At 36.6% G+C, this 288,358-nt stretch overlaps 2 protein-coding genes and 1 non-coding gene across 3 annotated transcripts; 2 read left to right on the top strand and 1 right to left on the bottom strand.

Moving 5' to 3' along the window:
* Positions 1–2,496: 2,496 nt before the first annotated feature.
* Positions 2,497–43,518, top strand: LOC120892248 (broad substrate specificity ATP-binding cassette transporter ABCG2-like). Its single transcript, XM_078020729.1, has 12 exons — positions 2,497–2,684; positions 7,006–7,065; positions 7,763–7,877; positions 8,431–8,588; positions 11,128–11,153; positions 21,125–21,248; positions 25,895–26,046; positions 27,848–28,095; positions 35,131–35,213; positions 40,963–41,052; positions 42,882–43,006; positions 43,490–43,518. The coding sequence occupies exons 1-12, from the start codon at positions 2,497–2,499 to the stop codon at positions 43,516–43,518; spliced, it is 1,398 nt and encodes a 465-aa protein (XP_077876855.1).
* A 22,482-nt stretch (positions 43,519–66,000) lies between these two features.
* On the bottom strand, positions 66,001–66,107 carry LOC120892450 (U6 spliceosomal RNA). The gene has a single exon (XR_005737174.2). It is a non-coding gene; the product is annotated as a U6 spliceosomal RNA (small nuclear RNA).
* Positions 66,108–80,464: 14,357 nt separating this feature from the next.
* Positions 80,465–206,534, top strand: LOC101968716 (broad substrate specificity ATP-binding cassette transporter ABCG2). Its single transcript, XM_078020728.1, has 13 exons — positions 80,465–80,524; positions 81,361–81,475; positions 82,166–82,323; positions 87,156–87,171; positions 90,382–90,518; positions 94,470–94,621; positions 98,747–98,836; positions 99,162–99,409; positions 146,383–146,441; positions 147,020–147,134; positions 147,842–147,994; positions 150,455–150,591; positions 206,267–206,534. The coding sequence occupies exons 1-13, from the start codon at positions 80,472–80,474 to the stop codon at positions 206,532–206,534; spliced, it is 1,701 nt and encodes a 566-aa protein (XP_077876854.1). The 5' UTR covers positions 80,465–80,471.
* Positions 206,535–288,358: the final 81,824 nt, after the last annotated feature.

Below are 288,358 nucleotides of genomic sequence, written 5' to 3'. Positions count from 1 at the left end.
TTTTATTTCCTATGTTTTTGGTGCATTTTAGTTGTATATAACAACAGAAATTGTTGATACATTTTCATGCTTCCATGTTCATTCTTCTGTATTTTCATTCTATGTTCATTCTTCTCTAAATGAATTACCTGTTTGCCAAGCACCATTTTTCAACAGGCTGTCTTTTCTCCCATGTGCATTTTTGGTGCCTTTGTCAAAGATGATCAGATGAGTATTTCTAAACGATTTTGTCTATGAGTCTCCTATTCTGTACCATTGGTCCATGTGTCTATTTTCATGGCTGTTATTTTTGAGGAATATGTATTGTGTGTGTGTCACATGAGGATGCAGAAGAGACTGAGGAATGGCAATGGAGAGCACCCTCAGTGCTGCCCATATGCATGCAGTAGCGCATGGTCTAAGTGTACTTCCTAAGGAAGATTGTTTTAGCTGTAACAAGACACACTTGGACACTGAGACCCTGTAGTCTCATATGCTACTGTTGATGGCTGGAGCTTAATTGGGGATAAACCTACATTTTATAGAGGCATAGGTCACCCTCATGTTCTTTAAATAACATGTAAATATATTGTCCTTTGTTTTAAAAATATATGTATATGTTTTTCAATGGACCCACACTAATTTAACATAGGTAAGTGTTTGGTGCAACATTTCCTTATACATCTACAATGTGCAATGATCAGATGAGGGTAATTGTTTATCTGTCACCTCAGACATCGTGCTGACACTTTTTGATATGAGTTTGGTAGCAGTTGAAGACATTACCAGGGAGGAAGGTTTACACAGTGTTAAGAATGAACCATGTACTGTGGGGTAGGTAGTTAGGATTGAAATGTTTTAATGAAAATTAAAGAGCCCAAATGGTCTCCTTACCTGTATCTATAGGTTCTATAGACCTATGAGAACCTCATATGTTCTTTAAAATAATCAATGCTGAGTTCACATCAGAATGTGAACCAAAAGTTGATAGTCTAGTTGACTTGGTCCTCATAACTTTTTTCCTTTTCAATAATGTCTTGTATAATTTTATTCTCATACCACATATCTCTGCTACTTAAAGTACACTTCTGTGGTTATCAATATATATTGGCACTAATATTAATATATATATTCAAAGCTATTCATGCATCATGATCCCAAAAAATCTATACTGATGAGTACTCATTCTCCCTATTCACTAGGAAGCTGAGAAGAGTGAATACCTCATTTAAGTCATACATTTAGTTGATTTATATAGAGAAAATATTCAGTGTCATCTTACTTAAAGTCAGTAGTGTAGCAATTGTTTAAGAGAGGAATGGTTGATAAATACAGAGAAAAATTGCTATCCAACCTTCTGTTCCCATCCTGGTGTCTATAAATAAGTTTGTTTTCACAAGAAAATCAACTCTGTATTTGGCCAGAGACCCTGCTGAACCAATATTTCTATATTTATTGATCGCTACCTTAATATCTTTTGTTTGTGACTGGAAAGGCCTTGCTGCTATTTAGAGCACAGTCTTGCTGGAATTTAGTTCTTAGGTCCAGTTAGCATTAGGTAATCCACTTCAATTTATCCAGAGGGTGAAATTTAAGTTTCTTTTTTTAAAAAAAAATTTTTAATTGATTTAATTACTTTTTTTTAAATCCACGACAACAGTGGAATGCATACAATCCTTATTACACATATAGAACACAATTTTTCGTATCTCTGTATATAAAATATGTTCACATCAATTTATGTCATTATATATTTATTTTTCTAGAAGGTAACAAGTCTGTGATCTTTGACTGAAGCCACTGGAGGTGAGTTTTATAAAGTTGTACAAAGCACCACTGAGAGGTGCCAAGTTTATCTACCCTCTTACAGAAGGTCTAAATGGGTGCCAAGTTTATCTACCCTCTCACAGAAGGTCTAAACGGGTGGGGTCAGCTTGATGCAAAGAGGAGACAAAGGGTAAGGACTTCTCATCTGCCAGTGTTGCCCCCCTGACTCCCACAGACACCCCTCCCCCAAGACTTGTTACCTACTTCTCTTATTTAAATTCACAGGAGTTTCTCAGTACAATCTCTCTTAAATTTACATGAGTTCTTCCCTAGTTTCAAAGGGCTATATTGTCAACTATTATTATATATTGTACTCTTTTTATTCACCTGATTGGTCATTGGTTGGAAGAGGCAGGACTCTGGGATGGTTTGGAAGAAGTTCATAAAGAACATTTAGAAATCCTCTGTTTGGTTGTCCCTTTTTAAAACCCCTTAATTTGGAAATATGACACCTAATTGGAGTACAGGTTTTTTAATTTGTATCCGCCTCTCATTATATGTTCTCAAGTTGTTCTTATCACAGTGATGTGGGCTGTTCTTTGGAAAGGAAACTACTCACTGCAGCACAGTTTAAAAAAAAGATTGGTTTAAATGTGTTCATGTTATGTTATCTCGTGTTTAAAAATTTTATTTACCTGGATTGTCAACTTACTATTGCTTTTCCCTCTACAGAAAAACAGAACTCTCCAAATGTCTTCCAACAATGACCCGATTTTAAACATGTTCCAAAGAAACTCTGATGTCCTCCCTGGGACAAGCTCCAGGGACCAGAAAGGGCCTGTGCTAAGTTTTCACAACATCTGCTATCATGTAAAAGAGAAGAGAGGCTTTCTATTTAATCAAAAAACAACTGAGAAAAAGAAACTATCAGATATCAAGTATGTGCATAAACCTTTGAAAGTATCACTTTATTAACCTACAATGAACTTCAGGTTTTGGCTATTACCAATAAACTGCTATGAATATTTGCATTCAAATATCTAATTAGACATATTGAGCTTTTTTCTTTTTGGCTAAATTAGGACTGAAATGATTGGATCACTTGTTGAGTGTATGTTTAGCTTTGAAAGGAACTGAACTAAAATCCATTCATTAAAGTGATTGTACCATGTACATCAGTCTTTGAGAAAATGAACAATTAATGTGCAATTTAGTTTCCCTTATGTAAGCCACATGGTGGAAAAGGCCTGGTGGTGTCTTTCTTTCTTTCTTTTTTTTCATACCAGCATTGAACGTATGGCACTTAACCACTATGCCACATCTCCTACTCAGCCTTTTATTATGATTTATTTAGAGACAGTTCTCCCTGTCTTGCTTAGGGCCTTACTTTGCTGAGGCTAACCTTAAACTCATGATCCTCCTGTTACATCCTCCTGGACTGATGGGATTACAGGCATGTGCCACCACACTGGCTACTTTATTGCTTTTTGGTTGTGGGTATATAATTGATCTTTCCAAACTCTAAAACAGAATGTTTTTCAATTTCACTACTGAAACATGTTTTCTGAAACAGACAAGTTTTAGTTTGGGGTACCTTTGCAGTATATGTCCTTTTTATGTTCTAGAAGTAAAGAGGTTGAAATGATAGTACCTTGTGAAAGTACTTTTCTTTTCAAATAGACCTGTTTTAAATGAATGGTCTATTTATACTTGTTCACAGTTTATAACAATTTACTCATCACTCAATCTAATAAAAACAGGTAGAACATATTTAAATATAAGATCCCTACAATTTAATTGAAGGTACCTAATTTTAAAAATACCTAATAATTGTGATTTTATTTTTATTCTTTTCATCCAGCCAGAAAATCAGAATTCAAAGTGCGGTGTTGAAGTGGGATCTAGAGTGGAAGGGAGATGAGTGTTTCTTTAGAACCTATCACTAAGAGGTACCTCCACGAGTTCACAGATACTGGGCATTAGGAGTGTCAGTGTTTTTCTGATATTTTGTGAGCCTCTTTTTCCTTTTGATGTTGTCACAATGTAATTTGGCTTTGCTCAGATACTATGACCTATGAATTCTGTTTGTGTAATAAGGGAAATAATCATTCCTAGAAAAAGCAAGCACCTTCTCCTTGTTCTCCAAGGCTGGAGAGTGGTTATAAAAGAATCTTTTGACTCAGTGTGGCTGAAGATCTATACAGAATTTGGTGTTTGTTGTATTTCCTTGATATTTTTCAAGCAACTCTCTACTTTTCTGTTAATGCTAGCCAACTCCCATTAGAAATAAAAAAGTGACAAGATAGCATAGAAATGTTGAGGCCCAGGTGGAAGAGGAATAGCAAGGAACTGAGGGCTCCTGGGCTGAGGCCAGAGCTTCTGTGTGGATTGGAATTCTGTCCATGCAACAAAACCTGCTGCCTTGCCTACTTCTTTTCTCTCTTCTGTTGGTTAAGAAATCCTGACTAGGAGACTAAGGAAAGGAATGGTGGATGGAAGGCTTTGATTTTTTGCTACATGATTAGATAGATTTGACTTATGAAAAGCTGACAAGTCTTTTGTGAAATACACAATAATTAAGAAATTGTTGTCCTTACATATTTTGTGATTAAAGAGGTAGAAAGTACCATGCTTTGAATATGTGCAGGTTGAATATATATATAATGCATACATTGCATAGAGGTTCATTTACCTTACTTATCCTTTCCAGCTAATCAACTAGGGATTCAATACAATAAAGTGGAGATTCACTTATTCAAAAAATATGGGTTTCTAGTAGGCATTTGGTGTTGTACAAAATGCTGGTGACAGAGATAAATCCTCTTTTAGTCTGAAGGATGAATCAGAAAACGGGAGCATTTTCCCTCATTCTTGTGGTGATTGACAGAAGTACTCAAAGACAGAACAAAAGCTCCTCACCCTGCATTGAGGGCCAGGTGCAAGGAGATTGAATTTTTGATAAGTGTGTGTATTGGGGGGGGAGGTTGACCATGCCCCAAGAATGACATTTAGATCCTTTGCGCATAAAGAGAACAAGACCAAAGGTTGTACCATTATCTACTAAAGTGCAATAGAACCAACAGAAATCCTTCAGGTGACTTTCATCTTTTGTACTCAGTACTCCAGATTCAGTGTGCGGTGGGTTATAGGGAAAGGAAGGAGAGAGAAGTGGTTACAGTAAGACACAGGCTGGTTGTGAAGATTTTATAGTATGAAAAAAGAGGGCCTCTGCAGACACATGCTATAAAGTGGAAAATTAAGGGGAAATGGCTTCTGAGGGTTCAGAGAATGGTGGATGGAGGGTGGGGAAACCAGGAAATAGTGGACCATAGTTGATGGACATAACTGTCTTGGTGGAATGAAAGTAGCTCCAGACTCTACCTAAACCAATGAGCAAGACTCTGTCAAATCACAGTGTTTGTGAAAATAGAAAATAAGTCACCAGCTATAGGGGGCTGATCCCTGGGCTAGAATGTGAACTCCAGGGGGCTAGAAATTTGTTTTTCCATTTGTTTATCTACTTGATTTGTTCTCATCTGTGTCCCATCTCCTAGAAGAGTATGTTGTACACACATAGTAGACACGTCATAATTGTATTGCCTGATGAATTGTGGAACAGTCACTGCTCCACATAGGAATGGTTGGAATTGCAATTCTACAGTACTGTTGTTTTCTGTAACACTGGGGTTTAGTGTCAGAGAAAGTCAAATAGCAGGATCTGTGAAATTCTTTGCCTTAACACTCACATTTTGTTCCTGATTGAATCATTCAGAATAGCTTGATCATTCCTTGAGAAAGTATGTTAAACTTGGGAAGTTTTTCAAGTAATTAAGACTTAGGGAATAATGTTTCCTGGTAATTTTAGAAGTACTTGCTGGGTAGATATTATTAAGGGAGATGTATTAAGAACTGTAGAGAAATGAGCTTTGAGAATTTAACCAGACATTTTGCATTTGGGGGATGGCTAATGATTGAACCCAAGATTTCATGAATGCTAAACACCCATAATAGCACTGACCTATACCCCCAGACCTACCCAGTCATTTGTGAGTCTTTACACTGAGGGAGGAAGGATATCAAATGAATTAAGAGTTTTCTGAGTCACAGCTGGCTCTTGCTTTACCACACTCTCATTATAATAGTCCAGTGATTTAGAGTTTCTTCAGTCAATGAACAAAGTGAAAGGTACATTTCACCCCAGCCACTAGCAACCCTAGTTTCATTGTGATAGATCAGGTGTTACAGGCCAAGAAAGGTGAGGTCATTCTGGATGTGAGTGCTGTGAGGCAGTAGTGTGGGGACTTTCATATTTTATAACAGCTGTACACTCATAGGGTATCAGTATATGAGGACATATAGCTGTTGGCTTGGATCCTACACTTGGAATAGATACTGATTCCACAGTAGAACACATCTTGATGTGCCTAGCAATTCTAAAGAGAGACTGGCATAGACACCAGAGTTCTGAATGTATAAAGCCAGACTGCTGTGTGCACTCCTTTGCCCCTCCAGTAGCCCTGCCCTTAGTTCTCTTCCTCTATTTCTTTCTTCTTAGTAGTTTCACCTCTTATATTTAGGACAGCATTGAGCCTATTTGACTTCTTGGGCCTTAGCAAAGTCAATAGTGCCATAATTACCCCTTCTGCACTATCTGATTTTTCACTGCCCTCAGGCATACACTTGATTTGATTGAATCATAGTTGCATCCATTTTCTGAGAGAAAATGGTTTCTTATATTCTGGAGTGCTTTATTCCACTCTTGAATTTCTACTGAAGACACATTAATTTTTGTTCTGATGAGATTCTAAAAGTGAGAACACTGGTGCTTATAAGTCTCCAAATCAGTGGTTCATTCATTGTGTCTGACTTGACTGAGAAGCAGGTGAGGGGATTTGAAGAGGCTGATCATCAAACATTATTCAGAAGTTGTTTTAAGAGGCATAAGAGTAATACAGATAATTGATGAGAACTTACTATTCATTTTGTGATCTGTGAACATAAATGAAAATATGTTATTTCCCAAACAGCATTAATGGTTTCAAGATATTTTGGGAATGTGAGGGATTTTTCTTAATTCCTGACTATTGGATGATATCCTATGTATGCTAGACTTCTATTAAGAATGACTTATATTCTTTAAGTTTCAGTGCTTGTTATCTATCTGGAATTTCATCAACTAAACGTATTCAATGCAGCCTCTAAAACTATAGAACACTTTAAAAACAGAAATGCTAAATCAGTATATTTTTGTGTTTACAGTGGGATCATGAAACCTGGCCTTAATGCTATCATGGGACCCTCAGGTGGAGGCAAAACTTTGTGAGTACAATAGAAAGTATAATTCAAAGTCCTTTTGGTGCTGCTGTTTCAATGTTCTTTGAAAAATCATAGGCATTTAATGGACATTCCTGGTCTGATCCTAAGTAGTGTATATCACTTGCTTTTACACTAGCTTGTGGTTTTAATCATAGGACCAGTCTTTTTAAAATTCAGTATGAGTAACACAACATGATAAGGTGATAAGTCATAGCAGCTGTCCTTGTTATCAGCAAATGAGGAAGGAAAATAAGGGAATACTATTAAAATGGAGAGAAGGAGCTGAAGTTCTCAATGAGCACATGCATCTGAGATAAAAAGATCCTGCTACTTGGGTTGGGATCATCAAGGTAAGGGTCATTGGGACTCTATACTGGATAAGCCAATGATCTCTTGCTTTAATGTGTTTGGGATTTTGTATAGTACATGAGGAAAAGGAAGGTAAGAATTTCTGTATGTGTGTGTGTGTGTATGTGTGTGTTTGTGTGTGTGTGTGTGTGTGAGAGAGAGAGAGAGAGAGAGAGAGAGAGAGAGAGGTAGAGAGAGAGTGTGTGTGTATGTGTGTGTACAGACCATATGTTAAACCATACGATTTTTTGATTAGTTCATTTTTAACATGAACAAAATTTGGATTCTGAGTATGTGAGAGTTGTAGCCTTTGTAGGAAGGAAAAATCTTACAACATATTGTCCTTTTATAGGTTGTTAGATATCTTAGCTGCAAGGAAAGATCCAAGTGGTTTATCTGGAGATGTCTGGGTACATGGAGTACCTGAAGATTCCAATTTCCCACATAATACAGGTTATGTGGTACAGGTAAGTATTAGTGATTTTGCCTGTTAGGTTTCCCCTGTTCCTGTAAGGCAAGAGCCTTGGCTTATAGTTTAGTGTGCTTCCAATTGAACATGCTCAGAACCAACTTTGTTTACACCACATTTATAAAAATTGAGGGAGGAGTCAAAAGGAGAGATAGAAAAAACCTGGAATATTAACTTTTAGGCAGTGGTGTCAATTCTAGCTCTCCTATCATTTACAAAAGGATCTATTGTTGTCCTTTTTGCCCTTCATTCACCTCTCTTTTTCTCCTAAAGGATGACTTTAGCAATTCCTCATTGAAAGATTTGTAAGTGAAGTGTCTAGAAGGCATAATTTTGTGTGTTCCACCTGGGTATGCAAATAGGGAGTGAAAATGCTTCCCTTGGGCTCTGAGGCTGTGTGTGTAGAGTTACTGAAATTCTTAGAGTTGAATGTTCACAGTAGCTAGAACTTTCCTTTGGGTTTGTTATTTTCATATATTAAATTACATACACTGAATTGATAGTCTTACAAAAGACACACTGTTTCTCAAGAAAATTGCATTTGCCTTCAGGATGATGTTGTGACAGACACCCTGTCAGTGAGAGAAAATATATGGTTCTCAGCGGCTCTTCGGCTTCCAACAACTATGTCAAAACAGGAAAAAAATGAGAGGATCAACAAGGTCATTAAAGAATTAGATCTGGAGGAAGTGGCAGATTCCAAGGTAATGTAAGAAACCTGATAGAATCATAACCAGGAAGGAGGGGCTCCCACATGGGCAATGCGACCTTAATCAGAAGTTTCCCAAAGTTTGTGTTGTCGAAATTGGTGGTTTTCTGTGGTGATGAGAAAAGTGATTATTTACATACTAAGAAGAGGGAAATTATGTGAAGAAACAATCTTAACTCTGTCTTGTCCTGTTGAAGGGTACTTAGTTTGCTTATCTAGCTTGGCTGTTGTGAATTTTGCTACTATATACACTGCTGTGCATCACTGTAGTATGCTGATTTAAATTTTCCTGGATATATACCAAAGAGTGGGATAGCTGGTTTATATGGTGGTTTCATTTTAGGCTTTTGAGGAATCTTCATACTCCATAATGTTTGCACAAATTTGCAGTCTCATCCCACCAACAATGTATGAGCATACCTTTCCCTCCACATTCTCACCAACAATTATTATTATTTGTATTCTTGAATGTCACCTTTCTGACTAGAGTGAGATAAAATCTCCATGTAGTTTTAATATATATTTCCCTAAGTGCTACTGATATTGAACATTTTTTCATGTACTTGTTTTCTGTTTGTCTTTCTTCATTTGAGAAGTGTCTGTTTAATTCTTTTGCCCATTTTCTGGTTGGTTCATTTTTTTCAATTGGTGTTATAGTTTTTGAGTTACTTTTATTTTCTGGAAATTCATGCCCTTTGTGAGGAGCAGGTAGGAAATATTTTCTCCCATTCTGAAGCTTTTTCTTCACACTTAGTTCTTTTCTTTACTGTGCCAAAATTTTTGTGTTTGATTCCATCTCATTCATTGATGTTTTTAATTATATTTCTTGTGTTTTAGGAATCTTGTTAAGAAAGTGGTTTTCTGTGCCATCATGTTGAAGTGTTGGGCCAATATTGTCTTCTAGCAGATGCAGCATTTCTAATTTCTAGGTCCTTGATCCACTAAGTTGAGCTTTGTGCAGTCTGAGAGATAGAACCTAAATGTCATTCTACTCCATATGGATTTCCAGTCATCCCAGCACTATTTGTTGGAGAAGTTGTATTTTTTTCAACATGATTTTGGCATCTTTTTCTAGTTTTAGGTAACTGAATTTATGGGACTTTGTCTCTGTGTCTTCTACTCCATTCCATTAGATTTCATATCTGCATTGATGCCAGTACCATGCTGTTTTTCTTTCTATAGCTCTTTAGTATAATTTGAGGTTCAATATTGTGATGCCTCCTGCTTTTCTCACTAGCAGTGAATCTGTACAGTGCTTTAGGTAGAGTGGCCATTTTGACAATATTAATTCTGTCTGTCCAAGAACAAGAGATGTCTTTTCATCTTCTGAAGTCTACTTCAAATTTGTTTTAGTGTTCTATTATTTTCATTGTAGGTGATGCTTCACTTCCTTTGTTAGATTTATTATAAAGGTTTTTTTTTGAGGCTATTGTGAATAAGATAGTCTTTCTAACTTATTGTAGTGATATTTCATTTTTCATCTTAAATTTTGTTTAAGTTTTTATCTCTTTCTTTTAGTTAGTTTGACTAAGAGTTTATCTATTTTGTTTACCTTTCAAAAAAACCCACTTTTTTTCATTGATCTTTGGATCTACTTTTCATTCTCAATTTCATTGTTTTCTGTTCTGATGTTGATTATTTCCTATCTTTTATTGATTTGGGTGTTGTTTGTTCTTGTATCTTAGGGCCTTGAGATGTAATTTTAGATTACTTACTTGTTGCACTAGCTCAATGTTATAAACTTTCCTCTTGGAGCTGTCTTCATACTGTCCCAGAGATTTTGATATGTTCTATCACTATTTTCATTTATTTTTAATTTTTTTTTATTTCTCCCCTTATTTCTTCTGTTATCCATTCACCCTCAGAAGAGTATTATTTAATCTGCTGGTGTTAGAGTGATTTCTGTTTTTTTATCTTTTTATAATTTAAATTTTCATTCACTTTTTAATTTTTTATTATTATTTTTTAAATTTATATATTATAGTAGAATACCTTACAATTCATATTATACAAAAAGAGCACAATTTTTTGTATCTCTGGTTGTATACAAAGCATATTCACACCAATTCATGTCTTTATACATGTACTTTGGATAATAATGTCCATCACATTCCACCATCATTTCTACCTCCAAGCCCTCTCCCTTTCCCTCACACCCCTCCCTTTCTTTCCTACCCCTCTGCCCTATCTAGAGTTCATCTATTCCTCCCATGGTCCCCTCCCTACCCCACAGTGAATAAGCCTCATTATATAAGAAAAAAAATTCAGCTCTTAGTTTTTTGAGATTGGCTAACTTCACTTAGCAAAATTATCTCCTCCAACTCCATTCATTTACCTGAAAATGCCATGATGTTATTCTCTTTTATTGATGAGTAATATTCCATTGTATATAAATGCCACATTTTTTTATCCACTCATCTACAGAAGGGCATCTAGGTTGGTTCCACAGTTTAGCTATTGTGAATTATGCTGCTCTAAACATTGATGTGGCTTTGTCCCTGTAATATGCTGTTTTTAAGTCCTTTGGGTATAGACCGAGGATAGAGATAGCTGGGTCAAATGGTGGTTCCATTCCCAATTATCCAAGGAATCTCTATATTGCTTTTCATATTGGCTGCACCAATTTGCAGTCCCACCAGCAGTGTATGAGTGTACCTTTTTTCTCTACATCCTCACCAACACTTATTATTTGTTTGTCTTCATAATAGCTGCCATTCTAACTGGAGTGAAATAATATGAAATATTAGAGTAGTTTTAATTTACATTTCTCAAATTGCTAACGATGATGAACATTTTTTTCATATATTTGTTGACTGGATTGATTGTATATCCTCTTCTGAGTAGTGTCTGTTCAGGTTCTTGACCCATTAGTTGATGGGGTTATTTGGGTTTTTTTTTTTTTTTTTGGTGCTTAGTTTTTTGAGTTCTTTTTATACCCTAGAGATTAGTGCACTATCTGATGTGTGAGGTATAAATATTTGCTGCCAGGATGTAGGCTCTTTATTCACCTCACAGATTGTTTCTTTTTCTGAGAAGAAACTTTTTAGTTTGATTCCATTTCATTTATTGATTCTTGGTTTTAATTCTTGCACTATAGGAGTCTTATTAAGGAAGTTGGGGCCTAATCCCACATGATGGAGATTAGGGCCTAATTTTTCTTCTATTAGGAGCAGAGTCTCTGGTTTAACTCCTAGGTCCTTGATCCACTTTGAGTTAAGTTTTTTGCATGGTGAGAGATAGGGGTTTAATTTCATTTTGTTATGGATTTCCAGTTTTCCCAGCACCATTTGTTGAAGAGGCTATCTTTTCTCCAATGCATGTTTTGACTGCCTTTGTCTAATATAAGATAATTGTAATTTTGTGGGTTAGTCTCTGTGTCCTCTATTCTGTACCATTGGTCTACCAGTCTGTTTTGGTGCCAATACCATGCTGTTTTTGTTACTATTGCTCTGTAGTATAGTTAAGGTCTGGTATAGTGATGCCACTGGTTTCACTGTTCCTCCCAGGATTGCTTTAGCTATTCTGGGTCTCTTATTTTTCCAGATGAATTTCATTACTGCCTTTTCTATTTATATGAGGAATGCCATTGAGATTTTAATTGAAATTGCATTAAATCTGTACAGTGCTTTTTAAAATCTTATTGTTAATTTCCAATTTCATTCCTGTATGTTATGATAAAATTCAAGATATTATCTCTGTTTTCTGATATTTGCAGTTATTTGTTTTGTGACTGAAAATATGGTTTGTTTCAGAAAATGTTCCATGTGCTATCAAGAGGAAAGTGAATTTAGGCACTGATGAATGAATTATTCTATAAATGTCTCTTAGGTCTCTGAATTAATTTAACTTTTTGTTCTGTAGAATCTTTACTTGGTTTTGGTTTGGTTGATCTATCCAGTGTTGAGGGAGAAAATTTAAAGTCACCCAGTATCAATATATTTTGGTCCATTTTATTCTTAATGTTGATAAGGGTTTGTTTCATGTACATAGATACTCTGTTGGTTGAGGCATTAATCTTTGCCATTATTATCTTATTGCTATATAATTTCCTTTAACAATATGAAGTGCCTTTCTTTCTCTCTTCTGATTAATTTTGGCTTGAAATGTACTTTATCTAATATGACAGTAGTTACACTTGATTGTTCATTAGTCCTACTTTAATGGTATATCTTTTCCTCTCCTTTCACCTTGAGTCTAAGGATGTCTTTGCCTGTGAGGTGAGTCCTTTGCAGAAAACATACAGTTGGATGTTGTTCTTTATTCTGGCCCTTCATCCTATGTCTTTTGATTGATGATTTTAGACTATTTACATTCAATGTTGTTATTTAGAGATGGTTTATATTTCTAAACATTTGAATTATTTCTAAAGTTTAAAGAAGACTTGATTCCTCTTTAATTGACTATTCTTCTTGAGCACTTCATTCCTATGGTGCTTTTCATTTTCATTCATCATTTCTTCTTCATGAAAACTTTCATTGTGTATGTCTTGTAGTGCATGCTTATTAGTTATGAATTATTTTGGTTTTCATTTTTTATGAAATTTTTTAAAAATTTTTCAATTTTGAAGCCTAATTATGCTCGTGTAGAAATTCTTTGTTGACATCCATTTTCTTTTAGAAGTTTATACATTATACCAAGTACTTCTAGCTTTTAGGGTCTAGCTTGAGAAATCAATTGAAATATGTTTTGGTTTAGTTTTTTTTTTCACATCTTCATACATGTATTTTGTATAATTATGACTGTCTCCTTCCACCACCCTTGTTATTCCCCTTCTCTCTCCATTTCCCTCCTACCCCTATTCCCTGTGTAGAAGTAATCTTCCTCCTATGCTCTCCCTCCCTAACCCACTTTGAGTCATCCTCCTTATCTCAGAAAAAACATTTGACATTTATTTTTTGGGGATTGGCTAACTTCACTCAGTATAATCTTCTCTAATGCCATCCATTTCTCTGCAAATGCCACAATCTTATCTTTTTTAGTTCTGAGTAATAATCCATTATGTATAAATGCCACATTTTTTAATCCATTTATCCACTGAAGGACACCTAGATTGGCTCCACAGTTTAGCCATTGTGAATTGTGCTGCTATAAACATTGATGTGGCTGTGTCCCTGTAGTATGCTGTTTTTAGATCCTTTGGGTATAGTCCAAAAAGGGGAATAACTGGGTCAATTGGTGGTTCCATTTCCAGCTTTCTAAGGAATCTCCATACTGCTTTTCAAAATGGCTGCACTAATTTGCAATCCCACCAGTAGTGTATGAGTGTACCTTTTCCCCTGCATCCTCGCCAACACTTGTTGTTTGTCTTCATATGACTGCCATTCTTACTGGAGTGAGATGGTATCTTACAGTAGTTTTGATTTGCATTTCTCTGATTGCTAGAGATGATGAGCATTTCTTCGTATATTTGTTGATTGATTGTTTATCATCTTCTGAGAAGTGTCTGTTCAGGTACCTGGCACATTTATTGATTGGATTATTTGTTTTTTTTTTTGTTGTTTTTTTTTTTGGTGTGTATCTTTTTGAGCTTTTTATATACTCTAGAGATTAGAGCTCTGTTTGATGTGTGAGGGGTAAAAATTGGTTCCCAGGATGTAGGCTCCCTGTTTACCTCACAGATTATTTCTTTTGCTGAGAAGAAAACCTTTTAATTTGAATCCATCCCATTTGTTGATTCTTGGTTTTAATTCTTGTGCTATAGGCATCTTATTAAGGAAGTTGGGGCCTAGCCCCACGTGATAATGATTACGGCCTACTTTTTTTTTTCTATTACACACAGAGTCTCTGGTTTAATTTCTAGGTTCTTGATCCTTTTTGAGTTAACTTTTGTGCATGGTGAGAGATAGGGATTCAACCTCATTTTGTTGCACATGGATTTCTAGTTTTCCCGGCACCATTTGTTGAAGATGCTATCTTTTCTCCACTGCGTACTTTTGGCACCTTGTCCAATATAAGATAGTTGTAATTTTGTGGGTTAGTTTCTGTGTCCTCTATTCTGTACCATTGGTCTACCAGCCTTTTGTGGTACCAGTACCATGCTGTTTTTGTTACTATTGTCTGCAGTATAGTTTAACATCTGGTATAGCAATACCACCTGTTTCACTCTTTCTGCTTAGAATTGCTTTATCTATTCTGGGTCTCTTATTTTCCAGATGAATTTCATGATTGTTTTTCTACTTATAGGAGGAATGCCATCAGTATTTTGATCGGAATTGCAATGAACCTTTATAGTGCCTTTGGTAGTATGTTCATTTTAATAATATTAATTCTGTCTATCCATGAGCAAGGTAGATCTTTCTATCTTCTAAGGTCTTCTATTTCTCTCTTTAGGGTTCTGGAGTTTTATTGTTTAGATCTTTCACCTTTTTTGTTAAGTTGATTCCCAAGTATTTTATTGAGGTATTTTATTGAGATATTTATTTTTGAGATATTAGGAATGGGGTAGTTTTCCTCATTTCCTTTTCAGAGAATTTTTCACTGATATACAGAAATGCCTTTGATTTATGGGTGTTGATTTTATATCCTGCCACTTTTCTGAGTTCATTTACTACTTCTAGAAGTTTCCTGATTGAATTTTTTGGGTCTTCTATGTATAGAGCAAATAGTGCTACTTTAAGTTCTTCTTTCCTAAAGTTATTTCTTTAACTTCTTTTGTCTGTCTAATTTCTCTGGCCAGTGTTTCAAGAACTATGTTGAATAGAAGTGGTGATAGAGAACACCCTTGTCTTATTCCAGATTTTAGAGGGAATAACTTTAGTTTTTCTCAGTTTAGAATGATGTTGGCCTGAGTCTTAGCATAGATAGCCTTTACTATGTTGAGATAAGTTCCTGTTATCCCTATGTTTTCTAGTGTTTTGAACATAAAGTGGTGCTGTATCTTGTCAAATGCTTTTTCTGCATCTATTGAGGTGATCATATGGTTCTTATCTTTAAGTCTATTGATGTGATGAATTACATTTATTGATTTCCATATGTTGAACCAACCTTGCAGCCTGGGGATGAGTCCCACTTGATCATGGTGTATAATATTTTTGATATGTTTTTGTATCTGATTTTCCAGAATTCTATTGAGGATTTTTGCATGTGTATTCATTAGAGATGTTAGTCTGAAGTTTCCTTTCTTTGAAGTGTCTTTGTCTGATTTTGGAATCAGGGTGATATTGACCTTGTAGAATGAATTTGTAAGTACTACCTCTTTTTCTATTTCCTGAAATAGATTGTAGAAAATTGGTATTAGTTCTTTTTAAAGATCTTGTAAAACTTGGCTGTATAACTGTTCAGTTCTGGGCTTTTCTTGTTTTGTAATATTTTGATGTCTTTTTCTATTTCCTCACTTGATATTGGTCTGTTTAAGTTGTGTATATCCTCCTGACTCAAACTGGGGAGGTCATATTACTTTAGGAATTTATCAATGCCTTCACTATATTCTATTTTATTAAAGTATAAAGTTTAAAAATAATTTCTAATTATCCTCTGTATTTCTGTAGTGTCTGTTGTGATATTGCCTTTTTCATCACATATGCTAGTAATTTGAGTTCTCTGTCTTCTTCTCTTCATTAGCATGGCTAAGGGTCTGTCAATCTTATTTATTTGTTCAAGGAACCAACTTTTAGTTTTGTCAATTTTTTCAATTGTTTCTTTTGTTTTGATTTCAGTTCTATCTTGTGGTGAGAGACGTGTGTTAAAATCACCTATGATTATTGTGTTGTGGACTATTTGACTCTTGAACTTGGGAAGTGTTTGTTTGATGAACATAGGTGCACCATTGTTTGGGGCATATATATTAATAATTGTTATGTCTTGTTGTTATATGGTTCCCTTGAGCAATATGTAGTGTCCTTATTTATCCCTTTTGACTAACTTTGGCTTGAAGTCTACTTTATTTGCTATGAGTATGCATTCCCCTGGTTGTTTACAAGGTCCATGTGAGTGGTATGATTTTTCCTAAACTTTCACCTTCAGTCTGTGTATGTCTTTTCCTATCAAATGAGTTTCCTATAGGCAGCATATTGTTGGATATTTTTTTAACCCAATCTAGTAGCCTATGTCTTTTGAATGGTGAGTTTAAGCCATTAACATTTAGGATTACTATGAGATATGGTTTGGATTTCCAGCCATATTTGTGGTTTTTTGTTGTTGTTGTTATTTAACTTGACTTGATTTTCCTCTTTGATTACTTTTTTCCTTTAGTGTTCTACCACCCACTGTTGGTTTTTATTGTTATTTTTTATTTCTTCTTCATGAAATGTTTTGCCAAGGATGTTTTGAAGCACTGGTTTTCTATTTGCAAATTCTTTTAACTTTCATTTATTGTGGAAGGTTTTTATTTCATCTTCATATCTGAAACCTAATTTTGCTGGATATAAGATTCTTGGTTGAAACCCATTATTTTCAGCCTTTGAAATATGTTTTTCCAGGATCTTCTAGCTTTCAGGATCTGTATGAAAAGATCAGTCATTAACCTAGTTGGTTTCCCCTTTATGTAATCTGCTTTCTTTCTCTTGTGGCTTTTAAAATTTTCTCCTTGTTCTGTATGTTGGGCATTTTAATTATAATGTGTCTTGTTTTGAATCTTTTATAATTTTGCACATTCGGTGTCCTGTAGACTTCTAGGATTTGGATTTCTTTTTCTTTCTTCATTTCTGGAAAGTTTTCTAATATTATTTCATTGAACAGATTGCTCATTCTTTTGGTTTGGACCTTAATACCTTCCTCTATCCCAATAACTGTTAAATTTGGTCTCTTTATTCTATCCCATATTTCTTGAATGTTCTGCTTATTGCTTCTTATCAGTCTCGCTGTGCTGTATACGTTCTTTTTGAGATGATATACTTTGTCTTCATTGTCTGATGTTCTTTCTTCTAAGTGTTCTACTCTACTGTTGATACTCTCATTTGAGTTTTTAATTTTAATTTGATTTATCATTTCTTTCATTTCTAGGATTTTTTATAACCTCTATCTTCCTGTAGATTTGATCTTTTGCCTCCTGGATATGATTATGTAATTCATTATTGAAGTGATCTTTCATTATCTGCATTTGTTGTCTAATGTCTTTCCTGAGACTCCAGAACATCTGAACCATGAATATCCTGAAATCTTTATCTGACTTTCTTTCTGCTGTAGATGTTACCTCTTCTAATGTTGTATTGTCTTGCATTGTTTGTGGTCCTTTCTTTCCTTGTCTTTTCATGATGCTCATGTTTCTTTCTAGCTCTGTGAATCTGTTGTGTTATTGTTTTTCCCTTATAGATTTATATTGCACTTGTATAGTTCCAAAATTTCTCCTTTGTGGGTAAAGACAATGTTAACAGTTCCCAATATCAACAATCCATCATCTATTAACAGGTTTTCATTATTAATACATTTATAGTTAGTCTCTACGTCTAGAGATGTTGGATTCAATCATTATTTAAAATATAGTCATTATTTTCATAAAAACCATACCATTTCTGGTGGTGTACAGAGAACTGATTCGTGCGCAGAGCCATCAGAAGTGGTATCTCCTCTACTGCGCCATCTTTGCTCCTTGGTTTAGTTTTAAATGTGACCAATCCTTTTTCCCTTGAAGTTTTTACAATTTTATCCTTATTCTATAGGTTGTGCATTTTTTAATAATGTTTCTAGGTAGGGATGCCTTGTAATTTTTGTATAATTTGAGTACTTTTGTATCTTTTATTTGAATTTCTATCTCATTCTTAAGGTTTGAAAATTTTTCCAATATTATTCATTGAAAAGATCATGAATCCCTTTATCCTTTATCTATCTCAATGAATCTTAAGTTTGGTGTTTTAATAATATCCCAGATTTCTTGAATATCATTTTTAGAATTTCTCTATCTTTACTGAAGTGATCTTTCACTTCCTGTATTTTACCTCCAATTTTGCTTTTTACATCTTTTTAGGTAATAGAACATTTTAACTATGAAATTCCTAAATTATTTTTCTACATATCCTCCATGGCAGTGTCCATGCAGTCGATTGTTGAAGCATCATTGGTTTGGGGTTGATTTGTTCGCTTGTTTTTCATACCATTTCTATGACTACTCATCTATTGGTATAGTTTTCATTTATTTATTAATGGAGGGACTACTTGTGAGTTTCTTTCTCTTAAGAGCCCTGGATTGATAGAATATCCAAATATTTATTTACTTTTTCAGTGTATCACCTCTGCTGATCCTAATATCAGCACCACTTTTTAAAATGCCAGTGAATCCTATTTACCATAATCTTTTCAGAGCCAAGTTTCATACTATTCAACCTTATACGAAATAAAAACTTTTTGCTATTTTTTCCCGCAGTTCCCCATATATACATGTAAACCTGTAATAAAGTTCTGAAACAGCTCAAAAAATAGTTAATAGTTATTAAATTTAGTACTGTAACCTTAAAAGAGGAATAAGGGCAGGGGAGAAAGATAGGCCAAAAACAATTTGAGAAAAGATAGACTGTAAAAATAAAGAGAGAGAAAAAAGATATAAAATATAATTCACACCCAGATACAAAGGCAAAATAGATGGATGATGAGTATTTAAGGTAGTATTGGATAATGCAAGAGAATGAATCAGGGATATGAATAACAAGTATAAACCAGAGAAATGAAAACAAAGATAGGAAGATTGACACCAAATAATACTTTAAACCATTATATAAAATACATTCAAATGGATTGAAGGTACAGTGTTGGCTGTTGGGATCACTACTCTCATTCATGTTAACGAATTCTGTAAATTATCAAAGTTGATGTTAGAGTTTTTTATAGTAAACCATTCCAAGGTAAAGAACAATGATGCTGAATCTTGGTTTGGATTTCAGAGGGGTTTGGACATGTAGCAGATGAACACCTTTCTTTGGCTGTGGATCTCTCCTGAGTTACACTGGTGTAGGAGCCACCTTTCACCATTTTTGTTTGCTGAGCTATTGAGTCAGGTTTACTTTGGAGCTGCTATTTTTTTTAACTGATTTTGTCTTTCTAGGAAAGCACTTTTTTTACTCTCTTATTTAGCTGCAAGCTGGCACTTCCATTGGTTGTTTGCTTAGTTTTCCAGGCAAAATGTACAAAGTTGTTGGCTTCTTACAATCATAAAGTCTCATTGATTGAAATAATTCATTTTTTAGTTCTTTATGATCTGAACATAACAAAAATGTAAAAAATAGTTTGATTAATGATATGAACAATTACCTAATAATTAAAGTATTAATGCCACTGTATTACTAATAATATCATTCACTTCAGTTGCTCATTTTCCCCCTTTTCTCCCATACTAACATAAGAAAATAAGCACATTTCCTTACCTTACCAATATCAGTATCAGTGAAAAAATGGACAAAGTCTCTGTATTAACAACTGTTTTATGACTATATTTATATCCATTCACATTTCAATAATTGTTCCCAAAGGCCTTATTTATTGGTTTATAATAATTATAAAGATAATAGATTTCATTGTGGTATATTTAGACATTTAAATAATACTTTGAACTAGTTACCCAAATGTCTTTTATAGTACTATTGTTAATGGAAACCAATCAAGGGCCATAAGAAGCATTCAATAATGATATGTTTAGAGACTCCAAATTCTAGATGTGTTTGCTACTTCCTACCTCCCCCAGAGCTTCTTTATTCCCTTTCCACACATATACTGGTGAGAAGATTGGGCCAGTTGCCCTGTGAAATATCCCCTCTTCTGGGATTTTCTGAAAAGATGTATGAGCAATTCTGAGGTACATTAAACTGTAGAAAGAATTATTGTGAAAAATTATGAAATGGAAAAGATGTGGATATGGTATGATGGGTAGTATATATTTCTTGCTCCAAGGTGATTCTCTTTTTTTCAATCCAATTTGGATCCTTTGTGGAGATGGTGTGTCTGTAGGAAGTGGTCACAACACTGTAAAAGATTATTATAGGTAGTGTCCTTTATATTTCCTCCTATTTTATTTGTTTGTTTGTTTGTTTATTTTTGGTACCAGGTATTGAACCCAAGGGTTCTTAAACATTGAGCTATATCTCCAGCCCTTTTTTATATTCTATTTAGAGACAGGATCTCACTAAGTTGCTTAGGGCCTCACTAAGTTGCTTAGATCCTCACTAAGTTGCCCAGGCTGGCTTTGTATTTATGAATTCTTGCCTCAGCCTCCCAAAGTACTGTGATTGCAGGCATGCTCCACTGAGAACAGCTCTTCTCCTAACTTAGTAGTCATTTCCCCATTTTATAGGCTTTTCTTTTCTTTCTTTTTTTAATGTTTAACTTACTCTCTTAAAACTAACTATTTTGTGAGGAATTCACAGGACTATTAAAATAATGAGCTTCATATCAGGTGCAATCACTTGAGAACTTTGCACTGGGGCTCAGCTTCCACATGTGGTAGAGTGAAACCTCCCCCTTCTCCTATGTGTCATTTACTTGCTGTTCAGAATAATGAGGAAAATTAGGTAAAGTGTCTCTAGCAGAACTGCTGGTGGTTAATTCACCAAAAGATAGTGATGATGAAAATTTGTGAAAATGATAATATTTTGTGTTTTAGGTAAAATCTAAAGGAGAAAGAAAAAGGACTAGTATAGGAATGGAGCTGATCCTTGATCCTCTCATCTTGTTCCTGGATAAGCCCACAACTGGGTTAGATGGGAGAACAGCTAATGATGTCATCAGACTCCTAAAAAGGTAAATGCTATGGCAACATTACATTTCATCTGTTTACTATCTGATCACTTCCAGTTACCGGTATTCCTGGTGCACAAGATTCAGAAGCTAAAAAAAAATAGTGTTCCTTTTTTTTTAGCAAATTACAGTCAATAAACAAGAAGTATATCAAGAATGATGAAAAAAACACATAGGGAAGTAAGGTCATGGTGAGGGCAGGGAGCCATTTTAAACAAGAAGGTCAGAGAAGACCACAAGCATGTTACGCCTGAGTTGGGAGAGAGTGAGATGTGCTATAAATCAGAAGAGTGTTCTGGTTGGAAGAAGCAGCCAGTTGCCCTGAGATGGAGCATGTCTTATGTTTGTGGAATATCATCAAGGCCAGAAGGACAGACCCAGAGACTAAGGGGAGTGGAGGTTGCCTGATGAACTGTCACAACAATGCTACAGATTGGGGACTCAACAACAAAAAATTTTCTTATATCTCTGGAGACAGAAAGTTGAAACTAGTGTGTCTTCTGGTCATTTCTTCATTAGTTTGTAAATGACACCTTCTCCCTTGTGTGTCTGTGTCCTAATATCCTCCTAACTGGACGTAATCATATGAGGACATCATGATGATCTCATTTAAACTTAAAGACTTCCTTGATGGTGCTATGTCCAATGTGGTTACATTCTGAGGCACTGGGAAATAGGACTTCAACATCTGAGTTTGGGGAAGACAAAGTTCAGCCAATGAAATGTATTTAGGATGTGAGGTGAAGTTGGGCTGATGGCAGATTTCATGGATCTCATAGACTATCAAAGAAGTATGGCTTCTCCTGTCACTAGGGGACATAGTGATATTTTGAGAGTTTTAGAGCACAGCAATGGATGTGGGGAAGACTGCAGTTAGGCAAGGATGAGAGAAGACCCAGTGAAGGAGCTGCTGAGCTTCAACCAGAATGGTCATGGTGAGCAGAAGGTGGTTTCTGTTTTCAAGGGAACCAATAGGATCAAGTCAGGATTTACACCCGGGATGGGAGGATTAAGACAATGACTGCTGAGATCTGGGGCTTGAAGAAGTGGAAGAATGAAATTAAATAAGTGGGATTTCCTTTATCAAGAAAGAAAAATGGCCAGGTGGGGTCCCTCCAGTGGCTCTGGAGGCTAAGGCAGGAGAATCACACATTAAAATCCAGCATCAGCAAAAGCAAGACTCCAAGCATTCAGTGAGATCTTGTCTCTAAATAAAATATAAAATAGGGCTGGGGATGTGGCTCAGTGGTTGAGTGTACCTGTACTCAATCCCTGCTCCCCCCCAAAAAAAAAAAAGAAAGAAAGAAAGGAAAGAAGGAAGGAAGGAAGGAAGGTGGGAAGGGATGTTTATAGGAAATTTTTCAATAGTTGAGATTTATACATCATCTTTTTTTTTCTTTTTTTTTTTATGCCATCTTGGTGGGGCATAATTTTTGCTTGTATTCTTGTGATTATCCCACTTTCCTACGTTGACAACTAGCACCAGGTGGCTCAATAGCCTAAGAAAGTCTTGACTCAGACATACTCAGCCATGAGTGCAAATGCACTGACCAGTTCTTCCTCTACTGTGTTGAAGTCAGGTTTATACTAGAGCATAAAACATGGGGGAATAAGAGGACCTTGGATTCAAGTCAGTGCCTTGTGTTCCTCTCCACTGTGCATCTTATTAACATCAATATCTTAGGTTTGTCAGTCAATTTCTCAGAGTTCCAGTTTCCCTTTTAATAAAATGCAAGTGCTACTTTATAAAGTTACTGTGGGAATTAAATGAGGTCACATATTTATATGCATATGTGTATAAATACATATACATATTTGTCATGTATGCATATTAAATAGTCAACTATGTGATATCCAAAAGTGAGGTTATACATCATCTTTAAAAATATAAACATATTTCAAACTGACAGAAAGTATCTAAGAACAATACAGATGAAATCCTACTCTTCTCACGTGGATTCCCCTCTGTTACTTTTCATTCCATATGCAGCCCCTCCTGTCTTCTCTGCTGTTTCCCACATAGACTTTTCTGATATCATGTGCTACTTCAACCTCCAATCAGGGAGGACATGCCATCATCTGCACTCCACAGTTCACTCCACAGATATTGCTTTGCCAGTATCCAATCGGGGCTATTCAAATTTCCACAGTTCTCCCTACTGTCTCTTTTTCCTGCCTTTTGGGGATCCTGTACAGAAATATATTTTTCCTGTATTTTTTCAATCTGAAAAGTTAATGGTGTGGCACACTGCAGGGTTTATCCCAGTGCATGTTGTATGAGCTGACTCAGGCATGAAAGGATGCTGAGTTCTCAGTGAAATACACCTGGGCATGCAACCTACACAGCCTTTATTGTGTAAGTGTGGTGCACATATATGTATATATAGATGCTTCCTAAAAATACATGCATGAGTAGAGATATATCTATATTTATTGCTATTTCTGTTATTGAATATATTGAAAAGCCCAGAAACTCATAACAACATTTCTGATGCCAATCTGACACCTCTGTCTTACTTTTAGTCTTTGCTATTTTTACATTTGTAAGTGACTTCAGACATGGAGATATTCAACTCCCATTATCTCAAAATATGTACTTACTTTCTTATGCAGTAATTTATTTGTTTAAGGAAGCCAGTCTCCTGGTAGCTATGGTCTCTCCCTTTGTCCAGCACCTCTAGAAACTCCTCTGCCCCATTGTTTTAAGCTGCCAATCACACTACTTTCATGGTCTCCCTTCTGTCACAACATTGCTTCCTCTGATGCCCATGACTCTTTGAGCAAGTGTCTATGTTACAAGAGAGGAAACAACAAGAACTGAAGATATGTATGGGTTTAAACTTCTTAAGTTTAAGATGTCATTTACACATATAAGATGACAAGACACAGGTCTGGAGTTCAGGCCCCATTACAGAACATATGTCAAATATTTTTATTCACTCACGTTTTCTTTGTGGGTTGCTCTGCTTAGCACACAGTCCTCTTTCCTCATGCCCAGAGCTTTGGTCAGTCCTTCAGGAGCACTGCTGAACATACTCATTACCTGGGTACTTGTTGAAATGCAGATCCTATTTCTCTAGGTTCCTGGAAGGAATCAAAGTTCTCTACAATAGTTTTAAAGAATTACTGACAATGATTCAGTTAGTCCTCAGACTCCACTTTGAGTATTAGAGCTCTCAGGTATCCCATGTCCATCTTCCAGTCCTTTCTCAGCTTCTTATTGTCAGTTGACTTAATTTCCAATTTCCTTTGGAAGGGTTCAACATGGTCCTCTTTGGTCCTCTCTATTAGTTATCTTCTTCACCCAAAACAACTGCAACACAAGCACACAGACAGACACTGCTTGTTGTGTTACACAGAAAGGCTTCTTATAGTTTTGAATTTTAGACCTGTTCACTTCACACTTTGTTCACCTTGTATCTCTTTTCTTAGCTCACTATCATTGGGAATTTGGATATTCTACTTTTATCACCTCCAAAATGGGTTATCACTTTCCCTTTTTTGTTTATAAGGAGCCATTAACTTCTTCAAATCCAATCATATTGAAATTATAGACCTTATCTCTTTTTTCTCTTTGAGGAAGATCATCTTTGGATATATTAGATATACTAGGTGCTTATCAAATTCTTAAATTGAAGTGATTCTCCTCATAAAATATTTACAAAACAGTTTGGGAAAGTTTTTTTTCCTTTGTTTCTTATACCCATAAGTAATAATTCCTATAACAGGTAGGTGAGAAATGTTTCTACCATAAAATCAAACCAGACTCAGATTCCAGCCTTGCCACTTAGTAACTGTGAGCCATTGGTTAGTTACTTGACCTTTAAACTTTATATGTCAAAAGAAGAAAATACTAATATTATAATAGCCTTGTGAAAACATTGTGGAAATTCAATTTATCTCTAAAACATATAGCTAAGTGCTAAATAACATTCAAAGTGCTTAACAGTATTTATGTATTACTAAGGTAGGATGAAAACCAATTACTAAAGAGCCAGAATACTTAAATGATCAATGAAAATTTGTATATGACCATTCTTCTAATACTTCATTGATAACTAGTTTCAAAAGTGAGTATGATAATCTAAGATACTTGTTAATAATATGGACTCTCTATTCCAACCACCAGAGATTGTATACCAATTTCCCTGAATTCACTGTCTTGGAAAACTCTCTAGAAAACTGCATTTTCACCAATTTCTAGTCAACTCTAGACTGCTAAATAAATAAACTTTAAGATTCTTTAGTCTTTTAATAAAAGCATTGAATTTAAATATTCTCAACTACCATGTATGTAATGTGTTGAGATGAGAAATTTGTAAGAAAAAATCAAGTTGAACTGAGAGGAAAAGCTCTACTGGCAGAAATAACTATTTTACAAAATATTGCAAGGTTCAGATATTTTGGATGGGGGATACTGGGGATTGAACCCAGGGACACTTGACCACTAAGCCATTACCCCAGCCCTATTTTGTATTTTATTTAGAGACAGGGTCTCACTGAGTGCATAGTGCCTGCTTTTTCTGTGGCTGGCTTTGAACTTTGATCCTCCTGCCTCAGCCGCCTGAGCTACTGGGATTATAGTCGCGCACCACCATACCAGCAAGGTTCAGATAATTAATGATTTATTATTTTCCTTTTTCACTTAGGATTTCTGAGCAGGGACGCACGATCATCTTCTCCATCCATCTGCCTCGCTATTCCATCTTCCAGCTGTTTGACAGCCTCACCATACTGGCCTCAGGAGAACTAATGTATCACGGTCCTGCCCAACGGACTTTAGAGTACTTTGAGTCTGCAGGTGCGGTTAAACATTTTATGCCCTAGATCCTTCATTCATAGACTCCTGGCAAAGCCGAGGAGTCCCCAGGAGTGCTATGGGAATGCTCTTTGATCTTGCATACACTTAACTGGGATGCCTCCACTCTAAAACATCTTTGGTCAGTTCAATGCCAGAATTCTTTTTCATTTTGCAGCATTTTTCAGGTCTCTCCCCTTTTTCTGTCTTATTTGAATATGCATGGGGTGTGTGTGTGTGTGTGTGTGTGTGTGTGTGTGTGTGTGTGTGTGTGTTTCATGGGACTTTTTTCTCCTTTTCAGTTATGTTGACCTTTCCCTGAAAGTTCAGTAATTAACATGTTGGACTCACACTTAGTATTCTGTCAGTTGAACTTTTTTGAAAAGTTCCAAACAATTGCCTTTTTAAACATGTAACAGATTGTGATATTGAAGTGTTTCCCCTGACACATAATTTTGCTCTGCCTTCTTCAGGGCTTGTGGAGATGTTTCTTAGAAACATTAAATTGAATATTTAAGTCTTGAATGTTTGGCCCTGAAACTGATATAATGGGCCAAAATTTCTGGTCTGTCTGGTTCTTTCTATTTCAGACTGAGTACTCAGATTTCTTTAATGGTTTACCTATCTGCTTCACTTCAGGGATATGTGGATACGATTATAGATGTTTATCCATGACCCCAAATGAAGTTGTAAATAAGAAATCCTTCTTAATTTGTTTTTATTAAATATCGGTCACTTAAAAAAACATCAAACACATGTGATTTGGGAATCCAGGGAATATGAACTAAAGAGTCAGAGCTCAGGCCAAATTTAGATGTTGAGGTGAGAGGTCAGGTTTGCTGTGCTGGTCATGTTCTCTCGATAATGCTTCTCTGGGAATTTGATGTCTATTTGGAATTATGGCAGCTTGAGAGATGATCATTTGGAACTCTAAATTTAGTAGGTTGCAAAGCAACATCTGCTAACATAACTACTGCTATTCTAGTATTCTCTAGGTGAACTCAGAGAGCACAGTTCACCAGAAACTTAATATCCGTTCTAGGATCTACATTTAGATTGATGAAGAAGTACTAATAAACAGTAGAGTATATTGATAGCTGCTTGGATTTTGAATTTTTATGAGAGGTAAGCCCTAATGTAAGATGTTCTGAAGAGTCCAAGAATAGTTTGGAATACATTTTTTTGTTTTTGTTTTTTTTTTTTTTTGCCCGAGAGAGTTGTTGAAATGTTATGTGATTGAATAAAGAAGAGGAAAGGATAAATTAGAGAGGGCAGAAGAGAGCAAGAAGATGAGGAAAAATTTGTTCAGTCTGCCTTCTCTACCCCTCACCTCCAGCATCCTCTGCATATAAGTCTTCTTTACCTTCCAAGACTATCAGCTTGAGTTCTTGGGGTGTCTTATTTTGTAGGTTTTCCCTGTGAATTCTACACTAATCCTGCAGAAATATTCCTGGACTTCTTTCATGGTGTAATAAAGAGAGAGTCAGAAGAACATGAAGGTATATGAACATTTCACATTTTCACATTTTTTGCCTGAGGTTTAGCAAAGAGGTGATTCATGAAAACATGACCTTGTGAATTTACATATTAATGTGATGAGCAAATAGACATTGTCAGTGAGTGCTGTGGGCATTTTTATTTGTGAATGTACATGCTAATTCCTTTTTGTACTCAAGCTTCAAAACATAGGAATTGTACAAATAAAAGGTCAAGAGAAAACTTGTGAAATCAGGAGTAATTTGTTTATAATGAGTTAGTACTCTATGCAGTAATCTGTGACCTGTTATCCTCTTCCATTCCAAAGCTAACAAGACTGAAATGCCTTCAAAAACAGATGATTCACAGATAAAAGAATTAGCTAATAATTTTGCCAAGTCCACTTTCTACAAAGACATAAAAACTGAACTGCATGAATTCAAAAGGGATGAGAATAAGAGGTGCTGGGTCAGGAAGGAGATTCCTTATGTCACCTCCTTTGGTCATCAGCTTATTAGTCTCACCAAGCGTTCATTCCAAAGCTTTGCGGGTAATCCCCAGCACTGTATAAATGAGGTAAGTGACAAATTCTTCCAATTATGCTGTGAAATACCCATGTGAGAGCTATTTGTTTCTAATATGGATTTATGCAGGATTCTTTTTTCTTCCACCCATCCTTCCATTTATTTGTCATGCCCCCTCTGTTTGGATTTTAGAAACAGCCAATCAATCTAGTGTATTATCTTTGATATCAATAGTCCCCCAAAACTCATGGTTGAAGGTTGGTCTCCAAAGGAACAATATTCAGAGGTAGGGCTCTCTGGAAGTGGCTGTATCATTTGACATAATCAACGGACTAATCCTTTGATGGATTCATAATTTGATGACATTATAGGAGGTGATGTAAGCTGTACCAATCAGGATCTAGTGAGAGGAAGTAGGTCAAGGTTACCTGCCTTGGAAGTGTTATGTTGTCGCTGACACCTTCCTTGCTCTGTTTCCGGACTGCCATGAGATGAGCAGCTATCAGCCTTCACACCCACATGCCTTGAAGTTCTGCCCCACCTTACTCTTAAACCAGCAGAATCTGAACTGACATGTCTAAAACTGTGAGTCAAAATAAAATTTCTCTCTTACTTGGTTTTCATGTTGCTGTGACCAGGATCCTGACAAAAACAACTTAGAGAAAAAAAAAAAAAACATTTATTTGGGGATCATGGTTTCAGAAGTTTCAATTCATAGAGAAGTGACTGCATTGTTCTGGGCCCATGATGAGGCAAGGGCTCAGCATAAAATGCTGTCCAGCTCATGATGGGGTCAAGAAGTAGAGAGAGGGAGCAGGGCTGCAGGAAGAACAATGCTTTCAGGGCACCCTCTGCTTTACTGCCAGTGACTCATCTCTTTTAGCCACAGCCCACCTGCATGCAGTTAGTGCCCAGTCAGTCCATTCAAACTAGGACAGATAAATTAGATTACCCAATTCAATCATTCACCAGTGAATTTTCCTGTATTATCATAGGAGCTTTTGGGGGACATCTAATGTCTAACCGTAACATGTTCTTTCTTGGTATTTTAAATTTTTATTTTTGTCACAGTGAAAAGTTGAGAAACACAACAGGTAAAAAGCAATTGAGTTTTTACTCATGTAAAGCTCTTTAAATGGCTTTTGTACTATATAACTCAAAAATGTTGATGATATATATATACATATACACAATGTAATGGATAATGTTAGTCAAAATTTTATTTGTTAAAAATGTTCAGACAGATATTATCAACCACATATGGAATTTTCTGAGAGCTGTCCATTGTCATTTTTTGACTCATTCCAAAGATACATTGAAATATCATGTGTTCCATTTGGAGACTCTACTACACTAGTGAATGAAATAAGTAAAAATAAAAATCTCTGCTTGTGTAGATCTTTTTTCCATATGAAGAAAGGGAAATGATAGATGAATAAAGAAAATACAGACTATGTCAGATGGTAGGATGAACTATGCAGAAGGAAAGAGAGAAATCATAGAAATGAAGAAGAGAGAAGGCTCAAAACAGGGAGAAGAGGATTGATTTGCCAATAAAATCAGGTGTTGAAGGAACCCAGTGTCATTTATATTCCTGAAGGTAGTTTGTTCTGTCCACTGTCTGAGGGAGGAGACTGTAGGCAGAATGCTATTCCTTAGGATTGACGCTGGTCATTGAGAGATTTTAATATTGGCAAAGCAATAGATAACTCAAAGTATGTGTGGTTTATGCACAGGAAGTAACCAGATACAACAAGAATATTAATGGTGAGGTTAATTGCCTTAAATAAGATATGATGGTGTTCTTTTCTCCTTTTGATCTTCTGTGTGGTAGGTGTTTTCAGTCCTCCAGGTTTTTATTTTATTTTGTTTTGTTTGTTTGTTTTTTTGTTGCAATACTGAGGATTGAACTCAGAACTTCACACATGCTAAGCCAGTGCTCTGCTATTGGGCTATATCTCTTGTCTATTTATTAGTTAATCTTAATCCCTATGTCACACAAAACACTGTTCCTTCAGTTAATTTGTCCAACATTTGTAGGGAAATCAATTTAGCTGGTTATTATTGTCCAACATTTGTAGGGAAATAAATTAGGGAAATCAATTTAGCTGGTTATTATTTTATTGATATTTTCATTGTCAATCATTGCATTTCTGTGTATTAAGATATGGCATGTTGTTGGCTTAATAAGCTGACTTCTCAGCATAAGCACCACATTTTCATATTTAAGTATTATTGCTCTCCAGGTGTACCTGAGGGCCTGTATCCCCATTTCAGTGATGATGTTCATTGTTTCAGACTTCCTTTGTCTATGTGACTTGGCATTTCTATCAAGCAGTTTTGTGTCCCATTGTTCAAGGACAATATTTTATTCTTAGATCATCGATTTGACATCATTTGGAAAAATGTCAGGCCAATTAGATGCATTAACTTTGGTAGCCCATTGTTCAACAGGAAGATGCAGTATAATAAGCTGATTCTTCAGAGTGTTATTCATTAGGCTTTTCTAACATGTCTCTAAAACTGATTTTTAAGTGTTTTATCCAAGAAACATATGGTGTTCTGGGCAAGATGTTATTAGAACACAGGTGTTTTTACACCAGGTGTGCATGTGTGGGCCTTAGGCTTCCTTAAGAGTCTAACAGCAGGCTCAGAGCCTCCAGGTAGCACATTCAGCCTACTTGTCTCATCATTGAACTCGGTTCTCCAAAAGCAATTCCAGCAATGTTCAGGGAAGCAATAGTCTCTACCATAAGGGAAGAACCTTGTTCAAAATTTTAAATGTTGAAATGTTAGCTCAGGAGCAGGCAAACCTTTACCCTTTTAGGTAAAGGCTCAGAAGTTAATCGTTTTAGACTTTCATGGCCACATATGTCATTTGTTTCACAAAGTCTACTCTGCCATTTCATGATTAAAGCAGCCATAGCTAACATATGAGCAAATGAACATTGCAGCATTCCAATAAACTTTATTTAAGGACACTGATTTTGAAATTCTTATTAAAATAAATATTATTCTTGACCTTTTACCTCCCAAATAAAAAAAATGGAAAAACCAAACTATTGGGTTTTGGCCCATAGTTTACTGATCCTTGATATAAGTGGGGTTTGGTTTTGTTTTGTTTGGTACTGAGGATTTAATACTGGGAGGCTATACCACTGAGACATATTCCCACATCTTTTCACATTTTTTTAAGACAGGGTGATGCTATGTGTTTTAGGGCCTTGGTAAATTTCTGAGGCTGACTTTAAATTTGCCATCCTCCTGTCTTAGCCTCTCAGTACACCAGGAGTACAGGCATGTGCCACCATGCCTGGCTCTGACATCGAGTCCTTAATCTTGTATGATTTTTATTTTTGTAAGTTTTGTGAAATGGAGTTATTTAAATGTAGAAGATATACAATCAATCAACAAATATATGAAAAAAATATTCATTATTTCTAGCAATTAGAAAAATTCAAATCAAAACTAATGCTTTCCTGGTGACATTCCTTAATTTATTGCCTGATTTTTTGTATTTTGTTGTAAACTAGTTATTTGTTGACATGATTCAGACTTGACATTTAACCAGATATGTTGAGAATGTATAGGAATGAATGGATTATTTGAAAAAAAAGGTTTATTGTTCATGTAAGTCTACTTTGACAACATTCTCCTTAATCTCTCTGAGATTCATTGCCTATATTTGCATACTAAATATTTGACTATGCATTCAATTTTTTAATTAAATTATTTATTCCAATTTGTTATATATGATACCAGAATGCAATTCATTTTATATTACACATATAGAACACAATTTTTAAAGTCTCTGGTTGTACCCAAATATTTTCACACCATCCATGTCTTCATACATGTACTTATGGTAATGATGTCTAACTCATTTCACCATCTTTCCTACCTCCAAACCCCCTTCCTTCCTCCCCTGCCCCTTTCCCCTATCTAAAGTTCCTCCATTCCTCCCATGCTCTGAGCACCATTGCCATTATGAGACAGCATCCTCATAACAAAGGATATATTCAGCTTTGGGGTTTTGAGGATTGGCTTACGTCACTTAGCATTCTATTCTCTGAATCCATCCATTTACCTGCAAATGCCATGATTTTATTCTCTTTTAGTGCTGAATAATGTTCCTCTGTGTATATATACCAAAGTTTCCCTATCCATTCATCTACTGAAGGGCGTCTGGGTTGGCTCCACAATTTAGCTATTATGAATTGTGGTGCTATAAACATTGATGTGGCTATGTCCCTGTAGTATGCTGTTTCTAGGTCCTTTGGGTATAAACGGAAGAGTGGAACAGCTGGGTCAAATGGTGGTTCCATTCCAAGTTTTCCAAGTAGTCTCTATACTGCTTTCCATATTAGCTGCATAAATTTGTGATCCTAATGTATAAGTGTGCCTTTTTCCCCACATCCTCACCAAGACTTACTGTTGTTTATATTCTTAATAGCTGCCATTCTGACTGGAGTGAGTGGAAATCTTTAGTTTGCATAAGTAATCTTATGCAAATAGTTTTGATTCACATTTTTCTAATTGCTAGTGATGATGAATATTTTTTATATATTTATTGATTGATTGTATATCCTCTTTTGTGAAGTGTCTGTTCAGGTACTTGGCTCATTTATTGATTGGATTATTATTTTTTTTTTGGTGTTAAGGTTTTTGAGTGCTTTATATATCCTAGAGTTAGTGTTCTATCTGATGGGCTTGTAGTAAAGATTTGCTCCAATTCTGTAGGTTCTCTATTCACCTCACTGATTGTTTCTTTTGCTGAGAAGAAGATTTTTAGCTTGAATCCATCCCAATTATGAATTAGTGGTTTTAATTCTTGTGCTATAGGAGTCTTATTAAGAAAGTTGGGGCCTAATACAACATAATGAAGATGTGGCCTGGTTTTTCTTCCAATAGACACAAGATCTCTGGTTTAATTCCTAGGTCCTTGATCCACTTTGAGTTTTATGCATGGTGAGAGATAGGGGTTTAATTTCATTGTGTTACATGTGGAGCTCCAGTTTTCCCAGCACCATTTGTTGAAGAGGCTATCTTTTCTCCAATATATGTTTTTGGCACCTTTGTCTAATATGAGATAGCTATAATTATGTGGGTTTGTCTCTGTGTCCTCTATTCTGTACCATTGGTCTGCCAGTCTGTTTTGGTGCCAATACCATGCTGTTTTTGTTACTATTGTTCTGTAGTATAGTTTAAGGTCTGGAATAGTAATACCACCGGCTTCACTCTTCTTGCTAAATATTATGCATTCAATTTTTAATTTTTTTAGTGCAAGCTACAAATATCTATCAATCCATATCTTGAGATGTGTTGTTTAAATACTTCTGGAAAAAGGGAGAATGAATAGTTGAAGAATTCCTCATCTTCATCTGTTTTGAACAGAGACCATTTGTACATATACAAAAAGCTCATAGTTAGGTTCATCTACTCTGTTGTGAAATGTTCAGTTTACTCAATGGCTTTGTTTTTCTTCATGCAAGAAGATACAATACATGTGAACTTCTTAAAAGCATGGAATGATTATGGATTCATCATTTTGTCAATATATTTGAAAACTGGCTAAAAATCACTAAGGAATATCCAAATGATAATATTCAGTCAGTGAAAGAAATGAAGTGTGAATGCAAGAGAAATGAAGGATGCAGAGTGTCTAATTTGAAGTCTGAATATCTTGACAGTTATACAATGGGAAAGCATAGACTCTTGCATAGATGCACATGCTGCATGTTGGTAGAGCCATTAGCATAGATTTTGGAAACTTGATTAGTTGTAATAATGAACTGATTCTGAGGGTCTTAGGGGATACAGCAGGGGAATGGATTCCTACGCCCACCCCAAATTTCTGTATTATTAGCAAAGGACATTTCATTGGTGAAACATTTCACTAATCTTCTTTCCAGAGTCCGGTCTTCACAAATTATTCTTTACAATTCATTGTTCTTTCCTTGCATGTTGCCTGCATTTTTGCCAAGTATCCATTACCAATTAGTTCATGGCTTGATACTGTTGTAATATTGAGATATTTTTTAAAACTTTGATTATTGCAAGATAACTGGTAGGTATTTAGTTTTCTTTACATTCCTATCTCCTGTATTATTATATTTAACTCACATAATTGTAAGAATTCCTTACATAAAATATGTTCTAATGTAACCCTGATCTTTTTCTAACTGAAGCACCTTTAAGAGAGTTTTTATTCTAAGAGGAAATGTAATATTATTCCATTTTCTCTGGGAGGTATATAGACTGAGTAGGTGAAGATGGGTGGGAAAGGCAAAGAATTGGCAGCTCAGGTGTGTCAAGTTATCTGTAAGTCTCATGGGCTGGGAATGAAAGACAAGAAATATGAGCAGAGATGGTAATGGGCGGATTTGGGTAACCCCATCTGGCCAAGTACTTTGGTGACAGTGACAATGCACTTTTCCTGTGCTGGTGGGGATTCCCCACATGTTAGCTAGGTGCATTCCACTTCTTCCTTATCATTCAAAATTCCATTCTTAGAATTTGAATGTGGCATTAAAATTTTATGTATTTCTGTACTTTGCAGTGATGAGGATCAAACCTCAGGTCTGGCACATGGTAGGCAAGCAGTCTATTGCTAAGCTACATCCACAGCCCTGAAATTTCCTTTATTTCTCACAATTAGAGTGAAGTCATCTTGTTTTAATTTGAATCTCTTAAAATTTAAAGCTGTGCACATTCACTGGCATGAAAGTTGAAAATTCAGTTTAAGTCAGCATTCTTATTTTGTTCCCAAAACATCTCCCTCATATGCCTTCCTCACACAGCTACCCTGTATGGTATTTGTGGACAGAGATTGGTAGACACTGGGAAGATTCTTATCTCGTCTAGTCATCTGCTGTCTTGTCCTCTCAGTACCCAAAACACAGAATCCTGACATTCTCAATTTAATTTAGAAAATGTTTTAATAATAACCACTGTCTGATAATTCCCCAGTTACTCTGGCCAATCCATGTAAAAAGTGTGTATTTCAGTGGAGAGATTTGACTAGGTAATAAGTTTTACGTGTAATTGAAATTTTTTCTTTCTAATTTTCATTTTTCTCTTTGAAAAGATAATTGTCACATTGGTTTTGGGACTGGTTACAGGCACCATTATCCTTTTGCTGAGAGATGATTGTACTGAAATCCGAAATAGGTAAGCAAATTTGAATCTCAATTTTGTTTTTTTTTTTTTTTTTGAATTTTATAATTTCTATTTTATTTATTTATTTATTTATTTATTTATTTATTTACTTATATTGGTTGTTCAAAACATTACAAAGCTCTTGACATATCATATTTTATACATTAGATTCAAGTGGGTTATGAACTCCCATTGAATCTCAATTTTGTGAAAATGCTCTTACTTTGATGAAACTAATGAAAATCCATTCAGAATTTGAATTTATGACAATACATGGTAAACATTGCTGTTTTATTATGGGGTAGGATCAGATAGTGTATTGAAATGTGAATGGAAGAGTTAATTTTCGGTTTCACATATGTATGTACGTGTATAAATTACACATCACGGACATATCCTAACCATTTTGAAGTGCACAGTTTAGTGCCAAAATGTCCATTTATGTTGTCACCTGTCAACACCATCCAACTGCCGACCATTTCTTTATCTTCTCAGGTGAAATCTTCAACCCACCTTAGAGTAACTACCCATAATCATCATTGCCACCTCTGCAACCATCTGCAACTTTCTGTCTCTGCATGTGGCCATTCTAGGAAACTTATCAATGTGAAGTCATACAAAACTTGTCTTTTCATGACTGCCTTATTTTCCTCAGCATAAAGTCCTTAAGTTTCTTCCAGTTGAAGCATGGGTTATATTCTTTTTTTAAAGCCAAATAATATATGTGTAGAAACAACATTTTATTTATCCATTAATCCATTGCTGAAAATCAGGGTTGCTTATACCTTTGAGCTCCTATAGTCATGTTGCTATGGGTGGGCACACACTTGTCTGAATCTTTCTTTCAACAGTCATTTGGGGCAGATACCCAGCAGTGGAATTGCTGGGTCATGTGGTAATTTTTTGAATACCTGCCAAAGCCTCTCCTACTGCATTTTACATTCTTAACAGCAATAAAGTTACAATATCTTCTCATTCTCACAAAAACTTACTTTGTTTTCAAATAACAGAGATCCACATGATCTTTGGAGAGATGTTTGTTTTTAGTCCTTTGCCAATTTTTAAGTTGCATTCTTTGGTTTTGGGGTGTTTTGTTGTTGATGATGATTGGAATTCTTTATAGTTATGGATTATTCATTCATTTTCAGATATACGATTTATAAATATTTTATTCTATTTTGTGGGGTTTTTTTGCACTCAGATCATAATGCTTTTTATGCTGAGATGTTTTTGATTTTCAAATATACTTTTGCTCTGATTTTTTGGTGGTTTGTGAGTTTCCTCAATTTTGGTGTTTGTATGACTTGGGAGTGTAAGATGTATGGATGGGAATCAGTTATTCCTAACTCTGTATGGAAAGCACTTATGTTAGTGTCATGCTCCTTTCTAGTTTCAGTCATAATGTGCCCTTAAAACTCTATTCCTGGGTGTCATTTTAAACAGCTGCTCATGTTCTAAACATAGATTATCAACATTCCAGAATTCATGGTTCTCATCACAATTCATGTATACAGAAGCACTTCTCACTAGGCACTGAGCTTCATGCTTGACATCTGTGGCTAATGTTAACTCACAAGGGCCAGAGAAGTGGGTGGTCTCACCCCCATTTTACTGTTGAGAACTGTGGAGCTTGGTCTTTGTCCCAGATGCTGATGCTGATCCAAATAATGAGATGGTGTTTTGTTTGATGTTTTGTTTTGTTTTTGTTTTTGTACTGGAAATTGAACCCAAGAATTGAAGGACATGACAACCATCCTGGGGGAGAAACAGTGTTAATCTTGATCCCCACAGGTAGGGAAGGAGGAAAGGAAAAGACTAAGGAAAAAAAAAAAGGAAGATATGTCAGTTTTTAAAAAAGCCTCCTGTGTTTCAGCAGCAAGATGCATACCAAAAGCCTGAAGTGAACTCTGGATACAGGCAAATTGTTTTTGAATGAAAAATAACCATAAAAATTCTTTATTTCAATTTATTTATTAAAGTGAATTTTCCTTTTTGTTGAAGTAGATGGTGTTTTCTTACAAAAAGATGACTATTACAGCTGTTTTCCAGAGTTAAGTCACTTTTTTACCTTCTTCAGGAAGAGATCTCTGGATTTGTTTTTTGGTTTTGTTTTTTTTTTTTTTTTACAACTGTTAGTGTCTGTACCCTGTGTATATGCTATTTCTTAACAAAGCTCAGCAAAATCACAGGGTTTTGAGGCCATGAAACATGTATACTGTGCAGCAAGAAGACTGTGTTGAGGAATCTGTCATCAACTGCAGTTTGAAAGAAGTGAAAACCTGACCATCACAGCTTTAGGTCAAAAACTTCAGAGAAATTCATGAGTGTAGTTGTTTCTTCAGATGTTTTCTGGAGAAATTGGACACTAACATTATTTTAATTTGCATTTTTTACTATCATTACCTATGTTTTTAGAATATTTGGACTATGTGAGAGTAGCCTCTGTGTGTATGGTTCATTTACCTCTGCTTTGGATGATCAGGTGATTAGTGATGACTGTTTGGGTAAGAAAATGAAGTCTTAGCTTCTTTGGAACCAGGGGGTTAGAACTTTCTTTGGGCAGGAATATCCATCCTTCATTTGACATTGCTGTGAAGGCCAGTGGTTTACGACTGTTCTTGGAATCAAGTGGTATCTTAGCAATTCCTCTTACCTATGTAACTGAGGAACTGGGTTTGAATCCTGTGTAGAGCGTGAGCCACTTTGACTTTCTAGCCTTAATGTGTTGTTTCGACAGGTAAACAAATTAGGAAAATGATGTTTTTTAAAAAAAAAAAAATGGATCTATTAATCCCACTTCAGGGTGTTCACACAAAATATTTGAAGTCAATTAGTTGAAGAGGGATCTGTGCTCCCGTGTTCATTGTAGCCCTGTGCACAACAGTCAATTTGGACATCAATCTAAGTGTCTGACAGCTAACAAACAGATAAGGAAAATGGGTGAATGCCCCAGGGAATGCTGTTCAGCCACAGGAAAAGGAATTTTACCATTTGTGACACCATAGACAAAATTGAGAACGTTATCCTAAGTAAAACGATCCAGACTGAGAAAGACAAAAGCCACATGTTCTTGCTTATATGTAAATTCTGACACTTTTAGTCTTTTAAAGACAGAGTAGAATGGTGTATGCCAGAATGGTGTATGTGAAGGTCAAAGGTACAAATCTCAGGAAGGCAGGAAGAATAGGATCTGCTTTTTATTGAGATACATTGAACAGGGTGGTGAATGCAGTACATAATAGTGTAGAATTCAAAATTGCTGAGCATAAACTCCAAATGTTCTCACCATAAAAATGATGAAAATTAAAGTATATGAACTTTAAAAGTAATGGATCTCCATAATAGACTCATTTAATTATTCTTTGACACTTTACTATCTAGGGATGTTTTTTTCTCAGTCCTTTTCATTTTTTGAGACAGAGTCTCATTAAGTTGATTTGGGCCTCCCTAAATAGCTGAGGTTGGCCTTAAACTTGTGATCTTCCTGATGCAGCCTCCTGAGTGCCTGAGAATACAGGTATAAGCCACCATACCCAACTAGCATTGAATTCTTGAAGGATAACTTCACTTTGTGCCCCACAAATGTATGAGTATAGTTTGTCAATTTACAAATAAAAATAAATCTGATCTTTATTTATACATGGCACATGAATTGCCACCTTAAAAATCATTGAGTGCATTAAACATTTTTTATATTAAAACCTGTTTATTATGAAGTAAATCATCTTCTGTCTTAGAAAGGATTTTACTGTTTTCTTTTTCAGAATTATGAATATTACTGTATCGTTAAATGTGAGAAAAAATTTAATTGAATTTTTCTTCTATTCCATTGTTTCCCCATGGACCTTCAGCTTGATATTAGGTTTACTATGTACTAAAACTTATTTGGCCATTTGTCTCTTGCACCTGACTATTTTCCATTCTTTTTAATTATTGATGAATTTTCATATTTAAAACAGCCTGCACTCTTAGTTCTTCATTTCTTAGGTGTGATAAATATCTCTCTAGAGAAGCCAGGCTGCACCATAATTTTCTGTTGATGAGAGGCTGTTGTAGAAAAGGATGGACTTAAGTGGGTGGTTTGAGGTGATGTAGAGTGTTTATTTAAATTAAAAGTACACATTCACACCCATATCTGAATGAAGTAAAGTGTACTTACTGCTTGTAGGGAGGATAGCTGTTTTATAACATGGATATAGTCTGGGAAAGCGTGATGATGTATAGGTTTCAAATAAACATTCTCATGTGCATGAATAAAAAATTTTCTATAAACTCTTTAAGGCAGTTGGAATTGTTCACTTGTGTTTACATTTGGAAAACTTTCTCTTGTTTTTAAGTAATTTAAATGATGTACATATATCCTCTCTTTACATGTTTATAGTAATATCAGTTTAGGTGTCTGATTAGGCAGGGAAGCCCATGTTTTAAGGATGTTGACAAACTCCCATGAAATCCTTATTTCACTTGAAATATAAACTAGCCGAACACTTTTCTTGCTAATCCTCAATTATTTTACTGATATACATATTAACAGTCTTCACACCGGTGGTCAAATTGATTTTTATTATGAATAAACATCAGTTTGATATTTTTATCACTTTGGAACCCCATAGGAAGGTGGTTGTTCCAAATCAAGGATGGTGTCCAGGCTTTCTTGTGGTCTTGTGTAGTTCTGGCATTTTCTTTCCACATGCCTTTACTCTTTTGTTACTTCACTTCAAAACCAAATTTAATTGAATACCTTAACCCTTTGGAGCTCTATTTAACTTAAAGTTTCTCTTCATACATTAGGAATGATACTCGGGATTTTGTGAGTTAAATTCAAGGTGAAAGTATTTTATAACCTAAGTATTAGCACAGGCTGTCATAGCAATGCACCAGACTCGGGGACTTACAGGACAAAACTTTGTTTTGTTTCAGTTGTAGATCCTGGGAGTTTGGGTTCAGAGCTCCCTTCCAGCAGTAGGTTCCTGAGAGGGTCCAGATCTGCCTATAGATGGCGCCATCACCCTGCATCTCTCATGGCATAGAGTTTCTGGGGTTTCTTGCTCTTACCAGGGCACTGGTCCCATCATGGGAACTCCACTCTCATGACCTTGCCTAAACCTCATTACTTAAGTTACCAATCTCAAAAAAACAAGTGCCAAATGTTTTCTTTGACATAATGTAACTGACTTATAGTGGGGTAGGGATGAGAGAATGGGAGGAATAGATGAACTCTAGATAGGGCAGAGGGGTGGGAGGGGAAGGGAGGGGACATAGGATTAGAAATGATGGTGAATGTGATGAACATCATTATCCAAAGTACATGTGTGAAGATATGGATTGGTGTGAACATACTTTATATACAACCAGAGGTATGAAAAATTGTGGTCTATATGTGTAATACGAATTGTAATGCATTCCACTGTCATTTCTTTACAAAATAAATTTAAAAATAAAATTTAAAAATGTACCTCTCAGTACTATTGCATTGGAGGTTATTTCTTTATCATATGAATTGTAGTGAATACAAGTCAGTGCACAGCAGTCCACACAGAAATTTCAATATGTACTATAGTGTGGAGTAACCAGGGCACCACTGAGGACACTCAGGGAAAGCCCTGATGTAGTGATGCTTTCTTATCTGTTTAAATGAAAAAGTTCCACTTTTTTAATGTCTTTGATTTTACATTAATTCTAGAAGGAGTTCTGAGGGAAGAAACCAACCTAAGAGCTCTGATTTGACTGAGCTGCTTTTATTCCCATTTTCTCTTGACAGAGCACTGATGCTCTTCTTCCTGATGGTCTACCTGTGTCGCAGAAGAAGATTGGCAGTGGATCTCTTCACGATCCAGAAGAAGCGGTTTGTGTGAGTTGGACTCTGTTCAGGGAAGGGGCATTGCAGCCTGGTGGGCAAACTGGTCACATCCAGAATTGGGCCAAGGATTTCATAATGGGGATAACTGGAAAATTTATTTTCTTCTCATTTCTTTCCCATATCTTATGTTTAAAATTGTCATATTTAAATTGTGTCTATCTTGTACAACACAAGCTTTTACCAATATTATTTGAGAAAAAACAGTCTTCAATTGAGTGGAAAATCAAGAGCATATGAGGTCTGCTACTAAGGGAAAAAATATCAAGGTTTGGGTGTGGTCAGCAAGTCCCCATTTTGCAGAGAAAGTAAGGAATAAAAGGGTTGAGAATTGTCTTTGGTTTTGAGAAAGTAATAGATCATAAAGTCCCTCTCTAGGAAAATTCAGGAGTTTTGGTAGATATTTAAGTGTTAAGTATCAAATTGGAGATGGGATATGAAGTTTACAAAGTATGTGGCCAAGCGCAGCCCTGAGTGGATCAAAGAATGGAGAGAGCCAGAGGGCAGCCTTACAGGAAAGAGCAGGATGGTTTTGTTCATTGTAGTTTTCAAAGATGGAGGAGATTTGCCCGTGCCTACATGCCCAGGAGTGGGATCACCACAGAGGGAAGGAATGAAGGTAGTGATGAAAGAGCTTGGAATTTGGAAAGAGAGGCATTAGGAATAGCAAAGATTAAGGTTTGGTATCTGACAAGGGTATCTTGTTGAAAGGCATGATCATTTTCTTGCTTCAACATTAGAATAGATTTGAAAAGAGGTTTTAGGATCTTCATCTATGGTGGATAGAGATGATTCTTTTGTTCTTTTACTGTTTGCTTAATTTATACTGATATTGTCACAATTAATATTCACAAGTACACAGGAAGCTACACCAGCTGTACTCATCCCTTCTTTTCTTCATGGATCAAAGCTATGGATGGAGACTCTCTTTGTCATGAGTATAACAAGTTCACCTTCATATTCACTGGTGGGAGGAAGAAAAGCTTCTTTTTTGGAGGGGAGGGGTACTGGGGAGTGAATTCAAAGGCTTTTGACCACTGAGCCACCTCCCCATGCCCATTTTGTGTTTTATTTAGAGACAGAGTCTCACTGAGTTGCTTAGCACCTCTCTTTTGCTGAGGGTGGCTTTAAACTTGCAATCCTTCTGTATCAACTCGAGGGCCTCTGGGATTACAGGCATGCACCTAGTGCCAAGCCAAGCCAGAAAAGCCTCTTTTACCAAGCCTCTATTACCACTGATATTAGCCCTTTCCAGTGAGCTAGCCTCAGAGCAAAAGCAGAGGCTCCGAGGAGAATGAGGAAATGCAGACTCTGTGTTTCTGGAGGGGTGATGTGGGGCCAGAGGGGATAGAAGCAGGAAGAGTGCTGCCATGAGAGAGGTTCATAGTATGGGGCTGATGTCCCAGAGAGGATTCACCTGCAATGGGGAAGGTCATGGGGGGATGAGCACAGAGCTTGTGGGCAGGTGCAGGGTTAGACCTGGTGGCAGCAGGAGTCTGAACAGCATCTTATCTGGACTGTGCCTTTTTATTTTATTTTATTTTATTTTTTCTCTTTTTTTTATTGGTTGTTCACAACATTACAAAGCTCTTGAAATATCATATTTCATACATTAGATTCAAGTGGGTTATGAACTCCCAATTTTTACCCCAAATACAGATTGCAGAATCACACCGGTTACACATCCACAATTTTACATAATGCCCTATTACTAACTGTTGTATTCTGCTACCTTTTCTATCCTCTACTATCCCCCCTCCCCTCCCCTGGCTGTGCCTTTTTAAACTAACCTGGCATGTGTGGTGTATATTTTTATTCTATAGGCATGAGTCCATCAGTGGGTATTACAGAGTGTCATCTTATTTCTTTGGAAGTCTTTTGCTTGATTTACTACTCGAGATGATATTGACAAGTTTTATATTTATTTATACACTATACTTTATGGCTGGTAAGTAACACGACAAAGAGAATGTGTCTTTACTTTTGGATATGTGGAGAAGTTAACTTCTGTTTGCAAACGTGTATTTTGTTCCCCAAATGGCAAAGCAATCTATAAGGGAGAAAGCATGTGTCTATTGAGTACTTTATAAATAGCTCGTTAATGCGGACACTCTTTTCTAGACTTTTCCCAACTGAACTATTAAAAATACTTATAAAATGGTAATTTACCTATCACCATTTATAAAAGTATACAGATGCCGTGTGTTTTACACAAATATGGTCCAAATTTATAAAATTATTTGAAACTGTATTAGAGGAGCCAGGATATTTATTGCCTTTTTCTACGTTTTTTTTCTCTCTCTGTATATATTTCAATATAGAGATAAAATATCAATAGGAAGTGTTACGTCTAATATCTGTAGAGACATATAGAGAGAGATAAGAAATCATTATACACTTATATTCTCTTCATGTTTACTTTTCTAATTAGATAAAGATGATGACTTCGGGGTTCATTGATTTAATGAAATTACTTGTTTGATGAAGTGGACAATATCATTTGTGAATTATACTCTGGGTTTACCCTAGACTCATTGAGTTATCATTTCCATAATTTTCACTGATACACACATACAAACACATACATTCACACACAACAAAAGTTTCTTTAACAACCCACTATAGAGTTTGAATCATTGATGGAGCTTAAACTTTCCAGTTTAGAAATATATGTATGTGATAAGAATTATTCATGGAATCTGGAGCCCTGAACTCCTATCAGTGTTTTTGCAGTTGTTCCCAAATCTTCAGATCATATGACACAAAGCATTAGCTCATGATAATTATAAACTACTTTAAGAACTTAACAGCCCTATTCGCAATCACAGTCATGTGGCAATTTGTCTATGAGGACTTAGTGATACCCCCTCTTAGTTATATGGAGGCAAATAATGAAATTGGTGACCCAGGGTGTTAGGACAAAGGATGATTATTTTTGTTCTTTTACTGTTTGCTTAATATTATACTGATATTTGCGTAATAAATATTACCAAGTACACAGGGAGCTCTACCAGCTGGACTCATCCTTCTTTTCTTTAAGGATCAAAGCCACGGATGGAGACTTTCTTTGTCATGACCTTTACCCTCCTTATTTTTGGTTTTTCATCCATTTCCATGACCCTGGCTCTAGCAGCAGGTTATAGCAAAGTCTCTATACAAGGAAATGTTGTGGACACTTATTTTACATTTATGCTGGTGAGTGTGATCTGTGCTTCTCTGGGTCAGAATTTTTCTCCTTGTTTGTCCCTTCACCTTCTGTCATGTAAAACCAGCTTTGAGGATTGTGGGGTGGGCCTCTGATGCTTCAAGGAGATTATATATTGAAATACAGTTTACATTAGAGAATGTGCAACTTTTCTTCTTCCTCTTATCCAGTCTTTTTTGCCAGTTTCTAATGTAGTTACTTAACTTTGGCTCCATGTACTTACTAATGAGCTTTTGAAAGGGACTTCTTGGTGACATATAAAACCTTCATAGGTTGGGACTTCAAAACCCAGAAAAATAGGCTGATTCCCTCACAAAAAAACATAGCTCTCTGCCTGCCTTTCATGCTGGTGTTAGAGAACTGCCAGCTGTGTAAGCAGCAGATGTGGTTTGGTTGGATTCACTACTCCCCAAGGTGAAAGTCAAGCTCCCTGAGAAGTGTATTAGGGGGGTCTAGCCAGATGCCTCTTGCATTTTTAAAACATTTTAAAATTTATTGGAAAATTCTAAAGTCGATAGTATTAGGTCACCTGTTGTATGGGTTACTGAGAATCTCTTACATTAATATATTTCTGTTTTATGCTTTTAAAAAAGTTGCTTAATATATCATGCTCCTAAATCTTGCCCTCACTTAGATGAATCAACAGATAAACTGAACAAATTATCAAATTCCCTCCACTGCTGTCATAATATTGGGGTTCATTTGGGTTTAACCATTCCAGCATAGTTTAGCACACACTATTGCCAAAGTTGAGTTCTTCTGTTTCTGAATTTGGAGATGAATATGAATATGAATATCATTAAAAAAGTGATGTCTTGTTTTTATATCATCTACTGTAACAAAAATGTACTTCAATAAAATAAGATGTTTTGTTTTATTTGATACTCGATTGATTTTTTTATTTAAAGGTTTCCATGTAGAATTTTAAAAGCTAGTCATGAAATTGCATTTCATTCAGGATTGCCATATTATGTATCAGGCACTTGTTAGGTCAATTCTGATATGCGCAGGTACACAAACACTATCATTGCTATGCATATCCCAACATACCCTGTACAAGTTAGGACAAGTATTATGTGGATTCCTTAGCAGTCCCTCTAGTTCATCTCCAGCATTCCTTCCTGAGTCAGCATTACAATACTGCTTTTTCATAGTTTTAAATTAAGAGATTCACTATGTATTCTGCTGTACTACACTGCATTCTGCTGTTTATCAGTTCTAGGCTTTGGGTAACCTGAAACCTGTAATTCTGAAGCCCAAACTATTATTAACATCATGGATACAACATGAAAACTTTGTAAATAACAACACTTATTGAAGTATGGAAGTAGAGAGGGATATGTGTTGCTCAGGAATGTTCTGTATATGTTTCTAGATTTCTAAGATTTTTAGGGGTAACACATGGTAGAGATATAATTAGAATATTGAGTACAGTCAGCCCTTCAAATACATACTTTATGGATTATAAGATGCAATTGACTACAAACAAAACTTACAAAACAAGTACTGTGTCTGCATAATTTTTCTTTTTTATTCATTATTCTCTAAACTATTTAGTATGTATAAGCTATATGTCTATGGTATAAAATACATACATAGCATTTCTATGCTACTAGGTATTATAAGAAATATGGAGCTAATTTAAAATCAAAGGATATATATACATTTAAATATGAAGAATTTATTTGGAATTACACACAAATACTATGCTGTTGTGAAATAAAGGGCCTTGGGTATCTGCAGATTTGGGTATCTGTATGCATGTGTCCTGGAGTTGATCTCCCTTGCATACCAAGAGAAAAGTATACTTCTTAATCTTCCATTGTGTACTGGTACAGAGGAAGTTAAGTACAAAGTATTGACAATAAGGATCTTTCAAATAAATGGAATATATAATATAGATGTTAGTATATTTTTATTAACTTAAAACCATGAACATCCTTTGCCAGGCAGAGGTTTACACATGTAAAGGAAGGTTAATGTTTAGAATAAGTGCAAAGGATTTCAAGAGTTCTTCCCAGCAGTAATGTGGAGAAGTTTCTAGAGATCTCAAAAGGTATCTTCTGAATAATTTTTCCTGAAATCTCTGGACTCTTCTAATTCATAGTTTTGTTCTGTGCAGATTCTTTCAGGTGTGTCTTTGTATTTTGGAACCAGAAGATCTCAGTTTCCCTGGCTTCAGTACTTCAGCATTCCATATTATGGCTTTATGGTAAGCTGTCCTTACTACACCTGTGAGTGTTTCTCCAAGATGGGAACAGTGAAAATAAAACCCAGCTTTCCCTGCTATGACCTGTGGACACCTCCCACCCAGGAATGTCCTTTCAGGAGCAGTGAATGAGGATTTCCTAATAGACTTCATTAGCACAAGGTCAGGGCATCATCTGTGGTTTCCTTCTATCATCCTGTTGTTTGAGGGTGAGGAAGGGTGGGCAGAGTAAATCTCATAGTAAAGCAGAAATAATCATGTGAAATATTGTTTGCATTCAACAAGGAAATGAGAAGATGGGAGACTAGAATAGTAGATCATGTTGAAAGGGAAATTATAAGAGGAACAAAGGTTATATAACACTCAGCCCTATTGGCTCTAGCAAGCTAACCAACTCCAAAGAAAACAGTGTCTTAATACAGTGTAACCAAGATTCTACCACCTATCATTCATTGTAAGTGCTTTTATTGAAAAGGAGAAGTGTCATTAAAATAAGTCTTCAATATTCAATGACCAACAATGTATCATTTTACTTATAAAGCTGTAGAGGTCACAGGGAGAGAAGATGGAAGAGGCTATGGGGTCATCTAACAAGGGGTCTTTCTTCTTGGTTAATTGAAAACATCATCCCAACTCTGGACCTCTTGATTCATAACTTTAATCACTTTACCATGACAGACTGTGAATATGAAGCTTGGTTTGTCTTTTAAATATCATGTTTAGCTCAATAAGCCAATCCCCCCAAACCAAAAGCTGACTGTTCTGTCTGATATGTGGATGCTAACCCACAAGGGAGAGTGGGGAGGGGAAGAATAGTAGTCCATTGGATTAGACAAAGGGAAGCTAAGAGAAGAGAGGGAGAGGGGATAGGAAGGACAATAGAAATAATTGGACCTAACTTCCCTAGCCTTGTATTTGAGTACATGACCAGTGTAACTCTGCATCATGTACAACCACAAGAATAGGATGCTAATTAGAATAAGTTATACTCCATGTATTTATAATATATCAAAATACATTCTACTGTCATATATAAAGCTAAAAAGAAGAAATAAAAAAGACTAGTAAAGATTAAGCTTGAGGATTTCATTGTGATAATTCTTTGGAAAGTTTTTGAAATTTAAAATCATCATGTCTTAATCTTTGTGTCACATAGGCTTTGCAGCATAATGAGTTTTTGGGAGGAAACTTCTGTCCAGAACTCAATACAACAACCAGCAATAAGTGTCCTGACTATGTAATGTGAGTTTGTGTCCAGTGTCATCAGGGGTTTACATAATACTGTAATGAGATACAGCAAGTTCCCTGGGCTTATAGCTGGTATGAAAACTTTCAAGGTCAACAAACATTCTGAGCCTATATTTTCTCCCTCATAAATTGAGCCATTGTGCACTAATCAATATGAACATGCTATATTCTGCTACAGTGAAAATTGTACTTATTGTGGAGAAATGTTTGGGCCCTTTCAAAAGATCATGTTGACTTTTTAATTTACAGTTAAGTTTTGAGTAATTTTGAGTTCTTAGTTTTCAGACCATTTAAGTTGAAAATGGGTTGTTCTGACAGTTTAGCAAAGGTTTTAATCTCTCAGTGTATGGGTTCTGTGCTACATGTCAGCTGAGCTCATGTTAGTAAGAAGTTTCAGGGCAGCCATAGTATACATGGAGTGAACATTGTCCCCAAGATTTTGGCCCTTCCTTTTGCTCAGGCCATTGGAAGACACATAAAATCAAGGCCATGTAGTGCATGTGTGAGTGTGTGTGTGTGCGCGCGTGTGTGTGTGTGTATTTGTGTGTGTATATGTTCTGAAATGGAATATTCTCTCACAGTGGCTATGTTTTCCAATGAAAGAAACACATATTTCAGCCAATTGAGAAGTAAATATTATTTCTGCATCATGTCCTTAAAACAGAAATGCAGGGGTTTAAAAGATTAAAAGACCTTGTTTTATATTTTAATATTTTACTTTTCTATTATTGCTGCTAATAGGCCAGGTGCCTATTAATTAGAGAAGAGAGAATGCTGATGTCCTGAATCCCTTTTGAATGTTCAAATAACATAGAATAATTTGTAATAATCAGACAAGTTCCTATTTTGAATTACTGACAGGTAAAACCTTTATGAATAAAGTTTTCTCTACTGGGCCCCCTTCACCTTGGTTTGATCTGGGTGTGGTGTCTTTGTAACACAGAGTCACCATCAGGCTGCTGGGCAGGATGCAGTGGTTGGAAACAGGGGAACAGATAAGCAGGAGCCACCACAGCCTAACTGTTCACAAAGAGCTATCCTCACAAGAGGAAGGAGGAATCTCTCCTCTAGGCAGAAAGAGGGCATGGCTATTTTAGGAACTGCTAAATGCCAATATGCACAAAAATGGCAGCAGGCAACAACTGTGGCTGCATCATGTGTTTTAGTATCAGGTACTTTTCTATGTGGCAGTAATGCTCCATCCTGCCCTGCTTCAGCTGGTTCTTGAGGTCTAAGTCTTTTTTCTGTGCCTGCAGGTAACATCCTGTAGTTGAGTATCTGTGATGCTCATCACAGTGTTGGACTGACAACTGACAGACTTGACTCTGCCTACAAGCCCTTGCTCCATTTTGGTTTTAGAATTTTTAGCCAATTTTTTTTTTCAGGATAGCTATCTCATGGGTGAGCAAGTTGTCCGCATCAGCAGTCAGTGAAAGATCAGTTGAAAATTATTTGTGCTTTTTTTTTTTTTTTTTGGCACCATGGATTGAACCCAGAGGCAACTAACCACTAAGCCACAGGCCCAGCCCTTTTTATACTTTATTTAGAGACAGGGAATCACTTAGTTGCTTAGGGCCTTACTAAGTTGCTGAGGCTGGCTTTGCACTCCCCATCCTCCTTACTCAGCTTTGGATCTGCTGGGATTACAGATTTGTGCCATTGCACCTGGCCTATTTCTGGTTTTTGAAGAGGGTAGCATTATATACTTGGAAACAAATGAATCTGGTTTCTACTTACACTAGAAATTTGGTTTATAATATGATTGTAATATTGGCTAAGTTAATTAAGCCTTCTTCCCCTCCTCTTAAATGAATATGATATTTATACCCCTTTGGAACATTTTAGGGATAAGTAAGAAATTATATGCAAGTTACTTAGCATAGCATCAAGTAACAACAACTGATAGCTATTGTATGTAAAGGGATAATTTTAAATATATTGTTAATCCATAGGTTTCTTTAAGGAAAAGCAAATAAATTGACCAAAATTTCACAGATGCCAGGAATAAAGTTATATTTTCTGTTTCATTTCAGATGTTCTGGTGAAGAATTCTTGTTAATGCAGGACATGGATATCTCACCTTGGGGCTTGTGGATGAATCATGTAGCTCTGTCCATTCTGATGATTATCTTTCTCATAATTGCCTACCTAAGAATGTTATACCTTAAAAGAAATTCTTAAATTTTACTTCCATTTACTATGAATTAATTTCACATTTTAAAAAGTACCTGGATTGGCTGTCAGTAGTTAATGATTTTTTTTATTGTCTTCTATTCAGTTCCATCACACTGCTGATCAGCGACAATCATCTTCAATAGAAAAGATCACAAAACAACAACAAACTGAATTATATATCCAAAAACCAAAGCCAAAATCTGATGGTATTTCTTTGTATATATTACTTTATCTCCCTCAGACATTAAGTGTTGGGAAGAAATCCAGGCTAATTTATTGACCTGAAAAAGGAAAATTTATCTCTAGAAATGCATGACAAGTTTCTCTTATCTCTGGCATTAGGTTCCTCATGTACAAAATGAGTAGGCAGGCTAGTATCCCTCCAGTTTTGATATTCTATGAATATACCATTAAATATGATCCCATTAAATAAATAACTTGTGTAACTGTTGTATTAGAAGTATGAAACTAAATTACTTTGGAAACATAATGCTATTTCTAGGGTGAAACAGATCCATGATCATAAAAAAAATCATGTCTTAAATAAGATAATTTAGATTGGTGGAACTTACAGATATTCTCTAATGGAATTGTAAGAGTTCAGGAGTCTTAGCTGGGGTCTTGGGCTGCAGGTGGAGTTGAGGGCCAGGATCGGGAGTTATGGCTCTTGTGCCATTTCTGGGACATTCGGCCTCTGAAATTTCTCTTTGCCTCCTTGCATGTCTCAGTGGTATATAATCTGGCTACATCAGAATCTCTGAGGGCTTTGCTAAGACACAGATGTCAGGTCCTGCCTTTCCCACTGAAGGAGCACCTGGAGAGCCGCCTCCATGAAGAACTTGTCAGGGCTGAATTTGGCTATTTTTAATGCTCTCTCAGCTCTGAAAATGTTATGCTTGTGGTTTAATAACTTGGATATCTTTGCCTACACCAGATCCCATTCAATGCTTACAGATTTAATTTATTTCTGTATACTCATTTCATTCTTTACCTGAACTCTTTACCCGTACTATGACTGTGTTTAACAACTTCTCTTTTATTGAAGGGCAATGTAACAACAACAACAAAAAAAAATACAATTCAGTGAGTTACCATAAAATGATGACACATGTGCAGCCAACAGTCCAGGCCAAGAAGTAGAATGTGACCTGACAGGAGAGTCCTGCCTGCACCTTCCTAATCACTGATTTCTCCTCCTCTCTCTATGGGTTGCTTTTGAAATGATTTAAGTATATTCCTGTCCGTTGCTATTATCAGAACATCACTGCAACTCGGGTTTGTATTTTTTTGTGGAAAGCTACATGCTTAATTCCCTCTTCCATTTTTAAAAAGCTTTTAAATATTTAAATAGTTTATATTTACAGAAAAGCTGCAAAGAGAGTGTGGAAATCTCCCATGTGCTCTTGGTCAAGATTCATTTAATTTTAACTTTTTATATTTCAAGCTCCACCAGTCAAAGGTCACAAATTAACACTGGGACATTTTTGTGTTCAAATTGCATAATGGTTACAAATTAACCCCCACTTTTTTTTTAACTAATGTTCATTTATTGTTCTGGGATCAAATTTTGGGTATCACATTGTGTCTAGATCCCTCTTGCAATTCTATATCTCTACAATGGTAACCCTGGGCCTGAAGACAATATCTCTTAAAAGAAATCAAAGGAAAATATTTTTTAAAGGATGGCCAGAATTGTATCTGTTCAAAAGTCCAATATTCTCACACTCACTCAAAGTGAAGGAAATGTAGCTAGATGTTATAAGTGCTGGGTTTTAATAAGAATCATTTCCATATTGACTTTTACCAAACAGCAATGATTTAGGTCTCCCCATGCACCAAGTCCTGTCAACTTAATCATTAGGTTATTTCTCTCATATTCCCAATACTAAGCCTTTTGTAAATGGAACAGAAATCTGATACTGGCTCTTTTTGTAGTTTTGTTTTGTCACATATTTGGAAACTTTGGGGAGAAGACTGAAAATTTCTGTGCATTTCTAAATTTCTTCTAGAATATTATGAATACTTATTACTTTATTTATATCTTGAAGTTCAAAATGTAAGGCAACATATTCAACAAGAACAAAAATATACACAAATGGCCTTTTAGAGCCTTTCCTATGCAATGGGCACTACCTCGTGCTTGGCCTTGGAATCATGTTGGTTTTCTGTGATTGTTCCCCTACATCTCATTACTTGACGGCATCAACATTTCAGAATGGATCAACTTTTTATTACTGAGTAGATGTTGGGGAAAGGTGACTATTATCTTGAATATTCTTAACACTGTCATGGTGCACAGAGCAACAGTGAAGATTTCTTGGTCCTTGGGATGACTGCTTTATTTTATCTGATTATAATTTTCTTCTTAATTTTATGTATACTTTCATACATTCTTGGAAAGTACTGAGATCATCAACCAGGTCACCAAAGAAGAGGTATGCCAACTGGGCCTATGCTAAGAAAATGATAAAGAACATAATGGCAAAGCCAAAGAGGTCTTTAGCAAACCAAGAAACAGTGTGGGCAGTAGGCTCATGGTCCTGTTAGGATTGATAAACTCGAAGAGCTGTAAAAGAGGGAAGATATCCACAGATAAATGAATAAACACAATGTGGTGCATAAATACAATGGAATATGATTCTGCCACAAAAAGAAATGGGATTTGGGTACCTCGTACCATGCAGACCTTGAAAATATTATGCAATGGGAAATTGTGGATCATAAAAGGTCAAAACTGTACCACTGCACTCATATGAAGCACTCAGAGTGGTAAAATTCATAAATAGAAAGCAGAAAGTATGTTAACAGGGCCTGAGGTGAGGGGGAGATGGGAAGTCAGTGCTGATGGGCAGAGTTCCACCTTAGGATGATGACAAAGCTCTGGTAGTGAACACTGGTGATGGTGGTCCAACACTGTGCATATACTTTATGCCACTTCACTCCACACGTTAAAATGTGACAATGGCAATTTTGTGTTTTATAAGTTAACCACAGGAAGACTAGGAGAGAGGATAGAAAGGACTGATTTTGTTGTTGTGTTCTGAACCCAGAACTTCTATTCTCTTTTTCCTGAAGGGTTTGCTGAGTCCCTACCCCATGACAGGCACTGTTCTTGTTGCTGGGAGGAAGCAGGAGGCAGAACACAGCTGCAGGCTCAAGTGGCAACAATTTTCCAAAATGACTAAAATATCATGAAAATGGCCTTCCTTTTAGTTACATCCACTAGTGATAGTCTCAAAAGACAAAATAAAAGAAAAAAGCTATGCCAAAAACCACTACAAATTTTCAGGAAATGCTATTTGTGTATTAGTAACTGTCATTCATGTTTGCATCAATGGTGTGGATGTAACAATGGTTATGTCACTGTTTTGAATCTGAATTATGACTCAAAGGCTGGCCTTCTATCCCCAGATTTAGGCTGGGCTGAGAGCCAAGAGGGACTTGCCGTGCCTTATGGAAAGCTACCTGGAGCACTGCTCTAGACAAGGCTCAAGAACCTCTGCCCAGGTTGTACAGTTCACAGCCCTGGGGGCAGGACATCTGCACAGCTCTGGGGAGAGGCCTTATGGAAGAGCCCCTGGGGGATATCAGAAGTGCAGTCAGGATCCCTGCCTCAAAGAACTTGAGGGTCAAGTTTAGGGAATTGAAAGAATTAACCCAAATTAAGCGCAACCACCTAAGGCCTATGATGGAAAAAAAAAAAAACTCAAGTATTTTGCTTAAGGTCTCTTATAAAAGTTTTTTTTTTCCACAGTAAAAGAAAAATGTAAATGCTGATGTAATTCAACATCACTCTTGATGTCCCTTAGATGCTATTCACTCAATATCCTGGTTATTTTTTTTACTATTTCATGATAAAGGTTTGAAATGTAAGTTATGGTTTCTCCTGAACAGAAATATTGCTGAGTAAGCAGAATGAAAAACAAAAGGTGAGGTCTATGCCTTATGATAAACCTCAGGCTTTCTAGGTATAAACATCAATTCGGGAAAACACATAGTGCTTGGTAAGAACCTTCTGGAACAGCTGTTCAAGAGAAACTTCAGTGATCAAGGAGTTGTTCTAATATTTTAATTTCCCATTATAGTAGCCACTAGCAACTTTAGACATCGAGCACTTAAAATGTGCCTAATGGGACTGAGGAACTGAATATTTAATTGCATATAAACTTAATTCACTGAAAATTAAATGTAAATAGCCACCTGTAGCCAGTGGCCACTGTCTACACAGCAGAATAAGAATCTGAGCTGGTAACAGATTAGGAGCTTCCTCAGAAGTATTAAAATTTCCAGCATTTCCAGAAATGATGATCACTGTACATTAAACGCCCCAATCTATCACCCACCTGGAAATGCAAATTATATCTTGAGAACAGAGGGAAACATGTGAGTGAAGAACTCTTGAGAAGAAGTTTCTGTGCCAGCATAGGTTCTGACTAGTTTTTTTCTCTGGCCTCCTTCTGAAAGAAAAGATCCTCTAACATTTCCAAGTGCAGCATCTCTCCTTCACCTGCACAAGAACTTCTCTGACTCTGGCTTCCTCTTCTTCCCTGAGTACCCACTATCATGGAATACTCAAATCTGCCCCTGAGTTAGAGTGTGTGGTTTCCCAGCCTAGCTACATAATGAAAAGGCCTCTTTTGCATGTGGTAAGTGAAACCTATATTGTCAGATGGTAGAAGAGTTCTGGCACCAGAAATAGAATTACCCATGCCCAGAAGAATGGTCACATGAGACCCACTAGTTTGACCAGATGTAAATGAAAATCTCTCTAAGAAATGGAAAAAAAAAAGTTTTATATTTTACTCCTGTAGTATATAAATAAAAAAGAGTCTTAAAATGACTAGTTTATTTTACTAAACCAAGAAATTCTTCTAGGTTTTAAAGACTACTGCTTAAGACAAACATATGATTGACACAATCCTGTAGACTTCAGAGCACGCACTGGAGAAATAAAACAGAAAAATAGAGGACAGAATCTCAAAGTGATGTCAAGGTGCAATGTATAGAATGCAATTACTTTGCTTAGGTTTCAGGTGAACTTTAAAAAATTGAGCCAGATAAACTCAATGCCTTGTCCATATTCACAGGTTTGATGGAGTTTGATGAAGTGTGGGATGCATTTGGGTGAGCAAAATACAATTCTTATTCTACTTGATCTGAAAGCCTTCTAAAGGAGAAGTGGATTGGCAGTCACTCTTCCCTGTTCTTCACAAAAGCACTCTGATTTCTTACCTTTGCAGTGTAAAGAGTTAATAAAAAAGAAAACAAAATGCAACAACTTTAAAAAAAATTCATACTGCTGCGACTACTAAGCTAAAGAATCTGGTCATGACTCCTGCAAGATTAGCTATCTTCCCATGCGTGTGCATAATGGATTCAAAGCAACTCACTGGAGTAAGGGAAGAGAACATGAAAACATGTAGGGAGGTGGTGAAAAAGAGTTAGAATTCTATTTATAATTTTCTATGTTCTGCTCTTCTAAATGTGTATGTTTTTACAGATATGCCCACTATTCCAATACATATGAGAATTTATACACACATTGGGACATGCAATCAAACTTTTCACTAATACACATGCAAGTTTAAAATGTGGAATTGTACTGCCTAGCCTTTTGTCAATATTGAAATCATTTGATAAAAAGAAAATAATTATGCTATTCCCTTGGAAAATATAATACTTACACTTTTATCAGATCCTCAATAACTTAAATAAAACTAAATCCACATAGATCAAGAAGCAGGGTATATATCCTTAAGAGTCGCAAAACTAACTGTGCTCTGAGATAACTGATCATCTATGTGCACTGCACTCTGCCATTAAAATTATTTGGGGAAATTATTTCCAGAGCTGTTGCTAAGTTTCAGTTTTACACTGAGACCTCTGGAAGGAAGTAATTTGAGATGGAATATAATTAATTAAGTAGTACAGAGGAATAGAAAACCAACTGGACAAGTTTTAGAGCTACAATGCAGTCAATGGCAGGCACAGCATGAAAGAGGGCCTGATCTTGATTGCAGTCTCTGCCTTAGATTTCTTGTACTTTATACAGAGAACGTTGATGGAAATATCTGAAATTTTGTTTTTGTGGACTATTTGAAGGAAATTTTAAACTGCAGGAAATTTATCCTGATACTCCACATATTTTCAAAATATTTTTTTTCTTTTTAAATCTGACAAGTGTGCAGAGATACACAATTTTTTTTCAGAATGTGGAGAAAAAATGTCACTAGCAAAATCCCCAAATAATTTCTCTCATATCTCATATGGCAGGCCAAAGCCAACTATGAATCAGCAAGTTTTTTCTGTGATGATTGAGGTTAGTTGAGAGATCACTGTAAATGCCTGTTGATTATGAGAGGTTTCACCTCAGGAATTGGCAAATATGCGGTATCTCACAAACATAATTTAAAGAAAATGTCAGATTCTCTTCTGGGGATATTGTCATACAAAATGCTAAGGAAATAAAAGATTATAATTAACATTTTATAATAGAGTAGGAAATTTGGTGTTCTTCAAACTACCTCAAATATCACCATATCCAGACAATTTCAGAAACCCTGAAAAGTTATATTCTGGGAGTGTAGATGTTCAATATCTCTTCCAACTACAGTAAAAGAGAAAGAGGCAAAAAAATCACCGTTTTCCAGGAAGGAGCCAAAATTGGTGATGTATCAGATGAGCTTGACCAATATAATTTCCAAGAATGAACCACATCAGTCTTGCTGATAATTCAACCAATAACCTGAACTGCGATAGGAGGAACTAAAACAACAAAAATACATAGATATGTCCAAAAGAATCTCTATCTCTTTTTTTCCCCTGCCTTTATAAGGTAAAAATCTACACCTGCAGCTTATTCCAAGTTAGCTGCAAGTCATTTTATGAGAGCCAATACCTTCATACTTTTGGAATCTTGCACTAAGCAAAAAACCAGACTTCTCAAGGCCTTTTTCCTAAAGGATTTCATCCTTTTCAGACCTCCATTCAGCTTTCTGGTACTTATACTGCCCAAAATATTGTACAATTTTCTTAAATGAAGAATTCACAAAAAAAACTCTAAGGTTTCTTTTGGATCTAAAGACATTTTATGAGGTAGAAAGAAGATAAAGGAGACACAAACCATGCACTGAAAATAAATATCATCTAGTGGAGAAGAGGGATGGATATATTTATATATCCATAAACCAAGTGTCTCTTTCATTCAATCAATAGACAACTCCTGATCAAATCTGAATTTTGCCACTGGTGTGCTCCAGCATACAGCCTGATGGTTCATAGGTTCTCAGTAAATGTGTATTGGCTGAAACAGTAACATGTATATTTTACACTCATGCTGATGCCACTAATCTTTAGTGCTCTCCTGAAACTGAGGTGAGGATTTTTCTTGCCAAATTCCAATTTCATAGGTGTCAAGTTAGGTGAATTACTTAATGGTAGCATCTTCCTATCAATCTAGAAATAGAATGTCTAGCTCCATAATTTCAGATATTTACAAGCCCCTGTTCAGCTATTAGGCAACACTATCTCCTCTAGTACTGTAGGGGAGGCTACACCTGGAGTCTAAGTTGTAGCACCTGTGGGTGGCCATCGCATGCAGGAGCTAAGCTGCCACCACCCCCAGCCTTGAGTAAAGGGGGTATTGGGCGGGTATCATAAGGCCATGCATTGTGCAAAGCAAGTGGCCTTACCTTCACTCTGCAAGGAAATGCTTCAGCTCTGGAATGCCCAATGGGATTGAGCACCACCACCCCCCTTTTGAAACATTATTCCCTACCTTATATGGGTGGAATATTCTATCCAAGGTCTTTTCCCTGATAAATAGAGGGCTTCCAGGTGCTCTCATTCTCTTGCCTTCCGTGTGGAAGAGGACCCTTGAGGTCAGTAGAGCCCCCTGAGAACCCCAGACTTTGTGAAAAATAAGTATTTCTGTGTCCTTGCAGTCTTTTCATTGCCAGCCCAATCCATGCAGAATGATGCCGATTCCATCTCCTGCATGGGCCATGGGCCATAAGCACCCACACAAGCTCCAGAGATGACCAGGGAAGGAGAAACTGTGACAAGTGAGGATTCCTATTCTTGTCAAATCTCCTGTTCTTTCTATCATACTTGACATGATAGGGAGCCTGCTTCCTGCCAAGCTCTGACAGAGGCACTGACAGTATGAAACACTCTGTAGAGACTTTTCATGGATCCAGAGCCTATGGAGGGGAAAAAGCTGACATGAAAGAATAAGAACGAAGTGAAGGCTCAAAATACCAACTAAGTGATTAAGTTGATTACTTTCAACTAACATAAAATAAAACTGTAATCTGAATGGATTAATAGAGAGCAGTCTGGAGGTATTTTACCATTGACCTTGTTATTCTCAGAGAGAAATATTGGCCAGGCACCATGGCACACACCTATAATCCCAGAAGCTCAGGAGGCTGAGGCAGGAGGATCATGAGTACAAAGCCACTCTCAGCAAAAGCGAGGAGGAAACTACTCAGTGAGACCCTGCCTCTAATTATAATACAAAACAGAGCTAGGGATGTGGCTCAGTGGTTGAATGACCCTTGGGTCAATTCCTGATTACTAACACCAACCCCAAGTATTGATGATTTATTTTAAAATTTTGATTTCTAAATATTATATTGTTCATTTAACAATTAAATATAAGTATTACAGTCATCAATTAAATATATATTTTATTTATTTTTCCTATTGTGCTTAAGATCCAGTATGGAATTTTGATCCTGAAGGTCTGAGGATCTGTTTAGCTTTCATTACTTCAGTAAAGGAGTAGGAATGGATTGCTTTGATTATGACATGCCATCTACTGGACATACTGGGAAACAATGTCTTCTAGCCCTGAAGAATGATTATTTTAACACAGTTCATCAAACACGAACCTGATCCTTTTCCTGGGGCAGCCCAAATGTCCTTGAGTGACAGTTCTACATTTGGTCATGAATCAGCAACACAATGAGTCTATGTTGGTAGTAGTTAAATGACCCTTGGATTTGAAGTTAGATGATAGGAACAAGGTTTTCAACTTTTCTCCAGCCTGAATATCTGCCTCTAGGATTCATGATTGAGGATGTTGATATATTGGCTAGCTAATAACTCTCCTGTGCTTAAATTCTTTTTTTGTAGGAAATGAATACAGTAGAATCTAGTACTTGGAAAAACTCAAATAAAGAAATGTAAAGACATTTTCACACTCTTAATATGTAATTGAAACTTCATATTTCCATCACTTCTCTGGTCAGTCTTTGATGGTATATGCCACTTGGATGGCACCCACTCTCCCACATGAATGCAATTGTGAAGGCCTCAGCTCAGAAGAAACAGACAACCTGAAATGAGTGCTGGAAACACTTATATATCCATGTGAGCATAGTCATTCTGCTATTTGGCTCAAGTTCTAACCCTTTGTTTCCAATTTTCCATAAATGAAACCAGAGCAAAACATTAAAACACAAGTAACCAAATAGTAGGTAAACTACCAAAAGCTGCCTTTAAACATGGTTAATCATTTCAAAGTAGTTGATGGTTATTCTTCTGTTCTTAATATTCTTGAGAAAATGCAATACAAATATTAAATACAAATAAAGATATTTAGAATCATATCTATTACATAAATTAGTCACTAGAAAAATCAAACAAAATAATATCTAATCTAAAGAGAGAAAAAATATTGAAAATAACAGGATAGTGTGCAAAAGAGAGGAAAAACAAGAGAAATTTAACAAAAGCATAAAATGTAAATGAAAAAACTCTTATTGATAAACAAATTTCAATAAATAGTAGAAAATGACAATGACATCTGTACAACATTTTTAAAACCCTCAAAATATTGTTTAAAAAACAAATCTTTGCAAAGATGTATGAGGGACAAAAACATTTTTTAAATGTGTTAGGTGATACTATACTCATTTGATAAATGAGAGTATAAAATGAACATGGGTCCTGATGAACATTATTTAATGTTGATATATGTATGATAATCAATGATTTAAGTATCATGAATCTTATGGATTCAATAGTAGAGCTTCAACACAGAAAATAATGCCTACTAGTAATATGAGGAAAATTAGCAAAATAATATTGCCCTGGAAATTTAAACCTACCTCTCTCAATCTTTGATGGAGAAAGTAGACAAAAATTGCCTAGAAATAAGGGTTTGAATTGAATATGTGACTTGCTATATGTTCATCAAACTTCATGCAGGTTGAGCCTCCTTAACCTCTCCCCAGATCTGAAATCTGAAATTGTATGAAAATCTGAAAGTAATAGGTCAATTTGACACCACAAGTGGAAAATTCAACACCATGAAACATTGTTTCATGCCCCAAATTGCTAAAAATATTGTAGAAACTTATATTCAGGTGATTTGTACAATTTGCAGATATCTTGGATCCATCCCAAAGAAATGTATATATATATATACTTTGAGGTGTTGAGATTATATAATGTATAATATTATATAATATTATATATTATATGTTATATATTATAATAATTATATACTATATAATTATATAATATATATATATATATATATATATATATATATATATATATATAAGTTGCAGGATGATTTAAGGCATGAGAAATGTGACTGGAGGAGAAGTAACAAGTAGTTTACATGTGTTCAACTCAATGCCATGGCTCTTCTCAGGATGCTTGTTTAGAAATTATTGGTGTTATCAGATATGAGATATTATATTTTATATATTATATATCAGATATTATTATATATTATGTATAATATATGTTATAATATATTATATATTATAAATGTATTATAATATATATTATATTTATTGTATATAACTATGTATTATATATTGTGATATAATATATATGTTATATATATAATTTCAACACATAAAAAAATTCCAAAAACCAAACACTCCTGGTTCCTAATATTTTGCATAAGTGTATTTAACCCTCTCTACCCAATTTTTACCCAGCAGTAGTATTACCCCACGTGAGTCAGAATCTAGATTTTATTGCTCATAATGCTCCACAATTACTCAGAGTCAAATGGGCAGGGAAATAGGTTTCATTCAAAGCCAGCTTTGAAGAAAGATAAAAGAATGCTCTTTGTTTTGAATTTCCATCTTTAGAAAGCTTCAAGGCCAAGAAAGCTTTTATAAGAGAAGGAGTGATAAAGAGGACAAAAGGTAGGGAAAATATATATGAAGGTTTAGCTAATCTGTGTTAGAGATCATGTCAGTGGTGCCTGGCCAAGGTGGGGTTAGTTTCTCTTGTCAACATGAGGAAGTTCAGAAGTTCTAACAATTTAGGGCTTTGATCCCTCTTAATTTCAGATGCATTTCCTTAATTTTAGAGGGAGTCATTTCAAATTCTCCTGTTTAGTCAGCCTTCAGAGTTGAGGAAATTAGTGTTCCAATGTCATCTGACTAGCTGTCCAACATTGTATCAGTGTGCAGAATTAGAACATAAAGAGTCAGATGCTTATTCCTAAAGGGGTAAATTCTGAATTATCAAGTATTTCCACTTAGGGAAAGAGCTTCAGTGTTAGTTTGTGTAATTGCTCTTTCAATGCCTTCTCAGTTGTTTGATTTGGTGGGTTGGATGGGTTTCTCCATGCAATCTCAACCCTGTCTCTGAACTATGTCCTTTGAAGACACTGAATTATTTGCCAAGCTTACTTATCCCATGGTGTGGGAGCCTTGTCCCATTCTTTGATCTCAGTGGGCTCAATTCAGAGGAGATCTCTCTTCCTGCTACCAGTGAAAGTAGGAGGGTGAGTTTTTTCAGCTGTTTCCATTCCATTACTTCCTCATCGCTTCTTGACCATCATAGAGGACTTTGCTTAGTTCTTCAGAGGCCCCCAGTAATAGTGAGCAGAACCAAGGGAGTGAATGCTGTCACATAGTCTCTCCTCCACTTTGGGCATTTAGTCCCTGTTCCTGTGAAACAGAGTTGAAAGTCTAAATAAATATTCCAGCTTCACTTGCTTTTCTTTATTAGTTAATTGACTTAAAAATCAATAATTTTGGAAGTCATGGAGCTGAGCAATATTATCATTAGCCTCCTACTAGCTTTGCAGTAGTTAAAATCAAGGACATGTGAGGCATGGTGAAATCATTTGCCGGGGTTGTTTCCCAGGGATTCAAAGCCCATGTTTGTTGGAGCCAATGACTTCACTTGGGCCTGCACCAGTATTGCATGGGTAACATTTTGCCATTCCCAGGCCAGAAATTCCATGATATCTGCTAACACCAATAATTTCTGAACAAGCATCCTGAGAAGAGCCATGGCATTGAGTTGAACATGTGTAAACTACTGGTTACTTCACCTCTAGTCACCTTTCTCATGCCTTAAATCACCTGCACCTTTATCCCAGAAAACACCATAAACTTTAGTCTCAGGAGGGTCTCTTCTTTCTTTGTGCTGAGTCTATTTACAAATACACTCTTTTTTTACAAAACTTGTCATTGTAATGACTGGCATACAGTGAGGTGTGCAAAATGAAACTTGTTTGGAAACAATTTGATGAGATGGCCAAAAATAACATCCAGAAGAACATTTGCCATGGCTTTTCAGCCCCTTGCCACTCTAAAAATCTTTGGACAAGTCAAAACAAGTATCTAAGCACCTCGTTCCATGGACCATCCCCGGGACTTTTCCTGACTCAGCACTGTGGACCTTCAGTGCATAGTTTCAATTTTGCACTCTGGATTGAAGACTTCCTACCCCGTGAGTCACTTTCCAAATAGCAATCAGATTCCTATTTCTTTTCTCCTCTCATTTGGCTTTTCCAGTGAGGGAGCTGGATTTGGATAGACAAGATTTAACATCTGAATGGAAGTTCTGGTTTGAACTTCCATGGGGGCAATGTGATTCCAGACCAGAGAGGGATTCTCTATCTACAGAAGTTCTCTTTGGTTTCTCTCTGGGTTGGTCTGGTTGTGGTTGGAGATGGACCATATCAGATTGCAGAAACCTGGTCAGTCCTGGTTTGGCCTTCATTGCAAGTGTCCTGAGACCTGATTCTAACTACAATATAAGTAATAAAAGAATATAATTTTGACCTGTTTTGACACTATTCGGAAACAATGGGAAATACTGGTTACATTTCCACATTCAGCCCATTAGTTGACATTCTCCAACAACTGGGTCACTTGCAGCTATAAATCCATGAGAAGAAAAAATGATTTTTTTGTAATCCTGTCTGATCTTCATATTCCTTGAATTAAGGAAAGCATTAGCTTGCTGGAGACAGTACTGGGAAGAACTGTCTCCAGGTATACTGTCACCTTAATTCTGAAGAATAGCTTAAGCAGAGGTTCCTGGGCCACTCTGCTCTTTTGCAGGGGATTCCCATGAATTGTTTAAACACTATTAACTCCCAGTAACATCTTGTTACCTTTTCTGGTAAATTCCTTTTGGGTCTGCAAGCCTAATTTAATGTTTTATCAGCATGCCTAATTTACAAACTTCTTGGGAGTGCATTTTAATTAATCTTAAACTTCAATTATATGGTGAACATATAAAAGTTTTAAGCTTTTCATTTTTTCTTCTAATGACTTTCTTCTTATATTAAGGATAACTGTTATTATGTGGAATGCAAAATCTAAGAGTTAACTCATAAATTCATTTGAAAATGAGAAGAAGGAAAATGAAGGAGAAAGATGAAATAAATAATCAAGAGAAGAAGGGGGAAGAGGAGGAGGGGGAAGAGGAGGAGCAAAGGTCACAGTCTTTTTAAGAAATCAGGCTGCTATGAGATCTGCTTTACCTAAAAAAAAAAAAAAAAAAAATGGTCCACAATCTTCCTAAGAGTACAAAAGAATATCTTAAAGTGTGGTCATATAAAGTGGTTATCTTAGCTTCTACCATTTTGTCATAGATATAATTTGGATTGAAATGCCCTTTAACAAACTATTCAATTCGCATTGCTTTATCACACTTGTGTATCATGTGCATCAAGTACACGGGTTTTCTTTGACTAAGAAATAACTTGAAATGGTTGTCTGATGTCTCAGCAATGCAGTTATAACTGTCAAATATAGACTAAGTGAATAGAAATGAGATTAAATATTTATAAATGTACTCCTCATGTTGCTTAAAGTCTTAAATTCTGTTATGCTGAAATTTGATACAACATCTGAGTCATTTCTAAATAAGAAATTTAGGGGATAGAAGAAGACTATAGCCTATTTTTCAAAACAGCTGGATATAATCACTAAGTATGCCCATATGCCTGAGTATGGTAGCACCCACTGTGATTTGCTGCAAGAAGCAGAGAAGTTATACTCCAGCCAGGTTATCACTATATAAAGTCCACTTGCAGGAACAAAAGAAGGAAGTTGACTTACCTGGGGAGGTGAGGCAACATTCAAACTATATTACTGAGCAATTCTAATATCACTATAAATTCAGGATAGACTTAAACCCAGCCTCTGTGTTTCCCACTGATGCTAAAGTACCCATTCATAACTGTATCCATATTATTGAGCAAGTTTATTCCTACCATCTTGACCTAATGGAGCTGCCTTTGGAGAATCCAAAACTTGAGATGTCCACATAGATAAACAGTTTTTTGAACCAAGGTGTGTTAGCTTTCTATAACCATAACCAAAATACCTAATAAGTACACTTAGAGGAGTAAAAGTTTATATTGTTAAAATGTGTTGTTATTGTTGAAAGTTTCAGATGTTTAGTTCATAGAAGGACATCGTGGAGAAAGTTGGTCAGCTCTTGGAAGCCAGGAAGGAGAGAGAGAGAGAGAGAGAGAGAGAGAGAGAGAGAAAGAGAAAGAGAGAAAGGAAGGAGAGGAGAAGTGAGGCCAGGTACAATATACAAATCACAAGGACACATACACAATGAACTAAGTTTTCCAGTCATGTCTCTCCAACCTACCCTTATCACCTAGTAACTAATCTATTCAAATTATTATTTCTTCAAAAGAATTAGTCTACTAACTTATTGCTCTCATAACCTAATTATTACACCTTTGAAAATTCCTGCATTTACACATGAGCTTTTCCAGAGACACTAAAGAGCCAAACCTCAAAACAAGGACAGCACAGAGCTGATGATAGGGCATTAACCCAGAAAAAAACATTGAAAGCAGAAGTCCTCCCACCTAGTTTTTCCACATACAAGGAAGGGTTTGTGGCTCTCAAAAAGGCCCCTCCATTTAGAAGGAGTAACTAGCATATAAAAATCAAAAATGAACAAACAAACAAACAAAAAAAACACACCACCACCACCACAAAATCCCACAAAACTGTTTTAAAAATGGAGAAAGACAATGTTTACAGTTCCCAAAATCAATAGTACATCATCTAAGCACACGCAAACTCCTATCTGTATTTATAAGATTACCTTACTTATAAATAGTAAAATTTAGGGGTTTGCAAGTGGGATAGAGGGAATAAGAAGGAGAAAAAAAAAGGAAAGAAAGAGATAAGAGAAAGTGGGAAAAAGAAAATAAGAGAAAAACGAAAAGAAATAAAGGGGAGGAGGGAGGTGGGGCATATGCAATTCCTCTCTATTATATTATTCTGGTGATTCAGTTGTTAAAGATATTTTTCATGCACAATTCCTGGTTTCACATATGTTGAGGTTGTGAGGGCCAGAGGGGGAAGGGTAGAGGAGACTGGATGAATGGATGAAAAGAGAAAGAAGAGAAAGAAAGAAAAGAAAAAGAAAATGTCTCTCAGAATTCTGTTTTCTTTTCTTCCAGTAGGTGGTGTTGTCTATTCCTAGCTTGAGTCTCTGGGTTCAGGGTGGTGGAGGTAGCCAGTGTGAGAGGACTTGAGCTTCCTGTGGCCTCTCTACTCTTATTCTCTGAGATGTAAACCAGGCGCCTGATCCGCCACAGAACCAAGCTGGTAGCCACGCCCACCAGTTGGTGGATTTTAAGGGTTGGTGGGATTTTCCAAGATGAGTTCTATCAGTTTTTCTTGTAAGGTGTTTGATAAGGTGGGGGGTGTTGGGGAGACCTTATGTTTGTCCAGAGCTCGGTCCAGTGACCACAAGGGCGGGCGGCTGGGCCCTGCCTCCAGTTGGGGTGGTCTGCCTACCGCGCAGGCGGGCCGCTGGGCCCCTTCTCCGGTTGCGTGGTCTGCCTTCCATGAAAAATATGGAACGCTTCATGAATTTGTGTGTCATCCTTGCGCAGGGGCCATGCTAATCTTCTCTGTATCATTCCAATCTTAGTATATGTGCTGCTGAAGCAAGCACTATTTCATTATTTTCATTCAAGTATTTTCTACATAACAGTTTTGGTATATATTTTGAATTTATTTATTTACTACTTTATGTGTGTGCAGGAAGCAAATCTAGGCTGTGATCTATCACTGAACTTCATCCCCAGCACTCTGAATTCTTTTATTTATATAAATTCCAAAATACCTTATACAACCTAATATCCTGTTTCTGTTATTTATGTTTTGTCTCAAAATCACATTTTCTTTCTCCTTTTTTGTATGTTTATACTTTCTTTGAGTTGCTTTCAGAGAATGCCAATACCACAATATTCATTAAGATCCAACTACGAATATTATCCTAATTTTGGTTTAAAATGAAACCTGAATAAATGTATTTCTATATGAGTCTTCCCAGTGACAGAATGAATCCTAAAAAAAAAAAAAAAAAAAAAAAAAAAAAAAAAAAAAAAAAAAAAAAATTCATGAAAATGTTTGTGTTCATCATGGACATATACTTGAAGTTCTTTAAGTCTCCAATATAGTACCTCTGATATTCTAAAAATTATGTACTGTCAATTTTCTTACCTTCCCTTCATGCCTGATTTTCCTGAATAAGACACAATATTAACAATAACTTTTGAGGTCAACAGCATAACACCATAGTTTTTCTTTGTAAACTGCAAATAGAAAATTTTGACCACATGCAGGTGCTGCTTTCTGAGACCAGAGGCAGGGGTTGAATGCTGGGATGGCAGTACTTGCTCACAGAACCTGATAACCAGAGCTTCTCCTGAACCCATGCTATCACTTTCTAGGGTTTCCTGTCTCAAACTAATGCAGAGAAATAGTCATTTCAGCAGTGTGAAAACATTGAAACCATCCACAGGAATACTTTCATTCAAACCCTTCATCTCTTTAGATTCAGTTCCTGATGTATTGGGCCCTGGGACACAACCATCTAATTTGTCCAAAACTCATTGACCAGAAATCACCTCTTGCCCTTGGGATGGGTGAAGAGTGAGAGGAAAAGCCTAGGTGTCAGAACTCCTAGTGTTCAGGGACAGTGAGAACAAAAGTGCAAAACCCATCCGGTCACATGAGGTGTCCATCAGCCTCGGAAGTACCCACCAGAGTGAATTGCTTCTGTTCCTTTGAAGCACCAGAGGTGGAGATTTTGGTTTGTCCCTGTGAGGCCAGGGACAGTCTTCTCCATGAACTGGACTCCGCAGGGGGGCAGTGGTCCCTGAGGTTTGGTGCCTTGAAAACAGAGGCTTACCACAGTCTATCAGTTGGTGCCACACCTTTTGCCTTCTGCCCCCGCCCTGGCCCAGGGAATGCAACTTTAGGGAGAGGTGGCCGTGGGCATGCTAGCCCCACAGCCTGAGTCTCCTGTACCAAAGTCCAATCCAAGCTATCTCCTAGAGGTCCAGTTTTCTGCCCACAGCCCTGAGAGAGGCTACTAGCACCTTCCCACTAGGTGAGTGTTTCTCCTCTGGGTAGAGGGAGTGGTGGGGTCATCTCCATCTGGGAAGGGATCAGTGGAGGCTGTGGGCACTGTCCTCAACCCCACAGACAGCTTCATCAGAGTGCAGGAGGGAGGGGAAGCACTCAGTCTTCCACTGGGGAGGGAGGGAAAGGAAGGCAGAGGAAAGGAGCCAGGGGACTGGGGGAAAATGCTTGAGGACTTCTACAGTAGTACAGATGCTTGGTGGCCTTGTGGACTAGAAGCTGATGTTTCATGGCCTGTATGGAAGTTCAAGCTGACTCCCTTTGACCTCCATCTCTGTGCTTTATATCCACGAGTTTTATGCTATGTGTGCCCTTGGTCATTTGAACTACTATTAAGTGAACAAGTTTGTATGCCAGGAAAGGTGGATAGGTATTTTTTTTTTTTTTTTTAGAAAAGAGCACACTGGGGCTGGGGATGTGGCTCAAGCAGTAGCGTGCTCGCCTGGCATGCCCGGGGCACTGGGTTTGATCCTCAGCTCCACATACAAATAAAATAAAGATGTTGTGTTCACCAAAAACTAAAAAATAAATATTAAAAAAATTCTCTCTCTTTAAAAATAAATAAAGACATTGTGTTGTGTCCATCTACAACTCTCTCTCTCTCTAAAAAAAAAAAAAAAAAAAAAAAAAAAAAAAAAGAGCACATTGCTTAAATGACATGGCTGAGTTTGTACCCTTAGCAGTTTGATTTGAGAGTAGGAAATAAAAACAGTCCATACAGAATTTTTTTCACAAAATGATGTGGCAGCACAACTGATTCTGGGTCTGGTAGGGAGTCCAGCCTGCACAAGTCAGTTAAGATAAAACTCTTGCCTGTTCTCAAATGTGTGAAGATAAGGAGAGTTTATATTGAAGAAGGAAAACTTTCCTGAGCATGGGAATTACTGCTGGTGGAGGAAATATTTATTAGCATTAATACTTTAAAGGGATTGGCAAAGCAATTATTTTTCTTATTCCCAGGTTACTTTTCTCATCAATTTGGGTAGTTTGCTACAGAGTTCTTGAGGTCTCTTTCAGAATTTTTATGGAAATATTTTAGTTTTGATGATTAAATGTAAAAATGAACCAACTATTTACAATACTTACTAAAAACAATACTGAAAACATTCAAATGATGCAAAAAATTCAGCCCAAAAACTAAATTGTAGATAAGTTTTAAAATGTTTGTGTACACAAAGCAATATGTTTATATATATATAAATTGTTTACTCATTCCTTTTTCAGAAAAATATACAGATTCATAGCAACAAGTGTGTTTATTGGGCTTATTTGTTCCAGGGTCCTGGACATTATTCAGGAGTTCACTTAGGGAACACATTAATTTACATAACATGTATTAAAATACAAACACATGTGTGCAAACCTATTTCTGAAATTAATATCATTAGGCACCAATGAAGCATTTGAAGTGAGCATGTGAAAGATAAAGTAAACTACCACCTAGAGTAGAACATTGCCTGAGGGAGCATATTGCAATAGACACAGGTGAACTGAAAGGCCCTCTGTACATAAAAATGTGGATCCTGAAGGCCATTAGAGAGAGAGAATGATCAGTCATTCCCTCTGAAGCTGGTTAATGAGAAAAGCTTTTCCTGGTGTTTACTTTTTATTATTTTAAAACTTTTTTCCTCCATTTTTGTTGCATTTTGTGTGTACATAAAGACAGAATGTTGTTTCATTTTCATGCTTCTATATCCATTCTACTGTATATTCATTCTTCTATATATGGATAACCTGCTTTCCAAGCACCATTTTTTAAAAAGACTGTCCATGCTCCCATGCATGTTTTCTGCATCTTTGTCTAAAAAGATTATTTGAGTATTTCTGAATGGTTTTGTTTATGAGTCTTCTACTCTGTACCATTGATCTGTGGTCTGTTTTCATGGCAGTTATTTTTGAGCAATATGTTTTGTGTGTGTGTGTGTGTGTGTGTGTGTGTGTGTGTGTGTGTGTGTGTGACCTAGGCATGCAGTAGAGACAGAGGAATGGCAATGGAGAGCACCCTCAGTGCGATCCATATGTATGCAGTAGTGTATGTTCTAAGGGCACTTCCTAAGGAGGATTTTTGTAGTTGTAACTGTCCTTACTCTAAGTGTTATATGACTCACTTGAATGATAAGACCCTGTGGTCTCACATGCTATTGTTGATGGCTGGATCTTATTTGGGAATAAACCTGGATTTTATAGAGGGATGGGTGGGCATCCTGTTCTTTAAATAGTCTATAAATGGGTTTGTCATTAGTTTAAAAAATATATGTATATATTTTTCAATTGACCCACACTAATTAAACATAGGTAAGTGTTTGGAGTGACATTTTCTTACACATCTACAATGTGCAACTATAAGATGAGGGTAATTGGTTTATCTCTGTCTTCAAAGAGTATGCTGACAGTTTTTGATATGAGTTTGGTAGCAGTTGAAGACAGGATCAAGGAGGGAGGAAGATATATATTATGTTAAAAATGAACCATATACTCTGGGGTAGGAAGAAAGGTTTCAATGAAAATGAAAGAGCCCAAATGATCTCCCTACCTGTGTCTATAGGCTCTCTAGACCTACGAGATCCTCATCTGTTCTTTAAATAATGAATGCTGAGTTCACTTCAGAATGTGAACCAAAAATTGATGGCTAGATGATTATGTTCCCATAATTTCTTCTTTTTCAATAATGTCTTGTATAATTTTATTCTTATACTGTATATCTCTCCTACTTAATGTACACTTCTGTGGTTACTAATATATATTGCTATTAATATTAATATATATTCAAAGTCAGTCATGCATCATAATCCTACAAAACCCATACAAATGAGTACTCCTTCTCTCCACTCACTAGGAGGCTACGAAGAGTAGATCCCTGAGTTTGAGTTACCCAGTAAATTTATTTATAGAGAGAAAATATTCAGGGGTTCATATTTAAAGTTAGTGGTATAGCAGTCATTTAAGCTAAAAATGGGTGTGATAAGTACAGAGAAAAATCGCCATTCTACCTTCTGCTCCCATCTATGGTTAAGTTTGTTTTAACAAGAAGGGAATGAAGTTTCTACTTCATCAAGGAAGCTGTTGAACCAGTTTTCCTATACTTTATGGATCACTACCTCAATTTCTTGGATTTGTGACTGGAGAAGACCTTGCTGCTATTTAGAGCAGGGTTTGGCTGGAATTTAGTTCTTAGGCTCAGTTAGCATTAGGTAATACAATTCAATCCATGTAGAAGGTAAAATAGATGTTTCTAGAAGGTAACAAGTCTTGTAATCTCCCACTGGTGAGGGGAGATGAAAATTTTTCAAAGAAAGAGGAAGCACTGAATGAGAGGAGCCAAAGAAGGTCTAAAGATTATGCCAGTAGGTTGGCATCAGCTTGATGCAGAAAGAAGACAAAAGGTGAGGACTTCCCAGGGCATCTGCCAGTGATGCCTCAGATACCCCCTCATCTAGGTCTTGTTACCTACTCCTCTTATTTGAATACAAAGGGGTTTCCTTTTACATTTACATGAGTTTTTCTCTAGTTTCTAAGGGCCATAACATCAATCTTTATTATGTATTGTATTTTTTTTAATTTCTATTTTGTGTTGGTGATGGGAATTGAACTCAGGGCCTCATGCATGAGAGACAAGCACTCTTCCACTGAGCCACATTCCTACCCCCTTTTTTAAGTCCCCAAATTGATCATGGGCTGGGATAGTTTGGAACAAGTTAAGTTCATAAGGAACCCTTACAAATCCTCTGTTTGGTTGGGTCCTTGCTGGTAAATGAGGTTCTCCTCCTCTTGAAGTTCTGTGCTTTTCCCATCCACACCTCCATTTTCTATTGGGCCAGGAGAGAGTTCTTCAGGTGGTGTGTTCTTGGTATGTTGTGTGTGATAAACCTGGTGCTCTTTCTGTTCTTGGAGTTCTTGAGTGGTATTGTACTGTGGCAGCACACATAGAGAGAGAAAGAAGACTTCTAAGATCTTATGACAGAGGAGGGTTCATAACAGTGTCCCCTGGCTCTTGGATTATAACAGTAGCCTCTCATATGATCTCATTGCTCTATCCCTATCTCTGATAAAAGTCAGAGTGGTAAAAATAGTTAAATCATGCCATTCCTTTACCCAGAACTTCCTGGTACCTCTCATTCTCATTTCTAGTCCAAGTCAAATTACTTATGTGCTCTGCTTCATCTGTCCTTCCTCTGACCTTAGCTCCTCTCTTCTTGCCCTCCATCACACACCAGGCCCTCTGGCCTCTTTGCTGGTTTTATACATCCATGCTCAGCTCAGCACTGCTCCTCCAGATGGCCTCCCTCAGTGACAGCTCAACAGTCTCATTGGAGTGCACTTTCCTGACCATTTGTTCTACCTGAGTCCCCTTTGTACCTCGTTATAGTGATTTGATCATCACATCTAACTGGAGTTTTTAATTTACTTTTTTAATGTCTGGTTATTTGGTGATAACCTATGTTTTCCTGAACATATTAATAAATGGTTTTAATGTCAGTGTTTGATAACTCCACTGTGTTTCACCTGTGGGTCTTCCTTTATATTCTGATTTGGAACTTTAGCTCCTATATTCTGGCATGCCTGGGAATTTTAGATTAAAAGTTTGTGCAATGATCTTTTTTGGCATTTGTTACCAGGGATTAAATCCAGGATTCTTACCTATTGAACCACATCCACACCCTATTTATTTATTTATTTTGAGACAGCATCTCACTATATTGCCTAGGGCCTCACTAATTTGCTGAGGCTGTCTTAAACTTATGATCTTCTGCCTCAGCCTCCTGAATCCCATAATTACAAGTGTGTGCCAGCACACTTGGCTGATATCTTCTTTGAAAGTGGATTTAACTTTCTTCTAGCAATGTCTGAGCAGATGACCCCGATTAAGCAGAGAATGGTCTATTTTGGGTTTTCCCTTATTCCCAGGCAATAATGCTTCTGGGATCACTAAAAGCTTAGGTTCTTAGGGAACCTCATCACCTCTACAGACCCAGAGGTCTCCCTGGCTTAAAGACTGCTGAGATATTTGCTCAGATGTATTAAGGGCTTCTGGAAGATGCCTCTAGCAACCTTTTCCTGCCTGATCCCAATGTTGCCCCTTTGTGTATAAAGTTTGCATTTCCAAATACCTGGAGAGGAAAAGGCATGAGGTGCTGGGATTGCTCAGTGCTCTTCCTACTTTCTGGGATTTTGGTTTCTCCACTCCTGTGGCTTTGTTGCTCTCATCAGAGACTTTTCACATGCTCATTCTCATGTTCTATCTGCTTTAATGGTTGTTCTCAGGAGGATGGAGAAGCTGTCCTCCATAGGTCAAGAGAAAGTTCTTCATGGATGATTTTGGATTTCACAAATGAAAACTCTAATTACTGCAGTTAGTATTTCAAACCTATTTAACAATCTCAGTTCAGCATTAAGTCTTATTCTGAATTGATTTAAGGAGCCTTTTGTAACTCTCCAATGAAACATTTTTCACTTCACATTAACTTAATATTCAATTTTTCTTTAAGGCCTTGAGCTGTTTAACTATTCATTTGATTTACTTAATTGTTTCCATATGTTTGCCCATTAAATAAATAATAATGTCAGTACAAAACAATGTTGGAGTTTACCGTTTTAGATAATTGAAGGTGCGCAACAACCAGAGATGTACAAGTTGAAACTATAAATTCAGAAAAATCTTTCCAGCTCCTGAGTGCTATACTAAGCTCTTTTTGTAGTCAAAATATTATAAACTCCAATATTAAAAAATTACAGGAGCTGCATGATGATCATGTAGGCTATCCCTGAAGTTGTATCATAGTGTGAATTTCAAGTCAGACAAGATATAACTATCATCTGCCTTTTACTTCCTTTCTGGGTTTTGCATAATTTTCATAATTCTTACTTTTTAGGACCCCTGAATTTGGGAATGTGATATTTAACTGGAATGCCAGTATTCTAATTTGTATCTGCTTCTGATTATAGGTTCTAATGTTGTTATTATTACAATCATGTGGGCTGTTCTTTGGGAAAGAACCTACTCACTGCAGCACAGTTTAGAAGATGCTTGGTTTAAATGTGTTCTTATCTGGTGTTTAAAATCTTGATTACCTGAACTATCAACTTACTATTGGTTTTCCCTCTACAGAAAAACATAACTCTGCAAATGTCTGCCAATAAGGACTCATTTTCAATTGACTTACTCCCAGTAAACTATGATGGCTTCCTTGGGACCACCTCCAGTGACCAGAAAGGGCCTGTATTATGTTTCTACAACATCTGTTATCATGTAAAAGAGAAGAGAGGCTTCCTGTTTAAACAGAAAATAACTGAGAAAAAGATACTATCAGATATCAAGTATGTGCATGACCTTTTTTAAAAATTAAATTATTTATTTATTCTAATTTGTTATACATGATGGCAGAATGTAATTCCTTTCATATTGTACATATAGAGCACGATTTTTCAAGTCACTGATTGTACACAAACTATTTTCACATCATTCGTGTCTTCATATATGTACTTAGGGTAATGATGTCTAACTCATTTCACCATCTTTCCTATCACCTTCCCCCCTCCCTTACCCTTCCTCCCCTTTATCCTATTTAAAGTTCCTTCATTTCTCCCATGCTCTCCACCAATGCCATTATGAGTCAGCATCCTCATATCACAGAAAACATTTGGCCTTTGGTTTTTAGGAATTGTCTTGCCTCATTTAGCAATATATTCTCGAACTCCATCCACTTACCTGCAAATGCTATGATTTTATTCTCTTTTAATGCTGAGTAATATTAGATTGTGTATATATACCAAAGTTTCCCTATCCACTCATCTACTGAAGGGCATCTGGGTTGGTTCCACAAAGTAGCTATTGTGAATTGTGCTGCTATAAACCTTGGTATGGCTGTGTCCCTGTAAGAAGCTGTTTTTAAGTCCTTTGGGTATAAACTGAGGAGTGGGATAGCTAGGTCAAATATTGGTTCCATTCCAAGTTTTCCAAGGAATCTCCATACTGTTTTCCAGAGTGGTCGCACCAATTTGCAGTCCCACCAGCAATGTGTGAGTGCGCCTTTTTCCACACATCCTAGTCAACACTTATTGTTTGTATTCTTGATAGCTGTCATTCTGACTAGAGCGAGATGAAATCTTAAGACTAGTTTTGATTTGCATTTCTCTAATTACAAGAGATGTTGAATATTTTTTCATATGTGTGTTGCTTGATTGTATATCCTTTCTGAGAAGTGTGTGTTCAGGTCCTTGCCCCATTTATTGATTGGGTTATTTGTTTTTTTACTGTTAAGATTTTGAATGCTTTATATATCCTAGAGATTAGTGCTCTATCCAATGTGCTTGTGGTAAAGATTTGCTCCCAAGATGTAGGCTCTCTATGCACCTCATTGATTGTTTCTTTTGCAGAGAAGAAACTTTTTAGTTTGAATACATCCCATATATTGATTTTTTTTTATTCTGTTTCTTGTACTATATGAGTCTTACTAAGGACATTGGGGCCTAATCTGACATGATGGAGATTTGGGCCTACTTTTTCTTCCATTAGGTGCAGGATCTCTCATTTAATTACTAGGTCCTTGATCCACTTTGAGTTAGTTGAGTTTTGTGCATGGTAAGAGATATAAGTTTAACTTTATTTTGTTACATGTGCATTTCCAGTTTTCCCAATCTTTTTGAGGCAATCTTTTCTCCAGTGTATGTTTTTGGCACCTTTCTCTAATATAAGATAACTGTAGTTTTATGTGTGTTATATTCTATGTCCTCTATTCTGTAACATTGGCCTACAGGTCTGTTTTGGTGCCAATACCATGCTGTTTTTGTTTCTATTACTCTGTAGTATAGTTTAAGGACTGGAACAGAAATGCTTCCAGCCTCACTCTTCTTGTGCATGACCTTTTAAAGGACCACTTTATTGACCTACAATGAACTTCCAGGTATTCTGTATTAGCAATAAACTCTATAAATATTCGTGTTCACATCTTTAGACATATTAACAAATGCTTTCATTTCTTTTGTCTAAAGTAGGAGTGAGATGATCTCAAGTGTTTGTTTAACTTTGAAAGGAACTGAACTAACAATCCATTTGTAAAAGTGGTTGTACCATGTGTATCAATCTTTAAAAAACTGACAAATTAATGAGCCATTTAGTTTTTCATGTGTCACCCACATCTTTTGGTTGAAATAGGCCTGGTGGTATAATTTATTGCTTTTTTTTTGTACTGGGAATTGAACCCATGGCACTTACCCACAAAGCCACATGTCCAGACCAGCTCTTTTTCACATATTATTTAAGATAGGATCTCCTTGTGTTGTTAGGGCCTTGCTAATTTGCTGAGTCTAATCTAGAACTTAGGATCCTTGTTCCTTATCTTCCTGAGCTGATCAGATTACAAACTTGTGCCATCACACCAGGATAGTTTATTGTTTTTTGATTGTGGGTACATAATGTAATTCTGATCATTCCAAACAGTGAAACAGAATGTGTTTCTATTTCACTACCCAAATGAGCTTTCTGAAACAGATTGGTTTTAGGTACTTGTTCACTTTATGTCCTTTATAGTCTACAACAAGGAGGTTGAAATGAGAGCATATTGTGAAAGTACTTTTCTTTTTAAATAGACCTGTTTTAAATGAATTGTCTATGATTTTTCACATTCTATAACAATTTACTTATTACTATAATGAATAAAGATGGAACATATACAATTTCATCCCTACAACCTAAGATTCCTACAATCTAACTGATGTTATGTAATTTTATAGAGTACCTAATAATTGTAATTTTATTTTTATTCATTTTATCCAGAAACATAATCAGAATTCAATGTGTAGTGTTGAAGTGAGATCTAGAGTAGAAAGGAGATGAGTGTTATTATAGAACCTATTACTATGAGGTACCTCTATGAGTTCACAGATGCTGGCCTTAGGAGTGTCAGTGTTTTTCTGATATTTGTGAGCCTCTGCTTCCCTTCTATGGAGTCATGATGTAATTTGGCTTTGCTCACATACCATTTCCTATGAATTCTGTTTCTGTAATAAGGGAAATAATCATCCCTAGTCAAAGTAAGCACCTTCAACTGGCTTTTCAAGGCTGAAGAGTGGCTATAAAATAATTTTTTGACTCAGGGTGGCTGCAGATCTATATGTAAGTTGATGTTTGTTCTATTTTCTTGATATTTTTATATGATTTTACACTTTTCAGTTAATGCAAGCCAATTCCCTTTAGAAATCAAATAATTGACAAAATAACATCAAAATTTTTGAGTCATTGGAGGTAAAGAAATAGCAAGATTTTAAGGGCTTACTGGGCTGAGGCAAGGGCTGCTGTGCAGGACTGGAACTCTGTCCATGCAGAAATACCTGCTCTCTTGCCTACTTTTTGTCTTTCTCTTGTGTTGGTTAAGTAATCCTGAATAGAATAAGGAGAGGAATAGTGATGTAAGGCTTTGATCTTTTGCTATATGATTAGATAGATTGATTACTGAAAAGCTGACAAGCATTTTGTGAAACATAGTAATTATGAACCAATTTTCCCTACAAATTTTTTGATGAATGAGGTAGAAGGTACCTTGCTTTGAATGTGTGCAAGTTAAACAACTATAAAGCACACACTGTATGAGTGTTCATTTTACCTCACTTATCCCTTCCAGCAAGTTAATTATGTACTCAATAAACTAAGGTGGATATTCTTTTATTCAACCAAATAGGGATAATAGTAGGTGTCTGGTGTTGTTGAAGATGCTAGTAGCAGAAATGCCCTCTATTCATAGAAACCTTTTAGTCTGATGGAAGAATTATAAAACTATAGCAGTTTCCCTGTAATTTTTTTTTTTTTGCTGTGATTGAAGTATTCAAAGACAATACAGAACCTCCTCATCCACCATTGGAGGGCACATGGAGATACAGAAAGTGAAAACTCTTTGTGTGTGTGTGTGTGTGTGTGTGTGTGTGTAGGTAGAGAGAGAGAGAGAGAGAGAGAGAGAGAGAGAGAGAGAGAGAGAGAGAGAGAGAAAGAGACAGAGACACAGAAAGAGAGAGAGAGGGGTTGACCATGTCCCAAGAATGGCATTTAACTCCTTTGACTATAAACAAAACAAGACCAAAGGGTGTACCATGATCTCATAATGTGTAGTAGATCCAACAGGAATCCTTCAGGTCTTTTCATGTTGTATAGTCAGTATTTGGGATTCAGTGTTCCATGTCTAACGGGGGAAGGTGTCAAGAGTAGTAAATGAATTATGATCTTTGAACTGTGCGGATTCAGAGACAATGCCCCTCCTGGAAACTCTAGGGGCCTAAGGTGCCAATTTGAGACTACAGAGCTTCTTTATTGATAACCTGTTCAAAGGGAAATTTCATACTATCCATGGAATATCAGTTCCTGCCCTAGGTTCAAATACCAGCTGCCTGGGGGAAGAGAATTAGGGGTGTAAGCTGATAGTTCTAATTGGGCTGTTTATATTCAAAATTTCAGTTTTGCTTTTTTTGAAGAAACTTTCTCACAATTATTCCTTTTGCTGTTTAAACCTATATAATGAATTTACTGATCCTGCTCATGGTCACTATTTATCTATCAATGTACAGTAATCTACCAGGTCCCAGTTTTTTCTCTATTTGGGTGTCTGTTTGTCTTTTATCCATATCCTCCCACCCAGTATGGAAACTTGAATTGATAGTAGTGCAGGGTGCAGCAGAAGGGCAGGAGGGAGACGAGGTTACAGAAAGACACAGTCTTCTTGGCAAGGTTTTACAGTTTTAAGAAGGAGGCATATGCTATAAAGCAGAAAATAAGAGGTGAATGGCTTGTGAGGGGTGAGAGAAAGGTGGAGGTGAAGATGGGGAGAACAGGAAAGGTGAAGGACATAACTGAATTTTTGACATGAGTGTAGCTCCAGACTCTATTGAAACAAATTAGCATGGCTCTGTCTACTCGTGGTGTTTGGGAAATAGAAAATAGTTGACCACCTGTAGGTGCTCATTCCCTTGACTAGAGTGTGAACTCCAGGGGGCTAGGACTTTGTTTTTCCATTTGTTTATCTACTGGATTTGTTCTCAGCTCTATCCCATGTCCTAAAATAGTATCTTGTACATACATAGTAGACATGACATAATTGTGTTGCCTGAATGGATGTGAAACTAGTCAGTGCCCTACATAGTAACTGTGGCATTTGGGTCTCTAGGATTCTGATGTTTTCTGTAACACTGGGATTTACTGTCAAAGAAAGCCAAACAAAGGGACTTTTGAAATGCTTTGCCTGACTATATTCACATTTGTATTTCTGGTTGAATCGTTCAGGATGGCTTGCTCTTTTTTTTGACTACATATCTTAAAAACATGGGAAATTTTAGAGGCAATGAAAACTTAGGAAATAAAAAGGCTTTTCCTGATCACTTCTGAAGCAGTTTCTAGGTAGATATTAATAAGGGAAATGCATTAAGAACTGTAGACAAATACACTTTGAGAGTTTGCCCAAGCATTGTGAATTGAGGTTATTGCTAATGATTGAACTCAAGACTTCATGCATGCTAAATACCCCTACTTGCACTGACCTACACCCCCAGACATACCCAGTCATTTGTGTGTCTTTACACTGGGGGAGGAAGGATAGCAAATGAATTAAGAATTTTCTGAATCCCAGTTTACCACACTCTCAATAGTCCAGTGATTCAGAATTTCCACAGTTAATAAACAAAGTGAATGATACATATCATCTCAGCCTCTGGAAGCCCTGGTTTCATTTGTTAAAGATCAGATGCTACAGGCCAAGAAACATGAGATCATTCTAGATGTGAGTGCTGTGGAGCAGTTGCGCTGGGACTTTCATATTTCATGACACCTATGAAATCATAGGATCAACCGCCCTGGGTATCAGTATGTGAGGGCACATAGCTGTTGGCTTTGATCCTGTGCTTGGAATAGATACTGATTCCACTGTAGAACACATCTTGATGTGCCTAGCAATTCAAAAGAGAGACTGGCATACACACCAGAGTTCTGAATGCCTGAAGCAAGACTGCTTTGTGCACTCCTGTGCTCCTGCAGTAGCCCTGCCCTTAGTTCTCGTCCTCCACCTAATTCTTCCTAGTAGATTCACCTCTTATGTTTAGGATAATAATCAGCCTAAAATTCACTTCCTGGGTCTTAGCAAAGTCAACACTGCCATAATCACCCTCTTCTACTCTGATTGTTTACTACCCTCAGGAATACACTTAATTTGATTGAAGCATACTTATATCTATTTTTTGACTGTGCATCTCACAAGGATGTCCATACTACAGGGATGTCACCCAATACACACAGAACACTTTCCAGTCAATTAATCAGATACTTAAAGCAGTGAATCATCTACCCTGGTTTTTTTAATTGGTAAGATATTTTTCTTGAATGTGAAGAACACGCGATTTTTTTTATATATAGTCTGGAGTACTTTGCTCCAATCTTTGATTTCTACTGAAGATATATTAATTTTCATTATGACTAGATTTTAAAAGTGAGAACACTACTGCTAATCAATCTCCAGATCAGTGTTCATTAATGGTGTCTAACTTGATTGGGATGCAGATGAGGGGATTTGAAGAGGCTGATCATTAAACATGATTAGAAAATATTTTAAAAGGAGTAAGAGTAATGCAGATCATTCATAAAAAAATTGCTACTTATTTTGTGATCTGAACATGAAATATGTCATTTCCCCCAAAGAGATTAGGGGTTTCAAGATATTTGAGGGATCTCAGACATTTTTTATAGGTCCTGACTAGACTTCTAGTAATCAATGATATTTTACATTAATATTTGGTGCTTGTTATCTATCTGCAATTTCATCAACCTTTCCTAAATGCATTCAGTATAGACCCTAAACCTATGGAACTCTTTATAAAGTAAAATACTAAATCAGTATATTTTTGTGTTTACAGTGGAATCATGAACCCTGGCCTTAATGCCATTGTGGGACCCTCAGTTTCAGGAAATACTTTGTGAGTACAAAAGAAGGTGTAAGTAAGCCTTTTTGGCTGCATTTTAGTATGCTTTTTAAAAAATCACATGTGTTGGTTGTGCATGGTGGTGCACTCCTGTAATCCCAGCAGCTTGGAAGAATGAGGCAGGAGGATCATGTGTTCAAACCATCCTCAGCAAAAGCGAGGTGCTAACCAACTCAGTGAGTTGCTGTCTCTAAATTAAATACAAAAGATGACTGCAAGTGTGACCCAGAGGTCAAGAACTACTGAATTCAATCCCTGGTACCCAGCCCCCATCCCACAAAAAAATCACGTGAATTTTCTGTGCATTTCCTGTCTGATGCTAGGTACTATGGATAAAATCAATTTAGACTAGCATATGATTTTAATCCAAGGACCAGGAAGTCTTATTAAATTCAGCTTTAACAACATGGAATGATGAAGTGATCACAATATAGCAGTCCATCATATTATGAACTAATGTGGAAAGAAGATAAGGGAATAATGTTAAAAGTGAACAGAAGGAACTGAAGTTCTCAGGGAGATCATGCATCAGAGATAAAGGAGACTATTGCCTGGGTTGGGACTGAAGGTGAGGGTCACTGGGAGTCTATACTGGATAAGCCAATAATATTTTGCTTTAATGATTTTGGAATGTCTTATAGCACATGAAGAAAAGGATGCTAAGAATTTCTATGTGTGCATGCACATACACAAACACACACATATGTTAAACCATAGAATTTTTTGACTAGTTCAATTTTTAACTTTAACAGAATCTTGGTTCTGAGTAGGTGAGAGATGTGGCCTTTGTAGGAAGGAATAAATCTCTGAACATATGTGTCCTTTTATAGGTTGTTAGATATATTGGCTGCAAGGAAGGATGCAAGTGGTATATCTGGAGATGTTTGGGTACATGAAGTACCTGAGGATTCCAATTTCCCACATAATACAGGGTATGTGGTACAGGTAAGTATTGGTTATTTTGCCTTTTAGGTTTCCCCTGTTTCTGTATGTGCAAGAGACTGGGCTTATAGTTTTGCATGCTTCCAATTGAAGATGCTCAGTACCAACTTTATTTATACCACATTTACATAATCTCCTTTAAGACTAAGGTAGGAGTCAAAAGGAGAGGCAGAAAGAACCTGGAATATAGACTTTTAGGCAGTGGTATCAATTCTAGTTTTTTATATCATTTCCAAAACCATCTACTGCTGTCTTTTTGGCTCTTCATTCACCTCTCTTCTTCTCCTAAAGGATGACTTTAGCAACTCCTCATAGAAAGCATTTTGTAAATGTCTAGAAGTCATCATAATTATGTGTGCTCCACCTGAGTATGCAAATAGCTTCCCTTGGGCTCTAAAGCTGTCTGTATAGAATTTCTGAAATCCTTAGTGTTGAAACTTTACAATAGCTAGAACTTTCCTTTGGGTTTATTTTACTTATTTATTTTTTTAGTTGTTGATGAATCTTTATTTTATTTATTTATACGTGGTACTGAGAGTCGAACCCCATGTCTCACACATGCTAGGCAAGCACTCTACACTGAGCCACAACCACAGCCCTGGTTTTATTATTTTCATATTTTAAGTTACATACACAGAAGTGATGGTCTTAGAAAAACTCAGTGTTTCTCAATGAAATCACATTTGCCTTCAGGATGATGTTGCGATGGACACACTATCAGTGAGAGAGAACTTATGGTTCTCAGCAGCTCTTAGGCTTCCAACAACTATGACAAAACAGGAAAAGAAGGAGAGGATCAACAACATCATTAAAGAGTTAGATCTGGAAGAAGTGGCAGATTCCAAGGTAATGTGTAAAATCTGAAAGAGTCATAACCAGGAAAGAGGAGCTCAGAAGTTTCCTAATGTGTATGGTGTCAAAACTGGCTGCTTTCTGTAGTGATGAGAAAGGTAACTAGTTACATAGTCAGAAGAGGGAAATACGTGGAGAACAATCTTACCTGTGGTCTAGTCCTGAAAAAGGAGTAGGTCTATGTGGAGAGAGCCCCTCACATGGCGGTTTCCATGGACCTCCCACCCCCATTGTTCAAGACACAGGTTGTTTGATGTCTTTGCACTGACTTTTCTTGTTCTTCTTTTTCCTCTTTTAGCTGCTCTTCTTCAACTCTTCCTCCAGGAAATATTGTTACATGTTTTTTGTGGTATACTTCTGGATTTCATAAATGAAAAGAATCCAAGTATTCTTTTTTTAAATTTTTTTTAGTTATATATAACACTGGATTCATTTTGACATAATTATAAAAGCAGAAAATATAATTTGTTCTGGTTCATTCTCAGGTACTTCCCTTTTCTTCCCCTCATTCTCTCCTCTGTTCCTATTCCTCTACTGATCTATTTACTTACAGTATTTTTAACATTATTTCTTGTGTGTGTGTGTGTGTGTGTGTGTGTGTGTATATATATATATATATATATATATATTCATATATGTACATAAAAAGATGTTTGATCAGATTCATTCCATTGCCTTTACTTATCTAATTTTCCCTCCCTTCATTTCATTCCACTTTGTGGACTCCACTGAATTTTTCTATATTTTTATCTCCTCATCCTTTATTCTGAATTAGCTTCCACATATCAGAGAAAATAATCAACCCTTGTCTATTTTAGGGGTTGGCTTGTTTCACTTAGCATGATATTCTCCAGCTCCATCCATTTACTGGCCAATTACACAAAGTTGTTCTCTTTATAGCTGAGAAATACTCCATTATATGTATCCTATTTTTTCTATACCCATTAATTGTTAAAGGGTATTAGTGATTTCCAGGTATTAGCAATTTTGCCTTTTAGGTTTCCCCTGTTTCTGTCTGGGCAAGAGCTGGGCTTTCAGTTTCATTCCATAACTTGGCTATTGTGAATCATACTGCTATAAACATTGCTGTGCATCACAGTAATATTCGGATTTTTTATATATATATATAACAAAGAGTGAGATAGCAGATATATGGTGGTTCTATTCTTAGTTTGATTGAGAAATCTCCATACTCCAGAGTGGTTGAACTAATTTGGAGTTCCAGCAACAATGTATGAGTGCACCTTTTCCCCCATATTATTTCCAACATTTATTGTTATGTTTATTCTTGATAATCACCTTTCTGACTAGAATGAGATGAAATCTCCATGTAGTTTTAATATGCATTTCCCTAATTGCTACAGATATTGAACATTTTTTTCATGTATTATTTCTTTTAAGAAGTGTCTATTTAATTATTTTGCCCATGTAATGGTTGGTTCATTTGTTTATTTGGTGTTTTGGGGGGGCAGTTATTTGTATTTTCTGGAAATTAATGCCCTATCTGAGAAATAGGTAAGAAATGTTTTTTCCCTTTCTGAGGCTCTCTCTTCAAATTCTTAGTTCTTGGTTGTACAGAAACTTTTAAATCTGATGCCATCCCACTTATTGATGTTGAGTTTATTTCTTGTGCTCTAGGAGTCTTAATAAGAAAGAGGTTTTCTGTGCCAATATGTTGGAGTGCTGGGCCAACATTTTCTTCTAGCAAGTGAAGGGGTTCTAATCTAACACCTAGGTCTTTGATCCACTTTGAATTGAGATATGAGCAGGGCAAGAGGTAGGATCTAAATTTAATTCTACTCCTTATGGACTTCCAGTCTTCTTGGTGCCATTTGTTGAAGAGATTGTCTTTTTTCCAATATATGTTCATGGCATCTTTTTCTAGTATGGGATAACTGTATTTCTGTGGCTTTGTCTGTGTCTCTCCTATTCCATTGGTCTTCATATCTGTTTTTGTTGGAAGCCATGTATAAATTATGATAAATTTTGTGTTTGTTTGAGCCAGCATAAGGCAGGGAAGCTGCTTTTCTGGGAACTCCTGGGTGAAATTCCTTGGTTCGGGAAAGCCCAGATCATGCTGGTGCCCTGCCTTAGCTCACAGCCATAGGATCAAACACAGCCCTCAGGAGGTGGGAGTAACCATGTAAGCACTAAACAACCTGTTTCCCACCCACACTTATACTGTTTTTCCTGATGAAATTACTTATTATGCCCTTTGGTCTTTACCACTATACATAAAGTAAGCACAGGTTTTTCTCTTTATTAGGGTAAGACCACATCAGGTGTGTTCCACCCATCACAGCCACACTTAGAAAATATATATAATTCTTACTTCTTGTTTTTATTTCTTTTATATTACTTTCCTAGCTTTTATTTCCAGCTGGTCCACACCTCTCATAGTTACCCACTCCCTCCCCATGCAGGTTGTGAGTGAGATGTTTTGGTGCATGTAACATGCTGTTTTTGTTACTATAGCTCTGAAGTATTATTTAAGGTCCAATATATATACCTCCTGCTTTGCTTTTCTCTCTCAGGATTTCTTGGGCTATTCTGGGTCTCTTATTTTTCCAAATGAATTTTATAACTGCCTTTTATAATTCTTTGAAGAGTGTCAGTGAAATTTTGATGAGAATTGCAGTGAATCTGAACAGTGCTTTTGGTAGAATGGCCATTTTGACAATATTAGTTTTGCTTATCCAAGAACATGGAAGGTCTTTCCATTTTCTTTTCTTTCTTTTTTTTTTTTTGACATATCATACCTTTGAATCAAATAGGGTATAATTTCTCATTTTTCTGGGATCTTCTTCAATTTCTTTCTTTAGTGTTCTGTAGTTTTCATTGTAGAGTTTCTTTTGTCTCTTTATTCAGATTGATTTTGGAAGCTAATGTGAATGGGTTGTTTTCCTAATTGCTTTTTTAGCCAATTTATCATTGGATTATAGGAATATGGTTAATTCATGGATGCTGATTTGTATCCTGCTATTTTGCTGAATTCATATATGAGCTCTTGAAGTCTTCTGCTAGAGTTATTTGGGTCTTCTAAATATAGGATTATGACGTATTAAACAGAGATAATTTGAGCTCTTCTTTCATATTTGCATGTCTTCAATTTCCTTCTCTTGCCTGATTGCTCTGGTTTGAATTTCAAGGTCTATGTTGAATAGGAGTGGGAAAAGAGGGCATGTTTTGTTTCTGTTTATAGAGGAAATGCTTTCAGATTCACTTCATTTAATATAATGTTGGCCTTAGGTTGCTCACATATAACTACAGATAGAAAAAAAATTATCTCAACATTATAAAAGGTATATGTTAATATCTTTAAGATTTTATAGTTTATTGGAGTAGAAATTTTCAAAATAGTTTCTGATGATTCTATGGATTCAGTAGCATATAGGTTGATATTTCCTTTTCCATCTCAAATCTTATTTGCGTTTTTCCCCTTTTAATTTAGTTAGTTTAGCTAAACATTTATCCTTTCCAAAACCAACTCTGTTTCATTGATCTTTTGAAAATTTTTGAATTCACAATTTTATTGGTTTCTGCTCTGACTTTAATTATGTCCTATCGTCTAATGATTTGGACATTGGTTTGTTGTTTCTTGTTTTCCTAGGGGCTTGAGATGTAATTTTAGATTATTTATTTGTTACCTTTCTATTCTGTTAATGTATTAGCTCAATGCTATGAACATTCCTTTTAGAGCTGACTTCATACCGTCACAGAGAATTTGATACATTTTATCATTCTTCTCATTTACTTCTCAAATTTTTAATTTTTCCCCCGAGTTATTTTTCTATCCATTCATCTTCAAAATGTGTATTATTTAATCTGCTGGTGTTGGAGTGGTTTCTGCTTTTTACCTTATTGTTGATTTCCAATTCATTCTGTTGTGTTATTATGGAATTCAAAATATTATGTCTATTTTATTGTATTTGCAAAGATTTGGTTTGTGACTGAAAAGGTGGTCTGTTTCAGAAAATTTCCCATGTGCTCTAGTGAGAAAAGTGAATTCAGTCATTGATGGATAAAATATTCTGTTGATGTCTTGTAAGTTCATGTATTAATGGTATTTTTTAGTTCTCTACAGAACTAGAATCTTATGTTTGGTTGATCTATCCAGTGTTGAAAGAGGAAATTTAAAGTCACTCAGTGTCATTGTATTTTGGTCAATTTGATTCTTAATATTGCTAAGGGTTTGTTTCAGGTATTTAAGTGCTCTGTTGTTTGAGGCATTGATCTTTTTAATCATTATCTTGTTGATATATGATTCCCTTTAGTAGTATGAAGTAACTTTCTTTGTCTTTTCTGATTAATTTTGTCTTAACATCTACTTTATCTGATATTAGAATAGTTATGGTTGATTGTTCATGGTTATACTTTAATGATATAGCTTTTCCCATTTTTTTTACCTTATGTCTATGGATATATTTGCCTCTGAGGTGAGTCTCTTGCAGACAACTATTGTTGGGTCTTGTTCTTTAATGTAGTCTGCCAATCTGTCATTTGATTGAAGATTTTAGACTATTTACATTCAATGTTGTTATTGAGAGATGGTTTATAATTCTAAACATTTGATCTATTTCTAATGTTTAAAGCAGACTTGTTTTCCTTTAATTGACTTTGATTTCAGGGACTTCATTCCTATGTTTCTTTTCATTTTCACTCTTCATTTCTTCTTTATGGAAAATTTCATTGAATATGTCTTATAATGCAGGCTTACTAGTTATGAATTCTTTTGTTTCTGTTTTTCATGAAATATTTTTATTTCATCTTTAATTCTGAAGCTTTATTATGCTGAGTATAGAAATTCTTGATTGACACCATTTTCTTTCAGAACCTTGTTTATAGTAGTCCAAAATCTCCTGGATTTTAGATTCTGACTTGAGAAATCAGTTGAAATCTGTTTTGATTTAGTTCTAAATGAGACCAGCCCTTTTTTATTGTAGCTTTTACAATGCTATCCTTACTCTATATGCTAGGCATTTTCATTATAATGTTTCTTGGTGTGAATCTATTGTGATTTTGTATACATGGATTCCTATATGTTTCTTTGATTTGAATTTCTCTCTCATTCCTAAGGGTTGGAAAATTTTCTAATATCATTTCATTGAAAAAATTGTGCATGCCTTTAGCTTATATTTCAGAGCCTTCATCTCTCCCAATAAATACTAAATTTGGTGTTTTAGTGATATCGCATATTTTTTGAATATTCTATTTATTCTTAACATCTTAACATTGAATTTTCTATTCATTCTTAACATCTTTTCTTTATGCAATTTTTATTCTAGATTATATGTTTTGTTTTCAAGACCTAAAGATTTATCTTCAAAGTGATATAATCCATTCATGTTGCTTTCCATTGAGCTTTTAGTTTGTTTTCTAAGTCTTTCACTTCTAGGATTCTTATTTGGATCCCTTTTACAATTTCTTTATTTTTATTGCAGTAATCTTTCACTTTCTGTATTTTTCTCTGATTTCACTTTATACCTTTTTAGGTTATAGAATATTTTATCTTTTAATTTTCTAATTTTTTTTCTGACATATTCTGTGTGGTAGTATCTATGGAGTCCGTTGTTGAAATATTAGGGACTTTGGGATGATGTTTTTTCTTGTATTTTTTTCATAGCATTTCTATGCCTGTACATCTCTTTGTATAGTTCTCACTTCTTTTTTAAGAGAATGACTACTTATGAGTTTTTTTTTTCTTAAGAGCCCAGGCATAATTTCCTATTCAGATGCTAATTTTTTTTGTCAATGTGTGACCTCTGCTGATCCTAATATCAGCTCCAGTTTCAAGGATGCCACTGAACCCTATTTACTATAACCACTCCAGAGCCAAGGCTTGTATTATTCAACCTTATAAGAAAGAAAAGCTTGTTGCTATTTTTCTCCACAGTTTCCCAAATACATATGTAAACCTTTAAAAGTGTTCTGGAATAGCTCCAATAATGGTTATTAAATTTAGTACAATTACTGTAACCATAAATAAGGGATTGGTGGGGAATTGGGGAATATAGGCCCTAAAGGATTGGAAAAGAGAAAAATTAAGGGAGAGAGAAAAGATAATTTGCACTAAGGTACAAAGGTAAAATTGATGAATAGTGGGTATGTGAGGTAGTAGCAGATAATGCAAGAGAATGAATCAGGGGTAAGAGGAACAAGTATAAACTAGAGATATGAAAACAAAGATAAGAAGATTTATTCTTATACTACTTTAAACCATTAGATGAAGTATATTCAAATGGATTGAAGGTACAATGTTGGCTATTGGGGTTAAAACATTCATGCTAAAGAGTTATGTAAATGATCAAAGTTGATGTTAGAGTTATTCATAGTAAACCATGCCAAGGTGAAGGAAAATCTTGTTAAATTTTGGTTGGGATATCAATGGGGCTTGGACAGGTAGCAGATAAACATCATTTTTTTTTTTTTCCCGTGGATCTCTCCTGAGTTACGATGGCACAGGAGCCACCTTTCACCCCCTTTGGTTGTTGTTGAGTGATTGGGGCTGCTTTTTAAATGATTTTATCTTTCTAGGAAGACACTTTTTTTTTACTCTTACTTAGTTCCAAGCAGGCACTTTAGTGTGTTGCTTTCTTGGATTTCCAGGGGAAATGTACAAAGGTAATTAATTGTTGGCTTCTTAGAATCATATAATCTCATTGATTTAAGTAATTTATTTTTTAGCTCTTTATGATATTTTAACATAACAAAAATGTAGACAAATAGTCTGATTACTCAAATGATATGATGGATAACCTAACAATGAATTACTGCCTCTATTCCCTTCAATGGTCATTTGTATTCCCTTTCTCCCACAATAACCTAAGGAAATGAGCATATATCTTACCTTACTGATACCATTATCGAACAAATGGAACAAGGTCTCTATATTATGAGCTGTTACATGTTTATATTTATTAATATGTCCCTAATTGTTCCCAAAAACCTTTTTATCTGCTTATAATAATTATATAAAATAATATATTTCATTGTGCCATACTTATACATTTATATAATACTTTGATCAGGTACCCAAATGTCTTTTAAAGATCAGTTCTTTATAGAAACCATTCAAGGATTGTGTGTTTTCTACTTCCTACCTCCCCTAAATCTTCTTTATCCCCTCCCCACACATTTACTGGCTGCAAATATTGTGCCACTTGCCTTGTGAAATATCCCCTTGTTCTGGATTTTTCTGAAAAGATGAGTGAGCAATTCTGAGGTAAGTTACATATAGAAAAAATCAATTTGGGGAAAAATATGAAATTTAAAAGATGCTAATATGGTATGTTGGAAATTATATGCTCCTAGCTCCAAGGTGAATCTTCATTTCAGTCCAGTTAGGATATTTTGTAGATGTGGTGTGTCTGTATGAGATGTTCAGAATACACTAAAAGATCATTGTAAGTAGTTTTTTTTCTTTTTCTTTTTCTTTTTTTTTTTGTTGTTGTTTTATTTTATTTTATTTTATTTTTTTGTTGTTGTTGTTTTGTTTTGTTTTGTTTTGGTACCAAGGATGCTTAAACACTGAGCCACATCTTCAGCTCTTTTTATATTTTATTTAGAGATTGGTTCTTGTTAAGTAGCTTAGGGCCTCATTAAGTTGCTAAGGCTGGCTTTGTACTTGAGAACATCTTTCCTAAGCCTCCCTAGCCACTGGGATTACAGGCATACTACACTGTGCCAGGCTCTCCTTTATTAAATATATTTCCCTACATCATAGTTTTTTTGTTTTTTTTTTTTGTTGTTGTTGTTGTTGTTGTTGTTTTGGTTTGGTGTTTTAGTGTTTTAACTTACTCTCTTAAAATATTTGACTGTCAAGGCATGTTCAGGACTATTAAAAGAATGGGATTCAAATCAGGTGACTACTCTGCACTGAGGCTTAGCTTACACATGGGGTTAGAGATAAACATTTTTTCCCCCAGATGTCATTTATTTCCTGTCCAGAATAATGAGGAAAATGAAATAAAGGGTCTCTAACAGGAATGGTACTGGTTAATTCACCAAATAGCAGAGACCTTGGAAATTCTTGAACATGATAATAATTCATGTTTCAGGTGGAATCTAAAGGAGAAAGAAAAAAGACTAGTATAGGAATGGAGCTGATTCTTGATCCTCTCATCTTGTTCCTGGATGAACCCACAACTGGCTTAGATGGGAGAACAACTAATGATGTCTTTACACTTCTAAAAAGGTAAAAAGTATGGCAACATTTTATTTCATTCATTTACTCTTTGATCACTTCTATTTTACTAGTATTTCTGGTACAGGAGATTTAGAAGGTTTTTTAAAAAAATGTTTCTTCTTCGTTAGCAGGATACAGTCAATAAACAAGAAGTGGTTCAAGAAAGATGAAGCAAGAATATAGGAAAGGAAGGCTAAGGTGAAGGCAGGGAGCTTTTTAATTAGAAGGATCAGAAAAGGCCACAATCATGTGACACATATGCTGGGAGAGAATGAGTGAGATGTGCTATAAATCAGAAGAGAGTTCGGGTTAGAAAAGGCAGCCAAGTTGCTCTGAAGCACAGCATGTCTGATGTGTGGGGAAGACCAGCAAGGCCAGAGGGACAGACCCAGAGACTATGAGGAGTGATATTTGGTGAACTGTCACAACAATACCACAGACTGTAGGCTTAAACACAAAACTTAATTTTGTCATGACTCTGAATGCAGAAATTCGAAAAATTGTATGTTGTGGGTTGTTTCTTCATTGGCCTCTCATTGGCTGCAGATGGTCACCTTCTCCCTTTGTATGTCTGTGTCTTAATCAACTCCTAACTGGACATAGTCAGATGAGAACCATCAATACCTCATTTAAATTTAAAAAGACCTCTTTGAAAGCACTATGTTCAATGTGGCCACATTCAGAGGCCCTGGGGGATAGGGCTTCAATATCTGAGTTTGGGGAGGACCCAGTTTAGCCCTTCACAGGTGGATTCGGATGTTAAGTGGAGTTGGGCTGGTGGCAGAGCTCATGTAAGAAGTATGGCTTTTCCTGTCACTAGAGGAAATGGGGAGGTTTTTGAGAGTTTTGGAGTACAACAATGGCTGTGGGAAGACTGCAGTTAGGCAAGGATGAGGAAAGATCCAGTGAAGGAGCTGATGAAAGATGATGAAGCTTCGACAAGGATGGTCCTGGTGAGCAGAGGGTGGATTCTAGATCTGTTTTCAAGGGAACCAACAGGATCAGCTCAGGATTTCCACCTGTCATGGGAGGATTGAGACAATGACTGCTGACATTTGAGGCTTCAAAAAGTGGAAGAATGAAAGTAGACAAATGCATTTCTTTTTATAAAGAAGGAAAAATGTGAATGGATGTTTATAGGAAATTTTTCAATAGTTGAGATTTATACATCATCTTTAAAAATACAGAAACATATTTCAAACTGAAAGGAAATATCCAAGAATAATACAAATGAAATTCTACTTTTCTTACCTGGATTTCCCTCTGTTACATTTCACTATATCTGTAGCCCCTCCTTTTCTCTCTGCTACTTCCCATGTAGTTTCTTCTGCCATCATGCCCTTTCACCCCAAATACTTCCTACTACAAACTCCAATCCAGGAGAATGCAACATCATCTTTAATCTCCAGTCAATAAGCCTTTCTTTGCCAGGATCCAATCATGGCTACTCAAATCTGTTGCTAGGATGCAATGAGAGCTACTGTGTCTGCTTCCTGTCTGTCAGTATCTCTCCAGAAACACACTTTTCTTGTCTTCTTCTAATCTGGAGCAATTCATGGTGTGACCCCCTGCAGGGTCCATCCCAGTGAGTGTTGCATGATGCTCAGGAATGAAAGGATGCTGAGTACTCAGTGCAACACACCTGAGAATGCAACCTGCACAGGTAATGTCAGCCTTTATCATCTAATTGTGGTACACATATATGTATACATAGATATTTACTAAAAAATATATGCATGAACAGAGATCTATAACTATTGCTGTTTTGTTATTGTGTATACATTGAAAAGCCCATGAATTCATAATAATATTTCTGACTCCAAACTAACACCTCTGTCTTACTTTTAGTCTTTGCCGTTTTCATGTTTGTAAGTGACTTCAGACAGGGAGAGTTTGGGCTCCCATTATCTCAAAATATTTACTTACTTGCTTACTGAAGTAATTTATTTGTTTATTGGAACAAGTCTCCAAGTAGTGCTAGTTTCTCCCTTTGTCTATCACCTCTAGAAACTCCTCTGCCTCATTGTTTTAAGGTGTCAATCACACTATCTACAAGGCTTCCCCCTCTGTCACAACCTTGCTTCCTCTTATGCTCATAGCCCTATGAGCAAGTCTCTATGCAAGAAGAGAGGAAACAGCAAGAAAGGAAGATATTTATGAGTTAGACATCACAAGTTTAAAATGCCATTTGCACATATAAGTGAAGATACCAACTTAAGGATCTGGAGTTCAGGCCCCAATACAGAACTCATGTATGATATTTTGATTCATAGACATTTTCTTTGTGGTTTGCTCTGCTTAGCACACAGGCATCTTTTGTCATGCAGAGAGCTCTGATCAGTCCTTCCCAAACACTGTTGTGCATGTCCATCACCTATGGTCTGGTTGAAATGCAAATCCTGTTTCTGTAGGACTCAGGAAGGGTTTAAAATTCTTCACAGGAGATTTGAAGAATTACTGATACTAATGCTGTTAGTCCTCAGAGCACACTTTGAGTGTCAGAGCTCTCAGGAACCACATGTCCATCTTCCAGTCCTTTCCCAACTCCTATTGCCTATTGACTGAATTTCCATCTTTTTTCTGAAGTGCTCAGCATAGGCCTGTTTTGCCATCTCTCTTAGTTATCTTCTTCACCCAAAACAACACCTACACAAGCAAACACATAAACACTGCCTGTCGTGTTACATGGAACTGCTTCTTACAGTTTTGAGAGTAGACTTGTTCATGTTGTTCACCTTGTTCTTTCACTGTATCTCTTTTCTTAGCTCACCATCACTGGGAATTTGGGTATTCTACATATATCACCTTCAGACGGGTTATCACTCTCCTTTTTTTTTTTTACAAGGAGCCAGATTAAAATTATAGATCTTACTTCCTGTTTCTCCATGAGGCAGAACCTCCTTGGATACAATAGATTTATGAGGTGCTTATCAAATTATTAAATTGAAGTGATTCTTTTCTCAAAATACTTTTTAAAAATTGGGAAAGTGATGTTGGCCTTTGTTTCTTCTAACCTTAAGTAATAACTCCTATAAAGGGCAGTTTAGAACTGTTTCTACCATAAAATCTGACCAGAGCTCAGATCCCAACAGGGCCCCTGAGTAACTGTGAGGGCTTAGCCAGTTACTTAACATTTAGACCTTATCTGTAAAAAGAAGGAAATACTAGTATCATAACAGCCTTACTATAAAAATAAAGATTTATCTCTGAAACATTTAATTAAGTGCTCTATGGCATTCTAAGTGCTAAATAATATTAATGTATTACCAAGGTAGGATGAAAACCAATTACTAAAGATTCAGCATAATTAAATGATCAATGAAAATTGGTTATATGACCATCTTTTTAATACTTAATCATTAACTAGTTCTTTTATTCATGTATTCACTAAAAATTTTATTTAAAGGATTAAATTACCAAGACATTGGCCAACATAAGACAGGATAATGACTTGTAAGAATTAAAATTTGAACAATCTACACATAATGAAGATGGAATATAACAATATACAATTTTTTCTCTTTATTTGTAGACTTTTCCATACTGTGTTATTTGTAGTCTCACAGGTCATTAACTAGTTCTTGAAAGTAGGTGTACTTAAGAGATTATCTGAGATACTTGGTAATAATATGGATTCCTTATTCCAACCATCAGAAATTGTGTACCAACTTCCCTGAATTCACTGTCTCATTAGACTCTAGGAAAATGCATTTTCTTTCAATCTCTATAGACAATTCTAGACTGCTGATGCACCAAACTTTAAGAATATTTAGTCATTTAATAAAAGCATTGAATTTTATTTTCCTCAATTACCAAATATGTAATGAGTTGAAATGACAAGTTTGTAAGAGAAAATCAAGTTTAACTGAGAGAAGAAGCTCTACTGGCAGAAGTCAGTATTCTATCAAGAAGTGCAAGTTCCGGATGTTTAATGATTCATTATTTCCCTTTTTCACTTAGGATTTCTCAGCAGGGGAGAACAATTATCTTCACCATCCATCAGCCTTGTTATTCCATCTTCAAGCTCTTTGACAGTCTTACCATATTGGCCTCAGGAGAACTAATGTATCACGGTCCTGCCCAGAAGGCTTTGGAGTACTTCCAATCAGCAGGTACAATTAACCTTTTCATGCACTAGATCCTTCATTCACAGACTTCTGGAAGAGCAGAGGAGTCCACAGGAGTGCTACAGGAATGCTCCTTGACCATGCATAGAGTTAACTGAGGTGCAAGGTTTTTTTCTGAAACATCTTTGGTCAGTTTAGTGCCTGAATTTTTCTTCATTATGCAGCACTTGCTTATTGTTCACATCTCTCTCCTTGTCCTCTCCTGTTTGACTATGCATGGTGTGTGTGCTTGCGTGTGTGTGTGTGTATGTGTGTGTGTGTGTGTGTGTATCTCATGGGACTTTATCTGTTCTCCTTCCCAGTTATGGTGACCTTTCCCTGAAAGGTCAATAATTAGCATGTTGGACTCACAGCTAGTTATTCTGTCAGTTAAAGATTTTGAAAAGTCCCCAAACATTGCTTTTCTTCAGTTTGTTCTAATTAGTTGTATTTGACAGCAGAATGCATTTCAACTCATTGTACTTGAATGGAGCAAAACTTTTCATTTCTTGGGCTTTACATGATGCAGATTCACACTGTTCATTCAATGATACATGTACCTAGGGTAATAATAGCTGACTCATTCCACCATCCTTCCTACCCTCCCATACACCCACTCCCCTTATTCTCCCTGCCCAATCCAAAGTTCTTCCATTCTTCCTTAGCCCCCACCCCTTTATGGATCCACACCTAGATAGCAGAAAAAAATATTTGGAGTTTGTTTTTTGGGGGAATGACTTATTTCACTTAGCATGATATTCTCCAACTCCATCCATTTACTGGCAAATACAATAATTTCATTCTTGAAGGCTGAATAATAGTCCATTGTGTATATGTATCACATTTTATATATCCATTAATCTGCTGAAGGGCAACTGTATTGGTTCCATAGCTTAGCTATTGTGAATTGAGCTGCTACAAAAATTGATGTGGCTGTGTCACTGTAGTGGGCTTTGAGTGTAAACCAAAGAGTATGCTAGCTGGGTCAAATGTGGTTTCATTCCAACTTTTCTAAGGAATCTCCATACTGCTTTCCAGGATGTTGCATCAATTTGAAGTCCAAACAGCAATATATGAGTGTACCTTTGCCCCCATATCCTTGCCAACACTTATTGCTTGTATTCTTGATAATTGCCATTCTGACTGGAATCAGATAAAATCTTAGAGTAACTTTGATTTGCATTTCTCTAATTGCTAGAGATATTGAACATTTTTTCATATATTTGTTGACTATATTTCTTCTGTGAAGTATCTGTTCTGTTCCTTAGTCCATGTATTGATTGGGTTATTTGCCAAAATATTGCCTTTTTGACCATGAAACCCATTGTGTTTTTCCAGTACTGCCCTGACACATGGTATTGCTCTGGCTTTGTGAGGGTTCATGGAGATACTACTGCATTTTATACTAACATTAGATTGAAGATTTATGTCTTGAGTGGTGTAAGTGACTATTACTCAATAGAATTTATGGTCATGAATCAGATTTAATGGGCCAAAATTTCTGAGATGCCTTGTTCTTTTTATTTCAGATTGAATACTATGATTTCTTTAACAGCTTATCTATCTGCTTAATTTTAGAGCTTTTTGCATATGATTATAGATGTTTCTCCATGACCACAAATATAGTTGTAAATAATCACTTTTTCTTAAATTATTTTTATTAAATCTCTATCACTAAAAAAAAAATCAAACAAATGAGATTCTGGGAAGTCCAGGGACAATGAACTGAAAGATATTATTATCCAAAGTACATGTATGAAGTCATGAATTGGTATCAACATACTTTATATACAACCAGAGATATGAAAACTTGTGCTGTATATGTGTAAAAAGAATTGTAATGCATTCCATTCAATAAAAAAGTAAGAAAAAAAAGAGTCACAGCTCAAATTCCATTAAAATACACAAAACATTCTTCATAGAAGTAGAAAAAAAACAATCACAAAATTTATTTGGGAAAATAAGAAAACCAGAATAGCCAAAGCAATTCTTAGCAACAGAAGTGAAGAGGAAGCATCGCAATACTAGACTTTAAATTACACTTCAGACACATAGTAACAAAAATAGCATGATATTGGCACCAAGCAGACATGTAGACCAATGGTACAGCCTAGAAGACACAGAGACAAACCCACATAAATACAGTTATCTCATACCAGACAAAGGCACCAAAAATATACACTGGAGAAAAGATAGCCTCCTGTACAAATGGTGCTGGAAAAACTAGAAACCCATAGATTGCAAAAAGAAATTAAACCCCTATCTCTCACCCTGCACAAAACTCAACTCAAAGTGGATCAAGGACATAGGCACTAAACAGAGACACTGTACAAAATAAAAGAAAAAGCAGGCCCAAATCTTTACCATGTCAGCATAGGAAATAACTTCATTAACAAGACTTTTAAAGCACAGTAAGTAAATTCAAGAGGCAATAAATGGAATGAAATTAAACTAAAAAGCTACTTCACACAAAGGAAACAATCAATAATTCGAAGAGAGATCCTAAAGAATGGGAGAAAATCTTTACTAGCTGCAATTCAGATAGAGCATTAAGCTCCAGGATATATGAAGAACTCAAAAATCTTAAACACCCAAAGAACAAATAACCTAATCAATAAATGGGCATAGGAACTGAACAGACACTTTACAGAAGAAGAAATACAATCAATCAACAAATATATGAAAAAATGTTCAACATCTCTAGCAATTAGAGAAATGCAAATCAAAACTACTCTAAGATTTTAACTCACATTCATCAAAATGACAATTTCAAGAACACCAGCAACAATAAATGTTGGTGAGGATGTACAGTAAAAGACACACTCATATATTGTTGGTAGGACGGCAAATTGGTGATTTATGCTGGAAAGCAGTATGGATATTTCTTAGAAAACTTGAAATGAAACCACCATTTGACCCAGTTATCCTACTCCTTGTTTTATACCCAAAGGACTTAAAATCAGCATATTACAGTGACACAGCCACATCAATGTCTGTAGCAGCTCTATTCACAATAGCTAAACTATGGAACCAACCTAGATGCCCTTCAACAGCTTGATGGATAAAGAAAATATGGTATATATACACAGTGGGGTATTACTTATCCTTAGAGAAGAATGAAATTATGGCACTTGCCAGTAAATGGATGGAATTGGAGAATATTGTGCTAAACAAAATAAGCCAAACTCAAAGAACCGAAGGCCGAATATTGTCTCTGATATGAAGATACCAATTCACAATAAGGGAGTGAGCACTTGGGAAGAATACAGGTACATTGGATTAAGGATTAGAATGAATTGGACATTACCCCTATTTACAGTGGGCACTTGGGAAGAAGAGAGGTACTTTGGATTAAAGATAGAATGAATTGGACATTAGCCCTATTTACATACCTGATTACATGCCTGGTGCAAATCTACATTGTGTACAACCAGAAGAAGGAGAAGATATACTCTATTTATGTATGATGTGCCAATATGCATTGTATTGTCATGTAAAACTAACTAGAAGGAATTAAATTCAGAGGTCAGAGTAAGTTTAGATGATTGTGCCACAGGAAGTTGAGGTAAGATGTCACATGTATTGTGCTGGTCACATTCTCTTCATAATGCTGCTCTGAAAATTTGTTGTCTATTTGGAATTATGGTAGCTTGAGAGGTGACCATTGGGATCTCTGAATTTAGTAGGTTGCAAAGCAATGTGCTGACCTGCCTACTGACATTCCAGCATTCTCTAGGTGAATTCAGAGAGCAATATCATTTTTGGAGCTACATTTAGATTTTTGAAGAAGTACTGATAAGCACCAGAGCATACTGATAGCTTCCTGGGGTTTGAAGATTTATGAGAGTTAAGAAATAATGTAAAATGTTCTGAAGAGTCCAAAAATGGTTTGGAATAAGTTGGGGTTTTGCCTGGGAGACAGATAGTTGTTGAATTGTTGTGTGATTGAATAAAAAAAAGGAAAGGATAAGTTAGCGAGGGCAGAAAAGAGCAAAAAGATTAGGAAAGAGTTGTTCAGTCTGTCTTCCCTACCCTCACATCCAGCATCCTCACATCCTGCATCCTCTGAGGTGAGTCTTTTATACTTTCCAAGACTATCAGCTTGAGTCATTTGGGTGTCTTATTTTGTAGGTTTTCCCTGCAAATTCTACAATAATCCTGCAGAATTGTTCCTGGATATCACTGATGGTGTAATAAAGAGAGATTCAGAAGACTATGAAGGTATGTAAAATCTTCACATTTACATAATTCTGCCTAATTAATTTGGCTGAGGTTTAGCAATGTGGTGACTTATTAAAACATGGCTTTGTGAATTTGCATGTCATTGCAATGAACAAATAGATATTGTTGAAAGTGAGTGCTGTGTGTATTTTTATTTAACTTATGAATGAGCATGTGAATTACTTTTTCTACTCAAGCTTTAGAATTTGGGAGTTATACAAATAAGAGACCACAGAAAAACTTGTGAAATCAGTAGTAATCTGTTAATAGTGAGTTAGTAATCTGTATAGTAATCTGTGGCCTATTATCCACTTTTATTCCAAAGTTTACAAGACTGAAATGTGTTCAAGGACAGATGATTCAGAGATAAAAGAACTAGCTATTCATTTTTCCAAGTCCACTTTCTACCATGACACAAAAACTGAACTGGAAGAACGCTCAAGGGATGAGAATAGAAGATGCTTGGTCAGGAAGGAGATTCCCTATGTCACCTCCTTCGTCCATCAGATCATTGGCCTCATCAGACGTTCATTCCAAAATTTTTCGGCTAATCCCCAGTACTGGGCAACTTTGGTAAGTGACATATTCTCCCAGTTATGCTGTGAAATACCCATGTGGGAGCAATTTGTTTCTAATACAGACTTATACGGGATTCTTTTGTCTTCTACCCTTACTTTCATTTATTTGTCATTCCCACTCAGAATTTGAAAACAGCCAATCAATCTAGTGTATTGTCTTGAGTATGAATTGTCCCCCAAAGGCTCATGGTTGAAGGCTGGTCTCTATAGGAGCAATGTTGAGAGGTGGGGCTCTTTGGAAGTGGCTGTATCATTTGGCATCATCAAAAGATTAATCCATTGATGAATTTACAATTTGATGTCATTATTGGGAGGTGATGAAACTGCACCACTCAGGGCCTCGTGGGAGGAAGTAGGTCACTGTTGCATGCCTTGGAAGGATGTATCTTGTCCCTGACCCCTTCCTTGCTCTCTCTGTTTCCTGGCTGCCATGAGGTGAGCAGCTTTCCTCCTCCTTTTCCATATGTCATGATGTTCTGCTTCATCTTATTCCCAAAATTAATTTAGCCAGCAGACTACAAACTGACATCTCTAAAACTGTGAGCCAAAATAAAATTTATCTCTTGTTTAAATTGGTTTTCATGTTGTTGTGACCAGTTTACTTGACAAGAACAACTTAGAGGAAGAAATGTTTATTTATTTGGGATTCATGGCTTCAGAAATTTCCTTTCATAGAGAAGTGACTGCATTGTTCTGGGCCCAGGAACAATGCAGTGCATCATGGAGGATGGGTCCAGCACAAAATGCTGCTCAGCTCATGGTGGGGTCCAGAAGCAGAAAGAGAGGGAGAAGGGACCACAGGAAGAACAGTGCTTTCAGGGCATCCCCTGCATTGCCCCCAGTGACTCATCTCCTCCAGCCACATCCCACCTGCCTACAGCTAAAACCCAGTCAGTCCATTCCAGCTAGGAATGACTAATTAGGTTAGAGTTCTCAAAATTCAATCATTTCACCTCTGAATGTTTCTGCATTATCATAGGAGTTTTTGTGGCTACCTCATATCCAAATCATAACATCATCTTTCTTAGTTCTCTTAATTATTTTGTCACAGTGATAAAAACAATGAAGTTCCTACTCATATAAAGCTTTTAAGTGGCTTCCTAAACAATGAAGTTCCTACTCATATAAATCTTTTAAGTGGGTGATATATACAAACTCTAATGGATAATATTAGTCAAAATTTTATTTCTAAAAAAAATATTCTGACAAACAATTTTCAACCAATTGTGGTATTTTCTAGGAGCTGTCCATTATCATTTATTGATTAATTCCAAAGGTACATTCCAATATCATGTGTTTCATTTGAATACTCTACTACAGTAGTGAACAATGGGTTAAAAATTTAAATTTCTGCTTGTGTGAATCTTATTTCCTTATGAAGGAATCAAATGATAGCCTAATAAAGAAAATACAGAGCATGTGAGATGGTAGAATGAACTATGCATAAGGTTTAGGGAGTGAAATGGTGGAAATGAAGGAGAGAGAGAGCTGGAGGTGGGGAGAAGAGAATTGATATGCCATTGAAATCAGGTGTTGAAGCAACCTAGTGTCATTTTTTCTTCCTGAAGGTAGTTTGTTCTGTCCACGGTCTGAGAGACAGTGGGCAGATTGCTCTTCCTTATAATTGACCCTCCTCATTAATAGATTCTAATCTTGGCAAAACAATACATAACCCAAGAATGTGCACTTTATGCACAGAAAATAACCATACTTGAAGTTATGTTCACATTGGGTTTAACTCCCTTAAATAAGATGCAATAATGTTCTATTCTCCTTTTGATCAACTCTGTGGTAATTTTCATAATTCCTCAAGGTTTGCATTTTGTTTTGTTTTGTTTGCAATACTGGGGATTTAACCCAGAACTTCACACACACTAGGTCAATGCTCTGCCATTGGGCTACATCTTTAGCCCATTTTTTAGTTAGTGTTAACCCCTATGTCACACTAAATACTGGTTCTCTTAGTTCATTTGTCCAATATTTTTAGAGAATTCAATTTAGCTGGTTATTTTGGTTTATGATTTTTATGATCAATTATTGTATTTCTGTGGATTATTAAGATATGACATATTGCAGGCTTTAGTGAACTGACTTCTCAGCATGAGTAGCACAGTTTTCGTATTTAAGTGTTGCTCTCCACATGAACATGAGAGTCTGCATCCCCATTTCAGGGATGATGTTCATTGCTTAGAACTTCTTTAGTCCTTGTGTTTTAGCATTTCTTTCAAACACTTTTTTTTCCTGTTGTTCAAGAGCAATATTTTATTTTTAGATAATAGACTTGAGGTAATTTGGAACAATGTCAGGTCAATTATATGCATTAACTTTGGTAGCCCACTGTTCAACAAGAAGACACTGTAATAATTTGATTCTTCTGAGTGATTTGTTCATTAGGCTTTTCTTACTTGTCTCTAAAATTGATTTTTAATTGTCTTATCCAAGAAACATATGGTAGTTCTGGGCAAGACGTTATTAGAACACAGGTGTTTTTACACCAGGTGTGCAGGTGTGGGCCCTAGGCTTCCTTAAGACTCAAACAGAAGTCCCAGAGCCTCCAGGTAGCACATTCAGCCTACTTGTCTCATCACTGAACTCGGTTCTCCAAAAGCAATTCTAGCAATGTTCAGGGAAGCAGTAGTCTCTACAGTAAGGGAAGAACCTGGTAGACCCCTGAGCTCAGTGGGACAACTCTTGTTCAGGATTTTAAATGTTGAAATGTTAGATCAGGAGCAGGCAAACCCTTTAAGGTAAAGGCTCAGAAGATAAATATTATAGGCTTTTAGAGCCACACATGGTGTTTTTCTCACAAGGTCAGCTCTGCACTTCATTATAAAAGCAGCCACAGCTAATATGTGAGCAAATGAACATGTCCGCATTCCACTAAAACTTTATTCACGGACACTGAATTTTGAATTTCATATTTAAAGAAATGTTATTCTTTATATTTTACCCCACCCCAGCAATTGAAAAAATTGGCAAAATATTCTTAGCTTGTGGGCTTATCCAAATAAGTGGCTGTTTTTGGTCTGTGAGCCATAGTTTACTTATACTTGGTTTAAGTTTTTTAATTAATTAATTTATTTATTTTTTATTAGTTGTTCAAAACTATTTTATTTTATTTTAGGTACTGAGAATTTAACCCAGGAGGCTTTACCACTGAGACACATCCATAGAACTGTTATATTTTATATTAAGACTGGGTCTTGCTAAGTTGGAAACACCTTGCTAAATTGATGAGGCTGGCTTTAAACTGTGATCCTCCTGCCTCAGCCTCCCAGTTGCTAGGATTACAGGCATATGCCACTGTTTCTGAGTCTGACATAAGGTTCTTAATCTTGTATGATCTTTATTTCTCTAAGTTTTTGTAAATGGAGCTATTAAAAGTTTTAATGACTTCCTGATAATCCTTTATTTATTGACTTATTGTATTTTAGTTATTTATTGCCATGATTCCAACTGGACATTTAATGAGATGATATGTTGGGAAGATATTGCAATGAATGGATTACTTGAAAACGAGGTGTTTTTGTTCTTTATATCTACTTGACAACATTACCACTAATCTCTCTAAGTTTCATTGTTTCCACTTGCATATTAAATATTTGACTATGCATTAAATTATTAACAAACATCCCTCAGAACACACTATGAGAAATGTTATTTAAGTATATATGAACCAGGATGAGAATAATGTAGTTGGATAATTTCTTTCTTTTATCTATTTTGAACAGAGACCAGAAGACAGATGCACAAATCTCATAGATCCATTTACTCTGTTTCGAAATGTTCACTTTGCTCAATGTCTTTTTTTTTCTTCAAGCAAGAATAAACATCACATGTGAACCTTGTAGAGACATCAGCATTGATCTTGGAAGCTTGACTAGTTGAAAGAAAGAGCAGAATCTGAGGGTTTTGGAAATATGACAGTGAAATGAATTCCCAAAACTACCCCAAATATTTATCTTATTTAGCAAAAGAATTTTAAGAATATCTCATATGTGAAAGATTTCAATAATTTTCTTTCCTGAGTCTTTTCCTTACAATTATTCTTTACAGATCATGGTTCTTTTCTTTGCATCTTGGCTGCCATTTTTCCAACTGTCCATTACAAATTAGTTCATGGCTTGATATTGTTGTAATATTGGGATTTTAAAAAAACTTTTACATTTCCAAGATAACTGGAAAGGTGTTTTGTTTTCTTTACTTTCACACTATCTGTATTATTATAGTTAACCCATGTATAATTATAAGAATAATTCCTCACATGTATTCTAATACAACCTTTGACCTTATGCCCAATGAAGCATCCTTAAGAGATTTTTATTCTAAGAGCAAATGTAATATTGGTCCATTTTCTCTAGGAGACATTCACACAGACTGAATAAGTGAAGATGGGTGATAAAGGCAAAGAATTGGCAAGTCAGGTGTGCCATATTAACTGTAGGCCTCAATGGTTGGTATTGAAAAACAACAATGTCAGAGGAGATGGTCACTGAAGCACTTGGATGCCCCCAGGTGGCAATGTGCTTTGGTGACTATGACAATGCTCTTTTTCCTGTGCAGGTGGGAATTCCAAACAGTTTGAATAGGTGTATATCACTACTTACTTATCATTCAAAATTCCATTGATAAAATTTTTGAGTGGTATTAAAATTTTACTTATGTCTTCATTTTGCAGTGATTGAGAGCAAACCCTAAGTCTGGCAAATGCTAGGCAAGCATTCTGTAGCTTAGCTACATACCCAGGCCTGAAATTTTATTTATTTCTAACAATTGGAGTGAAGTCATCCAGTTTTAATTTGAACTCCTTGAAATATAAAATTGTGCACATTCACTGGCATGAAACATGAGAATTCAGTTCAAGTCAAAAGTCTTATATTGTTCCCAAAACATCTTCTTCAAATGACTTTCTCATGCTATTAACCTATGTGACATTTATGGACAGTGCCTGGTGGACACTGGGAAGAATCTTAGCTTTTCTGGTCATCTGCTCCCTTGTCCTGTCAGTACCCCCAAAAACAGAATCCTTACATTTTCAATTTTAACTTAGAAAGTGTCTAATAACAATCACTGTTTGATAATTCCTCAGTGACTATGGTCAATCCATTTAACATGTATATTTCAGTGCAGAGATTTGATTAGGTAATAAAAAGCCTTACCTGTAATTGAAACTCTTTCCTTTCATTTTTCAATTTTCTTTTTTAATAGATAATTTCTACATTTGTTGTGGGACTGGTTACAGGTGTCATATTCATTTTGCTGAGGGATATTTGTTCTGAAATCTACAATAGGTAAGTAAATTTGGATCTCCATTTTGTGAAAATGCCATCATTTTGTTTAAGCTCATAAACATCCATTAAGATTTCAAATTTATGACATTACAGGGTAAACATTTCTGTTTTACTATGGGGTAATATTAGTTAGTGTACTGAAAACTGAATGGAAGAGTTAATTTTCAGTTTCAAAAATTTATATATGTGTGTGGTGGTAAATTACACACATTACATGCACATTCTAACCACTTTAGAGTGCACAGTTAGTGGCATCAAATACATGCATGTTGTCACTGGTCAACACCATCCAACTTTTGACCATTTGTTTATCTTCTCAGGTGAATCTTCAACCCACCTTAGAGTAACTACCCACACCCATCACTGTCACCTCTGCAACCATCTGTAACTTTTTTTGTTCCGAATGTGGCCATTCTAGAAATCTCACCAATGTGAAGTCATGTAATACTGTCTTTTCATGACTTCCTTATTTCCTGAGCATAAAGTCCTCAAGTTTCATCTAAATTGTAGAACATGTTTTAATTTCTTTCTCTTTTAAGACCAAATTGTATATAAGTATAAACTTTATTTTATTTATCCATTCGTCTACTGCTGAAAATCTGGGTTGCTTACATACTTTGGCTATTGGAATGATGTTGCTATGGGTATACACACACCTGCTTGACTTCTTCTTTCAACCATATCTTGGAGCAGATACCCAGCAGTAGAATTTCTGGATTATGTTGTAAGTTTTTTAATTTTTTCAAGACCTGCCAAAGTCTCTTCTACTGCATGTATAGTTCTTACCAACAGCACACAGAGTTCCAATTTTTTTACATTCTCACCAATATTTACTATTTTTTTCTTTTTAAAAAACAGAGATCCACAGACTCTTGGGAGAAATGTTTGGTTTAAGTTCTTTGCCAATTTTGAAATTGTTTTGTTTGGTTTTGGGTGTTTTGTTATTGATGATGATTGAAGTTCTTTATATTTAGGAGTTTTTCACCCCTTTTCAGATATATGATTTAGATATACTTTATCCCATTCTGTAGGTTTCTTTTCACTGAGTTCATAATGCCTTTATGCAAAGATGTTTTTAATTTGAAATAATTCAGTTGATATGTTTTCTTTGGTGGTAATAAAACAGTTTCCTCAATTTTTGTATTTGTGTGATTTGAGAGTATAGGATATGTGGATGGGAATGAGTTGTTCCTGATCCTCCTATGCAAAGCACTCTAGTCAGTGTTATGATCCTTTCTAGTTTCGGTCCTAATGTGCCCTTAACTCATCCCTTGATGACATTTTCAACAGCTGCCTTATGTTCTAAACAGATTCTCAACATCTCAGACCTCAGGATTCTCATCATACTTCATGTATGGAGAACCATTCCTCGATAGGCACTGGGCTCCCTGCTTCATGATTATGGCTGTGTTACCTCCCAAGGCCCAAAGGCCAGAGGAGTGAATGATCTCATCCCCAGTTTACTGTTGAGAACAGTGGAGCTTGGGTTTTGCCTGAGGAGCTGATGATAATTCAAATAATGAGGAGAAGGTGTTTTGTTGTTGGGGTTTTTTTTTTGGGGGGGGGGGCGGTCCTGGGGATATAACCCAGGACTCCTAACCCCTGAGTCACATTCCTAGCCACTTCCCATTTTTTATTTCTCTAAAATTTTGTAACAGAGGATCACTAGGTTGCTTAGACCCTTTTTAAGTTGCTGAGGCTGGTCTCAAACTTGTGATCCTCCTTCCTCAGCCTTTAGAGTCACTGAGATTTTGGCATGGGCCACTACACCTGGTGAGAAGGATTTGAAAAAAAGAAAAAAATATTAATTTATTATTTTTTTATTATATGAGAAAATAGTTGACTAATATTTCCAGAGCTATTGTCTTCTATACAGGGAGAACAAAAGGCTATTAAAGGAAAATTCTGGGACACACTCATTGTGTGCCTCTTAAAAATATGCATAACGTACACATGGTGCTTGAGGTAGCTTTTTGTCAGAACCGTTGGTACCAGTTCCCAGGTCTGAACATCTTAATGACACTGATTTTCTTATTCTTCAACCATGCCTGAGACAGGAAGAATGTTATTCTTGATTCCCCACAGATAAGGAAGGAAAGAAGGAAAAGAAAAAAAATATCATTTTTAAAATAAGCCCTCTGCTTTTAAGTAGCAAGATGCATAATGAAAATCTAAAATGAATCCCAGATATAGGTCAATTGTATTATTTAAATTTTTTTATTCTAATTTGTTATGACAGCAAAATGCAGTACAATTCATATTACATATATAGGCAAATTCTTCATATCTCTGCTTCTATACAAAATATATTCACTCCATTTGTTTTTTCATACATGTATTTTGGATAATAATGTCCATCTCATTCCACCATCATTTCTACCCCCATGTCTCCTCCCTTCCCCTCTCACCCCTTTGCCATATCTAGAGTTTGTGTATTTCTCCCATGCTCCCCCTCCCTACCCCACTATGAATCAGCTTCCTTATATCAGAAAAAAACATTCAACAATTGGTTTGTGGGGGGGTTAACTAACTTCACATAGCATTGTATTCTCCAACTCCATCTCTTTACCTGCAAATGCCATGATTTTATTCTCTTTTATTGCTGAGTAATATTCCATTGTGTATATATACTACAGTTTCTTTATCCATTCATCTACTGAAGGGTATCTAGGTTGGTTCCACAATTTGGCTGTTGTGAATTGTGCTACTATAAACATTGATGTGGCTATGTCCCTGTAGTATGCTGTTTTTAAGTCCTCTGGGTATAGATTGAGGAGTTGGATAGCTGGGTAAAAATTGGTTTAATTCCCAGTTTTCCAAGGAGTCATCGTACTGCTTTCCATATTGGTGGCACCATTTTCAGTCCCACCAGCAATATATGAGTGTTTCTCTTTCCCCACATCCATGTCAACACTTATTGTTGTTTGCTTTTGAATGAAAGAATAACCATAAAATTCAATTCTGTACTCAGGTATAGTGAATTTTCCATTTATTGAAGTAGATGGTGTTTACCTATGAAGAGACAATTATTACATCTGTTTTCCAGAGTTAAGTCACTTTTTTACCTTCTAAAGGCAGAAATCTCTGGATTTTTTTTTACAACTCTGTTAGTATTTATGCCCTGCATAGATGCCATTTCTTAACCAAGCCAAGCACAATCACAGGGTCTTGAAGCCATGAACCAGCTATACTGTGCAGCAGGAAGCCAGTGGGAAAAGTAGTGAGAAATCTGTCATCAACTGCAGTGTTAAAAAAGTGAAAAGCTGACCATCACATGTTTTGGTAGAAAAATCCATAGACATACAGGAATATAGTTGTTTTTTCAAATGTTTTCTGGAGAATTTGGACACTAACCTTTTTGAATTTGCATTTTTGAAAGTTGTTTGCTACATTTTTAGAAGATTTTGGACTATGTGAAAATGGCCTCTGTGTGTGGTTCATCTAACTCTCCTTTAATGATTAGATGATTAGTGATTGATTGTTTCGATTAGAAAATTATGTGTCCGTTTTCTCTCTGGAACCAAGTGGTTAGAGCTTCCTTTGAACATGATTATCAGTCCTTCATTTAAAATTGCTGTGGAGGCCAGTGGTTTAGTACTCTTCTTTGGAATCAAGTGATGTCATAGCATGTCTTCTAACTGTGTAACTAAGGAATTGGGTTTGAATCCGGTGTAGACTGTGAGCTCCTTTGAATTCATAGCCTTAATGGGTTGTGATGACAGCTAAACAAATTAAGAAAAAGATGTATTTTTTAAAAAAATATTTAAATCTAGTAATCCCACTTCAGTGTATTTACACAAAATGTTTTAATTCAATTAGTTGAAGAGGAATCTGCACACCCATGTTCATTGCAGCCCTGTGCACAACAGTCAATTCAGGAATCAATTCAAGTGTCCATCAGATGAGGAATGAATAAGGAAAATGGGTGTATGCCCAAGGGAATGCTGTTCAGCCTCAGGAAAAAATTTTACCATTTTTGACAACATGGATGAAATTGGAGAGAACATTATGCTTAAGTAAAATAATCCAAAGAGATAAAAAAAAACCACATGGCATCACTTATATGTAAATTCTGACACTATTGGACTCTTAAAACAGTAGAATGGAGGGTTCCAGAAACTAAAATATGCAGGAAATGATGTGATGAAGGTCAAAAGTACAACTCTCAGTAAGGTAAGGATAGGTTTTGCTTTCCTTGAGATATATTCAGCAGGGTGGTGAATGCAGCAAATAATAATGTATAATTCAAAATTAGTGAGCATATATTTCAAACATTTTCATCATAAAAATGATGAAAGTTAGAAGTTCAACCCCTGGTAACCAAAAAAAAAAAAAAAAAGTTTCCTTGTTTTTAAGTCGTTTGAATGATGCACACATCCTCTCTTTACATGTTTACACCATTATCTTCCCTGTCAGTTTAGTTGTCTGCTTAGGCAGGGAACCCCATCCCTGTTTCAAGGATGTTGTCAAGCTCCCATGAAATCCTTATTTCTTTTGAAGCTTAAATTAACTGGACACTTTGCTTGCTACCCCTCAATTATTTTACAGAGATGTACATATTAATACTCTTCATACAGGTGATTGAATTCATTTTCATTATGAATAAGCATCAGTTTGATGTCCTTTTTATCACTTTGGAAACTCCATAGGCTATCCCACCTCAAGGATGGTGTCCAGGCTTTCGGATGGTCCTGGGTGGGTGCCCTCCACTCTCTGGCATTTTCCTCCACATGCCCTATTCTCTTGTTACTTCACTTTAAAACCAAATTGGGTAAATGAATACCTTAACCCTTTGGAGCTTTATTTCACTTAATGTTTCTCTTCATATATTAGGAATTATACTCAGCATTTTTGTGAGTTAAACTAAAGATGAGAGTATTTTTCTGATCTAAGTGTTAGCTCAGGCTGTAATAGCAAAGCATCATAGACTCAGTTACTTACACGAGAAACCTTCATTTTGTTTCAATTGTACAGTCTGTAATTCTGGGATCAGAGCCCCCTTCCAGCTGGTCAGGCTTCTGTGAGGGTCCCCTCCCTAACTGTAGAGGGCTCCTTCCCTCTGCATCTCTCATAGCACAGAGTGTCTGGGGTTCCTTCCTCTTACAAGGGCACTAACCACATCACAGGGGCTCCACCCTCATAACTTCATCTAAACCTTATACTCCCCTAAGGACATACTTCCTAGCACCATGGCCTTCGGGGTTATTTCTTTAACATAAATAAAAACAAAAATTAGTGAATACAAGTCAGTGCACAGCAATCCACACAGAAATTTCAATATGTGCTATAATGTGGTATAACTAGGGCCCCACAAAGAACACACAGGGAGAGATCTGATGAGGTGATGCTTTCCTGTCTGTTTAAACCAGAAGAGTTCTACTCTGGAAGGAGTTCTGTGGGAAGAAACCAACCTAACAGTGTGACTTGACTGAGCTGCTTTTATTCCCATTCTTTCCTGACAGAGCACTGATGCTCTTCTACCTAATGGCCTACCAGTGTGGCTTCAGCAAATGGACGGTGCAGCACTTTGTGCTCCAAAAGAAGCGTTTTGTGTGAGTTGGCCTCTATTCAGGGAAAGAGAACTGTTGGCTGGTGGCCAAACTGTTTCCATCCTGTATTGGGCCAGGGATTTGATAATCGGGATTACTGAAAAATTTCTTTCCTTTTCACTACTATTCCATTCCTTATTATTTAAATTGAAATTTAAATTGAATATATTTATCATGAACAACACAAACTTTTGAAGTATATATAAGGATTACCAATATTAACTGAGAAAAGCAGTCTTCAATGGAGTGGAAAATCAAGAGCATGTGAGGGCTGCTACCCAGGGAAAAGAAATGTCAAGGATGAGGTGTGGTCGACTAATCCCAATTCTTCAGAGAAAGTGAGGAGTAAAGAAAGTTAGATGTGTCTTTTGTTTTTAAAAAGTAATACGTCATAAGGACCCTCTCAAAAAAAATTCAGGGGATTTGGTAGGCATTTAAGTGTTGCTTTAGCAGCAAATTGGAGATATGAAGTTAACAAATACATGGCCAAGCGCAGCCCTGAGTGGGTCACAGAGTGGAGAGAGCCAGAGGGCAGCCTTATAGGAAAGAGCAGGATGGTTTTATTCCTTGTACTGTTTAAAGACTTGCCCATGCCCACATTCCCAGGACAGGAATCATCAGAAAGGAAAGGAATGAAGACATGGATGAGACGTTTGGAATTTGGAAAGAGAAGTGCTTGGAATAGCAAAGATTAAGATTTGGTATCTAATAAGGATGTATTGTTGGAAAGCATGATCACTAAAGAAGGAAATCATTTTCATGTTTTAACATGAGAATGGAATTGAAAAGAGTTTGGGGGATCTTCAGCTACATTGGAGGCTTGGAGGGTAACAACATCACTTTCACATTGCAAAGTGAGGAAAAGATAGTCCCTTGTACCACTGAGATTAATCCTTTCTTCTGGCAGAGCCAGTCTCAGAGGGAAAGCAGAGTCTCTGAGGAGAGTGAGGAGATGCAGACTCTGCATTGCTATAAGGGTTATATGGGGCCAGAGTGGGCAGCAGCAGGAGAGGTGCTGATGCCCCATGGGAGCTGCACCTGAGGGGGGAAGGGCCTGGGAAATCAGCCCAAGGCCAGTGGGCAGCTGCAGGGTTAGACCTGGTGGCAGCAAGAGTCTGCACAGCAGTATCTCCTCTGGGCTCTGCCTTTGTAAACTAACCTGGCATGTTGGTATATATTTGTATTCTATAGACATGAGTCCTCCTGTGGGTATTACAGAGTGTCATCTTATTTCTTTGGAAGTCTTTTGTCTGATTTACTACTCGAGATGTTGTTGACAAGTTTTGTATGTATTTGTACACTATACTTCATGGTCGGTAAGTAACAAGACAAAGAGGATGTGTCTTTACTCTTGGTTATGTGGAGAAGTTAACTTCTGTTTGCAAACATGTTTTGGGATCCCAAAACTGTAAAAAGAAGCTATAAGGGAGAAAGTACACATCTACTGTATCCTCTCTAAAATAGCCAGTTAGAATGTACATGCTTTTCTAGACTTTCTAAATGAACTTTTTAAAACTACTTATAAAACTATAATTTACCTGTTGCCACCTATAAAACAATACAGATGCTGTTTGTCTTACACAAACATAGACTGACTTTTTAAAAGTATTTGAAACTGTGTTAGAGGAGCTGGAATATTTATTGTCTTTTTCTATTGTTTTTCTCTCTCGACATGTATCTCAATATAGATATGAAATATAAATAGGCAGTAACATCTATAGTTTCTATAGAGACACATAGAGATGCACAAAAAAAAAATCTTCATTCACATATATTCTCTCCTCACTTTTCAAATGAGAGGAAGATGGTAACTTGGGGGTTTATTGATTTAATGAAATTACTTGTTTGAAGAAGTAGACAATATCATTTGTGCATTATGCTCTGCATTATGTGCATTATGCTCTATGATTATTGAATTATCATTTATATATGTTTTACAGATAAATACTCGCCCCCACACACACACATTCACACACATCAGAAATTTCTTTGACAACACATTATAGAATTTGAACCAATAATGGAGTTTACAACCTTCCGTTTTACAAATAATACTTATGGCATAAGAATTAGGCACAAGATCTAGAGCCCTAGATTCCTCATCAGTGTTCTTGTAGCTGTTCCCAAATCCTCAGATCATGTGACACAGAGCATTAACTCATGATAATTATAAAGTCATTTAAGAAACTTAAGACTCTTATTCTGAACCATAGAACCATGTGGCAATTTGTCTATAAGGACTTAAATCTGAAAATACATCCTCTCAGTTATGTGACAGAAACAATAAAATTGTTTGGAATAGTGGGTGACTTTTTTGTCCTGTTATACTGATATTGGCACAGTAAATATTCCCTAATACACAGGGAGCTACACTGGACTAATCCCTTTTTTTTTTTAAGTATCCAAGCCAGGAGTAGAGACTTTCTTCATCATGTTCTTAACCCTCTTGGCGGTGGCTTTTTCATCCATTTCCATGACCCTGGCCATAGTAGCAGGACACACTGATGGAAATACTGCAAACCGTATCATGGACTCCTATTTTACATTTCTGATGGTGAGTGTGTACTGTGCTTCTCTGGGATGCATTTTCACCCTTGTTTCTTCTTCACCTTCCTGTCATGTAAATCCATATTTGGGGATTTGGTAGATGGGACTCTTTCAGGAGGCCACAGACTGAAGTATAGTTTACATTAGAGAAGATAACACTTTCCTAAGGAGTGTTATCTCGTCTCTTTTGCTGGTTTCTAGTTACTTAACTTAGGCACCATGTTCTTACTAATGATCTTTTATAGAGACTTTTTGGTGACATATTATGAAATCTTGATAAATTGGAACTTCGAAAAACAGAAAAATTAGCTGATTCCCTCACAAATACACAGCTCTCTGCCTGCCTTTCATGCTGGTGTTAGAGAACTGCCGGCTGTGTAAGCAGCAGAGGTTTGGTTGGATTCACTACCCCCCAAAGTGAAAGTGAAGCTTCATGAGAAGTGTAACGACAGTCTAGTTCCAATGCTTCTTGCATTTTGAAAATATTTAAAATTATTGGAAATTCTAAAATCCATAGTTTTAGGTCCCCATTGTCCTGGATCCTGAGGATCTCTTACATTAATATATTTTTCTTTCATCTTTTTTTTAATAAAAATATAGGTTACTAAGTCTTTATAATTTATGCTCTCAAAATTAGCACAAACATAAATGAATCAACAGATGAATAGAATAAATGTCCACATTCCATCCATTACAACATCAGCTATAGAGACATGCTCAAACTACAGTAGGAAGAGATGTCTTCCAATGACACTTACAAAGCACATACTCTTTATTAAACACTTCTTATTATTGAGTTATAATTATTCATAATATTAGGGTTCATTTTGGCAGAACCATTCAAGCATGGCTTAGCACATACTCTTGCCAAAGTTTAGTTCTCTGTTTCCGAATTTGGCAACTACCAATGAATAATTAATAACAAGTGACAAGTGTTGTTTATATTTCATCTACTGTAAAGGAAATGTACTTCAATCTAAAAAAAAGATGTTTTGTTTGATTTATTGATACTTTGATTTTTTATTTAAAAGTCTCCATGTAGAATTTTAAAAGCCAGTCATAAAATTGCATTTTATTCAGAGAGTCCATCAGGCACTTGTTAGGTCAAGTCTGATGTTTGCAGGCACACCAGCACTCTCATTGGTGTGCATATCCCCACACACCTCACACCAGTTAGGACAAGAGTGAGGTGAAACTCAGCCTTTCCTCTCATTCGTCTCCAACATTCCTTCCTGAGTCAGCATTGTTATACTGCTTTTTTCTAGCATTAAATGGAGACAGTTACCACATTTTTCTGGTGAACTACACTGCATTATTTAGTTTATCAGTTCTAGCCTTTGAGAAACCTGAAGCCTGCAATTCTGAAGCCCAATTTAATATTAACATCATGAATACAAAATGCAAACACTGTAAATAACAACACTTATTAACATATGGGAGTAGAGAGGGGTATGTGATGCTCAGGAATGTTCTTGTATATGTTTCTAGATTTTCAGGATTATTAGGGGCAACACAATGTAGGGATATAATTAGAATAGTGAGCACAATAAGGCCTATAGTACATGCATTCTGCATTCTAAGATACAATCAACCACAAACAGAAAACTTACATAACAAGAATTGTGTGTGTACTAAATATGTACAATTTTTTCTATTTTTTACTCATTATTCCCTAAGCTACTTAGTATATATGGCTATATGTATATGGTAAAATCTACACACATAGCATTTCTATGCTATTACATATTGTGATAAATGTGGAGGTGATTTAAAATATGAAGGATACATATATTTAAAGTATAAACAATTTACTTGGGATTACATGCAAGCATTATGCTATTTAAAAATAAAGAGACTTGAGCATTTATAGATTTGGATATCTGTATGCATGGGTCCTGAACCTGGGCTCTTTAGATACCAAGAGACAAGTATACTTCTTAATCTTTTATTATATACAGTTGCAGAGGAAGTTGAGGACGAAGAATTGACATAGTATAATTATAAAGTAGTTTAATAAACTTAACCTATTTTATAGTTTATTTTATAGTATAGTTTATAGTATATTTATAGTATATTTTCCTTAACTTAAAACTATAAACAGCCTTAGTCATGCAGAGGTTTGAACATGCAAATGAAGGTTAATGTGTAGAATAAGTGCAAAAATTTCAAGAGTTGTTCCTAGCAGAAATGTTTAGAAGATTGTAGAGTTCTTAGAAAGCATCTTCTTACAATTCTTCTTGAAATCCTTGGACTGTTCTAATTCATACTTTTTCTCTGTGTAGATTCTTCTGGGTCTGTCATTGTATTTTGGAACCAGGATAACTCAATTCTCATGGGTTCACTTCTTCAGCATTCCTTATTATGGCTTTATGGTAAGCTGTCCTTTTCTGCCCTTGTGAGTTTGTCTCCAAGATGGGTACAGAGAAAAGAAAACCTACCCATTTTACCTTCCCTGGTTTGACTTAGGACCATCTCCCACCCAAGAATTTTTTTTTTCAAGAGAAATGGATGGGGAATCTCTAATAGCCTTCATTACCACAAGGTCAGGGAGTCATCTGGGGTTTTCCTTCTGTCAGCCTGTTGTTTGAGGATGAGAAAGGGTGGGGAGAATAAATCTTATAGTAAAGCAGAATGATTGACTGATGCAAAACATTGTTTCTATTCAATAAGAAAGTGAGAAGATGGGAGACTAGAATACATAGATCATGTTGAAAGGGAAATTATAAAAGAAACAAAGGCTATGTAACACTCAACCCTGTTTAGCAAGCTAATCAACTAAAAAAAAAAATGGTGCCTTAATACAGTGTAACCAAGAGTCTATTACCTATCATTATAAGTGGTTTTAATGAAAAGAACAGGAAATGTCATTATAATAAGTCCTCAGTGTTTAATGAACAACAATGTATCATTAGAATTATAAGGTTGCAGGATGACACAGAGAGAGCAGGAGGTAGAGGCTATGAGGTTATCTAGCAAGAGTTCTTCCTTCTTGGCTAATTGGAAACAACATCCCAACTCTGGACCTCTTAATTAACAACTTCAGTCACTTTGTTGTGACAGACTGCAAATATGAAACTTGGTTTGTCTTTAAATATCATAGTAAGTTTAATAAACTAACCCCAGAAAAGCAAAGGCCAAATGTTCTGTTCAATATGCAGATACTAAGCCACTATTAGGGACAATAGGGGTGAAGAATAGAAGTCGATTGGAATAGACAAATGGAAATGAAGAGAAGAGACAGAAGACAGTAATAGAAAGGACAGTAGAATTAATTGGACATAACTTTCCTACCTTTGTATTTGAATATATGACCAGGGTAACTCTGATCATGTACAGCCATAAGAATAGGCTCCTAATTAGAATAAGCTGTACTCTGTGTATGTATAATATATCAAAATGCACTCTACTGTCATGTATATCTAAAAAGAACAAATAAAAAATTACTATAAAGACTACACTTGAGGATTCAATTGTGACAATTCTTCGAAAAGTTTTTGAAATTTAAAATCATCATGCCTTGCTTTTTGTGTTATATAGGCTTTACAGCATAATGAGTTTTGGGGAAGAAACTTCTGTCCAACACTCAATATAACAAATGGCAATCACTGTCCTGGCTATGTAATGTAAGTTGGTGTCCAGTGTCATAAGGATTTTCCTTTTTCTGCAATGAGATTCAGCAAGTCCCTTGGGCTGTGACTGTAAACTTGGCTGAGCTCATTAAGCCTACTTCCCCTCCCCTTAAATGAATATGATAGCTATACATTTTAAGGAGTAAGATATTATATGCAAGTTGCTTAGCATAGTTTCAAGTTACATGTCTGCATTCAATGACTGATATCTATTGTATGTGAAGAGATAATTTTGAAGATATTGTTAGTCCATAGTTTTCTTTAAGGAAAAGCAAATAAATTGACCAAAACTTCACAGATGCTAGGAATAAAGTTATATTTTCTGCTTAATTTCAGATGTTCTGGTGAAGAATTCTTGTTAATGCAAGACATGGATCTCTCACCTTGGGGCTTGTGGAGGAATCATCTGGCTTTGGATATTCTGATATTTATCTTTCTCATAATTGCCTACCTAAGAATGTTATACCTTAAAAGAAATTCTTAAATTTCACTTTCATTTACTGCGAATTACTTTCACATTTAAAAAGCACCCTAATTTACTTTAAGTATTTTTTTTTTTGTCTTTTGTTCAGTTCCATCACACTGTTGATCAGGAACAATTATTTTCAACAGAAAATCAAAAAACAACAACAAACTGAATTATGCATCAAAGAACAAAACCCAAAATCTAATGATATTTCATATTGTATCAATTTATCTCACCAGAATGTAAGCATTAGGAAGAATTCAGGCTAATTTATTGACCTGAAAAAAGAGAACTTGTCTCTAGAAACTCATAACAACGTTCCATTATCTCTGGCATCAGGTTCCCCAAGCACAAAATGAGTAGGCAGGTTAGTAGCCCTCCAGTTTTAATAATCTGTAAAAACTACCATTAAATATGATCTACCACTAAATAAATAAAATGTGTAAATGTTGTATGAGAAGTATGAAACCTGAATTACTCTGGAAAATCAGTGCTTTTTCTGGAATGAAAAAATCCATGATGATAAAAAATCACATCTTGGATAAGGTAATTGAAGATGTTGAACTTACAGATATTCTCTAGTGGAATTGTAAAGGTTTAAGGGTCTTAACTGGAACCCTTGGGCTGCAGGTCTAATTGAGGGCCAGGGTCTGGGGATGAGGCTCTTGTGCCATTTCTGAGACATTCTGGCTTTGAACATTCACTTTACCACCTTGCATGTCTCAGTGGTATATAATCTGGCTGCATCAGAATCTCCTGAGAGCTTTGCTAAGACACAGATGTCAGGTCCTGCCCCTCCCATTAGAGGAGCACCTGCAGAGGTGCCTCCATGAAGAATTGTCAGGGCTGATTGTGACCTTTTCCAATGTTCTTTCAGCTCTGAAAATGTTACTCTTATGGTTTAATAACTTGGATATCTGTGCCTACACAAGACCCCCCCAACATTTGTACACTTATTTATTTCTGTATTCTCCCTTAATTCTTTACCTATAGTAGAAAACTATTTACCAGTACTGTAAGTTTGTCTTTAAAACTTCTCTTTTATTGAAGGGCGATGTAACAAACAGTACAGTTCATTGAGTTAGCATCAAAATAAGGCACATGTGGCAGCCACTAGTTCAGGCCAAGAATTAGAATGTGACCAGCACAGAAGACCCTGCATGCACCTTCCCAGTCACTGCATCCTCTTCCTATGTTCCCCTCTCTTGTTAGCAGAACATCACTGCTGCTCAGGTTTGTGAGTTACTAGTTTGTTTGATTCTTTTTTGTGCACAGGTACATTCTTAAGTCTCTCTTCCACTTTTAATAAGCTTTTAATATTTAAATAATTTTATATTTACAGAAAAGCTGCAAAGATAGTGTGGAAATTTCCACATGTGTCCTTTTCCCAGATTCCCATAATGTTAGCATTTTACATTCCAAGCTTCACCAGTCAAAGGTCAGAAATGAACCTTGAAACATCCTTGTTGATCAAACTGCATAATTGTTTCAGATCCACCATTTTTTTATTAATATTCTTTTATTGTTCTGGGATCCAATTCAGGATATCACAATGTGTCTAGCTCCCCTTTTCAGAAGAAAATACAGGAATGAAGGGATCTAAGAAATCGCCAGATGTAGACCCCTGCGACTGTGGTGTTTTTGGAACATCATTTAGCCATCACTGGGTACCTTGCCACATTGCTGCAATGTCAATATAGGGACATGGCTGTTGATGTTTATTTTTACTTTAAATAATATTATTTCTTTTTATAACACTTGACTAATGCATCTTCTAACATCTGTTTTACCAGGTTATTATGTAGATATCAAAGTCAATTAATTTTTTTTTTGGTGGAATTTTTCTGTATCTGTATGTTACAGTTCTCTACATACACATTTCAATACACAGAAAGGAATATATATCCATATTTATACACAATATACACCTGCCAGATTAAAAACAACCCAAATTATCAATATCTTCTTTTAAAATTAATAATAAAGTAGATCACATTTTATTTATTCTTTGCACTATAATTGCCTTTTAATGTACTTTTTATTGTGGCAACAAATACACAATATAATTATAATTTTGTTGCCTTCTAAGTGAAGGAACTTTAACAAAATGTGAATTATTTTTCATAAGCTGAAAGATAAAATATTAGTTTATAGAAATTTACTTAAGAACATGAATGTATACATATGTAATTTATTTTTATTTCCTTGGATGTCAGAACTAATATATAATAGAAGGAACCAATCTATTATGTGGGAATAAATGAAATGTCAGTTGATATTTATTCTCCAGTTATTTCCCTTGGGATACCGCTTAAGACTGCAAGAAGACTGCTGCTATGAAAGGTTCCTCAATATGTTGGGAGGAAGGGAAGAAAAGTAGGTAATTTGGAGAGATGTTAAAGAAGAAGTACATGTACCACTTTCTCTGTCTTTGAAGCCATTCTCATGCACTTTAGATCTCAAATTTATTAGAATCTATTGCATTTATATACATTTGAAAGTAGTAATGCTGATTTTTTAAATGTCTTTTGCTGACTCCAGTGTATGTTCAATGGGCTTTAGAAGAGAATTGTCTAGGGGGCAGGAATGGAGGCTGGAGGTTGTCAATGGATCCTACAATGCCTGGGATTGGTGCCAAGGTAGATCTACTGAGGGCCACTCCTGTTGCTCTAGCTGGCAGCAGCAGGTGCTGATATTGAGCTTTCAGTATGGTAATGTCCTTCCAGGAGACTGGGTCAGCTAGCAACTTAGTGGCAAAATGAGGACATGCAATAATTGAATGATTATTTCTAATGCCTTTGGGGACCACTGCACTGGGATATAGGTCCTCATGGGGTGATGTTTTTATATTGGCTGTGGCTGTTTTTGCCCTTTGAGAGCAAAGTCATTGAAACAAAGAACACTGTCACCTGCAAAGTCCAAAGTATTTACTGATACTTTATATAAGTTTGCAAAAAACCTCCATTAAACCTATAGGAACTGTTCCCCAAAGTTGGAATACTTAGGTCCATGAACCAAGCAATATCAGCCTCTCTCAGCATCATTTTCATGAACTCATCTGCAGAATTTATGCTTTAGGTCTCTGCACCTTTAGGACCTGATGTATTAGAGGTCCTGAATCCTGAAGAGTAGGTAGACAGGGGCACATGGACATACAGGAAATTTTCTATGAAATCTAACAGTGTCTGCCACTTAGTCACTTTGGGATTTCCACAGTGGTGTCACAGCAGCAGAGAAAGGAGTTATAATATTGGTCATCCCTCTAATCTTGAAGACTGGGGTTACTGCCGTATAACAGGCAGAGAATTTACAAAAGTAACTCAGTTCTCTCTGCAATCAAGTCTCTGAGGCTTCCAGAGTAAAGGTGTGGATAAGTTTACCAGAAAGCAGCTTAGAGTACAGCTGAAGCAATGGCCAAGAATGAGGAAGTTCTAGAAAGGATGGTGAAAGACACATGTAGAAAAATGTGATTATGATCAACAGTGAGAACCAGCTAGTTCCACTGAACCTCTACACTTCTCCATGTTGTGTTTTCTAGAAACTACAAGTGGCCTCTCCCTCAAGCTGTCCAGAGTGGATTTAAAGTGAACATAAGTGGATCTGCATCATATGAGGGGTGGGCTGAAGTAGGTGCTGTTGTGCTGTCACATCTCTGTGCACCTTCACTTTTGGTTGCTGCTGTGATGGGCAGTTCCATGTGAGCTGAGCTCATTCCAACAGCATCCCTTCTCCACCCTGCACCACACCTCTCTCCACGTTTCTGCTCTTAGTCCTGTTTCTATGTGGTAAGGTCCCCAACTTGCAAGCAAATGTGTTGGGGCATTTCAAGGGTGAGAACTAATAACCAGCAGAATAAGGCCAAGCAGAAATGTCCCAGCATAATGTTTTTCAGATAGGAAATTATGAAATGCTTTCCTTCATGTGGTCAGAGGAGGAATCTAGGTGGTTGCCTGCAAAGGCAACTTAGGCAGCCTCTTCTCCTTTCCTTTTTGTTTTTTCTTTTTTTAAAGACAGAGAGAGAGAAAGAGAATTTTAATATTTATTTTTTAGTTTTCCGCAGACATAACATCTTTGTTTGTATGTGGTGCTGAAGATCGAACCTGGGCCACAGGCATGCCGGGCTAGTGCGCTACCGCTTGAACCACATCCTCAGCCCTCCTATCTCATTTTCTAATACAGGTTTCTAACATGGGCTTCAGAGTAAATTACCAGTAACAAGTCCTTGTTTTGGCCCTTTTTTTTTTTCACATAAATGCAAACCCAAACATGTTTTGAGCTGGGCTCTTCTAATTTCTTTTCTTCTCCCTTTCATCATGGTTTACAGGATTGCAAAATAGAGTGCCTTTTCTGAAGACGAAGGATTCCCCATGTTACTGATTATTGTCCCCTTACTTTCTGGCTGCAATCTCTTTTTCTTTTGCAAACCAACCCACTACTCTGAAATTCTAAGCATGCTTAACCAAAGCAAAACCCTCCAATTTCTTGCCGAGCCTTCCCTGTTCAGGTGCCAACTGTGTAGCCCCCCGTCCAGCGCCAACTACTGAACAGGGGTCAGTTGGGTGACACACACCTTTTTCATGAGCCATTCAAGAAGACTTCTCCACTTCAGATGTAAGCTCCCACGAGGCAAGCAAGAGAAAATCACGGGAGGCAGGTGGGAGAATGTGCGGGAGCATGTTCTGAAGCCCAATTTATTGGGGGGGGGGGGGCATTTGATGGAATGTTCCATCCAAAAAAGGAAAAGGGTAGTATTACAACAAACAGGTGGGTGTAAATCAGCCTCATAGGGTGATGCCCAATCCCAGAGCTGGACCTCACCTGGCTGAGCAGAGGTAAGTCCACATGTATCACAGTGGGTGCAATGCCAGTTCAGTACCTCTTTACTCAAGACTCAAAAGATGTGTGCATAGCTCCTGTTCAGGGTGGCCTCCGACAATATCTAGGACTTTTGTGAAGCCCAATTAAAGGAATGTGAAGACATTTTCACATTGTAAAATGTGATGAAAATGTGAAGGTTCCATCACTTCTTCTTTCACTCCTTTATACGAGTGAAAGTGCCACTTAGAAGGTGGCATCCACCGTCCCTAAATGAAAGAAATTGTGAACAACACAGCTATCAAAAAAAAAAAAAAAAAAAAAACCTAACTGCCAGACAACCTGAAATGAGTGCTGGAAAGGAGAGAATATAACATGTATCAGGTCAAGAACATGTATATATCTATGAGCACATAATCATTCTGCCATTTGGCTAATGTTCTAATGCTAAATTTCCAATTTTCCATAAACTACACTAGAAAAAAACATCAAAACACAAGCAGCCAAACAGTATGTAAACTATCAAATGCTGCCTGTAAAACATGGTCTATCATTTAAAAATAGTTAATGGTATTATTTTAGTCTTATTGTTGAGAAGATGTGCATACAAATATTAAATTCAAATACAAAATATTTAGAATCATATCTATTATATAAATTATTATCCCTAGAATAAGAGCAAATAAAAAATCTCTAAGAAGAGAAAAATAGAGAAAATAATAGGAGAGTGTTGAAAAGAGAAAAAATAAGATGGTAGATATTTTACAAAAGCAAGAAATGTAAAAGGATTAAGCTCTTATTGACAAGTTCAATAAATGGTACAAAATGAAAAAGAAATCTGTAGAAACTTGAAAACATGTTCAAAATAATGTTAAAAAATAAATCTACAAAGATGTATGAAGGACAAAATATTTTAAAAATGTGTTATTTGATAAATTTTGATAAAAGTGTCATTTGATAAATGACAGTATAAGATAAACCTGGGGCCTGTTGAAAGATTATTTAAAATTGATAAATGAAACCATACTCAAGGATTTGATTACCATGAATCACATGGATTGAATAGTAGAGCTTTAATAACACAGGAAATAATACCTACTAGTAATATGAGGAGCATTAGCAAAATCACATTGCAACTGGAAAGTTAACCCTACCTCTCTCAATCTTTGATGGAGAAAGTAGACAAAAGAGGTTTGAATTGAATATTATGACTATAGGTGCATCAAACTTTATGCAGGTTGAGCATCCTTAACCCCAAAATCTGAAATTGCTTGAAAATCTGAGAATGTTTGATTGGTCATTATGACACCACAACTGGAAAATTCCACACCATGAAACTTTGTATCATGTACAAAATTGCTAAAAATATTGTATAAAATACCTTCAGATTATGTGTACAATGTGCAAATATCTTGGGTCCATCCCCAAGAAATTTCTTATATATATAAAAATCCATATATATATATAAAATATATAAAATCCATATATATGTATATATATCCATATATATGTATATATATCCATATATATGTGTATATATATATATATATATATATATATATATATATATATATATATACACATATATATGGATTTTTTTACAGGTGTTGAGATATATCTCAACAAACACTCCTGGTTACAAGTTATTTTGGATAAGGGATACTTTCTCAACCTTAACTACCAAATTATTACCCTGAAGAAGTATTGTTCTTGGGGAGTAAGAATCTAGAATTTAGTGCTTATAATGCTCTACAAATACTCAGAGTCGAATGGGCAGGAAAAAAGGGTATTATTCAAAGCCAGCTTTGAAGAAAGATAAAAGAAACCTTTTTGTTTCAAATTTCCATCTTCGGAAAACTCAAGGGCCAAGAAAGCTTTCTATAAGAGAAGAAGGTGATGAAGTGGGCAAGAGACAGGAAAAATACATCTGAAGGTTTAGCTAGTCTGTGTTAGAAATCATCATGTCAGTGATGCCTGGCCAGTGCAAGGGTAGTTTCTGTTCTCAGCATGAGGAAGTTCAGAAGTTATAACAGTTATAGTTTTAATTACCCTTAATTTTAAATACATTCCCTTAATTTTAGAGAGTCAGTTTTTTTAAAAAAATATTTATTTATTTTTTAAGAAATAGTGAGAGAGGAGAGAGAGAGAATTTTTAATATTTATTTTTTAGTTCTCGGCGGACACAACATCTTTGTTGGTATGTGGTGCTGAGGATCGAACCTGGGCCGCATGCATGCCAGGCGAGTGATCTACCGCTTGAGCCACATCCCCAGCCCCGGGAGAGTCAGTTTCAAATTCTCCTGTTTAGTCAGCCTTCAGTGTTGAGGCTTCATGTCCTCTGGCTGGCTGTCCGTCATAGCATCAGTGTGCAGAACTTGAATATTAAAGACTCAGATGCATTTTCCTAAAGGAAGCAAGTTCTGAGTTGTTTAATAGCTTCAGCTAGGGGAAGGGCTTTACTGTTAGTTTGTGTAATCACTCCATCCATGCCTTGTCAGCTAGTTATTTTGGTGATGTTGGACAGGTTTCTCCATATAATATTCCCCAGTCTCTGAATGATATCCTCTAAGGACATTGGATTATTAATTAGTCAAGTATATTTGTCCCATGCCACAGAAGCTTTGTTCCATTCTTTGATCTTACTGGTCTCAATTCAGTGGAGAAGTGACACTTTGATTTACTGCCAGAAGACCTCATTTTAGCCAATATTAAGCAACAGAGGGTTTTGAAAAGATGTGCCTTAGGCCAGAAAAATACAAAAATATCAATAATAACAAAGCAATCAGGTCTGTATAATAGATCTGAACTAAGAAACATAATCTTTTTGGTTCTATCAACTTTTTTTGAAACCTTTTCTTTTTTTTGTATTGGAACATAAGAGTTATACATAGTGGTTGGGTTCATTTTTACAAAATCATATATATTTGGAATTTGATTTCAATTCCAGTTCCCCCCTTCCCTGCCCACTTTCCCTCCCCTTGGCCTTCCTCCTTTTCTCCTTCCCTTACTTTACTGATCTTCCTTTCACCCTTGGATTCTGTTTCCCAGGAGATATCATTATGGCTTTTCCTCTTGGCATGCACACATTCACTCCAAATTATTATTTTCTCTGAGCCCCAAGACAGCCTCCAGCCATACTTTATCTCTATCTAGTACTAATGAAAGCAAGAGGATGAATTGTTTCAGCTGTTTCCATTCCTTTACTTACTCATCACTGCTTGAACCATTATACAGGACTTTCTTCAAGTTCTTCAGAGGTCCACAGTAGTAGTGAGAAGAACCAAGGGAGTAAATACTGTGCACAAAGACTCTCCTCTACTTTTGGCATTCAGTCTCAATCCAAACACAGCTGAAACTCCAGCTTCACTTGTTGTTCTTTTCATACTTTTAGTTGACTTTAAAATGACTAAATTTGGAAGTCATGGAGCTGAGCAATATATTATTAACCTCCCAGTAGCTTTGCTGTAGATAAAACCAGACAAATGATTTCGCCATGTCCCCGTGTGTGGGCATAGTGAAATCATTTGCCTAGGTTTCTTTCCAGGAATTTGAAGCCCATTTTTGTTGAAGCCAATGACTCCACTTGGGCCTGAGCAAATGTCAAATGGGTGACATTTTGATATTTTTTAGGGCCATAAATTCCTCACTCATATTTGCTAACACCAATAGCTTCTGAACGTGCATCCTGAGAAGACCCATGGCATTGTATTGCACACGTGTAAACCACTGCTTACTTCACCTCCAGTCACCTTTCCTTGCGCCTTAAATTACCCTGTACCTTTATCCCAGAAAAACCCATAAACTTTACCTTAGTGTGGTCTCCAGTCCCTTCATGCTTTGTCAACTCACAAATCCTCTCTTTCTTTTTTATACTTGTCATTGCAGTGAATGGCATATTGCGTGTTGTTCAAAATGGGCCTGGTTTGGTAACAACTTGGTGAGACAGCCAAGAAGAAAGGACCTTTGCCATGGTTTCTCCATCACTTGCTGCTATGGAGACCTGTGCACAAGTTAAAACAATTGTCTAGGCCACTTGTTACAGGGACCATTCACAGGGCTTGCCCCTGGTTCACTTTTCCACTGTAGAAAGGCTCTGTGGGTGTGAAGACATCCTACCCTGTGAGTCACTTTGGTACAAGCGATCAGATTCTCATTTCTGTCCCTCTAGTTTTACTTTTCTTGTGAGGGTTCTGGATTTGGGATGGATAATATTTGACATCTGAAAGGAAACTCTGGTTTGACTTTTACTGGGGGAAATGTGGTTTTGGGTCAGAGAGGGATTAAAGATTGTCCACAGAAGTTCTATTTTTCCTCTCTGGTTTGTTTTGGTTCTGGTTGAGGATGGCTTATATTTGATTGTAGAAGCCTTGTCTGGTTTGGTTTGGCCTTTCCTATAAAGGTCCTCAGATCTGGTTCCAATTGCAGCATAGTAATGAAAAATATGGTGTTGACCTCTTTTGTCACAATTTGAAAAATAGAAAATATTAATTACATATCCACATGCAGCCCATTCGTTGGTATTCTCCAAAATTGGGTAACCTGCAGCTACAAATCCATGAGAAAGAAAGGGCTTTTTTTCTTTCTTTCTTTCTTTTTTCTTATTTATTTAATTATTTATTTACTTTTGTAATACTGCCTAATCCTCAGGAGAATAAGGCCTCAAAATGGGCCCTGATGTCAGCATTGGGAAGAATTTAACTTAAACCTGTCAAGTTAACCTGTCCCCTCATATCAGAAGAATAGCTTTATCAGGGGTTTCTGGGGCCACTCTTCTCTTTTGGTAGGGGCTTCTCCTGCACTTTTTAACGTAATTAACAGTAGTATCTTGTGACTTTTTCTGATGAATTCACTTTGGGTTCTAAATGCCTACTTTAATATTTTGTTTTATCAGAATGACATAAATATTTTAAAATGTGGGTGGAGTATCTTTAAAATAAATCTTAAACTGAAATAATAGGATGAACATGTAAATGTGTAGCTTTCTATTTTTTTCTTCTTATTATATTAAGAATAAGTATTATTCAAGATCACTTATAGGTTTATTTCCCAGTCATATGTGGAATGCAAACATATAAGAGTTAACTCCTAAATTCACTGAAGACTGAAAAGAAGGAAAAAGAAGGAGGAGGAAAAGAAGTAGAAGAAAAAAATGTCAAGAATCTTTTTAAGAAATCAGGCTGCTATGAGAACTGCTTTCCCTTAAAAAAAAAAAAAATGGTTCTCAACCCTCTCAACTGAAAAGGATTATCTTAAAGTTTAGTCATATAAACAGGTGACCTTAACTTCTTCCATTGTGTCATAAATATAGTTTGGATTGAATTGTCCTTTAAAAAATTGATAAATTAATTTTTCTGTATCTCTCCTTTGTATTCTGTGTGTCAAGTTCAACAGTTTAATTTATAGGTGTTTTCTTTGACAAAGAAATAAATTTCAATGCTTGTCTGATATCTTATGTACATGTAACTGTCAAAGACAGATTAGGTGAGTTAAAATGAGATAAATGTTTGTAAATGTTCTCCTGGAACTTAAGTCTTAAAATTTTGTTATGTTGAATATTGATGAAACATCTGAGCCATATCTAAACAAGAAATTTAGGGAATAGAAGACAGTTGCCTATCTCTCAAAACAGCTGATATAATCACTAAGGATGCCCATATGCCTGAGTGTGGTAGGACCCTTTTTGTTTTGCCACAAGGAGCCCAGAAGTTAAACCCCAGCCAGCCTATTACTGTACACACTCCCCTGGCAGGATCAAAGGAAAAGAGAAGAGAGAGAAGAGAAGGGGATGGGAGGGAAGGGTCTAGCCAGGGCAAGATACAATCCTCTAGGGCACATAACCAATGAACTAGTTTTTCCAGCCATGTCCCACCAGTCTACTGTTATCACCCAGTAACCTATTGAAATTATTAAACCTTCAGATGGATTAGTCTACTAACTAGGTTACAGCTCTCAAAATCTAATAATTTCATTTCTGAACATTCCTGCATGAATACATGAGTTTTTCCAGGGATACTAAAGATCCAAATCATAAAACAAGAAGCGCACAGAGCTGGTTATAGGGTGGTACCCAGAAGAAACACAAGAAACAGAAGTCTTTCCATTCAGGACCTTCACACACAGAGTAAGAGCATTTGGCTCTCACCAAGTGCCCTACATGTAGCTAATTAAGAACTGAAATATTAAACACACACACACACACACACACACACACACACAGAGAGAGAAAGAGAGAGAGAGAGAGAGAGAGAGAGAGAGAGAGAGAGAGAGAGAGAAAATATTTTATAAAAAAAAGGTGAAAACTTCTTTGATTCTCTTGCTTTGCCCTATTTTGGGTGAGGGTCTGATTCTAAGCATTGTGTCTCCTTATATGTTCATTTTATCAATTGATTTTACCTTTAAAAATAATGATTTTTTCATTATAAAAGTTGTATATTTGCATTAAATCAACTATAAATAATTATACTAAAATAGAAGAAAAAATAGATATTCATTTTATTACCCATAATAAATATTTCACTATTTTCATCCAACCACTTTCTACACAGTATATGGTATATGTTTTGGATTTAATTACTTACATCTTTGTGTACAGGGGATAAATGTAGGCTGCAATCCCTCTATCATTGAGCTTCATTCTCAGCACTCCGATTTCTTTTATTTATATCATTCCTAAAGCTATATACAATCTAATATCCTGTTTCTGTTATTTTTGCTTTATCTCAATTTTACATTGACTTTCTCCTCTTTTAATAAATAGATACTTTCTTTGAACTGTTTTTAGAGACATCTGATACCATTGTTACTGCTATTGACTGGTGACAAGTCCTTGCTTCCCCAATGTTGAAGAATAACACCAGAGAAGCATGTTGAGGCAAGGTCAGAGTAGAAATTAGAAGTTTATTAAAGGACAGCAGAAAAGACTTCTCCTGGAGGAAGAAGGGGACCCAAGAGGTGGAATCTGTAGAAGAGGGGTTGTTTCCCCTTTTTATAGTTCTTTCAGTGATGGAATGTAGGTGGGAAGGCCCGAGGGGTGGGACACAGGTGGGCCAAAGAAGTAATCCGGCAGGAAGGACTTCATTAACACTTCTTTGGGATGGGCTATCTTCAAATCTGTAGGGGCTGTTCATTAACATTTCTTTGGGATGGACTTTAGGCCTAGGGCTTTTCTTGGGACTTCTTTAACATTTCAAGAGTTTCACTTGTTATTAAACCCGATTTACCTAACTGCACTGCCTACCTAATTTTAAATCTGGCTTCACTATAAAAGTCACTAAAACCAGCTGTGAACAATTTATCCTAACTTTGGTTTAAAACGGAACATGAATAAAATGGATTTCTATATAGGTCTTCAAGAATCTTTAAGCTGACAGAATGAATCCAAAAGAATAACTTCATGATAATGTTTGGGTGCATGATGGATATATACTTAAGTTTATTTAAAAGTCTGCAATATAGTATTTTCAATATTCTGAGGAATGTACTCTGACATTTGTTATCTTCCCTTCTTGCCTGAAACTTTGCTGAATGAGACAAAGAATTAATAATTCTCAGGATCAACAATGTGATATTGTGAATTTTGTTTGTAAACCGCAGATAGAAGAATTTCTAATGCAGGTGCTACTTTCTGAGGGTAGAGGTAGGAAGTTTAATACTGGGATGGCAGTACTCACTCACAGAGCCTGATAAGCAACCCTTCTCCTGTCACTTTCTAGGGTTTCCACGGGGTCAAAATATTTCAGAGAAGTAATTATTTCAGCAGTGTGAAGACATTAAGCTGTCCACAGGAATACTTTCACTCAAACCCTCCATCCTCAGAGATTCAGTTCCTTATTTATTTGGCCCTGGGGCACAACAACTCATTGACCAGAAATTGCCTATTGTGAAGTGCAAGAGGAAAAGCCTAGGTGTCAGAGTCCCCAGTGCTCAGGGGCAAGGATAGCAACAGTGCCAAACCCATCCAGCCACATGTGGTGTCATCTGTCCAGCAAGTATCCACTGATACCAGAGAGAATTTCTTCTGTTCATTTGGAAAAAGTACCAGAGGCTGGGGTTTTGGTTTGTCCCTGTGTGGCTAGGGAGGACAGTCGTCATGGATTCCAAAGGAAGGTGGAGGTCCACTACTTGTGCTCCTAGAGCTGGCTTATCAAGGTCGGTCAGGTCAGGCTGTACCATGCCTTTTGCCTTCTGCCCGCTCCCTGACCCAAGGAGCCTGATCTCTAGGGAGAGGTCGCCTCAGGCATTCTGGCCCTACGCTCCTGCTTGCTGTCTAGCTCGCTGCCCACAGCCCTGACCCCGGCTGCTTGCACCTTCCCAGGCTGCCGCTGCTGATGAGTGGCTCCATCCGCCCCGCGAATAGGGTGTCCCAGTACCTGGAAAGGCTCTGCCTTTGCTGCAGGCAGTGTCCTGGGTCCAGGAGACTGAGTCCCCCGGGGCGCACAAGGGAAGGGGAGGCCCTTAGTCCTCTAGTGAAGAGGGAGGAGCAGGAAGGAGCAGGGAGGGGAAAGTCTGGGGCCCTGGAGAAAGTGCTTGAGGATTCCCAGGGCAGCGCTGACGCTTGGTGTCCTTGAGGAGTACAAACTCCTGCTTCAGGGCTTGTTAGAAGATCAAGCTGACGCCTTTGGACCTCCCTATCCCTGCTTTATATCCATCTGTTTCAGTGTTCTGCCTCTGAGCACAGGCGTCCTGAGACTGGTGTCCTTGATCAGTTGGACTACTACTAAGTGAGCAAATTTGTGTGACATTAAAGGTGGATGAGTGTTAGAAAAGAGCACACTGCTCAAATGACATGACTGAGATGTACCCTTGGCAGTTTGATTTGAAAGTAGGAAATTAAAATTGCCCATTCAGAATGTTTCTTCAGAAAATAATGTGGAAATGCAAGTGATCCTGGGTCTGTTAAGATAAAACTCTTGTCTGTCCCCAAATGTGTGATGAAAAGGAAAGTTAATAATGATAGATGAAATGAGAGCTACTGCTGGTGGAAGAAATACGTGTTAGCTTTAGTGTTTTGAAGGAATTGTCCAAACGACTCTTTTTCTCCTCCCTAGGACATAAAGTTTGCTCACAAGTTTAGGTAACTTACTACAGAGTTCTTGACTACTCTTTCAGAATTTTTGTGTGGCTACTTTAATTTTAGTAGCTAATTTCAAAATTTAGCCATCTATTTAAAACATTTATTAAAAATAATACTGAAAACATTCAAATTTTGCAAAAATACAAACCAAAAACCTAATTTTAAATCTATCAGTTAAAAAAGTGTATGTATAATGATATATATATATATATGTATGTGTGTATATATATATATATGTATATATATATAATATTAGAATTGTGAATGTTCACTCCTTTTTCAAAAAATGTTCACTCCTTTTTCAATAAACAGAGTTTCATAGCAACAAATGTTAATTGAGTGTATTTGTTCCAGGGCCCTGGGCATTATTCAGGGGGTTCCTTTAGGGAACACTTTCTTTTTTTCCCATAAGGTGTATCACACACACACACACACACACACACACACACACACACACACACACATGCAAAACCTATTCCTACATTTATTGTCATTAGGCATCCATGAAACATTTGAAGTGAGCATAAGAAAGGTAAATGGAAAATAAAACACCACTCAGAGTGGAACATTGTCCTAACCTTGAACATTGGAATGGATACAGATGAACTGAAAGGCCCCCAGCACATAAAAAAGTTGCATCTTGGAGGACATAATAGAAAGGGAATGATCATTCATTTCCTCTGAGGCTGACACTTTAAAGAAGCTTTACCTGGTATTTACTTTTTTGTCTAATTTAAATTTTTTTCTATATTTTTGGTGTATTATATTCAGACATAATGATAGGATTCACTGTTACATGTTCATACATGTATACAATATAACAATATAATTTGGTCAACATAGTTGTCTAGTATATCCCTTTCCCTCTCCTCCTCCCTCCCACTGGTCTCTTTCCTCTGCTCTACTGATCTCCCATCCATTTTCAGAAGACTACCCCACCCATCACCTTTCTTTTTCATTTTCCTCTCTACTTTCCACAGATGAGATAAAACATGTGACCCTCTGACTTTGTCCTATTTTGTTTATTATAATAGCTTCAAATTTCATCCTTTTTTTCTGCACATGGTAGAAAAAAAGAGATTTATTGTTGAATAAAACTTTATTTTGTATATATAACACGTTTTCTTTACTAATTCATCTGTTGATGGATACCTAGCCTGGTTCTCTAGCTTGGCTATTGTGAACTGGGCTGCTAAAAACATGTTTTGTGCGTGTTTCACTGTATTATGTTGACTTTAATTCTTAAGATAAATACTAAGGAGTTGTTCAGCTTAGAAATATGAGGGTTCCATTTCTAATTTTTTCAGCAGCCTCCATAGTGGTGGTACTTTTGTACAATCCTTCCAATAGTGTAAAAGTGCTCTATTTTCTCTACATCCTCTTTTTCAACATTTATTATTGTTTGTATCCTAAATAACTACCATTCTGACTAGGATCAGATGAAATCTCAGAGTAGGTTGAATTTTCATTTCCCTAATTGCTAATAATGATAAACAGTTTTCCATATATTTGTTGTCTATTTCTATGACTTCTTTCTCAAAGCATCTATTTAGTTCATTTGCCCATTTATTGATTAGGTTGTTTGCTTTTGTTCTTTTTGTTGGTGTTAAGCTTATGAAGTTCTTTACATTTTATGGATATTATTCCTCTGTCAGAAGCATAGCTAGCAAAGAATTTCTCCTATTTTCTAGGTTCTATCTTCACATACTTTTTTCCTTTGCTGTACAGAAAATCTTTAAATGATACCATCCTATTTATTAACACTTGGCATTATTTCCTGAGCTTTAAGAGTCCTATTGAGAAAGTAATTATATTTAAATTGCTAGAGTATTCACCTACATTTTTTCCTAGGAGTTGAATAGTTTCTGATCTAATTCCTAGATCTTTGATCCATGTTGAGTTGATTTCCATATGGGGTGAGAGAAAGGGGTCTAGTTTCATTCTTCTATATGCAGGTAACCTTGTTTCCCTAGCATTGTTTGTTTTAAAGGCTGTCTTTTCTCCAAGGAATGTTTTTTTTTTTTTTTTTTTTTTTTTCCGAAAAGGATTAGGTTACTGTATCTGAGTGGGTTTATCTATGTGTCTTCTATTTCTACCATTGTTCCACTTGCCTGTTTTTATGGCAATTATTTTTTTAGGGAAATGTTTTGTGTGTGTGTGTGTGTGTCACATGGGGGTGCAGAGGGGACTGGGGAATGGCAATGGAGAACACCCTCAGTGCTGTCCATAACACATGCAGTAGTACATGTTCTAAGTGCACGTCGTGAGATGGCTTGTTGCAATTGTAACTGTCCTTACTCTAAGTGTAACAGCACACACTTGGACACTAAGACTCTGGTCACATATGGTACTGTTTAATGGCTAGGCCTTATTTGGAGATAAACCTAGATTATATAGAGGGATTGGTGGGCCTCCTGTTTCTTTCTTTCTCTCTATCTCTCTCTCTTTATTTTTTTTTAAAAAAATATTTTATTGTTTGCTTTATTTTTTAAGTAGGAGTAGACTCTGTAATAATAAAAGCTATAGTATAGTAAATATCTAACCAACAACATCATCAATTACCATTGCTATCGAGTGTTATGTACTATACAGAACTTCATATGCTATACTTTTTTGACTAGCAGCAATATAGGTTGTTTATACTAATATCACCCCAAACATATAAGTAGTGCATTTGACAGAACAAGATGACAGCTTCCATGTCACTAAGAAACAGGGATTTTCCAGCTACTTATAATCTTTTGGGATAATCATAGATTCAGTCCATTTGACCAAACTGTCTTTATTTATTTTTTTAATTTTTCATATGGATTTATTCCACTGATTTTGATCACATAAAACTATGGGGGTTTTCTCCAATAGCCCAATTTTTTATATTTAACATTAATTATTTAATCTATTTCAAAGGATTTTTTATTACATCAAAAGTATTTAAGTCCCTAAACCAATGGAAAATTTTATTCTCACCTACAATTTTATCAAAACTGTCACCACTAAAACTCTGATATACAACATACATGTAATAATGTTATTATTGATTACAAAGAGTAGTTTTCCATTTCTTTTTAAAGAAATTTAAAGATGTGACCTACTGCTTTTTCTAGTTCTCTTAAATTTTTTGTTCTCATAAGATCACAAACCTTTCCTTACTATTTGGCTGTTTTAGTTTGTTTTTTATTTGTTTGTTTGTTTTTATTAGTTGCTCAAGACAATACAATGATTTTGACATATAATATATTTGATTCAAATAGGGTATGAATTCTCATTTTTCCACATGTACAGATTGCAAACTGTCTTTATGCAATACAAGTCTGTGGTTTTTATGTTCAGTTCACACAGGTGCAATGCTGAGTTGAACTAGGTTGTGCTGATTTTATGCTACTAGATCTGTCCATTTCTAACAAAGGAGTATTAAAGTCTTCCACCTTGGATTCATCTTTTTCTCTATGCATTTTTACTAATTTTTTCCGCATATAGTTTGATAATCTGTTGTTAGATATATTCATGTAAAGGGATGTTTCATCTTCTTGAAAACTGACCATTTGTCTTTATGTAATAGTCTTTTTGTCCTGATAATTTTACATTGAAGTATGTTCTGTCTATGTTAAATATAGCTATTTCTTCTTTGGTATTATTAGTGTAGGCATGACATTTTTTTTTTCTGTATGTATATGTATTTACTTTTAACCTCTAAACAGATTTTCTTTTTTTTTTTTAGTGCCGGTAATAGACCCAGGGTTACTTTTGCCATTGAACTACACCTCCAGTTCTTTTTATTTTAAGTTTCAGAGACTGCCCTTGAAATTGTGATTTTTTTCTACCTTAGCCTCCCAAGTCTCTGTGAATACAGGCATGCACCACCACATGGCCATGTGCATCTTTATATTTAAAGTAAATTTCATGTGGGCAGTTTATAGTTTGATCTTTTTGTACCTGTGTGTATCTATTGAATTTATCTATTAGAAATCTTAGCATATTAATCAGACTTTTAAAACTCCCTATGATAATTCTAACGTCCCTGCCATCTTTGTTTCTGATAACTACCTTGTTACTTCAAAATGTTTTTCACCATTTAGAAAAGGTTTAAAATTTCTTTTCTAGCACAAAATGCTTTTAGTAATGTGGGGGTAAAGCGTGAGGGGAGAGCAAGTTTTAAGTCTAAGAGAAAGAGCCAGCAGTTTCCATGTACATTGAGGTGTCTTTACAGAGAGCCCCTCTTATGTGTTTTCCACAAACTGGAAGGGATAAGAAGGTCCCTTGGAATGTTTTTTGATGGCACTATTGTCATTTACTAGGACAGCAACCTGATGGCCTGACCACCTCCAAAAATCATAATGTTTTAATGCTTGCACTAGGCATTAGATTTCAACATATAAACTTTCAAGGGACATAAATATTCAGACATTAATACAACAGTTCTATAATTCTATGATTGGTTAACAGCCTTCTCATTGGCCTTTGACCTTGTAAATTTCACTAATGTGTCCCAAGTTTTTTATTCCCTCTAATAAAACTTCCTGTTTCTTAAATACTCTGTAAATGTCATTAATTTTCAAAACATGTGTGTTTGTGTATAAATGTAAGATTAACCCATAGAAATTGAACATATGTATAGTAGTATATGTTGTGACATTTCCTTCCACATCTGCCCTGTGTAATGATCAGGAGATGGTAATGATCAGGAGAGGGTAATTGTTTTATCTGTCAACTCAGACATTGTGCTGTTTTTGATTATGGATTTGGTAGCAGATAAAGACAGCATCAATGAGGAAGTTTTACATTGTGTTAGTATAAACCACATACTATAAAATGAGAAGTTAGGATTGAAATGTTTAGTAAAATTAAAGAGCCTGAATGGCCTCCCTATCTGTATCTGTGGGTTATATAGAACTACAAAACCTCATCTGTTCTTGAAAATAATCAATTGTTGACTTCAACTCAGAATGGAAAGATTGATAATCTAGATGCTTTTGGTCTCATAACTTTTTTCCTTTTCAGTAATGTCTAATTTTATTCATATACCACCCATCTCTCCTACTTAAAGTACATTTCTGTGATTATTAACATACATTAACATTAATATTATTATATAGTCAAAGTCATTCATGCATTATGATCCCAATTAACCCATACTGATGAGTAAACATTCTCCACAAGGGAAAGGAGACTGATAAGAGTGGATATCTAATTCTGAGCTACACAGTTATCTGACATACAGAAATAAAATATTCAGTGAATAATATTCAAAATTAGTAGTGTACTAGTTGTTTAAGCCAGGAATAGGTGATAAATACAGAGAAGAATTGGTATTCTACCTGATGCTTCCATCCTGGACTCTAAATAAATTTGTTTTCACAAGAAGGGAATGAAATCTTGGCTTGGTCAGAGACCCTGCTGAACCAGAGTTCCTGCTCTTTGTTGCTCATAGTTCCATCTATTAGGTTTCTGACTGAAAAACCTTGCTGCTGTTAAAGACCTATCTAGCTAGAATTTAAATCTTAGGCCCAGCTTGCATTTGGTAACCCATTTCAATTTTTCCAAAGGGTTAAAAAGTAGTTTCTAGAAAGGAACATGTCTTATGATCTCCCATTGAAGCCAAGGGAGGTGAGAGACTTACAAAGAAAGAGGAGGAATTGACTGAGAGGTGCCAACTTTATCTACCCTCTCACAGAAGGTCTAAACAGGGTGCTAGTAGAGTAGGGTCAGCTTGGTGATGAGAGGAGACAAAGGGTGAGGACTTCCCAGGGTGTCCTCCTGACTACCCCTCAGACACACACTCCCCCAAGTCTTAATACCTACTTCTCTTGTTTGGATTCACAGGAGTGAATACGTGAGTTTTTCTCTAGATTCCATGGGACCAAAAGTCAAACATTATTATGTATTGTACTCTTTTTACTCCCCAAATTGATCATGGGCTGGTTGAGGCAGGGTACTGGGATGGTTTGGAACAAGTTAAGATCATAAAAAACTCTCACAAATCCTCTGTTGGTTATGTCCTTACTGTGGAAATGAAGTTCTCCTCCTCTTAAAGTTCTATGCCTTTCCCGCCTGCACCCCCATTTTCTTGCAGAACAGGAGAGAGTGCTACAGGTGATGTGTTCTTGTTGTGTTGTGTCTGATAAACCTGGTGCTGTTTCTGTTCTTGGAGTTTCTAAGTGATGTTGCTCAGAGGCAGCACATACAGAGATAAGTCTTCCAAGATCTTCCAACAAAGGAGAGTTCAGAAGAGTGTTCCCATGCTGACTCTTGGATTGTTACAGTAGCCTCTTATGTGCTCTCCTTGCTCCATCTCTACCCCTGATAAAAGTCAGGGTGGTTCTTGTAAATATAGTTAAATCATGTCATTTCTTCACTCTGAACTTTCTGGTACCTTTCAGTCTCATTCCCAGTCCACAACAAATTCCTTATTGTGGTCCGTGGTCTGATCTGCCTGAGGTGTCCTTCCTTTGACCTTATGCCCTGTCTTCTTGCCCTCTCTCAGACTTCAGACACTGGCCTCTTTGCTGGTTCCTTAGACTAGTGCTTATACTGTTAGCACAAAATTACTGAAGGATCAGTAGTTTTGTGCCAATAGTGGATCATGGATCAGCACAACCTTTAATCAGCAAGGGAGTCATGCCTCTGGTGGACTCACTTTCCTGATGGAAAATGATCCACTGGCCAAAGGGTGAGTCTGTGCTTATATATGCTACAATGAGAATGACTTAATTATTGACAGATTTGTCAGTTTGAGCACTCAGAAAACAGGTTTGTGAGAATTTGAAATTTGTTTTTACTGGGCAATATTTTTACTTGGGGAAGATGGAAAGTCTGGGGTCAGTGTTCAGTGTTTATCTCTTTCCCTTTAGGGTCCCATTGTACTGTCACTGGGAAAGGATTTATTTGGGGAAGGATCAATGCTTTGGCTTTCTCCCAGAGACTGCCATTCTAGTCTTGATGGATATCTCCTTCCCAGGGATTGTTGTGTCACTGCATGATTACTTCCTTGCTAGGGATTTTCCCTTCACTGGGAAAGAATGTACTGGGAAAGGATTAATAATATGTTATCAATAATCCTTTCCCAGTACATGCCTTCTTCCTCACTCCCTCTTCCCAGGCCACACTATTTTGGGGTTTGTCATTCTCTTTATCTTACATAGACTTGCACTGCTCATCCAGACAGTCACCCTCAGTGACTGCTCAACAGCCTCATTGGAGAGCCCTTTTCTGACCGCCCCCCCCCCCATCCCACCTCAGTCTCCTCTGTAGCTGGGTATAGTGATTTGCAACACTATGTCTAATTTGAATTTTTAACTATTTTTTAAAAACTACTTACTTGGTGATAATGTATATTTTCCTGAACATATTAATCAGTGGTTCTAATGTCTCTTTTATAACCCTAGTCTGCATTACCTCTGAGTCTTATTTTATGTTCTGAATTTTAGAACTTTAGCTACTATATTCTGGCATGCCTTGTCATTTTAAATTTTAGATTAAAAATTTGGATGATGAAGTATGTTCATGCCAATTTATGCCATTATACATGTACTTTTTTTGCATTACAATTTTTAATACACATATATACCACAATTTTTCTTATCTCTGTTTGTATATAAGGTATGTTGACACCCAATTCAAGTCTTCATACATGTACTTGAAAAATTGTGCTCTATATGTATAATAAGAATTATAATGCATTCCACTATTGTCCTGTATTTAAGAAAATAATAATAAATAAATAAGTGGAAAAAATTTGGATGATGATATCTTATTTTGTTTTGTTAACAGGGATTGAATCTGAGGTCTCTAACAAGTGAGCCATATTCACATCCCGGTTTTTTATGTAGCTGAGGCTAAATTTAAACTTGTGATTCTGATACTGCTGGTTATCAGTGACAGGAGTTCTGCTTCTCAGATGTGAAGATTAAACCCCAGAGAAACACTGAGGCAAGCATAGAATGCAAGTTTTATTTAAATAATACTAACACAGACTTCTCCTCCAGGAAGAAGGGGTCATAGCTGGTGTCCTGGTATCCCAAGAAGTGGGAGTGTCATGCCCTTTTTATATATTTTATATTTTCTTTGTTCTCCTGCCCTCTTTCTCCTCTTTTCTCTTCCCATCCTGTGTAGGTGACTAGGCTGGGGTAAGCCCAAAAGTTGGGAATCAAATGGCCAAGTGGTGGAGTGATCCAGGCAGGTAGCTGGCCAGGAGGCATTAATTCACAGCTCCTACCTGGAGGAATACTTCCTGGGCCAGGTTTTCTTGGTAAAGGTGGAGGAAGGGCTGAAGATGGATTAGCATATCAATCCCCAGAGGCAGACTCCAACTTCTCTGACCCACACCAGCTTCTATCTTCCCAATTAGACCTGATCATCCATCTACACTAACTTCCTGTCTTTAATTCTTGCTTCAATACTCCTGCCTCAGCCTCCGAGTCACTGGGATTGCAGGCATGTGTCACCATGGGTGGCTATTGATATCTTTTTTTGAAAGTGGATTTAACTTTCTTCTAGCAAAGTCTGAGCATATTACCTTGGTCAAGCAGAGTATTGTCTCTTTGGGGTTTTCCCATATTTCCAGGCCACAATGTTTCTGGGGTCTTAAAAGCTTGGGTTTCCAGAATCCTTACCTTTGCTAGCCACAATCTTTCAAGGCTGAAAGACTGCTGAGATATTTTCTCAGATATATTAGGGGCTTCTGGATGATCCTTCTAGCAGTTTCTTAGTACCTGGCTCCAGAGTGAAGTTTGCACTGGCAAACCCTAGAGAGGAGAAGGCAAAGGGTGCTGGAATTACCCAGTGCTGTTCCCTCTTACTGGGATTTTGGTTCCTCCAGTTTTTGTGGCTTTGCTGCTCTCATCAGGGAACTCTTCACACACTCCTCATGTTCTGTCTGCTTCTGTGGCTGTTCTCAGGAGGATTATTAGTTTGGAGCAGCCAGTCCACCATAGGCAGAGAGAAAGTACTTCATAAATGACTTTGTAAAAACTAGAATTATTGCATTTAGAATTTCAAACCTACTTAACAAGCTCAGTTCAGCTCCAGGTCTGACTCTAAGTCCTTTTAAGGGATCTTTTGTAACTTTGATACTGCTGGATATTATTGATGAGTTCTGCTCCCTCAAATGTTAAAGTTTGAACATTAGAGAAGTGGTCAAGGCAAGTGTAAAAAGCAGGTTTTATTTAAAAAATTGTAACACAAACTCCAGGGAGAGAGATGGGGGCTGGGGGGGCGGGTGTGTGTGTGTGTGTGTGTGTGTGTGTGTGTGTGTGTGTGCGTGCAAGCACAATAGCTCGTGTCTTGGTATCCCAAGAGGTGAGAGTGTCCTGCCACTTTTTTTTTTTTTTTTTTTAGGTTTTCTTTGTTCTCCTGCCCTCTTCTCCTTTATCTCTCTCCTCCCAGTGACTAGGCCCAGTAGATGCCCCTGGGAAGGTCAAAAGGTGAGAATCTGGTGGGCAGGAGGAAGGGCCAAGGTGGAGTGATGGAGTAGGTAGGGAGTGGCAGTCCAAGGAGTCTGCTCAAGAAGTGCGTCTTTAACAATCTTCTGGGAGGGGCAGTATAGGCAGGTAATCCAGGTAATCTAAGGGCTCTGGAAGCATTAATATTTCAATATCCCAGGGGTGGTCTCCAACTTCCAGAACCCTAATCGGTCTCCTTTTGTCTATCTGACTGATTACCTGTCTATACTAAGTAACACATACAGTGTTCATATGTTATTATCTGATGTTTAAAATCTCATTTACCTGGACTATCAACTTACTATTGCTTTTTTTTTCCTACAGAAATACAGAACTCTCCAGATGTCTTTTAATAACATCACTCATTTTTTAATAGCCTGTTTTTAATAACATCACTCATTAATATTCAATTTTGTTTTATAGCCTTATCCTGCTTGACTATTGCTTCAATATAATTCATCATTTTCATATGTTTGTCCATTAAAGAAATATAATAATGTCAGTACAAAACAATAAATGTTGGTGTTTACCTTCTTAGCTGATTGAAGGTGCACAACAATAAGAATTGTATAATTTTGAACTATTTATTCAAAGAGATCTCTCCTGCCCCTGCCTGAGAGGCTAAGCTCCTTTTGATAGTAACAATATTATAAATTCCAACATTAAAAAAATACAGGAGCTGCATAATAATCATGTAGGCTGTCCCTGAACTAAAGTTGTATCAAAGTATGATTTTTAAGCCACACAAGACTAACTCTCAGGTGACTTTTTTCTCTTTCATGTGTTTTGAATAATTTACATATTCTTTACTCATTAAGATTTCATAATTTGGGAATTTGACCTTTAACTGGAATGCTGGTATTCCAATTTTTATCTGCCTCCCCTTACAGATTCTAAGTTTGTTCTTATCAAATTAATGTAGTCTGTTCATTGTAAAGACCAGTTGAAAACAAGCTTGGATTAAATGTGTTCTGTTGGAATAACTTTCGGTTCCGTCTGTGAAACCACATCCTCAGCACTTGTGGTCAGCATTGCCAAGCTATCAGACTACCAGGTCAGGAAACTGAGGGTCAGATGCTTCAGGGCATAAAAACCCCCAATTCATAAAGTCCCCCTCCCTTAGGAACAAAGACCCTTCCAGACTATATTTCATCATGACAGCAATATTTAGTGCTTCCTCATAGTGTGGTTACATTAGGCATAAGGTGATTGGCTTATAGATGTTAAGTTGCTTATGTGTGGTTGGCAGGCACAACCTACCTGAATCCTATAACAGCTGTATACATTCTAAAAATAAATGAGCTTGCCTGGAGGTCGACTGAAGTTGTCACCTGCCAGCTCTCACCAGCTCCCATTGTCAATGTGTTGACTCCATGTCTCTACCCTCTGTGACTGAGGTAGCGGAGTGACCATCGACCACACCAGTGACTAAGAACACATACAGTGTTCTTGTGTTGTTATCTGATGTTTAAAATCTCATTTACCTGGACTATCAACTTACTATTGCTTTTTTTTCTATAGAAATACAGAACTCTCCAGATATCTTCCAACAATGACCTGGTTTTAATTCACATGTCCCAAAGAAACTCTGATGACCAACCTGGGATGACCACCAGTGACCAGAAAGGGCCTGTGTTAAGTTTTCACAGCATCTGTTATTATGTAAAAGAGAAGAGAGGCTTTCTGTTTAATCAGAAAACAACTGAGAAACAGAAACTATCAGCTGTCAAGTATGTGCATGAACTTTTTAAAAGACCACTTTATTGACCTATAGTGAACTTCCAGGTTTTGGCTATTACCAATAAATTGCTATGAATATTTATTTTTAAGATTTAGATTATACAGATATATTGATAAATGCTTTCATTTCTTTGGGGCTAAACTAGGACTGAAATGATTGGATCACTTGTTAAGTATGTGTTTAGCTTTGAAAGGAACTGAAATGAAAAAAGATTCCTAAAAGTGGTCATACCCTGGGCATCAATCTTTCTTTGAGAAACTGAACAATTAATATGCCATTTGGTTTTTCATAGATAAGCCTTGTATTTTGTTGGAAAAAAGGCCTGGTGGTATAATTTATTGCTTTTTGATTGTCAGGATATAATTGTAACCATAATTTTTCCAAACGATGAAATAGAACATGTTTTTATTTCACTACCCCAATGTGCTTTCTGAGACAGACACATTTTAGGTAGTGATACCACGAGTTATCAATGATGGGTTCCACTTCCTCAAATGTTGAAGTATAACATTAGAAAAGCACACCAAGGAAACAAAAGCATGTTTTATTTAAAAAATAGTAACTCAGACCTCTCCTGGCGGGGAGAAGGGAGCATAGCCTGTATCCTGGTTTCTCAAGGAGTGAGGGTGTTCTGCCTCTTTTATGCATTTTAGACTTTGCCTAGTAGATGCCTGGTGCTATACAAGATGCTAGTGACAGAGATGTGTCCTCTGTTCTTGGAAACCTTGTAGTCTAGTGAGATTCAGAAAACTAGAGCAGTTTCCCTGCATTGTTTGCTATGATTGATAGAAATATTCAGACACAGAGCAGAAGCCCCTCACCTTTCTTTGGAGAGCCAGATGCATGGAGACTGAGAAAATGAAAATTGTGTGTGTGTGTGTGTTTGTGTGTGCGTGCGCGTGTGTGTGTAGGTTGACTATGCCCCAGGAATGACATTTACCTCTTCTGACTATAAACAAAACAATACCAAAGAGTGGACCTTTATCCAGTAAAATGTAATAGATCCAACAGGTGTTATTTAGGTGCCTTTTATGTTGTGTACTTAGTATTTGGGATTCAGTGTGCTGTGTGTAATGGTGGAGAGCAGGAGGGAGAAGTGGTAACAGTAAGACACAGTCTGGTTGGCACGGGTTTACAGTATGAGGCAAGAGTTCTTCAGGCACATGCTGTAAAGGAGAAAATAAGGTGGGTATGGCTTGTGAGGGGCTAGAAAAAGGTGGAGAGAGGATGGGGAAACCAAGAATGGTGGACCATAGTTGATGGACTTAACTGTCATTGTAGCATGAAAGCAACTCTAGACTCTACTTAAACCAATGAGCATGGCTCTGTCCAATCCCAGTGTTTGTGAAAATAGAAAATAAGTGACAAGCTGTAGGGTGCTTATCTCTGGACTAAAATGTGTACTTCAGGGGTCTGGGACTTTGTCCGGTCTGCTTGATTTATTCTCACCACTAGCCAATGTCCTAGACAAGTATCTTGTCCATACAAAATAGGTAGGTCATGATTGTGTTGCCTGAATGGATGTGGAATTAGCCACTGTTCCACATTGGAATTGTGGCATTTAGGATTCTACCCCTACCACTGTTTGCTATAACACTGGGGTTTAAGTGTTAGAGAAAGCCAAACAGCAGTACCTGTGAAATGTTTTGTCTTAACACATTCATATTCAGTTTCTGGCTGAGTCATTCAGGATGTCTTGTTCCTTCCTTAAGTTCATTTCTTAAAAACCTGGGGAGTTTTCTAGGCAATAGAAAATAATAAGTTTTGTTTCTGTTCATTTTAGAAGCAGTTGCTGGGTTAATAAAAAAATAATAATAAAAATGTAACTGTAGAAAAATTCACTTTGAGTGTTTACCCAAGCATTTTGAATTTGGAGGGTTGCTAATGATTGAACCTGAGACTTCATGCACGCTAATTACCCACTCTAACACTGACCTATATTCTAACACTGACCTATACCCCCAGACATACCCAGTCACTAGCATGTCTTTACACTGGCAGAGGAAGGTTACCACAAGAGTAAGATTTTTCTGTGTTACAGCCTGTTCCTCATTTACCACACTCTCATTATGGTAGTCCAGTGATTGAATGAGATCCTCCTCAGTCAATGAGCAAAGTGAAAATCACATTTCACCCCAGTCCCCAGCAACCCTAGTATCATTGTGAGACAGATCAGGTGTCCCAGGCCATGAATGCCAAAATCCTAATGGATATGAGTGCTGTGGGGCAGATGTGCTGGAACACATCCCTGGGAATCAGTATATGAGGAAGCACAGCTGTTGGCTTTGAGCTTGTGCTTAGAATAAAGACTGATTCCACTATAAAACAACACATCTTGATGTACACAGCAATTCTGTAGAGAGACTGGCATAGACACCAGAGCTATGAATGGGTGAAGTCAGACCACTGTTTCTTCATTTCTGTGCACCTGCAGTGTTCCTGTCTTTAGGTCTCTCCCTCCATTTGGTTCCTCTTGGTAATTTTACTTCTTTTATTTAGAACTAAATTCAGCTCATTTGACTTTATCTTGGGTCCTAACACAGTCTATACTGCTACTCTGACGTTATCTGGGTCTTAACACAGTCTATACTGCTACACCTCCTTCTACTCTGAGTGTTCCCTACCCTCATGCACACACTTAATTTAATTGAAACATACTTGTATCTGTTCTGTTTCTGTGCATCCCTAAAGGACATCCATGCTAGAAGGATGCAGAGCAATTTCCAGTCCATTTATCAGAAACTGAACAAAGCAGTAAATCATCTATCATGGTGTGTGCTTTGCTTTGTTAATTGGTAAAATATTTTTCTCAAATGTAAAGAACAGATGATAGCTTCTTATACTCTGGAGTGCTTTGTTCCAGGCTTTGATTGTTATAGTTAAAACTTCATCCCAGGGTTTCATAAATTGACTTCCAGACCACTCACATATAATTGAATCAAGCCTTTATTGAAGCACACTGGTGGCGGCTGACCAGAACATAAAGCTGTTCCCCTGATCAGCCCCTGATTGCAAGGGCGCTCCTGATAAGCCTGAACACTGCAAAAGGAATGTTGGTGTGGGGGGGTGGGGTCTAGCCAATGCAAGCAAGCCAGGTTACAGAAGCCTGAGAGTGCAGTCAAGCAGCAGGAAGCCTAACCAATCACAGTTAGCCTAATCACCCTAGTTACAGAAACAATGTCCCATTAGGTAGTTCCCTGTTCTTAAAGGTTTCTACAGCAAAAGGAAAAGAACATCTTTTCCCAGTCATGACTCTTGTATTCAGCATTGTTGTTTTACAGATGGAGTCACAAAACAAAATGGAGTCACATTTGCTTTTATTATCACAGATGCTACTTTCAATGTGTTGATTTTTGTTCTGAATACATTTTAAAAGTAAGGACACTACTGCTGATAGTCTGCAAATCATTGGTTCATTAATTGTGTGTAACTTGACTGAGAAGCAGGATTTGAAGAGGCTGATCATCAAACATTATTCAGAAACTATTTTAAGAAGAGTAAGAGTCATGGAGATTATCCAAGAGAATTAGCTAATTATTTTATGGACTGTGGACATGGAATGTGTCATTTCCCAAAAGGGATTAGTAGTTTCAAGAATAAGTGAAAAGAATTTTCAGAGCTCTAAGGTATTTTTCTTATAGTTTCTGACCAGTGATTGATATCCTATGTATGCTAGACTTTTAATTAATGATGTTTTTCTTTGAGCTGTAATGCTTGTTATCTGTCTGCAATTTTATCAGCCTTCAATGAATATATTCAATGCAGACCTTAAACCATAGTGAAGTAGCACCCCCTTTCTCCACAGAAAAACACTCTTAACCATGGCTGATTTTAGGACTATCAGCAAAAGAGTCTCTGAGAAAGAGTCTAATGTAGATTAACTTCCTATTTTTGTGTTGCCCTGTTTACTTGGCCACTGGCTGAGAAGATACCAGCACTCCAAGTGCTGGACACTCCCTTACTTGTTTTTCACAAATATATCCAGTATAATATTTTGAAGAAATGTTCAAACAAGGCCTCTGACCTTGAGCTGGGCTTCATGGAGATGTCTACATTTTTAAGATAAGTTACAAATGGGCTCCATGGGTAACAGCTGGCAGGGGGAGGAAAGAAAGGGGAGAAGCTCTCCCCTTCTCAGGTGTTGTCCTTGAAGAGTTAATTTGCCCAGAACAGTGAAAGAAAAAGCTGCTTTTATGTGAACTTCTGAGCACATAAAAGCACACTAGGTATAAAACTCTGAAACTCCCTGAACTCAGGGTTCAGGGGATTAATTGATTACAGCAAAAGCTATGCCCTCTGAACCTGGCTGCAGCCAAATACAACTTTTCTGCTAAGTTCGGTGCCTTGCCTTCTTTGTCCCCATAACAATAGAACTCTTTAAAAAGTGAAACAATACATCAGTATGTTTTTGTGTTTACAGGGGATCGTGAAACCTGGCCTTAATGCCATCATGGGACCCCAAGGTGGAGGCAAATCATTGTGAGTATAACAGAAAGCACAAATAAGTCTTTTTGGTCCTGTTTCAGTGTGCTTTTACAAATCACATTTTCTGTTCATGTCCTGTCTGATACTAGGTCTTGAGGATAACTTGTATTTGGACTAGCTTTAATCTTAGGATCAGATAGTCTTATTAAATTTGGTGTTACAGAGCATAATAAGATCATTAGCAAATAGCAGTTGGCCATGTTATGAGCTAATGAGGAAGAAAGATAAGGAAATACTATTAAAAGGGTAGAAAAGGAGCTGAAGGTCTCAGTGAAGGCATACATCAGAGATAAATGTGCCTACTGCCTGGATTGGGTCTATCCAGGTGAAGGTCATTTGAAAGGGTTATACTAGATAAGCCAGTAATGTCTTGTTTTACTGTTTTGGGGCTTTCTTATAGCACATGATGAAAAGGAAATAAAGAATTTGTGTGTGTGCATGTACACACACACATTAAAGCACAGAACTTTTTGACTAGTTCATTTTCTAACATGAACAGAATTTGAGTTCAGAATAGGTGAGAGATGTGGCCTTTGTAGGAAGGAACTCACAACAAATATGTCCTATTATAGGTTGCTAGATATCTTAGTTGCAAGGAAAGATCCAATGGGTTTATCTGGAAATATCTGGATACATGGAGTACCTGAGGAGGCCAATTTCCAATGTAATTCAGGATATGTGTTACAGGTAAGTATTAGTGGGTTTTCCTTTTACATTTCCCCTGTTTCTGTTTAGGAAGAGCTTTGGCTTATAGTTTAGCATGCTTCCAATTGAACATGCTCAGAACCAACTTTCTTTACACCACCTTTACATAATCTCCTTTAAGACCAAGGGAGGAGTTAAAAGTAGAGGCAGAGGGCTGGGGATGTGGCTCAGCGGTAGCGTGCTCGCCTGGCATGCGTGTGGCCCGGGTTCGATCCTCAGCACCACATACCAACAAAGATGTTGTGTCCGCCGAGAACTAAAAAATAAATATTAAAAATTCTCTCTCTCTCTCTCCTCTCTCACTCTCTCTTTAAAAAAAAAAAAAAGTAGAGGCAGAAAAAACCTGGATTTCCAAAAGGGTCTACTATTGTCCTTTTTGCCCTTCCTTCACCTTTCTTTTTATCCTAAAAGAAGCCCCCATGAAATCCTCATACAAAGCATTCTGGAAGTTTTTAGAAGTCATCACAATCACCTGTATTCCATCTGGGTGTGCAGATAGGGAAGGAAAATTATTCCCTGAGCTCTGAAGCTCTGGGTAGAGTCACTGAAATTTTTAGATATGAAAGTTCACCATTACCTAGAAATTTTTCTTGGATTAGTTATTTTTGTGCATTAACTTACATTCACTGGAGTAATGGTCTGACAAAAAAAAAATCAGTGTTTTTTATTGAAATGGCATTTGCCTTCAGGATGACGTCATGTTGGCCACCTTGACAGTGGTAGAAAACTTGTGGTTCTCAGCTTCTCTTCAGCTTCCAAGAACTATGACTATCCTGCGTAAAAAAATAAGGATCTACAAGGTCCTTACAGAGTTAAATCTGAGTGAAGTGGCATATTCCAAGGTAATATCAAAATCAAAACAAGTAAAGAGGACTTCCCTGTGTGGGCAATGTGACCTTAATCAGAAGTTTCCTAAAGTTTAGATCTTTGTGTGTGTGTGTGTGTGTGTGTGTGTGTGGTGCTGGGGATTGAACCCACGGCCTTGGGCATGTAAGGGAAGCACTTGAGCTACATCCTCAGCCCCAAGTAGTTTCCTAAGGTGTGTGTGGTCAAAACTGGCTATTTTTTGTAGTGATGAGAAAAGTGACCAGATTCCTATTTTGAAGCAGTAAATTAAGTGAAGAAACAATCTCAACCATGGTGTAATCCTGGGGATGGAGAGTGGGCTATGTGGAGAGAGACCTAAATGGCCTTTTCCATGGTTCTCCCACCCTCTTTGTTAAGAAACAGCACCACATACAAACAAAGATGTTGTGTCCACCAATAACTACAAAAAAGAAATATTAAAAAATTCTCTCTCTCTCTCTCTCTCTCTCTCTCTCTCTCTCTCTCTAAAAAAAAAGAAACAGATCATTTGATATGTTTGCACTAACTTTTCTTCTCTTTCCTCTTTTAGCTGCTCTTCTCCCTTTCATCTTCTGGGGGACATTTTTGCATGGTTTTTTGAAATACACTTCTGGATTTGATAAGTGACAAGAATCTAAGGATTCTTTTTTCATGTGTTCTTTTAGTTATAGATAACACTCTGATTACTTTTGACATAATTAGAAAAGTATGGAATATGGTTGTTCTAAATTAGTCCCCAGTGATTCTTTTAGGGGACTGATACTCATATAAAGGCAGCTGTTGGCTTCTTAGAATCTTATAAATAAATTGATTCAAATAATGTTTTTAGCTTTTTATGGTATTTAAGCATGACATAAATTTATAACTATAGCCTGATTATTCAAATGATATGATTGATTACCTAATAATTACTGTCACTATATAATTAATAATACCATTCCTTTGGATTTTTCATTTGTTTACCTTTTGTTACATAACTGCAAAAAGAAATAGGCACATTTCCTTACCTTACCAAAACCATTATCAATGAACAAACTGAAAAATGTTTCTGTATCATCAACTGTTTGAAGTCCATCTCTTTTTCATAATCATTTGTATTATTAAAGATACAATAGACAATTGCTTTAGATTAATGATTAATGAAGATTTAATAAAAATGATTTTTTAATTTCACAATTCTTATGCTTTTCTTAACCTTAAAAATTATTTTTTGTTTTAAAGGTTGTAAATAAACATGGATGTAAAGGGAAGATGAAAAAATAGGAAAGACATTTGATATTCAATATCTTGTTGACTTTTTTGTTTGCAAATTAATCTCTGTTCAGTACTAACTTCTCAAAAGCTGAATATCATAAGACTTCATGTCATTGGTCATAATTTGCTACTTAAAGTAGAAGAAAACTTCAAGAAAAGTCTCCTGTAGGCAAAGGTTTCCTACATGCCCAGCAATTACATTTTTAGTATATTTTTGAAGGTTTTTTTTTTTTTAAATCTATTTAGGGAGCTATGTAAAATTAACTAGAGTGATAATAGTGGTAATATCATGTATTTGTGTAGCACTTTAAAATTGTTAAGCATCAAGTTCATATTTATATTCAAGAATTTTTATTAGTTTATAATAATTATACAATAATTATATAATCTATTAAAATAGATTTCATTGTGGATGTTTATAAATATTTATGACACTTTGATATATGTACCCAATTATCTTCTATACTTCATTTGTTAATAGTACCTAATCCAGGGCCGTGAGTAGCATTTGATTATGATCTGTTTGGAGACTCCAAATCCCGGATCTGTTTCCTACTTCCTAAGTCCCCTCTTCCCCGTCATTTACTGTTATAAAGATTGGGCCAGTTGCCCAGTGGAATATCCACTTTTCTGGATTTTTCTGAAAAGATGAATCAGGAATTCTAAGGTAAGTTAAGTGTAGAAAGCATCATTTTGGGAAAAAAATTATGAAATTGAAAATATGCTAAAATGGCATAATATAAAGCATACACTCCTGGCTCCAAGTTGACTCTCTTCTTACCAATCTACTTGGGATCATTTTATGGAGGTGGTGTGTCAATGGGAGGTAGTTAGATCAATATGAGTAGTTTCCTTTTCCTCTCCTGTCTTTATAGGTATTTCCTTATGTCAGAGTCATATTCTTTAGTGTTGTACCTTATTATCTTAAAACTAAATACTTGACTCAGTAAGGAACATACAAGACTATTAAAAGCCTGAGCTTCATATCAGGTGCAGTCACTTGACAACTCTGCACTGGGCCTCAGCTTATGCATATGGTAAACTGAGAAATCTCCTCCTTCTCTCAGGTGTCATTTACTTGATATACATAATAATCAGCATAATAAGATAACATGTTTCTATGAGGAATGGTACAGGTTAATTCACCAAATGACAATGATCATGTTCATTTGTGTGGATGATGATAATAATCTGTATTTTAGGTGGAATCTAAAGAATTAAGAAAAGTGACTAGTATAGGAATGGAGCTGGCCCTTGATCCTTCTATCTTGTTCCTGGATGAGCCCACAATTGGTTTAGATTGGAACACAGCATATAAGGTCATTAAACTCCTGAAAAGGTAAATGCTATGACAACATTGCTTTGTTTTCGTTTTTGTTTTTGTTTTTCCATTTATTTATTCTCTGATCACTTCTATGTACGTGGTATTCTTGGTGCAGGAGTTCAGAAGCTAAAAAAAAAAAAAAGTTCCTTCTTGGTTAGTGAGATACAATGAATAAACAAGAAATGGTTCAAGAAATATGAAACATTAGCATAGGGAAAGAAGGCCATGGTGAGAATGGGAAACTTTTTAAAATAACAGGAGGGTCAGGGAAGACCACAAGCATGTGACATATGAGCTGGGAGAGAGTCAGATGTGCTGTAAATTCAGAAAGACTTCTGGTTGAAAGAAGCAGGCAGTGGCCCTGAGGCAGAGCATGTCTGATGTGTATGGAACATGAGAGAAGCCAGAGGCACACACTCAGGAACTAAGAGTAGCAGAGGTTGGCTGGGGGCTTAACAACAAAAATTAATTTACTTATGGCTCTAGAGGCAGAAATTTGAGGTGGATGCATCCTCAGGATTGTTTCTTCCCTGGCCTCTCTCCTTGGCTTGTAGATGGCTGTCAGCTCCCTTGTGTGTCTTCGTCCTAATTTGCTCCTAATTGGAAAGGCAGATGACAACTTTCACAGACCACATTTAACCTTAATAACCTCTTTGAAGGTGCTGTGTCCAATGTGGCCACGTTCAGAAGCACTGGGGGATAGGGTTTCAACACCTGAGTTTGGGGAGTATGCAGTTAAGCCCTCACAGGTAGATTAGGATGTGAGGTGGAGTTGGGCAGGTGGCAGATTGCATAGACCATGTAAGAAGTATGGCTTTTCCTGTCCCTGGGGCACACAAGAAGTTTTGAGAGTTTTAGAGCAGAGCAAAGGCTGTGGAGAAGACTGTGCAGTAGAGTGAGAGTGAGAGAGGGCCCCATGAAGGATCTGCTGGAGGATGATGGGGTCATGGTGAGAAGTGGATGCTTTCTGGGTCTGTTTTCAAGGGAACCTACAGCATCAGCTCAGGATTGAGTTGATATGGGAGGATTGAGACAAACTGCTGAGCTTTGGAGCATGAAGGTGTAGAAGAATAAAATTAAAGAAATGACATTTCCTTCAAGAAAAAAAAAAGTGTAAAGGAACATTTATAGGAAAATTTTCAATAGTTGAAACTTAGGTATCTCATCTTTAAAAATAAAGAAACATATTTCCAACTGATAGAAAGTCTCCAAGAACAATACAACTGAAATCCTCCTCCTCTCACCTGGATTCCCCGCTGTCACAGTTCACTGTATCTGCAGCCTCTCCTTCCCTCTCTGCTGCTTCCTTTTTTTCTACTCCTGCCCTTTTACCCTAAATACTCCTTACTGCAGACTCCAATCAGGTAGGACACACTATCATGTCTGCACTCCCCAGTCAATAAGCATGGCTTTGCCAGATTCTAATCCAGGGCTCCTCAAATTTCACCAATTCTCCCTACTGTCTCAGTTTACATTCTGCCTCAAGATCCTCTCCAGAAACACACTGAGCAACCAGATATTGATCTCTAAATATTAACTACACCAGAATGAACCAGGGCGCTGGGAAGAAACTGTTTACTCAGGAAATCTGAAACTGTTCATGGTACGACTCTCTGCTGGGAGCATCCAGTGGGTGTTGCATGAGCTGACTCAGGCATGAAAGGATGCTGAGCTCTCAGTGCAACACACCTGGGAATGTGCCCCCTGAAGGTGGAAGCAGCCTCCATCATCTGATGGTGGTGGTGTCTGCTGGGCATCTCTGCTCTGAAATTATTATTTTTACCCTGAGAAATGATTAGCATTTTCTGAGGGAATACAACTAGCTCTTATGCCTTGATTCGACAAGTGGAAAATTCTTCAATGTGGCTTTGGTATTTTCATATGTTCAGAATGATTCTTTTATAATAATTTCCCTCGTGGCCACTATGCTGCTTTAGGCTTCTCTTGTACATTTCCTGAGTAAACAGTTTCTTCCCGGCGCCCTGGTTCATTCTGGTGTAGTTAATATTTAGAGATCAATATCTGGTTGCTCAGTGTGCTTACTGATCCTAGAGTGGCATTGCTTCTAGGTCCTTAGTAAACTGGGAAGTACATGTATAATGTGTTTGTTGTATATGTACACACATACATATATAAATATAGTTTCACATTTTACTTAGAAATATATTGATTACCAACATGTCATGTGGGCCTTTGTATGTGAGATATATATATATATATTGTTTGTTTGTTTGTTTGTTTACTTATTTGTGTTTCTAGTGCTAGAGATACCACTCAAAGCCCTGTGTATTTTAATTACCCACTGTATTAACGAACTACATCCCCAGTCCCTATCTATTTTTTTTCTATAAAAATACATGCATGAACATAGATCTATAACTCTAGTTGTTTCTGTTAGTGTGTGTATATTGAAAAGCCCATGAATTCATAATACTATTTCTGATTTCAATCTAACACCTCTGTCTTATTTTTAGTCTTTGCCATTTTTATGTTTATAAGTGATTTCGAACAAGGAGAGATTTGGTTCCTCAAAGTATTTACTTATTTGCTCAGTGAATATTTCAATTGTTTACTGGAACCATCCGCCAGGTAGTTCTGGTCACTCCCTTTTGTCCATCACCCCTGGAATCTCTCTGGCCCATTTTTTTTTTTTTTTTTTTTGTCAGCTGCCACACACTCCACCTTCATGGCTTCCCTTCTTTGTCACGACCTTGCTTTCTCTGATGCCCATAACCTTATAACCAAGTCTTTATGCTAGAAGAGAGGAAACAGCAAAAGGAAAGATATCTATGGGTTTAAACACCTGAAGGTTAAAATGTCATTTGCACATAAAAGTGAAGATGCCCAGTTATGGGTCCAGAGTTCAGGCCCCATTACAGAACCCATGTAGGATATTTAGATTCATAGACATTTTCTTTGTGGTTTGCTCTGCTTAGCACACAGGCATCCTTCCTCATGCAGAGAGCTCTGATCTCTGCATGATCTCTGATCTCCCAAACACTGCTGTGCACGTTCATCACCTGGGGTCTGGTTGAAATACTGATCCTGGTCTCTGGAAGGGTTCAAAATTCAGGAGTTTTGAAGAGTAAACACCGACAGTGATGCAGCCAGTCCTCAGAGCACACTTTGAGTGGTATGGATCTGAGGCAATCCCATTTCCATCCTCCAGTCCTTTCCCAACTCTTTATGTCCTTTAAACTAAAGTTCCAGTTTCTAAGTGAAGGGTTCTTTATGGGCTTTTGCTGCCCACTTTAGTTATCTTCTTCAACCAGTACAGCACCAACACCAACAAAAGCACTCACATAAACACTGCTTGTTGTGTCTCGCTGAACTGCTTCTTGTAGTCTGAAGAATAGACCTGTCCACTTCACACTTTGTTCACCTTGTTGTTTCACTGTGAGTTTCTCTTCTTATTTCACTCCCATTGGGACTTTCAATATTCTACTTTTATCTTTTTCAGATAGGGTTGTAACTCTCTTTTTTGTTTACAAGGAGCCATTAGTTATTTCTAATCCACATCATATTGAAATCAGAGATTCCTATCTCGTGTTTCTCTTTGAGTCAGAACATCCTTGGATACATTCCTAGATGCATAAGGTGCTTATAAAATTTTTAAATTAAAGTGATTCTTCTCTTAAAATATTTTAAATAACTGTTTTGAATAGTGATTATGGCCTTTTTGTCTTCTACCCATAAGTAATAACTTCTATAAAGGATAGTTTAGCAGTGTTCTTAGCTTAGCATTAGATCAGAGCTCAGATCTCAAGCTTGCCCCATTAGTAACTGTGAGTCCTGGGTCAGTTGCTTGACCTTTAAGCATTACCTGTAAAAAGAGGGAAATAATAATGATAATAATAATAATAATAATAATAATAATAATAATATAACTGCCTTATAACAACATGTGTAAGTGGAAATGAGTCTAACTCTAAAGCATTTAGCAAAGACATTCTAAAGCATTTAGTAATAATATATTAACAGGACAGAAGAGTGAAAATCAATTCCTAATGAGCCAGAATTTTTCAAGGATCAATGAGAATTAGTTATATGATATTCTTTTAATCCTTAGTCAATAACTAGTCCTCAAAATGAGTGTACTTAGAGATAATCTGTGATGCTTTTTAGTAATATAGACTCCCTATACACACCTCCTGTGATTATAATTCACTGTCTGGGAAGACTATTTAGGAGTCTGCATTTTCACTAAAATTCTAGCCAATTCTAGATTTTTGGTGCACCAAATTTTAAGAATCTTTAGTCTTTTTAATAAAAGCATTGAATTTAGGTTACCACTTACCAACTATATAAGTTGAAATGAGAGGATAATGTTCTACTAGTAAGAATAAAATAATTTCCCAAGAAATTTCAAGTTCATATGTTTAATGACACATTATTTTCCCTTTTTCACTTAGCATTTCAAAGCAGGGATGAATAATCATCTTCACCATTCATCAGCCTTCGTATTCCATCTTCCAGCTGTTTGACAGCCTCACCTTATTGGTCTCAGGAAGATTAATGTATCATGGTCCTGCAAAGAAGACTTTGGAGTACTTCGAATGAGCAGGTGTCGTTGACCTTTTCATGTACTAGATCCTTCCTTCATAGACTCCTGGGGAGACCCGAGGGGTCAGCAAGAGTGCTTTAGACCTTGCATAGACCTAACTGGATTTTCACCACTCTGAAATATTTTTGATCAGTTTGGTGCCAGAATTTTCTTCATTTTGCAGCACTTGCTTGTTGTTTAGATCTCTCTCCTCCTATTTGAGTATGCATGGTGTGTGTGTGTGTGTGTGTGTGTGTGTGTGTGTGTGTGTGTATAAGTGTTTCTCAAGGAATTTTGTCTGTTCTCTTCCCAGTTATGGTGACCTTTCCATGACAATTTAGTAATTGACTCACAGCTAGTTATTTTGTCAGTTGAACATTTTAAAAGTCCCAAATCATTGCTTTTAGTTAATATTTATTTTTTTAGTTTTAGGTGAACACAATATCTTTATTTTGTTTCTATGTGGTGCTGAGAATCCAACCCAGTGCCTCACACTTGCTAGGCGAGTATGCTACCACTTGAGCCATATCCCCAGCCCCAATCATTGCTTTTTGGACCATGTAACAGATTGTGGTTTCCCAGTGCTTCCCCTGACAGGTGATGTGCTCTGCCTTCCTGGGGGTTCATGAAGATACTGCTGCATTTTCTAGTAACATTAGATTGAAGATGAAGATTGTAATTCTTTTGACTGATTGTTACTAAAAAGAATGGCTCTTTCTGAATCTGACATTAACGGGCCAACATTTCCAGGCTGCCTGGTTCTTTATATTTCAGATTGAAGTATTGTGGGTTTTTTTAATGGCTTATCTATCTGCTTCATTTTAGAGGTTTTGGATATGATTATAGATGTTTCTGCATGACTCAAAATAAAGTTGTAATTAATCATTCTCTTTTTTAAAATTTATTTTAATTAAATCTCTGTCATTTAAAAAAATAACCAAACACAGGTAAGTCTGGGGAAGCCAGGGAAGATGAACTAAAGAGTCAGAGTTCAGGCCAGTTTAGATGATTGTGCCACAGGAAGTTGAGGTGAGAGCTCAGGTGTGCTGTGCTGGTCATGTTTTCTTGATAATGCTGCTCTGTAAATGTGTTGTCTCTTTGGAATTATAGCAGCTTGAGAGATGATCATTTCGATCTCTGATTTTAGTAGGTTGTGAAGCAATCTCTGCTGATAAAAATTATACTGCTATCCCAACATTCTCTAGATGAATTCAGGCTGCACAATACACACATACTCAGTATTTTTTTCTTGGATCTATATTTAGATTTTTGAGGAAGTAATGAGAAGCACCAGAGCATATTGATAGCCACTTGGGATTTAAAGATTTATGAGAAGTAAGGACTAGTGTAAGATGTTCTAAAGAATTCAAGAATGTTTTGAAATATGCTTTTTTATTTACTGGAAACATATTTGTTGAAATATTGTGTGACTGAATAAATAAAAACACAGGATATATTAGTGATGGAAAAAGAGAACAAGAAGATAAGGAAGAAATTATTGAGTCAGTATCTCACCTCCATCAGGCTTAGTGAGTCCTCTCTATTTTCTAAGACCTAGGGTGAGTTTTGGGGGGTTTCTTCTTATCTTCCTTTCTTTCTGTATTAACTTTTTAAAGATTGTTCTTTTAGATACACATGACAGTAGAGTACATTTTGACAATATTATACATACTTTGAGTATAAATTATTCTAATTAGGATTCTTGCAGTTGGAAATAATGTGGAATTTCACTGGTGGTGTATTCAGACATGAGTATAAGAAAGTTGATTTTCAACTGTTTCTACTGTCTTTCTTATTTCCATCTTCCGCCCTTCCCTTTATTCCCCTTTGTCTAATCCAATAAACTTCTATTTTTCCCTCCCCCACCTCTTATTGTTTAGCATCTGCATAACAGAGATAACATAACATAAACATTTTGGTTTTGAGGATTAGTTTATTTCAATTAGCATAATAGTCTCCAGATCCATCCATTTATTAGCAAAAGGCATAATGTTATTCTTTTTATGGCTGAGTAATATTCCACGGTGTATATATAGCACATTTTCTTTATCCATTCATCTGTTGTTGAAGGACATCCAGGTTGGTTCCAGAGCTTAGCTTCTGTGAATTGAGCTGCTATAAACATTGATGTTACCATGTCATTATAGTATACTGACTTTCAGTCCTTTGGAATAAACCGAGGAGTGGGATAGCTTGGTCAAATGGTGGTTCCATTCCAAGTTTTCTGAGGAATCTCCATACTGTTTTCCATAGTGGTTACACTAATTTGAAGTCCGACCAGCAATGTATGAGTGTACCTCTTGCCCCTCATCCTTGCCAATATTTATTATTACTTATATTCTGCTTTTTTGGGGGGTGGGTACCAGGGATTGAACTCAGAGGCACTAGACCACTGAGTCACATCCCCAGCACTATTTTTTATTTTATTTAGAGACAGGGTCTCACTGACTTGCTTAGTGCATTGCTTTTGCTGAGGCTGGCTTTGAACTTGCAATACTCCTACCTCAGCCTCCCCAGCCACTAGGATTACAGGCGTGCACCACCTCTCCTGGCTTGTTACTTATATTCTTGATAATTACCATTTTGACAGGCGTACAATGAAATCTCAGTGTAGTTTTAATATGCATTTATCCAATTGCTGAAGATGTTAAACAATTTTCATGTATTTGTTGACCGTTTATATTTCTTCTTCTGTGAAGTGTCTGTTTAGATTCTTTGCCCATTTATTGATTGGGTTATTTGTTTTTTTGGTGCTAAGTTTTCTGAGTTCTTTATATATCCTGAAGATTAGTGCTCTATCTGAGGTACAGGTGGCAAAGATTTCTCCCATTCTGTAGGCTCTCTTTTCACACTGTTGTTACTTTTACTGTGAATAGATTTTGCAGATTGATATCATCCCATTTATTGATTTTTTACTTTTACTTCTTGTGCTTTGGGAGTCTTTTTGAGGAAGTTGGCTTCTAAGCCAACATGATGGAGAGGTGGGTCTCCATTTTCTTCTAGTAGGTTCAAGGTCTCTGGTCTAATTCCTAGGTCCTTGATCCAATTTGTGTTAATTCTTTTGCAGAGTGAGATAGAGGTTCAATTTCATTCTGCTGAATATAGTTTCCAATTTTCCCAATAATTTTTGTTGAAGAGGCTGTCTTTTTCTGATATATTTTTATGGCACCTTTGTCTAGTGTGAGATAACTGTATTTATGTGGGCTTGTCTCTAAGTCTTCTATTCTGTTCCATTGGTCTTCAGATCTATTTTGGTGCCAATAGCATACCATTTTTGTTACTATAGCTCTCTAGCAAAATTTAAGGTCTAGTATTGTGATACCTCCTGCTTCACTTTTCTTATTAAGATTTGCTTTGGTTATTCTGGGCCTTTTATTTTTCCAAAAGAATTTCATAATCACTTTTTCTATTTCTATGAAGAATTTCATTAGAATTTTAATAGGAATTGCATTAAAACTGTATAGCACTTTTAGTAGTATGGAAATTTTGGGGTGTTTTCTTTTCTAGGTTACTTCTGTGATAGCTATATCAGCCCTGTGGAATTCTTCATGGGTGTCATTACTGGTACAATAAAGAGAGTCAGAAGACCAGGAAGGTATGTGTATCTCTTACATATCCATATTTTTGCCCAACTGAGTTGGTTGAGGTTTGGCAATGCAGCAGCTCATTAAAACATGTCCTTGTGAACTTATACAACAGTGTGCTGAACACATAGATTTTGTTGTCAGTGAGTGCTGTGGGTATTTTTATTTAATTTATGAATGAGCATGCTAATTTTTTTTGTACTCAAGTTAGGAGTTATACAAAATAAGAGGAAAAAGAAAAACTGGTGAAACCAGTAGTAATCTGTTAATAATGAGGCAGTAATTTGTGACCTGTTATCTACTTTTATTCCAAAGCCAACAAGACCGAAGTGCCTTTGAGTAGAAAAGAGTGAATAATAGAAGCATTAGCTGGTTTTTATGCCAAATTCTCTCTATATGAAGAAACTAGATCTGAACTGGATAGATTCTCAAAGGATCAGAACAAGAGGAGCTTATTCAGGAAGGAGATCTCCGATGTTACTCCATTTGGTCATCAGTTTACAGTCATCACCTGGTGTTCATTCCAAAGTTTCGTGGGTCATCTCCAGACCTGGATAGTTCAGGTAACTTACAGATTCTTCTAATTATGCTGTAAAATTATTATATTAGAGCAATCTGGTTCTGATATGGACTCCAACAGGATTATTTCATCATCTATTTGTCATTTCCCATTCTATTTGAGATATAGAGAGTCAACTGAACCAGTGTTATGGTTTGGATATGAAATGTCCCCCAAAGACTCATGTGTTGAAGGCCTAGCCCCATAAGCAGCAGTGTTCAGAGATAGGGTTCTTGGAAAGTGGCTGGATCATCTGACCTCATGTATTGATTTATTGATTGAGAGTATTGGGAGGTGGAGAAACTGTAGGAGGTGAGGCCTAGTTGGAAGAAGTAAGTCACTGGGGTAAGGGGTGCCCTGGAACAGTTCATCTTCTCTCTGGCTGCTTCCTTGCCCTCTCTGCTTCCTGGCTGCCACGAGGTTAAGATGAGCAGCTCTGCTTTATCATGCCCTCCTGCCATGATGTTACACATCACTTCAGGCCCCAAACGACGTAGCCAGGAGACCATGGACTGAAACCTCTGAATCTATGAGCCAAAATAAATCTTATCTACTGTTTTAGTCAGTGTCTGTGTTTCTGTGACAAAAATATCAGACAAAATAACTTCCAGGAGGAATAATTTATTTGGGGCTCACAACTTCAGAAGTCTCATTTCATAGAGGACTGACTATTGTTCTGGGCCCAATGTGAGGCAGCATGTGGAGTGTTCAGGAAGCAGGGACCCCAGGAAGATCAACCCTGTCAGGGCATGCTCCCCAGTGACCCGTCTGTTTCCACCACATCCCAAATGACCACAGTTACTACTCAGACACTCCATTCCAACTAGGATGGACTGATTAGGTTACAGCCTTCACAGTTCATTTTACCTCTGAATATTCCTGCATCATCACAGAGGGTTTTGGGGGGATACTTCATATCCAAGTAAAAATATCCCCTTTAAGTTGATTTTCAGAGCTGTTTTGTCCCAATGACAAAAAGCTGAGTAACACAACAGGTAAAAAAACTCATGCAATGCCTTTTATGTGCTTTCCTGAACTACATAACTCAAAACTTTTGATGATATAGGCAAACTCTAATGGAGAATCTTCATCAAATTTTATTTTTTTTTAGAAATGTGAAGCAAAGAAAATATCAAGTAAATATGACATTTTCTTGAAGCTGTCATTTATCGATTCATTCCAAAAATTCAACCCAAGTGCTCATGCTCCATTTAGATACTCTACTACAATAGTGAATGAAATGGGTAAAAATAAAACCCTCTGCTGGAATAGATCTTATTTTCTTAAGAGGACAGAGATGATAGTTGAACAAAGAAAATACATAGCATGCCAGATGATAGAAGGGACTATGAGGAAGGTTTAAGGAGAGAGAGGTAGACAAAGGGGAGGGAAAGGCCGGAAGGTAGATTGATGAGGGTTGATTTGCTCTTGATATCAGGTGTTGAAAGAACCTAGTGTCATTGACTACACCTGGAGGTAGTTTGTTCTGTGTACTGTCTGAGGGTAGAGCCTGTAGGTAGAATGCTGTTCCTTATTATTAACCCTCCTCACATAGAGATTCTGATGTTGGTAAAGCAAAAGATGGCTCATTGTGCAGTTTATGCACAGGAAGTAACCAGACTGAACAAGACTATTCACTGTCCATATAACTCCCTTGTTCTTTTACTGGTTCTGTAATAGTTATTGATTATCACTCCTCAGGGCTTTTTGTTTCTCCCCAGTGCTGGGGACTGAACCCAGGGCCTCACACATGCTAAGCAATGGCTCTGCCCCTGAGCTAGAGAGTCAGCCATTGTTTTAGTTATTCGTAGCCCTTATGTCACACGAAACTAGTTCTCCCATTTCATTGGCCCATTGTTTATAAGAAAATTAATTTAGCTGGCTATTTGGTGGTTATTATTTTATTATCAATCATTGACGTTCTGTGGAGTATACAGATGTGTCATGTTTTTGACTCTACATACCTGACTTTCCTGCGTGAGCACATCACTTTTTATATTTCAGTACTGTTGCTTTCCGGGTGCCCCTGGGAGCCAGCATCCCCTTTTCAGTCATGCTGTCCATCCTGAAAACATTTTTTTTTTTATGCAAACATTTTTGATCCTTGTACTTTGGCGTTTCTCCCAGAGCACAGGCATTTTTGTGTCCTACAGTTTCGGTCAGCTTTTTTGCTGCTGTGACTAAAGGATCCTACCAGCACAACCTTAGGGGAGGAAAAGTTTATTTGAGGCTCACAGTTTCAGAGGTCTTGGTCCAGAGAAGGCAGCCTCAAGGTGAGACAGGACATCATGGCTGGAGAGTGTGACAGAGTGAAGCAGTTCACATCACAGTAGTCAGGAAGCAGAGAGAGAGACAAGCCACTCACCAAATATAAATATATACTTCAAAGCCACACCCCAATTCTCATCTCCTCCAGCCACACCCCACCTGTCTCCAGTTACCACTTCAGTAAATCCAATCAGAGATTAGTTCACTGATTAGGCTAACTCTATAAACCAATCATTTCTCCTCCAAACCTTCTTCTGTTGCCTCACAAGTGAGCTTTCATGGGACACCACGTCTAAACTGTAACACCTATCAACCAATGGTAACATTGTATTCTTTCATAATAGAAATGCAACTGATGTCATTTGGAAAATCATCAGGTGAGTTAGATCCATGAACCAAGAGAAATAATATAGTGAATTGATACTTCAGAGTGATTTATGTATTAGGTTTTTTTTTTCTTGCCTCTACAATGGGTATATAAGTGTCTAAGACAGTTATGGGTAAAGCATGATTACAACACAGCTCCTTGTAATACATTGGGACTGTGTGTGTTTTGCATCTAACCTTCCTTAAGGTGCAGACACCAGGCCAAGAGGCTCCAGGTTGCATGTTCAGCCTACTTGCCTCATCAGTGAACTCAATTTCACAAAAGGAATTCCAGCAATGTTCAAAGAAGAAGCAGCCTCTAGACTAAGGGTAGAACTTTGTAAGCTACCTGAGTTTAGCAGGAAAATTCCTTTTTAGAAAATTTGTTTTAATTAGTTATACATGACAGTAGACTACATTTTGATACATCATATATAATGAAGTATAATTTCTCATTCTTCTAGTTATACATGATGTAGAATCCCACTGGTTATATAGTTATATATGTACATAGGATAATAAGGTCTTATTCATTCTATTGTCCTTTCTACTCCCATACCCCCTCTTCTCCTTTTGTTCCCCTTTACCTAATCTACAGTAACTCTATTCTTCCCTAGATTCCCCCCCTCCATTGTGAATTAGTACCTGCATATCAGAGAAAACATTTGGCCTTTGGCTTTTTAGGATTGGCTTATTTTGCTTAGCATGATATTCTCCAACTCTATCCATTTACAGGCAAATACCATAATTTAATTCTTCTTTAAGGCTGAGTAATATTCCATCCTGAGCTACATACATACGCGCGGGCACGCACACACACACACACACACACACACACACACAAATATAGATATATAACACATTTTTTTTATCCATTCATCTGTTGAAGGGAACCTAGATTGGTTCCACAGTTTAGCTATTGTGAATTGAGCTTAGCAGGACAATTCTTATTCAGCTTTGTACATTCTGGAATATTAGCTCAGGAGAAGGCAAACATTTTTTGGTTAAAGGCCCAGAGGTAAATATTTGGCACTTTGAGGGCCACATATGGCATTTGTCTTGGGTAGTCAACCCAGCTTTTCTTTATAAAAGCAGCCACAGCTAATACATACGTGATGAACGTGGCAGCATTCAAATAAAGTTTTATTCATGGACACTGAATTTTGAATTGTATAGATGTTCAGTATTGCACAAAATATTATTCTTGACCTGGTCTGACGTAGGAAAGACAAGGCTAGACACGGAGGAATCGGCAGGAAGCAGGTTTATTGGCTGCAGCCTGTCCAGAGGGGCTTTCACCTAAATCAATCCATCCCTCTGAACCCCTAGTCTAGAAATTTTTAGAACTTTATACCCAGTGTATGGGAAGGGGGATGGGCTCAGAGACTCACAATTTACAGAAGTCTACATAAAAGTAGGTTTTTTACTGTAGCGGGTAAGTAACCCAGGCCTGAGTACAAAAATAAACCAAAGACACTCTCTCTGAAATTAGTGCTTGAGAAAGGGAGAGTTCCTCTTCCTTGTCCTCCACAGCTGGTTTTGGAACCTAATTAGCACCATTCCCTGGATTGTAAAGGACTTTCCCTAGGATCTAATTACGTTCCTTTGAAGTGTAAATGCCCCTGTGCAGGCTCCAGGCTCAAGGCTTGAGGCCTTCTGAACTGAGCCAGTCTCCCTGGAACACTCTCTTGTAAACACACTTCCCTCCTAAAAACTCTTACTAACAATCATAGATTGTTTTAGACTAGAAAATTTATGACCCTAGATAGCCTATAAATGTTGACCAAAACTAGTAAGCAGTGCTCGGAATCTGGAGTGCTGATCTCCTCCAGGCCCTGGAACACCTTTAGTTGTTGCAAGATAAAGCAAAAGGAAATCAGAAGCCTAACCACATTTTCTTTTGCAGAAATTCTTGCTGGTCCTCTAAGAACAATTATGGTGAGGGTCTCTGGAGAAGCTTTTCTGTGGAGGAGAGAATACCTCCCAATTATTGGGAAAAAAAGCAAAGCATTCTTTGTTCATGGGTTTAGGAAAAATACAAGCCTAGCCCTGTTTGGCTCGTGGCCACAGTTTACTGACTCTCAGCATAAAGTTTTTATTCTTGTATTATTTTTATTCCTCTAAGTTTTTGAAAATGGAGTTGCTAAAGTGAATTATGGCTTCTTGATGATAATCCTGTATTTATTGCCTCATTGTTCTAATTTGTTCTGGTCTAGTTATTTATTGACATGATTCAGACTTGACATCTAACCAGATGGTGTATGGGGAAGATGTAGGTATGCATGGATTACTTGAAAAAGGTTTAGTGTTTATTTAATGTGCCAAGTTTTCTTATCAAATCAACTTGGACAACATTATAATTAATCATTGGGAGAGTCATTGTGTGTATTTGCATATTTGCATATTAAATATTTTACTTTTTTTTTTTTTTTAGTGCAAGCTACATTCCTCAATCCCTCAGAACACACTTTGAGAAATGTTGTTTAAGTACTTCTGAACAAATGCAGAATAAGGTGGTTGGAGAATTTCTTTTTTTAATCTGTTTTGAACAGATTAGAGTACAGACACACAAAGATCATAGATAGTGTCATTTAGTCTATGGTGAAATGTTCATTTTGCTCAATGATTTTCTTTTTCTTCATGGAAGAAGGAACAACATGTGAACCTTGTGAAAATGTGCTATGATCTCAGGATTCATCATTTTTCAATATGTTTGAAAATAACTAGAAAAAAATTCTAATGATATTAATATCTAATGATATTAATGTAAAATGTCAAATTTGAATGCAAAAAAATGGATAAAGCAGAGCATCTATTGGGAAGTCTGAATATCTTAGAAGCCATACTGTGTGAAAAAAATAATAAAAAATAAAACAGATTCTTGTATACATGAGCATGCTGCATGTCCATAGAACCATCTGCATTTATTTTGAAAGTTTGATCTGTTGAAATGAAGCAAAGCATATTCTGAGGGTGTTGGAAATGGTAGGGTAATGGGTCCCCCCCTAAATTTCTCTTATTAGCAGAGGGATTTTAAGGACATGTCATGGGTGAAATATTTAATTAACATTGTTTCCAGAGTCCAGTTTTTACAAACTAGCCTTTACAGATCATGATTCTGTTTTTGCATTTTGTTTAACTTCTTGCCATAGTGTGCTTTACTATTTAGTTCATGGCTTGATATTGTGGTAACACTGAGATTTTCTTTACTCTGACATTTTCAAGATATATTTCAGGATATTTTGCTTTCTTTACATTACAATTTCTCTATTATTGTATTTAACCCAAGAATAATAATAAGTAGAATTCCTCATGTTGACTATATCACAATGTAATCTTTTGCCAATTAAAACTTTTTTAAGACACTTTTTATTCTATAAACAAGTGTGATGGTGGTTCATTCTCTCTGGGACCCATTAACACAGACTAAATAGGTGAAGATGGGTGAGGATGGCAAAGAATTGGAGGCTCAGGTGTGCCAAGTATATTGTAGACCTCACTGACTGGGGTTGAAAGACCTGCAATGTCAGAGGAGATGGTAATGGAACCTTTGAGTGTACTCAGCTGGCTGAATGCATTGGTGACAGTGACAATGTGCTTCCAGGGCAGGTGGAGACTCCCCACAGGTTGAATAGGTGCATGTTGCTACTTCTGTATCATTCAAAATTCCTTTGTTAGGTGTGTTTGGGGGTATTAAGTTTTTATTTATCTGTTCATTTTGAAGAGATGGGGATCAAAGTCTATGTGTGTCACATGCTAGGTCAGCATTCTTTTATTGAAATTTTATGTATTTCTACTGATCAGAGTGAAGCTTCCTGTTTTCACTTGAACCTCTTTAAGCATAAAGCTGAAGTTCACTGGCATAAAAGTTGAGAACTTGTTCCATCAAAACTCTGATTTTGTTTCTGAAATTACTTTCCCCACACCTGCATCACTCTGCTGCAGCTCACTATGCCTGGTCAATCTTACCTTGTCTAGTCCTCTTGTCCTTTCAGTGCCCAAACAACAGAGTCCTCACATTTTCAATATGACTTAGAAAGCAATGATACTGTGGCCACATCATTTAAAGTGTGCATCTTAGTGGAGAGATTTGATTGGGTAGCCATATATTTTATAATAATGAATTTTTTACATGCAATTGAAACTCTTTCCTTTTATTTTCATTTTTCTCTTTGAAAAGATAATTGCCACATTCATTCTGGGACTCGTGATAGGTACCACTCTCCTTTTGCTGAAGGATCATTCTATTGAAATCCAACTTAGGTAAGTAAATTTGGATCTTGATTTTGAGAAAATTCTGACATTTTGTTCAGACTCAAGGATACCCATTAAGAATTTTTATGACAATACAGGGTAAATGTTGCTGTTTTATTGTGGGGTAGCATCAGTTAGTGTATTACAAATCAATGGAACAGCTAAGTTTTGGTTTTGCTCAGGTATGAATGTGTGTGGTGGTAAATTACACACATCTTGTATACTTAACCATTTTTAAGTGCATATTTGGGAGGCATCAAGTACATTCATATAAACTGTCATCCAATCCAGAGCAACTTCATCTTCCAAGGTAGAATCTTAAACCCACCTAATGAATAAGCACCCACACTCACCTCTCCCACCTCTGTAACCATCTTTAACTTTCTATCAAATTTTTTGGAACTTGGCTATTACAGGAACCTCACAAATGTGAAATCATATAGTACTCATCTTTTCATGACTTCCTTATTTTCTTTAGCATAATGTCCTCAAGGTTCTAAATTGTAGCAGGTATTATAATTTCTTTTCAGTTTTAAGGCTGAGGAATATTCTATCATATGTGTATTCTACATTTTATTTTTCCAATTATCCATTGCTGAAAATCTGTTATTTACATGTTTTGACTATTTGTGTGATGCTGCTATGGGCATATACATACATGTTTGAATTCTTTGTTCAAACAGATACCCAGAAGTAGAATTTCTGAATCATGTGGAAATTCTGTTGATTTTCAGAACTATTGCCATATACTTCTACTTCATTTTACATTGGGTAAAACCAGAAATGTACAGAGTTTCAATTTTTCCACCTTCTCATCAAAACTGATTCTTTTTTTTTTCTTTTTTGAAATAACAGAGGTTATAGGATCTTTAGAGATATGTCTGTTTTAAGTCCTTTGCCAATTTTAAGATAGAATTATTTAGTTTTGGGGGTTTTGTTGTTGTTGCTGCAGAGTTGGAATCCTTTAACTTATGAGTTATTAATGCCTTTTCAGATACATGACTTACACATATTTTATCCCATTTCATGGGGTTCTTATCTCTGTTGATAGTGTGTTTTATGCACAGCTGTTTTTAATTTTGATATAATCCAGTTGATCTGTTAGAGTTTGTGAGCCAATTTCTTTTAAGGTTCTATTGGAATGACTTTGGAGTATAGGGCTCGTGGATGGGACTGAGTTCTTTCTAATTCTCATTTGGAAAGTATTTGTCAATGTTATGATCCTTTCTAGTTTCAGTCATAATGTGCCCTAGAAGTTTTCATTCCAGGATGTCATTTTAAACAGCTGCATCATATTCTGAGTTAGATTCTCAACAATGCCAGAGATCTCCCATCATAATGCTTGAATAGAGAACCACTTCTCACTAGGCTGGTTTTCACTGTCAGTTCAGTTGTTTGGTTAGGAAGGGAAGCCCCTCCCTGTTTCAGGGATGTTGGCATGCTCTTAAGAAATCCTTATTTCTGTTGAAGTGTAAATTAGGTGAGATCTTTTCTTTCTAAACCTAAATTATTTATGAAGAAATAAGCATTAATAGTCTTCATACATGTGATCAAATTACTTTTTTATTATGAATAAGCATGAGATTGATTTCTGTTTTGAGCACTTTGTAAATCCTGTAGGAAAGTGGCTGTCCCACATGTAGGATAACTGTCAAGTCTACTGATGGTCCTGTCCTGGGTGACTGCAGTAAGGAGCCAAGAGCAGGTTTCTTCCACCATCTCATTTTCTTCCACATGTCTTACTTTCTTATTACTTCACTTTAAAATCACCTCAATTGATAATTAAATATTTTAATCCTTGGGAGCTTTATTTAGGTTAATGTTTCACTTTTCATATGTTAGGAATGATACTCAGCATTTTTGTGAATTAAATTGAAGATGAAGAGGGTTTTTTGTTGTTGTTGTTGTTGTTTGTTGTTGTTGTTGTTACCTCAGGTTGTCATAGCAAAATCCCATGGTTTTTTTTTTTGTTTGTTTTGTTTTGTTTTGTTTGAGTGTGTGTGTGTGTGTGTGGCTTAAACAACAGAAATTTATTTTCTCTCAGTACTGGAATCTGGAAGTCTGGGGTCAGTGCTCCCTTCCAGCAGGTCAGGTTCCCATGAAGGTGCCTCTCTGGCTCTTAAATGGGGCCTTCATTGGGCATCCTCTCATGGCAGAGAGCAGCTGGTGTTCTTCCTCTCCACTAATTCACTGATTCCATCATGGGGCTCCACTCTCATGACCTCATCTAAACCTTATTACTTCCCTAAGGCCCTACCTCCCAGGACTGTCACGCTGGGGACTATCTCTTCAACATATAAATTTAGAGGATACAAGTCAGTGCACAGCAACCCCAAACTGGTATTTCAATATGTGCCATAGTGTGGAGTCACAGGGGCACCACTGAGCTGGGGGAGCAACTAGAGAGGGTCATACCTTACCTATCTGTTTAAATTTAAAGAGCTCTACTTTTCTTTTTAAAATATATTTGATGTTGCATTATTTCTGGAAGGAGTTCTGTGGGAAGAAACCAACCTAAGAGTGCTGAGTTGACTGAGGTACTTTTGTTCCCATTCTTTCCTGGCAGAGCAGCAGTGCTGTTCGTCCTGATGGTCCACCAGTGTCTCAACAGTGTGTTTGCTGTGAAGCTCTTTAGAGTCCAGAAGCAGCTCTTTATGTGAGTTGGTCTCAGTGGGGCATTGCTGACTGGGGAAAAAGTGTTTCCATTCAGAATTGGACAAGAAATGTGGTTCTGGGGATTACTGAAATTTTTCTTTTATTTTCCCTTGTGTTCTTTATGTTTTAAATTGGCATATATAAGTTGTACTTATTTAACAGGTATAATACAAGCTTTTTTTTTTTTTTTGGTGGGGGGGTGGTACCAGGGATTGAACCCAGGGCCATTTAACCATTGAGCCACATCCCTAGTCCACCCATCCATTCTTTCTTTCTTTCTTCTTCTTCTTCTTTTTTTTTTTTTTTTTATCATTTAGAGACAGGATCTCTAAATTGCTTAGGGCCTTTCTAAGTTGCTGAGGCTGTCTTTGAACTCACAATTCTCCTGCCTCAGCCTCTGGAGCCACTGGGATTACAGGTGTATGCTACCACACCTGACACAACACAAACTTTTGAACTAGGATAAAGATAATATTAATTGAGGAAAAGCAGTCTTGATTGAGGTGGAAAATCAAGAGTGTGTGGGGCTGCTACAAAAAAAAATAAAAATTTTAAGGTGAGGGTGTGGTCAGCAAATACCAATTCTACAGAGAGAAATAAAGGGGCTGAGAAGTATCTTTTCCTTTTAGAAAATAATAGGTCATAATGACCCTCTCAAGGAAATTTTCAAGGACTTTGGTAGAGATTAAGTGGTGGATTAAGCAGCAAATTGAAAATGGGATATGAAGTTGACAAAGTATGTGACCAAGCACAGAGCCAGAGGGCAGCCTTACAGGAAAAAGCAGGATGGCTTTGTCCCTTGTATTTTTCAAGGATGGAGGAAATTTACCCAGGCCTAACATGCCTAGGACAGGAATCTCCAGAAAGGGAAGGAATAAAGACACTGTTGGAAGAGTTTGGAATTGGGGGAGAAAGGTGTCAGGAAGAAGGGAGATGAGGGTTTGATTGCTGAACAGTCCCGCACCTTGGAGGTAGGGTCACTGGAGGAAGAAGTCTTTTTCTTTTTTTAACAAGAGAGAAATAAACAAACTTAGCCATCTGAATCTGTTTGTGGGCCTTGGAAAGTAGCAGTGTTACTTTCACACTCAGAAGTGGGGAGAAAAAAAGCCTGTTACCACCAAGATTAGCCCCTGAAGTGATCTCTTCAGGCAGAGCTAGCCTCAGAGGAGAAGCAGGGTCTCTGAGGAGAGTGAGGAGATGCAGACTCTGTCCCTGGAGGGGTGATGTGGGGTAAGACTGGGCAGCAGCAGGAGGGGTGCTGTCATGAGAGAAGGTCACAGCAAGAACCCTGTGGGGGTAATGTCCCAGGGAGGCTGCACCTGAGGTGGAGAAGGGTGTGGGGGGTCAGGCTAAAACCCAAGGGCAGCTACACTGTCAGACCTGGTGGCAGCAGGAGACTGCACAGCAGCATCTCATCTTGGCTGTGCCTTCTTGGACTAATCTGGGATGTGTGGTGTGTGTTTTTCTATCTTTCTTTCTTTTTCTGTAGACAAGAGTCTAACACGGTGTCATCTTATTTCTTTCGAAATATTTTATCTGATTTACTATCCAGGAGGTTCTTGCCAAGTTTCATATTTACTTGTACACTATACTTCATGGTGGATAAGTAACAAGACTTACTAGATGTCTCTGTCTTGGATATGTGAAAAATTTAAGTTCTCTTTGCAAACATGTTTTTTGGTTCCCCAAACTATAAAATAAGCTATAAGGGAGGAAGATAGACTTTTTCCCATCTAAACTTTAAAATGTATTCACAAAACTATATTTTTCTGAGAGATGCCATGTGTCATACTCAAACATGGAAAGCATTTGTAGAACAAAAATTTGAGAATGCTCCAGAGAAGCTGGGATATTTATTGCCTATCTCTATTTTTTTTCTCTTCTTACTACATGTATCTCTATAAAGAGATAAAATATACATAGGAGGGTAATATATGTAGAGACACATAAAAAACAGTATACACATATATTCTCTCCCTGATTAAATAAAATTACTTGTTTGATGAAGTAGACAGAACATTTCTGTATTATGCTCTAGATTTACCTAAGGTCCTTGAATTACCATTTCTATATGTTTCACTGATATGCACATGCACAACACACACCTCAGAATTTTCTTTTTTCAAAACACATTGTAGGAAAAGAACAAGTGATGGAGCTTGAATTTTTTTCATTTTACAAATCAGAGGTATGTTGTAAGAATTAGACTTGGAATCTAAAGTCATAGATTCCTGATCAGTGTTCTTGCAGCTGTTTGAAAATCTTTAGACCATATCACACAGAGCATTAGCTCATGATAGTTATAAAGCAGTTTAAGAAACTTAACAGCCCCATTCTCAATCACAGAGCCATGTGGCAATTATTCTAGAGGGACTTTGGTTTGGGAAAAACCTCCACTCATTGAAGGGAAACTGTGAAATTTGTAATCCAGAGTTATTGCATAGTGGGTGAGATTTTTGTTCTCTTCTCAGTTTACTGAGTGCTATTGGTACACACACACACACACACACACACACACACACACACACACACACACACACAATAGTTCCAAATATACCGTAAGCTACACAGCTGAACTGATCTCTTTCTTTCTTTCTAAGGATCAAAACCATCAGTGGAGGCTTTCTTCATTTTTGTCTTTACCCTCATGATGGTGGCTTTTTCATCCATTTCCATGGCACTGGCCATAGGAGCAGGTTATACTCACATATATAGGAATAGGTGCCATGGATGCTTATTTTACATGTATGATGGTGAGTGTGTTCTGTGCTTCTCTGTGACACAATTTTCTCCCTTGTTTGTCCTTGTACCTTCCTGTCATGTAAAACCAACTTTGAGGATTTTGTGAGTAGGACCATGATGCTTTCAGGAGGCCCTAGACTGAAATATACTTTACAATATACAACTTAACCACTTTCCTCTCTGCTCTTATTCAGTCTTTTTTTTTTTTTTGCTAGTTTCTAATATAGTTATTTAACTTAGGCTCCATGTCATTAATAATGAGCTTTTAAAAGAGACTTCTTGGTGACATATAAAATCTTGATAAATTAGTAATTTAAAAAAAAAACAGAATAATTGGCTGATTCCCTCACAAAACCCACAGGTTCTCCTCATGCTGGTGTTAGAGAACTGACAGCTGTTTAAGAAGCAGAGGTGGTTTGGTTAAATTCACTGCTCCCCAAGGTTAAAGTCAGCTCCATGAGAAGTGTAACAGGGTGTCTGGCTTGGACACCTTTTAAAACAGCAGTTCTAGCTGAACATCTCTTGCTTTTAAAAATGTTTTAAAATTACTGGAAAATTCTAAAGTCCATAATATTAGCTCACTTGTTGTCTGGGTTCCTAAGAAACTCTTATGTTAGTATATTTCCATTTCATCTTTTTAAAATAATGGTTACTATGTCTTAATTTTTCATGCTCCTGAAATTTGTACTCACATAGATGAATCAACAGATGAACAGAACCCATTACCACATTTCCTCCTTACAACATCAGTCAAACAGACATGCTAAGCCTGATAGGAAGAGATGTCTTTCAGTGACACATATATAGCACATGCACTTTAAATTTTTTATTGGTGTGTTACAGTTATCCATAATATTGGGATTCATTTTAACATGATCATATAAGCATGGTTTACACATACTCTTGCCAAAGTTTAGTTCTTTTCTTTCTAAATTTGGAATCTACCAGTGTATACCACTGAGAAAGTGATATTTCATCTACTGTAAAGAAAATTTCCTTTAATAAATAAAGATGTTTTGATTCATTTGATACACTGATTGTCATTTAAAGGTTTCTATGTAGAGTTTTAAAAGCCAGTGAAAACTTGCATTTCACTCAGATGGTGTGTTATATACCAAGCACTTGAAAGGTCAGCAGTTCTGGTACATGCAGGCAAACCACAGCACCATCTCTGTTGTGCATATTCCAGCTCACCTTCAAGGTTGGGACAAATGCTGTGTGGGCCCCTTAGCTGCCTCTCATTCATCTCCAACATTCCTTCCTGCATCAGCATTGCAATACTACTTACTCACAGCTTTAAATGGAGGGAATTACTACATTTTCTGCTGTACTACATGGCATCATGCTTTTATCAGTTCTACGTTTTGGGAAGTCACATTCTGAATCCCAAATTATTTATTTATTTCTTACATACATGACAGTAGTGGAATGCATTACATTCATAATTATCCACTCACAGTACAATTTTTTTGTAACTCTGTATATAAAGTATGTTCACGCCAAATTATGCCATTATACATGAGCTCTCTTATTTTTTTTGCATTACAATTCTTAATACACTTTTATACCACAATTTATCATATCTCTGTTTGTATATAAAGTATGTTGACACCAAATTCACATCTTCATATATGTATTTTGTGTAATGATGACCGTCTCCTTCCACCATCCTTGCTATTCCCCTTCTCCCTTCCTTTCCCTCCCACCCCTATTCCCTGTCTAGAGGTAATCTTCCTCCCATGCTCTCCCTCCCTTCCTCACTTTGAATCATCCCCCTTATATCAGAGAAAACATTCAGTATTTGTTTTTTTGGGATTGGCTAACTTTACTTAGCATAATCTTCTCTAATGCCATACATTTCCCTGCAAATGCCATGATTCTATTCTCTTTTATTGCTGAGTATAATTCCATTATGTATATATGCCACATTTTTTTAAAATCCATTCATCCACTGACGTCTAGTTGGTTCCACAGTTTAGCTATTGTGAATTGTGCTGCTATAAACATTGATGTGGCTGTGTCCCTGTAGTATGCTGTTTTTAGGTCTTTTGGGTATAGTCCGAAAAGGGGAATAGCTGGGTCATATATGCCCCAAATTATTTTTAATTTCATGGATACAAAATGCAAACCCTTGAAAACAATGAATTTTGTTGCCCTTTAGAAGAATGTAATGCTCAGGAATGTTCTTATACCTATTCCTAGTTTTTTTTTTCTTTTATTTTTTTTTTAGGATTATTTAGGGGGAAAACGTGTTAGTGGTATAATTAGCAGAGTCAGGAGTCAGCTCTTTGTGTCTGTGAGTTCTGCATTGGAAGATTCAACCAACCATAGATGAAAAACATACAAAAAAAAAAAAAGAAAAAGAAAGAATTGTGTCTGTATCTACAGCATGTACAACCCAAGAAACGAAATGTTGTGCTCCATTTGTGTACAATAAAACAAAATGCATTTGCTGTCATGTATAACTAATTAGAAAAAAATTAAAGTTTTAAAAAAGCATGATTTTCATGCATGCATTTTATAATGTTGAGGAGATTTCTTCTATCCCAAGTTTGCTGAGGATTTTCTTTTTTCCTCATAATTGAATTTTAGATTTTGTCAAATGTCTTTGTCTGCATCTACTGAGATAATGATTTAATTCTTCTTTTCATATTATTAATTTTAAAATGTTGAACCAACTTTGTATTTCCGGGATGGTACTCAATTGGTCATGCGGCATTCATAGAGCATAAAGGATATACTTGGGTTTACAAATTTTCAAAATATGATACTATTTTAAAATAAAGGGATTTGATCATCTGCATTATTTGGTATCTGTGTGTGGAATCGGAAGCTGGTCTCCCTTGGACACCAAGAGACAAGTGTATTTCTTAATCTTTTATTGAGCACAAGTACAGAGAACATTGTTGACAGAGGATTGCAGATTAAGGATCTTCCAAGTAAGTGGAATATATAATATACATTATAGTCTACTTTTTTTAACTTAAAATCATAAACAAGTTTATCCATGCAGAGGTTTACATATGCAAAGGAAGATGAATGTTTAAGGCAAGTGCAAAGGATTTAAAGAATTGTTCCTAGAGGAAATGTTTAGAAGGTTGTAGGGTTCTTGGAGCACATCTTCTCTAGAATTCCTCATGAAATTTCTGCACCAGTTCTAACTCATATTTTTTGCTTTTGTAGATTTTATGGGGTCTGACATTGTATTTTTTGGAAGTATGGCACCTCAAATTCATTGGCTTCAATACTTCAGCATTCCTTATTATGGACTAACAGTAAGCTCTCCTTGACTGTCATTATGAATGAGTCTCCAAGGTGGAAACAATGAAAATAAGTCTGTACACATCCATTTCCCCTGCCATGATCTATGAACACCTCACATCTATAATTTCCTTTTAGCAGCAATGGATGAGGATTTGCTAATAGCCTTCTTTAGCACAAGGTCAGGAAGTCATTTGTTGTTTCTTTAGTCACCCTGTTGTTTGAGGGCAAGGAAGAACCCAGAGATTCAATCTCATAGTAAAGCAGAAAGATTGATGAAAACATTGTGTTTCAGTTCAATGAGAAAATAAATGAGAGGATGGGAGACTGGGATACTTAGCATATGATTAAAGGGAAAATATGAGAGAAGCAGAGGTTAAATAACACTTCTAGCCCTAGGGCTTTATAAAAGGAATTAACTCCAAAGAAAACTGTTTCTTAATATAAGTGTAACTGAAATTCTAACTCCTATAAGTGATCTTAATGAAAACAAGACATGATCATTACTATAAGTCAGAAGTATTCATTGAGGACTACTGTATCATTTGGTTATAAAGTTTATAGAGTTATACAGTTAAGGAGAGAAGAAGGAAGTGGTTACGGGGTTATACAATAAGAGGTCTCCCTTCTTGGCCAATTGGAAGCAATATCTTATCCTTAGGTCTCTTGATTTCCAGGGGCAATAACTTTAGTTAATTTTCTGTGATACATTGTAAATATATATGTAACTTGGTATGTCTTTGGAAAAAAATAAAATTAAACTTGAGGATTTAATTGTGATAATTCTTTGTAAACCTTTTAAAATTTAAAACCACCTTGCCTTGCTCTGTGTCACATAGGCTTTGCAGCATAATGAATTTTGGGGACAAGACTTCTGTCCAGCACTTGGTGCAACACAGAGCAATAACTGTTCCAACTATATAATGTAAGTTTGTGTTCAATGTCTTAAGGGTTTTTTCTTATTACTGTTATGAGATATGGAGTCTCATGGTTTTAGAGCTGGTACAAGTCTTTTCAGGGACAACAAACCTTTTAAGGCCTACATTTTCTCACTTATAAAGTAAGTCATTATGCACTAATGCATATGAATTTGTTGTACTTGTATTCTGCTACAGTAGAAATTGTTTTTAATGTGAATAAATGTCGATTGGTAGATTTTTGAAAGATTATTTAATGTTTGAGATTTTGAGTGATTTTGAGTTTTCAGTTTTCAGAGCATTTGAGTTTGAGACAGGCTGCTTTGATAGTTAGTAAAGCTATACTCTCTGGATGTATGGATTCTGTGCTGTCAGCACAGCCCATGGACCATAGTAGGTGCTAAAAGGGCAATAATACCACAGAGGGAGTAACGATACGATCTGGATCTACTCCTTCCCTCTGCTCATTAGTGTGTGTATGTGTGTAAAATGACTTGGAATTCTTTCTATCATTGCTTATATTCTTTAGTGAGCAAACACATATTTCAGCAAGTTGAGAAGGAAATTTCATTTTTTTTTGCATCATGTCCTTAAAACAAAAAAACAGGTTTTAATAAAATTAGAAGATCTTTTTTTTAATATTTTCTATTAGTGTGTGTGTGTGTGTGTGTGAGAGAGAGAGAGAGAGAGAGAGAGAGAGAGAGAGAGAGAGAGAGAGAGAGAGAGAGAAAATTTTAATATTTATTTTTTAGTTTTTGGCGGGTACAACATCTTTGTTGGTATGTGGTGCTGAGGATCGAACCTGGGCTGCACGCATGCCAGGCCAGCGCGCTACCACTTGAGCCACATCCCCAGCCCCCAAATTAGAAGATCTTATTTTGTTCTTTTAATATTTTACTCTTGTGTTATTGCTGTTAATCATTTGAAATTTATACAAAAAAATAATGAAAAAATGGGAATGTCGGTATCCTAAATCCCTTTTGGATATTCAAATAATATAGAAATAATTCTTAGTAATATGACAAATTTCCATTTTCAATTACCAACCATGAATACCTCTAGGAGGACAGGTTTTCTATACTGTGCCCACTCTCTTTGGTTTGATCTGGGTGTGACATTTTTGTAACACAGAGTCACCTCCAGGCTGTTAGGCAGGTTACAGTGGTTGAAAATGTGGGACCAGATGAGGAGAAACCACTCCAGTCTTCATGCTCACATGGGGCTCATCCTCTCAAAAGGAAGGAGGAGCTACTCTTACAGCAGAGAGGCCACAGCTGTTTTAGAAACTGTACTTGCCAAGATGCACAAGAATGGCAGCAGGCCACCACTGGGGCTACAGCATGTGTTTTAATACCAGGTGCTTTTCCACCTGTGGAAGAAGCACCTATATGCTCCATCCTGCTCTGCTCCAGCTGGCTCTTAAGGTCTAAGTGTGTTTCCTGGGCCAGCAGGTAACATCCTGCAGCTGAGTATCTGCAATGCTCATCACAGTGTTGGAGTGACAGCTGACAGACATGACTCTGGCTGAAAGCCCTTGTTCCCCTCTGATCCTAGTTTTAGAATTCTTAGTCTGAGTTTTTAGGATGGTGGTCTTGAGAGTAAGCAGAACTACAAGCAACGCTGATCATCTTAGGAAGGGGCATAAATGTCACAAGTTAGGCTATGGTTTTCCCCAAAAGGAGTAAATGAAAGGTCAGCTGATAAATGTTTCTGCCCTTTGAAGAGGGTAGAATTATAGACTTGGAAATAGATGAATTTAAACAACCTAGAAATTTGGTTCATAGTGTGACTGTAAACTTGACCAATTTCATTAACCTACTTCCCTTCCTCTTTTAAATGAGTATGATATCTACACCGCTTTCAATTATTTTAGGAATTAAGTAAGGTAGTAGGTGCAAGTTGCTTAGCATAGTATCAAGCAAAATCTTAAGCATCAATAAAGACTGGTAGCTATTATGTATAAAGGAATAATTATTGAATTTCTTTGCCCTCTAGATTTTTTTAAGGAATACCAATATATTGACTAAAATTTCACAGATACTAGGAATGAAGTTATGTTCTTTCTGTGTTTGATTTTGGATGTTCTGGTGAAGAATTCTTGATAATGCAGGACATGGATCTCTCACCCCGGGGGTTTGTGGAAGAATCACGTGGCTTTGGCTTGTCCGATGATTATTTTTCTCACAATTGCATACCTAAAATTATTCGTTATGAAAAAACACTTTTAAATTCTGCCCCAAATTTACTATGAATTACTTTCACATTTAAAAGATTTAAGTATCTAATGAAAATGTTTTGTTGTGTTCTGTTCAGTTTCATTACACTATAGATCACCAACAATTATTTTTAATAAAAAATTACAGAACAACAAATTGAATTACACATCAAATAACCCAAGCCAAACCTAATGATATCACATATTGCATATTAATTTATCTCCTCAGCAAGTATTAGGAAGAAATGCTGGCTAATTTATTGACTAAAAAAGAGAATTTATCTCTAAAATGTCTTGACAAGTTGCTAATATATCTGGTATCAGTTTCTTCATATTCAAAATGAGTAGGCAGAGAAGTATCCCTCCAGTTGTAATAGTCTATGTATCTTTGATCTGCCAGTCTTCAATAAATAACAAATGTGTTAATGTTGTTCTGGATGTAAAAAACCTAAAATACTTTGGTTTCTCTGCTGATATTTCTTGGGTAAAAAAAAAAAAAAATCCATGCTGGTAGAAAATCTTGTCTTTGGTAAGCTAATTGGGGTTTATGGAACTTACTTATAGTTCTTTAGTGGATCTGTAATATCTCAAGAATCTTGTCTGGGGGCTTTGGGTTGCAGGTAGAGTAGAGGGCCAGGGGCTTGGGAATGAGGCTCTTGTGCCATTTCTAGGATCTTCTGGCTCTGAAAATTCACTTCACCTCCACAGATGTCTCAGTAGTATATGATCTGGTTTCATCTGAATCTCCTGAGTTGCTTTGCTAAGATACAAACGTCTGGCCATGCCTGTCCTACCATAGTGGTACCTGCAAAGCCAAATCAGGACTAGATTTGGGCACTTCTGAGTCCTTTCAGCTCTGAAACCTTAGACTTATGGTTTATTACCTGCTATATCTGTACCTGCACAGGATATCCCACCACTTGTACACCTCATCTATTTCTATATATTGCCTGTATTATTATTTTACCTGTAACAGAGAAGTATTTACCAGTACTACGCATGTGTTTTAAAACTTCTCTTTTGGTAACATAACAAAAAGGACAGTTCAGTGAATGATCATAAATTGAAGACACATGTGCAGCAACCAATCTAGGTCAAGAAGTGGAACATGACCAGCGCACTGGAGCTCTTCATTTTCCTTCCCAACCCCTATTCTTCTTCTCTCTATGGTTGTTTCTGAAAGGTCACTTAGGTATTCATCTCTGTTTTTGTTACCAGAACATCATTACAGCTCAGAAGTTGATTTTTGGTGCACAGGTACATGCTTAAGACCCTCTTCAAATTTTAACTTATTTTAATTTTAAATAATTTTATATTTATAGAAAAGTTACAAAAATAGTGTGGTAACTTCCCATGTGCCCTTTGCCCAGATGCCCCCATATTCCACCACTTTTTGACTAGTTCTTTTATTGTTCTAGGATCTGATTCAAGGCTTCACATTGCATCTCGTTCTCCTTTTTAGAGGGAAATACTTCTAGGAATTAAGGGATCTAGGGAATCACCAGATGTAGACCCCTATGATGTGGTCATCTTGGCACATCATTTAGCCACCAGATTGTTGGTGCCCTGCCAGATTGTTGCAATGTCAGTCTAGAAATATAGTTTGGATTTTTATTTTTAAACTTTAAGTATCATTTATTTCTTGGTACAATGTTTCATTAATGCATCATATCATAACATCTTCTTTATCTGGTTCCTATGTAAATATCAATGTCAAAGAATTTTTCTTACTCTTGGAAGAGTTCCTGTCTTTTCTGTAACAGTTCTTTACAGTTTCCCTACCTGTACATTTCATTACACACACAGAAATAAATATCCATACTTCATGCCTGATATACACCAAAAAGATTAAAAAGCAGCCAAAACTATCAATATCTTATTTTAAGAGTACTAAAAATCTAAATAAACCCTAGTTTATTTAATCTTTGTATTATAATCACCTATGTGTATACTTTTTATTATGATAAAGAACACATAATAAAATTTATCATCTTATCCACTTTTAAATTGAGGAACATTCAAAGTATGTTTGTTTTCCATAAGTTGAAAAAAAATTAGTTTATAGAAATTTACTTAAAACACGTATGTATTGTCATGTAATTTGCTTTTATTTCCTTGGATGTAAGAACTATAATGGAGGGGACTGATTTATTTAGTTTAAAATAAAGGAATGCACAGGAATAAATAAAGTGTCACTTAATATTTATACTCCAGTTACTTTTCTTGGTATGCCAATCAATACTGCAAGAATACTGCTGCTATGGAAAGGTCCTCGATATGTTGGGGAGGGATGAAGAAAGGGAGGAAAAAGTGAATAATTTGGAGAGATATGAAAGAGGCAATGCACATACCACTTCCCCTATTTTTGAAGCCACCCTCATGTACCTTAGATATGAAGTTTATTAACATCCACTGCATTTATATATACTTAAAAGTAACAATATTGATTTATAAACTGTCTTTTGCCTATTCTAGTGTGTGTTTAATGGGTTTTAGAAGAGAATTGTCAAGGTGGCAGGGATGGAGGCTGTCAATGGATCCTACAAGAGCTGGGCTGTCACCCGTCAAGCAGTTTAGTACAGTTGAAGTAATGGCCAACAATGAGGAAGTACTAGAAAGGATGGTGGAAGAGAGAAGTAAAAAAATGTGATTCTGACCTGTAAGCAATAGCAGTAATGAGGACCAGCTAGTTCCACTGAACCTCCAGTATTGTATTTCCTAGAAATTACAACTGGCCTCTCCCTCAAGCTGTCCAGAGTAGATTTAAGTGGGCATAAGTGGATCTGGTGCTGTGAGGAGTGGGCTGAAGTGTGTGCTGTTGGTGTTGTCACATCTCCTCTGTGCACCTCCACTTTTGGTTGCAGCTGTGGTGGGCAACTCCATGTAAGCTGAGCTCATCCATCCTCCAGCCTGTACCATACCTCTCTCCACATTTCTGCTATTAGACCTGTTTCTAAGCTGCAAGAAGCCCAGCTTGTGTGCAAGTGTGTTAGAGAAGATCAAGGTAATACACCATGAGCACCTGTAACCAATAGGGAGAGGGCCAAGGAGAAATGCCCCAGCATAATGTTTTTCAGACATTAAATTTTGAGTTGGTAAGATTCATTCCTGTTGCTGTTAGGAGAATATAGCCTGTTGTCTACAGAAGCAACTTCATCAGTGTCCTTGTGTATTGGCCTTTTTTCCTTTCTTCTCTCCTCTTTTACTGCAGTTTTCTAATATCACCTCCAAAGTATATTACCTTTACCAAATCCTTGTCTTGGCTGTTTTTTCTCACATGAATGGAAATCAAAACACATTCCCCTTAAGACCAGAAACAAATATATCTACTGTGACTGCTGTTCTCCCACATACTACAGTCCTTATTTACAGATCAGATGTTCTATAGGTAACCTGAGGACTCGACAGTAATTCAGAGCTAGTAAAGAAGTTCAAATATGTGACTAGTGTCAGTGTAATACAAGAATATTATCACTTCCTTTATAATAGTAATATCCAACTAAAAATATAATGGAAGACAATACAGTGTTCATCATAGCAATATAATCATAAAATAGAATTCAGATCATGTCTATGAAATCATTCATATTTAGTGAATGCATAATATCTTTAAGAAATGTTAAGAAACATTTCAAGGAAATAAATCAATATCTAAATAAATGGAGACTGTGTTTTTGATATGATGGAGAAGTCAGATTTCCCGTCAAACAATAAATTCATCACAACTAACAAATACATCTTATGAACTTTTATCCATAGAACCTCATTCACCATGTTGTAACATTTATATGAAAAAACAAAAGTTCATGAAAATAGTTTAAAAATATCAAACAAAAACAAAAAGAAGTATAACCTTATTGTGTATGAAGTGTCAAGACATTGTAATAAAAACAAAATGTTCTAAACCTTGTTTGCATGCACACACACATTTGAATCTGAATATATCAGTGTATGTAAAAAACAAAGTAAACATAAGGCATCCATGCTTTACCATATAAGAAGCTTCTATAAATCAACAAAAGGGCCTTGACCCAATTGAAAAATAGGCTATAAACAAAAACACAATTGTTTCCATATCAAAACATAAAATTTTAAGGATTTGAATAGGCACCTTGTAAAAAGAGAAAATCAAGTGCTTCACAACTATATGAAGACATATTTAACCTTATTAGGAATCAAGAAAGGCAAAGCAAAATGAGTTCTCACTTTAGATCCATTCCATTAGGAAGCTGACAGGTACCATTCCTGGTAAAGGGACAGGTAAAACTGGTGTCCTCATCCAGTTTCCAGTATAGGACTGGAACTGTAAACTTAACATTCTGCAGGACAACCTGGCATTTATGGGTAAATGTATTTATATATGTGTTTCTCAGCTCTTCAACTCCTGTTGAATATCTATAGATAAATTAACGAAAAGTGATGGAGGGAATTATGTATATAAAAAGATTTTTAAATGGAGGCATTAGAGACAATCATTCACTACATCCCTGGATAGATAAAACATGGCAGCTGCATGCTAGTAAATATTACACAATTATCAGAACAACTTGCTAGAGCTATATAGTAGAAAACACACCATATTACACAGTGTCATGCTGGTATAATAGCATAAAACCCTGTCTTCTACACATAAAGATTTGTTTTTGTTTTTTTTTATGGATCCAAAATTATCACAATGGACCCCTGTTAGACTGAGGCTTACCCCAGGGAAACAGATTCAGGATCCTGGCCAGTGGAAAAAAAATGCAAGGCACAGTCAGAAGAATAGACATGTTTTATTCAGAGGCATCAGCAGCCCCTAGCCAGTACCTGACTTTCAGCCCATGAGTCATTCTATAAGTCCTTTTTATATGTAGGCCAGACAAAGAAGGCATATTGTCAACAGGTTACATAAGTGAACACATGCTCACAAGCAGAAGTTTATGAACTTGAGTATGTATTCCAGATCAGGGTATTTAGGACCTTGGCAACCTTCTAAAAACAGAGCCCACCAAAAGCCTAGATGAGGAAGTGTAACTATAGCTATCTTGAGTTTACCCAATAATCCACCTTTTTAGGATTTCTTGCTGTTCAATCTACACTGTTGAGGGCTTCCACAATGATTTCTTAGCAAGGAGGGCAGAGTCCTGATCCATAGGTCATAACAACAGTACAAGCTGAAGACCAGCCCCACCACCTAGAATTACTAAACACCATTGTTAGTTTCATCTCATATTGAGATGACAATAAAAGTCTTTTTCAGCCTCATCAACTTATCCAGGGACTTAGTTTGAATTGATCAGGGTAGTTCAGCAGCAAAACTCAGAGGTTGTTCAGTGCATAACCAGCAGGCAGGGATTGGGTGTGTGCCTAGTTCACAGTGATGTTAGCAAGAACATACCTATGTCAATGGACAAAGCAGTCACAAGCACTAGTACCAGTAGCTCACATCCATCCAAGAGAAGGCATGTCAGCTTTCAGTCCCAGTAAAGCACAAGGGCTACCAGTGGTGGCTTCCTTGGGCTGCAACACTACACCCATACAACTTTGTCCTGAAATTCAGCAGGCTCTGTGTGTACAATCATGGGGGAACTCATAATTGGTCAAAAGGGAAATCATAAAAGTGCCATTTAAAATCTGTGTGCCATCAGCAGGACAGAGGCAAGTTACATGTACCCAAGGGGAGAGAGGATTCTGTAGTCACTTATGGTATCAGAATGAGATCATCTGCCTAATCTTTTCCTCCAGGGGCCAAAAGGGCCACCCAGTGAAGGTCATGGGACTTTATTGTCCAGGCCATGTTACTTCATAGTTTGTCCCCAATTCAATACAGCAGAAGCAGGCAAAAATTTTTAAAACCCCCTTGCTTCCAAAACCCAGGCTTAACTACAATATCCTTTGTAGTCATCTGGACCTGTACTGGGGGTGCATGCTGTGCAGCAAAACCTCCACAGGAGCTGGTCACCTTCACCAGGGATGTTGTCTCAGAGATCAAGCAACTGCCCATAGACAATGTACCCAACCTTTCATAGACCGTGAGCTGACTGCAGTTTGAAGTCCTTATAAGCAAGCCACTATCTTTCTCTCATGCCTACAACCAATGGATGGTATGGGTTGTGCAGCTTCCATTAAATCTGTAACTGAGATGCCCATTGCTGCACAGCCTGACCTATGAAGTGGGTACCTTGATTACTCCCTAATGTGATGGATCTACCAATAATACCCTCAATGCTGTCAGGGGATGAATTTTAGTATGCTGATTTAATTGACCACTGGGCCAAACAACAAGCCTGTAGCAATATCAGCTGCCATAAAGGCAAATATGGCCCCCTTTGACCTCAGAAAAGAGTCAAAGTAGTCATCCTGCCATTATGTCAAGGGGATGCATCCATATATTACCTGGTCATCCATGGCTCCAAGGAATCAAGAGTATGGCTATTCCTGAGCACAAACCACACATACTTGGTAGGCATATATTATGGCATTCCATGTTAAAGGCAGACCCAATTGTTTGACTATATTCCACATGGTTTTCATACCTGTGTGCTGTAGGTGGTGGTGTAATCAAGCCACCAAGCTGTTGGGAGGTGCTTGCTCTCACCATAGCAAACTAGCCAAGTATTTGCTTCATTATTCCCTGGGCTAGGCAGGGGGTCATGGCCAATAACATGCTCTATAGTCACCTGTTCCTGGGAGCCTAGCTCCCAGACCTCTTGCCACCAAACTTGCCACTGATATATAGTACAACTGTCAAACGAGATACCTCGTTTGCTATCATCATCCAGATTGTGTGTAGTTCAACTCATTGGCTACTTTTTCCTGTACCAATATCAAACCAGGCAGTGTCTGTTTTTTTTTTTTTTTTTTTTTTCCACAGCTATTGCTGACTACACAGGTGGTTGTCCACAACTGGAGTCATCAGTGTAACAAGCACTGGACAGTATATGTGTCTTACCTTACCTCCAAGTTATGGGCTTGTTTCTGGTTCACCTACATAGGGAATAGGTCTCAGCCCCTCCTGAAATCTCTTGGCTCCTATCAGGTGGTAACACACCCGGACTGTTTTTGGCCACTTCTGGCTCCTGGACATCTGGGCTCTTTGTTGGTACTTGTTGGCTCCTAGCACACTCGGGCTCTTTGCTGGCCCCTGATGGTTCCTAGAACACCTGGGTTCTCTCTAAACACCTCCATGGCATTGATCATTTGGCAATCTATGCTGTAAAAAGGATGTTCCTCCTCTCCAATTTTAGAGCATACACATAATGGCATTTATCCTTAAGTCTTACAGACATAAGAACCAGGAGAGCCCCTGGCCTCTGTCTAAATTGTTTTAACAAGCTCAACGCCTTCCCTTGACAGGCAGAATACTGAACTTGGTTACCTGGCTGGAACCATTGTCTACTGTTGTTTCATTTTCTGCACTACCAACCCCCTCCTCCTCCTATTCTGATTTCACTGGCCCTTTAGAGAAGACTGAGGGGGGACTTTCAAGGTATAGAGATCCCTCTTTAACAACTATACCAACTTCCAAGTCCTCCTCTTTATCTTGTAACTCTCTCATTTTGGCAGTCTCTTGTAAAGCAGAATCAGGTTTTGCTCTCAGAGCTGTAAGAAAACTCATCCCATGGCCCCAGTTGCTGTGCATGTGGTTCCTTAGGCTGTTTTTCCATCCCATCTGCATTGCTGGGGCCACCTTCCTCTTTGGCTGCAGGCTGGCTCCTGAGCTCTGCCACTCAATTCACAGTCTGCCCCACCAGGTGCATGTTCATCACAGGGCAATCAGAATAATTCATTCCACTTGCCTTTTGTGTGTCACCATCTTACAGGTGGGAGCTAACTGCTTGTAAAGCCTTCTCTGTGCTCAAAGAGAATCCCTCCATTGTATCCCAGCTTTCCATGGGAGTCCATGTCAATAGGACCATGGTGACTAACTGGTGGCCACAGGTTTCCCCCCAACTTCACTATCCCTAAGGATTAAAATAAAATCAGCATAAAAGTCAGCATAAAATCCTGCTGACTTTGCCAATTGCCTGACTGAGGCTCACCTCTGGAAAGAGATCCAGATCCTAACATGTGGAAGAAGATGCAAAGCACAGTTGGAATAGTATACAAGTTTTATTTGGAGGCAGCAGTAGTAGGTCCAACCAGCCCCCAGCTTTCAGTTTCAGCCCCCTGACTCATTCCATAGGGCTTTTTTTTTTTTTTTATAGGTAGGCCAGAGGACGATTGCATATTGCCAATAGATTTTATCAGTGAGTGCATACTCAGAAGCAAATAATTATGACCTTGATTTTGCATTGCTGAATCAGGATGTTCATGACCTTGGCTACATACTAAAATCCTAGCCCATCAGAATCCTTGGTGAGGGAGTCTAAATAGAGCCATCTTGGCCCTGCCCAACAGCCTATATAGGAAATAGCAAAAAATGGGGGTAATCTGTAGATGGAGAAGGAAATATAAAACTGGTGGATAAGATAAAATCCCTAAAACATTTATTGGGGTTCAGAGGAGAAACCTATGGTACAACACACTTGAAAAATATAAATTGCTATGTGCACAGAAGGTACTATACTAGAAATTTTAATTGAATGAAAAGGTATTGAATAAGAAACTGAATTGGCTTATATAAAAACTTTGGACACATTTTGCTTAGTCATATTCAAAGGAGAAAGATGAAGATAAAAATATGGCAATTTTCATGACCATGATGAAAACATTTTTATTTTAAACTTTTATTTTCATTTTTATTTTAAACAAGATGTGACTGGAGGATTGTTTTTCAAACCTTTACAATCTTATAATTTGTTCTATTGACAAACAAATATACTTTGTTCACTTGAACAAACTGGAAGGCCAGGAGCAGTGGTACATACATATAATTTCAGCTACTCAGGAAGTTGAAACAAAAGGATCCCAAGTTCCAGGCCATCCAGGGCAACTTGGTAAGACTCTGTCCAAAAACAAAAAAATAAAGAGATGGGGATATAGCTCAGTGAACGTAATGGAATAAAACAAGGTATTAGACAATTTCCTTTTATGTATTTCTAGGGTTTTTTTTGTTGTTGTTGTTTATTTAAAAGTTTTGACTCAGAGGTTAAAGTAACAAGCCTAACAATCTTTCTATATTTACAAGTGCATGTTGAATTTAATGGATGCTGAGATTTGTTTGATAAACTAAGGGACTGATGGGGATAAATTATAAGATTTGTGTTATCATCATTAACTTATGACCATTCAATGTCTTTTCAGAGTTGAAGTTCTTGGGCATATGGGCTTGGGGGTACACTCGCTGCCCCCAATGTTTAATGTATATTGCATTTTTCAAAGCCACTTTGTTTTCCAAGCTACTTGATGGTTTTTAACTATCCTTGATAAATAAAATAGTTCACATTTTCAACACAACTCTTACCATAATCCTTGCATTTTGGGGGGAGACGGAATATACTCAATATTTCTCCATGTGACAGGTGCATAGTGAAAGGTGCTAAATATTCAATTTCTCCACCCCTCTTCTCCATCCCATCCTTTCAATGAGATGCCTTTGACTTTTTACTGCAGCCAGCATGTTGTCAAAAAAGAGCCCATTAATCATTTTAATTATGTGCTGTGTCTACTCTTTCCTCGATAGTAATGAATATTTCTGGTCAGTAGAAGAATCAGCAGTTCATAAGAGATAAAAAAAATACACACGACTCATAAGAAGTAAAAAAAAATTAAGAAATTGTAAAATTGATGCCATTTTGACTTATTCAATTGGCAAAAATTAGCATTTTTTTCAATTTAGCATTTTTTTTTCCTTTTAGAGATCTGTTGTGGGTGTGACTTCAATTAAAAATGTTGGGTGTGTTGTACCCTTTTGAAACAAACTTACATCTGCTGAAATATCTCTATATTGAAGTTTGAATCTGTTTCTTTCTTTTAAACTCTGGAAAAAGGTTCTAGGAAATTCTGTCTTTTGTGAAGCAACATTTGAGGTTTGATAATTTGTTCCATTTCATGCATAATTTTTTTGTTTCAATCTAACTAAAAATAAATGATATATTTATAAAAATATTTCCTGTATTCATAACTGGGCAAATGGGCTCATATTATTTGGGCTTTTGTATTAATCAGCACAAATATTTTAAAGAATTATGCACAAATTCGCGTCAAAACTATGTCTTCATAATGATCTAATTATTAGAATTTCAGACATTTTTCATAAAGCATTCTATAAATAACCAGAAATTTAAAAAAGAAGTTATATTAGTCATACTATCATAGATAATCATGAAAAATTGAAAAATATCAATATTCATCAATAGCAGAGATGAGGTTAATATGTTTTTGTTATTTTGTATAATTTATAAATTCATAACTTACTTCATATATAGGCACATATATTCATCAACTGTGTAAAATTAATTTATATTAACATACTCTGTCACCATTAACAAAATTAAGATTTCAGAGCATGTTTATGTTATAAAATATGAAATGAAAAGGTAATAAAACATACAAATAGTTTCTGTTCTTCACTATAGTTTATCAGTGCATTGTAGACTTACATAAGGTGGAATTTGTTGTTATGTATTCATACTTGGGTGTGCATGTACCATTATAATGTGAAAACTTTAATTCTTTAGGATAAATATTAAGGACGGGTAGAGCTGGATCATATGGCAGTTCCATGCCTAGATTTCTGAAGTGTCTTCACATTGACTTTTCATAGTGGTTGCACTAATTTACAATCCTAACAACACCATAAAAGTGTTCCTTTTTCTTCACATTGTCTTTGGCACTTGCTATGGTTTATAAATTTAATGACTGCCATTCTGAATGGAGGTGAAATCTCTGCGTAATTTTGATTTTCATTTCCCTTATTATTAATGATGTTGAACATTTTTTCCATTTATTTGTTGACCATTTGTATTTCTTCTGAGAAGTTTCTCTTTAGTTTATTTCTCCATTCATTATTTGGGTTATTTGTTTTTCTGGGGTTGTTTTTTGAGTTCTTTATATATTCTAGACATTAATCCTCTGTGAGAAGACCAGCTAGAAAGATTTTCTCCCTTTTTCTAACTTCTCTTTTCACATTGTTAACTGTTTCCTTGCTGTGTAGAACTTTTTGTTTCATTTTTAATTTGATCTCATCCTATTTATTAACTCTTGGCATTATTCCCTAAGCTTTACAAGACCTATTGAGAAAGTCATTGTCTGTGCATATATTTTGGAGTGCTGATCCTATGTTTTCTTCTAGGAGTGGCATAGTTTCTAATCTAATTCTTAGAATCTTGGTCCATTTGGAGTTAATTTTTGTCTATTCTCATTCTTCTACATATGCAAAACCAGTTTTCTCAGAATCATTTATTAAAAAGTTTGTCTTTTCTCCAATGTGAGTTTTTGGCAACTTTGTCAAGCATCAGATGACTGCATATGAGTGGGTGTGTATCTGTTTTTTCTATTCTGTACTGTGTGTCTGTTTTTATACTGGTGAAGAAGAAGAAGGAGGAGGAGGAGGAGGAGGAGGAGGAGGAGGAGGAAGAGGAGGAGGAAGAAAGAAGTGAAACCTCAAGAAGCCAACTAAGTGACTAAGTTGGTTACATTCAATTAATATAAAATTAGAAAATACTTTAGGTTAATACAAAGAACTCTGGAGAGTTTTTGTCATTGACATTTATTTATTTATTTATTTATTTATTTATTTATTTATTTATTTATTTATTTGGAGGGGGCTGGTAACGGGGGGATTGAACTCAGGGATGCTTGACCACTAAGTCACATCCCCAGCCCTATTTTGTATTTTATTAAGACAAAGCATCTCACTGAGTTGCTTAGTGTCTTGCTTTTTGCTGAGTCTGGCTTTGAACTCTTGATCTTCCTGCTTCTGCCTCTGGATTCACTATTTTTATCCTTAAAAAGAAATATTGATAAATTATTTTAAAACTTTGGTTCCTAAATATGGTGTAGTTATAAATAGTAAGAAAATGTAACTATTTTACCCTCCAATTAAAGATATATCTCTTTTATTTTCCTATCGTGGTTAAGATCCAATACTGAATTTTAATTCTGAAAGTCTCAGGATCTGTTTAGCTTTCACTGCTTCAGTGAAAAGGCTCATCTTGGTTGTTCAGCGCCACCTGCTGGACCTGCAGGGAAACACGGACTTCTAGCTTATTTTAACAGACTTCAACAAACAGACTCAGTCCTTTTCCTGGGGCAGGCCCAGATGTCCTTGAGTGACAGTTCTACACAAGTGGCCAAGAATCAGCTACACGATGAGAATAAATAGTTTGCTGTTAATTGACTCTTGTATTTGCAGTCAGATGATAGAAACCAGATTTTCAACTTTCCTCCATCCTGAATATCTGCCTTTGAGATTCATGACTAGTTATTAACTCTCCAGAGCTTGAATTCTGTTTTCTAGAAACTTGGGTAATAATATCTATGACTTTTATGAAGCCCAACTAAAGAAATGCAAAGACATTTGCACACTGTAAAATGCGATGGAAACGTGAAAGTTCCACCACTTCTCCTTTCAGTCCTTGATGGAAAGTGCCACTTGGAAGGTGGCACTTACTTCCCCTAAGTGAAAGGAATTGTGAAGAAAACAGCTATCAGAAGACACAGATGACCTGAAATGAGTGCTGGAAAGAAGAGAAGAATCTTAACATACATCAAGTGAAGAACATATATACATCCATTGCACATGATCATTTTGATATTTGGATTATGTCTTAATATTGTTTCAAATTTTCCATAAATTATACCAGAACAAAACATATTAAAATACAACCAAAAAAAAAATAAACAAAAAACAGTAAACTACCAAAGGTTGCCTGTAAACCATGATATATCACTTCAAAATAGTTAATGAGAATTATTTCATTCTTAAAAATAAGAAGTCTTTTATTCTTAATATTCTTTAGAAAATACACACATAAATATTAAATAAAAGATATGTAGAGTTATATCTATTATATAACATGTACTCACTAGAATAAGAGAAAAATCTCTAATCAAAGAAAAGATAAAAAGGGGGGATATATAGGAGTGTGTGAAAAAGAGAGGAAAACCTAAGATGATAGAAATTTGACAAAAGCATGAAATGTAAATGTATTAAACTCTTGTTGATGAACAAGTTCCAATAAAGGGTACAAAATTTAAAAAGCAACTGTAGAAATTTTATGACACACTCAAAATAACATTAAAATAAATCACTGCCAAGTTGTATGAGGGACAAAATATTTTTTAAAGGGTGTTACATGAGGGTATAAGGTGAATATTAGGCCTGATGAAAGATTTTGAATATTGATAAATGGTACCATACTCAATGATGTAACTATCATGAATCATATAGATTCAGTAATAGAGCTTCAATACAGAAAATCTGACTAGTAGTATGAGGAGAATTAGCAAAATCACATTGCAATTGGAAACAACCCTACCTCCCTCAATCTTTGATAAAGAATGTAGACAAAAATTACCTAGATATAAGGATTTGAACTGAATATGGGACTTACTATTTGTATATCAATTTTCATGTGGTGGTGAGCATCCTTAACCCAAAACTCTGATATCTGAAATTGCTTGAAAATCTGGAAATGTTTGAGTGGTCAATATGACACCACAACTGGAAAATTTTATACCACAAAACTTGGTTTCATGCAGAAACTTCTAAAAGTATTATATAAAATTACCTTCAAGTTATGTGTACAAGGTGAAAATATCTTGGCTCCATCCCCAAAACTACCAAAAGTTGCCTGTAAAACATGATCTATCACTTCAAAATAGTTAATGATAATTCTTTCATTCTTAAAAATAAGAAGTCTTTTATTCTTATATTTCATTATTATATATGTGTTATGATTTGAATGTGAGGTATCCCCCAAAAGCTCATGTGATAAACAATGCAAGAGCATTCAGAGGTGAAATGATTGGGTTATTAGTGTCTTAACCCAATCAGTGAATTAATCTCCTAATAGGGATTAAATGAGTGGTAACTGAAGGTGGGCAAGGTGTGTCAGGAAGAGGTGTGTCATTCGGGTGTACCTTTGGGGTTCATATTTGATGAGCTGAGCTAAGCTCTCTCTGCTGGCTGATCATCCTTTTACCTGCCACACTCTTATACCATGATGTCCTGCCTCACGTTGAGCCTGAAGGAATGGAGCTTTCTATGGACTAAGACCTCTGAAACCATGAGCCCCCAAACAAGCTTTTCCTCCTCTAAAGTTATTGTCAGGTCTTTTAGTCATAGCTTTGAAAAAGCTGATTAAAACCGTATGCATGTACATTTTAGAAAAGATAGCCTACTCAACAAATGGTCCTGGGAAAACTGGAACTCCATATGTAGCAAAATGAAATTAAACTTCTATCTCTTACCCTGCACGAAAATCAACTCAAAGTGTATCAAAGACTTAGACACTAGATCAGAGACTCTGTGCCTAATAGAAGGAAAAGTAGGACCAAATCTCTACCATGTCGGTTTAGGAACTGACTTCCTAAATCAGACTTCTAAAGCAAAAGAAGTAAAATGAAGAATCTACAAATGGTATGGATTCAAACTAAAAAACGTCTTCTCAGCAAAGGAAACAATCAATAATGTGAAGAGAGAGCCTATGATATGGGAGAAAATCTTTACCACACAAACCTCAGATACATCACTAATCTCCAGAATATTTAAAAAACTCTAAAAACTTAACACACACACACACACACACACACACACACACACACACACACACATGCAAATAATAATCCAATCAATAGATCGGCTAAGGAACTGAACAGACACTTCACAGAAGAAGAAATACAATGTTGATCGCAACAAACATGAAAAAATGTTCATCATCTCTAGTGATTAGAGAAATGTGATTCAAAATTCCACTAAAATTCCATCTCACTCTAGTCAGAATGGCAATTATTAATAATACAAGCAACAATAAATGTTGTGAGGATGTGGGGGAAAAGATACATTCATACATTGCTGGTGGGACTGCAAATTGGTGCAACCACTGTAGAAAACAATATGGAGATTCCTCAGAAAACTGAATGGAACCACCATTTGACCCAGCTATAGCATTCTTTCATTTATACCCCAAATCCTTAAAACCAGCATACTACACTTATGCAGCCATATCAATGTTTATAGCAGCTTGATTCACAATAGCTAAACTATAGAACCAACCTAGATGTCCTTCAACAAATGACTGCATAAAGAAAATGTGGTACATATACACAAGGGAATATTACTCATCCTTAAAGAAGAATTAAATGATGGCATTTTCAGGTAAGTGGATAGAGCTAGAGAATATCATGCTAAGCAAAATAAGCCAATTTCCCAAAACCAAAAACCTAATGTTTTCTCTAATAAGTGGATGCTAATTCATAATGATAGGTGAGGCTGAGAAAGAATGTAGCAACTTTGGATTATGCAGAGAGAGTGAGGCTAGGGAAGGGGTATGGAAATGATAAGAATGGTGGAATGAGATGAACATGATTCCCCTATATATATGTATAACTATGCTATATCATGTTAAGCAAAAGGAAAGAGATGTTGTGCTCCATTTGTGTACAGTGTGTCAAAAATGCATTTTACTGTCATGTATAACTAATTAGAATAAATTTAAAAAAATCTGTATGTGTGTGTAAATATATATATCTCCAAAATGACTCAAATGGGCAGAAAAATAGGTATTATCGAAAGCCAACTTTAAAGAAAGATAAAAGAAACCTTTTTGTTTTGAATTTCCATCTTCAGAAAACTTAAAGGCCAAGAAAACTTTTTTTATAAGAGAAGAAGATGATGAAGTGAGACAAGAGGCAGGAAAAATACCTATGAAGGTTAGTCTGTGTTGGAGAACATGTCAGTGGTGCCTGGCCAGGGCAGGGCTAGTTTCTCTTCTCAACATGAGGAAGTTAAAACACCTTGGAGCTTTAATTCTCAGTGTAAAGAAATTCCCCTTAGTTTTAGATGCATTCCCTTAATTTCAGAGGGAGACTGTTTCAAATTATCCTATTTAGTACAACCTGCAGTCTTGAGGGAATCAGAGCTTCCTGTGTTCTTGCTGACTGTCCATCATCAGATCAGTGTGCAGAACTTAACATAAAGAGTCAGATGCTTTTTCCTAAAGGAGCCAAGATCTGGTTCATTTAGTAGTTCCAGCTAGAGGAAGGGCCTTATGGTTAGTTTGTAAAATAACTCTTTTCATACCATCACAGCTGTTTGTTTTGTTGGGGTTGGACATGTTTCTCCATGTAATCTCCCCTCTGTCTCTCTATGTCCTCTGAAGATACTATGGACTATTAGTCAAACATATTTGTCCCATGCCATGGGATCCTTGTTCCATTCTTTGATCTCAGTGGTCCCAACTCAGTGGAGAAGTGACACTTTGATTCAGTGTCAGAAGACCTCATTTTAGCCAATGTCAAGCAACAGGGTTTTAAAAAGATCTGCTCTTAGGTCAGAAAAACACAAAATATTAATAATAGCAAAGCAATCCAGTTTATATAATAGATCTGAAATAATGAACATAATCTCTTTAGTTCTATAATCTTTTTTGAACCTCTTTTTTTTTTCTATTAGAACATTATAGTTATAGTATTATAACCACAACCACATAGGAAATTTGATTTCAATCCACATTCCCTCCTTCCCCTGCCCAATTTATCTCTCCTTGGCCCTCTTCCTGTTCTCCTTCCCCTACTCTACTTATCTTCCTTTCACCCTTGGTGTCTCTTCCTAAGACACTTCACTATGGCTTGTGCTTTTGGCATGCACACGTTCTGGCCCAGATCACTCCAAATTAATATTTTCTCTGAGCCTCAAGATAGCCTCCAGCCATACTTTATCTCTTTCTACTACTAGTGAAAGCAGGAGGGTGAGTTGTTTCAGCTATTTCCATTCCTGTCTTATTCATCACTGCTTGAACCATTATGGAGGACTTTGCTCAGGTTCTTAGTGGCCCTCAGTAGTAGTGAGCAGAACCAAGAGAGTGAACACTATGTACATAGTCTCTCTTCCTCTTTTGGCATTCAGTCCCAATTCCTATGAAACAGAGTTGAAAATCCAAATAAACATTCTAACTTCACTTACCTTTCTTTTCTTATTTTTAGTTGACTTTAAAATCACTAATTCTGAAAGTCATGGAGCTGAACAATACATTATTATCCTCCTACTAGCTTTGCTGTAGATAAACCCAGGGACATATGTGCATGGTGAAATCATTTGACCAAGTTGCTGTCAAAGGATTTGAAGCCCATTTTTGTCAAAGCCAATGACTTGCCTTGGGCCTGCACAGGTGTTGGATAAGTGACATTTTGACATCAGAGGACCAGAAATTCCACACTCACATCTGCTAACACCAATAATTTCTGAACATGCATCTTGAGAGGAGCCATGGCATTGGATTGCATGTGTGTAGACCACTGCTTCCTTCACCTGGAGTCACCCTTCCTCATACCTTAAATCACCTTGCATCTTTATCCCAGAAAAAAACATAAACCTTTGTTATAGGAGAGTCTCCATCTCCTTATGCTCAGTCAATGCACAAATCGACACTTTCTCTTTTAAATCTTGTGTGTGACTGGCACATATTGCATATTGTGCAAAATAGGTCTAGTTTGGTAATATCTTGGTGAGATCATCAAGAAGAAAGTCCAGAAGGACCTTTTTCATGGCTTTTCAGACCTTTACTGCTATGGAGACCTGTGCACAAGTTAAAACAAGTGTCGAAGACACTTTCCCAGGGACCATTCCCAGGGCTTTACCCTGGTTCACTTTTTCACTGTAGAAAGACTCTCTGGGTGTGAAGATGTCCTACCCTGTGAGCCAGTTTTGTACAAGTGAACATGTTCTTTTTTTTTTCCCTCTAGTTTAATTTTTCTTGTGACAGTTCTGGGTTTGGGATGCACAGTATTTGATATCTGAAAGGAATCTCTGGCTTGAACTTCATTGGGGAGGGGTATGGTTTGCAGTCAGAGAAGGATTAAAGATTCTCTGTCTACAGAAGTTCTCTTTTTTCTCTCTGGTTTATTCTGGTTCTAGATGGGGATGGCTCATATTTGATTACAGAGGTATGGTCTGGTCTGGTTTGGCCTTCATTGCAAGGGTCCGCATATCTGGTTCTACCTGCAGCATAAGTAATGAAAAGGAAAATATTAATTACATCTCCACATGCAGCCCATTTGTTGGCATTCTCCCAAACTGGGCCACTTATACCTATGAATCTATGAGAGGGATAAAAGTGATTTTTTTTTTAATACTGCCTAATCCCCAGGAGAGTAATGAACTAACATTGGGTCCTGAAGACAGTGTTGGGGAGAATTTAACTTAAACCTGTCAAGGTAAAGTATCCTCTTATTTCTGAGAAATAGCTTTAGCATGGGTTTCTGGGGCCACTATGCTCATTCAGGGATTTCTCCTGAACATTTTAACATAATTATCTCACAGAAATACTTGTAGAATTTTTTTTAAAGAGAGAGTGAGAGAGGAGAGAGAGAGAGAGAGAGAGAGAGAGAGAGAGAGAGAGAGAGAGAGAGAGAGAATTTTTAATATTTTTTAGTTCTCGGCGGACACAACATCTTTGTTGGTATGTGGTGCTGAGGATCGAACCTGGGCCGCACGCATGCCAGGCGAGCACGCTACCGCTTGAGCCACATCCCCAGCCCATACTTGTAGATTTTTATGGTGAATTTATTTTGGATTATGAACACCTAATTGAACATTTTGTTTCTTCAGCATGCCTAATTTAAAAATTTGGGTGGAGTATTTTTAAAATAAATCTTAAATTACAATCATAAGAAGAATATGTAAAGTGTAGCTCTCTATTTTTTCTTCTGATTATATTAAGAATAACCATTATTCAAGATCACTTGCAGATTTATTTCACAGTCCTATGTGGAATGCAACCATGTAAGTGTTAACTCTTACATTATTAGAGACAAAAAAAAAAAAGGAAAAAGAAGAAGGAGGAGGAAGAGAAAAAAGAAGGAGAGGGAAGTGGGAGAAAAAGGAAAAAAGGTCAAGAGTCTTTTTAAAAAATTAGACTGCTATGAAAACCGCTTTACCCCCCAAACGTTGGCTCTCAACCCTCTTAATAAAGAAAAGGAATATCTTAAAAGTTGAGTCATATAAAAAAGTGACCTTATCTTCTTCCATTTTGCCATACATATAATTTGGATTGAATTGTCCTTTAAAAAACTGATAAATTCGTATTGTTATTATATCTCTCGTGTGTATCCTGTGTGTCAAGTACAGCACTTTAACTTATAGGGGTTTTCTTTGACACATGCTTGTCTGATATTTCATGTATGTAAAACTGTCAATGATAGATTAGGTGGAAGGAAATAAAATAAATATTTATAAATGTACTCTTCATGGAAGTGTTAAATTTCTGTTATGCTGAATATTGATTAAACATCTGAGTCATTTATAAATAAGAAATTTAGGGAATGTTGCTTATTTCCCAAAACAGCTGGATATCATCACTACGGATGCCCATATGCTTGAGTGTGGTAGCACCCCTTGTGATTTGCCACGAGAAGCAGAGAAATTGACCTCCAGCTAGGCTGTCACTGTACATACTCCCCTTACAGGTACAAAAGAAGTCTGTGGACTTACCTGGGGAGATGAGGCAAGTATCAAACTACATTACTAAGTAGTTCTAATGTCACCTTGAATTCATGATACACTTAAACCCAGCCACCATGTTTCCCACTGATGCTTAAGTACCTATTCATGATTGTATCCAGATTATAGAACAAATTTATCCCTGGCATCCTGATCTAATAGAGCTGCCTTTTGAGAATCCATAATTTCAGGTGTCCACTTACAGAAGCATTTTTTAGAACCAAGTTTTGTTGCCTTGCTGTCACTATGATAAAAATACCAGATAAGAATACATGAAGGAAGAAAGTATCTTCCACAGGTATGGTGGAGGAAAGTGGCTCAGTCTTGGAAGCCAGGAAGGAGAGAGAGAGAGAGAGAGAGAGAGAGAGAGAGAGAGAGAGAGAGAGAGAGAGAGAGAGAACCCCTACACAGCTGCTTTTGAGCAGAAATCACTGCTGTTGTGCCTGCGTGTAGGGCTCCAGGCCTCAGTGTTCTAGCGGGGAGAGGAGGAGGAGGAGGAGGAAAGAAAAGAAGAGGGGATGGGAGGGGAGAGGAGAGCAGAGGCCAGGGCAAGATACAATACCCAAAGGCAAATAACCAATGAACGACCTTTTCCAGCCATGTCCCACCTGCCTACTCTTATCACCCCATAATCCACTCAAATTATTAATCCTTCAAATGGATTAGTCTACTAACCAGGTTATAGCTCTCATAATCTAATAATTTCACTTATGAACATTCCTACATCAATATATGAGCTTCTCCAGGGACGCTAAAGAGCCAAACCATAAACAAGGACAGCACAGAGCAGATTATAGGGTGGTACCCTGAAAAACACTGGAAGAAGAAGTCCTACCATTCATTAACTTTACACAAGGAAGGATCTAGTGACTCTCACAAGGCCACTCCATTTAGCTAAGGCATAATGGGCACTTTAGAAACACACACACACACACACACACACACACACACACACACACACACACACAGAAACTCTTTTATAAGTTAGATGAAATATAAGGTGCAAACTTTTTTGATTCTCTTGTTTTGGCCTTGTTTTGAATGAAAATATTATGCTAAGCATTGTGTCTCTTTATATGTTCATTTTATCAATTGATTTTACCTTTGAAAAAAATGATATGTTAATTTTAAGAGCTATAGTTTTGTATTAAATCAACTATAAAAAATTACACTAGGGATTCCACCTCTTGGGTCTCCTTCTTCCTCTGGGGAGAAGTCTTTTCTGCTGTCCTTTAATAAAGCTTGTACTTTCCACTCTTAAAAAAATTACACTAAAATACAAGATGAAAAAAAAGATAATAATATTATTGGCCACAACAAATATTTCATTATTTTCATCCAACTCTTTTCTACACAGAAGTTTTGGGTATATGTTTTGGATTGATTTATTTATTGACTTCTTTATGTGTAAATTCAGGCTGCAATTCCTTTATCATTGAGCTTCATCCCCAGAACGCTGATTTATTTTATTTATATAATTTCAAAACACTATATACAACCTGTTATACTGTTTCTGATTTTTTATGCTTCATCTCAATTTTACATTTTATTTCTCCTTTTTTAATAAATATAACCCTTCTTTGAACTGCTTTCAGAGAATTCTGATACCACAATAGTCATTAAAATCAGCAATAAATAATTTATCCTAATTCTGTTTTAAAATGAAACATGAATAAAATGTATTTCTATATGGGTCTTCAAGAGTCTTTAAACTACCAAATGAATCCAAAAGAATAAATTCATGATAATGTTTGGGTGCATATAGATATACACCTAAGTTATTTAAAAGTCTACAATATAGTATTTTTAATATTCTGAAACATTATATACTAAAAATTTTGTTATCTTCCCTATTTGCCTGAAACTTCCCTGAATGGAACAAAGAAATAATGCTCAAGGTCTGGGATCCAAGATGGTGGGCCAGAGGGAGGCAGCATTCTGAGTTGCTCCGTGACCCGGGTCTCAACTAGTTGGAATACTGCTTTTCTGAGAGTGATAGAGGACCCCTACACAGCTGTTTTTGCACAGAAATCACCACTGCTGTGCCTGCGTGCAGGGTTCCAGGCCTCAGTGTTCGAGCAGGACCCCTGACTCCCAACTCCCCACTCCCAACTACTAGCCCACGCAGGACTGCAGGTGCCTTACCAGGATCATGGCACCATTTCTGAACTCCCAGACACGCTCTGCTCCCATGCAGGACACTCAGCTGCTACCCACCCATAGGAACTCCAGCTTCCACTCCCCTGTGGACCCCCATCTACTAACAGGGGGCTCTCCCAGTTGCCTCTTTTTGGGACTCAGCAGCTACTGCCATAGTCCCCTACACTCGGTAGTCTGCCTGAACCTGGGGACATCCCACAGTGGCTGAAGACAGACAACAGCTGCAACACTGCATGCCACAGAGAACTCATCTCTGAATACAATGCACAATGCCTTCACCCAGCTCCCCCCAGCCAACCCAACACTCTATCGCCAAAATCAGTCCGCCTCCATCTTGGGTCACCTTCATCACCATCTTTATTGGGAGTAACTCTCAGATTGGAATTCCAGCTGGCCAGGTACCCAGTTTCCAATCTCCCCCTCACCCCAGTACTCAGTAACCCATCACAGTAACTGCCCAACACAAAATAGTTCTCAGGGAGGCAGGTATGCAGTGTGATCAGGGCACCACACAGGAGTCCCAGTGAGAGAGGTCCCTTATTTAGAAGAGGGTAAGGGTTCAACAGTTTAGAGACTAACAGAGAGACCAGGAACTGGGAGATCTTCAGGCAATATAAATAGATAAGACCAGACATTAAAATCATACTAGCAAACGGGCCCAAAAAGATACCCTTGAGGTGCAGTCTCCCTTCCAGGACTGGTGGGTGCCACACCCCACTTCCAGGAGCCCTGCACCAGGAACAGCCCACCCACAAATGGCTACCTTCAACATCCTGAGGTTAGAGATACTACCTAACAACAGACAACCCCACCTATTGGATAAGAAGGGAAGCAGGAAAAAAAACTGATCTCCAACCAAAACAATCAATAAAACTGGTTCCTTCCTTCAAGGTATTTTTTTCTTCTCTCCCTCTATTCTCTCACCCTCACACCCTCAACATATGTGAAACCAAGTACTTTGCATGAATTAGGATTTGAGAACTGGGATGTCTGAATAGTATATTATTGTTGTGTTGTATAACCCTTTTTTCTATTTTTCCCCTCCAATTTTACTGTCTTAACTTCCTTTATTTTTCTTAATATATATGTGTGTGTGTCTTATGTACTCAACTATCTTTCCACATACTTGCCTACCCAAATTACTTCCTGTCTATTCTCCTACTACTAACCCTCATTTCTCTTTCACACTTCCTAACATATATTAACTCTAGATCCTCACATCCTGCCTCCTCAGCATATCATCCTATGCCTCTCCCCTGGTTCATTGTCCATCAGAAACTGTAAGCCCTTTTACAAACCTAGTGACTATATTATAGATAATAATCTAATTCAACATTTCTGTACATTATGACCAAACTATACTTCTTAATAGCAATGAATTGTATATTGTTTATATTGGGATCTGTGAACATTGTCCTTCCTCACAAAGGAGAGGTATTGGAACCCTACAGGAGCACTATAAGCCTACAGGGTAAAAATGGTAATGCCTCAGACCCACAGTGATAGAAGGGAAGACACAGGAGCAAGATGAAAATACAAGGGAAGAAAGTGCCCCAAACAAATCAAGATACCACATTATTAGAATCCATGGTCAGTCCAGCAGAAGAAATTACAGAGAAGGAGTTTAGGATGTACATAATTAAAATGTTTTGTGGATTAAAGGATGATATAAGAGAACAAATACAGGTAGCAAAAGATCATTTCAACAAAGAGCTACATAAACAAATACACTAAGCAAATGATTACTTCAATAGGGAGATAGAGGGTCTAAAACAAACAAACAAACAACAACAACAACAAAATAACCCAGAAAACCTTGAAATGAAAGAAACAATAAACCAAATAAAAATTTCAATTGAAAGCATCACCAACAGAGCAGACCACTTGGAAAACAGAACCTCAGACAATAAAGACAAAATATATAATTTTGAAAAGAATGTAGAACAAACAGTGAAAAACAGCAAGAAACCAAGAGCAGAACATTCAAGAAATATAGGATAGTATAAAAAAAAACAAACTTAAGAGTTATTGGGATAGAGGAAGCCATAGAGTTCCAAACCAAAGGAATGAACATTCTATTCAATGAAATAATATCAGAAAAATTTCCAAACATGAAGAATGAATTTGAAAGCCAAATTCAAGAGGCTTACAGGATGCTAAATGTACAAAATCATAACAGATCCACACCAAGGCACATTATAATAAAAATGCCTAACATAGAGAATAAGGAAAGAATATTAAAGCCATGAGAGAAATGAATCAAATTACATATGGGGGAAAGCAATTAGGATAACTGCAGATTTTTCAACCCAGACCCAATCCTGGAACAACATATATCAGAACAACATATAATGGTCGCCAACCAAGAATCTTGTATCTAGCAAAATTAAGCTTTAGATTTGATGATGAACAAAAGTTAAAAAAAATTACAGCTAGAAAACCTGCACTACAAAACATCCTTGGCAAAATATTCCATGAAGTAGAAACAAAAAACAACAATAAAAACCAGCAGAGGGAGGTATTACCATAAAGGAAAAACTAATTAAAGGAGAAACCAAGTCAAGTTCAATAACAAAAATAAACAAAAATGGATGGGAATATAAATCATGTCTCAATAATAATCCTGAATGTTAATGGCCTAAACTCACCACTCAAAAGACATAGGCTAGCAGATTGGATTTAAAAAAGTTACCCAACAATATGCTGCCTCCAGGAGACTCATCTGATAGGAAAAGATATACACAGACTGAAGGTGAAAGGTTGGGAAAATCATACCACTCACATGGACTAGTGAAGCAAGCAGGGGTTTCCATCCTTATATCAAATAAAGTAGACTTCAAGCTAAAGTTAATCAAAAGGCATAAAGAATGACATTTCATACTGCTCAAGGGAACCATACACCAACAAGACACACAAATATAAATATATATGCACCAAACAATGGAGCATCTGTGTTCATCAAACAAATTCTTCTGAAGTTCAAGAGTCAAATTGACCACAAAACAATAATCTTGGATGACTTTAACACACCTCCTTTACCTCTGGATAGATCTTCCAAAATACAACTGAACAAAGAAACTGTAGAACTCAATAATACAATCAATAACTTAGACTTAACTGACATATATAGAATATTTCATCCTTCAACAAGCGCATACATTTTATTCTCAGCAGCACATGAATCCACCATATATTATGCCACAAAGTAATTCTTATCAAATACAAAAATATTTTATCAGATCATAATGGAATGAAATTAGAAAACAATGACTCCAACACCTGGAGACTAAATAATATGCTATTGAATGAATCATAGGTTGCAAAAGACATCAAAGAGGAGATTAAAAAATTCTTAGAGGTAAAAGAGAATACTGACACATATATAAAATCTCTGAGACACTATGAAGGCAGTATTAAGAGGAAAGTTCATTGCATGAAGTTCATTCCTTAAAAGAAGGAAGATTCAACAAATTACATTACATCTCAAAGCCCTTGAAAAAGAAGAACAAATAAACATCCAAACCATTAGAAGACAGGAAATAATTAAAATCAGAGCTAAAATCAATGAAATCAAAACAAAAGAAGCAATTTTAAAAATTGACAAAAAAAATCGATTCTTTGAAAAAATAAAGAAATTTGACAGACTCTTAGCTAAGCTAACAAAAAGGAGAGAGAAAACTCAAATTACTAACATATATGATGAAAAATGTAACATCACAACAGGCACTACAGAAATACAGAAGATAATTAGAAATTATTTTTAAAATTGTACTCCAATAAAATAGAAAATACTGAAGGCATCAACAAATTTCTTGAGTCATATAATTTGCCCAGATTGAACAAGAATGATATACACAATTTAAAGAGACCAATATCAAGCAATAAAATAGAAGAAACCATCAGAAAGGAAAGAAAAGCTCAAGACCGAATGGATACACAGCCAAGTTCTACAAGGGATACACATAGAAAAAGAAAAACTCAAATTAGCACCATTTGTTGACGATATGATTCTATACCTTGAAGATACAAAAAGTTCCACCAGAAAACTTCTAGAACTAGTATGTGAATTCAGCAAAGTAACAGGTCAGCACCCATAAATCAAAGGCATTTCTGAATCTCAGTGACAAATCCTCTGAAAGAGAAATGAAGAAAACTATCTCATTTATAATAGCCTCAAAAAAAAATAAAATACTTGGAAATCAACTTAATGAAAGAGTTGAAAGACCTCTATAATGAAAACTACAGAAGCCTAAAGAAAGAAATCAAAGACCTTAGAAGATGAAAAGATCTACCTTGCTCTTGGATAGGTAGAATTAATATTGTCAAAATGACCATACTACCAAAAGCACTGTACAGATTTAATGCAATTACAATCAAAATCCCAATGGCATGCCTCATAGAAATAGGAAAAGCAGTCATGAAATTCATCTGGAAAAATAAGGCCCAGAATAGCTAAAGAAATCTCAGCAAGAAGAGTGAAGCAGGTGGTTTCACTATACCAGACCTTAAACTCTACAACAGAGTAATAGTAACAAAAACAGCATGGTATTGGCACCAAAACAGACTGGTAGACCAATGGTACAGAACAGAGGACACAGAGACTAACCCATAAAACTACAATTTTCTTATATTAGACAAAAGTGCCAAAAACATGCATTGGAGAAATGATAGCTTCTTTAACAAATGGTGCTAGGAAAACTGGAAATTCATATGCAACAAAATGAAATTATATCCCTATCTCTTATAATGCACAAAACTCAACTCAAAGTGAATCAAGGACTTAGGAATTAAACCAGAAACCCTGCATCTAGTAGAAAAAAAAGTAGTCCCTAAGCTTCATCATGTTGGATTAGGCTCCAACTTCCTTATAAGACTCCTATAGTGCAAGAATTAAAAGCAAGAACCAATAAATGGAATAGATTCAAACTAAAAAAGTTTCTTCTCATCAAAAGAAACAATCTCTGAGGTGAATAGAGAGCCTACATCCTGGGAGTAAATTTTTACCCCTCACCCATCAAATAGATTACTCTGGGGTATATAAAGAACTAAAAAGCTAAAAAAAAAAAAAAAAGTCAATAAAGGAGCCAAGGACCTGAACAGACACTTCTCAGAAGATGATATACAATCAACCGACATATATGAAAAAATGTTCAATGTCTCTAGAAATTCAACGTCTCTAGCAATTCTAGAGAAATACAAATTAAACTACTCTTAAGATTTCATCTCACTCTAGTAAGAATGGCAGCTATTATGAAGACAAACAATAAGAAGTGTTGGCGAGAATGTGGGAAAAAAGGAACATACATTGCTGGTGGGACTGCAAATTGGTGCAGCCAATATGGAAAGCAGTATGGAGATTTCTTGGAAAACTGGAACTGGAACCCCCATTTGACCCAGATATCCCACTCCTCAGTCTATATCCAAAGGATTTAAAAACAGCATACTACAGGGATACAGCCACATCAATGTTTATAGCAGTACAATCCACAATAGCTAAATTGTGGAACCAACCTAGATGCCCTTTAGTAGATGAATGGATAAAGAAACTGTGTTATATATACACAGTAGAATATTACTCAGCAATAAAAGAGAATAAAATCATGGCATTTGCAGGCAAATGGATAGAGTTGGAGAATATAATGCTAAGTGAAGTTAGCCAATCCCAAAATATGAAATGCTGAATGTTTTTTTTTCTAATATAAGTAGAACTCATAGTGGGGTAGGGAGGGGGAGTATGAGAGAAATAGACAAACTCTAGTTAGGGCAAAGGGGAGGAAGGGGATGGGAGGGGGCACAAAGTTAGAAATGATGGTGGAATGAGATGGTCATTATTAAACAAAATACATGTATGAAGACACGAATGGAGTGAATATAATTATATACAACTAGAGATATGAAAAAATGTGCTCTATATGTGTAATGTGAATTGTAATACATTTCACTGTCATATATAACAAACTAGAATTTTTAAAAAGTCAAAAAAATAATGCTCAAGGTCAACGACGTGATAATGTGAGATTTCTTTGTAAACTGCAGATAGAAGAATTTCTCCATGCTGATGCTAGTTTCTGAGGGTAAAGCCAGGGAGTGAATTCTGGGATGGCAGTACTCACTCACAGAGCCTGGTAACCAACCCTTCTCCTAAATCCATTCTGTAACTTTCCAGGATTTTTACAGCCTCAAATTTTTGCAGAGAAGTAATTATTTCAGCAGTGTGAAAACACTGAAACAGTCCACAGGAACACTTTCATTCAAACTCCCCACCTCCTTAGATTCAGTTTCTGATTTATTTGGCCCTGGGCACAATCATCTAATTTGTCCCAAACTCATTGGCCAGAAATTGCCTATTGCCCTTGGGATGGGTGAAGTGTGAGAGGAAAAGTCTAGGTGTCAGAGTCCCCAGTGCTCAGGGGCAGGAAAGCAGCTGTGCCAAACACTTCCAGCCACTTGAGGTGTCATCAGCTCGGGAAGTCCCACTGAAACCAGAGCGAATCTCTTCTGTTCATTTGGAAAAAGCACCAGAGCCTGGGGTTTCGTTTTGTCCCTGTGTGATCAGGGACAGTGATCTCTGCGACAAGAATTCCAAACGAAGGTGGAGGTCCCCTACAGGAGCACCCAGGGCTGGCTTATCTAGGTCGGTCAGGCTGCGCCACGCCTTTTGCCTTCTGTCCCCGCCCTGACCCAAGGAGCTCCATCTCTGGGGGAGAGGCGGTCTTGGGCATTCTGGCCCCAAAGCCTGAGCATCATGGTGCGAAGTCAGGTACTCGTGCCTTCTTGCTGTCCAGCTCGCTGCCCTCAACCCTGAGCAGGGCTGCTTGCACCTTCCCAGGCTACCGCCCGCGGTGAGTGCCTGGCTCCAGGAGACCCCCGCAGTTGGGGAGTACAGTACTTGGAAGGGCTCTGCCTCTGCTGCAAGCAATGTCCTGAGTCCAAGCGACGGAGTCCCCAAGGTGCAGAAGGGAAGGGGAGGCCCTTAGTCCTCCAGTGAGGAGGGAGGAGCAGAGTGGGAAGGAGCAGGTGGGGGAGGTCGGGGGAGCCTGCGGACCTGGGGAAGTGCTTGAGGATTTCCAGGGCGGCACTGATGCTTGATGTCCTGCTTCAGGGAATGTTTGGAAGATCAAGCTGACTCCTTTAGACCTTCTTATCCGTGCTTTATATTCATTTGTTTTAAAGCTCTGCCTCTGAGCACATGTGTTCTGAGACTCCTGCACTTGAACTACTATTAAATGAGCAAATCTGTGTTACAGGAAAAGTGGATGGGTATTAGGTGCACAGTTTGTTAAAAAAGAGCATACTGCTCAAATTACATGACTAAGTTTGTGCACTTGGAAGTTTGATTTCGAAATAGGAAATGAAAACTGTCTATTAAGAATGTTTTATTCAGAAAATAAAGTGGTGGTGCTACTGATTCTGCTTCTGATGGGGAGTCTTGCATAGGTCGGTTAAGATAAAACTCTTGCCTGTCCCCAAATGTGTGATGATAAGGAGAGTTAATATTGAAGAATGAAATGGGAGTTATTGCAAGTGGAAAAAACACTTGTTAGCATTAATATTTTGAAGAAATTGGGGAAACTATTTTTTTTTCTTATACTAGGACATAAATTTTGCCCACAAGTTTGGATAGCTTACTACAGAGTTCTTGGATCTCTTTCAAAAATTTTCTGTGTATATTTTAATTTTAAAAGTTAACTTTAAAAATTAAACAACTATTTAACACACTTATTAAAAATAATGCTGAAAACATGCAAATAATGCAAAAATACAAACAAAAAAATGAAATAATAAATTATCAGTTTATAAAGTTATATGTAAACAAGGTACTACATATACACCAAAAATTATATATATACATATATAATTTTCTACTATTAGAATTATAATTCCTTTTTCAGGAAAAAGTATAGATTAATAGTAACAAATGTTTACTTGGCATATTTGTTCCAGGCCCCTGGACAAATTATTTAATAGTTCCTTTAGGGAGCATTTTTTCCCAAAAGGTGTATTAAAATATGCACAAGGGGCTGGGGATGTGGCTCAAGCGGTAGCGTGCTCGCTTGGCATGCGTGCAGCCCGGGTTCCATCCTCAGCACCACATACAAACAAAGATGTTGTGTCCGCCTAAAAAAAAAAAAAATATTAAAATTAAAAAAAAATATGCACAAGCATGTACAAAACCTCTTTCTGCATTTATTGTCATTAGGCATCCATGAAGTATTTGAAGTGAGCAGAAGAAAGGTAAATGGAAAATAAAATACCACCCAGAGGGATTGGGGTTGTGGCTCCAAGGTAGAGTGATTGCCTAGCATGTGTGAGGCACTGGGTTTAATTCTCAGTACTGCATATAAACAAATAAAAAATAAAGGTCCATTCACAACTAAAAAAAATTAAAAAGTACCACTCAGAGTGGAACAGTGCCCTGAACATGCACATTGGAATGGACATAGGTGAACTGAAAGGTCCTCAGCACTTAAAAAATTTGCATCTTGGAGGACATAATAGAAAGGGAATGATCAGTCATTTCCTCTGAAGCTGACTCTTTAGAAAAGCTTTACCTGGCATTTACTTTATTTTTTTTTTCCTAATTTAAAAATTTTTATTTTTTTATATTTTTGGTATATTATAGTTGGACATAATGGTGGGATTCACTGTTACATGTTCATACATGCATACAATATAACAATATAATTTGGCAAATATAATTGTCTAGTATATCCTTTTTCCCTCCCCTTCTCCCTCCCACAGTTCCCTATCCTTTACTGATCTCCCTTCCATTTTCATGAGAAAACCCCACTGGCCACCTTTCTTTTTCATTTTCCTCTCTACCTTCCACAGATGATAGAGAACATGTGACCCTTGACCTTCTGAGTTTGACCTATTTTGCTTAATCTAATGGTTTCAAGTTTCTTCCATTTTTATGCAAATGGCATAATTCCATTCTTCTTTATTGTTGAATGAAACTCTATTTTGTAGATATACCACGTTTTCTTTATTTATTCATCTGTTGATGGATACCTAGCCTGGTTCTCTAGCTTGGCTATTGTGAACTGGGCTACTAAAAACATGGGTATGTGTGCATCACTGTATTATGTTGACTTTAATTCTTTAAGATAAATACTAAGGAGTTGTTCAGCTTAGAAATATGAGGGTTCCATTTCTAGTCTTTTCAGCAACCTCCATAGTGGTGATACTTATGTACAATCCTATCAAGAGTGTAAAAGTGCTCTATTTTCTCTACATCCTCTTTTCAACATTTATTATTGTTTCTATTCTAAATGATTACCATTCTGACTTGGGTCAGATGAAATCTCAGGGTAGTTTGAATTTACATTTCCTTAATTGCTAATAATGTTAAACAGTTTTTCATATATTTGTTGGCCATTTTTATGACTCCTTTCTAGAAGCGTCTGTTTAGTTCATTTGCCCATTTATTGATTGGGTTATTTAGTTTTGTTCTTATTGTTTGTGTAAAGCTATGGAGTTCTTTGTATGTTATAAATATTATTCCTCTGTCAGAAGCATAGCTAGCAAAGAATTTCTCCCATTTTCTAGGTTCTATTTTCACATATTTGTTTCCTTTGCTATACACATGATCTTTAAATGATGCCATCCCATGTATTAACACTTGGTATTATTTCCTGAGCTTTAAGAATCCTATTAAGAAAGTAATTATCTGTGTTTATATTGCTGGAGTGTTCACCTACATTTTTTTTTTCTAGGAGTTGAATAGTTTCTGATCTAATTCCTAGATTTTTGATCCATGTTGAATTGATTTCCATATGGGGTGAGATAACGAATTTTCCCAGCATGGTTTATTTTAAAGGCTGTCTTTTCTCCCATGTTTGTTTTTGGCACCTTTGTGGAAAAGGATCAGGTTACTGTATTTGAGTGGGTTTGTCTATGTGTCTTCTATTTCTACCATTGTTCCACTTGCCTGTTTTTATGGCAATTATTTTTTAGGGCAATGTTTTGTGTGTGTGTGTGTGTGTGTGTGTGTGTGTGTGTGTGTGAGTGTGTGTCCCATGGGGGTGCAGAGGGGACTGGGGAATGGCAATGGAGAACACCCTCAGTGCTGTCCATAACTCATGCAGTATTACATGTTCTAAGTGAGACGGCTTGTTACAGTTGTAACTGTTCTTACCCTAAGTGTAACAGCACACACTTGGACACTAAGACTCTGTGGTCACATATGGTATAGTTTAATGGCTGGATCTTATTTGGAGTTAAACCTAGATTTTATAGAGGAACAGGTGAGCCTCCTGTTCCTTTCCTTTCCTTTCCTTTCCTTTCCTTTCCTTTCCTTTCCTTTCCTTCCTTCCTTCCTTCCTTCCTTCCTTTTTCCTTCCTTCCTTCCTTCCTTCCTTCCTTCCTTCCTTCCTTCCTTCCTTCCTTCCTTCCTTCCTTCCTTCTTCCTTTCTTTCTCTTTATGTTTTACTGCTTGCTTTATATTTTTAAGGAGTAGACTCTGTAATGATAAAAGCTATAGTATAGTAAATATGTTACAAGCAACATCATCATTTACCATTGCTATCAAGTGTTATGTACTGTACATAACTTCATATGCTATTTTTTTATGACTAGCAGCACTATAGGTTGTTTATACCAGCATCACCCCAAAGATATGAGTAGTACATTTGCTAGAACATGATGATAGCTGCCATGTCACTGGGCAACAGGGCTTTTCCAGCTACCTTATAATCTTATGGGATCATTATAAGTGCACTCAATTTTGACCCAGCTGTCTTTATGCAACCACATATCTGTGGTTTTTATATTCAATTGCACACAGTTGATTGATCCCGTTGGTGAGTTGAACTAGTTTGTTGCTGATTTTATGCCACTAGATCTGTCCATTTCTAACAGAGGAATATTGAAGTCTCCCACCATGGTTACAGATTCATCTTTTTCTCCCTGCAGTTGTTTTAGTTTTTGCCTCATATAGTTTAATAATCTGTTTTTATAGCTATGCATGTTAAGGGTTGTTACATCTTCTTGATATTTCATTTTACTATGATACTCCTTTTATCCCTAATAACTTTACATTAAGCATGGCCTGTCTAAAATACATAGCTACTTCTGCTTTGACATCATTAGCGTAGACATGGCATATTTTTCTCTATGCATTTACTTTTAATCCTTAAGCATGATTTTTTAATGATTTTATTATTTTTTCAAATACATGACAACAGTGGAATGCATTATAATTCTGATTACCCATATAGAGCACAATTTTTTTGTATCTCTTATATAAAGTATGCTCATGCCAATTTATGCCTTTATACATGTACTTTGTTTTTTTTGCATTACAATTCTGAATACACATATACACCACCATTTTTCATGTCTCTGTTTATATATAAAGTATGTTGACACCCAATTCAAGTCTTCATACATGTACTTTGTAAAATGATGGTATTGCTTGTTTAACCCAGGATCACTTTTACCACTGAACTATACCTCCAGTCATTTTTATTTTTTTTTTATTTTGAGATAGATTCTGAGACTAGCCTTGAAATTATGATTTTCCTGCCTCAGTCTCCTAAGTCATTGTGACTATAGGCATGCATCCCACACCTGGCCATGGGCATCTTTATATTTAAAGTAAATTTCACGTGGGCAGTGTATTGTTTGATACTGTTGTACCTGTCCGATCTTGTACAAATTTAGTTTATTATTAGAATTCAGCATATTAATCAGACTTTTAAAATTCCCTAATCCACTTCTAACATCCCTGCTGTCTTTGGTTCTTATAACTTCCTTGTCACTTCAAAGTGGTTTTGGCCAATTAGAAAAGCTAATTTTTTAATCCAAAATGAAGTAGCAGGTAACAGAAACTATTCCATATATGCATTTAGTAATGTGTGGGTAAAGTGTTAGGGGAGAGCAAGTTTGTTTAGTCCATTTGTGCTACTGTAATAAAATGACAAACTGGGGGATTTATAAACAATAGAAATGTATTGCTAACTGCTCTGGAGTCTTGAAAGTCCAAGACAAAGAGCCAGCAGACTCCATGTGTGGTGAGGTCTCATCTGTCCTCTCAGGGTGAAGGAAGGAGAAGCCCCCGTAAAATGTCTTGCAATGGTATTGTTCCCATTCACTACGTCAGCATCCTGAAGGCCTAAACACCTCCTAAAATCCTCATCTCTTAATGCTATTGCACTAAGCATTAGGTTCCAACTTATGAGATTTTTATTTCATATGTTGAAACCTACTGGTTATATATATATATATATATACACACACACACACACACACACACACACACACACGTGTGTGTGTGTGTGTGTGTGTGTGTGTGTGTGTGTGTGTGTTATGTGAAAATATCCTAAATCATCCTCTGGATAATTTGAAGTAGATAACCTAATGGTAGCTAGACCTAAGATCTAAATTAACTAATGCTATATTTCTAACACAGAAGGGATTGTTATATATGTATATATGTGATATGATGAGATACAGAAATTGAGCATATGTATAGTATTTGGTGTGACATTTCCTTACACATCTACAATGTGTAACAATCAGAATTGTTATTGTTTTATCTGTCAACTCAGACATTGTGCTGACAGTTTTTGATATGAGTTTGGCAGCAGGTGAAGACAGCATCAAGAAGGAAGGCTTATATTGTGTTACATATAAACCATATATTGTGGGATGAGAAGTTAGGATTGAATGTTTTGTCAAAATTAAAGAGCCTGAATGGCCTCCCTACCTGTATGTATGGGTTATATACACTTATAAAATCTCATCTGTTCTTTAAATAATCACTGCTGAGTTCAACTCAGAGTGGGAAAAAAATTGATAGTCTAGATGATTTTTGTTCATAACCTTTTTCCTTTTCAATTATGTATAATCTTATTCACATACCACATATCTCTCCTACTTAAAGTATGCTTCTGTGGTTAATAATGTATATTGATATTAATATTAATATATATTTTAGTCAGCTTTTTCTCTGCTGTGACTGAAAAATCAGAGTAGAACAATGGTAGAAGAGGAAAAGTCTATTTGAGGGCTCACAGGGCTCACAATTTCAGAAGTCTTAGTTCATAGAAAGCAAGCTAAACATCATGGCAGGAAAGTGTGGCAGAGAGAAGTAGCTCAAATAATGGAGATAAAGAAGCAGAGAGAGAGAGAGAGACTCTACTGTCTAGAAACAAAGATATATAAAGCCACACCCCAGTTCTCACCTCCTCCAGCCAAACCCTACCACTTCAATTACCATTTGGTTAATTTCTATGAGGGGATTAAATCACTGATTGGGTTAAGGCTCTTACAATCCAATCATTTCTTCTCAAAACCTTCTTGCAATATCTCACATGTGAGCTTCTTGGGGACACTACATCTAAACCATAACAATATATATTCAAAGTGATTCTTGCACCATGATCCCACAAAACCCATACTGATGGGTACTTATTCTTCCTACTCACTAGGAGGTTGATAAGAGTGATTTTCTAATTCTGAGCTACACAGCTAACTTACTTACAGAGATAAAATATTGAATGAATTGTATTCAAAGTTAGAAGTATAGTAGTTGTTTAAGCCAGGAATGAGTGATAAGTACAGAGAGAATTTGCTATTCTACCTTCTGCTCCGATCCTAGTCCCCAAATAAGTTTGTTTTCACAAGAAGGGAATGAAGTCTTGGTCAGACCCTACTGAACCATAGTTTCTGCACTTTGTTGATCACTAGTTCAATCTCTTAAGTTTCTGGCTGAAAAAGCCTAACTGCTATTAAAGCAGAGTCTGGCTGTAATTTAGATCTTAGGTCCAGCTAGCATTAGATAATCTACTTCAATTTATCCAGAGGATCAAAAAGATGTTTCTAGAAAGGAATAAGTCTTGTGATCTCCCACTGAAGCCAAGGGAGGTGAAAGTCTTACAAAAAACAGGAAGGACTGAATGAGAGGTGCCAAGTTTATCTACCCTCTCACAAAAGGTCTAAACAGGGTGCCAGGGTGGGGTCAGCTTGGCAAAGAGAGGAGATAAAGGGTGAGGACTTCCCAGGGCATCTGTCAATATCATCCTCCTGACTCCCACAGACATACACTCCCCCATGTCTTGATACCTACACCTCTTGTTTGGATTCATAGGAGCCTCTCCATGAGATCCCTTTTAAATTTGCATGAGTTTTTCTCTAGTTTCTATGGGACATAAAGTCAACCGTTATTATGTATTGTACTCTTTTTATTTCCTAAATTGATCATGCGGTGGGTGAGGCTAGGTACGGGGATGGTTTGGAACTGGTTAAGATCATAAAGAACCTTTATAAATCCTCTGTTTGGCTGTGCCCTTGCTGTGGGAATGAGGTTCTCCTCCTTTTGAAGTTCAGTGCCTTTCCCACCTGCACCCCCATTTTTTTGTGAGACAGGAGAGAGTACTACAGGTGGTAAGTTCTTGGTGTGTTGTGTCTGATAAACCTGGTGCTGTTTCTGTTCTTGGAATCCCTGAGTGGTATTGCACAGGGGCAGCACATACAGAAATAAAGAAGAATTCTAAGATCTTTCAACAAAGGAGGGTTCAGAACAGTGTTCCCATGCTGGCTCTTGGGTTGTTATAGTAGTCTCTTATATGATTTCCTTGCTTCATTCCCACCCCTGATAAATGTCAGAGTGGTCTTGTAAACATAGTTAAGTCATGCCATTCCTTCACCCAGAACTTCCTAGTACCTCTCTGTCTCATTCCCAGTGCATGTCAAATTTCTCATGGTGGTCAGAGTTGGGCTATGCCTGAGCTCTCCTTCCTCTGACTTCCTATCCTGCCTTCTTGCCCTCACTCACTCTTCAGGCCCTCTGGCCTCTTTGCTGGTTCCTTAGACTAGTGCTTAGACTAGCACTGCTCCTCCAGATGGCCACCCTCAGTGACTGCTCAATAGCATCATTGGAGAGTGCTTTCCTGACCCCCTGTCCCACCTCAGTTTCTTCTGTAGCTAGATTTAGAGGTTTGCACCACTATGTCTAATTTGAATTCTTAATTTTTATTTATTTTTAATTGTAAAGAAAATAAAAAGAGACATAGAGACAAGATGCAGAGACAGGAAATAAAGTTGGCAGAATGGCAGAGTCTGAGCTGCCAAACTTTATTTATATAAGTAGGTTACTTTAGGTCATTGGCATCGTTAGTACTTATTGTTCATTGTATTACTAGGCAGGTTACAGACTTAGCAACATTATGCAGCTTATTCCTCAGTTATTTATTAAGTTGCAATGTGCAATGTTAGGAGCTTTATGTAGCTCTCAAGAAAATCCATTGTATAAAGTTCCTGTTATGTGGGCAGGTTTGGGCTCAATAAATCTTGTGGTTGTCTAACAAGAGAGTTCTTTTATTCCCAGGAGCAGTGTGCCTGAGATCAAGGTGGAGGCTGATAAGACTCTAACACAGAGCCTCTTCATGAAGGACATTGCTATAGCAGCTATAGCAGCAAGACATCCTGTGTCTCTGCACAGAAGTTTTCCCAGCAGCCAGGCATTCTGTGTCTTTGCACAGAAACTTTCTAGCCATCAAGCATGCCACAGTCACGAAGCTATCAGAGACCTCAATCCAAACACAGAACCCCTACATTAAATATCTACCTATTTGGTGATGATTTCTGTTTTCCTGAACATATTAATCATTGGTTTTAATGTCAATGTTTGATAACTTCAGTCTAGATTACCTGTGAAACCTCTCCTATGTTCTGATTATTGGAACTTTAACTCCTATATTCTGACATGTATGGTAATTTTAAATTAATTAGAGTGAAAATTTGGAGGATGGGAGCTTGTTTTATTTTTTGTTTGTTTATTTTGTTACCAGAAATTGAATCCAAGGTCCTTAACCAGTGAGCCACATCCACATCCCATTTTCTTATTTTTAATTTATTATTATTTTTTATTTTGAGGCAGGGTCTCACTGGGTTGCTTAGGGCCTATTTATGTTGCTGAGGCTGGCTTTAAACTTGTGAATCATCTGGCTCAGGCTCCTGAGTTACTGGGATTTTGTTGTGTGCCACCACCCCTGGTGATAATATCTACTTTTGAAAGTGGATTTTAACTTTCTTCTAGCAAGGTCTGAGCAGAGAACCTTGATCAAGCAGAGAATGGTCTCTTTTTGGTTTTCCCACTTTCTCAAGCCATAATGTTTCTGGGATTTCAAAATCTTAGGTTCCTAGGGATCCTCACCTTTGCTGGCCACAAGTCCAAATTTTGTCTCTCTAGAAGAAAGACTGCAGAGATAATTGCTCACATATATTAGGGGCTTCTGGGAGATGCCTCTAGCAGCTTCTTCCTGCCTGGATTCCATGTTTGTCCCATGCATGTGAAGTTTGGGTTTTTAAATACCTGGAAAGAAAAAGGCATAGGATGCTGGGATTACCCAGTACTGCTCCCTGCTTACTGGGATTTTGGTTCCTCCAGTCCCTGTGGCTTTCTTGCTCTCATCAGAGAACTCTTCACACACTCCTTCTCATGTTCTGTCTGCTTCTATGGTCATTCTCTGGAGAATGATTTGTTGGGAGCAGCTTGTTCTCCATAGACAGAGAGAAAGTACTTCATGAATGTCTTTGGCTTAAAAAAATGAAAACTAGAATTTCAAATCTATTTAACAAACTCAGTACAGCACCAGGTCTTACTCTCAGTGAGTCTTTTTTAAGGGTCCTTTGTAATATCTTTAATGAAAATTTTTAAAAATATCTTTTTAGTTGTAGGTGGAAGCAATATCTTTATTTTATTTATTTTTATGTGGTGCTAACAATTGAACCCAGTGCCTCACACTTATTAGGCATACCACTGAGCCACAGCCCCAACACAAATGAAATATTTTTAACTTCACTTATTAATATCCAATTTTGCTTTAAACCAAAATTGTGCTGCTTAACTGTTGGTTCAATATAATTCATCACTATGATACGTTTGTCCATTAAATAAATAATTTCAGTGAAAAAAAATGTTGGTGTTTAAATTCTTAGTTGATTCATGGTAAACAACAACCAGACTTGTACAACTTTGAATTATTAATTCTTAGAAATCTCTCCTGCCCCTGTCTAAGAAGCTAAGCTCCTTTTGGTAGTAACAATATTATAAACTCCAACATTAAAACATGTGGGAGCACATAAGATCATGTAGGCTCTCCTTGAACTAAAGTTGTATCATAGTGTTATATTCAAGACAAAGAGACTAAACCCTCACCTGCCTTTTTCCTCTTTCATGGTTTTTGAATAATTCATATACTCTATTTACTCATTAGGACCCATAATTTGGGAATTTGACATCTAATTGAAGTGCAGGTATTCTAATTCTACTTTGGCTCCCATTATAGGTTCTATGATTGTTCTTATCACATTGATGTGGGCTGCTCTTTGGAAAGGAAACTACTCATTGCAGGACAGTTTAAAAGAACCTTAGTTTAAATGTGTTCATTTGTTGTTATCTTGTGTCTAAAAACCTCATTTACCTGGACTATCAACTCACTATCGCTTTTCCCTCTACAGAAAGACAGAACTGTCCAGATGTCTTCCAATAATCACCCGGTTTTTTCCCACAAGACCCAAAGAAACTCTGATGACCTACCTGGGACGACCTCCAGTGGCAAGAAAGGGCCTATATTATGTATTCGAAACCTCTCTTACAAACATCAAGAAAAAAGTTACTTCCCATTTTATTGGAAAACAACTGATGAAAGGACATTATCATTTATCACGTATGTGCATGATCTTTTTAAAGGACCACTTTATTGACCTACAATGAACTTCCAAGTTTTGGCTATTACCAATAAATTGCTATGAATATTTGGGTTCAAGATTTTATACAGATATACTGAGAAATGCTTGCCTTTATCTTGGCTAAACTAGGACTGAAATGATTGGACACTTAAGTGTATGTTTAGCTTTGAAAGGAACAGCACTGACAAACCACTCCTAAAAGTGATTGTGTTATGTATATCAATCATTGTTTGAGAAACTGAACAATCAATGTGCCATTTAGTTATTTGTGAGTAAGCTTTGTGTTTTGGTGAAAGGAGCCCCAATTTTTCAGTTTATTGCTTTTTGATTGTGGGTATAAAATTATAACCATGATTTTTCCAAACTGTGAAATTGAATGTGTCTCCATTTCACTACTCCAATATTTTTGAGACAGATGCATTTTAAGTAGCTGTACACCTTATGTCCTTTATGTTCTAGAGGCAAGGAGGTTGAAACGATAGTATATTGTGGAGGTACATTACTTTTCAATAGACCTGTTTTAAATGAATGGTCTATTTATAACAATTTAAATTGTTATATTGTCTATAATAATTTACTTATTACTTGCTCTTATAAAGACAGATAGAACATACTTAAATATAAGATCCCTATAACAATTGAAATTATGTGGTTTTTAAGTACCTAATATTTATGATTTTTATACTTTTTATTCAGCAACAAATTCAGAATTCAAAATGTGATGTTGAAGTGGGACCCAAAGTAGGAGGGAAATGAGTGTTTCTCTGTAACCTATCACTCCCAGGTACCTTCTTAAGTTCATAGATGCTGGCCATTAGGGGTGTCAATGTTTTTCTGATATTTGTGATACTCTGGTTCCCCTCTATGGAGTCAGGATATGATTTTGTCTTTCCTCAGGTACCATGCCCTATAAGTTATGTTTGTGTAATAAGGAAATGATTATTTCTAGTCAAGTAAGCACCTTCTCCAGGCTGTTCAAGTCTGGGCAGTGGTTATAAAAGCAAATCTATATGTAATAAGTTTGTTCTGTTTTCTTGATATTTTTTACATGACTTTACACTTCTCTGTTAATACCAGCTAAATCCCTTTAGAGGACAATGAAGTAACAAGATAGCATAGAAAATGTTGAGGTATGGATGGGAAAGAAATGGTGAGAATCTGGGGGCTGACCAGCCTGAGGCCAGGGCTGCTGTGTAAGATTAGAACTCTGTCCACACAGCAACACCTGCCGACTTGCCTACTTCTTGTCTTTCCCTTGTATCGATTGAGAAATCCTGACTAGGAGAATAAGGAGAGGAATGGTGGATGACAGGCTTTGTTCTTTTGCTACATCATTAGATAGACTTGACTTATTAAAATCTGAGAAGCCTTTGGTGAAACACAGTAATTAACAAATATTTGTCCTTACAGATTGTGTGATGAAAGAGGTAGAATGTACCATGCTTTGAATATTTGCAGGTTGAATAGTTACAAAGCACACAATGTGCAAGGGTTCATTTACTTTAATTATTCTTTCCAGGTAATCGACTAGAGTCTCAGTACACTAAAGTGGAGACTCACTTATTCAACAAATTTCGGGTGTCTAGTGGTGCCTGGTGTTGTGTAAGATGCTAGTGACAGAGACATGCCCTGTGTCATTGGAAACCTTGCAATCTAATGAGATTCAGAAAACTAGAGCAGTTTGCCTGCATTGTTTGCTGTGATTGATTAAAGTATTCAAAGACAGAATATAAACCCCTTTCCCTGAATTGGAGTGCCAGGTACATGGAGATTGAGAAGTGAAAACTCTGTGTGTGTGTGTGTGTGTGTGTGTGTGTGTGTATGTGTGAGAGAAAGAGAGGGGGTGGGGGAGAGAGAGAGAGAGAGAGAGAGAGAGAGAGAGAAGAGAGAGAGAGAGAGAGAGAGAGAGAATATATATGTGGGGAGGTTGACCACGACAGGAATGGCATTTACCTCCTCTGACCATAAACAAAACAATACCAAAGGGTGGACCTCAATCTAGTAAAATATAATAGATCCAATAGCTGTCATTCAGGTTTCTTTCATGCCATGAACTCAGTATTTGGGATTCAGTGTGCTGTGTGTAATGGGGGAGGGCAGGAGGGAGAAGTGGTAACAGTCAGACACACAGTCTTGTTGTGAAGGTTTTACAGTATGAGGAGAGAGGACTTCTGCAGGCACATGCTGTAAGCAGAAAATAAGGGGGAAAGTGGCTTGTGAGGGGCTAGAGAAGGGTGGAGGGAAGGTGAGGAGACCGGGAATGATGAACCATAGTTGACAGTTTTAACTGTCATTGTAGCATGAAATCAGCTCTAGATTCTACTTAAACCAATGAGCATGGCTCTGTCCAATCACAGTGTTTGTGAAAATAGAAAATAAGTGACAAGCTGTAGGGTGCTTGTCTCTGGACTAGAATGTGTACTCCAGGGGTCTGGGACTTAGTTTGATCTGCTTGATTTATTCTCACCACTAGCCCCTGTCCTGGAAGAGGTCTATACTGGATTATGTGTTCCACATTGGAACTGTGGCATTTGGGGATTCTACTCCTACTTCTGTTTCCTATAACACTGGGGTTTAAGTGTCAGAGAAAGCCAAACAGCAGTACCTAAGAAATGTTTTGTCTGAACACATTCATATTCAATTTCTGGTTGAATCATTCAGGATCGATTGCTCCTTTCTTGAGTTCATCTCTTAAAAACCTGGGAAGTTTACCAGGCAATGAAGCCTTAGTGAATAATAAGGTTTTTAATGCTCATTTTAGAAGTAATTGCTGGGTAGCTATTAATAAAGAAGATGCATTAAGAACTGTAGAAAAATGCACTTTGAGCGTTTACCCAAGACTTTTTAATTTGGAAGTTTGCTAATGATTGAACCCAAGACTTTGTGCATGCTAATCACCCACTCTAACACTGACCTACACCCCCAGATATGCCCAGTCATTAGCATGTTTTTTACACCAGCAAAGGAAGGTTACCACAAGGGTAAGATTTTTCTGTGTCACAGCCTGCTCCTGATTTACCACACTCATTATGGTAGTCCAATGATTGAATGAGATCCTCCCCAGACAATGAGCAAAGTGAAAATCATGTTTTACTTCAGTCTCCAGCAGCCCTAGTATCATTGGGAGACAGAGCAGGTGCCTCAGGCCATGAATACCAAACTCATAGTGGAAGTGAATGCTGTGGGGCAGATGTGCTGAAACGATTCCACTGTAAAACAACACATCTTGATGTACGTAGCAATTCTGAAGAGAGACTGGCATAGATACCAGAGTTGTGAATGGGTGAAATCAGACTGCTGTTTCGTCATTTCTGTGCAATTGAATTGTCCCTGCCCTTAGTTCTCCTTCCTCTGTTTCTTTCCTCTTGGTAATTTCACCTCTTACATTTAGGACAAAATTCAGCTTTATCTTGAGTGTAGCACAGTCAGTAATGCCATAATCACCTCCTTCTACTCTGAGGGTTCACTACCCTCACATACACACTTAATATGATTGAAGCATACTTGTGTCTGTTCTGTGCATCCCTAAAGGACTTCCAGGCTTGAGGGATGTCCCCAAATTCTAAACTGAGCATTTTCCAGTCCATTTATCAGACACTGATCAAAGCAGTAAAATCTATCCTGGGTTGGTTTCTTTTTCCTTTCTTTTTTTTTTTCTTAATTGGTAACGTGTTTTTCTTAAATGTAAAGAACAGGTGATAGCTTCTTATACTCTGGAGTGTTTTGTTCCAGTCTTTGATTTCTGCTTAAGATGTGTTGATTTTTGTTCTGATTAGATTTTAAAAGTGAGGACACTACTGCTGATAGTCTACAAATCAATTGTTCATTAATTGTGTGTAACTTGACTGGGAAGCAGGTGAGGGGATTTGAAGAGGCTGATCATCAAACATTATTCAGAAGCTGTTTTAAGAGGAATAAGAGTCATGGAGATTATTCATGAGAAATAGCTAATTATTTCTTGGACTGTAGACATGAAATGTGTCATTTCCCAAAAGAGATTAGTGGTCTGAAGAATAAATGAAAGGAATTTTCAGGTATCTAACACATTTTTCTTATAGGTCCTAGTGATTGATATCCCTAATATACTGGACTACTTTTAATCAATTAATTTTTTCTTTAAGATTTGGTGCTTGTTATCTGTCTGTAATTTCATCAACCTTTATTAAATATATTCATTGCAGCCCCTAAACCTATAGAACTCTTTTTTAGGTTTATTTATTTATATATTTTTTACTTTATACACAGAGTTATGAAAAATTGTGCTATAGAACTCCTTAAAAAGTGAAATAATAAATCAGTATAATTTTGTTTACAGTGGGATCATGAAACCTGGCCTTAATGCCATCATGGGACCCCCAGGTGGAGGCAAATCTTTGTGAGTACAAAAGAAAGTGTAAATAAGCCTTTTTGGTGCAGTTTCAGTGCGCTTTTAAACATCACAAGCATTTGCTGTGCTTACCTTGTCTGGTGCTAGGTCCTATGGATGACCTGCATTCGAACTATCTTATGGTTTTAATCCTAGGAAATGAATTCTTATTAAACTTAGCTTTCCTAACATAGCATGATAAAGTGATTAGCATATAACTGTTGGCCATATTATGAGCTAATGAGGAAGGAAGAGAATGGAATAATATTAAAAGTGAAGAGAAGGAGCAGAAGGGTTCTGTGAGGACATGCAGCAGAGATACAGGAGTGTATTGCCAGGGTTGGGTCCATCAAGGTGAGGGTCATTTGGGAGGTCTATACTGGATTATCTGGTGATATCTTGCCTTAATGTTTTTGGCTTTCTTCTAGCACATGATGAATAGGAAGGTAAGAATTTGTGTATGTGCTTGCATGTACAGACTCACACACACACACACGTTCAACTACAGAACTTGGCTAGTTGAAGTTCTATTTTGAATGGAATTTGGATTCAGACTAGGTGAGGAATGTGGCCTTTGTTGGAAGGAAAAATCTCACAACATATGTGTCCTTTTATAGGCTATTAGGTCTGTTAGCTGCAAGGAAAAAACCAAGAGGATTATCTGGAGATGTTTGGGTACATGGAGTACCCAAATGTAATTCAGGATATGTGGTACAGGTAAGTATGAGTGGGTTCTCCTGTTTCTATATGGGCAAGAGCCTTGGCTTGTAGTATAACATGCTTCCAATTGAACATGCTCAAGGAACCAATCTTATTTATACCAAATTTACATAATCTCCCTTAAGATTGATGGAGAAGTTAAAAGGAGAGGAAGAAAGGGCCTGGAATATAAACCTGTAGTCAATGGTATCAATTCTAGCTTTGATATCATTTCCAAAGGGTCTACTGTTGCCCTTTTGCCCTTCTTTCACTTCTCTTTTTCTCCCCAAGGATGTCCCATCAAATCCTCATATAAAGTATTCTGGAAGTGCTTAGTAGTCACCATAATCACCTGTGCTCCATCTGGGTGTGAAGATAGGGAAGGAAAATTATTCCCTGGGCTCTGAAGCTCTGTGTGGAGTCACTGAAATTTTAGAGTTGAAAGTTCACCATTACCTAGAAATTTTCCTTGGGTTTGTTATTTTTGTGCATTAATTTACATTCACTGGAGTGATGGTCTTAGAAAAGACTAAGTATGACTCATTGAAACTGAATTTCCTTTCAGGATGATGTTGTGATGAGCACCCTGACAGTGAGAGAAAACATGTTATTCTCAGCTTCTCTTCGGCTTCCAACAACTATGTCAAAGGAGGAAAAAAATGAGCGAATCAAAAAGGTCATTGAAAAGTTAGGTCTCTCTGAAGGTTCCAAGGTAATGTGAAAATTCCTGACAGAGTCATAACCAGGAAAAAGGACTTCCCCGTGTAGTCAATGTGACCTTAATCAGAAGTTAAGATATGTGTGGTCAAAACTGGCTGCTTTCTGTGATAATGAAAAAAAGAGACCAGATTCCCACTTCAAAAAAGTAAAAAAAAAACAATCTTAACTGTGGTGGATCCTGGGAATGGAGTTGGTCTATGTGGAGAGAGCCCCAAATGGCTTTTCCTTGGTCCTCCCACCCTCACTGTTCAAGAAACAGATCACTTGATGTCATTTCACTGACTTTTCTTCTTTTTGTTTATCTCTTTCCTCACTTAGCTGCTCTTCTCCATCTCTTTCCCTGGGGAACATTGTTTGTTTTTTGTTTGTTTGTTTGTTTGTTTGTTTTACCATATGATTTATTCTTATTTTTTTTAGTCATACATGACAGCAGAATGTATTTTGACATATAATACATACATGGAATGTATATACATCAATCATATTCTTTATTCTATTCTGCTGCCCTTCTTATCCCCCCTATTCCTCCTCTCCTCTCCCATCCTTTCTCTCTATGCAATCTAATGTGACACACTTTTTTTTCTTTTTCTCATCACAACATCATAATATTCTGTATAACAATGAGGTTCTCCTTCCATCTTCCGTGCAATTCCCCTTCTCCCTCATTTTCCCTCCCACCTATCTTCCCTATTTAGTGGTAGTCTTCTTCCCATGCTCTTCCTCCCTATCCCATTTTGAGTCACCTGCCTTATATCAGAGAAGATATTCAACATTTGTTTTTTTAGGGATTGGCTAACTTCACTTAGCATAATCTGCTCTAATGCCATCCATTTGCCTGCAAATGCCATGATCTTGTTATTTTTTAGTGCTGAATAATATTCCGTTGTGTATAAATGCCACATTTTTTAATCCATTCATCTATTGAAGGGCATCTAGGTTGATTCCACATTCTAGCTATTGTGAATTGTGCTGCTATAAACATTGATGTGGCTGTGTCCCTGTAGTATGCTCTTTTTAGGTATTTTGGATATAGTCCGAGAAGGGGAATAGCTGAGTTAAATGGTGGTTCCATTTCCAGCTTTCCTGTGGTGAGCCGTTTCTGCCGCTTATGCAGACTTGGTCGCCATTACAAGATGGCACTGGCTCCGCTGTGGTTTGTGATTAAACAACTCCTTGTTTTGGGAGAGTTGGCACGTAGCTGTAATACACCCTGTGAGAAAGATCCACGTGGCGGCTTTGCATTGGGACTTGATGTGCTTTATCAAGGCTGGGGCACTCGGGAGTAGTAGTAGTGGTAGCAGTAGTGGTAGTAGTAGAAGTAGAAGTAGAAGTAGTAGTAGTAATAAAAGAAGCTTCCAGAGACACATAATTAAAGGCCTGAATAAACTGCTGAGAGAAGAATCCTGTGTCGTGTCCTCCTTGCTGGCGAGGGGGTCGCGACACTTTCCAAGGAATCTCCATACTGCTTTCCAAATTGGCCACACCAATTTGCAGTCCCACCAGCAATGTATGAGTGTACCTTTTTCCCCCGAATCCTCACCAGCACTTATTGTTGTTTGACTTTATAATGGCTGCCATTCTTATTGGAGTGAGATGGTATCTTAGAGTAGTTTTAATTTGCATTTCTTTGATTGCTAGAGATGTTGAGCATTTTTTCATGTATTTGTTGATTGATTATATATCCTCTTCTGAGAAGTTTCTGTTCAAGTCCTTGGCCCATTTGTTAATTGGGTTATTTGCTTTTTTGTTGTTTAACTTTTTGAGTTCTTTGTATACTCTAGAGATTAGAGCTCTATCTGATGTTTGAAGGGTAAAAGTTTGTTCCCATGATGTAGGCTAACTATTCACCTTGTATATTATTTCTCTTGCTGAGAAAAACACTTTTTAGTTTGAATCCGTCCTATTTGTTGATTCTTGGTTTTAACTCTTGTGCTATAGGAGTCTTATTATGAAATTTGGGGCCTGTCCCCACGTGATGAAGATTGGGGCCAACTTTATCTTCTATTAGATGCAGAGTCTCTGGTCTGATTCCTAGCTCCTTGATCCATTTTGAGTTTACTTTTGTACATGGTGAGAGAAAGGGATTCAATTTCATTTTGTTGCATATGGATTTCTAGTTCTCCCAGCACCATTTGTTGAAGATGCTATCCTTTCTCCATTGCATGGTTTTAGCACCTTTGTCTAATATAAGGTAGTTGTAATTTTGTGGATTTGTCTCTGTGTCCTCTATTCTGTACCATTGGTCTACCAGCCTGTTTTGGTGCCAGTACCATGCTGTTTTTGTTACTATTGCTCTATAGTATCGTTTAAAATCTGGAATCCTGATACCACCAATTTCACTCTTCCTGCTTTAGCTATTCTGGGTCTCTTATTTTTCCAGATGAATTTCATGATTGCTTTTTCTATTTCTGCAAGGAACATCATTGGGATTTTGATGGGAATTGCATTGAATCTGTAAAGTGCTTTTGGTAATATGGCCATCTTAATAATATTAATTTTACCAATCCATGAGCGAGGTGTAGTGTGAGGTCATTTATTTGTTGGCTTTTCCTTCTTTTAAGGAATGAACTCCATGAAATGAATTTTCCTCTTAGTACTGCTTTCATAGTGTTTCAGAGATTTCTATACATTGTGTCTGAGTTTTCATTTACCTCTAAGAATTTTTTAATTTCCTCTTTGATGTCTTCTGTAACCCTTTGTTCATTCAGTAGCATATTGTTTATTCTCCATGTGATGTAGGATTTTTTCTTTCTTATTTTATTATTGATTTCCAATTTCATTCCATTATGAGCAGATAAAGTGCATGGTAGTATCACTACTCCTTTGTATTTGCTAAGATTTGCCCTGTGACAGAATATATGGTCTATTTTTGAGAAGGATCCATGTGCTGCTGAGAAGAAAGTGTATCTGCTTGATGTTTGGTGGTATATTCTATATATAATGTATGTGAGGGTATGAGGTTAAACTAACTTAGCATCTTTGGAGTACTCTAACTAATAGACTGGTAATTTATGGAAGAATGTATAGATTCAACCTCATATCTGTTTTTAGATAGTTACCCTATATATAGATAGTAAAACTTAGGGGGTTGAAAGTGGGATAGAGAGAATAAGAATGAAGAAAAGAAAAAAATAACAAGGAAGAAAAGAAAAAAAGAGAGAAGGAAAAAGAAAGTAAGAAAGAAAGAAGGAAAAAAATGGGGGCAATGTGGGGCATATGCAATTCCTCTATATTATATTATTTTGGTGATTCGGTTGTTCATGCACAGTTCTTGGTTTCACAAATGTTGAAGTTGTGAAATAGAAGAGAGAAAGAAAAAAAAAGTCTCTCAGAACTCTGTTTTCCTTTCTTTCAGTAGGTGGCATTGTCTATTCCTAGCTTGAGCCTCTGTGTACAGGGTGGTGGATATAGCCAGTGTGAAAGGACCTGAGCTTCCACCTGTATCCTCCCTACTCTAATCTCTGAGGTGGAAACCTGGTGCCTGTACAGTTGTTGTTTTGCATTGATAGCTACACCCCCCAAAGCTTGTGGGAAATATTTTGAGTTATCGCAGCTAAGGGTGGGGGAGTTGGAAACCTGGTACCTGGATCAGCTGCAGAACCATGCTGGTAGCCATGCGCCCTTTGATGGGTTTTAAGGGTTGATGGGTTTCCTCTGGACTAGTGTGCGGGGCGGGGCTGGGCTTCCTCCTCCCGTCTGGTCTGGCTTGGTGCCAGGCTTCCTCCTCTGATCTCTGTTACATTGTTTTTTGAAATATACATTGGGATTCAATAAATAAAAAGAATCCAAGAATTCTTTTTTTATGGGTTCTTTTTATTTGTATATAACATTAGGATTCATTTTGACATAATTAGAAAAGCAAAGAACATGTTTTGTTCTAATTCAGTCCCCAATGCTTTCACTTCCACTCCTCTCTGCCCCTGTACGCTTTCCTCTGCTCTACTGAAACTTCTGATATTTACTTATAGTTTTTTTTTAATTAGTGTCTTGTGGATATACATGATTGGGGGATTCATTGGTGTTTATTCATATAGGCACATAGGAAAGTTAGGTGTAATTCATTCCACTGCCTTTCCCAATCATATCCTTCCTCCATACCCTTCACCCACCTTAGACTATTCCACTGAACTTTTAATTTTTTAAAATCACCTGTATTCTTATTTTGGATTAGCTTTCACAAAAACCTCAGCTTTTTGAGACAGGCTACTTTCACTTAGCATGATAGACTTCTGTTCCATAAATTTACTGGCAGATGCAATAATGTCATCCTTTATGGCTTAGTAATACTCCATTGTGTATACATACCACATATCTGTATCCATTTATCTGTTGAAGTGCTGCACCTAGGCTGGTTTTATAGCTTGGCTATAGTGAATTGTACTGCTATAAACCTTGTGATTGCATCAGTTTAGTATGCTGATTTTAAATGTTTTAGACATATTCCAAGGAGTGGGCTAACTGGGTCAAATGGTGTTTCATTCCTAGTTTTTTGAGAAATCTCCATACTGCTTTCCAGAGTGGTTGCACTAATTTTTAATCCCACCAACCATGTATGAGTGTACATTTTCCCCACATCCTAATCAACATTTATTGTTATTTGTGTTTTTTATTGATTTTTTAAAAAACTAAATGACAGCGGAATGCATTAAAATTCTTATTTGTTACTTGTATTCTTGATAATTGCCACTCTAATTAGAGTGAGATGAAATCTCAATGTAGTTTTAATTTGCATTTCCTTGATGCTAGGGATATTTAACAAGTTTTCATGTATTTGTTGACAGTTTGTATTTCTCCCGTTGAGAAGTACTTGTTTAATTCCTTTGCCCATTTATTGATTGGTTCATTTATTTATTTGGTGTTACATTTTTGGAATTCTTAGTATAGTCTAGCTATCAATGCCCTGAGGAGCACATGGCAAAGATTTTCTCCCATTCTGCAGGTGTCTCTTTATGCTCTTAATTCTTCCTTTTGTTTAGCAGAATTATTTTAAACTGATGCCATCACACTTATTGATTTTTTATTTTATTTTTTACACTTTAGGAGTTTTATTTAAAGTCTGTTCCCGTGTTTACATGTTGGAATGTTGGACCTGCATTTCCTTCTAGCAGGTGCAGGGTTTCTAGTCTAATTCCTAGGTTTCCAATTCAGTTTGAGTTCACCTGTGTGCAGAGTGAGAGGTCAGAGTTAAATTTTATTCTATTCTATATAGATTTACAGTTTTCCCAGACCACTGCATAAAAGGGCTATCTTTTCTCCAGCATATATTTTTGGCACCTTGGCTATTATGAGATAACTGTATTATGTGGGTTTATCTCTGTGTCTTCTGTGCTATTTGATTAGTTCTCATGCTTGTTTTGGTGCCAGCTACCATGCTGTTTTTGTTACTGTAGCTCTGTATTATAATTTGAGGTCCAGAATTGTGATGCCTCCTGATTCGCTTTCCTCTCTTAGAATTGCTTTGGCTATTCTGGGTCTTTTATCTTTCCAACAGAATTATATAACTGCTTTCTATAGTTCTGTGAAATTTGTCATTGGAAATTTGATGGGAATTGCATTGAAACTTTATAGTACTTTTGGTAGAATGGTCATTTTGACAATATTCGTTCTGCCTGTCTTATAATATGAGAGATATTTCTATTTCTATGGTCTTTCTCAATTATTTTCATAAGTGTTCTATAGTTTTCATTGTAGAGATCCTTCACTGCTTTTGTTAGATTGATTCCTAATATTTTGTTTTTGTTTTTGCTTGTTTGGAGGCTATTGTGAATAGAATAGGCTTCCTAATTTCTTTTTCAGCAGATTATTTATTGGAATATAGGAATATAATTGATTTATGGGTGTTCTTCTTCCATCCCGCTACATTGCTGAATTCACTTAGGAGCTCTCAAAGTCTTCTGCTGGATCTATTTGAGGCTCTTCTAAATATAGGATCATATCATCAGCATACAGAAGTAACTTGAGCTCTTCTTTTCACATATGCATTCCTAGAGATTCCTTCTCTTGCCTGATTTCTCTAGCTAGAATTTCAAGGACTATGTTGAATAGGCATTGTGAAAGCAGGCATAATTGCCTTGTTCCTGGTTTTAGAGAAAATGATTTCAGTTTCTTTTCTTTCAGCCTAATGTTGGCCATGGGTTTGTCATATATAGCTTTTAATGTTGAGGTAAATTTATTTTCTCTGCAATTTTTCTAGTGTTTCAAACATGAACGGGTGCAATACTTTGTCAAATGGTTTTTCTGCATCTATTGTGACAATCATGTGATTCTTATACTTAAGTCTATGTATGTGGTGAATGACATTTATTGATTTCTGTATTTTGAACCAACTTGCATCCCCTGAATAAAACTCACTTGATCTTGGAGCACTATCATTTAATGTGTTTCTGTCAATATCTTCAAGATTTTCTGGCTTATTGGGGTATAAATTTTAAAAATAGTTTCCGATGGTTCTCTAGATTTCAGTAGTATCTGTGCTGATATTTCCTTTTTCATTCCAGATTTTGATGATTTTTTGTTTCATCTTTCTTTTCATTAGTTTGGCTAAGGGTTTATCAATCTTGTTTATCCTTTCAAAAATCCAACTCTTTCTTTTGCTGGCCTCTTGAATTTTTTGTTATTCTCAATTTCATTGATTTTTGCTCTGATTTTAATTATTTTCTATCTTCTACTGATTTGGGTGTTGGTTTGTTTGTTCTTGTTTTTCTATGCCCTTGAGATATAATGTTAGATTGTTCATTTGTTATCTTTCTATTCTTTTAATGTATGATCTAAATGCTATGAACTTTCCTCTTCGAACTGACTTCATACTGTCCCAGAGATTTTTGATATGTTGTATGACTATTGTCATTTACTTCTAATTTTTTTGTTTCCCCCCTGATTTCTTCTGCTATGCTTTCATCATTCAAGTGTTTATTATTCAATCTGCTGGTGTTAGAATGAGATGGTTTTTAAATCTTATCATTTATTTCTAACTTCATTCCTTTATGATCTGATAGAGTGCAAGGTATTATCTATATTTGCAAAGATTTGCCTTGTGACCTAAAATATGGTCTATTTTAGAAAATGCTCCATGTGCTACTGAGAAGAAAGTGAATTGAGTAATTGATTCATGAAATATTCCATAGATATTGATTGTTCATTCCACTTATTCATTGTATTTTTTATTCTGTAGAATCTTTAGTTTATGTTTGAATGATCTATCCAGTGATGAGAGAGGTGTGTTAAAGTCACCCAGTATATTGTTTTGTGATCTATTTGGTTCTTAATATTGATAAGGGTTTGTTGGATATATGTAGATGTTCTGTTGTTTGGGACATTAATATTTATGGTCATTATTTTTTCGATATATGATTCCCTTAAACAGCAAGAAGTGACATTCTTTGTCTCTTCTGATTAATTATGGCTTAAAGTCCACTTTATCTGATGTGATAATTGTTACCCCAATTGTTCATGAGTACAATTTGAATGTTATGTCTTTTTTATCCTGTCACCTTCAGTCTATGGATGTATTTGCCTCTAAGGTGAATCTCTTGTAGCCAGCAAAATATTGAGGCTTGTTTTTTAATCCAATTTGCCAACCTGTGTCTTTTGATTGAATATTTTAGATAATTTACCTTCAATGTTGTTATATAGAGATGACTTTTATTCTCTGACATTTTGTTTTATTTCTAATGTTTAAAGTGGACTTGATTCTCCTTTATCTATTCTACTAGTGCACTTCATTCCTATGCTGCTTTTAATTTTTATTCTTCATTTCTTCTTCATGAAATATTTCATTGTGTCCTGTAGTTCAAGCTTACTAGTTATGAATTCTTTTGGTTCTGTTTAATCATGGAAGGTTTTTATTTTATGTTTAATTCTGAAGCTTAATTTTGCTGGGTATAGAATTATTGGTTGGCATCCATTTTTCTTTCAGAGCTTTGTATATAATATTCCAAATCCTCTTGGCTTTAGGGTTTGGGTTGAGAAATCAGCTGTAATCTGCATTGATTTAGCTCTAAATGTGACCAGCCAGTTTTTCCTGCAGCCCTTACAATTCTATCCTAATTTTGGCATTTCATTATAATGTGATTAGAGTGGATCTATTGTGATTTTGTATAATTTGAGTCCTATATGCCTTTTTTTTGAGTTTATATTTTATTCTTAAGGTTTGGAAATTATTCTGATATTTTTTCATTCAAAAGATTGTGCACCCTTTAGCTCATATTGCAGATTCTTTATCTATCCCAGTGAATCTTAAATTTGGTGGTTTAATGTTATCCTATATTTCTTGAATATTCTATTCATGGTCTCTTAACATATTTTTTATGGTTAATTTTATTTTCAAGATTATATACTTTGTCTTTGAGGCCTGAAAATCTATCTCCCAAAGTGGTCTACTATATTGGTGATACTTTTATTTTGGTTTCTTGCGTGTTTTATTTCTAGAATATCCATTTGGTTTCTTTTCAGAATTTGTGTATCTTTATTGAAATAATCTTTCATTTCCTGTATTTTCTCTCTAATTTCACTTAATACATCTTCATTTAGGTCACAGAGAATTTTAACTATGAACTTCCTAAATTCTTCCTCTGACATTTCCTCCACTGTAGTGTCAATGGACTCAGTCGAAGCATTATGGGCTGTTTGGTATGGTTCATACTGTTTGTATGTCTACCCATCTATAGGTGTAGTTCTCACTTCTTTAAAAGAGGGACTACTTTGTGAGTTTCTTTATCTTAAAAGACCTGGGTTGGTAGAATATCCAGATATTGTTTTTTAAGTCCACATTTGATCTCTGCTGATCCCAATATCAGCCAGCACCACTTTCAGAGATGCCACTGAACCCTATTTACTATCATCACTTCTGAGCCAAGCCTTATGCTCCTCAACTTTATGAGCAACTAAAATTTGTGGCTGTTGTTTTCCATGGTTCTTCAAATCCAGGTGTAAACATGGAATAAGTTTCTGGACTAGGTAAAAAAAATAGTTATTAAGTTTAGTAAATATACTAGAGCCTTAAATGAGGGCTAAATGGGGGGAAAGAAGAAAGGTTGGGCAAAAATGGGTAGGGAAAAGAGAGAGTGAAAATAAGAAAGAAAGATAGAAAAGATATAAAAGCATAATTCAGGCCCATGTATAAAGGAGTAATAGATGGATGGTGTATATTTTTAGTAGCAAATAATGCCAGAGAATGAATAAGTGTAAGAGGAGCATTTATCAGCTAGAGCTAGGAAAACAAATATTGAAGATCAATTTCAATTAAATGCTTTGTACCATTAGATGAAATACATCCAAATGGTTTGAAGGTACAATGTTGGTTATTGGGTAGCAACTATCATTCAAGTTAAGGAGTTGTATATGAGCAAAGTTTGTGTTAGAGTTAATTTATAGTAAACCATGCCTAGGTGAAAAAAATCTTTTTAAATCTGGGTTTGGATTTCAGTGGGGTTTGGAAATTTAGCAGATTACCATCATTTTTTGGCTATGGATCTGTCCTGATTACAGGGGCATTGTAGTAAATTTGTAAGGTGCTGTGAACCTCCACAACTGGTTCTGGTTTGTCATCTCAGGGACCTGAAGCTGACTGCTTGGAGGGTGCAGTGTTGGATGTTGGTTGTTTCTATTGTGTGCAGGAGATCAGGATGTAGGTTCCGGAGTGTGCCTATGAGTACTGTGGTTCACTGTGTACCTGTTCCCCTCCATAGGATCCTTTTAATGGTGTTGAAGATCCTGGTGGTTGTCTGTGCATAAAAGACTATGAGTGCAGGAATTCTGTGGTTTGTGGTGCAGCTGTCTGGGTTTGGGAAGTGGCCATGTTGATTTAAGGGGATGAATTTAAAGGGCTGAAGGTGCCATGAGATGACTGTGGATTCCAGCTTAGTTTTCTTTTCAGATTTGGTTTTAAGCTGGTTTTTCTGTTTTTAGGACTCTGCTTTTTCTGTCACACTTAAATTTTTGTCTGCCTTTCTACTTATTTTTAAGTGAGTAAGCTTAAGAGTTTTTCTGCTCCCACCTTTCTCCTTCACTTGCCCCTCCCCACTTCACCTACCTGATTCAGTTTTAAGGTTAGGAGACTCTGCACTTATTTTCTACTTTGGTAACTAAGCTTTTAGTCTCTCCAGGTATCAGATTTTGCAATATTGCTTCTTAAAGTATTTATTTTTTCATGCGAATCTCACTTCTGCTTTTCCTTCACTGCCTCTTTCTGTGTTGAGAGGTGATTGGGACTTTCTAGCTCCCTTCCACCATCTTCACCAGTCTAATCCGAGGATTCTTGCTCTGGGATTCACTTCAGTGTATTTTGGCTTCCAAATTATATTTGGTTACCTTAGTAGTTACTTCTCATTCATGTAGTGATTAAGTTATTTTTCTATAGCCTTTTTCTTCTCTCATCCTCTCCCTTGAACTCTGTATTTTTTTCTTTCCCAGTACTTATTTCCAGACTCTGTCATGCCCCTATCTTTGAGGTATTAGAGATATAGTTGTGGAAAAGAGGAACACAATGGAGAAAGTAAATCTTCCTTGTGTGAGTTGTGCAGGATCATGCAGATAAAGGGAGACAAAGGTGTCAAGTTTACAGTTGATTAATAGGTGTAGGTGGTGTGATAAGTAGACATTAGGAGCTTAGTGCAAAAATAAGCTATTTAGAATGTATTATCCAGGGGGCTGGTGATGTGGCTCTTTGGTGGAGCACTTGACTATCAATTATGGGGCTCTGGGTTCAGTTCCCAGCACGACAAAACAAACCAACAAACAAAAACTGTAAGCCTGTGGTTCATCCTGTTATCTCCCTCCTTAGAGGCAATGAAGGTAGTGGGTTCTACTGGCTGTTGTTTCCCATGTCTTTCCTGATAGCCTCTCATGATTAGTGTATTTTTTTAATAACCTGGGATGCCACCTTTCACCACTTATTTTTGTTTGTTGATTGACTGTGTTTACTTTGAAACTAATTTTGTGTTCCTAGAAAGGCACTTTCTTTACTGTCTTATTTAGCTCCAAGTAGGTACTTCCCCGAGTTGCTTGCTTGGATTTCCAGGGGAAACATACAAGGGCAGTTGTTGGCATCTTAGAATTATATAAACTAATTGATTCAAATAGTTTATTTTTGTGGCTCTTAGGATATTTTAAAATAACAGAAATGTAGAAAAATAGTCTGATTACTCAAATGATATGATTGATTATCTAATAATTAATGTCACTTTATCATTAATATAATTTTCTTCAATTTCTCATTTGTTTTCCTCTCCTCACATAATTGCAAAAAGAAATTAGTACATTTCCTTACCTTACCAATACCATTATCAATGATCAAACTGGAAAATGTCTCCATATCGTCACCCGTTTCAAGTCCATCTATTTTGTGACAATCATTTATATTATTAAAAATACAACAAACAATTGCTTTAGATCCATGATTGATGAAGATTTAATATAGATTATTTTTTAAAATTTCATGATTCTTATGGTTTTCTTGGTCTTAAATCTATTTTGTTTAAAGGTAGTAAATAAACATTGATATAATGGGAAGATGAAAAATAGGACAGACATTTGACATTCAATACTTTGTTAACTTTTTTCTTTGTAAATTATTCTCTGTTCAGTACTGACTAGCTACTCAAAATCTGAAGCCCATAAGACATTATGTTATTGGTCATAATATCTTACTTAAAATAGAGGAAAATTTCAAGAAAAGTCTCCTTTGAGAAAGGTTTCCTAAAATGCCCAGCAATTATATTTTAGTAGCATCAAGCCCATATTTATATTCAAGTCTTTTTTTTAGTTTACAATAGTTATACAGAATAGTAGATTTCATATTGGCATATTTGTACATGCATATAACATTTTGGTCAAGGTACCCAAATGTCTTTCATACTTCATTGGTTAATAGAACCCAATCAAGGGCTATGGGTAGCATTTAATTATGATCTGTTTGTAGATTTCAAATTCCAGATCTGTTTCCTACTTTTTACCTCCCCCAAATCTTCTTTCTCCCTTTCCACACATTTACTTGTTGTAAAGATTGGGCCAGTTGTCCTGTGGATTATCCGCTTACCTGGATTTTTCTGAAAAGATGAATCAGGTGTACCGAGGTAAGTTAGGTATACAAAGCATCATTTTGGGGAAAAATATTAAACTGAAAAGATGCTAAAATGGTATGGTAAAAAGCATACCTTCCTGGCCCCAAGTTGACTCTCTGTTTATCGGTCCATTTGGGATCATTTTGTGGAGGTGGTGTGTCAGAGGGAGGTGGTTAGAACACATTGAAAGAACACTACAGGCAGTTTCCTTTTCCTCTCCTATCTTAATAGGGATTTCCTTATGGCAGAATGGTATTCTTTAGTGTTGTAACTTATTATCTTAAAACTAAATATTTGACTTGGTTAGGAACATAAAGGACTATTAAAAGCCTGAGCTTCATATCAGGTGCAGTCACTTGGCAACTCTGCACTGGGGCTCAGCTTATGCATATGGTGAATGAGAGACCTTCTTCTTCTCCCAGGCATCATTTACATGATGTACAATATAATGAGCATAATGAGATAACATGTCTCTTTGAAGAATGGTACAGATTAATTCACCAAATGACAATGACTACACTCATTCATGTGGATGATGGTAATAATTTGTGTTTCAGGTGAAATCTAAAGGAGAAAGAAAAATGGTTAGTATAGGAATGGAGCTTATCCTTGATCCTTCTATCTTGTTCCTGGATGAGCCCACAACTGGTTTAGACTGGAACACAGCATATAAGATCATTAAACTCCTGAAAAGGTAAATGCTTTGGCAACGTTGTTTTTTCATTTATTTACTCTATGTTCATTGCTATGTACCTGGTATTCTTGGTGCAGGGGATCCAGAATGTTAACAAAAATGTTTCTCTTGGTTAGTGTGATACAGTCAATAAATAATAAATGGTTCAAGAAAGATGAAACAAGAGCAAAGGGAAGGAAGTTCATGTGGGGTTGGGAAGCTTTTAAAATAGCAGGAAGGTCAGGGAAGACAACAAGCATGGGACACAGGAGGAGAGAGAGAGAGAGAGAGAGAGAGAGAGAGAGAGAGAGAGAGAGAGAGAGAGAGAGAGATTGACAGAGAGACAGAGAAAGTGAGATATGCTATGAATTTAGCAGAGAGTTCTACTTGGAAGAAGCAACCAGTTGCCCTGAGGCAGAGCATGTCGATGTGTGTGGAACATGACAGAGGCCAGGACAGACCTTGGTACTGAGAATAGTGGAGGTTGGCTGGGGGCTTAACAAAAAGCATTAATTTTCTTATGGCTCTGGAGGCAGTAATTTGAGTTGATGCATCCTCAGGTTTGTTTCTTCCTTGGCCTTTCTCCTCGGCTTGTAGATGACCATCAACTCTGTTGTATGTTTTTGCCCTAATCTTCTCCTAATTGGACAGGCAGATGAGGACCTTCAATGACCTCATTTAAATTTAAAGACCTTTTTGAAAGCACTATGTCCAATGTGGCCGCATCCTGAGGCACTGGGGGATAGGATTTTAACCTCTTAGTTTGGGGAGGACCCAGTTTAGCCCTTCACGGGTGGATTAGGACATGAGGTGGAGTGGATCTGGTTGCAGACTGCATTGTTCTCAGAGGCCATATAAGAAGTATGGCTTTTCCTGTCACTAGGGGACATGAGGATGTTTTGAGAGTTCTAGAGCAGAACAAATGCTGTAAACAAGACTGTGCTGTAGAGCAAGGGTGAGGGAGGACCCCATGAAGGATCCACTGAAAGATGATGGAGTTTTGACTAGGAGGATCATGGTGAGAAGTGGATGGTTTCTGGGTTTGTTTTCAAGGGAACTAAGAGAATCAGACCAGGACTGGACCTGGGATTGTAGGATCCAGACAAACTGCTAAGATTTGGGGCCTGAAGAAGTGGAGGAATGAAATTTAAGAAATGATGTTTCCTTTTATCAAGATAGAAAAATGTTTGGAAATATTTATAGGAAAATTTTCAATAGCTGAGATATAGACATCTCATCTTTAAAACTATAGAAACATATTTCCTACTGACAGAAAGGATCCAAGAACAAAAAAAGTGAACTCTTACTCTTCTCTCCTTGATTTCACTGTATCTACAGCCCCTCCTTCCCTTTCTGAAGCTCCCTACATAGTTTCCATCTGTCATCATGCCCTTTCACCCTAAATACTCCCTACTGCAAACTCCAATTAGGGAGGACACATCATCATCTGCACACCCTAGACAATAAACATGACTTTCCCAGGATCCAATCCAGAGCTGCTCAAATTTCCCCAGTTATCCCTACTGTCACTGTTTATATTCTGCCTCAGAATCCTCTCCAGAAACATACTTTTCCTGTCTTTTTACAACCTGGAGCAGTTCATTTGGTGACTCTCAGCTGCATGCATCAGGTGAGTGTTGCATGAAAGGATGCTGAGTTCTCAGTGCAACATACCTGGGAATGCGCCCCCTATAGGTGGTAGCAGCTTCAGCTCTCTGATTGTGGTGGTGTCAGTCTCCATCATCTGATCGTGATGGTGTCTACTGGGCCTCTCTGCTCTGAAATTATCATTTTTACCCTGAGAAATGATTAGCATTTTGTGGTCTTATGCCTTGACTTGACCAGTAGGAACTTCTTCCATGTGGCTTTTGTGTTTTCACATGTCTGGTACGATTCTTTTACAGTACTTTACTTCATGGTCATGATGCTATTTATGGCTTATCATGTACATCTCCTGAGTGAGCACTTTCTTCCAGCAGTCCTGGTTTATTATGGTATAGTTAACACTTAGAGATCAATATCTGTTTGTTCAGTGTGCTCACTGATCCTAGAGTGGCATTGCTTCTAGGTCCATAGTAGACAGACCTGGGAAGTACATGTATAAATGTGTTTATGTGTGATGTATGTCTATACCCACATATAATATTAATTTACTTTCATGTTTTATTTGGAAAATAACAATATGAGCCTTTGACTATGTGTGTGAGTATATATATATATATATATATATATATATATATATATATATATATATATAATTTTATTTTTTCCTTGCTGGGGATCCCCACCTAAGGCCTCATGCATACTATGCACCCACTGTATTAATGAACTACATCTAGACTTCATGTCTATTTTTTTAATAAAAATACATGCATAAACAAAGATCTATAACTATTATTGTTTATGTTTGTGTATAAATATTGAAAATCCCATGAATTCATAAAAATATTTGTGATTCCAATCTAACACCACTGTCTTATGTTTAGTCTTTGCCATTTTCATGTCTGTAAGTGACTTTGGACAGGGAGAGTTCAGGCTGCCATTATCTCAAAATATTTATTTACTTTCTCAGTGAAGTACTTTAATTTTTACTGGAACCACTCTCCCAGTAGTTCTGGTCACTGCTTTTTGTCCACTATCCCTGGAAATTCCTCTGCTCCATCTTTTTCAGCTGCTAGACACACCATCATTGGGAATTTGGATATTCTATTTACATCACCTTCAGACTGTGTTATCACTCTACTTTTTTTTGTTGTTTACAAGGAGCCACTAGCTACTTTTAATGCACATCTTATTGAAATTATAGATTCCAATCTCATGTTTCTCTTTGAGGCAGAAGATCCTTGGATACATTGCTAGATACACAAGGTCCTTATCAAATACTTAAATTAAAGTGATTCTTCTCTTAAAATATTTTAAATAACAGTTTTGAATAATGATTTTGATCTTTGTGTTTTCTACTCATAAGTAATAATTTCTGTAAAAGACAGTTTAGCCGTGTTCCTAGCTTTGCATTAGATCAGAGCTTAGATCCCAACATTTTCCCATTAGTAACTGTGAGCCCTTGGTCAGTTGCTTGACTTGACTTTCCTTATAACAACATTGTGTCAATGGAAATGAATTTCACTCTAACTCATTTAGCAAATATATCCTGAGTGCTTAGTAATAATATTAGAACATCTGCAATGCTTATAAAGAATACAGATTTCCTGTACATACCCCCAGAGATGGTAATTCCCTGTCTGGGAAAACTATGTAGAAACCTGCATTTTCACTAAATTCTAGCCAATTCTGGACTTTGGTGTACTAAATTTTAAGAATATTTAGTCTTCTGAATAAAAGCATTGGATTTAGCTTCCCCTATTCTCAAGTATATAATGTAAGTTGAAATGAGAACTTTGTAAGAGAAAATCAAGTTGATCTGAGAGAAAATGCTCTACTGACAGGAATAAAGCATTTTACCAAGAAGTTTCCAGTTCAGATGTTTAATGATTCATTATTTTCCCTTAGCCTTTCTGAGGAGGAAAAAACGATCATCTTCTCCATTCATCAGCCTCGGTATTCTTTCTTCAACATGTTTGACAGCCTCACCTTATTGGCTTCAGAAAAACTAATGTACCACGGTCCTGCGCAGGAGGCTTTGGAGTACTTCAAATCAGCAGGTGTGTTTGACCTTTTCATGCACTAGATTTTTCATTCATAGACTCCTGAGGGGAGCAGAGCAGGCAGCAAGAGACTACTTGATCTTTGCATAGACCTAACTGGATTTTCACCACTCCAAAACATTTTTGATCAGTTTGGTGCCAGAATGTTTCTTCATTTTGCAGAACTTGCTTGTTGTCAGGGCTCTCTTTTTCTCTTCTCCTATATGAGTATGCATGGTGTGTGTGTGTGTGTGTGTGTGTGTGTGTGTGTGTGTGTGTGTGTCTTGGGTCTTTGTCTGTTCTCTTCCCAGGTGTGGTAACCTTTCCCTGATAGTTTAGTAATTAACATGTTATATTTATAGCTAGTTATTCTGTTAAACACTTTTGAAAAGTCCCAAATCATTGCCTTTTCTATCATGCAACAAATTGTTGTTTTCCAGTGTTTCCCCTGACACGTGATCTTGCTCTGTCTCTCTGAGGGTTCATGAGATGCTGCTGAATTTTCTTTTTTTATTTTATTTTATTTTTTATTTTTTTTATTGGTTTTTTAAAACATTACAAAGCTATTGACATATCATGTTTCATACATTAGATTCAAGTTGGTTATGAGCTCCCATTTTTACCCCAAATACAGATTGCAGAATCACATCTGTTACATATCCACATTTTTACATAATGCCCTATTAGTATCTGTTGTATTCTGCTCCCTTTCCATTAGGTTGAAGATATAAGTCTTGAGTGCTGTGACTATTAACTCAATGGAACAGCTGGCCCTGAATCTGACATTAATGGGCTAACATTTCCAGGCTGCTTGGTTCTTTCTATTTCAGATTAAATATTATGATTTCTTTAAAGGCTTTTCCATCTTCTTCTTTTTAGAAGTTTTTGGGTATTATTATAGATGTTTCTCCATAACCCTACATCAAATTGTCAATATTATCTTTCTCAATTTGTTTTTATTAAATCTTTGTTGTTTAAAAATAATCAAACACATGTGAATCTGGGGAACCCAGGGAAGATGAACTAAAGAGTCAAGCATAGGTCAAGTTTAGATGATTGTACCACAGGAAGTTGAGGTGACTGCTCAGGTGTGCTGTGCTGGTTATGTTCTCTTGATAGTGCTTCTCTGGGAATTTGTTGTCAATTTGGAATTATGTCAGCTTGAGTTGTGATTATTTGGATCTCTGGATTAAACAGGTTTCCAAGCAATCCTTGCTGATGTGCCTCCTGCCAATCCAGTATTCTCTAGGAGAACTCAGAGTATGCAATACACACAGAAACTTAGTGTTTCTTCCTGGACCTATATTTAGATTTTTGAAGGAGTACTCATAAGTACCAGAGCATATTGATAGCTCCTTGGGGATTTATGAGAAGTGAAGACTAATAATATAAGATGTTCTGAAGATTTCAAAATATTTTGAAATATGCTTTTTTTAAAACTTGGGGACTGAGTGGTTGAAATATTGTGTGACTGAATAACTCCATCAGACTTATTGAGTTTTCTCTATTTTCTGAGACCTAGGTTGAGTTCGTGGTGTGTCTTCTTTTCCAGGTTACAAAAGTGAGTGCTATATCATCCCTGAAGAATTCTTCCTGGATATCATTACTGGTATAATAAAGAGAGAGTCAGAAGACCATGAAGGTATGTGAAGATCTTACATTACATATTTTTGCCAAATTGAGTTGGTTGAGATTTAGCAATGCCGTAGCTCATTAAAATGTGGGCTTGTGAATTTACACATTAGTGCACTGGCCAGAAAGATTTTTTTGTTAGTGAGTAAGTATATTTTTATCGACTTTACAAATTATCATTTCTTTTTGTACTCAAGTTTCAGATTTTAGGAGTTATACAAATAAGAGTTCACAGAAAAACTGATGAAACCAGTAGTAATCTGTTATTAATGAAGTAGTAATCTGAGGCCTGTTATCCACTTTTATTCCAGCCAGCAACACTGAAATGTCTTCAGCGAATGAAAAGTCAGTCATAGAGGCATTAGCTGATGTTTATGAAAAATCCCCCATCTGTGGAGAAACAAAATCTGAACTAGAACGACTCTCAAAGGATCAGAACAAGAGGCGCTTATTCAGGGAGGAGATCACCTATGTTACCTCTTTTGGTCATCAGCTCATACAAATCACCCGGCGTTCATTCCAAAATTTGGTGCATCATCCCCAGCCCTGGATAGTTCAGGTAACCGACAGATTCTTCTAATTATGTTCTGAAATAATCATGTGAGAGCAATTTGTTCGGATATGGACTGCTCCAGGATTGTTTTATCTTCTACCCATCCTCCCATTTACTTGTCATTCCCACTTTATTTGAGATATAGTCAATTGAACCAGTGTTATGGTTTGGATATGAAGTGTCCCCCAAGACTCCTGTGTTGAAAGCCTAGTCCCCAATAATAGCCTTCAGAGGTGGGGCTCTTGGAAAGTGGTTGGACCATTTGACCAAATCAAAGGATTAATTGATTGAGTGGTTGGATTATAGCTTGATAGGAAATCGGGAGGTGGAGAAACTGTAGGAGGTGAGGCCTAGTTGGAAGAAGTAAGTCACTGAGGTAAGGGGTGCCGTGGAACAGTTCATCTTCTCTCTGGCTGCTTCCTTGCCCTCTCTGCTTCCTGGCTGCCACGAGGTTAAGATGAGTAGCTCTGCTTTATCATGCCCTCCTGCCATGATGTTCCACATCACCTCAGGCCCCAAACTACTTAGTCAGCAGACCATGGACTGAAACCTCTGAAATGTGAACCAAAAAAATCTTATCTCCTGTCAGGGTCTGTGTTTCTGTGACCAAAATACCAGAAAACAACTTCAGGAGGAAAAGGTTATTTGAGGCTTATGGTTTCAAAAGTCTCAGTTCATGGACAACTGACTCCATTGTTCAGGGCCCAAGGTGACAGAGCACATGCCATGCTTAGGAAGCAGAGAGGAGAGGGAGAAGGGGCCTCAGGAAGAACAACCCTGTCAGGGCATGCTCCCCAATGACCCACCTCCTCCAGCCACACCCCATATGCCTACAGTTACTACTCACTTTCCATTCCAACTAGGATGGACTGATTAGGCTATAGCTCTCACAGTTCAATCATTTCACCTCTGAATATTCCAGCATTATCACAGAAGGTTTTGGGGGACACCTCATATCCAAGTCATAACCTCCCCTTTAAGCTGATTTTCTTACGTATTTTGTCATAGTGATAAAACATTGAATAGCACAACAGGTCAGACACAATTAAGTTTTTACTTGTGCAATGCTTTGTTAAGCGTTTTCCTGGACTATATAACTCAAAAGTTTTGATGATATAAACAAACTGTAATGGAAAAATCTTCATCAAAATTTTATTTTTAAAAAAATGTTAAGTAAAGACAATATCAACTAAATATGGCATTTTCTAGTAGCTGTCCACTATCATTTATTGGTTCATTCCAAAAATTCAACCCAAGAGTCTGTGTTCCATTTTGAGACTCTACTACATTAGTGAATGAAATGGGTAAAAATAAAAACCTCCACTGACATAGATCTTAATTTCTATGAGGACAGAGGGATAATAGTTGAATACAGAAAATATGTAGCATGCCAGATGGTAGAGGTTCTAAGAAGGTTTAAGGAGAGAGGGCAGAAAGTAGACCAATGAGTATTGGTTTGCCTTTGATATCAGGTGTTGAAGGAACCCAGTGTTATTGACTACACCTAAGGGTAGTTTGTTCTGCGCACTGTCTGAGGGAAGAGCCTGAAGGCAGCATACTGTTATTTATAATTAACCCTCCTCATGAAGAGATTCTAATATTGGTAAAGCAACAGATGTCTCAAAGAATGTGCAGTTTATGCACAGGAAGTAACCAGACCGAACAAGGCTATTCACTGTCCACTTAACTCCTTTAAATAAGATACAATGATGTTTTTTTTTTTTCATTTTTTACTGGTTCTGTGGTAGTGATTGATTATCACTCCTCTGGGCTTTTTGTTTCTCCCCAGTGCTGGGGACTGAACTTAGGGCCTCACACATGCTAAGCAATTGCTCTGCACCTGACCTAAAAACCCTAGCCCATTTTTTTTAAGTTATTCATATTCTGATGCCACACAAAACACTAGTTCTCTCAGACCATTGGCCCATCGTTTATAAGAAAACAATTTAGCTGGTTGTCTGGGGATTATTATTTTTATTATCAATCATTGAGTTTCTGTGGAGTAAAAGTAGATGTGTCATGTTGTTGGCTCTAAATAACTGACTTCTCAGCATGACCACCACACTTTTCATATTTAAGTACTGTTGCTTTCCAAGTGTGCCTGAGAGCCAGCATCCCCTTTCCAGTCATATTGTCCATGCTGCAAATATTTTTGATCCTGTGCTTTGGCATTTCTCTCAGAAAACAGGCACTTTGGTTTCTTATCAAAAGTAACATATTATTCTTTAATAGTAGATCTAATGTCATTTGAAAAAGTGTCAGGTGAGCTAGATCCATGAATCTAATTGCTCATTGTTCAACAGTGACATGATGTTTGTAATTAGTTGATTCTTTAGATTTATGCATTAGGTTTTTCTTTCTTGCCTCTACTACCGGTATGCAATGTCCAAGACACAAAAAGTAGTTATGGGCAGGCATTATTAAAACATGGCTACTTGTAATACACCAGGATTGTGCTTGTTTGGGGTCTAGGCTTCCTTAAGGTGCAGACACTAGGCCAAGAGCCTCCAGGTTGCATGTTCAGCCTACTTGCCTCATCATTGAACTCAGTTCCACAAAAGGAATCCCAGCAATATTCAAAGAAGAAGCAATCTCTAAAATAAAAGTAGAACCCTGTGATTCTCTGCATTTAGCAGGACAACTCTTGTCCAGGTTTGTAAATATTGGCATATTAGCTGAGGAGCAAGCAGATGCTTTCTGGTAAAGACCCAGAAGGTAAATATTTTGCACTTTGAGGGCCACATATAACATTTTTCTCAAATACACAACCTTGCCACTTCAGTATAAATCTAGCCACAGCTAATATTTATTCAATAAAGAACATGACAGTGTTTAAATAAAACTTAATTCATAGACACTGAATTATTAATTTCATAGATATTCCATATTGAGAGAAATATTATTCTTGAGATTTTCCTCCCAATTATTGAAAAAAAAACATTTTTAGTTCACAGGCTAGGGCTATTTGTTCTATGGGCTATAATTTACTGACTCTTGACAAAGGGTTCTTATTCTTGTATTATGATTATTTCTCTAAGTTTTTGAAAATGGAGTTGCTAAAATGTATTATGTCTTCCTGCTGATAATCCTATATTTATTGCTTTACTACTGTCCTTTGTTTTGGACTAGTCATTTATTGACAAGATTCAGACTTTCTTATCTCACCAGAAAACATATTGGAAAGATCTACAATGATTGAATTCTTTTAAAAAGAAGGTTTAGTGTTCATTTAATGTGCTGTTTTCTGATCAAATCAATTTGAACATCATTGTCATTAATCACTCAGAGTGTCATTGTTTCTATTTGCATATTAAACAATTAAAGAGTTAACGATGCATCGTCTTCTTCCTCTTTTCCTCTTCCCCTCCCTCTTCTCCTCCCTTCCTCTCCTCCTCTTCCTCCTCCTCCTTCCTTCTTCTTCTTCCTTTGTGAAAGCTGCAAACAATCCATAGAACACACCTTGAGAAATGTTGTTTAAATACATCTGAACAAAAGCACAAAGAAATGGTTGGAGAATTTCTTATTTTATCTGTTTTGAACAGAAACCAGAGGACAGATGCACAAAGCTCATAGATAATGTCATTTGCTCTTGTGAAATGTCCAGTTTGCTCCGTGGCTTTCTTTTTCTTTGTACAAGAAGGAATAACACACATGAACCTTCATGGCATGATTATGGATTTATTATTTTCTCAGGATGTTTGGAAATTGGCTGAAAATAGGAAACATCCTAAGATAATATTCAGTCTTAGTATATGATGCCAAGTTTGGATGCAAAAGAAACAAAGAATGCAGAACATCTGTTTTGAAGTTTGAATATCTTTAAAGTTATACTGTGAAAAAGCATATTCTCTTATATACATGTGCATACTACATGTCAATAGAACCATCTGCATTTATTTTGAAAGTCTGATCTGTTGAAATGAAGTAGAGCATATTCTGAGGGTATTGAAATATGGCAGGACAATGTTTTCCTCCCTCAATTTCTCTTATTAGCAAAGGGATTTTAAGGAATTCTCATAGGTGAAACATTTAAATAATACTGTTTCCAGAATCTGGTCTTTACAAACTAGTCTTTACAGATCATGATTCTGTTTTTGCATTTTTATTTGACTTTTTGCCATAAGTGTGCTTTACAAGTTAGTTCATGGCATGATATTGTGGTAAATTTGAGGGTTTTTTTTTAACTTTGAAGTTTCCAATAAATGTGGTAAGATTTTTTTCTTTATATTACAATTTTCCCAATTATTATATTCAACCTAAGAAGAATTTTAAGAATTATCCTAATAGACTATATTACAGTGTAACCTTTCACCTTTTGCAAATTAAAACTTTCTTAAGCCACTTTTTATTCTACGAACAAGTGTGATATTGGTCCATTCTATCTGGGGGCCTTCACATACAGTGTGTAGTTAAAGATGGTCAAGAATGGTGAAGAATTGGAGGCTCAGGTGTGTCAAGTAAAGTGTAGGCATTGGCCTGGGTTGAAAGACAAGCAATGTCAGAGGAGATGGTAATGGAACCTTTGAGCATGCTCAGCTTGCTGAGTGCTTTAGTAACAATGACAATGTATTTTCCAGTACAGGTGGGGATATCCCACAGGTTGGATATGAGCATGTCCTTAGCATTCAAAATTCCATTGTTAGAATTTGTGTGTGTGTGTGTGTGAATAAGTTTTGTTTATCTGTTAATTTTGATGTAATGAAGATCAAACCCTAGGTGTGGCACATGCTACAACAGCATTCTATTGGTGAGCAGTATCTCCAACCCTGAAATTTCAGGTATTTCTAATGATTAGAGTAAAGCCACTTGTTTTCACTTGAACCTCTTGAAGCACAAAGCTGCAATTTCACTGGCATGACAGTTGAGAGCTCATTCTAGTAAAAACTCTGATTTTGTTTCTGAAATGACTTCCCCATGCCTGCATTGCTCTGCTGTGCACTGTGCCTGGAGGAAACTTAGCTTGTCTAGTCCTCAACTCTCTTGTCCTATCAAGTGTCCAAACAACAGAATCCTTACATTTTCAATTTGATTTTTAAAGCAGTGGGACTCTGGCCAAGTCATTTAAGGTGTGCATTTTAGTGGAGAAATTTGACTGGGTAGCCCTATATTTTATAACAAAATTTTACAACTCTTTTCTTTTTCTTTTCATTTTTCTTTTCGAAAAGTTAATTGGCACATTGATTCTGGGACTCGTGGTAGGTGTCACTTTTCTTTTGCTGAGGGATCACTGTACTGAAATCCAAATTAGGTAAGTAAATTTGGATCTTGCTTTTGAGAAAATTCTGTCTCTTGGTTCAAGCTCAGGGACATCAGATAAGAATTTGAATTAAAAAAAAAAAAAAAAAAAAAAAAAAAAGAATTTGAATTTATGACAATGCAGGGTGTTTCTGTTTTACTATGGGGCAGCATGTGTTAGTGTATTGTAAATCAATGGAGGAATTATTTTGTGGTTTCACACATATATATGTGGTAGTAAGTTGCACACATCTCCTACACAACTTAACCATTTTTAAGTGCACAGTTTGGGGGCATCAGATATATTCACATTGTCAACTGTCACCACCATCCAACTCCAGAGCAGTTTTTCATCTTCCCAGGAGGAATCTTCAACCCACCTAAGAGTAACTACCCTCATCCACCTCTGCCATCTCTACAACCATCTTTAACCTTCTGTCTCTGAATTTGGCCATTCTAGGAACCTCATGAATGTGAAGTCTTACAGTATTCATCTTTTCATGACTGCTTTAGTTTCCTTATAATGTCCTCAAGTTTCTTCTAAATTATAACAGGTATTCTAATTTCTTTTCATTTTTAAGGTTAAGGAATATTCTATCATATGTGTATACAACATTTTATTTATCCACTACTCCATTGCTGAAAATCTGGGTTGCTTATACATATTGGTTATTTGTGTGATGCTGCTATGGGGGTCCACATACCTGTTTGAATCCTGTTTCTAACAGGGCTTTGGAACAGAGACCTAGAAGTAGAATTTCTGTATCATTTGGAAATCTGTCACTTTTTTAAACCACTACCATACTCTCGTCTACCTCATTTTACATTCTTACCAGCAGCACACAGAGTTTTAATTTCCTACATTCTCACTAAAACTGTTTATTTTTTTGTTTTCTGATATAACAGAGATCACTAGATCTTTGGAGATATGTGTTTTAAGTCCTTTGTCAATTTTAAAATAGGATTATTTGGTTTGGGTGTGTTTTATTGTTGTTGTTGCTAAGCTGGAGATCTTAATGTATGGGTTTTTCATCTCTTTTCAGATACATGATTTACACCCATTTTAGCCTTTTCCATGGGTTTCTTTTCTCTCTGTTGATAGTACCTTTTATGCACAGATGGTTTTAATTTTGATATAGTCCAGTTGATCTGTTTTCTTTGGAGGACTGTAAGCCAATTTTATTGATGCTTTTGATTTGCATGACTTGGGAGTATAGGACACATGATGGGATTGAGTTGTTTCTGCCTCTCACATGGATAGCTCTTTATCAGTGTTATGATTCTTCCTAGTTTCAGTCATAATGTGTCCTAAAAACTATCATTCCAGGATGTCATTTTAAACTGCTGCATTATAGTCTGAACCCAGATTCTGAACAGCAGAGTCTGCATGGTTCTCATCATCGTCACTTTTTTATCTTCTAAGGACAGAAACGTTTAGATTTTTTTTTAACAGCTCTGCTAGTACTTGGTTTATGTCCTGGGAAGATGTCATTTCTTAACCAAGTTCAGTATACTCACAGGCTCTCAAAGTCATGCCAGGAAGCATTTAGAAATATTGAAAATCTGTCATCAATTGCAATAAAGAAGTGAAATGCTAGCCATTAAAGTTTTTAGTAGAAAAATCCAGAGTAATAAAGAGGAACTTTAGCAGAAGGATTCTTGAGAAATGGAACACCAACCTTATCTTAATTTATATTTTTGACTTAGATTTGCTACCACCTTTTTGTAAGTTTGGGCATTGTAAAGTGGCCTGTGTATGTGGCTTATCACATCCATCTTGATGTGATAAGTTCTAAAACAAGTTCCACACAGACAAGATAAACTGGGTTTAAATGGGCTGGCTGCAACATGAAGCTAAGAATCCAGCAAAAAAAAAAAAATTATACAACAAAGAAGGTAGTATCCAGAAAGCTGGGGAGGACAGCTGTTTGACTTTAAGGTTCAAGCTTCCAGACTGGAAAGAGAGTGAGCAAGCCTGCAGTTCCTTTATTTATACAAAAGGGGGCTTCTATATCCAAGGAATGTTGTTTGCCCAATAAGGTAGGAGGTGGACTGTCCAGGCCCAATGGGTAACACCCAACTACACAGCAGCCTCTATAGCCCAGCCAAAGACTTAGATCACTGGCTTTTGCTTTGCATAAGCCACAAAATGACTTGTAAGGCCAGACCAAAATCTCCTTGGCTTCAAGGTCGAATAGAGGCTATGCAAATAGCTCAGGGATGGCCTCCCACAATCAGTGATTGATTCTTCTGCTTAGGAAAAAGAAAACATTCTCAGTTTTGTCTCTAGCACCAGGTTGTCAGAGCTTTCTTCAGAGGTGAATAATCAGGGCCTCATCATTTGACATTGCTGGAGAAGCCAACAGTTTAGCTCTTCTTTGGGACCAATCACTGTCTTTGCACTCTATCTAACCTCTGTAACTGAGGAACTGGGTTAGAATCCTGTGTGGAGAATGAGCTTGTTTGAATAGTTTTATGGTGTTGTAGTGACAGCTGAACAAATTAGGGAAAAAATGTATTTTTGAAGTCAGTTTTTCGAAGAGGGATCTGCACTCCTACATTCATGGCAACACTGTGCACAATAGTCAGTTCAGGAATCAATCTAAGTATCCATCAGCCCATGAATGGGTAGAGAAAAACCATGTGTGCACGAGGGAATGCTGTTCAGGCTCAGGAAAAGAAATTTTGCCATTTGTAACAACATGGATAGAATTGGAGAACACTATGCTAAGTAAAATAATCCAGACAGAGAAAGGTAAAAGGTACGTGTTCTCATTTGTAAATTCTGAAATTATTGGAGTCATAAAAACAGAGAGTAGAGGCTAACATATAGGGAAATGAGGTGATGAAGGTCAAGGTGAAATCTCCTAAGGCAGGAAGAATAGATTTTACTTTTTTTGAGAGATACACTATACTTGGTGGTGAATCCAGCAAATAATACTGTACAATTCACACTTGCTGAGCATAAATGTTTTCACCATAAAAATTATGAACATTTGAAGCAGTAGGTATCACTATAATTATTTTCATTTTATTAATCTTTAACATTGTATTTTTGAAACATAGCATCACTTTGAACCTAGCACATATGAATATAATTTGTCCATTTATGAAGAAAAGATAAATCAGATCTATAAGTAGATGCAGCATATGGGTTACCACATTGAAAAAACTGGATGTATTAAATTCTTTAATAATTATACTTGTTTAGTGTCAAATAAATCACATTATATATTAGAAGGAATTTTACTGTCCTTTCCTAGAATCATGAATATTACTGTATTATTAAATGTGCAACAATAAATTGAATTGGATTTTTGCTCTGTCCCATATTTCTAAAACTGCCATTCAACATGTTGTTACATTATTTCAAATCCAAAAGTTAAACAACTTGTTGCCCTTTGGACCAGCCTATTTTCCATTCAAATTAATTACTGTGTGAACTTTTAAATTATAAACAGCCTGAACTCTTAGTTCTTCAGTCTTTAGGTGTGAAAAACAATCTACGGACTCTCTTCTTTAAATTAGTTTAGATTATTCATTTGGCTTTACATTTATGAAAGTGTTCTTTTTGTCATTTAAATGATGCACATCATCTTTTTCTCTGGTTTTCCCTGTTATTTCAGTTGTTTGGTTAGGAAGGGAAGCTGCTCCCTATTTCAGGGATGTTGGCATGAATTCATGAGATACTTATTTCTGTTGAAGTATAAATTAATTGAGTACTTTTCATTCTAAATCTCAATTATTTTACCAAGGAATAAGCATTAATAGTCTACATACATGTGATCAAATTACTTTTGTATTACAAAAAGTATCAGATTTATTTCTGTTTTGATCACTTTGGAAATCTTGTAGGATAGTGGCTGTTCCATATCAAGGATAGCTGTCAAGGCTACTGATGGTCCTGGCCTGGGCGACTGTAGTAAGGAACCGATTGCAGGTTTTATCAACATCTCATTTCCTTCCACATGCCTTAATTTCTTATTATTTCCCCTTAAAACCAAGCTGGCACAAAACTCAACTCAAAGTAAATCAAAGACTTAGACGTTAGAACAGAGACTCTGCACCAAATAGAACAAAAAGTGGCCCAAGTCTTTACCATGTTGGCTTAGGACCTGACTTCCTTAACAAGACTCTTAATATGCAAGAAGTAAAATCAAAGAACAATAAATGGGATGGATTCAACCTAAAAAGTTTCTTCTCAGCAAGGAAAAACTTAATAATGTGAAGAGAAAGCCTACAGAATGGGAGATAATCTTTACCACATTAACCTCAGATAGAGCACTAACCTCTAGGATATATAAAGAACTCAAAAAATTCTACACCAAAAAACAAAACAAAACAAAACAAAAAAAACAACCCAGTCAATAAATGGACTAAGGAACTGAACAGAAACTTCACAGAAGAAGAAATACAGTTGATCAACAAATATATGAAAAAATGTTCAACATCTCTAGCAATTAAAGAAATGAAAATCAAAACTACTCTGACATTTCATCTCACTCCAGTCAGAATAGCAGTTATCAAGAATACAAGCAATAATAAATGTTGGAGAGGATGTGGGGAAAGGTACCCTCCTACATTGCTGGTAGGACTGCAAATTCTTGCAACCATTATGGAAAGTAGTAAGGACATTCCTCAGAAAACTTGGAATAGAACCACCATTTCATGCAGCTATCCCACTCCTCAGTTCATACCCAAAGCATTTAAAATAAGCATATTACAGTAATGCAGCCACATCGCAAAATACTCAGCAGTTTTTTGAGTCAATTATTTATAACAATTCAATTCACAGTAGCCAAACTATGGAACCAACCAAGATGCCCTTTAACAAATGACGGTATATATAAATAAAAATAAAATGTGGTATATATACATAATGGAATATTACTTGTTAGGGTCCATAAACAAGTCAAAATGGCATCTGGCATTTTGCCAGAGGGAGTGGATTGTGAAGTAATGCCAGCTAGCCATTAAGGTGATAGAGATTCCTTAATGACTGACTGCTGTATCTAGATTATGTCAATTAAGTTAAACTGTGTGTAATCATTATGATGAGGATTCTTTATTGGTTGACTGCTGTGTCTAGTTTATGTTAATTAAGATAAGCTGTGTGTAATTAGTTATTTTAGGGAGCACAAGTATATATATATATATCCCTACTGTCCTACAATAAACGGCTCCCACTCTTGCTGTATCAACTTTCACAAATTGCTCGTCATCCCCCGGTTAGTTTGCTGCAGCCAGACTGCGGCAATTACTCAGCCTTAAAGAAGAATGAAATGATGGGATTTGCCAGTAAATGGATGGAGCTGGAGAATATTATACTAAGTGAAATAAGCCAATCTCAGAAAACCAAAGACCAAATGTTTTCTCTGATTTATGGATGCTAATTCACAATGGGTGGAGTGGCTAGGGAAAAGTAGAAGTGCTTTGGATTAGGCAGAGTGAAACAAAGAGAGGGGAGAAGGTATGGGGATAGGAAGGATAGTAAAATGAACTGGACAATATTGCTATATGTGCATATATGATTACATGACTGGTGTGATTATACATCCTATACAATCAGAGGAAGGAGAAGTTATACTCCATTTATGTATGATGTGTTGAAATACATTCTACTGACATGTATAACTAATTAGAACAAATTTTAAAAAAACTGGATAATCAAATATTTTAACCTTTGGGAGCTTTATTTAGGCTTACTTAGGTTAATGTTTCCCTTTTCATATGTTAGGAATGATATTCAGCATTTTTGTGAGTTAATTTGAAGATGAAAGGGAATTTTATGTTAGTTCAGGCTGTCATAGGAAAATACTGTGTACTTGGTGACTTAAACAACAGAAATTTATTTTCTTTCAATACTGGAGTCTGGAAGTCTGGGACCAGAGTTCTCTTTCAGTAGCTCAGGCTCCCGTGAGGGTCCCTCCCTGGCTCTTAAATGGGGCCTTCACTTCCTCTCATGGCAGAGAGCACCTGATGTTTCTTCCTCTCCACCAATTCACTAATCCTATGATGGGGGTTCCAATCTCATGACCTCATCTAAACCTTATTACTTCCCTAAGGACCTACCTCCCAGGACTGTCACATTGGGGACTATCTCTTAGACATCTGAATTTTAGGGAGCACAAGTCCATTCACCACAACCTAAAACTGGTATTTTAATACGTGTCATAGTGTGGAGTCACAGAGGCACCACTGAGACACAGAGTTGGGGGAGCAACTAGAGGCAGGTCACACTTTCCTGTCCATTGAAACCTAAAGAGCTATTTTTTGTTTTTAAAATATATTTGATGTTACATTATTTCTGGGAGGAATTCTGTGGGAAGAAACCAACCTAAGAGCCCTGAGTTGACTGAGTTGCTTTTGTTCCCATTCTGTCCTGGCAGAGCAGGGGTGCTCTTCTTCCTGATAGTCTACCAGTGTCTCAGCAGCGTGTCAGTGATGGAATTCTTTGTGAACCAGAATCAGCTCTTTCTGTGAGTTGGTCTCTGTTCTGGTAAGGGGCATTGCTGGCTGGGGGAAAATGTTCAAACCCATAATTGGAACTGAAATGTGATTCTTGAGATCACTGGTATTTTTCTTTTCTTTTTCTTTGTATTCTTTTCATTTTAAATTGTGTATCTTTATCATGTATAACACAAGCTTTTGAAGTATATATAAAGATTACCAGTATTAATTGAGAAAAAGCAAAATCTTGATTGGGGTGGAAAAATCAAGAGTGTATAAGGCCTGTTTCAAAGAAAAGTGAAATTTTATGGAGGGTATGGCAGCAAATACCAATTCTGTGGAGAGGAATAAAGGGGCTGAGAAATATCTTTTGTTTTTAGAAAATAATAGGCCACAATGACTCTCAAAGAAATTTTCAAGAGATTTGGTAGAGATTAATTGGTGGCTTAAGCAGCAATTTGGAAACAGGGTATGAAGTTGACAAAGTATGTGCCAAGAACAGCCCTGAGTGAATCATAGACTGGAGAGAGCCAGAGGGCAGCTTTACAGGAAAGAGCAGGGTGTATTTTTCAAAGATGGAGGATATTTGTCCATGCCTACATTCCCAGGACAGGAATCACCAGAGAGGGAAGGAGTAAAGATTGTGGTGAAAGAGTTTGGAATTTGGGGAGAAAGGTGCCAGGAAGAGGGGATTTGATTGCTGACTGTGGTGCAATTGGAGGCATGATCACTGAAAGAAGTTTTTTTTTTTTAACATGAGAGTAGAAGTAAACAAATTTAGTGATATCAAGCTGCTTGGAGGCCTTGGAAAATAACAATGTCAGCATCTTCCCGATCAGAAATGGGGAAAAGGTAAAACAACAGTTACCCCTGAGATTGTCCCCTAAAGTGCTGCTATTCAGACTGAGGCAACCACAGAGGGGAAGTAGAGTCTCTGAGGAGAGTGAGGGGACACAGATTGTGTGACCCTGGAGAGGTAAGGTGGGGCCAGAGTGGGCGGCAGCAAGAGAGGGTCACAGCAAGAGTCTCATGGGGTGATGCTCCAGGGATGCTGCACCTGAGGTGGAGAAGGGTGTAGAGGGTCATCCTGGAGCCTATGGGCAGCTGTAGAGTTAGACCTGGTGGCAGCAGAAGTCTGCACAGCAGCTCATCAGGGCTGCATCTTCTTGGACTAATTGGGATGTGTGGTGTGTGTTTTTGTTCTGCAGACACGAGCACTTCAGTGGATACTACAGGGTGTCATCTTATTTCTTTGGAAATATATTATTTGATTTACTATCCAGGAGGTTCTTGCCAAGTTTTATATTTACTTGTATACTCTACCTCATGATAGGTAAGTAACTAACAAGACAAATAGGATGTGTCTTTAGTTGGATATGTAAAAATTAAGTTCTGTTTGCAAACATATTTTTTATTCCAAAAATTATTTTACAAGCTATAAGGGAGGCATCATGTATCTATTGTATACTCTCTAGAATAGACTTTTGCCCAAGTAAATGTTAAAATGTATTTACAAAATTATATTTTTCTGAGGGATGCCATGTGTCATATTCAAACACGGAAAACATTTGCAGTACTATTTAAGACTGCGCTATAGGAGCTGGGATATTTAATGCCTATCTATATTTTTTCTCTATATCCTACTTATGTATCTCTATATAGAAATAAAATATACATAAGCAGATAATATCTCTAATATCTGCAGAGATATGTAGAGAGAGATAAAATAAGAGTGTGCATTTATATTCTCCCCCTGTCCCCTTCTCTAAGATGGTGATTTGGGATTTATTGATGTAATAAAAGTACTCATTTGTTGAAGTAGACAGAATAATGTGTGCATTATGCTCTGGCTTCATTGAATTCTCATTTCTATATGTTTCACTGTTTCATACAGGCACACACAAATACACACACTCACACATACATATACACACATGGGAATATACTTTCTTTGACAACACACTAAAGGAGAACCAGTAATAGAGCTTAAATTTTTCATTTTACTAATAAGAAGTATGTCATAAGATTAGGTATGGAATCTAGAACAATAGACTCCTGGTCAGTGTTCTTGTAACTGTTTGAAATCTTCAGACCATATCACACAGATCATTAGTCATGATAATTATAAATTAGCTTAAGAAACTTCACAGTCCCATTTTCAATCACAGAACCATGTGGCAATTATTCTAAGGGCCTTAGCTTATGGCGACACCTCCCCTTGGTAACATGAAGGGACACAATGAAATTTGTGACCCAGAATAGTTGCATAGTGGATGAGATTTGTGTTCTCTTCTTCATTTCTCAGAATACTGTAGTGCTATTGGCACACACAAAAAAATAGCCCCCAATATACCATGAGTTACACAGAACTGATCCCTTCCTTTCTTTTTAAGGACTAAAACCAGCGGTGGAGGCTTTCTTCATAATGTCCTTTACCCTCATGATGGTGGCTTTTTCATCCATTTCCTTGGCACTGGCCATAGGTGCAGGTAATAGTGACACAACTACAGCAACACGTATTGCAGACATCTATTTTATATTTATGATGGTGAGTGTGTACTGTTCTTCTCTGGGACACAATTTTTCCCCTTGCTTATGCTTGTAACTTCTTGTCATGTAAGCCAGCTGCAGTATTCTGTGTTTGTGATTTTGAGGCTTTTAGGAGGTCACAGACTGAAATATGGTCCATTTTTTTTTGTTTATAATGTAGTTACTTAAGCACCATGACCTCACTAATGTAATTTTAAAAGAGATTTCTTTCTGACATATTATGAAGCCTTTGATAAACTGGAACTTCCAAAACCAGAATAATAGGCTGATTCCCTCACAAAAGTCACCAGGCTCTCTGCCTGCCTTTCATGCTGGTGTTAGAGAACTGCCAGCTGTTTTACCAGCAAGGTGGTTTGGTGTTGGATTCATTACTCTCCAATGTGAAGGTTTCATGAGAAGTGTAATAGGGATCTAGCTTGGATATTTTCTGTACCTGTGGGTCTAGCTTGGATATTTTCTGTACCTGTGGGTCTAGCTTGGATATCTTTATAACAGGGAGTCTAGATGGACACCTCTTGCATTTTGATAATGTTTTAAAATTACTGGAAAAGTATAAAGTCCATAGTAGTAGCTCTTGTCTGGTTTCCTGAAAATCTCTTATAACCATGTATTTCTGTTTCATCTTTTCAAAATCATAGTTATTAATTCTTAATCTTTCTTGCCCCTAAAATTTGTACTCACATAAATGAATCAATAGATAAACAGAACCTATTACCTCAGTTTCCCCCTTACAACATCAGCTAAACAAACACGTTCAGCCTACAATAGGAAGAGATGTCTTTCAGTGACACATATGTAGCACATATACTTTAAACACATTTTTTATTAGTGTGGTTATCCATATAGTTATCCATAATGTCAGGGTTTGACATAATCATTCAGGCTTAGCTAGCACATACTCTTGCCAAAGTTTAGTTCTTTGCTTTCTGAATTTCAAATCTACCAATGTATACCATTGAGAAAGTGATATTTCTATTTCATTTGCTATAAAGAAAATGTCCTTCAATAAATAAAGATGTTTTGTTTGATTTATTTGATATATGATTGTTATTTAAAGGTTTCTATGTAGAAATTTAAAAATGCAAAAATTGCTTTTCACCCAGAGAAAGGTCAAGGGTGGCATATGCAGGCACAATTCAGCTCTGTCATTGCTGTGCATATTCTAACCTCCCTTTCGTCAGTTGGGTCATGTGTTGTGTGGGTCTCTTAGCTGCCTCTCATTCATCTCCAGCATTTCTTCCTGAGTCAGCATTGCAATACTGCTTACTCATAGCTTTAAATGGAGGGGTTTACCACATTTTCTTCTACTATACCACCTTAGGCCATTTGTCAGTTCTAGGATTTGGGAAATCTGAAGCCTGCATTCTAAAACCCAAATTCTTAACATCATGGATACAAAATACAAACTCTTGTAAACGACAAATCTTGTTGCTGTTTGGAAGTAGAGAGGAATACAGAATGCTCAGGAATGTCCCTCTATCTATTCCTAGTTTTTCGGGATTATTAGGTGGGGGGAACATGGTAATGGTATAATAAAAAGAGTCAGGAGTCAGCTCATTGTGTCTGTGAGTTCTGCATTGGAAGATTCAACCAACCACAGATGAAAAACATACAAAACAAGAATTATGTCTCTACTGAATATGAATAATAGCTTTTAGTCATTATTCCCTAAACTATAACATATACATGGTTACATGCATATGGTATAAGCTACATATGTAGCATTTATATGGTATTTGGTATTATAAGAATCATGGAGATGATTTAAAATATAAAATATGTTCATAAAGCATAAAGGATTTACTTTGGGTTCCATATTTTTAAAATATGATGCTATTTTGAAATAAAGAGATTTGAACATCTGCAGATTTTGGTTTCTCTGTGTGGGTCCTGGCACAAGTCTCCTTTGAACACCAAGAGACAAGTGTACTTCTTAATCTTCCATTATGTAGGAGTACAGAGAATGTTCTTGACAGAGTATTGACAATTAAGGATCTTCCAAGTAAGTAGAATATATAATATAGATTATACTCTATTTTCCTTAACTTAAAACCATAAGCAGCCTTAGCCATGCAGAAATTTACACATGCAAAGGAAGACTAATGTTTAGGGCAAGTGCAAAGTATTTCAAGAGTTGTTCCTAGAGGAAATGTTTAGAAGGTTGTAGGGTTCTTGGAGCCTATCTTCTCTAGAATTTCTCATGAAATTCCTGGACCAGTTCTAACCCAGCATTTTTATTTTTGTAGATTTTTTTGGGTCTGTCGTTATATTTTGAAAACATGACTCCTCAGCTCTCATGGATTCATTACTTCAGCATTCCTTATTATGGCCTAACGGTAAGGTGTCCTTGACTGTCATTATGAGTGGGTCCCCAAGGTGGGAACAATGCAAATAAAATCTACCCATCTGTTTTCCCTGCCATGACCTATGAATACCTTCCATCCATAATGTCCTTTCAGGAGCAATGGATGAGGATTTCCTAATAGTCCTTTTTAAGCACAATGTCAGGGACTAATTTCTGGTTTTCTTTAGTCACCCTGTGGTTTGAGGGCAAAGAAGGGTGGGGAGAATAAATCTCATAGTAAAGCAGAAAGATTGATGAAAACATTGTGTTTCAGTTCAATGAGGAAATAAATAAAGGGATTGGAGACTGGGATATTTAGCTTATGATTAAAGGGAAATTATAAGAGAAGCAGAGGCTAAATAATACTCCTAGCCCTATAGCTCTAGCAAAGGAATCAACTCCAAAGAATGCTGTTTCTTAATGCAGTGTAACCAGATTCTAACTCCTATAAGTGATTTTGATGAAAACAAGAAATCATCATTATCATAAATCAGTATTATTCATTGAGCAATACTGTATCATTTTGGTTATAAAGCTTATAGGGTTATACAATTAAGGAAAGAAGAAGGAAGTCGCTATGGGATTCCAACAAGAGGTCTCCCTTCTTGGCCAATTGGAAGCAATATCCCAACCTTAGGCCTCTTGATTTCCAGGGGCAATAACTTTGGTTACTTCACTGTGGTACACTATGAATATGCAACTTGGTATGACTTTGAAAATACCATTAAGGATTAAACTTGAGGACTTAATTGTGATAATTCTTTGGAATTTTTTTGAAATTTAAAACCACCTTGCCTTACTCTTCATTTCACATAGGCTTTGCTGCATAATGAATTTTTGGGACAATACTTCTGTTCAGCACTCAGTACAACACCTGGCCGTATATGTTCCAACTATGTAATGTAAGTTGTATACAATGTTATCAGGGGTTTCCTTATCACTGAGATGAGATATAGGGGGTCCTATGATGTTAGAGGTGGTACAAGTCTTTTTAGGGACAACAAACCTTTCTAAGCCTACATTTTCTCACTCATAAAGTGAGTCATTATGTACTGATGCATGTGAGTATGTAGTACTTATATTCTGCTATAATCAAATTGTTTTCAATGTGGAGAAATGTTCATTGGGGCCTTTTGAAAGATTAATGTTTGAGTTTTTGAGTGATTTTGAGTTTTCACTTTTCAGAACATTTGAATTTAAAACAGGCTGCTTTAATAGTTTAGCAAAGCTTATAGTCTTGATATATGGATTCTGTGCTGTCAGCCCAGACCATGGACCACAGTAGGAGCTAACAGGCAGCAGTAGCATAAAGGAAGTGACATTAGGATCTGGATCTAGTGTTTCCCTCTGCTCACATAATGTTGTGTGTGACTGACTTGGAATTCTCCCTATCTGTGTTTATGTTCTTTAGTGAAAACACATATTTCAGCAACTTGAGAAAGAAATCTCATTTTTACATCATGTCCTTAAAACAGAAATACAGGTTTTAATAAACTTAGAAGTCCTTGTATTATATTTTTAATATTTTACTTAATCATTTGAAATTGATACAAAAATAATGAGAGAAAAGAGAATGCTGGTATCCTAAATCCCTTTTGGGAGTTCTTAGTAATATGAAAAATTTCTATTTTGAATTACCAACCATAAATACCTCCAGGAGGACAGGTTTTATATACTGGGCCTTCTCTCCTTGGTTTGATCTAGGTGTGTCATGTTTGTAACACAGAGTGACCACCAGACTGCTGGGCAGGATGCAGTGATTGGAAGTGTGGGAGGAGGAGCCATCACAGGCTTCATGCTCACATAGAGCTCCTTCTCACAAGAAGAAAGAAGCAGCTCCTCTTACAGCAGAGAGGCCATGGCTATTTTGAGAACTGCTAAATATCAAATGCACAAGAATGGCAGCAGACCACCACTGAGGCTGCAGCATGTGTTTTAGTACCAGGTGCTTTTCCACCTATGGAAGAAGCACCTATATGCTCCATCCTGCTCTGTTCCATCTGGCTTTTAAGGTCTAAGTCTGTTTCCTGGGCCTGCAGGTAATATCCTGTGGCTGAGTATCTGCAATACTCATCACAGTGTTGGAGTGAGAGCTGACAGACATGACTCTGGCTGGAAGCCCTTGCTTCCCTCTGTTCCTGGTTTTAGAATTCTTAGCCTGTTTTTAGGAGGGTTATCTTGAGTGTAAGCAGAACTACAAGGAACTTTGATCATCTAAGGAAGGGGCATAGGCATCACCATTTAGGCTACAGTTTTCCTCATCAGGAGTAAGTGAAAGATCACTTTATAAACATTTCTGTCCTTGAAGAGGATAGTATTACAGACTTGGAAATAAATGAATTTGAACAAGTAGAAATTTGGTTCATAGTGTGACTGTATACTTGGCCAAGTTCACTAAGCCAACTTCCCTTCCTCTTTTAAATGAGTATGATATCTATACCCCTTCTATTTATCTTATTCTAATTATTTTATTCTAATTATTAAGTAAGGTATTAGGTGCAAGTTGCTTAGCATAGCATCAAGCTAAATTCTAAGTATTCAATGACTGGTAGCTATAGCTATTGTGTATAAAGGGATAATTGTTGAATTTTGTTAACCTATAGATTTTTTTTAAGGAATAGCAATATATTGAATAAAATTTCACAGATGCTAGGAATGAAGTTATGTCCTTTCTGCATTTGATTTCAGGTGTTCTGGTGATGAATTCTTGATGATACAGGACATCGATCTCTCACTCTGGGGGTTGTGGAAGAATCACGTGGCTTTGGCTTCTCTGATGATTATTTTTCTCACAATTGCATACCTAAAATTTTTATTTCTTAAAACACCAATTTTCGCTTCAATTTTCTATGAATTAGATTTACATTTAAAAAGGACCTTGATTTAAGTATCTAATGAGAATATCTTGTTATGTTCTGTTCATTTCCATTACACTATAGATCAGCAACAATTTTTTTTCTTTTTTTTATTGGTTGTTCAAAACATTACAAAGCTCTTGACATAAGCAACAATTATTTTTAATATAAAAATACAGGACAACAAATTGAATTAAACATCAAATAACCCAAGCCAAAACCCAATGATATTACATATTGCATTTTAATTTATCTCATCAGACAGCAAGCATTAGGAGGAAATGCTGGCTAATTTATTGAACTAAGGGGGAAAAAAGGAGGATTTAACTCTAGAAGTTCTTGAAAAGTTGCTAATATCTCTGGTATCAGTTTCCTCATGTTCAAAATGAGTAGGCCAGTAGCCCTCCAGTTGTTATAGTCTATATATCTTTGATCTGTCATTCTTCAATAAATAACAAATGTGTTAATGTTGTTTTGGAAGTAAAAAAATTCAAATACTTTCTCTGCTAATATTTCTTGAATAAAAAAGATCCATGCTAATAGAAAATTATAGCATGTCCTACCATAGCAATATCTGCAAAGTCTCCTGCAAGAATTTCCCAAGTCTAGATTTGGCCATTCCTTGATCCTTTTAGCTTTGAAAACCTTAGATTTATGGGTCATTACCTGCTATATCTGTCCTTGCATAAGATATTTCACTACTTGAATGCTTCATTTATTTCCATATATTCTCTGCAGTGTTTATTTACCTGTAACAGGGAAGTATTTACCAGTACGACAGTTCAGTGAATTCTCATATTTGAGGATACGTATGCAGCCACTAACCTAGGTCAAGAAGTGGAACATTACCAGTGCACTGGAACTCTGCATTTCCCTCCCCAGCACTATTCTTTCTCTCTCCATTGTTGTTTTGAATGGTCACTTGGGTATTCATCTCTGTTTTTGTTACCAAATCATCACTACATCTCAGGTTTTCGATCTTTGGTGCACAGGTACATGCTTAAGACCCTCTTACACTTTTTAAAATTTATTTATTTATTCTAATTTGTTATATATGACAGCAGAATGCATTTCAATTTATAGTACACATATAGAACACAATTTTCATGTCTCTGGTTGTACACAAAGTAGAGTCACATCATTCATGTCTTCATGCATATACTTAGGGTAATGATGTCCATCTCATTCCAGGATATTTCCTACCCCCCACCCCCCTCCCTTCTCCTCCTTTCCCTTTGCCCTATCTAAAGTTTCTCCATTTCTCCCATGCTTCCCCATCCCCCATCTCAATTATGAATTAGCATCCTCATATCAGAAAAAAACATTCGGCATTTGGGTTTTGGGAATTGGCTTACTTCACTTAGCATAATATTCTCCAACTCCAACCATTTACCTGCAAATGCCATGATTTTATTCTCTTTTAATGCTGAGTAATATTCCATTGTGTATCTATACCACAGTTTCTTTATCCATTCATCTACTGAAGGGCATCTAGGTTGGTTCCACAATTTAGCTATTGTGAATCGTGCTGCTATAAACATTGATGTGGCTGTGTCCCTGTAGCATACTCTTTATACGTTCTTTGGGAATAGACCAAGAAGAGGTATAGCTTAGGTCAAATGGTGGTTCCATTCCCAGTTTTCCAAAAAATCTCCATACTGCTTTCCAAATTGGCTGAACCACTTTGCAGTTCCACCAGAAATGTATAAGTGTTCATTTTTCCCCACATTCTCACCAACACTTATTGTTGTTTGTGTTCTTAATAGCTGCCATTCTGACTGGAGTGAGATGAAATCTTAGAGTGGTTTTGATTTAAATTTCTCTAATTGTTAGAGATATTGAACACTTTTTCATATATTTGTTCATTGATTGTATATCTTCTGAGAAGTGTTTGTTCAGGTCCTTGGCCCATTTGTTGATTGAGTTATTTGGTTTATTAGTGTTAAGATTTTTTAGTTCTTTACATATCCTAGAGATTGATGCTCTATCTGATGTGTGTGTGATAAAAAATCACTCCTATTCTGTAGGCTTTTTATTCACCTCACTGATTATTTCTTTTGCTAGGAAAAAGGTTTTCAGTTTGAATCCATCTTATTTATTGATTTTTGATTTTTTTCTTGAAATGTAGGAGTCTTATTAGGAAAGTTGGGACCTAATTTGACATGATAAAAATTTGGGCCTACTTTTTTTTATTAGGTGCAGGGTCTCTGGTTTAATTTCCATGTCCTTGATCCACTTTGAGTTTTGTGCATGGTGATAGATAGGGGCTTAATTTCATTTTGTTGCATCTGGATTTCAAGTTTTCCCAGCACCATTTATTGAAGAGGCTATCCTTTCTTCAACTCATTGTTTTGGCATCTTTGTCTAATGTGAGTTAACTGTATTTGTGTGGGTTTGTCTCTGTGTCCTCTATTCTGTACCATTAGTCTACAAGTCTATTTTGATGCCAATACCATGCTGCTTTCTTTACTATTGCTCCGAGTATAGTTTAAGGTCTAATATCATGATGTCACCCGCTTCACTCTTCTTGCTAAGGATTTCTTTAGCTATTCTGGGTCTCTTATTTTTCCAGATGAATTTCATGACTGGTTTTTCTATTTTTATGAGAAATTCCATTGGGGTTTTGAATTTCATTAAATCTTTATAGTGCTTTTGGTAGTATGGTTACTTGGACAATATTAATTCTGCCTATCCAAGAACAAGGGAGATCTTTTCATCTTCTAAGGTCTTATTTAATTTTTTTCTTTAGCATTCTGTAAATTTCATTGTAGAGGTCTTTCCCCTTTTTCATTAAGTTGATTCCTGTGTGTGTGTGTGTGTGTGTGTGTATTTTTTTTTTTGATGCCCTTGTAAATGGGGTTGTTTTCCTAGTTTCTCTTTCAGAGGATTTGTCACTGATATACAGAAATGCCTCTTCAACATTTAATAAACTTTTAATTTTAAATAGTTTTTAATAGAAAAGTTGCAAAGACAGTGTGGCAACTTTCTATGTGCCCTTTGCCCAGATTCCTTTTATGCTAATATTTAATGTACCAAGCTCCATCGGTGTACCTCAGATTCTACCACATTTTTACTAGTTCTTTTATTGTTCTGGGATCTGATTCAAGACTTCACATCACATCTAGCTCCTCTTTTTAGATGAAAATATTTCTAGGAATTAAGGGGTCAGGGAGATCACCAGATACAGACCCCTGTGATGTGAGTATCTTGGAACTTCATTTAGTCACCAGTATATTGCCATATTGTTTCAATGTCAGCCTAAGGACATAGCTTTATATTTTTATCTTTAAACTTTAAGTAACATTTATTTATTTTTACAACACTTCATTATGCATCATATCATCTTTATCTGTTATTATATAAATTTCAAAGAATATTTCTTATTTTTGGAAGAGTTACTGTCTTTTCTGTAACTATCCCTTACATTTCCCTACATGTACATTTCATTACATAAACAGAAATAAATGTCCAAACTTTTTGTACAACGTATACCTGAAAGACTTAAAAACAGCAAAAATTATCAATATATTCTTTTGAGGTTACACATAATTAAAATAAACCCTAGTTTATTTATCCTTTGGTATTATAATCACCTTTTTGAATATTTTTGTGATAAAGAACACTTAATAAAACTTATCATCTTATCCACTTTTAAATTGTGGAACATTTAAAATATGTTGGTTTTCCATAAGTTGGACAAAAGTTTATAGAAATTTACTTAAAACATGTATGTACTCTCATGTAATTTTCTTTTATTTCCTTGGATGTCAGAACTATAATGGAGGTGACTGATTAATTGCATTTAAAATAAAGGGATGCACAGGAATAAATAAAGTGTCAGTTAATATTTATATTCCAGCTACTCTTCATGGGGTGCCAACAAGACTATAATAATAATGCTACTATGGAAAAGTCCTTGATATATTGTGGAGGATTGAAGAAAGGGAAGAAAAAGTAGATAATTTGGAGAGATGTTAAAGAGGAAATATGTATACCACTATCCTTGCCTTTGAAGCCATCTTTATGTACCTTAGATATAAAGTTTATTAAGGTCCATTGCATTTATATATACTTAAAGGTAACAATACTGATTTATTAGCTGATTTTGCCTATTCCAGTGCATGTTTAAAGGGCTTTAGAAGAGAACTAAGCAGAGAGTGATGGAGGCTGTCAATGGATCCTACAAGAGCTGGCCTGTTGGCCAGAAAGCAGCTTAGTATAGCTGAAGTAATGACCAAGAATCAGGAGGTTCTAGAAAGAATGATGGAAAAGAGAAGTAAAAAATTGTGCATGTAGCCTATGAGAAGCAGCAGCAATGGAGACCTGCTAGTTCCAGTGACCTTCCCATATTGTGTTTCTTGAGAGTACAACAGGCATCTTCCTCAAGCTGTGCAGAATAAAGTGAAGGTGATTATGAGTGGATCTGTATGGGTAGGATAAAGTGAGTGCTGTTGGTGCTGTACACCTCCTCTGTGCATGTCCACTTTTGGTTGCTGCTGTGGTGGGCAGTTCCATGTGAGCTGAGCTCATTCCAACAGCATCCCTCCTCCAGCCTGCACCACACCTCTCTCCACATAGGCCTGCTCTTAGACCTGTTTCCAAGTTGCAAGAAGCTCAGCTTGTGTACAAGTGTCATGGGAAAGACCAAGGTTAATATCCCATGAGAACCTGTTACAAACAGAGTTAGGGTCAAGGAGAAATGACCTGCATTATGCTTTTCAGTCAGGAAATTATGAGATGTGCTCCTTCATGCTGGAAGAGATATCCAGCCTTTTGCCTACAGAAGCAACTTCATCAGCCTATATGTGTATTGGCCTTTCTCCCTTTTTGTCTCCCCTTTTGCTATGCTTTCCTAATATCAACTCCCAAGTAAATTTACCTTTACCAAATCCTTGTCTTGGCTGTTTTTTTTCACATGAATGCAAACTAAAATATATTCCCATTAAGACCAGAAACAAATTTGTTTACTGTGAGTCCTCCTCCCCCACATAGTACAATCCTTATTTACAGATCAGATACTGTATAGATAACCTGAGGAATCAAGAGTGATTCAGAGCTAGTAAAGAAGTTTGAATATGTGACTAGTGTTAGTGTAATATGAGAATATTAGTAAATTTTCTTTAGAATACTAATGTCCAACTAAAAATATAATGGAAGACAGGTCAATGTTCACCATTGCAATACAATCATAAAATAGAATTGAAATCATGTCTACAAAGTCATTCATACTTAATGAATGCATAATATCTTTAAGAAATGTTAAGAAACATTTTAAGGACATAAATTGATATCTAAATAAATGAAGACCATGTTTCTCATATTGTGGAGATATCAGTTTTCTCCAAACAATACATTCATCACAACTAACAATTATATTTTATGAACTTTTATCTATAGAACCTCATTCACCATGTTCTAACATTTATATGGAAAAACAAAAGTTCACAAAAATAGATTAAACAGCAAATAAAAACAAAGAGGCATTACCTTATTCTGAATGAAGGTATACTATTAAAGCCATTGGAATATAAACTATGTGGGAAGAATCATAGAGGAACGTAAAAACAAAGTTTTCATGCACACATTTATTTAAATCTGAATAAATCAGTATATGTAAAAACAAAGTAAACATTGATGAAGTTATCAGATAGAAGAGAAACCAAGCATCCATACTTAACCCATACGATAAACTTCTATAAATCAACAAATGGACCTTCACCCAATTGAAAAATAGGCTATGAACAAAAACATACTTGTTTCCATTATAATCAAAATACAATATTTTAAAGCTTTGAATAGGCACCTTATAAATGGGAAACTCAAGTGTTTTACAACCATATGAAGACATACCCAACCTTATCATGAATCAAAGAAAGGCAAAGCAAAATGAGGTCTCACTTTAAACTCATTCCAATAGGAAGCTGGCAGGTACCAGTGCTAGTGAAGGGACAGGTAAAACTGGTGTCCTTTTACCTATACTGGAACTATAAACTGGACAGTCATTCTGGAGGACAACCTAGCATTTCTGGGAAAATGTATTTATATAAGTGATTCTCAGCACTCCAACTTCTATTTCATACCTACAGAGAAATTAATGAAAAGTGATGAATGGGATTATGTATGTAAAAAATTTTAAATGGAGGTATTAGAGACAATCATTCACTATATGCCTGGATAAATAAAACATGGCAGCTGCATGCTATGAAATACTACATGATCATCAGAACAACTTACTAGAGACACATAGTACAAAATATACCATAATTACACAGTGTCAAGCAAGATAAAGTCCAAGTATATCATAAACACTTGTGCTTCAACACATAAAAGATGTATACATACATATATATATATGTGTGTGTGTGTGTGTGTGTGTGTGTGTGTGTGTATATATATATATATATATATATATATATATATATATATATATATATATATCCAAAATTATCACAATGGGCCCCTGTTGGACTGAGGCTCACCCATAAGAAACAGATTCAGGATCCTGGCCAGTGGAAGGAGATGCAAGGCACAGTTGGGAGAATAGATTTGCTTTATTCAGCAACATCAGCAGCCCCTAGCCATTCCCTGATTTTCACCTCCATGAGTCATTCTATAAGTCCTTTTTTATATATGGGCCAGACAGAGAAAACATATTGCCAACAGGTTACATAAATAAACACATGCTCACAAGCATTTATTTATGAACTTGAATACATATGCTGAATCAGATATGCAACGTACTAAAAACAGAGCCTTCCAAAAGCCTAGATAAAAAGCATAACTATAGTCTTCTTGCATCTGCCCAATAATCCACCCCTTTAGGATTCCTTGCTGTTCAGTCTACACTGTTGAGGTCTTCCAAATGATGTCTTAGCAAGGAGGGAAGAGTCCTGCTCCATAGGCCACAACAACAGTACAAGACCAGCCCCACCATCTAGGATTACTAAAAACCATTATTCGTTTCATCCCATATTGAGGTGTCAATAAAAGTCTTTCTCAGCCACATCCAGTTGTCCAGGGACTTAGTTTGGTGTCCAAGGTAGTTCAACAGCAAAGCTCAGAGGTTCCTTGGGGCATAAACAGCAGGCAGGGGTTGGGTATGTGCCTAGTTCACAATGTTAGCAAGAACTTACTTATGTCAATGGACAAAGCAGTCACAAGCACTAGTACCAGTAACTCACATCCATCCAAGAGAAGGCATGTCAGCTTTGAGTCCCCAGGAAGCACAAGAGCTGCCAGTGGTGGCTTCAACACCACAGGGCAACAACACCACACTCATACAGCTTGGTTCTGAACTTCAGCAGGCTATGTGTGTTCAAGTACTGGGGAACTCATAATTAGTCAAAAGGGAAATCATAAAAGTGCCCTTTAAAATCTGTGTGCCATCAGCAGGAAACGGGCAAGATACATGTCCTCAAGGGGAGAGAGGATTCAATAGTCACTCATGGTATCACAAGGAGATCATCCTCTAAAATTTTTCCCCATGGGGCTAAAAGAGCTATCCAGTGAAATTGTAGAGACTTTATTGTCCAGAGCCATGTTACTCCACAGTTTGCCCCCAATTCAATCCATTGAGAACACACACACACAAATCCCTTGCTTCTCAAACCCAAGCTTAACTACAATATCCTTTGTTGTCTCCTGGACCTGTACTGGGGGTGTTGTGCTGTGCAACAAAACCTTCACAGGATCTGGTCCCCCTCATTGGGGATGTTCATTCAGAGATCACACAACTGCCCACAGACAAATTGTTCAACCCTTCATAGAAGGTAGGCTGACTACAGTTTTAAGTCCTTGCTTAATCAAGCCATTATATCTTTCTCTCATGCCCACAACTAGTGGATGGTATGGGTTGTGCAGCTTCTATTAAATCCGTAACTGAGCTGTCCATCGCTGCACATCCTGACCTATGAAGTGGGTACCTTGATTACTCCCTAATGTGATGGATCTACCAAAAATAACCTCAATTCTGTCAGGGCATGATTTGTAGTATGCTGATTTAATTGACCACTGAGCCATGCAAACAACAAGCCTGTAGCAATATCAGCTGCTATCAAGGCAAACATGGCCCCCTTTGACCTCAGGAAAGGGTCAAAATAGTCATCCTACCATTGTGTCAAGAGGATGCATCCATGCATTACCTGGTCATCTAAAGCTCCAAGGCATTGAGGGCATGGCTATTCCTGAGCACAAACCACACATATTTGGAAGGCATCCATCAGGGCATTCCACATTAAAAGCAGACCCATTGTTTGACTATATTCCACATGGTTTTCATACCTCTGTGCTGTAGGTGGTGGCTTGCTCAATCAAGCTGCCGAGCTGCTGGGAGGTGCTTGCTCTAACCACAGCAACCTAGCCAAAATATTTGCTTCATTATTCTCTGAGCTAGGCAGGGGTTCATGGCCAACTACATGCCCTATAGTCACCTATTCCTGGTAGCCTAGCTCCCAGAGCTCTTGCCACAAAACGCGCCCCTGATACACAGCACAACTGTCATACATATCACTGTGAGAGATACCTCATTTCCTATCATCATTCAGATGGTATGTAGCTCAGCTCACTGGCTATTTTTTCCTGCACCAATATCAAACCAGGCAGTTTTCGTTTTTGTTTCCACAGCTATTGCTGACCACACAAGTGGTTGTCCACAGCTGGAGTCATCAGTGTAACAAGCACTAGAGAGTATATGTGTCTTACCTTACCTCTAAGGTATGGGCTTGTTTCTGGTTCACCTTCATAGGGAATAGGTCTTAGCACCTCCTGAAGTCTCTGGGCTCCTACCAGCTCATAGCACACCTGGGCTCTTTGTTGGCCCCTGTTGGATCCTAGCACACTTGGGTCTTTGTTTGTGCCTTCTGGTTCCTAGAACACCTGGGTTCTCTCAAAACACCTCCATGGCATTGACTGTTTTGCAAACTCTTATGTAAGGAAGGTTTCTAACCTCTCCATTTTAGGGCATTACACATAATGATCTTCATCCTTAAGTCTTACAGGCATAAAAACTAAGTGGCCAGGGATTTTCCTGGACTCTGTATAAATTGTTTTTCCAAGTCCACTAACTTCACTTGATGAGCAGAATGTGCTGAACTTGGTGAACATTGGCTGCTATTGTTTCATTTTCTGTGTTACTGTTGATGGAGGTTCTGGTATCGACCCCGCCCCCCACCCTTCATCCTCTTCTGATTCCACCAGCACTATGGAAAAGGCTGAGGTGGACTTTAAGTTATAGAGATTCCTTTTTAGCAAACACACTTCAGTTTCCAAGGCCTCTTCTTTATCTTGTATAACTCCCTCGTTTTGGCAGTCTCTTGTAAAGCTGAATTAGTTTTTGCTTTTGGAGCTATAACAGTCATCCCATGGCCCCAGTTGCTGTGCATATGATTCCTTAGGCTGGTTTTCCATCCCATCTGCATTGCTGCTGCCACCTTCTTCTTTGGCTGCAGGCTGGCTCCTGGGCTCTGCCACTCTGTTTACAGTCTGTCCCACCAGGTGCATGTTCATCACAGGGCAATCAGAAAAATTCATTCCACTTGCCTTTCATGCGGCACCATCTCATAGGTGGGCACTAATTGCTTTTAAAGTCTTCTCCATGCTCAAAAGAAACCTCTCCATTATATCCCAACTCTCCACAGGAGTCCATGTCAATAGGACCATAGTGGCCAAGTGCCACAGGTTAGTTTGTGGCCACAGATTCCCTCCTCCACCATCTTCCAGAGTTGAAATATCTTTCACTTGAATAAAAATCCTGCTGACTATACCAATTGTCTGATTAAGGCTCACAAACAGATTCAGGATCTTAACAGGTGGAAGAAGAGGCAATGTGCAGTTGGGATAGTGGCCATGTTTTATTTGGAAGTAGCAGCAGCTCCTACCCAGCCCCCAGCTTTCAGTTTCAGGCCCCTGAGTCATTCCATAGGACTTTTTTATAGGTAGGCCAGACAAAGAAGATGTATTTCCAACAGATTATATCAATGAGTTTATACTCACAAGCAAGTGATTATGACCTTGAGTAATAGCTGTATCACAATGTTCATGACCTGGGCTACATACTAAAAACATAGCCCTCCAGAATCCCTGGTGAGGAAGCCTAAATATAGCCATCTTCAGCCTGCCCAACAGCTCCTATGGGGAAAGGGCAAAAACAGGCATAATCCATTGATGGAGAAGGAAACATAAGACTGGTGGATATGAACAAAATGCCTAAAACATTTATTGGGGTTCATAAGACAATCATATGATACAACACACTTCAAAAATATAAATTTCCAGGGCTAGTGTTGTGGTACAGCACTTGCCTACCATGTGATAGATACTGGGTTCACTCTTCAGGACCACATTAAAAAATAAATAAATAAAGTAAAGTAAAAACAAAAAACAGCAGATACTTTTTAAAGTATATAAATAAATTGCTACATGTACAGAAGGTATTATATTAAGAAATTTTAATTGTAAAAAAGTCATTGACTAAGAAATGTATTGGCTTATATAAAGACTTTGGACACATTTTGCTTAGTCATATTCATAGTGCCCTATAAAAACAGAGCAATTGTCATGGCCATGATAAAAACATTTGTACTTTGAACTCAAAGGATGACTTGGAGGATTGTTTTTCAAACCTTTTAAATTTTATGCTTTGATCTAATGAGAAACAAATGTGTTATGTTCACTTGAACAGTCTGGAAGGCCAGTAGCAGTGGTACATACATACAAGAGGATCTCAAGGCAACTTGGTGAGAATCTGTCTCAAAATAAAAAAATAAAAAGGGATGGGGACGTAGCTCAGTGAACATAATGGAATAAAACAAAGCATTAGAAAATTTCCTCTTATGTATTTCTATTTTTTTTTATTTCAAAGCTTGGACTCAGAGATAAAGTAACAAATCTAACAATCTATATTTGCAACTGCACATTGAACTTCATAGATGCTCAGATTTGTTTGATAAAATAAGAGACTGATGAGGATAAATAACAAGATCTATGTTAACAGCATTAACTCTATGGCCATTCAACATACCTTTTTAGAGTTCAAGTTTATGGGCATATGAGTATGAGGGAACACAGGCTGCCTCCAATGTCTAATGTGTACTACATTTTCAAAGCCACTTTGTTTTTCAAGCTACATGATAGTTTTTAACTATTATTGATAAATAAAACATAGTTTATCTTTTAAACACAACTTTTACCATAATCCTTTTATTGTCTTGGGGGACTGGATATACCCAATATTTCCTCCATGTGACAGGTTCATAGTGAAAAGTGCTAAATATTGATTTTTCCCACCACACTTCTCCATTGCACCCTTTAAATGAGATGCCTTTGCCTTTTTATGCAGCCTTCATGTTGTTTAAAAGAGCCCATTTTAGTTAAATATTTGGTTTACTTTTTCCTCAATAGTAATAAATATTTCCCGTCAGTAGAAGATTTGGCAGCTAATAAGAGAAAAAGAATTTAGATGGCTCATATAAGAAAATCAGAACTTTAAGAAATTATAAAATCAATTCCATTTTGATTTATTCAATTGGCAAAAATTAGTACTTTTGTTTTAATGGAGAATTTTTTTTCTTTTAGAGATCAGTGATGGGTGTGATTTCAAGTAGAAATATTAGGCACATTTTACTCTCTTGAAACAAACTTACAAATCTGCTGAAAAATCTCTACCTTAAAGTTTTAAATGTTTCTTTCTTTTAAACTCTGGAAGAAGTCCTTCCTAGGACTTCTGTCTTTTGCAAAACAACATCTGAGGTTCAAATTATTTTTACATTTCATGCATAAATATTTTGTTTCAATTCAACTAAAAATAAATGCTATATTTATAACAACATTTCCTGTGTTAGGAGGTGTGAAGATTGGCTCATATTATTTTGGCATATGTATTATTTGGCACAAACATTTTAAAGAATTGTCTGGAAATTTGCATCAAGACTATGTTTTCATAATGATTGATCTAATTATTATATTTTCAGATAGTTTTCATAAGGCATTCTAAAAGAAACATCTGGAAATTTGAAAAAACTTATGTTAGTCATAATATCATATATAATCATTAAAAATGGAAAAATACAAATACTCATCAATAGCAGAGATGTGCTTAATATTTTGTTTATTTTGTATCAATTATAAATTCATAACTTATTATTTTATATAGACACATGTAAAATTAATGTATATCAACATACTCTGTTGCCATTAACAAAATTAGGATTTCAGAGCATGTTTATGTTCTAATATGAGGTGAAAAGGCAGTAAAGTATACAAATAGTCCTTTGTTCTTCACTATTTTTTATTATTGCATTATAGATTTTCATAAGGTTGGATTTATTGTTACATATCCATACATATATGCAATATAATAATATAATTTTACCAATATCATTCCCTAGTATTTACCCTTTACACATTTTCTCTTTCTTCCTGGTTCCTATCCTTTACAGATCTACTTTTGATTTTCATGAGATTCTTCCAATCTTTCCTTTTCCTCTCTAGCTTCCACATATGAGAAAACATATAACCTTTAAGCTCCTGAGTTAGGCTTATTTCACTTGACAAAATGGTCTCAAGTTACACCCATTTTCCCACAAATAATAATTCATTTTTCTTTATCTTTGAATAAAACTCCATTGTGTATATACACCACATTTTCTTTATGTATTCATCTGTGGATGGACACTTAGGCTGGTTCTATCATTTAGATATTGTGAATTATGCTGCTACAAACATGGGTATACATGTATCACTATAATTTGATAATATTAATTCTTTAGGATAAACATTAAGGATGGTAGATCTAGATCATAAGGCAGTTACATGCTTAGATTTCTAAGGAATCTCCATATTGATTTACCTAGTGGTTTCACTAATTTACAAACCTACCAACAGTGCAAAAGTGTTTTTTTTTTCTCCACATCCTTTTCAATACTTACCATGGTTTGTATCCTTGATGACTGCTATTCTCAATGTAATTTTGATTTTCATTTCCCTAATTGCTCATAATGTTGAATATTTTTTTCCATATATTTGTTGACCATTTGTATTTCTGCTTTTGAGAATTTTCTGTTTAGTTCATTTCTCCATTTAGTAATTGGGTTATTTGTTTTTCTGGTGGTGTTTTTTTTAGTTCTTTATATATTCTAGATGTTAATCCTCTATCAGAAGAGTAGCTAGAAAAGAGTTTCTTCCTTTATATAGCTTCTTCTCTTCTCTCTTCACATTGTTAAATGTTTCCTTGATGTGCAGAGGTTTTTGTGTTTTTTTTTAACTTGATCCCATTCTATTTATTAACTATTGGCTTTATTTCCTAAGCTATAGGAGTCCTATTGAGAAAGTCATTGCCTGTGCATATATTTTGGAGTGCTGACCCTACGTTTTTCTTCTAGGAGTTGAAGAGTTATTTTGTTTTTAATCTAACTCCTAGGTTTTTGATCCATTTGGAGTTAATTTTGTTCAGGGTAAGAGATAAGGGTCTACTGTCATTCTTCTACATATGCATAATCAGTTTTCTTAGCCCCATTTATTTAAAAGGCTGTCTTTTTCAATGTATGTTTTTGGCAACTCTATCAAGGTTCAGATGACTGCATCTGAGTGGGTTTGTCTTTGTGGGTTGTTCTTCTATTCTGTTCCATGTGTCTGTTTTTATGCTGGTGCCATGAAATTGTTGTTACTATAGCTCCATAGTATAATTTGAAGTCAGGTATTGTGATGCCTTCAGCATGATATTTTTGGTTTAGAATTGCTTTGGCATAATTGAAAGCTTATTTAAATGTCTCTTTATACTAAGAAAAGTTTGATCTCACAAAATTGGAAAAATAAGTGGTAACCCAAAAGTGGATATAAGTTAAAGAAACTTAAATTCTCTTCTGGGGCCAGGAGCAGTGGTACACACCTGTAATCCCAACAGCTCTGGAAGCCAGGACAGGAGGTTTGCAAGTTCAAATCCATCCACAGCAACAGTGAGGCACTAAGCAACTCAGTGAGACCCTGTCTCAAAAGAAAATACAAAAAAAAAAAAAAAAAAAGGGCTGGGGATGCAGCTCAGTGGTTGAGTGCCCCTGAATTCAAATTGCAATTAACATATTTTAGAATAGCGCAGGAAATTTAGTGTTCTCCAAACTACCACAAGGAATACCATAACCAGACAATTCCAGAAACTACTGAAAAATTATACTTTGTGAATGTAGATGTTCAATATCTCTTCCACCATACAGTAAAAGATAAAGAAGCAAAAGAATCTCACAGGCTTCCAGGAAGCAACCAAAATTTGTGATGTATCAGATGAGCTTTACCAACTACAATTGCCAAGAGTCAATCACACCATTGGCTACTGGCAATTCAACCAGTAACCTGCACTGCAATAAGAACAATTAAAACAATGACAATACATACATGTAGCCAAAAAGAGTACTTACCTTGTCTTTCCCTACATTATAGGCAATAAAACTACCCCCAAAGTTTATTCCAAGTTAGCAGTAAATAGTATTTTTAAGAGCCAACACATTCATACTGGTAGAATCTTGTACTATAAGAAGAACCAGACTTCTCAAGGTCTTCATTCCTAAGGATTCCTTCCTTTTCAGACTACCCTTCAATATTCTGGTATACTGAACAATTCTTAAAAATGAGAACCTAATCAACAAAAAACTCATACTAAGATTTCTTTTAGATGGATATCATTTTACTAGGGAGAAGGAAGAATAAAGAGATACAAATCACACATTACAAGCACATATCATCCAGTTGAGAATCAGGATATATATTTTGTAATACATAAAGATTGAGACCAAGGGCCTCATTCAATTAGTAGGCAACTCCTGACTACCACTGAAGTTTGCCTCTGGCGTGCTTTTTCTCTACTGCCCAGAACCTTCTGGTTCACAAGTTTTCAGCAAACGTATATTGGCTGAAACAGAGACTTGCATGTTTTACACTGGCACGGTTGACACTGATTTTTAGTACTTTCCTGAACCTAAGGTATTTTTCTTGCCAAATTCCCATTTCATAGGTGTCAAATGAGAAAGTTAAATGATTCACTTAATGTTCAACCTTCCTATCAACCCAGAAATAGAATTTCTAGCTCCATAATTTCAGATATTTAAAGCCCCTGGTCAGCAATCCCAATTTGAAAGAGTAAGAAATGAAGGCTCAAAAAGCCAACTAAATGATTAAGTTGATTACTTTCAATTAACATGAAATGAGAAAGTACTTTGGATTAATACAGAGAACTTGAGAGGGTATTTGCCATTGACTTTGCTGTTATTCTTTAAAAGAAATATCAATAAATTATTTTTAAATTTTGATTCCTACGTATGGCGTAGTTATAAATAATATTAAATATAGCTATTTTACCCATCAATTAAAGATATGTTTCCTTTATTTTCCTATTGCACTTATGATCCAATACTGAATTTTGATACTGTAACTCTCAGGATCTCTTCAGCTTTCATTGCTTCAGTTAAAAAGGACTGGATCGCCTTGGTTGTTGAGCGCCACCTGCTGGACTTCCAGGGAAACAACATTTTGTAGCTTTGAAGGATAATTATTTTTAACAGATTTCATCAAACATGAACCCAGTCCTTTTCTTGGGCAGGCCCTGGGTTATCCCAGATGTCGTTGAGTGACTTGGCCATGAATAAGCAACACAGTGAATCTATGTAATTGGCAATTAAATAACACCTGGATTTGGAATCAAATGATATAAACCAGATTTTCAATTTTGCTTGGTACTAAATATGTGCCTCTGGGATTCATGATTGTGGATGTTGGTGTTTTGACTAGCTATTGACTCTCCTGAGCTTGAATTCTGTTTTCTAGAAAATTATGTAATAATATCTAGGACTTTGGTGAATCCCCACTAAAGAAATGTGAATACATTTGCACACAGCAAAATGCGATAGAAACATGAAGGTTCCATCACTTCTCCTTTCAGTCCTTGATAGAAAATACCATGTGAAAGGTAAGGTAGCATCCACGCCCCCTAAATGAAAGGAATTGTGAAGGACACAGCTATCAGAAGAAACGGACAACCGGAAATGAGTGCTGGAAAGAAGAGAATATTAACATGCAAAATGTCAAGAACATGGTATATCCATGTGCACATATTCTGCTATTTGGCTGATGTCTTCATCCTGAGTTTCCAATTTTCCATAAACTAAACCATAACAAAACATATTAAAACACAAGCAACCAAATCATCAGTAAACTACCAAAAGTGGCCTGTAAAACATAGTCTATCATTTCAAAAGAGTTAATAATAATTTTTTTAAGAATCTTTTATTCTTAAATTATTGAGAAAACATGCAGGCAAATATTAAAACAAATACAAGATATTGTAGAATCATATATGTTGTATAACATATACTCACTAGAATAAGATAAAAGACAAAAATATGTAAACTAAGGAAAGACAAAAAGGGAAAATAAGAGGAGTGTGTGAAAATAGAGAGAAAAAATAAAATCATAGAAATTTGACAAAAGCACAAAATATAAATGGATTAATGTCTTATTGATGACCAAGTTCCAATAAGTGGTACAAAATGAAAAAATCAACTGTAGAATTTTATGACCACATTATTTTTAATGTTAAAAAATAAATCATTGCCAAAATGTATGAAGGACAATATATTTTAAAGGGGTATTAAGTGGTACTATACTCATTTGATAAATGAGGGTATAGGTGAATATTAGGCCTGATGAAAGATTATTGAATATTGAAATGGCACCATACTCAGTGATGTTAACTATCATGAATCATATGGATTCAGTAATAGAGCTTCAACACAGAAAATAATACCTACTACTAATATAAGGAGAATTAGCAAAATCACATTGTAATTGGAAACTTAACCCTACCTCTCTCAGTCTTTGATAAAGAAAGTAGACAAAAATTACCTAGGCATGAAGATTTGAATTGAATATGGGACTTAATATATGTATATAAAATTTTATTTGGGTTGAGCATCCCTAACCCAAAACTCTGAAATTGCTGGGAAATCTAGAAATGTTTAAGTAGTCAAAATGGCACCACAGCTGGAAAATTTCATACCATGAAACTTTGTTTCACACAAAAAATTGCTAAAAATATTACATAAAATTATCTTCAGATTTTGTGTATAAGTTGCAAATATCCTGGGTGATCCCCTAAGAAATTTCACTATATGTACATGTTTTGGTTTGGCTGTGAGGTGTCCCCCAAAAGCTCATGTGTAAATCAATGCAAGAACATTCAGAGGTGAAAAGATTGTTTTGAGTCTTAACCCAATCGGTGAATTAATCCCCTGACAAGGATTAATGAATATTAACTGAAGTTGGGGAGGGTATGACTGGAAGAGGTGTGTCATTTGGGCACGGCTTTGAGGTATATATTTGGTGAGCTAAGCTTGGCTCTCTCTGCTGCCTGATCATCATGTGAGCTGTTTCTGTTTTCCACACTCTTACATCATGATGCCCTGCCTCACCTCAAGCCCCAAGTAATGGAGCCATCTTGCCAGCTGCCCGCGCTGACGAGATGAGCTGGGTTCAAAAGAGGTGGATGCAGCATTAAGCTAAGAAAACGGCGAAGAAATTATACAATACATGGACATGAGTTTCTCAGGTCCAGGGTGGGACTGCACATGCATAGACCACGGCTTACTTCACCTCTAGTCACCTTTCCTCCTGCCTTAAATCACTGTGCTTCTTTATCTCAGAAAAACTCATAAATCTTAGTCTCAGGAGGGTCTCTGGTTTCCCCATGCTTAGTCAACACACATACATTCTTTCTCATTTACAAAATTTGTCATTCCAGTGACTAGCATACTTCTTGGTGTGAAAAATGGGCCTGGTTTAGTAACAACTTGGTGAGACAACCATGAAGAAAGTCCAGAAGAACCTTTGCCATTGCTTATCAGGCTCTTGCTGCTATGAAGACCTGTGGACAACTTAAAACAAGTGTCAAGGTCACTTGTCCCAGGGACCATCCCTGGAACTTTACCCTGGTTCAGTACTGTGGACCTTCAGTGCTGCATAGTAGAAATGTTCCCTGAGTGTGAAGATGTCCTGTCTTGTGAGTTATTTTGGTACAAGTGATCAGATTCCTACTTCTCTTTTCCTCTAGTTTGGCTTTTCTTCTGAAAAATAAGGACAATATTTGACATCTCAAAGGAGCTCTGATTTGACCTTCATTGGGGGGAATGTGATTTATAGTCAGAGAGGGATTAAAGATTCTCTTTCTACAAAAGTTCTCTTTGCTTTCTCTGTGGTTTGTTCTAGTTCTAGATGGGAATGGTCCATATTTGATTACAAAAGCCTGGTCTGGTCTGGTTTGGCTTGCCTTACATGGGTCCTCAGATCTGTTCTACCTGTAGCATAGTAATGAAAGTACATCATTTTGACCAATTTTGTCAAAATTCTGAAACAACGGGAAATATTAATTACATCTCCACATGCAGCCCATTTGTAGGCAGTCTCCAAAATTGGGTTATTTGCAGCTATGAATCCATGAGAAGAAAAAATGGTTTTTTAAAATACTGCCTGATCTTCAGGAGAGTAATGGCCTCAGAATGGGCTCTGGAGACAGCATTGGAAGAATTTTACTTAAACTTATCAAGGTAAAGTGTCTCCTTAATTTTGAAGAATAGCTATTACTGGGGTTCCTAGGATCACTCTGCTCTTTTAGTAGGGGTTTATCCTGCACTTTAAAACATAATTGACTCATACTAACATCTTGTGTTCTTTTCTGGTGAATTCTGTTTGGTTTCTGAATATCTAATTTAGTATTTTATCAACTTGCCTAATTTAAAAATTTCTTGAGAGTATCTTTAAAATAAATCTTAAACTGAAACTATAGGATGAACATGTGAAAACTTCTAGCTCTTTATTCTTCTGAATATATTAAGAATAAGTATTATTCATGGTCACTTGCTGGCTTATTACACAATCTTATGTGGAATGCAAACATCTAAGAGTAAACTCCCAAATTCCTTTGAGACTGAGAGGGAGAAAAGAAAAAGGAGGAGGAAGAGGAAAAGAAGGTGGCAAGAGGAGGAGAAATAGAAAAAAAAATGTCAGAAGTCTTTTTAAGAAATCAGGTTGTAATAAGATCTGCCTTACTTAAAAAAAAAAGATCCACAACCCTCATAAATCTGCAAAGGGATATCTTAAAGTTTAGATATGGACAGGTTACCTTAACTTCTTCCATTTGTCATAAATATAATCTGGATTGAACTGCCTTTATCAAACTGGTCAATTCATATTGCTATATTGCTCCTGTGTATCCTGCATATAAAGTACCACAATTAAACTTATAGGAGTATCTTTGACAAAGAAGTAACTTGAAATACTTGTCTGGTATCCCAGTAGTATAGATATAACTGTCAAAAATAGATTAGGTATAAAGAAATGAGATAAGTGTTTATGAATGTACTCCTCATGTAACTTAAAGTCTTAAAAAGTTCTGTTATATTGAATATTGATAAAACATCTGAGTCCTTTCTAAATATATTTAGGAAATAGGAGAAGACTGTTGCCTATTTCTCAAAACAACTGGATATAACCACTAAGAATGATGATATGCCTGAGTGTAGAAGTACTCATTGTGATTTGCCACAAGTAGCAGAGAAGTTAACCTCCAGCTAGTCTATCATTGTATACACTCCCCAATGTGTACTTTCCTTGCAAGAACAACAGGGGGGTGTTGACTTACCTGGCCAGATGAGACAAGTATCAAACTATATTACTAAGCAATCTGAATGTCACCCTGAATTCAGGATAGACTTAAACACAGCCACTCCATTTCCCACTAATGCTAAAGTACCCATTTATGATTATATCTATATTATTGAACAAGTTTATTCCTTCTATCCTGAACTAATAAAGCTACCTTTGGAGAATCCAGAACTGGAGATGTCCACATACAGGAGCAATTTTGTGAACCAAGCTGTGTTAGCTTGTTGTCACTGTGATCAAATTACCTGATAAGGATACTTAGAGGAGAAAAAGTTCATGTTGTACTCACAATTTCAGATGCTTAGTTCATAGTCAACAAACTACCTTGCTTAGGGTCCAATATGAGGCAGGACATCGTAGCAGAAGGGCAGAGTTGAGGAAAGTTACTCAGCTCTTGGAAGGCAGGAACAGAGAGAAAGAGAAGGAAGAAGGAGAAAGAAAGAAAAAGAAAAGGAGGAAAAGAAAGAGGAAGAGAAAGAAGAGAGGAAGTGGAGGCAGAGGAGAAGTAGAAGAGAGAGCTAGGGTAAGATACAATTCCCAAGGGCAAATATCCTATGACCTACTTTTTCCAGCTATAACTCACCTGCTTACTGTTACCTCCCAATAATACATTCAAATTATTAATTCTTCAAGTGGATTAGTCTACTAACTAGGTTATATGTACTGTAATCTAATATTTTCACCTCTGAACATCCCTGCATTAACCCATGAGCTTTTCCAGGGACACTAAAGATACAAATCAGAAAACAAGGACAGCACAGAGCTGGGTATAGGGGGATAATCCAGAAAAAAAAACAAAAACAAAGGAAGCAGATGTCCTTTCACTCATTATCTCTACCCACAAGGCAGGAGCTTGTGTCTCTCACAGTGGTCCTTCTATTTATCTAAGGAATAATTGGCATATCCAAAAAACAAAAAAAACCAAACAAACAAAAAACAAGAAAAGAAAAAAGAAAAATCTCAAACTAAAGTATTTTATAAATTAGGTGAAAAATTCTTTGATTTTCTTATTTTGGCCCTGTTTTGGGTGAAGGTATGACTCTAAGAATTGTGTCTTTTTGTATATTCATTTTGTCAATTCATTTTGCCTTTGGAAAGTGATTTTTTTCATTATAAAAGTTGTACATTTGCATTAAATCAAATATTTGAAAAATTACACTAAAATAAAGAAGAAAAATATATTCATCTCACTACCCACAACACATTTAAATATTTCATTATTTTCATCCAAATGTTTTGTACATAGAAGTTTTTGATATATATTTTGGCTTTATTTATTTACTTCTTAATGTGTGTGTAGAGGATAAATCCAGGCTGCAACCTCTCTACCATTGAGCCTTCACCCCCAGCACTCTGATTTATTTTATTTAAACAATTCCAAAAGGCTATATACAATACTTTGTTATTTGTGCTTATTTTTGTTATTTGTGTTTTATCCCAATTTCACATTTGCTTTCTCCATTTTTATGAATAGATGCCTTCTTTCAACTGCTTTCAGAGACAGCTGATACCACAACAATCATTAAGAGCCAGCTATAAAAAAATTATCCTAATTTCGGTTTAAAATGAAACATGTATAAAATGTATTTCTGAAAACATACATTGGAGAAAAGGTAGCCTCTTCAACAAATGGTGCTGGGAAAACTGGAAATCCATATTCAACAAAATGAAATTAAACCCCTATCTTTCACCATGTACAAAACTCAGCTCAAAATGAATCAAGGACTTAGGAATACAACTAGAAACCCTGCATCTAACAGAAGAAAAAGTAGGCCCTAATCTCCATCATGTGGGATTAGGCCCCAATTTCTTTAATAAGACTCCTATGGCTCAAGAATTAAAACCAAGAATCAATAAATGAGATGGACTCAAACTAAAAAGCTTCTTCTCAGCAAAAGAAATAATCTGTGAGGTGAATAGAGAGCCTACATCTTGGGAGCAAATTTTTAACCCTCAAACATCAGATAGAGCACTAATCTCTAGGGTATATAAAGAACTCAAAAAACGAAACACCAAAATAACAAATAACCCAATCAATAGATAGGACAAGGACAAGAACAGACACTTCTCAGAAAAGGATATTCAGTCATTTAACAAATATATGAAAAAATGTTCATCATCTCTACAATTAGAGAAATGCAAATCAAAACTACTCTAAGCTAGCATCTCACTCCAGTCAAAATGGCAGCTATTATGAAGACAAACAACACAAATAAGTGTTGTCAAGGATGTGGGGGAAAAGACACACTCATACATTGCTGGTGGGACTGCAAATTGGTACAGCCAATGTGTAGAGCAGTATGGAGATTCCTTGGAAATAGGGAATGGAACCACCATTTGACCCAGCTATCCCTCTCCTGGGACCCAAAGGACTTAAAAACATCAGACTACAGGGACACAGCCACATCAATGTTTATAGCAGCACAATTCACAATAACTAAACTGTGGAGCCAATTTAGATGCCCTTCAGTGGATAGATGGATTAAAAAAATGTGGCACATATACACAATGGAATTATACTCAGCAATAAAAGAGAATAAAATCATGGCATTTGCAGGTAAATCAATGGCACTGGAGAAGATAATGCTAAGTGAAGTTAGCCAATCCCGCCCCCCCCAAAAGAAAACAAATGCTGAATGTTTTCTCTGATATAAGGAGGCTGACTCATAGTGGGGTAGGGAGGGGGAGCATGGGAGGATTAGACATGGGAGGAATAGATTAATTTTAGATAGGGAAGAGGGGTGGGAGGGAAAAGGAGGGGGCAGGAGATTAGCAAGAATGGTAGATTGTGATAGACATGATTATCTAAAGTACATCTATGAAGACATGGATTGGTGTGAAAATACTTTATATACAGAGGTATGAAAAATTGTTCTATATGTGTAATAAGAATTGTGATGCATTCCGCTGTCATGTATTTAAAAAATAAAACCAATAAAAATGTATTTCTATATGGGTCTTCAAGAGTTTTTAAACTGCCTGAATTAATCCAAAAGAATAACTTCGTGAAAATTTGTGGGTGCATCATGGATATATACTTAATATTTTCAATATTCTGAAAAACTATGTACTATGAACTCTATTATCTTCCCTTTGTAGCTGAATTTTCCTGAATGGGACAAAAATTAACAATAATTCTTTGAGTCAACACATGATATCATGGGTTTTGTTGTAAACTACAAATAGAAGAGTTTCTCCATGCAGATGCTATTTTCTGAGGGTGGAAGCTGGTGATGAATTATGGGATGGTAGTACTCACTCACACAGCCTGGTAACCAGCCCTTCTCCTGAACTCATGCTGTCACCTAGGGTTTCCCCAGACTCAAAATACTGCAAAGAGTACTTACTACAGCAGTGTGAAGACATTTAAACTGTCCACAGGAATATGGTCATTCAGACTCCTCCATCTCTTTAGATTCAGTTCTGGATTTATTTGGCCCTGGGACACAACCATTTAATTTGTCCCAAACTCATTGACCAGAAATCGCCTGTTGTCCTTGGGACGGGTGAAGTGTGAGAGGAAAAGTCTAGGTGTCAGTCTCAAGTGCTCAGGAGCAAGGACAGCAGCAGCAGTGACAAACCCATCCAAGCCACATGTGGTATCATTAGCTTGGGAAGCACCCACTGATACCAAAGCTAATTGCTTCTGTCCATTTGGAAAAGGCACCAGAGGCGGGGGATTTTGGTTTGTCCCTGTGTGGTCAGGAACAGTCTTCTCTGTGACACAGACATTGAGGGAGGGTGGAGGTCTCCTGCCTTGTACACCCAGGGCGCTTATCAAAGTCTGTCAGCCTGCAACACGCCTTTTGCCTTCTGCCCTGGCTCTAACCTTGGAAGCCCTGGGGAGAGGTGGCCACTGGTTTAGGGACCAGGAGCCTGAGCATCGCACAGCAAAGATCTGAGCTCCTAATTCTCCAGCTCGCCCACTGCAGCCCTGAGCTGCAGCCATCTGAACCTTCCTAGGGGGCTGCCCTTGGTAAGTGTCTGGTCTCAGGGCGCGGTGGTGTTGTCCCAGTTCACAGATAGGCTCTGCCAACGCGGCTGGAGGTGTGCTGGGTCCCCGAAGACCCTGCCCCCAGGGCACAGGAGGGAAGGGGAGGCACTCAGTCCTCCACTAGGGAGCGAGTGGCGGGAAGGAGCTGGAAGGGAAAAGTGCCAGGGGAGAGGAGGTAAGTGCTTCAGGATTTCCAAAGCAGCACAAATGCTTGGTGTCACTGTGGAGTGGAAGCTGCTGTTTCTGGACACGTGTGAAAGATTAGGATGATTCCTTTCACCTCCATATCCATGCTTTACATACATGGGTTTTAATGCTCTGCCTCCGAGCACACACCTCCTAAGACTGGTGCCCTTGGTCACTTGAACTACTCTTAAGTGAGCAAATTTGTGTGATCGGAAAGATGGGTGGGTAATGGGTGCACATTTGGTTAGAAAAGAGCACATTTCTCAAATGACATGACTAAGTTTGTACCTTTGGCAGTTTGATTTGAGAGTTTAAAAAATAACACTGTCCAACCAGAATGTTTTTTTTCAGAAAATAATGTGGCTAGGCAACTGATTCTGGGTCTAGTGCAGAGTCATCCACGGGTCAGTTAAGATAAACTCTTTCGTGTCCCCAAATGTGTGCAGATAAGGAGAGTTAGTATTGATAGGTGAAATGGGAGTTACTACTGGTAGAGGCAATATTGGTTAGCATTAATATTTTAAGGGAAATGGCCAAACTATTCTTTTGCTTTTTCCCAGGATATAAAATTTGCTCACAAGTTTGGGTAGTTTTTCTACAGAATTATTGAGCTCTCTTTCATAATTGTTCTGTGAATATTTTTATTTAAATAATTAACTTTAAAAATTAATCAGCTATTTAAAACACATTAAAAATAATCCTGAAAACATTCAAATAATGCAAAAATACAAACCAAAAAAAAATCCATCAGTTTAAAAAAGTGTGTGCATAGCAAGGCAACATACATTTTTATAAATAAATAAATATATATATATATATATTGTGTTATATATATAATTTTCCAATATTGAAATTTAAATGCTCACTCCTTTTTCAGGAAAAAAAATACATATACAGAGTAAGAAATGTTTATTGGGCATATTTGTTCCAGGCCATAGATGGAGACCATGATAGAAAGGGAATGATCCATCATTTCTTTTAATGCTTTGCCTGGCATTAAATTTAAAAAAAAATTAATATTTTTTCTATATTTTTGGTGCACTATTGTTCATAATGGCAGGATTAATTGTTACATATTTATACATGCATACAATATTACAATAAAAGTTAGCCAATATAATCCTCTAGAATTTCCTCATTCCTTCCCTTCCAGCGTCCCCCTGGTCTCTTTTCTCTATTCTACTGATCTCCCATCCATTTCATGACACCAACCCACATCCACCTTTCTTTTTCATTTTCTTCCCTAACTTCCACAGGTGGGGGAAAACATGATCCTTAACTGTCTGAGTTTGGCTTATTTTGCTTAATCTAATGGTTTCAAATTCCAATCATTTTCCTGCAAGTGGCATAATTTCATTTTTCTTTTTTGCTGGATAAAAATTCATTTTGTGTATATACTACATTTTCTTTATCCATTTATCTGTTGGACATCTAGGCTGGTTCCATAGTGTGGCTCTTGTGAACTGGGCTGCTATAAGCATAAGCATGCATGTGTTACTGTAGTAGATGACTTTCATTCTTTAGGATAAATACCAAGGACAGGTACAGCTTAGACATATTGGGGTTCCATTTCTAGCCTTTTGAGGAACCTCTGTGCTTATTTCCATAATGGTTGTAGTAATTTACAATCCCACCAATGGTGTAAAAGTATTATTTTTTCTCTACATTCTCTCAAACATTTATTAATCCTTGTATCATTGATAACTACCAATCTGGCTGGAGTCAAGTGAAATTTCAGGATAGTTTGAATTTGCATTTCCCTAATTACTAATGATGTTGAAAAGTTTTTTTCATATATTTATTGCCCACTTGTATCTCTTCTTTTGAGAAGTGTCTGTTTAGTTTATTTGGCCATTTACTGATTGAGTTACTTGGATTCGTTGGTTGGTTCGTTCTGGTGTTATGTTCTTTAAGTTCTTTATATATAATGGATATTATTCCTCTGTCAGAAGCATAGCTAGCAAAGATTTTCTCCCATTTTCTATCTTCCCATACTTATTTCCTTTGCTGTGCAGAATCTTTTTTAAATGATGCCATCCCATTTATTAACTCTTGGTATTATTTCCTGAGCTTTAAGAGTCCTATTGAGAAAGTCATTGTGTGTGTTTATATTGCTATAGTGTTAACTCTACATTTTCTTCTAGGATTTGCATTGGTTCAGGTCTAATTTCTAGATTTTTGATCCATGTTGAGTTGATTTTCATGCATGGTGAGAGATAAGGGTCTAGTTTCCTTCTTCTATATATGGATAACATGTTTTCCTAGTATTATTTGTTAAAATGGCTGTCTTTTCTCCCATGTATGTTTTTGGCATCTTCATCAAAAATATCAGGTTACCATCTCTGAGTGGCTTTGTCTCTGTGTCTTCTATCTGTACCATTGGTCTATGTGCCTGTTTTTATGGCAATTATATTTGAGGGAAATGTCTTGTGTGTGTGTCATGGGGATTGCAGAGGAGACTGAGGAATGGCAATGGAGAATAGCCTCAGTACTGTCGACATGCATGCAGTAGCACATGTTCTAAGTACACTTTTTGAGATAGTTTGTTGTAGTTATAACTGTCCTTACTCTGTGAGAGGGCACACTTGGACTCTAAGACCCTGTGGTCCATATGCTACTTTGATGGCTGGATCTTATTTGGAGATAAACCTAGATTTTATTGAGAAATAAGTGGACCTCCCCTTCCTTCCTTTCTTTCTTCCTTTTTTGGTTTCTTTTTTCCTTCCTTTTTGTTTTACTGTTACCTTTACTTTTTAAGTAGGACTAGACTCTATAACAGTAAAAGCTATAGTATAGTAAATATGTAACCAGTAACATCATCATTTTTCCATTGCTATTGAGTGGTACATAATTTACATGATATACTTTTATGACCAGCAGCACTACAGATTTTTTTTATACCAGCATCACCCCAAACATATATGTAGTGCATTTGCCATGTCACTGAGCAACACGGATTCTCTAGCTATGTTATAATCTTTCAGGATCATCACAGATGCAGTCCATTGTTGATCAAAATGTCTTTATGTTGCACATAACTGTGGTTTTTATATTCAATTGCACACAGTTGATTGATCCTGTTGGTGAGATGATCTAGGTTGTTGCTGATTTTATGCCACTAAATCTGTCCATTTCTAACAGAGGAGTATCGAAGTCTCCCACCATGGTTACAGATTCATCTTTTTCTCCCTGCATTTGTATTACATTTTTGCCTCACATAATTTGATAATCTGTTTGTAGGTGTATGCATGTCAAGGGTTGTAACATATTCTTGAAGAACTGACCATTTGTCTTTATATAATATTTTTTTTGTCC

This window comes from Ictidomys tridecemlineatus, chromosome 9 (assembly GCF_052094955.1).
Source record: "Ictidomys tridecemlineatus isolate mIctTri1 chromosome 9, mIctTri1.hap1, whole genome shotgun sequence".
Classification (NCBI taxonomy): Eukaryota; Metazoa; Chordata; class Mammalia; order Rodentia; family Sciuridae; genus Ictidomys; species Ictidomys tridecemlineatus.
This window is presented reverse-complemented; position numbering and strand designations above follow the sequence as displayed.

What these genes read in the sequence shown, in the direction of transcription:
- LOC101968716 (XM_078020728.1), top strand. Translation starts at nt 80,472, where the DNA reads ATGAACCCTGGCCTTAATGCCATTGTGGGACCCTCAGTTTCAGGAAAT. An exon ending in AGATTCAGAAGACTATGAAG is followed by an intron (nt 98,837 to 99,161) that starts GTATGTAAAATC and finishes TTTATTCCAAAG; the next exon opens with TTTACAAGACTGAAATGTGT. An exon ending in GTGAAGTGGCATATTCCAAG is followed by an intron (nt 147,995 to 150,454) that starts GTAATATCAAAA and finishes TCTGTATTTTAG; the next exon opens with GTGGAATCTAAAGAATTAAG.
- LOC120892248 (XM_078020729.1), top strand. Translation starts at nt 2,497, where the DNA reads ATGTCTTCCAACAATGACCCGATTTTAAACATGTTCCAAAGAAACTCT. An exon ending in GTGGCAGATTCCAAGGTAAT is followed by an intron (nt 8,589 to 11,127) that starts GTAAGAAACCTG and finishes GTATAGACCGAG; the next exon opens with GATAGAGATAGCTGGGTCAA. An exon ending in GTCATCAGACTCCTAAAAAG is followed by an intron (nt 21,249 to 25,894) that starts GTAAATGCTATG and finishes TTTTTCACTTAG; the next exon opens with GATTTCTGAGCAGGGACGCA.